We start from the raw sequence: 284,305 nt of genomic DNA, 5'->3' as shown, positions 1-284,305 counted from the left end.
TGGGGGGGATTTGAAACGAGCTGTGCAACAATTTTTTGTTGAATAAATTATTATTGCAAAGTCAATTTTTCATTGTTTTTTGTTCAATTTGATCACCTTTATCTATTGATACTGTTTAAATGAAGATCAAATATTGATATGTCCACATATGTTAAAAATATTTAAAAAAACATTTCATGGGTGTACTTACTTTTTCCACATGCGAAATTTGCATTTATGTTTATTTAAATTATACAATGGACTACAAAATGTAAATGTTTCATGATATTTGTTATATTATATCACCTTTATCTATCAATATTGTTGAAATGAAGATCAAATAGCTGTATGTTGAAATATGTTGAAAAAGTCAAAACTTTACATGGGGTGTACTTACTTTTTCACGTGACTGTATATACAGTATATATATATATATTTATGGAGATTCGACTTCATATATATATATATATATCTATATATATCTATATATATCTATCTATATATATATATATCTATATATATATATATATATATATATATATATATATATATATATATATATATACGGTGTATAAGTATATATATACGGTGTATAAGTATATTATATATATATATATATATATATATATATATATATATATATATATATATATATATATATATATATATAATGATGCCCCTTTTATAGCGTGCAGTTGTAAACAAACAGTGAAGACGTTTCTTTTACCTGTTCGCCACGACACACCAGGTGTGCACACATATTTTGTCTCATGTCAGCCAGGTAGCCACAGATGGACGTGTGACAATGCAGGTTGTCTCCGCTGCTCGAATGGCAGGACAGGTGCGTTTTCATCATGTGTACATGGTGCAGCAAGGTGTGCAGGGTGGTTTGTTCCTGCACAGTGAGGAATTAAAATTGCATCAAATAGAATTGCAGGAAAGCGTTTACTGCATGGCAAGAAACCACGGTGAGCCAATCAAACAAACACACCACACCCTAAGTGACAATATAAAACAGTGATTAAGGTTTTTACCTCCGCCACCGAAGGTGGATGGAGGTTATGCTTTCCTCCCTGTCTGTCTGTCCGTTTGTCTGTCTGTCTGTTTGTGAACAAAATAACTCAAAGTTGTGGACGTTTTCGGACGAAATTTGGCAGAGATGTTGCGTATGTGACAAGGACGAAATTATTCGATTTTGGTGAAGATCCGGATTCGGATTCAGGTAGTATAATTTTTCAAGACATTGTGCACCATTGAGTGATGGGGCCAAAAACGATGCATAGCAGGATATCTCAAAAAGTGACGAAACGTGTTGGACCGATTGTGTGTGTGACAAGGAAGAATGGATTCAATTTTGGTGAAGATCTGAATATGGATTCGGATATTAGAATTATTTAATTTCTTAAGTGATTCTTCACCAATGGGAGACAGGGCCAAAAACGATACATAGCAGGATATCTCAAAAAGTTATGAATGGATTTGGACAAAACTTGGTGGAGAGGTTGGGTGTGTGACGAGGAAGAATAGATTCAATTTTGGTGAAGATCCTGATCCGGATCCGGCTAGTAGAATTTTTAAAGTGATTCTTCACCATTGAGTGATATGGCCAAAATGATATATAGCAGGATATCTTAAAAAGTTGTGGACGGATTTGGACGAAACTTGGTGGACCGGTTGGGCGTGTGACGAGGAAGAATCGATTCGATTTTGGTGAAGATCTGAATATGGATTCGGCTACAATAATTATTTAATTTTTAAGTGATTTTTCACCATTGAGAGATCGGGTGAAAAGTGATATGTAACATGATATTTAAAAACGTTATGTGCGAGTTCGGAATAAACTTGGTGGAAGAGTTGATTAGGTGACGAGAACAAACTGATTAGATTCTAGTTCAGGTCCGAATCCAGATCCGGCCTATCGGTGGGATACAAAACATAAACTGTTCACCAGGTGGAGGTATTCGCTCTCCTGAGTGCCGTTCTAGTTACCCTCGCCAGAGGAGAGAGTATTGCATCTGAGTCCTTTTGTTTGTCCGTTTGTCTATTTGTCCGCACAGAATAAATATGATTTTCTCTGCAACCGTTGGTCCGATTGACAGGAAATTTTCACCATAGGTGTAACTCTACCTGTATAATTTTAAAATAATAATTATGACGTCATAGGTCACGTGGTTCGACCGCCATCTTGGAAAAACCGAAAAACTTTGCACGTCTACATCTCCGAAAGTGCTGAATAGAAAGAATTGAGACATGGCTCATTGTAAAGGGCTCTCCATGGGGAATAAAATAATGTGAATGATGATGTCATAGGTGCCTCCATTATGACGTCATAATTCGACATGTACAAAACATCCAATCGAGATGAAATTTCTTGAGCGTCATCTCGGAATAAATTGGTGGAGAAAAAAAGAATAATGATGACGTCATCTGTCACGTGGTTTGGCCGCCATATTTATTTTAACACAATATTACGAGGTGTCTCTTCCGTCATTTAGTTCGGTAATTTCTAGACAAAGGGTGAACATCTGCAGTGTAGTCGGTGTATGTCAATATGGAATTCGTTCATAGCTTCATTATCCAGAGGTTCAGATGGGAACATTAATAGGACGACCCAATTATGGGAACATGAATATAAGACGTCACCCAGTGATGGGAACATTAATAGGACGACCCAATGATGGGAACATTAATAGGACGACCCAATTATGGGAACATGAATATAAGACGTCACCCAGTGATGGGAACATTAATAGGACGACCCAATGATGGGAACATTCATATAGGACGTCACCCAATGAGGGAACATTAATATAGGACGTCACCCAATGAGGGAACATTAATAGGATGACCCAATGAGGGAACATTAATAGGATGACCCAATGATGGGAACAAGTAATAAATATAGTATAGACTTACAGAGTAGCCGAGAGACACCAGCTTGCTATTGAAATCGACACTTGAGGCTCCCTGTAAGAGATGAGCAGGACATCAGGTAAACATCATCATCATCATCATCATCATCGACACACCTACCCACCAACACTTCGGCATATGTCACTTATCCATCACCAGGTGTTGCTGCAGCAGAGTTCAAGTAAAACAGGAATTTGGAATTCGGCCACGTTGCCGGCACACAATGGCCTGCTCTTTTCATTTTTATTTTTTATACAAGAGCGAGAATCATTAAAAAGCAGAGGGTCAAAGGTCACAAAGGCAGCAATCTGTAGCTCAATTCAATTTGATCGAACATTAATCACAGGTGGTGGCCTCTACAGGTGGTTGTATTAATCACAGGTGAGTAGGCTTCGCTATCCTCACAACCACTTTATTATATATTATTATTGTTATCCACGATTTGTGTTATTACAAGATTCTAATTAATAATATTATTAACATGATCATTATTTGAATGAAGCATTATTATTATTATTATGGTAAGGTAATCTTATGAACATGCACACACCAATGCGCACTCGTCCAGGTGTTTGAAGATCCCCTTGACCCGGAAGTGGTTGTAGTTCACGCAAACTTGCTTGCAAGGGTGTCTTTGCACAGGTGTGCACGCGCTTATGGTCACGAGCGCCAAGAAGATCGCCAGGTGATGCATCTGCGAGGGGATATAAGACCAGGAAGAGGTGAAGAAATCCTTTGAGGTCTTCAAAAATGAGTCCGGAAAGAACACCACAGTGGACCATCACGAACGGTCCTTTGATAAGATACAAGTCCATCTTTTGAGATGTGAACCCACCACTTTTGTTGTGCTAATCCACCAAAAGTCAATTGGTGGATTAGAAAGTGACCTTTTTAAAGAAAATGTTACCAAAAGTTTTGGTATTTACCAAGTACAGTCAATCAGGCACAGCCAACGTTTCTGATATCTGACAACCATGATGACGTCACACGACTATTCTCATCTCACGACAACCACGACCAACAACTATTCCCCGTGTACTTACGATGTACTTGGAGGAGACGACGTTTGGTTGCACTTGGAGGAGCCGGGTGATGGTGTGGTTGTGGATCCTCCGTCGATGTCCTCGATCTTGAGATGATGGAACACCATGATGCTCTTATATAGAACTCACCTGAAGAACAGGTAGGTGAGCCTGGGCAATTGGCCAGAAAACGTCCCACGTCTTGGTGAAACAGCTGGGACGCACCTTGAACTTTTGGAAAGATGGGGCGAGGCCCGAAAACGTTATGGGAATGTAATCAAACGATTATGGGAATATGAGGCATTCCTGTAGGGTATTGTTTTATATAAATAAATAAAAAAATCTGCGCAGTTTCAGTAGGACAATGCACTCTGGGTGTGGAAAAGATTTTTATTCTCAAACTCAAAAGTTTTTTCGAAATTCCCATTAGCATGTCATTCCTGTTTCTTGGCTCCAGTGACGTCATGATGCTTCATTGGGGGACTGAACATAAAAAGTGCTATTGGCCTGCAATGGTAAAACATATACCGATACAAATACCAAGAAATAATTATCTACTTCCATGTTCTTGAAAACCACGACGTTAAGTGAAACGACGTTAAAGAATCAATTCATATCATCTTCTTCTTCTATCTTCTATATATATAAAAAAGTTTTTGTTTGTTTGTTTGTCTGCACGTGCTAATCTCCTGAACGGTGAAAGATAGGAGGAAACCTCTAAAACAAAAAATGTCGGGACGGGCCCGGGAAGGTTATAGGCTAGGTGGAGAGGCCGGTCGAGGCCGCTTCGGCCGGGCTGGGCCCATTTCGCAATTAAAAGCTGAGTTGAATTATAGTAGTCAATCTTCTACGGCCGCGAGTAAAAGCTGAATTATAGTAGTCAATCGTCTATGGCCGTGAGTAAAAGCTGAATTATAGTAGTAAATTCATTCAAAAAGAACAAAAATGCGGAACGGGCCCCGGGAAGGTTATAGGCTAGGTGGCGAGGCCGGTCGAGGCTGCCTCGGCCGAGCTGGGCCCATTTCACAATTAAAAGCTGAGCTGAATTATAGTAGTCAATCTTCAACGGCCACGAGTAAAAGCTGAATTATAGTAGTAAATTCATTCAAAAAGAACCCGGGCAACGCGGGGTGCTTTCGGCTAGTATTATTTATATATATAAAAGAAAATTTTTGTTTGTTTGTTTGTTTGCTTGTCTGCATGCGCTAATCTCCTGAACGGTGAAAGATAGGAGGAAACCTCTGAAACAAAAAATGTCGGGACGGGCCCCGGGAAGGTTGTTAGATATGCATGATATTTTAAAAAGTTGTGGACAAGTTTTGACTAAACTTGGTGCATGAGTTGATTAGGTGACAAGAACAAGCCGATTAGATTTTAGTTCAGATCCGAATCCAGATCTGGCCTATCAGTGAATAAAAAACAGAAACTATTCAGCCTGGCGAAGGTTTGCGCTCCACTGAGTGCCCGTTCTAGTTTGTAAATGTATTACTGACAAAGATAGAGCCCCTTTTCCATCCCCTTTAATTCACGCCAGATCTACTTTTTTGAAATACCGACTTCTTTCCTGGAAGTCCTAGGAATGTCCACGTGTTTTTTTTTTACCTCTCCCACCCCCCCCCCATTCCCATGCCTCCTCCCCCCAAGCCCCCCTCTCCCACAGATCTCCCGATGTCCCTGCTCTCCATCTTGTTCTCCTGCTCCCTTTATCATGTTTTATGTTTTTTTTGTGTTAGTTTGTCTTTGTGTGATCAATGTTAGCCCTTACACGAGCCTCGATCTTGTATACAAAAAAACAAACAAAAAAAACAACTATTGTGTTTTAAACTATATATATATATATATATATATATATATTGTGTTTTAAATACAATATTTAAATGAATTCGTGCCGAATACTTTATACTTAAAATCAAAACGTACTTTGTTTAAAATATAATATTGAAATGATTATTTTTTAACTCGATAGCTTAACGTTTAAGGTGCTGCCTTACAATTTTAGGGTCCTAGGTTTGAGCCACTGTCCTTCCGTTGAAGTAACATCAGGCGGATTAACTCAGCCTGTCAATTTTTGACAATCAAATCAGCCTGTCAATCAATTTTTTTTGAATATCCTCTTGGGAACTTACCAGCGTTAATTGGAGTGTTTAAGATGATGTAACTTTGTTGAAACAAATATTTAGATGGCACAAATTGAGGTGTAACCCCGCAGGCTGTGTTCGTGTTGTCTTCAGAATGCTGCACCTGTCTCATCCCGCAAGGTGCTCTCCTATTACGGTAGCTCGATGATCACAGCACGCTGTCGGGCAAATTGACAGTGCTTCTATCTTTGTCACGGTTTTATAGGTATTTAATAAAGAAATGAAACTCGAGAAGACAAACCGAAGTTTAAAGCTGAAGGTCGTGCTGAGACACGCTCTGTCAATAATATATAAGCTGTATCATGTAACATCATGATCATAATATTAATGATAAGAACGGTTGAAAAGAACGTTTTTTGAACTTAAAAAAATCAATCAGAAATGTTCATGTGGATGTCTTTGACCAAAGTTTAAAACATACCAAACGAGAACGGCACTCAGTGGAGAGCATACCTCCGCCTGGTTGGCCATATCACTCAATGGTGAAGAAGCAATAAAAAATTAAATAATCCTCATATCCGAATCCATATTCAGATCTTCACCAAAATCGAATCGATTCTTCCTTGTCACACACACACAACCTGCACACAAGGTTTTGTCCAAATCCATACATAACTTTTTCAGATATCCCGCAATGTATAGTTTTTGGCCCATCATCCCAATGGTGAAGAATCACTTTAAAAAAAAAATTCTCGTATCCGAATCCATATTCAGATCTTCACCAAAATCGAATCTATTTGTCCTTGTCAGACACCCAATCTGTCCACCAGGTTTCGTCCAAATCCGTCCATAACGTTTTGAGATATTGTCATGTATGCAGTGCAAATGTTCACCGTTGTATCCCTACACCGGGACCGGGTTGTATCCCTACGCCAGACCTCGGATGGCGCTGCTGTGAATCGGGCCTTGATCGGCAGAGTGAATAAACGCGTACGACAATTGATCGCAGTTTGTCGAGATACATTACATGGCGACGAGGATAAACATCTAGACCATGACTTCTTTCGGCCATATCGATGAATTCGACCCTAATGAGGGGGATTTTGACACGTATTCTGAGCGGTTGTCTTTCTACTTCGAGGCGAACGGCATCGCGACCGAAGCCCGGATGAAGGCCGTGTTACTGTCCGTTTGCGGAGGTGAGACGTTCACACTTGTTAAAAACCTGATTCGGCCTCGGACAATCCAGGAGCTCACGTATGCAGAGCTCAAGGCCGCTTTGAAGGAACATTGCAATCCATCTCCTTCAGTCATCCTGTGTCGGTTTAATTTTTACATGTGCAGACAGCAGCAAGGTCAGTCGATCGCAGACTTCATTGCACACCTCAAAAAACTGTCATCTGTGTGAGTTTGGGGACACGATCGATGACATGCTTCGTGATTTGCTGGTGGTTGGCATGTTCGATGACCGCACTCGTAGACGCCTGCTTGCTGAGAGAAGACTGACGTTCCAAAATGCCAGAGACACCGCCATTTCCATGGAAAGTGCTGTGAACGCAACGCTACAAGCATCGGTGCCACTCGCTCGTCTGGTACCAGCCCTGCTGTGAATCGGTTGGATCATGTTCAGCCAAAACGTTGGAACAAGGCTCCTCGTCAGAAGCAAGTGCAGTCTCAAACCCACAACAACTGTTTTCGGTGCAACGGAAAGCACCCTCCGGAGACGTGTCGGTTCAAAGATGCCACCTGCCATTTCTGTTCGAAAACTGGCCATATTGCTCCAGCTTGCATCACTCGCAAATCTGGAAAAGGAAAAGCTGCTGACAAGATTCATCAGTTTATCGGTTCGGAGGAACCCGAGCTTGACCAGGTGAGCTCTGTTTCCGACAACTCAGAATCGTATGACCTGCTTCATATTGATTCTCACCATAGGCGGGACCCTCTTCTTGCCAATGTTGTCGTCAACAATCGACCATTGCAAATGGAGGTCGACACTGGTGCGGCCGTCTCGCTCATCAGCCATGCTGTTTTCACAAACCTGTGGAGTGATGCTGACCGACCCCATCTGAAACCTACTACCTATGGACTCTCCACCTATACAGGTGAGAAGATTGTTCCCTGCGGTACATGTGACGTCACGGTGGGCTACGATAACCGTGAGTTTCACCTACCCCTGATCGTCATTCCTGGAAAAGGCCCTTCCTTACTCGGCAGGAACTGGTTGAGCATAATTCGACTGAAGTGGGAAAGCATTCATCAACTCCGGGCAGCCAACGTTTCTCCTACCGCAGCATACACACTAAAAAATGTGCTGGATACGTACCCGGATGTCTTCAAGGATGAGCTTGGAACCTTGAAAGGACATACGGCTAAACTCAGGGTTGACCGGGATGCCAATCCTATATTTTGCAGGGCTCGCCCAGTCCCTTTCGCCCTGCGTGAGCGGATTGACAAGGAACTGGATCATCTTGAAAATCTGGGGATCATCGAGCAAATCCAGTACGCCGAATGGGCGGCGCCCATCGTTCCGGTCATAAAATCGGACCAGTCCATCCGCATATGTGGAGATTATAAAATGACCGTGAACAGGTGTTCTTCATTGGATAAATATCCAATCCCGAGGATCGAAGACCTCTATGCTCGTCTCACGGGAGGCAAGACTTTTACGAAACTCGATCTCAAATCCGCCTATCTACAGCTCTGCTTGGACGAGAATTCGAAACAGTATCTTACCATCAACACGCATCGTGGGTTGTACAGGTACCACCGACTTAGTTTTGGAGTGAAATCTGCACCTGGAATTTATCAGCGTGTCATGGACAGTTTGTTTGCCACCGAACGCAACGTCGTTTGTTACCAGGATGATATTCTGGTTACTGGTCGTACGGACGCGGAACATCTACAGAACCTGGAGAGAGTTCTGAAGAAGATTTCGGACTCCGGCCTACGTTTGCGTCGAGACAAGTGCAAGTTTATGGTGCCATCAGTCACGTACCTGGGTCATACGATTGATGCCGGGGGTCTACACCCGACAGATGAGAAAGTCCGAGCTATCAAGGATGCTCCTGCTCCACGAGATGTGACCGAATTGAAGTCATACCTCGGTTTGCTTCAGTTCTATGGTCGTTACATCCCCAATGTGACCGACGTTTTGGGCCCCCTTTATCAGCTTTTGAGGAAAGGAGTCTCCTGGAGCTGGGGGTTTACTGAACAATCAGCATTCCAGACCTCTAAGGATCTGCTCAAATCGTCCAATGTTCTCGTTCATTTTGATCCAGAGAGGGATCTTGTGCTGACATGCGATGCCTGTCGGTATGGAGTGGGGATTGTATTATCACACGTGATGCCTGACGGTACGGAAAGACCGGTTGCATTTGCATCCAGAACGTTGTCCCCGGCAGAGAAAAACTATTCCCAACTTGACAAGGAAGGATTGGGAATCGTTTTCGGAGTCGGCAAATTTCGCCAATACCTTCTTGGACATCATTTCACGATTCGCACTGATCACAAGCCACTGATCAGTCTGTTTGGTCCAACTAAGGCGACATCTGACACACTACCGCCCAGGATCATCCGCTGGTCCCTGTTTCTCGCTGCTTATGACTACACCATATGTTATAAGCCCGGTTCGTCTATCACAAATGCAGATGCCATGAGTCGGTTACCCCTTCCAGAATCCGTTGATGATTCGCCTACACCAGGATCCATTATCGCACTGATGGATCATCTGGAAGATTGTGCTGTCGATTCCGGCCAGATCCGCACTCATACTCGACGAGACCCCGTTCTGTCCAGAACTGTCCAGGCTGTACAGCTTGGATGGCATTTGCTACCTGAGGGTGACCCAGATTTTGCGGCTTTTAAAGCACGTAAAAACGAACTCAGCGTGGAAAATGGTTGCCTACTCTGGGGATGTCGTGTCGTGATCCCGAAAAATCTGCGTTCCAGGGTCATGGATGAAATCCATGACTGTCACCCCGGGATTGTGAAGATGAAGTCACTCGCCAGAAACTATGTGTGGTGGCCGAATCTTGATGCTGATATCGAACATCATGTTCGACATTGTTACCCCTGCCAGAGCACCCGGAATACACCTGCGAAAGCGCCACTGCATCCCTGGGAATGGCCCAGCGAACCGTGGCATCGCCTACATCTCGATTATGCCGGGCCTATTAACGGCAGCACGATTCTAATAATTACGGACGCGCACACAAAATGGATTGATGCCTATGTGACGCGTGGTACTACGTCAGCCATTGTCATCGAAAGACTCAGACGCTGTTTCGCCACTCATGGTCTGCCCAGGATGATCGTGAGTGATAACGGTTCGTGTTTTTCCAGTACCGAGTTTGCCAAGTTCACACGTCGGAACGGCATCAAACATAAGTTTGTCAGCCCACATCACCAGGCTTCAAATGGCTTGGCCGAACGATCCGTAGGAATCATCAAATCCGGATTGCAGAAACTTCAGGAGGGAACCCTAGAAACAAAGCTGTCTCGTCTCCTGTTCAAATACCGCATCACGCCACAATCAACAACCGGTGCAGCTCCGTCTGAGTTATTGATGAAACGACACTTGAGATCGACACTTGACAATCTCAAACCAGACATATCATCAAATGTTTATCAGAGCCAGCTTAATCAAAAGTTGGTGCACGATAAGACGTCCAACAGTCGATGTATCAACATTGGAGATCCAGTGTTTGCCCGAAATTTTGGTGCAGGTGCGACGTGGCTACCGGGGGACATCATCGAGAAGCCAGGTCCACTGTCCTGTGTGATTCGCCTGCAGGACGGCCGCGAAATTCGTCGACATCAGGCCCACATAACCTACCGTCACTGTGAGTCGATGGAGCCTGTAGCATCGTCACAGTCAGGACAACAGTTCGACCCGCCACTGCCGGAGATCGTCGTGGCCGCTCCAGCCGGCTCGGATGCCCCGAAAACCTCTGCAAACGCTACACCCTTCGTGGAGACCAAAGGAATCACCTCGGACTCTGTATCCACTGGTACACCGCGACGCTCAATGCGTGAGAGAAAAGCACCCGACCGGTTGAATCTTTGAAGATGTTTTTTTTTCACGTTGACACATGTTCTATTTTCACGTATTTTCATTATTCTCATAACCGTTTGCACACATATTTTCACATGTTTTGGAAATGTTGCTTTTGAAATGTCAATTCTGGAAATCTAGCACGTATTGCTCTTGGTAATTTTGGACTTAAAGGGGAGGATGTCATGTATGCAGTGCAAATGTTCACCGTTGTATCCCTACACCGGGACCGGGTTGTATCCCTACGCCAGAGCTCTAATGGCGCTGCTGTGAATCGGGCCTTGATCGGCAGAGTGAATAAACGCGTACGACAATTGATCGCAGTTTGTCGAGATACATTACAGATATCCTGCTACGTATCGTTTTTGGCCCTATCCCCTAATGGTGAAGAATCACTTTAAAATACTAGTAGCCGGAATCCAGATCATTCTAGTAGCCGGATCCGAATCCAAATCTTTACCAAAATCTAAGCATTTCGTCCTTGTGACATACGCTGCATCTCTGCCAAATTTCGTCCGAATCCGTCCACAACTTTTTGAAATATTTTGTTCACAATCAAACAAACAAACGGATGGACAAACAGACAGAGGTGAAAACATAACCTCCATATACCTTTGGTGGCGCAGGTAAATAGACATCTCACGTAGTGGCAACAAATATTCCATACAACATCCTGAAATATCTTGTACTGAACGACATCAAAATTTTAATTAGCCAAGGCCAATGGTTACAATGTGTATATTATATGTAAAACTGTACTAAACTAGAAAGCCACTCGTATCCGAGCGCATACTCACGCCGTGGGTCAAGTTGGAATAGTACGATTTCACAAAAGTTTGAGGGAGTAGTTCAGTGACAACACAAGACAAGACAACACAAGACAGACACTGCACAGATAGATATATTTAGAATATATAGAAGATAATGCTAAAAACAACAAGGCAATTTCACTTACATTTTCGGATTCAGCGTTCAATTCTATATACGTGAGTGTATTTTGAGGCATGTGTGACTTCAAATAAAATTGTACGCCAGGAAAACGTTCGTTTCATTCCTTCGGGATACAACATGTAAAACTGGCCCAAACGTCAAAACAAAACTCGCTCATTTTAGGTCGTACAAGCTAATGCGACCACTCATTCTTCTGGGAAGAATCCCGTGCACATGCTTGTCGCACTTATAAGTCACCTAAGTCTTTATAAGTTCATCAAATACTGACACCGCGATTGACATTCGATGAGGTAAATGTTGATATCTCTTCTGAGGTAAAAAAACAAAACAAAACAAAAAAAACAGTTTTAAAGCATTATACGTGTCAAACGATACATTTTATGAAACGGGAAAACCTAATACACACTTTGGTTGTTTTAAAATGACAGATTATGTCTTTATTAGAAAAAAAAAAAGAACCTTGAAGACGACGCTGCTAACAAAATACACCGCTCTAACGCATAACCACGAGTTTAAACTACATTTACAACAAATATGAAGACTATTTTCATATCACAATGTTAAATATAGAATGTATAGAAGATAATCTTTAAAAAATGAGCCCTATCTTCCAATGGTAAACAATCCTTCAAAAAATTCCTGGATCCAGAATTATATCCTGAGCTTCACCAAAAACTAATCAATTCTTCCTTATCCCAAGGGCAATCATCCCACTGTGGCGGACACGAAAGCTCACTGGCGTGATGACATCATTCCGCGAGCCAAGTGGGCGGCGGCCACGCCTGAGGGGTAGGCGTGGCCGCGGGATATACACCGGGCGCACAGCCCGGAACGCTCCAGTGTTACAGTGGAGCTCTTGAATAAAGACTCTTACAACTTACCGCGTTGTCCGCTTCCTCCTTGCTTACAAGCAGCGCGCGTAACACCGTGCTTCACTGGTGACCTCCGACGTTCTGGTCAGTCGTCACTGACCACCCGAACCCGCCACAGCCATGGCAACCAACGCAGTAGCGATAAAGCTCCCCGAGTTCTGGGAAGCTCAGGCGGAGATCTGGTTCCTGCAGGCCGAAGCCCAGTTCAGGCTTGGAGGCATCACGGCGGACGAGACACGCTACTGCCACGTGGTCGCCTCCCTCGGGGCCGGCACGGCCGCCCGCGTCGTGTCTGTCCTGAGGAACCCACCAGCCGACGACAGGTACGAAGCGATCAAGCGTCTCCTCCTCACCACGTTCGGCCTCACGGTGGACGCACGGGCCGATCGCCTCTTGGACCTCCCCGAGCTCGGTGACACGCGACCGTCAATCCGAATGGACCATATGCTGTCGCTCACGGGCGACGAAACCCTGAACGCTCTATTCCGGGCGTTATTTCGACGCCAGCTGCCGGCACGAGTCCGCCTCGCGTTGGCCGGTTCTGCGACAACGGAACCCCGAGCGCTCGCGGCCGAGGCTGACAAGTTCTACGCGGCTTTGGACACGCAGGCGAGTTTCGGTGTGGCCATAGCGGCTCCCGAGCCCGAAACTGCTGCGGATGCTCACCCCTACTACGCGACGCACCGCGTAGCCGCTGAACCTCCTGCGGGTGCCCACCCCTACTCCGAGGGGCGCCTCGTGGCGGCCGCCACGCCTCGCCCACCACCACCGCGGAAACCGCGGCCTCCGGCTTCGCCGCAAACCTGGTGCCATTTCCACGCTAGGTTCGGCCACGAGGCTCGGCAATGTCGCCCGCTGTGCTCATTCGGCAGGTCGGGAAACGCCTGGGCCGGCCCTCGGTAGTGGCACTGAGCGCCGGCCGATTAAACAGCCTCCTGTACATAACGGACACCTTATCCGGGCGCCGTTACCTGTGCGACACGGGAGCGCAGGTGAGTGTCGTTCCCGCCGGTACGTCCGACAAGCAGTCCGCGGGCCGGGGCCCCGCGCTGCTTGCTGCCAACGGTACGCCCATTCGCACATACGGAAAACGCTGCCTTTCTCTGTGGTTCGGAGGGCAGGTTTTCCGATGGTCGTTCGTGACTGCCGACGTGCCTATGGCACTGCTCGGCGCGGACTTCCTCTGTGCCAATGGCCTGTTGGTCGACGTAAAGCACAGAAGGCTTGTCCAGGCTGAGACGTTCAGCTCGCTCGCGTGCGCGCTGCCCGCCTCGTTGAGCAGCTCACGGAGCGGCTCACGGAGCGGCCCATCGAGCGGCTTGCTGAGCGGTTCGATTCCGGCCAGGTTCATCTGTACGCTTCCGGCAGCGGACGAATTCACCCGCCTCCTCGCCCGTTTCCCGGCCCTCATGCGGCCCACCTTCTCGGCGGGGACCGTCAAGGTTGAACATCACATCCCCACCGCCGGGCCACCGGTCTACGCCCGGGCACGCCGCCTCGAGCCGACGAAGCTCGCGGTAGCTAAAGCCGAGTTTGCTACGTTGGAGCACCTCGGCATCGTGCGGCGCTCCGATAGCGCGTGGGCCTCGCCACTGCACATCGTGCCAAAGCCGGGGGGTGGATGGCGCCCGTGTGGCGACTACCGCCGTCTCAATGACGCTACCACCCCCGACAGGTACCCGATCCCGCATATCCAAGACTTCTCCGCCCGTCTGGCGGGACGGGTCATTTTTTCGAAAATTGATCTCATACGGGGATATCACCAGGTACCTGTCAGGGCGGCCGACGTCCCTAAAACGGCAGTCATCACGCCGTTCGGCTTATTCGAATTCTTGCGGATGCCGTTTGGTCTCAAGAATGCGGCTCAGGCGTTCCAGCACCTCATGGACAGCGTCTTGCGCGACTTGGATTTCGTCTACGTCTATCTGGATGATATCCTCGTCGCAAGCGCGTCCCGTGAAGAGCACCTACACCATCTCCGCACGCTCTTCGAACGTCTGGGCCAGCATAGCCTGATCGTGAACCCCGCCAAGTGCCGGTTCGGTGTCACTGAAATCGACTTTTTGGGGCACCGCGTCACCAGGCATGGGGCCGTCCCCCTACCGGCCAAGGTGGAGGCGGTGAAGGGGTTTCCGCGTCCCCGTTCCATCAAGGCCCAACAAGAGTTCCTCGGCATGGTGAATTTTTATCACCGATTCGTGCCCCGCGCTGCTCAGCTCATGCGGCCCCTTTACGAGGCCCTCCGGGGCAAGCCGGCCAAGCATGACACCGTTTGGTCCGCGGCCATGGACGCGGCCTTCACGAGCGCAAAACGGGCCCTCGCCGACGCAACGCTGCTGGCTCACCCGGTGCTCAACGCTCCCATCGCCCTCACTACGGACGCCTCCAACTACGCGGTGGGCGCCGTCCATGAACAATGGGTGGACGGGGTTTGGCAGCCACTCGGTTTTTTCAGCCGGCAACTCCGGCCAAACGAGTTAAAATAAAGCACGTTCGACCGCGAGCTGCTCGGTCTATTCCTGGCCGTTCGCCATTTCCGACACCTCCTGGAGGGCCGCCCGTTCACGGCTTTCGTCGACCACAAGCCGTTGGTCTACGCAATGGCCAAAGTCATGGAGCCGTGGTCGGCCCGCCAGCAGCGCCACCTCTCCGCCGTGTCGGAATTCACCACGGACATCCGGCACGTCGCCGGCAAAGACAACGCCGTGGCCGACTGTCTTTCTCGGGCCAGCGCGAACGCGGTCCACCTCGGCGTGGACTTCGCGCTCATGGCGGCCGACCAGACCACCGACACCTCGGTGCAGGCCCTCCGGGCGGCGGACACGGGCCTCCGCCTTGCCGACATCCCCTTCGCGGGCACCGTCCTGCTCTGCGACGTCTCCCAGGGCCAGCCTCGCCCCATCGTGCCCGTTTCCTGGCAGTGCCGCATCTTCGCCTCCATCCACGGCCTTTCTCACCCGGGCCGGAAAGCTTCTCAGAAGCTGGTGTAGGCGCGTTTCGTCTGGCACGGCCTTCAACGGAACGTCCGTGACTGGGCCAACGCCTGCATGGCCTGCCAGCGGGCCAAGGTCCACCGCCACACCCAGGCCCCGCTAGCCCCTTTCAGCGTGCCTGCACGGCGTTTCGACCACGTCCACGTGGACCTGGTGGGTCCCCTGCCCCCATCGCGGGGGTTCACCCACCTGCTCACCATGGTGGACAGGACCACCAGGTGGCCGGAGGCCGTGCCCCTCACCTCCACCACCACCGCCGACGTGGCGCAGGCGTTCATCGCCACCTGGGTCGCGCGCTTCGGCGCACCGGCGGACATCTCGTCCGACCGCGGCCCACAGTTCATGTCCGAACTTTGGGGCGCGGTCTCCCGCTCGTTGGGGGTCACGCTGCACCGCACCACGGCCTACCACCCCCAAGCCAACGGGTTGTGCGAGCTGTTTCACCGCTCCATGAAGGCCGCACTCATGGCTGGCCTTCAGGACGACGGTTGGACCGACCAGCTGCCGTGGGTCCTTTTGGGCCTCCGCACGGCCCCCAAGGAGGACCTCCGGGCGTCCGCTGCCGAGCTCGTCTACGGCCAGGCGCTCCGCGTCCCGGGCGAGTTCGTGCCCGACGCTACCAGTCCCTGGTCCGCCGCACACCAGCGCTCGGACCTCCAGGAGGCCGCCCGACGATTTGCCCCCGTGCCAACGTCCTGCCACGGTGGCCCCCAGTCCTACGTCCCCCCGGCGCTTCGCACAGCGGAGTACGTCTTTGTGCATCATGACACGCACCGGGGGCTACTCCGGCCGCCGTACGACGGGCCCTTCCGGGTCCTGCGACGGGGCGACAAGTCCTTCGTCGTCGACGTCGGCGGCCAGTCGGACCGGATTTCTGTGGACCGCCTCAAACCGGCGCACGTGGACGTCGACCGACCACCACGGTTGGCCCTTCCTCCGCGGTGAGGCCGCCCCCCGTCCACAGTTCCCCCCGCTCGACCACCCACCACCAGATCGGACCCCCCCCTCCCCCCCACCCACGACCCTCCAGGGGTCGCTTCGGCCGGGTCATCCGGACCCCCCTTAAATTGACCCTGCCGGTGCAGGTCGATTCTGGAGGGGCGTGTGTAGCGGTTCCCGCTGAATGTACACAATCGCCTTGCACCTGCCAGGACGCGGCCAGGGCGCGATCGCCATGCCGGGCTCGTCCGGACGGGCCCAGACGCACGTCTCCTGGGCATGCCCGGACTCGCTGTTCCCGGGCACGCCCGAACCTCCCGGGCACGCCCGGTCTCGTCTTTCCCAGGCATACCCGCTCTCGCCTTTCCAGGGCTCGCCCAGAGCGCCCGGGCACGCCCAGCCTCGACTTGCCAGGCCGCGTCCAGGACGCCCGGGCATGTCCAGACTCGCCTTTCCAGGACTCGCCCTTGACACCCGGGCATGCCCGGTCTCGGTTTTCCCGGGCAAACGCCCCGGCATAAATGTGTATATATATTGCTGCCCGATAAACGGGCTTTTCAGAATACCTGAGCTGTTTTGTTTCAATAAAGCAACTCGGACGAATTCCGTCTTTGGTCGCGTCAATTCTTTCGACTCGCGTTGGAGCGCAGCTCCTTCAATGTTACCTGGACCGAGCAGATGGACGCGGCGTTCGTGGGCGCGAAGCTCACCTTGGCAAACGCCACCATGCTCGCGCACCCGGCGCCCGATGCACCGATCGCCCTCACCACTGACGCCTCAGACTACGTGGTGGGCGCGGTGCACGAGCAATGGGTGCGTGGAGCTTGGCAACCGCTGGCGTTCTTCAGCCGGCAGCTTCGCCCGCCCGAACGCCGGTACAGTACCTTCGACCGCGAGTTGCTCGGACTCCACCTGGCGGTCAAGCACTTCCGCCATCTGCTCGAGGGCCGTGCGTTCACGGCCTTCGTCGACCACAAGCCACTGGTGTTCGCGATGGGCAAGGTCGCCGAGCCGTGGTCGGCCCGGCAGCAGCGTCACCTCTCGGCCGTGTCCGAATACACGACGGACATCCGGCACGTCGCGGGGAAGGACAACCCGGTGGCGGATTGCCTTTCCCGGTCCGTTGCCCATGCGGTCCACCTCGGCATCGACTATGCCCGGATGGCGGCGGACCAGGCTGCCGACCCCGACGTCCAGGCCTTGTGGACCGCCGTTACGGGCCTCCGCGTCACCGAGGTGCCGTTCGACGGCGCGGGCACGGCCCTCTGGTGCGACGTCTCCCTCGGCCGGCCTCGCCGCATCGTGCCCGCGGGCTGCGCCAGATTTTCGACGCCATCCACGGCCTGTCCCACCGGGGCACGAGGGCCTCCCAGAGGTTGATCGCCGACAAGTTTGTCTGGCATGGCCTCCGGAAGGCCATCCGCGGCTGGGCCAGGACGTGCCTCGCGTGCCAGCGCGTGAAGGTGCACCGACACACCCAGGCCCCATTGGCCCCGTTTGCGGTGCCGGAACGTCGGTTTGACCACATTCACGTGGACCTGGTGGGACCTCTGCCCCCCTCGTGGGGTTTCACCCACGTCCTGACCATGATGGACCGCACCACCCGGTAGCCGGAGGCCGTGCCTTTGGCGTCAACGACGGCGGCGGACGTCGCGCAGGCGTTCATCGCCACCTGGGTCGCCCGGTTCGGCGCCCCCTCGGACATCTCGTCAGACCGCGGCCCCCAGTTCACCTCGGAGCTCTGGCGGGCGGTCGCGCGGGGGCTCGGGGTCCAGCTGCACCGCACCACGGCCTACCACCCCCAGGCTAACGGCCTGTGCGAGCGGTTCCACCGCTCATTGAAGGCCGCGCTCCGGGCGAGCCTCTGCGACGGTGGCTGGGTCGACAGGCTCCCCTGGGTGCTGCTGGGCCTCCGGACGGCGCCCAAGGACGACCTGCGCACATCCGTGGCGGAGTTGGTCTTCGGGCAACCGCTGCGGGTGCCGGGCGAGTTCCTCCCCGACTCCACGGCGCCATGGTCCGCGGCGCAGGAGCGCTCCGCACTGCAGGAGACCGCCCAGAGGTTCGCCCCGGTGCCCACGGCGCACCACGGGCACCCACCTACACACGTCGCCCCGGAGCTTCGCACCGCGGAGTACGTCTTCGTCCGGCACGACGCCCACCGGACACGACTGCGGCCCCCGTACGATGGGCCTTTCCGCGTGCTGGAGACCGGGGTGAAACATTTCACCTTGGACATCGGCAGCACTCCTGACCGTGTCTCCATAGACCGCCTCAAGGCGGCCCACCTCGACGTGGACCACCCACCGCCGGTGGCTCGGCCCCCGCGTCGGGGCCGCCCCCCGGCGGGCGGACCCCCGGCACCGCCCGGCCCTGCCGGCACACCGCCCCCCGAGCCTGCACCCATCCCGGGTGCAGCCGGAGGCATCCCAGCTGGCATCCCTGCACCCCGGACGCCGCCAGTCGCCAGAGGGCGCTTCGGCCGGGTCATCCGTTTGCCCCGCAAACTGGCCCTCCAGGTGCGCGGGAATTCTGGGCGGGCGCGTGTGGCAGACACGAAAGCTCACTGGCGTGATGACATCATTCCATGCGCCAAGTGGGCGGCGGCCATGCCCGAGGGGTAGGCGTGGCCACGGGATATACACCGGGCGCGCAGCCCGGAACGCTCCAGTGTTACAGTGGAGCTCTTGAATAAAGACTCTTACAACTTACCGCGTTGTCCGCTTCCTCCTTGCTTACAAGCAGCGCGCGTAACACCGCGCTTCACCACCAACTTTCATCCAAATCCGTTCAGAACTTTTCCAGATATCTTGTTCACCAAGACACGAACACGCACACACACACACACACACGCACACACACACACACACACACACACACACACACACAAACACACACATGGACACGATCGAATGCATTACTCCCTGGCGGGAGTAACAAAACTTATACACATCCAGCATTCCGAGCGATGTTCCAGAATGTTGTTAATGTCAGCGATGTGCTTCCTTAACACTAACAAGGACCAACTGCTATCTTGGACCAATTAAATTTAGGCTGTAACACCAAAATGTGAAAAAAGTCAAGGGGTGTGAATACTTTCTGAAGGCATTGTCGGTACTTCAGTATTTGGGCAGGGTTTTAAGCTGCCACACGTTGGCCTTTGCATGTCCGTTCTGAGGCCACCAATGTTCGCTATAAAGTGTATGTTGGGATGTGGGGTCAGGCAGTGCTGCCGCTGGCCCACAGGTAAAAGGTAACCACAGGGAGGGCAATACCTGCATCGCTTTGCAATGTTGAACACATCCCAAGACCACCCCCGGGCTCACCCAGTCAGGCAGCGTTGGGTGCCATCCAAGCCTCCTATGCCCCCTGGGCAGCACCGGCTAGCCCTTGCTAGTATTCCATAGATAGGGCCTTGTCATCTTATGTTTTCCGTCAGGTCATGTCTGACTTCTGGCGACATTCTTGATCAGATTTCTCCAAAACATGCCAATCCTACATTGCTTCCCGAAGCTCTGGCAGAGACAGCTTGGTGGCAACCTTTACCCCATCCATCCAGCACATCCAAAGTCTGCTCCTTCCTCTTCTCCCCTCAACCATACCCAGCAAGGTTGATTTCTCGAGACTTTCCTTTTCTGCATGCTTCCGTGATGAGATGGACGGAGTTATGTGTTCACCCATGTTTGGCTGTGAGCAAGAAATCTCAATCTTGTGGACGGAATCGGACGAAATTTGGGGGACAGGTTGGGTGTGCGACAAGAATGAATTGATTCGATTTTGGTGAAGATCCGGATACTATAGAATTGTTATAGTGATTATTCAGGCAACTGCGCCGCAGCAAATGATGCTCCCCGCAGACATGTGCTACGTAACATAAGAAGAAGAAGAAGAAGAAGAAGAAGAAGAAGAAGGACAAACTTCTGGCAGCTCACATTGTAGTTTCTGCTTGAACTACGGATGCAACAGCTCAGTATGAAACCACCTGAGTGCATCTTAAGCAGGTGCGCGTTGTGGCGTTGTCTCTCATCTGCACGTCATACAATTTCATAGAAAGACTGAATATTATACGAGAACACTGGATCACACTATTGTTCTCGAAAACCTGACAACACTAAACCACCCTCATGTCGGGCGTGACCACGTAAAAGGTCAAAGATTGACAGGTTTCTGGAAACACTTGTTGGCCTACTCCATGTTTGAAGCTAAAATTGCAGCAAGTGGGATGGAGTTCCGGAAATGATTGAGTGGAACTTATTGCCTTTTCCTGCACTGAGTTTTCTTTTGAACTCCAATAACATAAATCACCTTCTTGCATGGTTTCCTCTTAGCAACACCCTATTTAGCCTCACCTATTCCCGAAGTGATGGGAGAGGCCTTTACCATCGGCCAGGTGTGTCAGTGAGTGCTGCCCCCCATGGCCTACACGGATTTATACTTTGATGTATGATAGTTCATTCTCGTGGTTCAATGTTCAGTCATGTTCTCTCTATTTTCAGAACGTTTCACTTCCTCGGGCACTTTGTCTTGTGTTCCTTTCCCCGACCTCGTGTTGCTGGCAATCATCCACCTGTTCAACGATCGTCCCCAACAGTATGTGTAGCAACAAGGAATAACGAGGAACTTTTGCGCAGGAGGAAGCCAAGTGGCCCATCATTCCTGCATTACACTAACACCATGAGTTACTACACCACCCATCCACACGCAAGCTACCTACAAGTCCTGCCAATATCCCTGTATCCAGGGCCGGCGCCAGACTATTTTGCACCCTAAGCAAGGCCAGCTACTTGCATCCCACCCCCCCCTAATTTTTTTTTTCCAACTTCGATTATTAAAAAGATGTTTTGTATAAAAAATAAAAAAAAAGCAGAAAACTTGAAACAGCTAAGTTTATTTTTAATTGCAAGAACAAATACCGTGAGATGCCAACAGCACCAATATTAAATGCGCAATATCCATTAATATGGCAGTGGCCCTGTTGCCCCCACGCTTTGGGGCAAATGGGCTTTCACTTAAAAAAAATATGACACTCCATGTGGTTTGCAATGCAAAATAAAGAAAGTGGTCCCTTTATGAGTGTGTGAATGGAAATTACAGATAAACAAAACAGTTTTTGGTTTGAGCAATAAGTTTTAGATATGCAAAATCAAAATTTTAAATAATCAATCTTTGATTTTCTTTCGCAAATACAAAATAAAATATTTTGGCACACAAATCATTTTGCACTAAAGGGCACTCGGTATAATGCAAACCTCAGCCATTGGCAACACAACATTCAAACCTTTTACTTCACACACCTTTAAGTATATATACCATTTAAGGATACTTGGCGTAACCAACCCGTATTGTCACCACAATATTTCGCTTACACTCAGACAAAGAAACAAACAAAAAAAACCAGACAGAGTTAAAAATGTCTCATAAAAGTTTCAATTTCAGACACATCAACATCTCACTTTGCGTGCTTTTTCCTTTGCAAATTTTGTCACAAATTCAACCGGATCAAGTGCTGATGCCTGGGCATGTTCAATTGATATAGTTGCCAAACCAACTCGTCTCTTTTCCAACATTGTAGGGCGTATGTAAGTTTTTATAAGTTTGAGCTTTGAGAAACTACGTTCACCACTTGCCACTGATACTGGAAGTGTGCGAAGGATCCTGAAAGCAACGGAAACATTAGGCACATTATCCAGGAGTTTTTGTTGTAGTATGAAGAGAAGTACTTCTTGTGGCAGCATAGACTTTGGAAGTCTTCGAGCTATTGCTACAAGTTCAGTAATGCGCCCCTCTGATGTCTGCGCCCTAGGCGGCTGCCTAGTTGGCCTAATGGTAGCGCCGGCCCTGGGTGTATCCCTCCAGCTCCAATGCATCTAGGTACCTATGTCATTCCAATTGGAACTTATTTATTCTTTCTGCTGCCAATACCTTTCCAGAGAGACCATTCCATGTATTAACTACATGGTATTCATAGAATACTTACCCTGCACAGTCATCTTGGTGTGACCCAACTCTTCTGTTTTTGAATGGTTTTCATTGATCCAATATGGCTGCCAGACCACGTGAGCGATCACATCATAAATTTATATTCTCTAATATAACTGTTGTGTATATCACACTCAAGAAATTTCACTGATCAGACGAAGTGATGTTCGTCAAATTATGACGTCATAATCCCCATGCGAGTCCTTTACAGTGAGCCATGTTTCAATTTTTTTTTCCATGGAGCGGTTTCGGAGATATAGAGGTGCGAGGTTTTTCCAAGATGGGGCCTGTTCCACGTGTCCGATGACGTCATAATTATCACTAAAATTATATCGACTGAGGCGCTCCTATAGTGAAAATTTTGTCAATTGGACCAACAATTGCAGAAACAAAAAATTAAGACTGATCAGATCAAGCATTGTACTTGTCGAATTATGGCGTCATAATTAAGGTATCGATGACATCATAATTAACATATCTTATTCCCCATGTGGAGTACTTGACAATGAGCCATGTTTCAATTTCTTCCATGGAGCTGTTTCAGAGATAGAGGTGCAACGTTTTTAGATTTTTTTCCAAGATGGCACCTGTACCACGTGACCTATGACGTCATAATTATTATTAAAATTTTTTACAGAAGGAAGCACTCCTATGGTCAAAATTTCGTGCCTATCGGACTAACCGTTGCAGAGAATTTTTTTTTTTCATACTAATTAGATCAAGCGTTGTACTTGTCGAATTATGACGTCATAATGAAGGCACTGATGAAATCATCATTAACATATCTTATCCCCCATGTGAAATACTTGACAATAAGCCTTGTTTCAATTTTTTCCATTTAGCGGTTACGGAGATATAAAGGTGTAACTTTTTTCCAATATGGCGTCCGTAACACGTGACCTATGACCTCATAATTATGAATAACAAATTTTATAGGTGGAGGTGCTTCGATGCTAAAATTTTGTGTCAATCGGACCAACGGTTGCCAAGAAAATGAATTTTAAAAATGCAGACATGCCACGCGTACGGACGCAACCCAATGCTTAACCCTACCTTTTGCTTTGCGAGCGCAGGGTAATTACTCTTTGAGTGAAAGGCCTCTATATTACTACCATCTTAACTCGCTCCTCTTCTTTACTCTCAGGCCATGGCCTCTGATCCTATCGCTGTCTATTTTGCTGCTGAACATTTCTGCACTTATTTTATCTATATCCATCACTATCTTAAACAGCTCTGTCATATCCCTTTGTAATCGCCAACTTCATAATGTATAAAGTCCTGTCTCTTTCAGCCATTCCTCATAGCTTAGTCTAGCTAGGCCCGAGAATCCCGGAATCAATCTAGTAACCCTACACTGAACCCTCTCTATGGTAGATACTGTATGTCCTGCTTCAGATACCAAAACAGGTTCAGAGTAACCAAAACTACACACAGTATTGAATATGAGTATTCACTAAATTCCTGTTGAGCATTAACACTACCTCTTTTGATATAGAATTGACCCCCCTATGAAGGGTAATACCCTCCTGCACTGCACAACCCCGCTTTGCATGGATTTGCTTTTGCGCAAATTAAAGTATTATATTTTTTATTCTCTAAAATCTTTTAAATTTAAATCAATCAATCAAGCAAGTGAAAGATTGCAGGTTTAAACACACGATCGCTGGTGTTGACATCGCTGGCAGCCAATCAGAGCACGTCTACTCTCAACCAACCAATGCACATATTGTTGGCTTCCTGCTCTGTGCGCCGCCATTACGGTGGAGCTTAAATTTTTTTTAAAAACTAAACTTTTATTTTTTGAAAGTCTTACCCCCTTAATCTGTTCCATATAATACAGAAACACTGTATAAAAAGTTTGAGCACTAAATTATTATGTTTAGGGGTAGCTCAAGGGCTGCAAAGATTATGAAAATTATAAAAATTCAACGAATTACGAGTATATCAGACTATATCTTAATTTATTTTAAACAACACACTTGAACACAGTATTTATTTTTGAACACGTTAATAGTGAATTCTTTGTTCAGTTTCTGACAGAGTTCATAGTATCAGTCTGACAATGTCCAGCAAACCCCAAATTTATTATTTTCATGGCATCCCGGACAGTGTATGTTTTCTGCTATCAGGGTACATTCTGCGATGGTCCTCGACAACTTGCAGCAGCAATTGCAGCTGAGTTTCATCGCGGGTTATCAACCCACTGTACTCCTGAATGAGTGCCACTCCACGTTCAGCGTAGTCATTGACAACTTTTAGAGAGTTGACTGTTTCTGCAGCCTGCTTGTAGTCGTCTCTGTCATCCCACAAGTCCGGATCAACCGCGAGAAATCCATCTGGAAGTTCCATCATTCGCAGAAGTTTCATTGACCTTGCTGTGACGAAATCTTCCAAGTTCTTGTCCTTGAATGAATCAAGAGCAACAGTGATTCGCTTGGAATGATCCTGATCTTGGTCTTCTTCATTCTTCATGGCACTCACCATCAGTCTCTTGGTTGCCGAACTGACCCGACTGTCGAAGAAAGCCAAGCTAACAAGTTCCTGTGACAAGTACCACACGTGATTGGAAAACTTGCGTGATGTTGACTTTGAGATGGCTGGATGGATTGATGAGTATTCAAGCAGTGACTTCAGCAGCAGCAGGTCATTGCAAGGAGCACCTGATGCTTGAGGTGCAGAGATCCAGGCTGTCAGGTAGACACGTACTGTGAATACACACACATCACGTAATCCTCTTTTCTGCAGGAGTCAGTTTGAATTGAGCCTTGAACATCCAGATCTTGAGACAGTATATTACTTTGGACATCCAGCGGGCGTGGTGCATTGCTCCGGGTGACATGAATCGCACTCCTCTGGCAGGAGCAGCACCGAGAAAGGCAATCACAAGTTCCAAGAATTCTTTATAATCATCTCTCGGCTGACTCTGTTCAAGATGCTTGTTGGCATAATCGATAGTGCCTTGCTTTATGTCTTCCACTAGACTTGCCACGTCATCAGCTGCAATCCCTGGTTCATACTTGGCCGTGTCTATGAATCCCCAGTATTCCTGGAAGCGTTTGAAGAGTGGAACCTCGGGAGAAGATTTGGCTCCCAATCCCATACACACTTGGAACACTGCACCAATTATCAATTCCATAATGTGATGCCTGCAAGCTTGTGACAAGAGCTCCTTCTCAAGCTTCTGCTCTAGGAGGACACAGGCACCAGCGATCCGACCAGTGTTTGAGCTGGTCGTGTCAAAACACATAGCTCGGATGCTGTCGGCTACGCCACAGTCTTCAATGGCTCCAAAGACAGCAGCAGCCTGAGCCTCGCCTGTTCCAGATGGAAGCTTGGCAACTGTGAGTAGCTGAGAAACTCCTTTCCCTGAAACCAATACTGGCAGGCGATCAACCTTCTCTTTTCCAATTAGATCAAGGATCAGTTTGCTGTCCCAGTGAACAACAAGGGGAACGTTACCCTGAAACTCCGCCTTTATATTTGCAGATCTCTGGACTCGGTGTTGTACTCTTTGTCGGCGAATTGAGTCTCTGTTTAGAGCAAGTTCATCAATGTTCTGTCCCAAGCTTTTGGCAGCTTCTGCTATAACAAAAACGGCTTTGCGGTCTGACACTTTTGTGCGATCTAGAGCGGCTGCGAGTTCTTCAGTAACGACAGTTTTTCACCCCCTCTTTCTTTTTCGTGTCTGAAATGTGATGCCTCCAGCAGCTCCCTCACTTGCATTGTCCCCAGTTTCCATATTTTCACTATCTTCTGCTGAGCTGTTTTCAGATTCAGAACCAGATGAAATCAGTTCAGCTGTAGAAGCTGCTAACTGTTTCATTTGCTCCATTCGCTGTCGCCTGGCAAGCATTTCCTCCTCTCTTTTGGACGCCGTTTTCTCCTTCGCAGCAAGCTTTACATCTACTCCAGCCAGCGACCCCCTTCTTCCCTTTTCTCGCTGGGCTAACAAGAAATCCTTGTCTTCTTGTAATACTGACGTATTGGTCAGAGCATCAGCGTGAGCGACATCAAAAAGGTCTTCAAGCCTGGAAACAAAAGCCGACTCTCTCGCGAGTCGAGTTGGTGACGTTCGCGCTTTGTTCTTTTTCAGAAGACGCCATTCTTCAAATGTCTGCTCAAGCTTGGTTTGGCAGTTTTGATGAGCTCTCATCGGGATTCTAGCTTTCTTCCAAAAGTTAGCTATTTCCGTGATGGTAACATCCGACGATTGTCTTACGGTCTCCTTCAGATCGAGATGGTGATGTAGGAAGAATCCAAGAGCCATACGCAATGATGGCAACTTGCTGCCACTTAATTCAGTCACAGAGTCGCCAAGGAGATACAACTTGGTTTGAGATCTTGTTGCTTTTTCCACAGATGACATTTTCAATCAGATATGAATCTGAAAGAAATAGAACATAGCATTAAGAAATTAAGAATCAAGAAAATTCAAACAGTTCTATTAATAACTGAGCAGTGAGCACAATGCCTCAAGCAATTACACAAACATACTGCTGCAACAGTGTTGCAGCTGTTGCTTAGTCAGCATAGTCAGTCCATTGAGTCCAAACAGTAAACAAGTCTGAACATGTCTGGAATATAAATTCATGGAAAATTTGCATTATCAATTTATCAGCAAAACAATGGGATTCGGATGATTGGTTGGATAATAGATATGAACCAGTTGAACCACAATGATTATGCTTCTATAATCTGTGATAATATTATACCATGTTTATACACCCATTGTGTCTGTGATTCTCTGCAAAGCCTGTGATAACTTCGTTTTTATTTTCAAATAGTGTTCTGTGATACACCTATGTACAGTGTTTACTTTTAGATACTATGGTGATAACTCACGTAGACTACGGATTTTTATGTTAAGAAAATAGGCCTTTTATGTTTTGAAAAGCGGAATTTTTTTTTTTTAATGTGAAAAAATCCCGAAATATTTTTTTCCCCCCGTTTTATTCATTTTTTATTATTACCAAGTTTTTCAGAAATCAGTCAAAAAAAGAACAAAAAATGGTAAGCTTTTTCCTGCACAACATTAAGCACTCTGGGCTAGTAAACAGGTAAAAAATGACGTTCAGGTACCTTTATTGCAACCGCATTGTTTGATAAGTAGAGGACTAGAAGAAATTGACAAGACCCTTTTAGGAACGGTTAAAGTAGGTGTTTGAAATCATTATCTTGGTAATGTTCTCCTTGGTGAGGCGGTGTCGGCGGTCAGTGAGGACGTTTCTGTAGACGGAGAAGGACCTTTCCACGTCGACGCTGACGATGGAGCAGTACCTCAAGAGGGGGATGTCAGCAAGCTTGACTCCAGCCGGCACACCAACCTCAGATCCGTGCTGATCTCCATCCAGGATCAAAGCCACTGTCCTCAGCACACCAATGTCGGGATTGCGCTGCAGCACCACCCTGAACTTGGTGAGCAGGATCTCCTTACGGCAGCCTCGGATCTTTTCGAGCTCCTCCTTGGCCTGATCAAGGAGCCGGAAGGCCTTGGCCAGCTCCATGCCGGCCTCCTCCAGCTGCTTAAGGATCTTCGGGATGAACGACACGTGGGCATTTAAGAAGACCAAACTGAGCTTGATGTCCGCCTTTCCGAACAGGTCCTTGGCCCTCCGGATTGCCATCGCGTCATCGTTCAGCTGGTCCACAATGTCCTTGACGGCCTCGAAGTGCTCGGCGTAAAACACCGCGGCGTCGATCCACGTCCCCCACCGAGTCAGAATGGGCTCCGGGGGGAGAGAAAGATTGGGCTGCTGCTCCTTCCAAAAGACAACACGCGACGGGGCTTTGACGAACACCTTCTTCGTCGTGGCAATCAGGTCGTTGACGTCCTTGAACATTTCTCGGACTGTCTCGCAGACACGGTGGAGCGCGTGGGCAACGCAAGTCACATGCAGCAAGTCCGGGAAGAGTTCCTTCAGGGCATGGCCGGCCTTGATCATATAGGCCGCGGCGTCGCTGACGAGGACCTTGAGGCACTCCGGCTTGAAATCAGGCCAAAGATAGCGCAGCGTGTCATTGACTGCACGCACGATCTCCCCGGAGTTGGTCTTCTCCAGAAACATGCACTGGACGAGGTGGGGACGAAAGTACCCCTCCTTGGACAAGCGTCCCGCGATGATGTTGGCCACATATCGACCTGCCGAATCGGTCGTCTCGTCAACGGACAGCCAGATGGGCTGCTGTCCGAGGTCGGCACGGATCCCCGCCAAGGCCTCGTCGTAGCACTTGTCGAGGTAGTGCTTTCAAATCCAGCTTTCATCGGGGATCTGGAGAGTGATGTGCTTCTCCAGGAACGACCGGAGGGCAGGGTTTTCCAATTTCGACCATGGGATGCCAGCGGCCAGCATGGCCTGGCACAGCTCCTGAGCCACGACGTCGCACTTGTGCCTCTTTCCGCCACCAAAGTCCTCCATGGTGGCTTGCGTGACCGTCCTCTTCTTCTTCAAGGCCAAGTTGCTCTTGTGGCGGTCTCCTCGGACATGTTGGGCCAGCTCAGACTTCTGCTTCGCCCGGAAAGTCTTTTCACAAGCTCGACAGAAAGCCGTGTCACTCGACACGTACTTGAAGGTGGCCCCATCACCGCCAGCGTTGAATTCCTTCAGCCACTTGTCACGAAGAGCAGCACTCATCTTGATAGGAGACTTGTTCACACTTTGTGTACACTCTCTCACTGTAGTACACCGCCTCACTGCTGTACACGCTGGGGACGCAACGCACGCAAGTGGACGCAACGTTTTGTTTTTGAGATCGATCGCAGTTAAAAATTTCGATCGCAGTTTAAAATTTCGAAAAATTCCCTAATTTTTTTTAGCGTTGCCAGACATTTTCGACCAAAAAGGGCATTTTATTTTATTTTTCCCGAAAAAGGGCGAAATTCTTTTTTTCTCCGAAAATAGCAAAATAATTTTTTTGCGCGCAAAAAAGCCGTTTTATGTGAAAAAATATTTTTTATTTTTCCACATAAAAATCCGATGTGCAGTGATAAGCGTTCCCAGGTCAGCGCTACATCTCATTTTAGCATTTATTGTCTAGCAGACTCTAGCTCAACGAACATTTTACTCTTTTATTATAACAGATATTGTGTATGTACAATGTACATATTACTACTGTAATTATTTATTTAATGGAGCACGGAGTTTTATAACTTAAAGGTTTTATCTGTGTTCCCAGTAATTAATTTTACCACAATGATTGCATGTTGTGTGTATGATGATAGGAGAGAGTGTCAATTTACTTAGTAGTTAAAATTGGGTTCTTAATTTATCAACAGAATTAATCTATTATATCAGTAGTATGCGAAATAAAAGGGCGGCCGCAGCTTTGGGGTATCAGAAATTTTACCATCATTGAGCTACCCCTAAATATTGTTCAATTGTGCTCATATTTTGCCTGAATTGTTATTTCATATATAGGAACAAATTGAGACGGTAGGAAGATCATATTTCAAAAGTTCAAAAATAAGCTCCACCCTGGCCGCCATATTGGTAATTGTGCTGAAAGTCTTGACCTGAAATTGAAAGTGGAGTCAGGTGTTAGAGCCATTGCTGTTGGGTGTGGATTTGGTTTATGGAAGTTATCTGTCAGGACAATTAAATGCATCTAGTCAGTCCACGCTCCAGTAGGTGCCACAAAATTAATGAGACCTCGGAGCCGTTTAATGGAGAACCTTAGCTTACCCTCTCCAGCTAGGTTTAACTTGGACGAAGTGGGGCGGTTTTTTGGAAGAGGATGCCGTCCTGTACGGTCATTTCCAAGGAAGAGAGACATGCCACTGGCTGCAAGGTAGCAAAAGACCGACCGCCTGTCACCTCTCAACGGCAATGTCACATCAGACTCGAAGTTAAAGTGAATGCTTTGCCGACCCCGGGCTGTTTTACCCGGGACGGATCCCCAGTTGTTTTGCGGTGGAATTGTCGCGTCGCCTGCACCCCACGGATGTGTTACACAAAGTGCTATGTTTTTCCCCGTTGGTGGTCAGGCCCGGATAATGAGGTGTCAGGACCGGGAAACTGGGGCCTTCTTGGGGACTCCTGGAGCGGGTGTGATCCTGTCCCCGGGCACCTTCTCGTGTACCTACACGTCTATGGAGTGAAGGAGGTCGGCAGGCAAAACGCCAGGTCCAAGACACCTCATTGGTAAATCGTGCATAAAATGGACAAAATTTCCATTTTTTATTACTAATTAACAATACAGTATTTATTTGTTTAATAGTGTTCATTAATCATATCAGGTTATTACAGATATATATATATATATATACACAGTCACGTGAAAAAGTCAGTACACCGCATGAAATGTTTTAAAAATCTTTTTCACACATGTGGACATATCAATATTTGATCTTCATTTAAACAGTGTCTACAGATAAAGGTGATCTAATTGAACAAAAAACAATGAAATATTGACTTTGCAATAATTTATTCAACAAAAAATTGTTGCACAGCTCGTTTCAAATCCCCCCACAACATCTCGATGGGATTTAGATCCGGGCTTTGACTTGGCCATTCCAGAACCCTCCATTTCTTTCTTTTCAATCATTCCTTGGTGGATTTACTGGTATGTTTAGGGTCATTGTCGTGTTGCAAGGTCCACCTTCGGTTGAGCTTCAACTCTCCGACAGATGGCCTCACATTATCCTCAAGCACCCTCAGGTACAATGAAGAATTCATAGTGGATTCTATGATGGTGAGCCGCCCAGGCCCTGATGCAGCAAAGCTGCTCCAAACCATAATATTTCCACCACCATGCTTTACAGTTCGTATCAGGTTCTTGTGGTCAAATGCTGTCTTTGGTTTTCGCCAAACATGTCTTCTGGTACTGTGGCCAAATAGCTCTACCTTTGACTCATCTGTCCAGAGCACATTGTTCCAGAAGTGCTGGTCTTTGCCTCGGTGTTCATTGGCAAACTTTAGTCTTGCTCTGATGTTCTTTCTGGACAGCAAAGGTTTCCTCCTGGCACACCTCCCATGTAGATCAAATTTGTGCACCCTCTTTCTAATGGTAGACTCGTGCACTTTGACATCAACAGTGGCAAGAGCTACCTGTAGGTCCAGTGATGACATTCTGGGGTTCTTAGAGACTTCTTTTAGCATCTTGCGGTCTGCTCTCGGGCTGAACTTGCTGGGGCGGCCTGGCCTGGACAAGTTGGCAGTTATTTGGAATCTTCTCCACTTGTTCATGATCTTCCGGACAGTCGAATGATTGATTTCAAATTGTTTGGAGATCTTTTTAAATCCCTTCCCAGACTCGTAGGCATCCATAACCTTCTTTCTGAAGGCCTCAGATAGCTCTTTTGATCTAGGCATGGTGACGCCACACACTTCAACAACAAAGAGCAAACCAAACTAAATGTCTGAGGTTTCAATAAGACAGGTTCCTCCAAGATCCTCTCCAACGATGTTTTAATCATTTGCACCTGAGCTGGTGCACCTGATTCTAATTTTAGGTATTTGAAGTAGTGATAAATGTAGGGGTGTACTTACTTTTTCCACATGTGAAATTTGCATTTATGTTTATTTAAATTATATAATGGACTACAAAATGTAAATGTTTTATGATATTTGTTATGTTATATCACCTTTATCTATCAATATTGTTGAAATGAAGATCAAATAGCTGTATGTTGAAATATGTTGAAAAAGGTCAAAACTTTGCATGGGGTGTACTTACTTTTTCACCTGACTGTATATATATATATATATATCTACCATGGGACCGCGCTATTCACGGGGGATACCGCGAATTGTTCCTGGAAAATGCCGCAAATTGCGAAAACCACGAATAGTGGGGCATTGTTTCAATGGAAAAAGGGGGTTGGGGATAGGTTCCCGAGTCGCAAAAATCCACAAATAGAGAGGACCAAACCGCGAATGGTGAGGCAAAACTCGAGAATGTCGATGGTAATCCACGAAGGTCGATGAAAGTTCCGGAAATGGTGAGACAAAACCCGCGAATGTCAGCGATAATCCAGGAAATGGCAAGGCAAATCCCTCGAATGTCGATGAAAATCCCGGAAATGGCGAAGCAAATTCTGTGAATGTCGGCGATAATCCCACAAATGGTGAGGCAAATCCTGCGAATGTCGATGAAAATCCGTGAATGCATGCTGTGCCAGTTTCAATGGGGGAAAAGGGAGACAGCTAATTGCACTAATAGATACTGTGGAGTGTTTTCATTCTGTACAGTAACTCGTGGGGATGACGTGTTATGCAGCTGGTGGAACATCCCGTGAAGCTCTCTATTATAGTGCGGCTAAAATTTGCGGCCGCGAAAGCCAAGAAAACGCAAAGCACACAACAGTGAATGTAGAAGCAGGTTATGCTCGGGGCTCATAGACGATGGTTTTTTTCACATGTCCAGCTGCTTTGTGCATGGCTGGTGAAAGATGAGTTTTTAGAAATGTGTCAATCTAGCAGCTCGTGAATGTAAGAGTCCGAAAAACTGCGAATTCATCAAACACGGCCGCGAATGGGGAAAAAAAACCCCGCGAATACGCGGGACACTTTTCTGCGAATAGAGAAACAGGTTGCATTTTATCAACTGCGAATATGCGGAACCCACGAATAGCGAAACCGTGAATAGCAGGGTCTGACTATGTATATATATGTATATATATATATATATATATATATATATATATATATATGTATATTGTATATACTAGGGCATGCCCGTACTATATCTATATCTTAAATTATATCCCCCCCCTCTATTTACATGAAATGGTTTGGTCCAAAGCGAACGGCTTGCGAGTGGTGACAATCCCCCCCCTCTATTTACATGCAATGGTTTGGTCCAAAGCGAACGGCTTCCGGAGTTTGGTAAAGAAATCGCCATCGCGTGCACAAACGCGCAGGAAAGCGAATGAATCGCAAATTCGTTTTTATTAGTTGTAAAACATAGTTTAACGCCAACATAGTTTGCAAACGTGAAATAAATGAATACGCTCTCAAATGTGCCATCCGAGGCAGAGTGTGCCCGCCACGTTCGGCACACGCGATCGTTCGCTGCTCTCTGATTGGTTGAATCGTTTTTTGGACATAGCTCGGTAAGTAATTGTCCGATTAATATGAAACCTTGAAAAGGCACATCCTCGGGTCCCCAGCAATATACCTGGCAAGTTAAAAGTATATCGGACCCGTGGTTGTCGAGAAACAGCGGTCACAGACAGACAAACGTACAAACGTACAGACAGAGATTACTGGAATTATAGATAGACTAGGGCATGCCCGTACTATATATCTATCTAAAATTATATCCCCCCCCTCTATTTACATGAAATGGTTTGGTCCATTCGCAATGCCAAAGCGAACGGCGAACGGCTTGCGAGTACAGTGACAATCCCCCCCCTCTATTTACATGAAATGGTTTCGTCCATTCGCAACGACCACAGAACCCCCCCCTCTATTTACATGGAATGGTTTGGTCCATTCGCAACGCCGGCACACGCGATCGTTCGCTGCTCTCTGATTGGTTGAATCGTTTTTTGGACATAGCTCGGTAAGTAATTGTCCGATTAATATGAAACCTTGAAAAGGCACATCCTCGGGTCCCCAGCAATATACCTGGCAAGTTAAAAGTATATCGGACCCGTGGTTGTCGAGAAACAGCGGTCACAGACAAACAAACGTACAGACAGACAGAGATTACTGGAATTATAGATAGATGTATATTGTATATATATATATATATATATATATATATATATATATATATATATATATATATATATATATATATATATATATATATACAGTATATATATATATATATATATATATATATATATATATATATATATATATATATATATATATATATATATATATATATATATATATATATATATATACTGTATATATATGGTTGTCCAGAAACCCTGGGCACATTTTGAAGAACAATACCTGCAACAAACAACTAAGTTTATTATTGTTCTTTGGTGCAAAACAAAACATGATTACTCGTAAATGGATGTGACTGCTTCAACACACACAGGCATCACGTGATACGCAACAGGGTGAGCTGCATCACATGATATGGATCGGGGTGAGCTTTGCTCACTATGCTGCATGCGTTTGTCTTTGCATTAGTTCAGTTCATTGTGAATTAGATGCCCTAATATGACGGAGGATATCGTGAGACAGAAAATTCACGCTGTACGCTTGTATTATGTATCTGGAAATTCGGCTGAAGTTCACAGACAACTTGTCAAAGAATGTGGCACCGACGCAATTGACAGAAGAACCATCGGCAGAATAAACAAGCAGTTTGACGAAACTGGCAGCATTCTTCCAAAACAGTCACCAGGTAGGCCTCGTACTGATCGAACTGAGGAAAGCAGAGTGGTCATTCAACAACAACTCGACAGTAACACACCATTAGCAACTCGTCATTTATCAAACCTCACCAACATAGCCGATCATCTATTCAAAGAATACTAAAAGACCTACATGCGAAACCGTACATACCCAGATTAATTCACCAACTATCTGAGGATGATTTTGACAGGCATGTTGAGGCATGCGAGACATTGCTTGCATTAATGGATATTAACAATGATTTGCAGAACAGGATCTTGTGGTCAGATGAATCCACGTTTACTTTATCTGGTTCTGTGAATCTTCATAACAGCATGATATGGGCAGTAGACAACCCACAATTTACTGTTGAGCTCAACGTCCAGTATCAAGCTAGTGTTTCCGTTTAGGCAGGCATTTCTTCTGCAGGCATTGTTGGACCAATTTTTTTCGAAGAAAATGTGAATGCTGCAAATTACCTTCTAATGTTGGAGAAACATGTATTTCCACTCAATGATGGCCAAATGTGGTTCATGCATGATGGTGCGCCTGCTCATTATGCTGCCAGTGTATGCCAAGCCCTTGATTTGAACTTTATAGACAAATGGATTGGCCGTCATGGTCCGGTTGAAGGGCCACCGCGGTCTTGTGATTTCTTCCTTTGGGGTTTCCTCAAACACAAAGTGTATGCGAGGAATCCTACGACCTTTAGAGACCTCTAAAATTTATGGCCTCTAAAAATTTAGGACATTCATTCTCCAAAGACATCTCTAAATTCTCTAATTCTCTAAATTCTCTAAATTAATTCTCTAAATTAATTCACTAAAGACATCAAACATTGATCTTGTTGTGAATCTCTTAGGTCTGTTTTTGGATGGAGATGACCCCGCAAGATCACTCGCTCGGGGTCCAGCTGGATGAAATTGGCCCACCGGGGGAGTGTAGTTGCTCTGAAAGAAAACAAAGCTATTTTTAAAACAAGATTTTTATTTTTAAAGGCCTGCATTTACAATCATCACCGAAGAATAAAAACAGTAGCTACAGGAAATTTTTTTTATTTTTAATTAAAAAAAATTTTTCTTTTGTAAATCAGAAGCAACTCCATGCCAACCAAGCAAGTCACGTGGAAATAAAATTTGCTGCATGGCCCAGGATAGACAGCTCAAAGGTGAGTATGCATACCTCGAGGCTATTTGACAGGCCTCCTATATTTGTAATAAACTCAAGACAACAATTCACAATTACCAACGTCTGGACTGGAGAAGTAAAAATCGTGGCTTTGCCAGGAAAAATGGGTTGGTCTGTTATGTGTTCCCATCCGAACACTTATCTGCACTGTAAGGCTGTGACTCCAGGGCAAATTCCCAATAATGATGCTTTTTCCACCATGTCTTCATGTCTTTAAGCTTGGTGGTGTTTTAACGGTTGAGGCGGTTGACTTCGGTTCTTCAGGTCATGAGTTCAAGCCACAGCCATGGCAAAGTTACACCTGGCCAGTTGACTCAGGCTGTCATCCTTCCGAGGTCGGCAAAATGACTCCCAGCTTGGTCCGAAAAGTGAGCCCATTTGAGTGTCCTGCATCAGAGTGGCGTTATGTCCAGGATTGTTGCCCCCTAGCTGAGGGTAAACTCCCTCGGCCACCAGCAAAATGACTCCCAGCTTGGTCCGAAAACGGAGTCATTTGAGTGTCCTGCGTCAGAGTGGCGATACGTCCAGGGTTGTTGCCCCCTAGCCAAGGGAAAACTGCCTCGGCCACCCTATCCACCTGACAGCATGAGGAAGAGCTGCACTTTTCCACATTGTTCTCAAAAACCCAAATGGTCTATTTCACCCTGATTATTCAATCTTATCGAAATTTGATCTGATCCTGTAAAACAAAAAGTTAATATCCAAATATGCCATCAATCGGACTTTGTAGCGAATGCCATCATTATTCCAAGGTATATACAGTATATGCCAGCCACGTGAGCACAATGACTACAATTGTTAACCTTCTCGATTAGATGTCACCGAAGAAATCCCAACTGATGAACCCAAGTGACGTATGTCAGAGCAAATCATGTCCATGACCTGTCATCTACGTAATGAGCGAACCAGACCTGTGACTGGCATATATATGCCTTGGAATAATGATGGTATTCGCTACAAAGTCCGATTGATGGCATATTTGGACATTAACTTTTTGGATATTAATTTGGACAGGTCTGAGGCCACCAATCACGAATAACTTCGTGCCACGGCAGGTTGCCAGCCCGCTGTGAATGCCAATTGGTCTACCACGTGGTCCCAGGGTTCTCTGTCTGGCCAACATTTGTTTACCTGCGCCCACACGGCTTTCCAATCGGGAGACGTGCCCTCAGCTATGCACCAATGTTATCTTACTAGGATCTTAGTTAGGGTGCATTCTGTTGGTGCATTCCGGAATTGATGAGCCTTTCAATTGGGGAATTACTTGGAATTAATTGGGGAATTGGGGAATTCAATTGGGTACTTGGTCCAAACATGTTCCGGATCCACACAACATTTGTTTGAACAATTAATTCCAACAACAACAATTTGAACAATTTCAATGGTCAATCGAATTTGAACGTTCAATGTTTTAATTGAACAAAGATGGATATGTCTTTGTAATTGTAGGAATGTCCAATAGTAGAAGACTCAAGATCTCAAGGAGCAAGACAAACAGATTATATGAACAAACTAGAATGGCACTCGGTGAATGGCATACCTCCGCTAGGCTGAACAGTTTATGATTTGTATCCCACTGATAGGCCCGCTCTGGATTTGGATCTTCACCAAACTCTAATCAATTCGAACTTATCACACACCCAAGCTGTCCACCAAGTTTCGTCTGAATCCGTCCATAATTTTTTGAGATATCCTGCTCACTGACAAAGAAAAAGACCAGGCTGAAAACAACCTTCGTCCACCTTTGGTAGCGGAGATATTGTTCCATGAGTTTTCTTGCAAACACCCTCAGATATCTCTCATGTAAAGGTCTTCTAGGGTTTACACTTTCTTTTTTACACCAAGGACAACGGATTTAAAGGAAAACCCTGGTGAAGGACTAATTGTGAAAAATTGCAGCGAAACTCCATGTTCCAGTCGGAGCCGCACGCAAGAACTGTGACGTGTCTGTGGAACTGGTACTGCATGTTAATACTTGTAGTGGTTCAGGATGAAATCAAATTCTCCAAAGCCAAAGGTGATGTTAGATATCTCAGGGCGTGTTCCTTACACAATACAAGAAACATGATGACGGAGCACAAACCTTGCAAATGAACTTCCAATAAGTACAGATATGTGAATATTATAGCAAGGAACACACTAGTATTAAGTGCTTTCAATGGACATGTTGCTGCTTGGAAACCACAGCGCATAAGTGCTAACGGGCACCAAAAGTTTGAAATGGCAATCGGATCCCAAAAGTGGGATTAGCAAGCCGGAAAAGATATGCTTTTTACAGAAAGGTTTTCATCTTTTACCTGCGCCACCGAAGGTGCACGGAAGTTATGTTTTCACCCCTGTTTGTCTGTTTGCCTGTGAGCAGGATATCTCACAAAGTTATGGATGGATTTGGACGACACTTGGTGGACAGGTTGGGTGTGTGACAAGGACAAAGGACAAACTGATTCGATTTTGATGAAGATTCGAATCCCGATGTAGATATGAGAATTTTTTTTTTTAACTTTAAAGTGATTCTTCACCATTGAGCGGTTGGGCCAAAAACGATACATATCGCGATATTTCAAAAAGTTGTGAACGGATTATGACTAAACTAGGTGGATGAGTTGGTTTGGTGACAAGAACAAGGCGATTAGATTTTGGTTCAGGTCTGAATCCAGATCCGGCCTATCAGTGGGATACAAAACGTAAACTGTTCAGCCTTGCGGAGGTATGCTCTCTACCCAGTGCCATTCTAGTTTTTGCTTTTTATGCCACAATGGAGTTGCTTTTGTCATCAGAAGAGATGAGAATGAAATTGCACTGAATGTAGTACAATACGTCTAAAATGAAGCCCTGTGTAACGTAAGTGTGCGTTCGGAGGTGCATTTTGCCCAACAGTGTTTTTCTTTTGTTTTGTTTTTAATTCTTTTCTCTTTTTTGTATACAAGATCGAGGCTCGTGTAAGAGCTAAAAATCAAAATAAAATAAAATAAAGAGCTAAAATGGTGATCTCCGCAAAAAATTAGGCACCGTGATTGCTGACTCCACCATGCCATTCTCTTCGGAACAACTTGTCAAGGAGGAATTTGCCTTCCAGCAAAAAGGATTCTAAGCAAACAGGAAGTATGAAATTATAGCTTGATGGTACCAGAAACCAGAGGAGCAGCTACATACGAATGTTATTGTGGCTGAATGAGCTTGTATTGAAGGTGAGTAGCTCAAACGGTGACTAGGAACAGGTAAATTGTGGGATGGGTAAGGGAGGCAATACAGGACATTTCCTCTCTGGAATATCCGCATGAACTATTCGTTTTAGGATGATAAACATGGTTTTAAAACCAAATAGTGGCCAAACCTTAAAATGGCCTTAAAACGATCATTCATTCATTCATACATGGTAATGCTCTATGTTATCGTCCAATTTATGATCCTTTTTATTTCGATCAATGCCTGAAAAAGTTGATTTGTTCAACATCGCAAATATTTAGCAACGACCTTTATGTGCAACACCCTCGCTCTTCCATGATCTCTTGCATAGAAAAACAAATGGCCTTGTCAGCTTTTAAAAAAGCCGTGTGGGAAAAGTAGAAAAACATTTAATGCAGACACGGAGTTTGCACAAAGCAGACTGCAAAGGTTAGAAAAGGTAAAACAAAGATTGAAAACAATGTAATTGGAATATATAATATATATATATATATATATATATATATATATATATATATATATACATATATACACACACACAGTGAAGTCAAATTTGATATTATTGCTATATACACAAGCAATTTGGGCATGAGATCAAAAGATGAATATGAGGCAAGAGTGCAGAAGGCCATATTTTATTTCTTGGTATTTCTATGAATATATGTTTTACTATTGCAGAACAATACCACTTTTTATGATCAGTTCCCCCATTTAAGTTATATACTTAAATGGGGGAACTTGCATATTTCCTTGCTTGCATAGAGCATGCATATTTCTTGCATAGAACTTGCATAGAGCATGCATATTTCTTGAATATATAGCAGTAATAACTAGAAAGAGCAATCAGAGATTGCAAACCCTCACCAGGATTATTTTCAGTGGTTTTTAAGGCTTTTGTGTAAAAACAAATATGGCAGCCGAACCACGTGACTGATGACGTCATCATCATTATTTTTCTAAACTAATTTATGCCTAGATTATGCTGAAGAAATTTCATCTTGATCGGATGAAGTTTTGTACTTGTCGAATTATGACGTCATAGTGGAGGCACCCATGACATCATCATTAAATATTTTATTCAAGTAGTGGAACCAATGACTGAAAGGTGTTTCTTATTGCATTGATCATTCGCACATAAAAGAGCTAATTAATTTCTAATCTTGGCTTTGGCCTTCGTTTTGCCTTGGGAATCTGCTATTGGAGTCAGTCGGCATAAACCAACATAAACATCTGAGAACTGTCTCTCAAAGAAAAACAAGCAATTTGGAAACTGAAAGAACAGAATAATTAAATTGGAACTGCAGCACAAAAAATTGGGAATAGCAAATACAACAATTTGGAATATCTTGAAAAAGAAATAAACCACAAGTGTACTTAGCAATAGACAATTGTCAGGTCAGCCAAGGAAAACAACTGCAGTTGATGACAGAAAAATCATAGAGACAACTGTCGGTGATATCACCAAGAACCTCCAGAGTGCAGAGGTGAAAGTATCACAATCTACTGTTCGCAGAAGACTTTGACAGCAGAATTCCAAAGGCTACACCGCAAGATTTAAATCTCTCATCAGCACCAAAAATGGAAAAGCCTAATTAGAATTTGCCAAGTACAGAGGTGAGCCAGTATGCTCTGTAACAAAGTTTTATGGACAGATGAGACCAAGACAGATGGACAGATGGATTTTATGGACAGATGAGATGAGACCAAGATAAACCTTTACCAAAGCGATGGAAATGAGAAAGTGTGGAGGAACTGCATATGATCCAAACCATACTACCTCATCTGTGAAGCATGGTGGAGGAGGGAGTGTCATTGCTTGGGCTTGCATGGCTGCCTGTGGAACTGGCTCACTCATCTTTATTGATGATGTAACTAATGATGGCAGGAGCAGAATGAATCCGGAAGTGTACAAAAATATTTTGTCTGCCGATGTACAAAAGTTTTATGGAAAGACAATGACCCCAAACACACTGACAACACAACCAAGGAGTTCATCAGGGAAAGAGTGGAAGGTTTTAGACTGGCCAAGTCAATCTCTTGATTTAAATCCAATGGAGCATGCATATTTCTTGAATATATAGCAGTAATAACTAGAAAGAGCAATCAGAGATTGCAAACCCTCACCAGGATTATTTTCAGTGGTTTTTAAGGCTTTTGTGTAAAAACAAATATGGCAGCCGAACCACGTGACTGATGACGTCATCATCATTCTTTTTCTAAACTAATTTATGCCTAGATTATGCTGAAGAAATTTCATCTTGATCGGATGAAGTTTTGTACTTGTCGAATTATGACGTCATAGTGGAGGCACCCATGACATCATCATTAAATATTTTATTCCCCATGGAAAGTTCTTTACAATAAGCCATGTCTCAATTTTTTTCTATTCAGCGCTTTCGGAGATATAGAGGTGCAAAGTTTTTCGATTTTTCCAAGATGGCGGCCGAACCACGTGACATATGACGTCATAGTTATCAAAAAAATTCTACAGGTGGAGTTGCACCTATGGTAAAAATTTCCTGTCAATCGGACCAACGGTTGCAGAGAAAATCAAATTTATTCTGTGCGGACAAACAAACAAACAAACAGACAAACGGACTCAAATGCAATACCCTCTCCTCAGGCGAGGGTAACAAATTTAACTTCACAGTTCCAACATTTATGGACGGCACTGCATATATGACATTTAGCATAATAAAATGATAGACTGTTATTATTTCCTGGAATCGAAGACCAAGATTTTTGGAATTAGCGGTTTAACAACCGCAACCCACAACGATCTTCTAAAAGCTTGCCTGGAGGCGAGACCTGAACCTTTTGTGATATATAACTTTTTAGACAAGAAATATACTTTAGAAGAAAACTTAATTATTCCTACTACACAGAATCACGTTGTTTCTCTACCAAATAAAGAATAATAAGAATATCCCCCTCTACCCTCCTCCCCATTTGTCCAATTTCATATCATGCCGCCAGATAATCTTCCATTATTTAATCTTAAAAATTCATCCAAAACTTGTATGTCCAGTACTACCCTAAAATATAAGGCTTCGTTGGTATTGTGGCTCGCGTAAGAGTCTAGGTGTTTCTGAGTCTAGGTGTTTAGCGGTTCGATTGCTGCCCTGGCCAAGTTGTGCCAAAGACTAAAATGACTAAAATGACTTAAAATGGTCTGTGCTGCTTCCTTGCTTGATGTTCAGCATTAAAGGATAGAGCACAGACAAAACACTGGAGGTTGCCATCCATCCATTATTCTTCCTTCTTTTGGCTTTTCTTGAACTGTTGTAATTTGATTGTATAACCTGCAATGTTCCAACATCTAGTGGAAAACCTTCCCAGAAGAGTGGAGGCTGTTATGGCAGCAAAGGGGGGGGGGGGGGGGGGGGGAACCAACTCCATATTGATGCCCATGATTTTGGAATGAGATCTTTGTCGAGCACATACGGGTGTGATATTCGGGTGTCCACATACTTTTGGCCATGTTGTGTACCTCTGCCAAGCTGAACAGTTTTACGTTTTGTATCCCATTGATAGGTCTGATCTGGATTCGGACCTTTAACAAAATCGAATTGGCTTGTTCTTGTCGCATAACAAACTCATCCACATTGTTTTGGTGTGATAACTTGTCGACATCTTTTTGGGATATCGTGCCAAGTGTCATTTTGGCCCAATCTACCAATGGTGAAGAATGACTTAAAAATAAAAAATAAAATTCTTATATCCAGATTCGGTTTAGGATCTTTACAAAAATTGAATAGATTCGTTCTTGTCCTACACCCAACCTGTCCAACAAGTTTTGTCCGAATCCGTCCGCAACTTTTTGAGATATCCTGTTCACAGACAAACAAACAGACAGACAGGGGTGAAAACATAACCTCCATCCACCTTCAGTGGTTGAGGTAACAAACGAACACACAAACAAACTTTTAGCCACTCTTTGCTTCCTACCACTAATCCAGTTTGCAATCCAATTAGCTACCTGACCAGACCCTCCATAAGCCCTCACCTTCACTAACAACCCTCTGTGTGGTACAACCATCGGGGACGCCTCTTCGTGGTGGTTGTACCTCCCAGCGCAAGTCGGTGGCCAAATCTTCCCCATTCTTCCCCTGGTGCCCGGATTCGTCAGGGCAGCGTGGTCACTGTCGGAGTGCCGATTGGTCCCTGTGTTGCCTTTAAGGCATTTAGTTAAATTTCTAAATGTCATACGTAAATAATTTAAATAATTTCTTGTGGAAAATGAGAAGTGAATAACTTACTTAAATGCTTAACAAAGTCTTTTGTAGAATTTGTATTAGTTTTATTCATGTGATGCAACGATGTCACTTCCTGGTTGGTCACTTCCTGGTTGGTCACTTCCTGGTTGGTCACTTCCTGATTCTTCTGAGGCAAGATATAGACATGTGCTGCATGCTCCCAGTGCAATCCATTTGCATCCATTGTCAATCATCGTAAAGCAATGCTGTAAGTTGGTTTATTTGACATTGGACATGTTTTACGATTTATAAGATGTTTTAGGAACAGTTTATTTACAATATTGTGTACGGGCTCACAGCACTGCCATTGCCCTTGGAGGCTGGTTCCTTTAGTGCAATATTCTTATTTACATCGATGTACAATGGAAGAACGACACTGAATGTATTTTTTGTATTGTTTTATTTACAGTTTTTACCACAACATCTTGATGGAGAAGAGTGAAAGTAAATGGTGAAACCTACTTCGACTCTGTCTTCATTAGATACGGTTTACGTTTAGCTTGGTGTTTAGTCAGTTCCAACACTGCACGAGAACATTATAGCCGGCGAAGCCGGTGTTGTCAATGAACGCGTACGTATTATGTTGAAAAGCCAGATTTTGCTGGATCCTTTGAGAATTTTGATGCTTTGACACACCAAATCACACCATGGAGGCCGCCATCTTGCAGATGCGGAAGTATGCATAAAAAATTGCGAAAAAGTTCAATAGGAGTTTGTTTCACCCGTCTTTTTTTGATTCACAATCTTATGCACCTCTAATTTGTAATTAAAATACTTTAAGACCAACCTCGTTCCCCGGGCCCACATGGGCCCTGGTTATCTTCACAACGAAAATCGTCACCAAACTCCGGAACCAATGAGATTCGAGCATTTGAAAAAATATTTAAAAAACCAAATCGCTCCATGGAGGCCGCCATCTTGCGGATGCGGAAGTATGCATAAAAAATTGAGAAAAGTTCAATAGGAGTTTGTTTCACCTGTCTTTTTTTGATTCACAATCAAATGCACCTCTAATTTGTAATTAAAATACTTTAATATCAACGTCGCTCCCTGGGCCCTGGTTATCTTCAACGAAAATCGTCACCAAACACCGGAACCAATGAGATTCGAGCATTTGAAAAAATATTTCAAAAAAGCTCATTACCACATTTCGGAGGCTGAAAACGGCGTCAAATATTCTAAAATTGACGAAGAACTATTTTTTAGAAATCTCGCGGCCGTAGGGAATAGTTTTTCATGGCCGGAAATATCCGAAGTCGAGACGGAATTCACCGAATTAATCAAGAAGTAAATTTTATAAATTTTAATCTCATCCAGAATGCAAATGGTGTCATTTTGAACTAGGTACGGTACCTACTACACCTACCTACTACCAACTACCTAACCTACTGATGCCATAGTGATGGGTAAAATAGTGGCAAGAGGCTTTGGCTTCGCCGGCTCATTGCGGCTTTGCAGTCGGGTACCAGTAGTAGAAAAGCAGCAATCGATGTTTTGAAGTGGTCGAGATGGCATCAAGAGATGGCGGCAAGTCATCTGTATCCAGTGCTAGGAGCAGCAAAACATCTTCATCTTCGGGACGTTTGGCCCGGGAAGCTGCCAAGGTGAGAGCGTCATATGCTAACCAAGAGGCTAAACTGAAAATATAAAAGGCTGCGAGAGAAGCAGAAAGGATCACAAGAAATGCTCAAAATCAGTTGGAAACAGTAAGGATAGACACAGAGTTGGAAGGTAGTGCTAACGCTACATCGAGAAGCTGATGCGGCCGTGGTGGAGGCACAAGTGCTGGAAACTGCCGAAGCAATTTATACTGTAGCTGAAAATGAAAAATCAGAATCGGAGAGGGTTAAAGTTGAACGCATCAATGATTACGTCCAATCACAAATTGACCTTCAGTATCGTTCATCTTCCCCACTCTTATCGGCCTTACCTGTCGCTTCCCCATCCCAAGCAGTATCACATGACAGCTTCGTAACATGGTGTCCACCTGTGGAAGACATTTCACAATTACAACGTATCAACAACAAACAGAAGTCTGAAAAAGCTGACAGTGTGTACTTACCTGCACCAAACTTACCTGTTCCGATTAAAGTTGAGACAAAGTCTGAGATCAAAAGAACAAACCCCATCATAAACGTACATGCTCAGTCATATGTTCCCCGACATATTCCTCCAGCTGGCAGACCACCCCTGGCAGAGCCTTTGGCACAGTATTTGGCACGACGAGACCTTGTCAATTCAGGACTGTACCAATTCGATGATAAGCCGGAGAATTACTGTGCATGGCACTCCTCATTCATCAATGTAGCTGGCGAAGTTCAGCTGACAGCAACTCAAGAATTGGACCTCATGACTAAATGGCTGGGAAAGGAATCTGGCGAACAGGTGAAACGCTCAGTGCTCAGAAACGCTCAGTGCATGTCAGCAACCCCGATCTGGCTTTACACAAAGCATGGGAGAGATTACGTGAGTGCTATGCAGCCCCTGAAATCATCAAACAGTCACTGTTTCAGCATTTGGACAGTTTTCCTAAGATTCAAGCCAAGGACCACTCCAAATTACGTGAACTTGGGGATTTGCTTATGGAGATCCAATGCGCCAAAGAAGACGGATATCTCACTGGCTTAGCATATCTGGACACTTCCCGTGGAATTGGACCAATCGTGACAAGCTTCCATACGGGCTTCAGGAGAGGTGGGTGTCTTCTGCGTCATCGTACAAAGAAGGGAATGATGGTCGCTTCCCTCCCTTTAAGTATTTTTGCAGCTTCGTGTGCCATGAGGCAAAAAGGCGAAACGACCCTAGCTTTATTTATCAAAGCAGCACCACAACACCCACAAAACCAGACAGATCCATTGTGAAGAGTTTTAACACCAACAAACCCATCTTAGTGCACAAAACGGATGTTTCTACAACCAATGATGACCATAACAATAACTGCCCATTGCACAATAAACCCCACCCTCTTAAAAGATGCAGAACCTTCAGAAACAAACTCCTCGACGAGAGAAAGGCCTTTCTCAAGGAGAAAGGAATATGTTTCAAATGCTGTTCTTCGATCTCCTATCTTGCCAAAGACTGCAAGTCCTCCATGAAGTGCTATGAATGCGACAGCACCAATCATGATGTGGCCATGCATCCTGGCCCATCACCTCAAACCATCAAGGCTCCTCCACCGTCACAACAGAACGGCGGGGAGGGAGAAGTTCATTCTAACACGGCTGTTGTCAGAACAAACTGCACAGAAGTTTGCGGTCCAGGTCAGTGGAGTCGCTCATGCTCAAAGATCTGCCTCACAAAGCTATACCCAGAGGGTTCCAAGGACATGGCCATCAAAGCCTATGTAATTCTGGACGACCAGAGCAATCGCTCATTAGCCAGACCAGAGTTCTTCGAGATGTTCAGTGTGGAGAGCAAAACATTCTCATACCATCTCAGAACTTGCTCTGGCATCGTGGAAACATCCGGCAGGAGGGCAGAAGGATTTCAGATCGAGTCACTCGACAGCAAAGTTCTCATCTCTCTCCCACCAGTCATTGAGTGTCCTCAGATCCCGAACAATCGGTCCGAGATTCCAACGCCAAGCGCAGGTCTACACCAGTCTCATCTCCTTCACATTGCCAAGCATATCCCAGAACTGGACCCAGAAGCAGAAATACTCCTGCTACTTGGAAGAGACATGCTTCGGGCACACAAGGTCAGGCAGCAGGTCAACGGACCACATAACGCCCCCTTTGCCCAACGTCTGGATCTGGGCTGGGTAGTAATAGGAGAGGTGTGCCTGGGTAATGTACATAAGCCGACAGTCAACACGTTCAAGACCAACGTGCTGGACACTGGTCGCCACTCAATTTTTCAACCCTGTACAAGCTTCATGCATGTCAAGGAGACGCAACAAAGCTTTAACAGGCCTGGCAAAGCACATGAAAGGATGCTGGGGCAGACAGTGTTCAACTGTACTGAGCATGACAACAAACCTGCTCCATCAGTGGAAGACGCCATCTTCTTAGAGATAATGGACAAAATGGTACAGATGTACCTCAGTGAGCAGGGATGCAGCTGGGAATTCAACCCGCCACATGCTTCTCATATGGGAGGCTCTTGGGAGCGCATGATCGGTGTGGCCAGAAGAATCCTTGATTCAATGTTTCTACAGCAAAACACTCGCCTAACTCACGAAGTGTTTTGCACATGAATGGCAGAGGTCACAGCCATCATGAATGCACGACCACTCCTACCTGTGTCTGCGGATCCGGAAAACCCCTTCATACTCTCACCGTCGATGCTCCTTACACAGTAATCAGGAGTTCCACCTCCTCCTGGAGACTTCTCGGAAAAGGACCTGTACACAAAGCAATGGATACAAGTTCAGGCTCTTGCAAACCAGTTCTGGACCCGTTGGAGCCGTGAATACTTACCTTCTTTGCAACAGAGACAGAAGTGGACAGTGCCTCGCAGGAGCCTTCAAGTTGGAGATCTAGTTCTGCTTAGGGACAAGCATACCGCCCGCAACTGCTGGCCCATGGCTAGAATCATGGCCTTCCCTGGAAAGGATGGACATGTAAGAAAGTTTGAGGTGAAGACAACTGACCAAGGCAATGTCAAAACCTTTGTGAGACCAATTGCAGAAATTGTTCTACTTCTGCCTAAAGACTGATCTAGAGACTTATATGTTCTGGACCCGCATAAGTTCTTAGTGACCTCACATAGGTCAGGCGGGGAGTGTGTTGCCTTTAAGGCATTTAGTTAACTTTCTAAATGTCATATGTAAATAATTTAAATAATTTCTAGTGGAAAATGAGAAGTGAATAGCTTACTTAAATGCTTAACAAAGTCTTTTGTAGGATTTGTATTAGTTTCACTCAGGTGATGCAACGATGTCACTTCCTGTTTGGTCACTTCCTGTTTGGTCACTTCCTGATTCTTCTGAGGCTAGATATAGACATGTGCTGCATGCTCCCAGTGCAAACCATTTGCATCCATTGCCAATCATCGTAAAGCAATGCTGTAAGTTGTTTATTTGACATTGGACATGTTTTACGATTTATGAGATGTTTTAGGAACAGTTTATTTACAATATTGTGTACGGGCTTACAGCACTGCCATTGCCCTTGGAGGCTGGTTCCTTTAGTGCAATATTCTTATTTACATCTATGTACAATGGAAGAACGACACTGAATGTATTTTTTGGATTGTTTTATTTACAGTTTTTACCACAACATCTTGATGAAGAAGAGTGAAAGTAAATGGTGAAACTTACTACGACTCTGTCTTCATTAGATACGGTTTAGCTTGGTGTTTAGTCAGTTCCAACACTGCACGAGAACATTATAGTCCCCATGGACCGGCCCGTTCCCTCTCTCTGTCTGTCTGTCTCTGTCTGTCTCTGTCTGTCTGTCTCTGTCTGTCTCTGTCTGTCTCTCTCTGTCTCTCTCTGTCTCTCTCTGTCTCTCTCTGACTCTCTCTGACTCTCTCTGACTCTCTCTGACTCTGTTGTGGCCCTGACTTCGTGAAGGAGTGGGTGTAGTGAAAATGTATCAAAGTTGAACCCAGGTGTGATGCTCACTTAAACCACTGAGAGGCGTCTACAAGACCTCGGACGTACGCGACTCCGGGCCACTCCTGCGACATTTACTCTATGACATGTAGACTCGGATGGTACGTACATGCAGATATTCTAGGCTTGCTTGCATTGACTAATATTATCGATCCTTCCTATATGATGCCACGATCCTGATATATATATATTGCATGATTGTATTCTACAGGATGATGCCAGAGATCTGATTGTTATTAAACCTACCTATGGGACAAAGTTGTGGACTTGATTGATTACTACAACACTTAATAACAATCAATCTCGCCGTCCACTCGAGAACAAGAGGCGAACATGGCGGGACACAGGATGATCCAGGTGCCGATATTTGCCGCCGACCCACAAGCAGTGGATTCGGGCTCGGAGCTGACGCATTGGCTCAAGACACTGGACAATCAGTTCAAAGCCCAGGACACCGCTGTCACTGATGAAACGAAACTAGACGTACTTCAGACTAAAGTACATCATAACGTCTACAGGGGAATCGAACAGTGTACGACATTCAATGCAGCTGTGACTGAGCTAAAACGAATTTACATTAACAAACGAAGTGTGGTTTATTCCCGGCATCTGCTCACAACGCGGAGTCAACAGCCCACTGAGACGCTGGATCATTTCGCCCAAGAGCTGTGACGTCTACTTGCAGATAGTACTCCAGAGGTATGCACTCATGAGCAAGTACAAGATGATCTTGTCCGCGATTCTTTTGTCTCTGGGATCAGCTCTTCAACCATTAGACAAAGACTTTTGGAAACTGCGGACTTGACGTTCACGGAAGCTTTACGGCTGGCGCACGTATACACTGAGGCCCGGGAACAATCTAACGCCTATGACCACACACGTGTCATTGCGGGGACTTCTCAACAAGCTCGACCGGAGAGAGCTACCGCCGAGGACGCGGGAGCGGACTTGACCTCACTGCCGGGAACCCTGGCCTCTCCCGAGGAGGACCCGGATTCCGGCTTGGCGGCAGCCGCAGCGGCAGGACCAAAGCCTGGACGAAACGCTACGTGTTACTTCTGCGGAAATCGACAACATCCCAGGTCGGTGTGTCTGGCTCGGGAAGCGATATGTCATTTGTGTTCGACAAAAGGACATTTTGCAAAAGTTTGCCGAAAGGCTGCGCGGGGCAAACGAACTCGCGCGACCTTGAATGGGCTTATCGCCGAGCCAACGGGCCGAGCACAGAGCGGGGCGCCTCACCCGGCTTTGATGAGCGGCGCACCTCCTCGTGGGCCCCTGGCTGCGCGCTCGACCTTGGTGAGATTCATCGGGCCGCCAAAACAAATGGCGCAAACACGACCGAACGCGGAGCGACCGTCCTTGGCTGGTATCCGAACGTCTCATGATGGCTTTGAGACTCACCGCGTGACTCTAGCGCCATCCGAAGGCTGCTCGTATGAACTACAAGCTCTTGCTTCGGCACGGGAAACTGCAGTTGGCTTCGACCCTTCTCGCGTGACATGAGCACCATCCGCTGGCTGCTCGTACGAACTACAAGCTCCTGCTTTGGCACGGCAAACTGCAGTCGGTTTTGAAACTATGCGCTTGACACGAGCGCCCTCCGGAGGCTGCTCGAACGACCGGAGAACTGTAGCCGGCGTTGGATCTACACGCGAGGTGCGATCATCTCGCTCGGATGGCTCAATACCTGCCGGTCCACCCGGCCTTGCTCAGGCCATTATCCCACTTATGATCGAAGGCATTTTTGCTCGGGCTTTAATCGATACGGGGTCCACAGATAGTTATATCGATCATCGACTGGTGCAAAAACATGGATGGCCGATCCTTGGGAAAAGACGTCGGATCTTTATGGCCTTCCAAGGGCTTAGGCTCAGCACAAAAGGGGAATGTCGATTGAAGCTTGTGATAAAGGGACGCATATTTCCAGATGTACATCTCATGGTCTCACCTGCATTATGTGCTGATATTTTGTTAGGACATGATTTTCTTAAGCGACATGGACGTTTGGAAATGGAATTTGGTGGGACTGATATGCTTGCTGTGTGTGCACTCGCAGGGATGGAAATTGAGCCTCTTTCGCTGTTCCCCAACATGACCATGGACTGCACATCTGTAGCGGTAAAATCACGGCGCTACTCACGAGCAGACGCGCAATTCATTGCGGAGGAAATGGCCCAGCTCTTAAAGGAAGGTATCATAGAACCTAGCCGGTCGCCGTGGCGGGCCCAGGTCTTAGTGGTGCGAAGTGAAGCGCATCGCAAACGCATGGTAATCGACTATTCGCAGATGATTAATCGATTTACACAGCTGGATGCCTACCCTCTACCGGGGATGGACGCACTGGTTCGACAGGTGGCCCAGTACTCGGTCTATAGCACTCTCGATCTGCGTAGTGCGTATAATCAGATCCCCATCTCCGGGGCCGATCGCATCCATACCGCCTTTGAATCGGGTCAAAGGTTATACCAGTTCACCCGACTAGGCTGGGCCAAATCGGAGGTGATTTTCCTAATTCAATGTAATTTACCTAAAAGTTGTGAGTGAGTATGAGGAACAAAATCATGAAAAAAAATTTCAAAAATATTGACGTTTTACGGTCAGACAGCCCGTTACCATAGCAACAGTTACAGACAACTCAAAAAATGCCTAAATTGACGATTTCTCAAGCTGTGTTTGACCCCCAGAGTTGATTCTGGTACCAAAAGATGCAGAATTGAAAGCCAAGGATGATTGGATAGCTTAACAATGTCTGTGACACAATTCAATACCACTTTTATCCAAAAAACTGATTTTTGTCTGAAATTTCAAGCATATTTATGGAAAAAAATTGAAACTTTTGCTTTTTAATCATAGGATAACCATTAATCAGATTAAATTTACTTTAAATTGTCTTTTACAACCTTGTATTGTCCAGTTTTTATAACTGTTATAACGTTGTTTAAATTTGGCCATCTTCATTTCAATAAAAAAAAGTTAACAAAAGCAGCTTACAATCATTAATTTTAATGCCTGCTTTCGGTTGTTACTGTAACCATTCATCAGGGCGTTCAAGGCGCTCTTGCACACATCAAGGATAGGCGCTCTTGTCTTCGATACAACGGCAGTGAACTCTGGGGTCAAGAGTGGAGTCGTAGTAAGACTGGAGACTGAGTTTGGCAGGAGTCTTCTGCAACTGGCGTGTCGGCACCACATCCACGAATTGGTTGGAGGGGCGTCTTGCTCAATAGTGTATGGCCCCACCACAGGACCTAATGAACAGCTGTTCAAGCGACTGCTCAACACTTGGAGTGAATTGGACCAGGGCAACTACACATTGGTCGAGGTGTCTGCTCAACAGAGAGAGCTGGCTGGCCATGTACATGCCACCATCACCTTCCTTCAGACGTGGATGGACAATAGCACAAAGGAGACTCTTCGACACGACTACCTGGAGCTGGCACACCTCACACTGCTGTTTCTTGGAGGGACTGTCCCTGATGGTATGAGGACCATCACTATCAAAGCTCCTGGGGCATTCCACCACGCCCGTTGGATGAGCAAGACTTTATACACTATAAAGGTGGCACTCTTCCGTTGGCAGCTGGGAGATATCTACACACCCGAAGAGCTGGAAGACATAACCAGTCTCGCTGCATTCATGTCAGTCTTCTACACTAAAGCGTGGTTGACATGTACCAGTGCTGCAGATGCACCATCTAACGACATGTACCTGTTGAAGAACCTCCTCAAGGCTGAGGCCAGTATCGCAAAGAATCAAACAAAGTGGCCTGCCAAATTTCTGTCCTTTGTGACTGTGGCCCGAGAGAAGCTACAAAACCATTTGTGGTACCTCTCAGAGAGATTGGTCTCTTTGGCACTCTTCTCGGACAGAACGTCATCTGACAAGCAGACTATGAGAAGGGCTATGCTCAGGTACCATGGGACTGCACATAACATGATACAGGAGATGCCAGCCTCACAGCAATTGGGGAGTAAAGCCCTCAAAGACTTTGTTGGTTACGACTCTTGGAGCATGTTTGAACTCTTGGGTATTGACTCCAGTTTTGTCAAGCTCCCCGTTGCACAGTGGCCCACCTCAGACAGCTATCGTCATGGCAAGGAAGTTGTGGCCAAACTCCCAGTTGTCAATGACGCAGCAGAGCGGACACTTGGACTCGCCACAGATTTGAACACTAACAAGGCCCCCAAATCTGAGGCGCAGCTCCAGGCTCTATACAGGGTTGTGAAGGGCGTCAGGGAGAAGCTGCATGGACTGGCAACATCCACTGAGGTTGTGACTAAGAAGTCATTGGCCTCCATTGATTACAATTGGGACTAGGTTTTTTATTTTGTTATCAATGTTCAATGTCAGACCTTAAATTTGAGACAAAAAAGCTTAATCAATGACAAAAGTTAATTTAAAGTACATTTAATTTGACTATAGCTCTGATTAATGATTATCCTATGATTAAAAAGCAAAATTTTCATTTTTTTTTCAAACAAATGCCTTAAATTTGAGATAAAAATGAGTTTTTGGGATAAAAGTTGTATTGAATTGTGTCACAGACATTGTTAAGCTATCCAATCATCCTTGGCTTTCAATTCTGAATCTTTTGGTACCAGAATCAACTCTGGGGGTCATACACAGCCTGAGAAATCATCGATTTTAAGAATTTTTTGAGTCGTCTGTAACGGTTGCTATGGTAACGGGCTGTTTTACCGTAAGACGTCAATATTTTTGAAAAAAAATTTCATGGTTTTGTTTCTGTTACCAGCCACAACTTTTAGGTAAATTACAACCTTGTAGTATGAAAAATTGAAAATCACCCCTGATTTGACCCAGCCTCCCGACTACCTTTTGGGGTGACGAACGGGGTCGCCTGTTTTCAGAGGGCTATGGACGACCTCATCGCTAAGGAGAACTTGACAGATGTCTTTTTATATCTGGACAATCTTACGGTTTGCGGGCATGACCAGGGGCATCATGATGTTAATCTGAAGCGCTTCCTCGAGGTCGCGCAGAGGTATCGCCTAACCATGAATGAGGCTAAGTGTCGTTACTCCATGCGCACGGTAGATCTTGTGGGGTACACCGTGACCCATGGCACTGTTGCTCCAGATAAGGAGCGTCTGCGACCCTTGCTCGATATGGCCCCGCCCTGCGATCGAGCTTCGTTGAAGCGTGCTCTCGGGCTGTTCGCCCATTATTCTAAGTGGGTGCAAAATTTCTCCGCGAAACTCCGCCCAATTGTGGCCTGCGAAGCATTCCCCATGAGCCCTGCCGCCATGGCTGCTTTTCGGGGCCTTAAGTCCGACATCGCTGGCGCCGCTGTGGCAACGATAGACGAGCGCAAATCTTTCGTCTTGGAAAGTGAGGCCTCGGATCATGCGATAGCGGCGACTCTCTCTGGGGGGGGGCGCCCTGTGGCTTTCTTTTCACGGACTCTCACCTCCGCTAAGCGGAGGCATTCGTCTGTCGAAAAGGAAGCGTACGCGATCGTCGAGTCGATTCGGCGTTGGCGTCCGTACTTGCTCGGACGATGCTTCCAAATCATCATGGACCAACAGAGCGTTGCGTTTATGTACGACACCTTACATGCTAAACGCATTAAGAATGAGAAAATCACTCGCTGGCGTATCGAACTCGCCGACTTCTGCTACACCATCAAATATCGCCCGGGGAGGGATAACCTGGTCGCCGACGCCTTATCGAGGCCGGCTACGTGTGCGGGTCTTATATCTTTGGAGGGTCTGCGCGCTTTGCACGACACTATGTGTCGTCCTGGGGTGACGCGTTTCGCTCATTTTGTGCGTCGTGGTAACCTGCCGTACTCGGTTGAGGACGTCCGCCGGGTCTGTCATGACTGCGCTGTATGTGCAGAACTCAAACCGCGTTTTTACAACCCTCCCATGGGGACGCTGGTCAGGGCTACTAGACCGTGGGAGAGATTGGCGATGGATTTTAAAGGGCCGCTGCCGGTGTCGAGTAACTCTCGTTATCTGCTCACTATCGTTGATGAGTACTCGCGATTCCCTTTTGCTTTCACATGCGCAGATATGACGGCCGCCACAGTCATACGGTGCCTGCAGAACTTGTTTTCTATGTTTGGGTATCCGGCCTACGTGCATACAGATCGGGGTGCGGTGTTCCTGTCCCAGGAAGTGAGGAGCTTCTTGCTCCAGAATAATGTCGCTTCTAGCTATACCACGCCGTACAGACCACAGGCGAATGGGCAGGTCGAACGCTTCAATGGGATTATATGGAGAGCCGTCATGCTAAGCCTCAGGACCCTCGGCCGGGGCCTAGATAAATGGGCTTGGTCACTAGCTGCGGCGCTGAACTCGATCAGGGCTCTACTATGTACGGCCACCAACCAGACTCCTCACGAACGGTTGTTCCACCACCCAAGAAGCTCGGGTAGTATCCGATCTTTACATAGTTGGCTCGCTGAGCCGGGGCCGGCCTACCTCAAACGTGCGGTTCGCACGAGCAAGTACGATCCCTTAGTGGATAGGTGCATGTACTCCAGGCTAATCCCGAGCATGCTCGCGTGATGACGGCAGATGGACGTGAGTCCACAGTCTCCTTACGCCATCTCGCCCCTTGTGGGGTCATCGACCCTTATGGGGACATCGACGAACCAATTTACGAATCTATTGACTCTCCCGATGCTTCGCCTATGGAGCATCTGCCGTCCCTCCTGTCGCCAGAGACACCCCTGCCTGAAGGCACTGTGGTGCCCCCTCCGACGCCTGCCTCCAGCGGCTACTCCGATGCAGGGGACTTCGGGCTTGGGGATGTCGTACCCGGTAGTTTCCGGACCCGTGCTGGCAGGGCAATTCGCTGCCCTGACCGCTACGGATGGACCGACTGACATGGACTGACAACACTAATCAATTAATGCTGTCGCATGCTTGCTTCCTGCCTCGCGGCAGTGTAGTTCTAACGGCGGGGAAAATGTAGTGAAAATGTATCAAAGTTGAACCCAGGTGTAATGCTCACTTAAACCACTGAGAGGCGTCTATAAGACCTAAGACGTCCGCGACTCCGGGCCACTCCTGCGACATTTACTCTATGACATGTCGACTCGGATGGTACGTACATGCAGATATTCTAGGCTTGCTTGCATTGACTAATACTAGGGCATGCCCGTACTATATCTATATCTAAAATTATATCCCCCCCCTCTATTTACATGAAATGGTTTGGTCCAAAGCGAACGGCTTGCGAGTACGGTGACAATCCCCCCCCCCCCCCCCCCTCTATTTACATGAAATGGTTTGGTCCAAAGCGAACGGCTTGCGGAGTTTGGTAAAGAAATCGCCATAGCGTGCACAAACGCGCAGGAAAGCGAAAGAATCGCAAATTAGTTTTAATTAGTTTTAAAACATAGTTTAACGCCAACATAGCGGCAACATAGTTTGCCAACGTGAAATAAATGAATACGCTCTCAAATGTGCCGTCCGAGGCAGAGTCTGTTCGCCACGTTCGGCACACGTGATAACTCGCTGCTCTCTGATTGGTTGAATCGTTTTTTGGACATAGCTCGGTAACTACTTGTCCGATTAATATGAAACCTTGAAAAGGCACATCCTCGGGTCCCCAGCAATATACCTGGCAAGTTTCAAGTATATCGGACCCGTGGTTGTCGAGAAACAGCGGTCACAGACAAACACACAGACATACACACATACACACATACACACACACACACACACACAGAGATTACTGGAATTATAGATAGATTATCGATCCTTCCTATATGATGCCACGATCCTGATATATATATATTGCATGATTGTATTCTACAGGATGATGCCAGAGATCTGATTGTTATTAAACCTACCTATGGGACAAAGTTGTGGACTTGATTGATTACTACAACAGTGGGTACACCATCCCACATGTGGGGGATCTTTCGGTCACTCCTGGGAGATCGATCGGCTGTCTCCTGCTGTGGGCTTGTTCAAGAGAAGTGCCTGGTGCTAAACAACAACAACAACAACAACAGCAGCAGCAGCAACAATACTCTATGTGGAACCTTACCAAAAGCCTTCTTAAACTCTAGAAACTCTAGATTGACAAGATTTAATAAGTCCACTACCATTCCCACATCCACCTAATCAGAAACTCCTTCGTCGAACTCCAATATATTTGTTAATTTTTTTCTTAGAGTTTCTGGAGTCATTTGTTTTGTGTTGGAGTATCTTATTATAATAGAGCAAACGTATATGGTTATGTTTGTTTGTTTATATGTGACAAAATCGTCTTCTTCAAATAAAATTAACACCCAAAACACAGTCCGTGAACTTTTAATTACGTTTAGAATGCTGAGACCTCTCAGACCTTTGACGATGCTTTAAATCCCCCAAGACCATGAAGACCCCTGAAGACCCAACATACCCTTAAAGACCCTGAAGACCCAAAATAACCTGAAGACCCAAAATACCCCGAAGACCCAAAATACCCCGAAGACCCAAAATACCCCGAAGACCCGAAAGCCCCTGAAGACCCAAAATATCCTGAATACCCTGAAGACCCAAAACACCCCAAAGACCCGAAATACCCAAAGCACCCGGAAGACCAAAAAGACCATGAAGACCCAAAAAATCCCGAAGACCCAAAACACCCTGAAGACCCCAAAGACCCAAAACACCACAAAGACCCAAAATGCCCTTAAAGGCCCAGAGGATCCAAAAGACCCTGAATACCCAAATGGCCCCGAAGACCCAACAGACCCAGAAGACCCAAAACACCCTGAAGACCCCGAAGACCCAAAACACCCTGAAGACCCAAAATATTCTTAGACTCAAAGGAACCAAAAGACCCTTTAGACACAAAAGCCCCCGTAGACCTAAAAGACCCTGAAGACATCAAAGACCCTGAATACCCAAAACCCCCCAAAGACCCAAAATACTCTTAAAGGCCCAGAGGATCCAAAATACCCTGAAGACCCAAATGGCCCGAATGACCCAAAACACCATGAAGACCCAAAAGACCCTGAAGACCCAAAAGACACCGAAATGGTCAAAGATGCCTATCCCTCTGAAACGACGTGTGGTGAGGCACGCGGAGCGCACCGAGTCACACTAGTTAATTAAACACTCACAGACACATATAAATGGAGAAGTGCCTTGCTGCTGGCTTAACGGTTAAGGTGGCTGGCTTCAGATCTTAGGGTCTTGCGTTTGAGCCCTGTCATGCCGTTAAACAACACCAGGTGGGTTGACCAGCCATAGACTGTACACGAAACGACAATATATACACAAAGAATTAAGTTAAGCACCCCTACATAACGAATTAAGGTAAGCACCCCCTAATATATATTCTTTGTGTATATGTATACATTGGCATATATTCTAAGGTATGTGAGATCAAATAATGATTGGTATGACATTAGCAATTATCCATTGATGAAATTGAGTGATCAAAGTGAAAAAAAGTGATTGGTTGAGTCAGTGATCCGATCACGTGGGTCCTACACACGTTATTGACGCAAAGATCGCTAGAGGTCTTCTCAGAACAATGACTGTACGTTAGAAAACATAAACGTCATCCACACTGTCCGTGATGGACCTATAGCTCCATACTTAAATTGAGGTGAAAATATGCCTAAAATTCCCAAAAAATTTCACCTTAAATTATTCAGAATAAAATATTGAAAACGGCATGATTGTTATGTTTTTATGTGACCATAATATCACTTCTCCAGAAAATATAGCAATATCATGGGTATATTACACTGTTTTGACGACAACAAACTTGTAGTGTGCGAGGTTGTAAAAAAACGGGGGGGTGCTTAACTTAATTCTTTGTGTATATTTGTTCTGACATTCATGAGATGTTTATGCAAGCGGCGTAAAATTTTTGCCGCGTAAAAAAATTCATTCAGACGGAAATTATATGTATTTTAGGCGCATGTAATCTTTTCTTAATTATTGTTGTCGGTGGATTCATTCAGACCGATTATATGAAACAAACCGAAGTCATAAATGTTCTGAAGTGAACCTTTGTGAGCGCGAGGTGGATCCAAAATGGCGCACCTTGGATCCAAAATGGCGCACCGTGGGTCCAAAGTGGTGCGCGGTGTATCCACGTTATGTGCCGTGCCTGACGTGGCCGCTAGGAGGGGCTCCGTAACGAGCGAGGAGGGATCTGCACGTCGCGCCGGAGAGGTGAAGCTCGCCTTCAGCAAGAGAGAGCCCGTTTGGTCGAACCATACGCTATGGCTTCGTCTCTCCAAATGTTGCTCTCCGCAACCGTTTCCATGTGGAGCTGCTCGCTGGTTCTGACGGCCCGAAGTCCCGCCGAAGATCCCGAGGCTGCGAGGTCCACATCGAGAGCATCCGAGTTAATAACGGAGGAGCGAGTCGAGGCGACTCATCGGCGAGACAGCGGAGACCTGCTCATCTTCGCTCTGCTGCTCACACTCACCATCCTCACCATCTGGCTGTTCCGCCGCCGCCGCTTCAGGTTTCTACACGAGACGGGGCTGGCGATGATCTACGGTAACGAACGGGACCCTCGGTGTGTCTGTTTGTGTGTTATCCGTGCACGTGGGACATCAACCAGACTGTGCTGTCTGCACTCATGCACACTGTTTCACTCATCTGTGTCATCATGTACTCGCGTACACACACTGGCATATGTACCTCATTCAAACTGCAGTGAGTGTATGCACTCATTGAAACTCTAGTGAGTGTACGCACTGTCAATGAAACTCTGGTGAGTGTATACGCACTCTCGTTCAAACTCTAGTGAGTGTACGCACTGTCAATGGAACTCTAGTGAGTGTATATGCACTCATTGAAACTCTAGTGAGTGTACGCACTCATTCAAGCTGCAGTGAGTGTACGCACTCTCAATGAAAGTCTAGTGAGTGTATGCGCTCTCGTTCAAACTCTAGTGAGTGTATGCACTCTCGTTCAAATTCTAGTGAGTGTACACACTCTCGTTCAAATTCTAGTGAGTGTACGCACTCTCAATGAAACTCCAGTGAGTGTACACACTCTCAATGAAACTCTATTGAGTGTATGCACTCTCAATGAAACTCTAGTGAGTGTACGCACTCTCATTAAAACTATAGTGAGTGTACGCACTCTCAATGAAACTCTAGTGAGTGTACACACACTCATTCAAACTCTAGTGAGTGTACGCACTCTCAATGAAACTCCAGTGAGTGTACGCTCTCTTATTCAAACTCTAGTGAGTGTACGCACTCAATGAATCTCCAGTGAGTGTACACACACTCAATGAAACTCTATTGAGTGTACGCACTCGTTCAAACTCAAGTGAGTGTATGCACTCTCAATGAAACTCTAGTGAGTGTACGCACTCTCGTTCAAACTCGAGGGAGTGTACGCACTGTCAGTGAAACTCTGGTGAGTGTATACGCACTCTCGTTCAAACTCGTGAGTGTACGCACTGTCAATGAAACTCTAGTGAGTGTATGTACTCATTGAAACTCTAGTGAGTGTAAGTACTCATTGAAACTCTAGTGTGTGTGTACGCACTCTCAATGAAAGTCTAGTGAGTGTATGCACTCTCGTTCAAACTCTAGTGAGTGTACGCACTCTCGTTCAAATTCTAGTGAGTGTATGCACTCTCAATGAAACTCTAGTGAGTTTATGCACTCTCAATGAAACTCTAATGAGTGTACGCTCTCTCGTTCAAACTCGAGGGAGTGTATGCACTGTCAGTGAAACTCTGGTGAGTGTATACGCACTCTCGTTCAAACTCTAGTGAGTGAACGCACTCTCAATGAAACTTTATTGAGTGTACGCACTCGTTCAAACTCGTGAGTGTACGCACTCTCAATGAAACTCTAGTGAGTGTACGCACTCTCGTTCAAACTCTAGTGAGTGTATGCACTCTCGTTCAAACTCTAGTGAGTGTACATACTCATTGAAACTCTAGTGAATGTACGCACTCTCAATGAAACTCTAATGAGTGTATGCACTCTCATGCAAACTCTCTTGAGTGTATGTACTTTCAATTAAACTCTCGTGACTGTACACACTCTTGTTCCAACTCTAACGAGTGTCCTCACTCTCGTTCAAACTTGAGTGAGTGTATGCACTTTCAATTAAACTCAAGTGAGTGTTCGCACTAATTGAAACTCTAGTGAGTGGACGCACTCATTCAAACTCTAGTGAATGTATGCACTCTCGTTCAAACTCTGGTGAGTGTAAGCACTCTCATTCAGACTCGTGAGTGCATGCACTTTCAATTAAACTCTAGTGAGTATACACACTCTTGTTCAAATTCTCGTGAGTGTACGCACTCTCGTTCAAACTCTAGTGAGTGTAAGCACTCTCATTCAAACTCGTGAGTGCAGGCACTTTCAATTAAACTCCAGTGAGTGTACACACTCTTGTTCAAACTCTAATGAGTGTATGCACTCTCATTCAAACTCTAGTAAGTGCATGCACTTTCAAGTAAACTCTAGTGAGTGTACGCACTCTTGTTCAAACTCTAGTGAGTGTACGCACTCTCAATGAAACTCCAGTGAGTGTACGTACTCTTATTCAAACTCTAGTGAGGGTACGCACTCTCAGTGAAACTCTAGTGAGTGTACGCACTCTCGTTCAAACTCTAGTCAGTGTACGCACTGTCAATGAAACTATAGTGAGTGTATGCACTCATTGAAACTCTAGTGAGTGTACACACTCATTCAAACTGCAGTGAGTGTATGCACTCTCAATGAAAATCTAGTGAGTGTACGCACTCTTGTTCAAACTCTAGTGAGTGTACGCACTCTCGTTCAAATTCTAGTGAGTGTACACACTCTCGTTCAAATTCTAGTGAGTGTACGCACTCTCAATGAAACTCTAGTGAGTTTATGCACTCTCAATGAAACTCGAGTGAGTGTACGCACTCTCGTTCAAACTCGAGGGAGTGTACGCACTGTCAGTGAAACTCTGGTGAGTGTATATGCACTCTCGTTCAAACTCTAGTGAGTGGACGCACTCTCAATGAAACTTTATTGAGTGTACGCACTCGTTCAAACTCTAGTGAGTGTACGCACTCTCAATGAAACTCTAGTGAGTTTACATACTCATTGAAATTCTAGTGAGTGTATGCACTCTCGTTCAAACTCTAGTGAGTGGACGCACTCTCAATGAAACTTTATTGAGTGTACGCACTCGTTCAAACTCTAGTGAGTGTATGCACTCTCGTTCAAACTCTGGTGAGTTTACATACTCATTGAAACTCTAGTGAATGTACGCACTCTCAATGAAACTCTAATGAGTGTATGCACTCTCATGCAAACTCTCGTGAGTGTATGTACTTTCAATTAAACTCTCGTGACTGTACACACTCTTGTTCCAACTCTAACGAGTGTCCTCACTCTCGTTCAAACTCGAGTGAGTGTATGCACTTTCAATTAAACTCAAGTGAGTGTATGCACTAATTGAAACTCTCGTGAGTGCATGCACTCATTCAAACTCTAGTGAGTGTACACACTCTCGTTCAAACTCTAGTGAGTGCAAGCACTCTCATTCAAACTCGTGAGTGCATGCACTTTCAATTAAACTCTAGTGAGTGTATGCACTCTTGTTCAAACTCTAGTGAGTGTATGCACTCTCGTTCAAACTCTAGTGAGTGTGAGCACTCTCATTCAAACTCGTGAGTGCATGCACTTTCAATTAAACTCCAGTGAGTGTACGCACTCTTGTTCAAACTCTAATGAGTGTACGCACTCTCATTCAAGCTCTAGTAAGTGCATGTACTTTCAATTAAACTCTCGTGAATGTACGCACTCTTGTTCAAACTCTAGTGAGTGTACGCACTCTCAATGAAACTCCAGTGAGTGTATGTTCTCTTATTCAAACTCTAGTGAGTGTACGCACTCTCATTCAAACTCGTGAGTGCATGCACTTTCAATTAAACTCTAGTGAGTGTACGAACTCTTGTTCCAATTCTAGTGGGTGTATGCACTCTCATTCAAATTGTAGTGAGTGTATGCACTCTCGTTCAAATTCTAGTGTGTGTATGCACTCTCGTTCAAATTGTAGTGAGTGTATGCACTCTCGTTCAAATTCTAGTGAGTGTATGCACTCTTGTTGAAATTGTAATGAGTGTATGCACTCTCGTTCAAATTCTAGTGAGTGTACGCACTCTCGTTCAAACTCTAGTGAGTGTATGCACTCTCGTTCAAATTGTAGTGAGTGTATGCACTCTCGTTCAAATTCTAGTGAGTGTATGCACTCTCGTTCAAATTCTAGTGAGTGTATGCACTCTCCTTCAAATTGTAGTGAGTGTACGCACTCTCGTTCAAACTCTAGTGAGTGTATGCACTCTCGTTCAAATTGTAGTGAGTGTATGCACTCTCGTTCAAATTATAGTGAGTGTATGCACTCTCGTTCAAATTGTAGTGAGTGTATGCACTCTTGGTGAAACCCTGGTGAGTGTTTGCACTCTCATACAAACCCTAGTGAGTGTACATTTTTTTGTTCAACCTCTAGTGAGTGTACCTGGCTGTCATACCATGTGACCTTTGACGTCCGAGTTATCATTAAAATATTATCCATGGGGAGTCCTTCCTAAGTTTAAGGTTTTGCATCGCAGATAGGAGCGTTGCAGTAGTCTCGCATTTCTCCACTCTCATTCTCCGGGGCAAAACTAATGACTAACATTTTGAACTCAACAGGCCCAAAGCCCCCCCAGATGAATTTTCCAGAAGAATGCGAGAGGGTCGGACTACAAAATGCCCCTTTTCTGCCTGAGTTGGCGTGGCACGACCATTTTGATGTCTCACCCTGTAGCGGTGTCATTTTATAGCAGCCGTACAAAAATGTACACGTCTCAAGTAAATCGATTTCTCTCATTTCAGTTAAGGATGTCATTCATTGCTCGTGATGACTCCATCTTTGCTCATTGCTTATTCGCAAGTTCCTTCTGATGTCTCCAATGCACATTATTTGGTCTTTCATTTGATTGAGGCAGGCTCATTACAAAAGTTGAATATGATCACACTCAGATCTCATTTTGTTCTTGTACTTCTGACAGATGCTATCTGCTTGAAATGTACAAATACTGAATTGAGCTCTTAACCCTCAGAATGACGAATTTCTCTGCATTAAAGACCAGTAGCCAAATTGTAGACCACAACCAGTTCTTGAAAGACTCGGGAATAATTGAGGCTGTTAAAGAAGAAGGATCCGCCAAATCTTAGACCAAGTGTACAGAGTATGAAAATATTCATCAATGTAGTTTCTGATAGTCCTCAATTTTCCGAATATCGCAACGCTGTCACTTTGCACCTCTCACTGCTGTATATATTTTAAAGCCTGGTGTTGGCTTAGCGGATAGGGTGCGGCTTGGGATCATAGGATCCAGGGTTCGAATTGCGGTCGATCGCTGAGTTAACGCCAGGGGGGTTGACTCAGCCTGTCATCCTTCCAGGGTCGGCAAATTGAGTATCAGTTCACTGGTAATTCCCTGTATGTCGCAAAAGGTGACTAACAGGGTTGGCAGCAGGAAGGGCAACCGGCCGTAAAACATTGCTTCAAAAAGGAGACCACGGTGCCCGAAAAAGGCGAAAAATGGCCTCCAAAGGTGGTTCACTGCTATATATATTTTAGACTGGACTGGACTGGACTGGACTGGACTGGAATGAAACAGACTTGCTGCCATCCTTTGGAGTCGACAGCTGTTCAAAGGAACACCTGAGCACGTTCATTGTTTATTGTGTGGAAGCTGTGGGCCGCATGACGACAACACTCTAAGATAGCGAACAGATTTGAGACCTGGTGTCGAGGAATGCCCAAGAAGTCCACAACACTCTTGCTATCCTTACGAAAACCTCACTGTGAGCAGCCACGAGTACATCGAACACACACAAGTGAGGGTAACCCAAAAATCCTATCTATACCCACTCCGCCATTGAGGTTCTGTGTATGGCAAGACCTCCCTCCTGAGCCGTGACGTCACCAAGAAGGCCGTAGCCGGGCATATCACACACTGTCAGCACGATGTCAGACCTGTGGGCTCCACTTGGTCCCCTTGATCTGACACCTTCTTAAAATAATTTGAATGCGTCACAACTGGGACGTGCCACCTCGGCATTTTCCGCTGTTTCAATAAAGAAAACAAAAAATTTCCTGAGCTTCAGTCCAGTGTTCCATACTACATTAAATGTACTATTTAGGAGAATCGAACCCTCGCTTCACGTTATCTGCAAACAGCAAGGTTTGGGATTCAACAATACCTGGAAGATAAATAAAAATGAAATTGGGCCCAATATGGACCCCCGAGGGACTCCGCTTTCAGATGCTAACATTCAGATACGAACTGTGAAATGTGGCAACATTTCTTCTTCTGCGGTGCTGCTTGCAGGAAATGGTTTGTTGATTCCAATGTGCAACCACAAGTATGCAGTTAATTTGGAATCAACCTCTCCATACCCTTGCGAATCTGGCTTCTCAGAGTGGACTGTATGAGATCCTTCCGTAAAGAGAGGAGCAATATTAGTCTCTCGAATTCTGTGGCAGGATGATTTCGAGGTTTGCACACTCGCTTCTGAGCTGTCTAGTCTGGGTTCGAACCCTGACCCAGTGATAAATGGTCATCCTGGTGTTTCACAGGCATCAATGTGTGCGCCCATCCTGGTGTCTCACAGGCATCAATGTGTGTTCCATCCCTCTGATGGTCATTAAACTGGGCGTTTTTCTTAAGTTTCAGGAGTTTCTCTTGTAGGTGATGCACAAGGAAATTTATATCGTACAAGTTCTGGCAAATATTAATATTCGGGTTAGTAAGAAAGTTCATGTCATCAGATTCCTCGAGCCACTCCTCCAAAGATTTCCTTCACATCGACTGAATCAATTAAATCGGAACTGCCTGTAATTAACAAGTTATAAAACGGAAAACATCTTTCTATAATTCACCAAATATCTGTCTGTCCGTCTGTCCGTCTGTTCCCAGGTACCGCAAAAACGGCTGAACCGATCGCAACGATATTTTGGGTGGTTAATCCTGGGACTCCCTGGAGTAAAATAGGCTATATTGTTTTTCCAATTTTTCCAATTTCCAATTTTCCAGTTTTTCCAAACACGATGGAATAATATTTACCGATATGAACGGTGATGTGGCTTTTATTGAAATTCTACAAATACTGTTTAGATTTTGATGATTTGCGTGTGATATGATTTAACGGATGTTTATATAAATCGGTACCCGTCGGTATGAAATCGTAAAAAATCGTCGGATCGGTATAAAAAATCCCTTCAATTTCTGATATTTTGCCTTTTCATTTTGGGCCTCCCAATTGAAGCCCCGCCCATAGGGCGGGTACCATTACTAGTTGTTCTAATATGAGTTTCCGAATAAGGAACTTCAATGCAGGATGAGGCCATTAGGCCCATGAAGCCTGCAATATCATTGCCACCCTGAGGTTGTTTGGTGCATGCTCTATCCATTTAAAATGTTGAGCGTTAAGGAAGGAAGCAGCACATACCATGTTTAAAGTCATACTGTAGCGGTTACCGGAAGCATGACACAATCACCTTGCACCGGCCGATGACGTAACTGGCGGGCGGTTACTTGCCCGGACGTGTCTGGACTTGCCTTGCCCGGGCGGACTCTCGATTTGCATACCACGCCCCGTTGAGAGGCGTGGCTGACTTATTTGCATACCACGCCCCGCCTGAGAGGCGTGGCTTTTGTGTGGTGAACTTTTGATATAAATTGCCGCCCATGTTATCGGGCTATTCAGTGCTTTTGAGTTCTTTCGAGTTGAGCTAGAATAAATAGCTCAGTGAAACTTCGTTCCTGGTGTCGTCCATTTTGTCCGGCTCTATCGTGAGAGCATAGCTCCACAATTGGTGACCCCTTTTCGAGAACACGGCGATGGAGTCATCTGTAGCTTTGAAGCTCCCTGGCTTCTGGGAATCACACGCAGCCGTCTGGTTTGCCCAGGCAGATTCTCTCTTCACCCTGCGGAACATCACGGAGGACACGACGCGCTACCACCATGTGGTCTCCGTGCTCAACGCCTCCACTGCTGCCCGGGTCCTGAGCTTCCTACAGAACCCGCCGAACGCCGACAAATACGGCGCGCTCAAAGGCCTACTCCTCGGTGCGTTTGGACTCACGGAGACCGAACGCGCGCGACAGCTGCTCGACCTCCCGGACCTGGATGAGGCCCGTCCATCCGAGCGCATGGACCACATGCTGGCTCTACTTGGCGACCACAGCCCGGATTTCCTCTTCCGCGAGCTGTTCCTCCGGCAGCTACCCGGGCATGTACGGTTAGCTTTGGCTAACTCGCCCATCATGGACCCTCGCGCCCTGGCCAAGGAGGCCGATACATTTTTCTCGGCCAGGCGACACGTCGGAGCGGCAGCCTGGAACCCTGGGCCGACCGAGGCAACGCCCGCGCCACGACCGGCGCCACCACCGGCCGAGTTAGCGCCACTCGCGGCAGCGGCCGCCGCGACGCCCTGTCGACCGAACCCGACGTGACCGCCGGAGCCTCCACCAGAGCGGACCATGTGCTATGACCACGCCAGGTTCGGGCAGAAGGCCAGAACGTGCCGCCCACCGTGCACTTTTGGCAGGTGTGGAAACGACCAGGCCGGCGCTCGCTGCCTGCCATGAGTGTCGGCCATTCAGGCAGCCTTCTGTTTATCACGGACACAGCGTCCGGGCGGCGTTTTTTGTGTGGCACCGGCGCTCAGCTGAGCGTGATACCCGCCTCGGTGCAGGACAAACAGGCCGCGCTTTGCGGCCCCGCCTCGGTCGCCGCAAACGGCTCCTCCATCCGCACCTTCAGTTCGCGCAGCGTCACACTCTGCTTCGGGGGCCAACGCTTCAGGTGGGACTTCATCATGGCGAACGTGCCCATGGCCTTGCTGGGTGCAGATTTTCTGTGCGCGCATGGACTTTTGGTGGACGTCAAACGGCGTCAGCTCATCAACGCGGAGACATTCAGCTCGCTCGCTTGCTCATTGAGCGGCTCCGCACCAACCAAGCTAGCCTGCGCGCTCCCGGCCGCAGACGATTTCACCTGCCTGCTCGCCGAGTTTCCCGCCCTCACGCAGCCAACGTTTTCGGCCGTCGCCGTCAAACACGGCGTCGAGCACCACATCCCGACCACAGGTCCACCAGTCTACGCCAGGGCTCGTCTCCTCGACCCGACCAAACTCGCCGTGGCAAAGGCAGAATTCGACGCACTGGAGCGATTGGGCATTGTGCGGCGCTCGAATAGCGCGTGGGCCTCGCCCCTGCACATCGTGCCCAAACCGGGTGGCGGATGGCGACCATGCAACGATTACCGCCGCCTCAACGGCGCCACCACCCCCGACCGGTACCCGATACCACACATACAGGACTTTTCCGCCCGTTTGGCGGGGCGGGTGATCTTTTCCAAGGTCGACCTCATTCGGGGCTACCACCAGGTACCCGTCCAGCCGGCCAACGTGCCGAAGACGGCGGTAATTACACCTTTTGGCCTCTTCGAGTTCCTTCGCATGCCGTTCGGCCTTAAGAACGTGGCCCAGGCCTTCCAGCAGCTGATGCACAGCGTGCTGCGCGACCTCACCTTCCTTTTCGTCTACTTGGACGACATTCTCGTCGCCAGCACTTCCCGGGCGGAGCACCTCATCCACCTGCGCACGCTTTTTGAGTGCCTCGGCCAGCACGGCCTCATCATCAACCCGGCGAAATGCCAGTTTGGCGTAACGGCTGTCGACTTCCTGGGGCACCGCATCACGAAGCGCGGGACCATCCCGCTGCCTACCAAGGTGGAGGCAGTCACAAGTTTCCCGCGCCCCCGCTCCATCAAGGCCCTACAGGATTTTTTGGGGATGGTAAATTTCTACCACCGGTTCGTGCCTCGCGCCGCCCAACTCATGCGCCCCCTGTACGAAGCCCTCCGGGGCAAGCTGGCCAAGCACGACGTCGCCTGGACCAAAGAGATGGACGAGGCGTTCACGGGCGCTAAGCTGGCCCTCGCCAACGCGACCATGCTGGCGCACCCGGCGCTCGAAGCACCCATCGCCCTCACCACGGACGCTTCCGACTACGCGGTGGGCGCCGTGCATGAACAGTGGGTGAACGGGGCTTGGCAACCGCTGGCCTTCTTCAGCCGGCAGCTTCGCCCTAACGAGCACAAGTATAGCGCTTTCGACCGCGAGCTCCTTGGCCTTTACCTGGCCGTTCGCCACTTCCGCCATCTTTTAGAGGACCGGCCGTTCACGGCGTTTGTGGACCACAAACCCCTGGTCTTCGCCATGGCCAAGGTTGCAGAGCCGTGGTCGGCCCGCCAGCAGCGCCACTTCTCTGCCGTGTCCGAATTTACGACGGACATCCGGCATGTCGCGGGCAAGGACAACACTGTGGCCGATTGCCTCTCCCGGTCTGGCGCGAACGCTGTCCACCTCGGTGTGGACTTCGCCCGCATGGCGGCCGACCAGACCGCCGACCCCACGGTGCAAGCCTTCCGGACAGCGGACACAGGCCTGCGGTTGGCCGACGTTCCCTTCGAGGACACAGGCACAGTTCTCCTGTGCGACGTTTCCCTGGGCCAACCTCGCCCCATCGTGCCCACCGGATGGCAGCAGCACATTTTTGACGCCCTCCACAGCCTTTCCCACCAGGGCCGGAAAGCGTCGCAGAAGCTCGTGGCAGCACAGGACGCTCGGTCCTCCAGGAGGCCGCCAGGAGATTTGCCCCCGTGCCCACGTCCCACCATGGCTGCCCCCAACCCCACGTCCCCCCAGCACTTCGCACTGCAGAGTATGTTTTTATCCGGAACGACACACACCGGGGACCGCTCCAGCCGCCATACGATGGACCTTTCCGGGTCCTGAAGAGGGACGACAAGTCGTTCATCATTGACATCGGCGGCAAACCGGACCGCATCTCCGTGGACCGCCTCAAGCCGGCCCATTTGGACCTCGACCAACCTCCACGGTTGGCCCTTCCTCCACGACAGGGCCGTCCCCCGTCAACCAAGCCCCCCGCCCGACCATCCACCGCCACGCCACCTACCACCCCCACACGAATCGCCAGGGGTCGTTTCGGCCGGGTCATCAAGACCCCCCTCAAACTGACTCTCCCGGTGCAAGTTAATTCTGGAGGGGCGCATGTAGCGGTTACCGGAAGCATGACACAATCACCTTGCACCGGCCGATGACGTAACCGGCGGGCGGTTACTTGCCTGGACTCGTCCGGACGTGTCCGGACTTGCCTTGCCCGGGCGGACTCTCGATTTGCGTACCACGCCCCGTTGAGAGGCGTGGCTGACTATTTGCATACCACGCCCCGCCTGAGAGGCGTGGCTTTTGTGTGGTGAACTTTTGATATAAATTGCCGCCCGTGTTAACGGGCTATTCAGTGCTTTTGAGTTCTTTCGTGTTGAGCTAGAATAAATAGCTCAGTGAAACTTCGTTCCTGGTGTCGTCCATTTTGTCCGGCTTTATCGTGAGAGCATAGCTCCACAATACCATGTTTGGTATATGATTCAGTCGGGGTTCGTACCGCCAACCTCCCAGACCCAGAGCGGAAGCCCTAACCGTTACATCACTACGTCTGACGTATGTTAATATGTCCTTGAATGTTGGAACAACTCTGATGGAAGCTTCATTATATAATTTGTTGAGCATTAAGTTTATTGTTTTTGAGGAGTTTGTAGGTATATTCCGCGCAGTCTTGAGAAGAAAGGACATGGGCGGGGTCTGCAAGCAGCGAATTTGATTGGTTGAGATGACGTAAAATACCGTAATATTTAATGTCCAACTCCTGCAAAACGGAAGGTTTTTGAAAGTGTCTAAATGGCGATTTGTGTTCTACGGTGTTCAAGTATATAATTAAATTCAAATAAAATAAAGATTTTAAAGGTTGTAGAAAAACTTTTTTTGGAAGTTAACCACCGCTGATGCAGCGTCCTTTACACCAACGTAACACGTTAAATTCGTTATTCGTGCCTGTTGTTTGTGTCCTTTATAACATCCTTAAAAACACTAAGTTTCTTGTTTTGGAATGATTTTAAATTTTGTTTGATTGCCAGACAGGCACGTCTCAAGTACAGAGCCAAATTACTTTTAAACTGCAGGTTAGTGTTCCAATTCCTGTTCCGATTTGTGTTCAAAATATAACATTCAATTGAAATTAAGTTGTTCCTCAATCATAAACTGACATTTGTGGAGACACAGCCGGACAAAGTGAACCAATTGTTTAACCCCGCTTTTCGCTTCCCGCACTTGGGATAATAAACAATTCAACACAGTGTATGTGCGGCGTTCAAACCTCGGATTTGAGCATCACCAGGTCAGTGTTCACATGGAAACACGGAACACCGAGTGCATTTAACCCTTGGATGCAGTGATTGGGCCTCGGAGGTCCACAATATATTTTTTGTTGCAAAAACTATGCTGTACAATTTTATTTTGGAATGAGCCTCATTTTCACCGACTTTCATGTTGTTACACAAAATTCAGTGACATAAATAAATAAAAAATTCATTCAGACTCGTGGGAAAATCTTCATTCTTCACTTATAACCCGAAAATTCGACATGATTGCAGGCCTGGGGCCTTCGAGGCCCCGCATAAATGTTGTTGTACTACTATGTTATCGCATTATTTTCTTGATATGAACCTCATTATATGCTCCTCTAACTTGGTTACAAAGAATTCAGTGACAAAAATATGAAAATTAAAAAACTTTACACGAATACATTTGTGGGGCCTCTGAGGCCCAATAGCTGCATAGGTGTAGGATTTTTGACAGTTGTGGAGATATACATTCTAAATAAAGGGATTAGTGAATCATATTTTTTGAGTAAATACTCCTCAATGAGCCTCAACCTTTTAGAGAAAAAAAAGAGTTGAAAAACCAAGAACAAAAAAAAAATTTGCAAAAAAAAATAAAAAATAGATTCATTACTTGTATGGGAATCTTCCAACTAATAGGATCAATGATTCACATTTTCTGAGCAAATACACATCCATGAGAATCGACTTGGATTGAAAAAGGACATGAAAGAAAAAAAACCTATAAAAAAAACAGGAAAAAAACATTACATGAATACATCCGTTGGGTCTCCAAGGACAAATGGCTGTGTTTATGTAGGATTTTTGACGCCTGCATCTAAGAGTTAAACTGGCTTAATGTACGTGTGAAATGGCTAATCTTATTGACTACAGACAGACGTATAGTACACAATCAGTTGCTGTGAATAGTTGGCACACAACTGACTATTCTGACTCTAATTGACCTCGACAAATCCAATTCCTCAAAAGTAACGCTCTATTTCACAGCTATCCATTCACCAGAGGGAGATGAGGGTTAGCGGCCGTGCGTAGTTATTTGCATTCAGAGGAGGTTTTTGAAGACGGGCGCAGAGGAAAACAGTGAAACGGTTGTAGGTGTAACGCACCAGAAGATGCCCGAGACATTGACAGTCGGTTTAACACTGATTTTGCTTTCCAGACAACACTAGATCCTGAGGATCCCAGTATACGCGTTGATCTTTTCAGATTTGTTTTGATGCCCAACTCACTTTTGACATTGCAAATGAAAAGTTAGGTTATCAGTCTTTCTTTTCCTACTTTATCCTCTCATCTCTCATCCATGGCTTTCACCGTTCCACGGATTATGCACTTTTGCTAAGTTTTCATTTTTATTTCCTCTCATTGTATAAACATGCTGTATTCCTTTCCTTTCCGGTCACACTTCCCTTTTGATTTTTTTTTTGTCGGAGTAAAGTTTATAAACCCTTTATTCTTATCATCACCTTTACCTTTTTTTATATTGCTCCTTAATGCGTTGTGGAGAGTATAGGAGAGGGAGAGTTCTCCACTGGACATTCACACTAGTTGCCATGAACCCAAAAGTGCCAGTGTGTAGTGGGTGAGAGGCGGGTTGCAGTGGGAGTAGAGTGGGTGAGTAAGTAAAGAGCAGAGAAGAAGTCCTTCAACTTACTGATTGCCTTAATCAGTGGCCATCTACATCATCAGCTGGGAACTGCCCATCATCGAGGTTTCGACCCTTCAATCTCAGAACCTCTCTGAACAATGGGTCCACAAGCTTGATTGTGTCTGAAGGTCAGAGAGAGGGAGTGGGAGCGAGATAGAGAGATATCTACTTATGGAATTTGCTATGGAAAAGACAGTTGAAGGGGAGACAGACAGACAAGCAGACGCACACAGCCCTTTTTCCATCAGAGTATGAACATGAACCACCACCAACAAGAAAGACAGAATTTTTACAAGTCATTTCTTGGGTCGACACATAGGAGCTTGGTAAATCGAGGTGTAAAGATTGCTGACATGACTTTTTACCGGTTTCCTCTCTTTTATTATCTCCACTATTTGGCATGCCCGAATCTCCATTCTATTGCATTCTCACTTTTTGCTTTATTTACATCTCCTTATCTGCAAAAGTATGTTTGATTTAATGTTTATGGTCCTTTTAATTTTTCTATCTCTGCACTGCCTGGGTTGTATCCTGATACTGTATTTTCACCCATTTTGTTCACTTTCAATACCTCAAACCTCGACACGATATCCACCTGATGTTGCATTGGCTCAGTGTGGATACCTTTCAGTTTGTCAGACATGACTGAGTGTGCTTTAAAAAAATTGAGCAGGACTTGAGGCTCATAGTGGGGTGACACACACACACACACACACACACACACACACACACACACACACACACACACACACACTGGAGGTGAATACTTTGAGACCGTCCCTGTTCTTTCTCCTGAAACCTACCCACGTGTGGAGATAGGAGCCAACAACAACTTACTTACACACGCACACGCACACACGCATACACACACACAACGGAAGTGGGTACTTTGAGATCTGGTAGGTCTCCGTTCTTTCTCCTGAAACCTACCCACGTGTGGAGATAGGAGCCAACAACAACTTACTCACACACGCACACGCACACACGCACACACGCATACACACACACAACACACACAACGGAGGTGGGTACTTGGAGATCTGGTAGGTCTCCGTTCTTTCTCCTGAAAACTACCCACGTGTGGAGATAGGAGCCAACAACAACTTACTTACACACGCACATGCACACACGCATACACACACACAACGGAAGTGGGTACTTTGAAATCTGGTAGGTCTCCGTTCTTTCTTCTGAAACCTACCCACGTGTGGAGATAGGAGCCAACAACAACTTACTCACACACGCACACACACACACGCATACACACACACACACACACACACACACACACACACACACACACACACACACACACACACACACAAACACACACACACACACACGCACACAGAAAGATGGACACTTTGAGACCTGGGAGGGCTCCATTCCACCTTCTGAAACCCGCATTTGGAGATAACGAACAATGACACACACACACACACACACACACACACACACACACACACACACACACACACACACACACACACACACACACACACACACATGGAAGTGGATACTTTGAGACCTGGGGGGAGCCTTCTGAAACCCGCATATGGTCATAACGACCAATGGCACATGCCTACACGAGACACTGCACAGGACATTTAGACAAGACAAATGCTTGGGGGAAGTGCCATCACTTCCCGGGGCACTCTGGGTATCAGGGAAGTCACAACAATGGCACCGCCTTTCTCACCGCACTTGGTGGTGCATTGACCTCAAGAGGAATTTCTTCCTTCCCATGAATATGGCTGTTTGTCCATGCTCTATCCTTTTAAATGTTGAACGTCACCTACGGAAGGAAGTAGCACTTACCATTTTTAAACTCTTTGCTATGACTCGGGCAGGATTTAGAACCACTGACCTCCCAGACTCTGAGCGGACATTCGAATCATTGCACCACTGAGTCATTACCCTTGCCTGAGGAGAGGGTATTGCATTTGAGTCCGTTTGTCTGTTTGTCCGCACATAATAAATATGATTTTCTCTGCAACCGTTTTTCCGATCGACAGGAAATTTTCACCATAAGTGCAATTCCACCTGTATAATTTTTAAATGATAATTATAACGTCATAGGTCACGTGGTTCGGCCGCCATCTTGGAAAAATCGAAAAAAATTGCACCTGTATCTCCGAAAGCGCTGAATATAAAAAATTGAGAAATGGCTCATTGTAAAGAACTCTCCATGGGGAATAAAATATCTTAATGATGATGTCATAGGTGCCTCCATTATGACGTCATAATTCGACAAGTACAAAACTTCATCCGACCAAGATGAAATTTCTTGAGCATCATGTAAGTATAAATTGGTGGAGGGAAAAAAAATGATGACGTCATAGGTCACGTGGTTCGGCCGCCATCTTGGAAAAACCGAAAAACATTGCACCTCTATATCTCCGAAAGCGCTGCATAGAAAAAAATTGAGACATGGCTCATTGTAAAGAACTTTCCATGGGGAATAAAATATGTTAATGACATGTCATCGGTGCCTCCATTATGACGTCATAATTCGCCAAGTACAAAACTTCATCCGATCAAGATGAAATTTCTTTAGCATAATCTCGGAATAAATTAGTTTAGAAAAAAAATAGTGACGACGTCATCGGTCACGTGGTTCGGCTGCCATATTTGTTTTAACACAAAAGCCTTAAAAACCACTGAAAATACATCCTGGCGAGGGTTTGCAATCTCTGATTGCTCTTTTTCTTGTTTTATTTGTTATTGAGCAAGTCAAGTCTCAGTGATGCATGATTGATGTTTATTTAAATATACAGTATATATATATATATATAAACCCCATAATGTAACCTTCACAGTTCACTAGGCTCTGCCTCTTTTATTATTTTAATTTTTTTATTTCTTCCTTTGTCGTGTCCCACCCGTCACATTGTTTAACCCCCCCTGTTTCTCGCCAACTTGCATCACAAATCTTATCAGCCACGTTGTGTTGACCACATCACGAAGGTCGAGGCTGCAGTGCGTGACCTGTTTGTTAAGCTTTCCTGAGGCCTGTTGGGCAATGCAATCAGTTTGAATTTTTTTTTTCTCCATTTCGTTTCCACCGCTGCCCTCTTTGAAATGAACAACTAACAAATTTTTCCTTCACTAAGATGGGCAGCTGAATTTTAATGTTCAATTCATTGGCAATGAAATAAGCCTACACCCAAACAGGAAATTAACTTGTGATCTTATATCACTCATCTTGCTGTATATAGATGAAACAGTTTTTCTACTATTTCCAAGGTAATAATATCATTCATCCTGCAATATGAAGCTCCCAATCTGATTGTTGTGTAATTTATTCACGTGTTTGCGTGTGTGTTTTTGGTGGGATTGTGGATTCAAGGATTGTAAATTAGGCGCAAACTGCATTTGAGGCCTGGGAGTTCACACCAGTGGCCCCACAGTTTCGGTAAATGGACTCGAGCCCGTGAATGGGAGAATAAAAGGAAAACACAATGTGTGCCTTTCCCGCATCGGAGGAGCCATTTTAATCGTGAGGATGCGGATAGCATGAGTGAGAGGCCCACACGCCCAGAGCGGACGAGTTTCCGAGTTCGCTTTGTGCGCAGCCCGGGCCTGAACGGCTGTTGTTACATCGGAGTGCTTACGGGCATTACAAGGAGGAAGGGCATTGTTGTTGTGGCCATATTATTTATGCAGTCACCTCCAGGGGTGTCTTCCATGTTGTAACCAACCGGCGTTTCCCGACCATACAATCTATCCAGTCTTTCCTCTGCTCCCTTAACTAGGGTATGTCTTGAAGACATACAGTAAGTGCACAATGGACCAGCTCAGCCTAACGTGACTCTTCTTGGCACTATTTATCCACAATATATTTTGAATACATTTGTTTTGTTGTCATTTCATTTTGGTACCGTACATATAGTTCCCGAAGTGCTTGGTGTCTCTGAACTCGACATATGAAAAGTTTTACCTTTTGTTGCGGCTGCTTCTGTTTTTCCAAAGTAAAGTTCCCATTGCAACAAGAAGAAAAAGACATAAAATGTCATGGACCTCCCCACCCACTCTTGTGGTTTTAGTAACCTTTCTGTGCAGAGTTAAAGGCTGTCGGTCGGCCATCTTTGATCGGATGACAAAACAAAATATTCTGCATTTGTATACTCATGTATTGTCTTTGTGCAAGTTTGAAGAAAATCGGTCTATGCATGTCCAAGAAATGGATGGGGAAACGTTTATGTAACGAAATGGCTGCCAGTCGGCCATCTTAGATCTGATCTCGAAAAAAAATGACATGCATATGTAACCCATCATTCCTTATCTGTGTGCCAAATTTGAACAAGATCGGTAAATGCAAGTGCGATAAATGCTTGAGGGTGTGTCCAATATCGGGGTTTTTTTACAACTAAAATGGCCGCCAGTCTACCAGTCGGCCATCTTTGATCAGATCGCAAAATAAAGTGAGGTGCGCGTTACGCCATCATGTACTGTGCTTGTGCCAAGTTTGAACAAAATTGGGCCATGCATGTCCGGGAAATTGTTGGAGACACGTTTAAGTAACAAAATGGCCGCCAGTTGGCCATGTTGGATCTATCTTGGAAAAAAAATGATGTGCATATGTAAGTCATAATTCATTATCTGTGTGCAAAGTTTGAACAACATCGACAAATGCTGGTCTGAGAAATGGTGACGTGTTCAACATTGGGTTTTTTACAACTAAAATGGCCGCCAGTCGGCCATGTTTGATCACATCGTGAAACAAAATGATGTGCATATGTATACCGTCGTGTCTTTGTGCCAAGTATGAACAAAATCGGTCCATACATCGAGATATGGTTGCGGACGCACGGACGGACGGACAAGACCAAATCCATAAGCTCCCGTTTCGGACTAAGTCCAACGGGGGCTAATAACGTGTTGATAATGGATTTTGTTGAATCCTTTGCCTCCCATCAGTGTGTAGGTTCTTAATCCTTATCCGAGCGTGCGGAGCGAAAAGCACGGTTAAGCAATTGGTTCACTTTGTCCTTCTGTCTGTCTAAAAACGTCAGTTTATGATCGAGGAACAACTTTATTTCAATTGAAAGTTTTATTTCTGAGCACGAATCGGAACATTAATCGGAAAACGAACAGTACTTTGGCTCTGAATTTGGCCCGGTCGCCCCTGAGTAGAGAGGAGTGAGGTAATTTAATTTCTACTCCGTCTGCCTGCCTGGCAGTGAAACAAAATTGAAAATCATTCCAAACAGGAAACATACTGTTTTTAAGGGCTTCATAAAGGACACAAAGAACAGGCATGAATAACTACTGTAACGTGTTAAATAAGGTGGCGTGAAAGACGCTGCCCTAAAAAAAAATTCAACAACCTTTAAAATCTTTAAGCCTGGTGTTGGCTTTGCGGTTAGGTGCCGGGTGCCGGCTTGGGATCCAAGGATCCTGGGTTCGAATCCCGGTCGATCGCTGAATTAACACCGGGGGGTTGACTCAGCCTGTCATCCTTCCGAGGCCCGCAAATTGAGTACCAGTTCACTGGTAATTCCCTGTGTGTAGCAAAAGGCGACTAACAGGGTTGGCGGCAGGAAGGGCATCCGGCCATAAAACATTGCTTCAAAAAGGGGACCACGGTGCCCAAAAAGACCAACCCCTGCTCTGCAGGGAAAAATGGCCTCGAAAGGTGGTTTAACCTTTAAAATCTTTATTTTATTTCAATTGAATTATATACTTGAACGCTGAAGAACATAAATTGCCTTCTTTGCATGATAAAATCTGAGGAGGTCCTGTTGCTTTTGGAAAATCTTGCTCCGAGATGGACGGCTCATAGCTATAATTTTAAGGTTATTTCTCTGAAATAACCTCATAGAGTGGGTCCCGGTGTCCGGCTGGCCATACATACGTACCTATCTATATACGTTAACATTTGACAAAAACATCTCACAAACTACCCAACCATTTTGGACCAAATTTGGTATGATGCATCACAACAGCAAGGTCTCTTGGGGTTGTGCTCCCCATCCAGATGCACCCCCTATAAAAGTGGTGCAAGGGGGGTTTTCCAAAAATATTTGTATTTCATTCAAAAATCTTCTTCTCAGAAACCACGAAACAGATCCAGACCAAACTCGCCACAAGGCATCGGGATCATGCCCTCACATTAAGTTGTGGTCCTTATGGTCATATCTCCCCCAGAAAGCGGGCCACCCCCTCCCTGAATCCCCAATTTTCACTAAAACATCTTCTCCACAACTACCTGAAGCAATACGGACCAAATTTGGTACAATGCATCAGGACAGTAAGGTCTCATGGGGTTGTGCTCCCCATCAGAATATGCCCATTTAATGAGTAAAAGAGGGGTTTTACCTCAAATATTGGTATTTCATTCAAAAATCCTCTTCTCAGAAACCGACAACCGAATCTAGACCAACCTCGCCATGTGGCATCGTGACCAATGCCCTAACCTTAAGTTGTGCTCCCGATGGCCGTATCTTTTGTGGAAAGTGGGCTATGGGCCCCCTCATCTGATCCCTCATATTCACTAAAACATATTTTCCTCAAAATTACTACCTGACCGATATGGGCCAAATTTGGTACGATACATCAAAACAGTAAGATCTCATGGGGCTGTGCTCCCCATACGGATTCGCCCGCTATAAGAGGCTGAAAAGGGGTCTTTTGTCTCAAATTCGGGTAACTTATTTCAAAATCTTCTCAAACAGTGGGGGAATAACCGTCAGTCTCCTCATCCTCATGAATGGACATCGTTTTGTTGGACTTATTTGTAAGTCTGAGTCTGAAGTTATGTTACCATTCAAAGTCTCATCTTCATCTCCAACGGATGAGTGTCACGTGTATTGTAAAGGCATTTACACCACCGGTGACAATTATTGCAAACAGCATGCTGCAGTTTCTTGCTGGCAATAATGAGAGAGTTCAGTTGCCATGTCCTCCATTGCGGTTTCTTTTCTCCCACTTTGTGTCACATAGCTCATAGCTCTCCCAGGAGCCTCGCGCTGCCACTCAGATATGCCAAGGACATTCTGGGTGTTTCCGGGCAACCATCTCGGCATCACTTTCTTTCAAATTTGAAATCTCCTCTGTTCTCCTTGTGTGCCGGCTTGTCTTAAATGATGGATCACGCATTTTATTGGAGAGCTAACTGGGAAGGTCGGAGTGCCCAGTTGAAATCCCATCTTCCCCGAAGCTGACATGAAGAGGCAAAATAGCCCTCCCTCTATCTGACCTCTCTGCCTGATTGGATGACCCTTGGACGCACTAAGGCTGAATACCCACTGTTCATAGGGGTTATGGGATTGAAGAGTCAAAACCTTGATGATGCATACGATGGTGCTGAGCCACTGATCTGGATGATCATTGAATTCGGCAGTCTGTAAACTGAAAAAAATATTTGGATCCGTCCTTCTCTTCCTCACTCCCTTTCTTTCTCATCGGATGACCTTCAGACACACCTAAGGCTGTCCACCTGCTGTGTGGAGGGGTTCTGGGATTGAAGTGTCAAGACCTCGATGACGGACGGTTTCCGTCCGATGATCTGCATGGCCATTGAATCGGGCAGTCAATCAGATCAAGAGAATTCTTTCGATATATCTCTATCTTTACCTCTTCTTATATCGCCCTCCTCTTCTTATATCGCCCTCCTCTTCTTATATCGCCCTCCTCTTCTTATATCGCCCTCCTCTTCTTATATCGCCCTCCTCTTCTTATATCGCCCTCCTCTTCTTATATCGCCCTCCTCTTCTTATATCGCCCTCCTCTTCTTATATCGCCCTCTCTCTTATATCGCCCTCTCTCTTATATCGCCCTCTCTCTTATATCGCCCTCTCTCTTATATCGCCTTCTCTCTTATATCGCCCTCTCTCTTATATCGCCCTCTCTCTTATATCACCCTCCTCTTCTTATATCGCCCTCTCTCTTATATCGCCCTCTCTCTTATATCGCCCTCTCTCTTATATCGCCCTCTCTCTTATATCACCCTCCTCTTCTTATATCGCCCTCTCTCTTATATCGCCCTCTCTCTTATATCGCCCTCTCTCTTATATCACCCTCCTCTTCTTATATCGCCCTCCTCTTCTTATATCGCCCTCTCTCTTATATCGCCCTCTCTCTTATATCGCCCTCTCTCTTATATCGCCCTCTCTCTTATATCGCCCTCTCTCTTATATCGCCCTCCTCTTCTTATATCGCCCTCTCTCTTATATCGCCCTCTCTCTTATATCGCCCTCTCTCTTATATCGCCCTCCTCTTCTTATATTGCCCTCCTCTTCTTATATTGCCCTCTCTCTTATATCACCCTCCTCCTCTTATATCGCCCTCTCTCTTATACCCTCTCTCTTATATCGCCCTCTCTCCATCTCGCCCTCCTCTTCTTATATCGCCCTCTCTCTTATACCCTCTCTCTTATATCGCCCTCTTTTTCTCAATCTCAACTTTTCTCAATCTCGCCAGAAGAGAAGTATTCCATGTGGGTCCGTTTGTCTGTCTGTCTGTTAGTCTGTCTGTTTGTCTGTCCGTTTGTCTGTCTTTTTGTCTGTCTGGTTGACTGTGTGTTTGTCTGTCTGTTTAACTCTGTCCACACATAATGTGCCAACATTGACCACAATTTTTACATTGAAGGAGCTGCGCTCCAACGCGAGTCGAAAGAATTGACGCGACCAAAGACGGAATTCGTCCGAGTTGCTTTATTGAAACAAAACAGCTCAGGTATTCTGAAAAGCCCGTTTATCGGGCAGCAATATATATACACATTTATGCTGGGGCGTTTGCCCGGGAAAACCGAGACTGGGCATGCCCGGGTGTCAAGGGCGAGTCCTGGAAAGGCGAGTCTGGACATGCCCGGGCGTCCTGGACGCGGCCTGGCAAGTCGAGGCTGGGTGTGCCCGGGCGCTCTGGGCGAGCCCTGGAAAGGCGAGAGCGGGCATGCCCGGGAAAGACGAGACCGGGCGTGCCCGGGAGGTTCGGGCGTGCCCGGGAACAGCGAGTCCGGGCATGCCCAGGAGACGTGCGTCTGGGCCCGTCCGGACGAGCCCGGCATGGCGATCGCGCCCTGGCCGCGTCCTGGCAGGTGCAAGGCGATTGTGTACATTCAGCGGGAACCGCTACACACGCCCCTCCAGAATCGACCTGCACCGGCAGGGTCAATTTAAGGGGGGTCCGGATGACCCGGCCGAAGCGACCCCTGCAGGGTCGTGGGGGGGGGGGGGGGGGTCCGATCTGGTGGTGGGTGGTCGAGCGGGGGGAACTGTGGACGGGGGGCGGCCTCGCCGCGGAGGAAGGGCCAACCGTGGTGGTCGGTCGACGTCCACGTGCGCCGGTTTGAGGCGGTCCACAGAAATCCGGTCCGACTGGCCGCCGACGTCGACGACGAAGGACTTGTCGCCCCGTCGCAGGACCCGGAAGGGCCCGTCGTACGGCGGCCGGAGTGGCCCCCGGTGCATGTCATGACGCACAAAGACGTACTCCGCTGTGCGAAGCGCCGGGGGGACGTAGGACGGGGGCCACCGTGGCGGGACGTTGGCACGGGGGCAAATCGTCGGGCGGCCTCCTGGAGGTCCGAGCGCTGGTGTGCGGCGGACCAGGGACTGGTAGCGTCGGGCACGAACTCGCCCGGGACGCGGAGCGGCTGGCCGTAGACGAGCTTGGCGGCGGACGCCCGGAGGTCCTCCTTGGGGGCCGTGCGGAGGCCCAAAAGGACCCACGGCAGCCGGTCGGTCCAACCGTCGTCCTGAAGGCCGGCCATGAGTGCGGCCTTCATGGAGCGGTGAAACAGCTCGCACAACCCGTTGGCTTGGGGGTGGTAGGCCGTGGTGCGGTGCAGCGTGACCCCCAACGAGCGGGAGACCGCGCCCCAAAGTTCGGACGTGAACTGTGGGCCGCGGTCGGACAAGATGTCCACCGGTGCGCCGAAGCGCGCGACCCAGGTGGCGATGAACGCCTGCGCCACGTCGGCGGTGGTGGTGGAGGTGAGGGGCACGGCCTCCGGCCACCTGGTGGTCCTGTCCACCATGGTGAGCAGGTGGGTGAACCCCTGCGATGGGGGCAGGGGACCCACCAGGTCCACGTGGACGTGGTCTAATCGCCGTGCAGGCACGGTGAAAGGGGCTAGCGGGGCCTGGGTGTGGCGGTGGACCTTGGCCCGTTGGCAGGCCGTGCAGGCGTTGGCCCAGTCGCGGACGTTCCGTCGAAGGCCGTGCCAGACGAAACGCGCCTACACCAGCTTCTGAGAAGCTTTCCGGCCCGGGTGAGAAAGGCCGTGGATGGAGGCGAAGATGCGGCACTGCCAGGAAACGGGCACGATGGGGCGAGGCTGGCCCTGGGAGACGTCGCAGAGCAGGACGGTGCCCGCGAAGGGGATGTCGGCAAGGCGGAGGCCCGTGTCCGCCGCCCGGAGGGCCTGCACCGAGGTGTCGGTGGTCTGGTCGGCCGCCATGAGCGCGAAGTCCACGCCGAGGTGGACCGCGTTCGCGCTGGCCCGAGAAAGACAGTCGGCCACGGCGTTGTCTTTGCCGGCGACGTGCCGGATGTCCGTGGTGAATTCCGACACGGCGGAGAGGTGGCGCTGCTGGCGGGCCGACCACGGCTCCATGACTTTGGCCATTGCGTAGACCAACGGCTTGTGGTCGACGAAAGCCGTGAACGGGCGGCCCTCCAGGAGGTGTCGGAAATGGCGAACGGCCAGGAATAGACCGAGCAGCTCGCGGTCGAACGTGCTTTATTTTAACTCGTTTGGCCGGAGTTGCCGGCTGAAAAAACCGAGTGGCTGCCAAACCCCGTCCACCCATTGTTCATGGACGGCGCCCACCGCGTAGTTGGAGGCGTCCGTAGTGAGGGCGATGGGCGCGTTGAGCACCGGGTGAGCCAGCAGCGTTGCGTCGGCGAGGGCCCGTTTTGCGCTCGCGAAGGCCGCGTCCATGGCCGCGGACCAAACGATGTCATGCTTGGCCGGCTTGCCCTGGAGGGCCTCGTAAAGGGGCCGCATGAGCTGAGCAGCGCGAGGCACGAATCGGTGATAAAAATTCACCATGCCAAGGAACTCTTGTAGGGCCTTGATGGAACGGGGACGCGGGAACGTGGTGATGGCCTCGACCTTGGTCGGCAGCGGCACGGCCCCGGTCTTGGTGATGCGGTGGCCCAAAAAGTCAACGGTCGTCGTGCCGAAGTGGCATTTGGCTGGGTTGACAATTAAGCCGTGCTCGCTGAGGCGACCGAACAGTGTTCGGAGGTGGAGGAGGTGCTCGGCGCGGGACGTGCTGGCGACGAGGATGTCGTCCAGATAGACGAAAAGAAATGGCAGGTTGCGCAGCACGCCGTCCATTAAGCGCTGGAACGCCTGGGCCGCGTTCTTGAGGCCAAACGGCATCCTCAAAAATTCGAACAGGCCGAACGGCGTGATGACGGCCGTCTTCGGGACGTCGGCCGCCCGGACAGGTACCTGGTGGTATCCCCGTATCAGGTCAATTTTGGAAAATATGACCCGTCCTGCCAAACGGGCGGAAAAGTCCTGGATGTGCGGGATCGGGTACCTGTCAGGGGTGGTAGCGTCGTTGCGGCGGTAGTCGCCACACGGGCGCCATCCGCCCCCCGGCTTTGGCACGATGTGCAGTGGTGAGGCCCACGTGCTATTGGAGCGCCGCACAATGCCGAGGTGCTCCAACGCGTCGAACTCGGCCTTTACCACGGCGAGCTTGGCCGGGTCGAGGCGGCGGGCCCTGGCGTAGACCGGCGGGCCCGTAGTGGGTATGTGGTGCTCGATCCCATGCCGCACTGCGACGGCCGAAAATGTCGGCCGCGTGAGGGCCGGGAATTCCGCGAGCAGGCGAGCGAACTCGTTCGCCGTCGGGAGGGCGCACGCCAGTTCGGTCGGCGCAGAGCTGCTCATCGTGCACGCCAGGGAGCTGAAGGTCTCGGCGTTGACAAGGCGACGTCGTTTGACGTCGACCAGCAGCCCGTGCGCGCAGAGGAAGTCGGCGCCCAGCAAAGCCATTGGGACGCAGGCGGTCACAAAGGTCCACTGAAAGCGCTGGCTGCCGAAGCAGAGGGTGACGTCGCGGGGGCCGAAAGTGCGTATCGCCGAGCCATTAGCAGCGACCAAAGAGGGGCCGCAAACGGCGTCCCGCCTGTCCTGCTCGGAGGCGGGTATGACGCTCAGTTGGGCGCCGGTGTCACAAAGGAAACGCCGCCCGGACGCTTTGTCCCGAATAAAAAGCAAGTTGCCCGAGTGGCCGGCGCTCATGGCTGGGAATGAACGCCGGCCCGGCCGTTTCCCGACTTGCCGAAAGTGCACGGGGGTCGGCACGTCCGAGCCTTGTGTCCGAACCTGGCGTGGTAATAACACCACGCCTGGTCAGGTGGAGGCCCCGGCCGTCATGTCGGGAGCGGTCGGCGCGGCGTGGCAGCCGCCAGTTGCACCGGCAGTTCGGCCTCCAACCGCGCAGGGCGCTCGGGCGTCGTGGGCGTCGCCTCGGACGGCGGCAGGCTCCAGATAGCCGCGCCGATGTGTTGGCCCGCCGAGGAGATCTTATCGGCTTCCCTGGCGAGGGCGCGGGGATCGGTGATCGACGTGCCAGCCAGGGCGAGGCGTACCGGGTGAGGCAGCTGGCGAAGGAACAGCTCGCGGAACAGAAAATCCGGAGAGTGCTCACCGAGCAACGAGAGCATATAGTCCATGCGCTCGGACGGGCGCGTGTCGCCGAGCTCGGGCAGGTCGAGCAGGCGCCATGCGCGTGCCGCCGGTGAGAGGGCGAAAGCGTCGAGGAGGAGCGTCTTCAGCGCGTCATACTTGTCAGCAGCCGGCGGGTGCTCGAGGAGGCTCAGGGCGCGGGCCGCAGTGACGGAACCGAGCGCTGCCACGATGTGGCGGAAGCGGGTGTCGTCCGCGGTGATGCCTCGCAGGGTGAACTGGGAGTCCGCCTGGGCGAACCAAACAGCCGCGTGAGCCTCCCAGAAGGTAGGCAGTTTAAGAGTCACTGCCGTGTCCATGTCGGTAGGTCACCAGTGAAGGAGCTGCGCTCCAACGCGAGTCGAAAGAATTGACGCGACCAAAGACGGAATTCGTCCGAGTTGCTTTATTGAAACAAAACAGCTCAGGTATTCTGAAAAGCCCGTTTATCGGGCAGCAATATATATACACATTTATGCCGGGGCGTTTGCCCGGGAAAACCGAGACCGGGCATGCCCGGGTGTCAAGGGCGAGTCCTGGAAAGGCGAGTCTGGACATGCCCGGGCGTCCTGGACGCGGCCTGGCAAGTCGAGGCTGGGCGTGCCCGGGCGCTCTGGGCGAGCCCTGGAAAGGCGAGAGCGGGCATGCCCGGGAAAGACGAGACCGGGCGTGCCCAGGAGAGGTGCGTCTGGGCCCGTCCGGACGAGCCCGGCATGGCGATCGCGCCCTGGCAGGTGCAAGGCGATTGTGTACATTCAGCGGGAACCGCTACAACATGCTGTCTTTTTTTCAACTGAGTACCTCCGTAAAGTATGTACAGTACAATTAGAATGTGAGTATGTCTATAAAATACGTACTGTAAAACCACACGAACCAAGTCCTGGTGAAGGCCTGCAATCTTTGATTGCTCTTTATCGTCTTATCCTGCATTTGCTAAATCTTCGTTAGCCTTGGTCATGTCAAAAAGTTGGAGGGTTAATCCATTTATTTTATTTTATTCATTCTTTTATTCATTCAGTTGGAGGGTTAATCCATTAATTTTATTCATTCTTTTATTCATTCAGTTGGAGGGTTAATCCATTTAAACATAACATACAGGTTATGTTTTTACCCTTGTCTCTGTTTGTTTGTCTCTGAACAAGATATCTCAAAAGGTTGTGGACGGATTTGGATGAAATTAGGCGGAAGGGTTAGGTATGTGACAAGGACGAAATGATTAGATTTTGGTGAAGATCCGGAACTGGATCCGATAATTTTTTTCAGTGATTCTACACCATTGGGAGATAGGGCCAAAAACAGTATATAGCACGATATCTCAAAAAGTTGTGGATGGATTTGGATGACATTTGGTTGACAGGTTGGGTGTGCGACAAGGAAGAACTGATTTGATTCTGGTGAAGATCGGAATCCGGATCCGGATATGAGAACTTTTTTTAATTTTCTAGTGATTCTTCACCATTGAGTGATGGGGCCAAAAAATCTCGGAAAGCGCTGAATAGAAAAAATTGAGACATGGCTCATTGTAAACAACTCTCCATGGGGAATAAAATAAGTTAATGATGACGTCATAGGTGCCTCCATTATGACGTCATAATTCGACAAGCACAAAACTTCATCCGATCAAGATGAAGTTTCTTGAGCATAATCTAGGAATGAGTTTAGAAAAAAATAATGATGACGTCATCGGTCACGTGGTTCGGCCGCCATATTTGTTTTAACACAAAAGCCTTAAAACCACTGAAAATACATCCTGGCGAGGGTTTGCAATCTCCGATTGCTCTTTTTCTTGTTGGAATTGTGAATGGATGGAAAGGTACAAAATAGCGAATAATAACGTATTTACCGAAAACATATTTGCAACTTCAGAATACAGTTATAATATATTGTACTTGTTGTTACAATGTATGAATGATAAAAGCTTTAATACTATTGCCGAAGTCATATTCTATCCATCCTAGCTTGCTAAACATGGAAATGTTCAAAATGTATTTGCGGCCTGGTTTGTTTCGCTGTAATTCGGATATTTTATCGAGTTATATCCACACCAGGAGGATATATATGGGAATATGGAGAGAATTGGACAAAAAGAAGGGACCCGGTCGTTCAAGGGGCGACCCCATTGCATGCCTCCTGCATTCCTGCCCAAGTTTATTTAAGAGGCCCTCTCTCGCGGTGATCTCTCGGATGAAATTGTAGAGGGAGGTTGTGGAATCACTTTAACAGAGCTTGATCATTGTCCCCGGAGTGTAACCTTGAGTTGTCGGCTCTGTAACCAAGAGGTTCTTCGAGTGTGCCTCCTGTGGAAAAACAACTGAATTAATTAGTGCTTAGTGATCACAAGACGATGAAAATGATGATTTTTGCTTTGAGTGTTTAGGGAAATGTCATTCCATCATGGTAAAAAGGGGCTATTTTGATGGATACCATGTGATGGCAACTGAGGGAAGGAATAAACGCTATCCAAGGTGGATCGATTAGGGCTCAGGCCCAAGAGGGGTGTGCATTACACCTCCATATGCCACGCAACCAAGGCCTTTTGTATTCCAGAAACCTTTCATCCGAGACATCCTTTCCTTGTAACTCATTCGCTTTTTGCAAATGTCGTGACGATCTTCTCTGCCAGTACTTTGGGATAATTATTTGAGCATTCTAAGCAAGGATTCTAAGAAAAAATAGGTGGAACATCACATCTCTCTAGCCCAGGGCCGACAGCGTTCCAGGACCGGTTGGCGACAGCGTTCCAGGCCAAGTAACAACTGATGGAGAAAACTAATCAGCGTTTGTCTCTAGATGTTACTGGAAACGTGGCACCACGTCTTTCCCAATGACTCAATGCTCTTTGGCCCACTTCCCCCCTTTCATGAGGTGCCCACTGCCCATCTGATGATGATCAAGGAAGGGAAGGAGAGGCATCAATGTCATTTCTTCTTCCACCACCTTTAGCCAAGTCTTTCTTGGTCTTCCCCGTCCTCTACTTCCTCCTGATCTCCTCTACTTTCTCGTCCTTCTGAATGAAGAAGGTCGTTGAATGAATTACGTTGGCTGTTCAGAACGTGACAGCCACGTGGAATGGAATGGCTGGAAGTCTTGCACAAGTTACATGGAGCAGAATACATCGTTGTATTCTTATCTGGAGTGGGTGTTTTTCCATTTGTTGGAGTGGAATACTTTTGGACAAGACAGCATTCCTGTCTCATTACCAACCATGAGTTATGGTCCATTGAGTGTGAAGCTGAGCTTTAGTTGGTCGCGGACGAGGGGGTGCTTGATGTACTCATGGAAAGGCACACTCGCGATAACAGCAGTGGGCCTCCGTGCGTTTACTACCTGTAAGTTAAATTGTGAATGCATCCAGCATTTTCTTTCTGAGATTGAAGTGGAGCGAGATACTTGGTGGGATGAGAGATAGTTGGGATAAGTTAGGAGTTGCTCAGGTCAGATGGAGGAAAATCCAGTAGCTGTTGGTTTGGGTGATGATGAAGTGTGAGACATTGAGAACTGGAATGGCACTCGGTAAAACAGTTTACGTTTTGTATCCCACTGATAGGCCGAATGTGGATCCGGGTATGAACCAAAATCTAATCGGCTTGTTCTTGCCACCAAACCACCTCGTCCACCAAGTTTTGTCTCAACTCATCCACAACTTTTGATATATCGCTTTTGGTTCTGTCCTTCAGTGGTGAAGAATCGCTTAAAAAATTCTAGTATCCGGATCTGGATCTTCACCAAAATTGAATCACTTCGGCCTTGTCACACACCCAACCTGTCCACCAAATTTCATCTGAATCCGTCCACAACTCTTTGAGATATCCTGCACTCAGACAAACAGACAGGGGTGAAAACATAAATTCCATCCACCTTCAATGGCGGATAATGAGGTCATGCCCATAAGTAGGTTAAATGATGCTGTGCATGTTAATGTGATTGCACTGGTGTTTTGGTTGTGACATTGAGGGTTGTGAAAGACTTTTAAATGAATGGCTTATTTTTAATCGGTGAAGCCGCTTAAATATTTGGCTATGTCCTTCCTTCCATCCATCCATCCATCCATCCATCCATCAAAAAATGGAGAAGAAGAACATTTATAACTCACAGTGTTTAATTATAAAGGTTAATTCTAAAGGGTGATTCTAAAGAATAATTATAATGGGTTCTAAAGGGTGATTCTAAAGGGTAATTCTGAAGGGTAATTCTAAAGGATAATTATTATGGATTCTAAAGGGTAATTCTAAAGGGTGATTCTAAAGGGTAATTATAATGGATTCTAAAGGGTGATTCTAAAGGGTAATTCTAAAGGGTAATTCTAAAGAATAATTATAATGGATTCTAAAGGGTAATTCTAAAGGATAATTATAATGGATTCTAAAGGGTAATTCTGAAAGGCAATTCGAATGGTTTATAAAGGGTAATTCTAAAGGGTAATTCTAAAGAATAATTATAATGGATTCTAAAGGGTAATTCTAAAGGATAATTATAATGGATTCTAAAGGGTAATTCTGAAAGGCAATTCGAATGGTTTATAAAGGGTAATTCTAAAGGGTTCTAAAGGATAATTATAATGGATTCTAAAGGGTAATTCAAAAACGCAATTCTAAAGGGTTATAAAGGGTAATTCTAAAGGGTTATAAAGGGTAATTCTAATGGGTTATAAAGGGTAATTCTAAAAGGCAATTCAAATGGGTTATAAAGGGTAATTCTAAAGGGTTATAAAGGGTAATTCTAAAAGGCAATTCGAATGGGTTATAAAGGGTAATTCTAAAGGGTTATAAAGGGTAATTCTAATGGGTTATAAAGGGTAATTCTAAAAGGCAATTCGAATGGGTTATAAAGGGTAATTCTAAAGGGTTATAAAGGGTAATTATAATGGATTCTAAAGGGTAATTCTAAAAGGCAATTCAAATGGGTTATAAAGGGTAATTCTAAAGGGTTATAAAGGGTAATTCTAAAGGGTTATAAAGGGTAATTCTAAAGGGTTATAAAGGGTAATTCTAAAAGGCAAGTCGAATGGGTTATAAAGGGTAATTCTAAAGGGTTATAAAGGGTAATTCTAATGGGTTATAAAGGGTAATTCTAAAAGGCAATTCGAATGGGTTATAAAGGGTAATTCTAAAGGGTTATAAAGGGTAATTCTAAAGGGTTATAAAGGGTAATTCTAAAGGGTTCTAAAGGGTAATTCTAACGGGTTCTAAAGGGTAATTCTAAAGGGTTATAAAGGGTAATTCTAAAAGGCAATTCGAATGGGTTATAAAGGGTAATTCTAAAGGGTTATAAAGGGTAATTCTAAAGGGTTATAAAGGGTAATTCTAAAGGGTTCTAAAGGGTAATTCTAAAAGGCAATTCGAATGGGTTATAAAGGGTAATTCTAAAGGGTTCTAAAGGATAATTATAATGGATTCTAAAGGGTAATTCTAAAAGGCAATTAGAATGGGTTATAAAGGGTAATTCTAAAGGGTTATAAAGGGTAATTCTAAAGGGTTATAAAGGGTAATTCTAAAGGGTTCTAAAGGGTAATTCTAAAAGGTGATAAAGGGTAATTCTAAAGGGTTATAAAGGGTAATTCTAAAAGGCAATTCGGATGGGTTATAAAGGGTAATTCTAAAGGGTTATAAAGGGTAATTCTAAAGGGTTATAAAGGGTAATTCTAAAGGGTTATAAAGGGTAATTCTAAAAGGCAATTCGGATGGGTTATAAAGGGTAATTCTAAAGGGTTATAAAGGGTAATTCTAATGGGTTATAAAGGGTAATTCTAAAGGGTTATAAAGGGTAATTCTAAAAGGCAATTCGAATGGGTTATAAAGGGTAATTCTAAAGGGTTCTAAAGGATAATTATAATGGATTCTAAAGGGTAATTCTAAAGGGTTATAAAGGGTAATTCTAATGGGTTATAAAGGGTAATTCTAAAGGGTTATAAAGGGTAATTCTAAAAGGCAATTCGAATGGGTTATAAAGGGTAATTCTAAAGGGTTATAAAGGGTAATTCTAATGGGTTATAAAGGGTAATTCTAAAGGGTTCTAAAGGATAATTATAATGGATTTTAAGGGGTAATTCTAAAAGGCAATTAGAATGGGTTATAAAGGGTAATTCTAAAGGGTTATAAAGGGTAATTCTAAAGGGTTATAAAGGGTAATTCTAAAGGGTTCTAAAGGGTAATTCTAAAAGGCAATTCGAATGGGTTATAAAGGGTAATTCTAAAGGGTTATAAAGGGTAATTCTAAAGGGTTCTAAAGGGTAATTCTAAAAGGCAATTCGAATGGGTTATAAAGGGTAATTCTAAAGGGTTATAATGGGTAATTCTAAAGGGTTATAAAGGGTAATTCTAAAGGGTTCTAAAGGGTAATTCTAAAAGGCAATTCGAATGGGTTATAAAGGGTAATTCTAAAGGGTTCTAAAGGATAATTATAATGGATTCTAAAGGGTAATTCTAAAAGGCAATTCGAATGGGTTATAAAGGGTAATTCTAAAGGGTTCTAAAGGATAATTATAATGGATTCTAAAGGGTAATTCTAAAAGGCAATTAGAATGGGTTATAAAGGGTAATTCTAAAGGATTATAAAGGGTAATTCTAAAGGGTTCTAAAGGATAATTATAATGGATTCTAAAGGGTAATTCTAAAAGGCAATTAGAATGGGTTATAAAGGGTAATTCTAAAGGGTTATAAAGGGTAATTCTAAAAGGCAATTCGAATGGGTTATAAAGGGTAATTCTAAAGGGTTATAAAGGGTAATTCTAAAGGGTTATAAAGGGTAATTCTAAAGGGTTCTAAAGGGTAATTCTAAAGGGTTATAAAGGGTAATTCTAAAGGGTTATAAAGGGTAATTCTAAAGGGTTATAAAGGGTAATTCTAAAGGGTTATAAAGGGTAATTCTAAAGGGTTCTAAAGGATAATTATAATGGATTCTAAAGGGTAATTCTAAAGGGTTATAAAGGGTAATTCTAAAGGGTTATAAAGGGTAATTCTAAAGGGTTCTAAAGGATAATTATAATGGATTCTAAAGGGTAATTCTAAAAGGCAATTAGAATGGGTTATAAAGGGTAATTCTAAAGGGTTATAAAGGGTAATTCTAAAAGGCAATTCGAATGGGTTATAAAGGGTAATTCTAAAGGGTTTTAAAGGGTAATTCTAAAGGGTTATAAAGGGTAATTCTAAAGGGTTCTAAAGGGTAATTCTAAAGGGTTATAAAGGGTAATTCTAAAAGGCAATTCGAATGGGTTATAAAGGGTAATTCTAAAGGGTTATAAAGGGTAATTCTAAAGGGTTATAAAGGGTAATTCTAAAGGGTTCTAAAGGGTAATTCTAAAAGGCAATTCGAATGGGTTATAAAGGGTAATTCTAAAGGGTTCTAAAGGATAATTATAATGGATTCTAAAGGTTAATTCTAAAAGGCAATTCGAATGGGTTATAAAGAGTAATTCTAAAGGGTAATTCTAAAAGGCAATTCGAATGGGTTATAAAGGGTAATTCTAAAGGGTTATAAAGGGTAATTCTAAAGGGTTATAAAGGGTAATTCTAAAGGGTTATAAAGGGTAATTCTAAAAGGCAATTCGAATGCATTCTAAAGGGTTCTAATGGGTAAATCGAATGCATTCTAAAAGGTAATTCTAAAAGGGTAATTCGAATGTGTTCTGAAGGGAGATGTAATTATGATGGATAAAGGGTAATTCTAAATTCAGTTTGAAATGTATTGAGCATGATCAATGCAACAATTATATTAGAGAATATAAATTTATGATGTCATCGCTCACGTGGTCTGGCAGCCATATTGGATCAAAAAAAAAAAGAAGAAACATTAAAAAAACAGAAGAGTTGGCTCGCAACAAGTTGACTGCGCATGCGCAGAGTAAGTATTCTATGCATATCATCCAGTTCATTTTGTGGTTGCTGTACAACTCTTAATGCGCAGTTTGTTAGTGTGAGGCGATTTGTCCTTTCACCGTGACACCCTCCTTTGGTTGTGAGACGAAAATTTGCATCGTTTCACACCTTTAGTTATATTTATCACGTAGACTTCCAAACATAGTTTTATATCTCGCCAAGTCGTGCCTTCATGCTGTGCACATGCATGTGGCGCTTGTGCCCTTTCATTATATTTATATGTGCTGTGCATATTTGGAATGACATTTTGTTTTTTTTCACTCCTGTATGTTTGGCACACATTTCCAAAAATATTTGCAGCAAGATGGTTTGGCATCGACACAGTGGCTCAAAGGGTAGGGTTCCATCGGGTTGCGCAGCTTGTGTTTGGCTTGGATGGAAGATGCTCCGGGCCTACATCATCATCGTCATCTACGCTGTGTTTTCGGAAGAGATGTTGAACCAGCTCTCCTCTCTGCTAGCATTTTGAATGCTCTTGTAGCGGTTACCGCTGGATGTACATAATCGCCTTGCACCGGCCAGAACACGGCCAGACGCGCCTCTCCCGGGCATGCCCGGACTCACTGTTCCCGGGCACGCCCGAACCTCCCGGGCACGCCCGGTCTCGTCTTTCCCGGGCATGCCCGCTCTCGCCTTTCCAGGGCTCGCCCAGAGCGTCCGGGCATGCCCGCTATCGCCTTTCCAGGGCTCGCCCAGAGCGTCCGGGCATGCCCGCTATCGCCTTTCCAGGGCTCGCCCAGAGCGTCCGGGCATGCCCGCTATCGCCTTTTCAGGGCTCGCCCAGAGCGTCCGGGCATGCCCGCTATCGCCTTTCAAGTGTTCGCCCAGAGCGCCCGGGCACGCCCAGCCTCGACTTGCCAGGCCGCAGCCAAACACGCCCGGGCAGGTCCAGACTCGCCTTTCCAAGGCTCGCCCTTGATACCCGGGCATGCCCGGTATAGCTTTTGCCGGGCAAACTTCCCGACATAAATGTGTATATATATTGTTGCCCGATAAACGGGCTTGTCAGAATACCTGAGCTGTTTTGTTTCAATAAAGCAACTCGGACGAATTCCGTCTTTGGTCGCGTCAATTCTTTCGACTCGCGTTGGAGCGCAGTTCCTTCATTGGTGACCTACCGACATGGATACGGCAGTGACGCTTAAACTGCCTACCTTCTGGGAGGCTCACGCGGCTGTTTGGTTCGCCCAGGCGGACTCCCAGTTCGCCCTGCGAGGCATCACCACGGACGACACCCGCTTCCACCATGTTGTGGCGGCGCTCGGTTCCGCCACCGCGGCCCGCACCTTGAGCCTCCTCCAGCACCCGCCGGCTGCTGACAAATACGACGCGCTGAAGACGCTCCTCCTCGGCGCTTTCGCCCTCTCACCGGCAGCACGCGCACGGCGCCTGCTTGACCTGCCCGAGCTCGGCGACACGCGCCCGTCTGAGCGCATGGACTATATGCTCTCGTTGCTCGGCGAGCACTCTCCGGCATTCCTGTTCCGGGAGCTGTTCCTCCGTCAGCTGCCTAACCCGGTACGCCTCGCCCTGGCTGGCACGTTGATCACGGATTCCCGCGCCCTCGCCAGGGAAGCCGATAAGATCTCCTCGGCGGGCCAGCACATCGGCGCGGTTACCTGGAGCCGGCCGCCGTCCGAGGCGACGCCCACGACGCCCGAGCGCCCTGCGCGGTTGGAGGCCGAACTGCCGGTGCAACTGGCGGCCGCCACGCCGCACCGCCCGCTTCCGACACGACGGCCGGGGCCTCCACCTGACCGGGCGTGGTGTTATTACCACGCCAGGTTCGGACACAAGGCTCGGACGTGCCGGCCCCCGTGCACTTTCGGCAGGTCGGGAAACGGCCGGGCCGGCGTTCATTCCCAGCCATGAGCGCCGGCCACTCGGGCAACTTGCTGTTTATTCGGGACAAAGCGTCTGGATGGCGTTTCCTGTGCGACACCGGCGCCCAACTGAGCGTCATACCTGCCTCCGAGCAGGACAGGCTGGACGCAGTTTGCGGCCCCTCTTTGGTCGCTGCTAATGGCTCGGCCATACGCATTTTCGGCCCACGCGTCGTCACCCTCTGCTTCGGCAGCCAGCGCTTTCAATGGACTTTTGTTACCGCCAGCGTCCCCGTGGCTTTGCTGGGCGCCGACTTCCTCTGCGCGCACGGGCTGCTGGTCGACGTCAAACGACGTCGCCTTGTCCACGCCGAGACCTTCAGCTCCCTGGCGTGCACAATGAGCAGCTCCGCGCCGACCGAACTGGCGTGCGCCCTCCCGGCAACGAACGAGTTCGCTCGCCTGCTCGTGGAATTCCCGGCCCTCACGCGGCCGACGTTTTCGGCCGTCGCGGTGCGGCACGGGATCGAGCACCACATACCCACTACGGGCCCGCCGGTCTACGCCAGGGCCCGCCGCCTCGACCCAGCCAAGCTCGCCGTGGCAAAGGCCGAATTCGACGCGTTGGAGCACCTCGGCATCGTGCGGCGCTCCGATAGCGCGTGGGCCTCGCCACTGCACATCGTGCCAAAGCCGGGGGGTGGATGGCGCCCGTGTGGCGACTACCGCCGTCTCAATGACGCTACCACCCCCGACAGGTACCCGATCCCGCATATTCAGGACTTTTCCGCCCGTTTGGCGGGACGGGTCATCTTTTCGAAAATTGACCTGATACGGGGCTACCACCAGGTACCTGTCCGGGCGGCCGACGTCCCGAAGACGGCCGTCATCACGCCGTTCGGCCTGTTCGAATTTTTGCGGATGCCGTTTGGCCTCAAGAACGTGGCCCAGGCGTTCCAGCGCTTGATGGACGGCGTGCTGCGCGACCTGCCGTTTCTTTTCGTCTATCTGGACGACATCCTCGTCGCCAGCACGTCCCGCGCCGAGCACCTCCTCCACCTCCGAACACTGTTCGGTCGCCTCAGCGAGCACGGCTTAATTGTCAACCCGGTCAAATGCCACTTCGGCGCGACGACCGTTGACTTTTTGGGCCACCGCATCACCAAGACCGGGGCCGTGCCGCTGCCGACCAAGGTCTAGGCCATCACCACGTTCCCGCGTCCCCGTTCCATCAAGGCCCTCCAAGAGTTCCTCGGCATGGTGAATTTTTATCACCGATTCGTGCCCCGCGCTGCTCAGCTCATGCGGCCCCTTTACGAGGCCCTCCGGGGCAAGCCGGCCAAGCATGACATTGTTTGGTCCGCGGCCATGGACGCGGCCTTCGCCAGTGCCAAACGGTCCCTCGCCGACGCAACGCTGCTGGCTCACCCGGTGCTCAACGCGCCCATCGCCCTCACTACGGACGCCTCCAACTACGCGGTGGGCGCCGTCCATGAGCAATGGGTGGACGGGGTTTGGCAGCCACTCGCTTTTTTCAACCGGCAACTCCGGCCGAACGAGTTAAACTACAGCACGTTCGACCGCGAGCTGCTCGGGCTATTCCTGGCCGTTCGCCATTTCCGACACCTCCTGGAGGGCCGCCCGTTCACGGCTTTCGTCGACCACAAGCCGTTGGTCTACGCAATGGCTAAGGTCACGGAGCCGTGGTCGGCCCGCCAGCAGCGCCACCTCTCCGCCGTGTCGGAGTTCACCACGGACATCCAGCACGTCGCCGGCAAAGACAACGCCGTGGCCGACTGCCTTTCGCGGGCCAGCGCGAACGCGGTCCACCTCGGCGTGGACTTCACGCTCATGGCGGCCGACCAGACCACCGACGCCTCGCTGCAGGCACTCCGCGTGGCGGACACGGGCCTCTGCCTGGCCGACATCCCCTTCGCGGGCACCGTCCTGCTCTGCGACGTCTCCCAGGGCCAGCCTCGCCCCATCGTGCCCGTTTCCTGGCAGCGCCGCATCTTCGCCTCCATCCACGGCCTTTCTCACCCGGGCCGGAAAGCTTCTCAGAAGCTGGTGTCGGCGCGTTTCGTCTGGCACGGCCTTCGACGAAACATCCGCGACTGGGCCAACGCCTGCACGGCCTGCCAGCGAGCCAAGGTCCACCGCCACACCCAGGCCCCGCTGGCACCTTTCGCCGTGCCTGAACGGCGTTTCGACCACGTCCACGTGGACCTGGTGGGTCCCCTGCCCCCCTCGCGGGGGTTCACCCACCTGCTCACCATGGTGGACAGGACCACCAGGTGGCCGGAGGCCGTGCCCCTCACCTCCACCACCACCGCCGACGTGGCGCAGGCGTTCATCGCCACCTGCGTCGCGCGCTTCGGCGCACCAGCGGACATCTCGTCCGACCGCGGCCCACAGTTCACGTCTGAGCTTTGGGGCGCGGTCGCCCGTTCGTTGGGGGTCACGCTGCACCGCACCACGGCCTACCACCCCCAAGCCAATGGGTTGTGCGAGCGGTTTCACCGCTCCATGAAGGCCGCACTCATGGCCGGCCTTCAGGACGACGGTTGGGCCGACCGGCTGCCGTGGGTCCTTTTGGGCCTTCGCACGGCCCCCAAGGAAGACCTCCAGGCGTCAGCCGCCGAGCTCGTCTACGGCCAGCCACTCCGCGTCCCGGGCGAATTCGTGCCTGACGCTACCAGTCCCTGGTCCGCCGCTCGCCAGCGCTCGGACCTCCAGGAGGCCGCCCGACGATTTGCCCCCGTGCCGACGTCCCGCCACGGTGGCCCCCAGTCCTACGTCCCCCCGGCGCTTCGCACAGCGGAGTACGTCTTTGTGCGTCATGACGCGCACCGGGGGCCACTCCGGCCGCCGTACGACGGGCCCTTCCGCGTCCTGCGACGGGGCGACAAGTCTTTCATCGTCGACTTCGGCGGCCGGCCGGACCGGATTTCTGTGGACCGCCTCAAACCGGCGCACATGGACGTCGACCGACCACCACGGTTGGCCCTTCCTCCGCGGCGAGGCCGCCCCCCGTCCACAGTTCCCCCCGCTCGACCACCCACCACCACGTCAGACCCCTCCCCACGACCCTACAGGGGTCGCTTCGGCCGGGTCATCCGGACCCCCCTTAAATTGACCCTGCCGGTGCAGGTCGATTCTGGAGGGGCGTGTGTAGCGGTTACCGCTGGATGTACATAATCGCCTTGCACCGGCCAGAACACGGCCAGACGCGCCTCTCCCGGGCATGCCCGGACTCACTGTTCCCGGGCACGCCCGAACCTCCCGGGCATGCCCGGTCTCGTCTTTCCCGGGCATGCCCGCTCTCGCCTTTCCAGGGCTCGCCCAGAGCGTCCGGGCATGCCCGCTATCGCCTTTCCAGGGCTCGCCCAGAGCGTCCGGGCATGCCCGCTATCGCCTTTTCAGGGCTCGCCCAGAGCGTCCGGGCATGCCCGCTATCGCCTTTCAAGTGTTCGCCCAGAGCGCCCGGGCACGCCCAGCCTCGACTTGCCAGGCCGCAGCCAAACACACCCGGGCAGGTCCAGACTCGCCTTTCCAAGGCTCGCCCTTGATACCCGGGCATGCCCGGTATAGCTTTTGCCGGGCAAACTTCCCGACATAAATGTGTATATATATTGTTGCCCGATAAACGGGCTTGTCAGAATACCTGAGCTGTTTTGTTTCAATAAAGCAACTCGGACGAATTCCGTCTTTGGTCGCGTCAATTCTTTCGACTCGCGTTGGAGCGCAGTTCCTTCACTCTGAACATTCATTTCGTTAATGGATTTTCTTACTTCGTCCATTCGTGCTGCCGCAACATTTCCTTAAAAACAGACACAATGAGGAAGAGCATGTCCTTGCTGTGCTCCCCTTAAGCTTAAAGTGTCTGGCGACATTGAACGTGATTAACGCTGCCATTTTCGTGTTGTGCCAGCCATGAGCCAGGAGAACGTTGTCATGATAATAAGTACTTTTTCTGAGCATTAGGTATCAGATGGAAGAATTTTGTTTTTACAATGAATGGCACTCTTGTTGTGACCGTGATGTGCAGTTAAGCAATTGCAGATTGTCCTGTTGGTCACTACTCATCTAGATGTAATATATCATGATCTGGTCACGAGGTGAGGAAGGGTGTGGAATTTGTCCGCCTTTTACTCTTTCCTTACCTCTGACCTTTTCCTCTTTCCTTGCCTCTGACCGTTCCCTCTTTCCTTGCCTCTGACCGTTCCCTCTTTCCTTGCCTCTGACCTTTCCCTCTTTCCTTGCCTCTGACCTTTCCCTCTTTCCTTGCCTCTGACCTTTTCCTCTTTCCTTGCCTCTGACCGTTCCCTCTTTCCTTGCCTCTGACCTTTCCCTCTTTCCTTGCCTCTGACCTTTCCCTCTTTCCTTGCCTCTGACCTTTCCCTCTTTCCTTGCCTCTGACCTTTCTCTCTTTCCTTGCCTCTGACCTTTCCCTCTTTCCTTGCCTCTGACCTTTTCCTCTTTCCTTGCCTCTGACCTTTTCCTCTTTCCTTGTCTCTGACCTTTTCCTCTTTCCTTGCCTCTGACCTTTTCCTCTTTCCTTGTCTCTGACCTTTTCCTCTTTCCTTGCCTCTGACCTTTTCCTCTTTCCTTGTCTCTGACCTTTTCCTCTTTCCTTGCCTCTGACCTTTCCCTCTTTCCTTGCCTCTGACCTTTCCCTCTTTCCTTGCCTCGGACCTTTCCCTCTTTCCTTGCCTCTGACCTTTCCCTCTTTCCTTGCCTCTGACCTTTCCCTCTTTCCTTGCCTCTGACCTTTCTCTCTTTCCTTGCCTCTGACCTTTTCCTCTTTCCTTGCCTCTGACCTTTTCCTCTTTCCTTGTCTCTGACCTTTTCCTCTTTCCTTGCCTCTGACCTTTTCCTCTTTCCCTGCCTCCGACCTTTTGCTCTTTCCTTGCCTCTGACCTTTTCCTCTTTCCTTGCCTCTGACCTTTTCCTCTTTCCTTGCCTCTGACATTTTCCTCATTCCCTGCCTCTGACCTTTTCCTCTTTCCTTGCCTCTGGCCTTTTCCTCTTTCCTTGCCTCTGACCTTTTCCTCTTTCCTTGCCTCTGACCTTTTCCTCTTTCCTTGCCTCTGACCTTTTCCTCTTTCCTTGCCTCTGACCTTTCCCTCTTTCCTTGCCTCTGACCTTTTCCTCTTTCCTTGATCCAAAATTTCCCAACAGGTCTACTGGTTGGAGCCGTCCTTCGCTACACCACTGGTTCCCTGCCTAACCCTCCACCCCCGAGACTCAACTGCAGCCTGGCGGAGCGGCCAAGCACATTGCTCATCAATGCCAGTGGTCGAGTGCTGGAGTACACGCTCCGGGGAGAGATCACCGGTAGCTCAACAGCACCTCAAGAAAATGTCATGCTCAAACAGGTATGCGGCGTTTTGTTACGGTTGTTGTCCTGATTCGAGACCTACCTCAATAGGATGGTGTATAAGGGGTGATGTTCGGGACTGCTTCTGCACTACTTCAACAGCACTAAACTTTTGACTTTTTTATGCCTCGTCCCTGAAGGTGGCTGGAAACATGTTTTCGGGTTGTCCATCCCTTCCGTATGTAGTCCGGCCGTATGGGCTAAACCTCATTTTTCTCAGCAACCACATGTCCGATTGAGACAAAACTTTCAGGATAGGAGCGAGACCCATGCAGAATGTTTATTCTAACAGTGATGTTATAGGTCATGTGGTATGCCACCCATCTTTGATTAAACGCAAATAATTTAAAAAATATTTCCTAGAAACCGCTGAATGCAAAAATTTGAAACTTGGTACATTGTCAAGTACTCCCAATGGGGAACAAAAACATGATAATCCTGACATCTTCAGTGAAGTGGTATACCAGCCATTAATGTTTTAATCAAATGCCTTGGCCTAAAAATCTGAAATTGCATGCACATGATCTATGACCATTGACCACATTTGTATTGAATTATTAAATTTAGGACATCATAAGTCACATGGTTTGGCAGCCATATTGGATTTAACCTAAAACCTTAAAGAAACACCTCCCAAACTACCAAAGCAATTGACTCGAAACTTTACGTGTGTCATTGACTAGGAATGGCAATTAAAAGTTGATCACAAAAACGTCATCGGTCACATGGTGTGGCAGCCATATTGGATTGAAGGAACCACCTTTTGGAGGCCATTTTTCCCCGCAGAGAGGGGATTGGCCTTTTTTGGGCACCGTGGTCCCCTTTTTGAAGCAATGTTTTACAGCCTGATGCCCTTCCTGCCCATATTGGATTGAAGGAGAATATTAAATAACTAGTTGGGTCACCCGTGGGAATCCCACGGGCATGGACGTGTGTGACATTTGGACATCTTCATTTAGATGCTGCACATTCCGTTTTACAAAGTGGTTACTGGCAATTTATCAGATCCACAAATGATGTCATCTACACAATGTAATTACTTCTGATAACATGTGAATGCATGTGCGTGCACATGGGAAATACAGTTTGAAATGTGTCATTACATCTCATGTAAAATGTGACTTCAAGAGCTCAAATCCTCTCCCTCCATGCCCCCATCCCTCCCACATCACGCACACTGCACCGGGGAGTGGGTCACACATGGGAGAGTGGGTCACACACATGGGAGAGTGGGTCACACACATGGGAGTGGGTCACACACATGGGAGTGGGTCACACATGGGGGAGAGTGGGTCACACACACAGGGGGAGAGTGGGTCACACACACGGGAGTGGGTCACACCCGGGGGAGAGTGGGTCACATACGAGGGAGAGTGGGTCACATACGGGGGAGAGTGGGTCACACACGGGGGAGAGTGGGTCACACACGGGGGAGAGTGGGTCACACACAGGGGAGAGTGCGGGTCGCTTTAATCCTCCCCACTCATTCCTTTCTAACTCCTCCTCACTCCTCTCCCCTGCCCCCAGTCTCCTCTCCCCCTCCCCCAGTCTCCTCTCCTCCTCCCCCAGTCTCCTCTCCTCCTCCCCCAGTCTCCTCTCCCCCTCCCACAGTCTCCTCTCCCCCTCCCCCAGTCTCCTCTCCTCCTCCCTCAGTCTCCTCTCCCCCTCCCCCAGTCTCCTCTCCCCCTCCCTCAGTCTCCTCTCCCCCTCCCCCAGTTTCCTCTCCCCTGCCCCCAGTCACCTCTCCCCCTCCCCCAGTCTTCTCACCCCTCCCCCAGTCTCCTCTCCCCCTCCCACAGTTCTCCTCTCCCCCTCCCCCAGTCTCCTCTCCTCCTCCCTCAGTCTCCTCTCCCCCTCCCCCGGTCTCCTCTCCCCCTCCCCCAGTATCCTCTCCCCCTCCCTCGGTTTCCTCTCTCCCTCCCCCAGTGTCCTCTTCCCTTCCCTCAGTGTCCTCTTCCCGCCTCACTCCGGCAGGTGTTCCAATCGAGCAGGCACAGCAAATATTAGAGGTAATTTAACTTTTCTATTGGAGCGACACAGTGTAAATCCACCCCTTGTCCTGTTCATTCATTAGTGAAATGTTTCGCAGAACAGTACACGCATGGTTACGTCATCGGACTCGGACCGCAATGATAATCTTAAACAATATTATCTGGCACTTCATCCGGATTCATTGCAGCTGCTCTTGTATATGTTTGCTGAGCACACATTACCTTCCAATGTCTTTGTTGCTCAGCATCCCGTGCAAGTCTTGGTTAACGTTCATTGGCAGTCTCGTTCTGTTCCCTCATTCTTTTATTCATCTTGGAGATAGCATTTGGGCCTACAAATGCGAGTGGCGACACGTAAACGATGCTCCGCCCTTCTCCCCACGTGCAGAGTACCTAATTGCAACTTTTTATTGTGACTACGTCTAAAGAATGAAACATTCCGACTATATAAAGAATACAGCTCAAATGGAAAAGTCCCTGGGAAAAAAGTCTTATGGGTGGTGTATAAGAACATTACATTACACCTTTCTGTCCCGCGAAAATCAAAGTTACTCTTTTCGTTGCAGCATACAAAATAACATTTTTTAAATTAAAGATTTCAAATAAACATATTTAAAGTGTACGTGCACATAGCTTATAAAATAAGAACGGAAAAATATCTCTCGGCAATTTCCTGTCTGTGTTTATTTATTTATTTTACATATGTGAATTACATGTCCATGCACACGTGAAATGGAGTTTCTTTATTAATCCTGGATGTGAACACGATTCAGCATTGAAAACTCATGTGAAAACAAAAACAAAACTAGAACGCCACTCAGTAGAGCGCATACTCCCGCCGTGGGTTTAGTTAGAATAATACCTTTTGTTTAACATCCCCTCTCCCCAAAACAATCAATGAAAAAGAAAGTAAGCCCTAACTGTCAGAGAATTAATTTTGATATATCTCAGAATTCGAGGAGAAAAACATCATTTAAGAATAAGAATAAAAGCTTTAATGCAGTAAAACAGAAAAAATCTTTCCCAAAATTTTTTCCTGGATCCGGAATAATATCCTGAGCTTCACCAAAAACTAATAAATTCTTCCTTATCCCAAGGGCAATCATCTCACCAACTTTCATCCAAATCCGTTCAGAACTTTTCCAGATATCTTGTTCACAAACACATGAACATACGAACACACACACACACACGGACGGACACGATCGAATGCGTTACTCCCTGGCAGGATTAATAAACCTGAAATTCGCAGAGCCAGAACCAGAATTATTTATTTGGTCTGGGAAGCCCATGCGAGGTTTCTTCTTCTTCAACCTCTCACACACCCCTGGGTAAATATGCGATCTTTTAAAAAAAAGTTGGAATTTTGCCAAATCTGTTTTATTCGTTTGTTAATATACCTCAGCCATTGACAAATCTGGAACTAAGTCTTTATAAGTTCATCAAATACTGACACCGCGAATGACATTCGCTGAGCTAAATGTTGATATCTCTTCCAGATATCTGTAAATGTAAAAGAAATGTAAAACAGTTTATGTAAAGTTTATGTAAAGTTTTTACAGTTTATGTAAAATGATGTAAAAGAAAAACAAAAAACAGTTTTAAAGCATTATACGTATCAAACGATACATTTTATGAAACGGGAAACCTAATACACACTTTGGTGGTTTTTAAATGACAGAATATGTCTTTATTAGAAAAAATAAAATGAACATTGAAGACGATGCTGCTAAAAAAAATACACCGCTCTAACGGATAACCACGAGTTTAAACTACATTTACAACAAATATGAAAACTATTTTCATATCACAATGTTAAATATAGAATATATAGAAGATAATGTTAAAAAAAAATGAGCCCTATCTTCCAATGGTAAAAAAATCCTTCAAAAAATTCCTGGATCGGGAATAATATCCTGAGCTTCACCAAAAACTAATCAATTCTTCCTTATCCGAAGGGCAATCATCCCACCAACTTTCATCCAAATCCGTTCAGAACTTTTCCAGATATCTTGATCACAACACACACACACACACACACACACACACACACACACACACACACACACACACACACACACACACACACACACACACACACACACACACACGGACACGAGTGAATGCATTACTCCCTGGCTTCAAGCAGCCATCAATCATCTGGACTGGTCTCCCATCTCTACCGCCTCTGACATCAACTCATCCTGGGAATTCTTCCAAAGTAAATTGCTCTCTCTCATGCACAGATTTATCCCATCTCGTCTTCAGTTGTCATACCCTTCCTCCTGTCCATGGTACACGGATTCTTGTGGTGAGGCTATTGCCCAGAAACAACTTGCTTTCGTCTCCTGGAAAGCAAATCCAACGGAAGGAAATCTCATTTCCTTTCACAAAGCCCGAAACAAGTGTGTGTCCACCCTCAGGAGAGCCAGGAAACAATATCTCTCCGTTCTCAGGACAGAACTCTCTTATCTGTCTCCCTCTTCCAAATCCTGGTGGCGTCTGGTCAAATCTGTTTCTGGTGTTTGTTCCCCCTCCATCCCCTCCCTCACCTCAAACGGCCACACGGCTGATTCCGCACGTGAAAAAGCTGAATGCCTCAACTCTGTGTTTGCCTCTAAATCTTGTGTCCCAAACCCATCCCTCTCTGTACCCACCGTACCCAGTCGTACCCAGCTGCTCCTGGACTCTGTGTCCTTTCCTCCTGACAAGGTGGAAAAGTTTCTGTCAACCCTCGACTCTGATTCTGCAACTGGACCTGACGGCATCAGCCCACGGGCCCTAAAATCCTGTTCTTCCGCTCTTAAACTCCCTCTCTCTGTTCTCTTCACCCTCTCTTTTGCTCAAGGTCATCTGCCATCTGCTTGGAAATCTGCCAACATCACCGCTTTGCACAAAAAAGGTGCAAAAACAGATCCCAGCAACTACAGACCAATCAGCCTTCTCCCATTTATCAGCAAAGTCATGGAATCCATCATTGCTTCAGATATGAAATCTTTCCTCTTCTCCAATGGCTTGATCTCTAATCATCAATTTGGTTTCAGACCTGGTCACTCTACTCTGGACATGCTGCTTCTGCTTTCTCAACAATGGATGGAGGTCCTCAATGCCAAACAGGAAATTAGAGCTATCTCCCTTGACATATCACGTGCCTTCGATACTGTCTGGCACCCCGCTCTGTTCACCAAACTCTCCTCTTTTGGTATCCATGGAAATCTCCACGCATGGCTGGCGGACTTCCTCTCCAGTCGTAGTCAACGTGTGGCCCTGAATGGGTTTCTCTCATCTCCTCTTCCTGTTCAGGCTGGAGTTCCCCAAGGCAGTGTTCTGGGCCCTGTGCTTTTTCTGGTCTTCATCAATGATCTCTCTGACTCTCTTGAAAATCCTCTCTATCTCTTTGCTGATGACTCTACTCTCTGTCGCTCCATTCTTCATCCCTCAGATTGGCAGTCTGCAGCCTCCTCACTCTCTGCAGACCTGGACAAAATCACAGACTGGGCATACAAGTGGAACATGTCTTTCAATCCTGACAAATCTCACACTCTTACGATGTCTCTCCGAAAAGACCGACTGGACAACCCTCCCATCCACTTTCTGAAAAATCCTCTCCAAGAAGTTCTGTCACTCAAGCTTTTGGGTCTCACTATCTGCCATGATCTTTCCTGGGAAAACCACATTTCAAATCTGGCCTCCAAAGCCAGTCGCCGACTGGGCATCCTCCATCGTGCGAAGTCCTTCCTTGGCACACCTGAGCTCCTCACCACATATAAGGCTTTCATCCGCAGCTCAATGGAATACTGCTCTCCCCTCTGGGCTGGTGCACCTGCCTCACACCTAGCTCGTCTTCACGCTGTTGAAACCAAAGCATTCAGAATCATTGGAATCTCCCGCGATGAAGCTAACTCCAAGGGCCTCTCACTCACTCACCGCAGGCAGGTTGGTGGTCTTTCCGTCTTCTACCGACTCCTCTCTGGCCTTGCCACCCCAGCTCTCTCTGGGCTCTGTCCAGCAAATATTCCTACAGGTCGCACAAGATCTGCCTGCAACCCTCTTATGGTTAAACTGCCAAAATCAAGACTTTCTGCTCACCTTCACTCCTTCATCCCTCTTTTCTTCCGCCTCTGGAACAAACTCCCTCACTCTCTTCAATCCCACTCCACCCTCCAGGTCTTTAAAACAGCTGTTCACCACCATCTCTTATCTTCCCCCATCCAAAACATTGATCTTTTCTATCCCTGCTAATTTCACCCCAATTCCACTTTTTTGAAATACCAACTTCTGTCCTGGAAGTCCTTGGTGTCCTTGTGTTTGATACTTCTGCCACCCCTCTCCCCCCAAGCCCTCTCCCTCCCACACATCTCCCTGCTCTTAAATGTTGTGTGCCCTCAAGTGTTTGTGTGCTTCCCCTTCTCTTGTCTTCCGCTCCCTCTTTTTATATATTTTGTTTGTCTGGTTGATTTGTTTGTGAAATAAATGTCAGCTCTTTCACGAGCCTCGATTCAGTATACAAAAAAAAAAAAAATTTGCGCTGCAATGCATGTCCCCTACCAAAGTTCAAAGTGCCATAACTTTGTCAAAAATGATCGAATATGCAAATTTATGCATGGTTGATGCTGGTTTTCAAACTTGATCTGAGGTATGCTGAGACATGTGTGTCACGCTCGCCTCGTTGATAAGCCCGCAAGGTCGCTCATGGAGCGGCCTGCATGTGTTGCACTGTGTGAATTATATAATTACCAACTCACGGTCTGAGGTACTGGCCATTCAAAAGATATCCATTTTTTTTATATCTGCCAAACCATGCACCCCATCGCAAATTCCAAAAGGACATTTTAGTAGACTGATATGCTGAACAGATCTGTGAAGTTTCCCCTCGATTAGATCAAAAATGAGGGAGAGCTCGGTTTTAAAGGTTCATGCTTCATGCTCGCTGACTTTTTTGTTCGTCATGGGTATGCGATTCTGCCTGAAAAGTTTGGCCTCGATCTGTTCAGCCGTTGCAGAGAAAAAGGGGTTTTAGTGTTTTCACGAAAAACAATATGGCGGCCGAACCACGTGACCTGTAACGTCATAATTACCATTACAATATTCTACAGACCGAGTCCCTCCTTCAGTGAAAATTTGATCTCAATCGGTCCAATTATTGCAGAGAAAATGTTTTTTTAAGGAAATTAAAACTTAAAATGGCACTGAGTTAAGGATCATCAGAATTATCAGAATTCCCAAAGTTCAAAGTGCCATAACTTTGTCAAAAATGATCGAAACGTCGTGAAGTTCGAACTTGTTCTGCAACTTATCATGAGGAAACCATGTGCCAAGTTTGAAATCATTAGCATTAAGCGTTTAGTAAAAAAGTCCGGAAAACTGTTCTTTGCGTGACGGACTGACGGACTGACGGACGGAGGGACGGCGTGCAAACCTATAGTCCCCTCCGGTTTACACCGGTCGGGGTCTAATAAGAACGAATAAATATCTGTCGGCAATTTCCCGTCTGTGGCGATGCGTGAACGAAGCTCCGCCCCTCTCCCCACATTGTTGACTTTTTATTGTGACTACAGCTGAACTCTAAATGAAACATTTCGTTGTGACGATGGAAAAGTCCGCCGTGAATTTTTCATATATCTCGGCAATTTCCCGTCTGTTATTTTAGGCGGTGTAAGATATATCGAGCCGTGAAAAGCCACAATTATTAAATACATGTCGGCAATTTCCCATCTGTTGCGATATGTGAACGAAGTTCCACCCCTCTCCCCACATTGTTGACTTGTTACTGTGATTACGTCTAAATTAAACATTCCGTTGAGACGATGGAAAGGTCCGCCGCAAATTTTTAATATATCTCGGCATTTTCCTGTCTGTTATTTGGGTGGTGTATGATATATCGTGCCGCAAATTTCTAAAATGCCTCAGCAATTTTCGAGCCGTGAAAATCCACGATTATTTAATATGTGTTGGCAATTTCCCATCTGTGGCGATACGTGAACCAAGTTCCGCCCCTCTCCCCACATTGTTGACTTTTTATTGTGACTACGTCTAAGTTAAACATTCCGTTGTGACAATAGAAAAGTCTGTGGCGAATTTTTAATATATTTCGGCATTTTCCCGTTTGTGTTATTTGGGCAGTGTATGATATATCGTGCCGCAAATTTCTAAATTGTCTCAGCAATTTTCTGTGTGTGCTTGAATTTTCTCAATTATTGCTGAAACCAAGTCTGAAACCATCGATAAAAATGAAATCAGATGGTGAATTAGAGTCGAGATAAAGCCGTGAGGGAGCCTGAATGGACTTTGTTACAGGCCTTTGAAAATGCATTTTGTTCTATAAATGGTAATTTTAATCAAATTTTATTCGTTTTTGGCAACTGCGTCTGAAACCATGTTAGCGACTGTGAAAAATGAAATGAGATATCGAATTAGAGTTGAAATAAAACTGTGAGAGAGAGCAAGACACCGTGGGCCTAACAAAAGAGGCCTCAAAGCTATGCGAGTAAACAAAATGGTGGTGGTTTGTTTTTTACGCCCCTCCCAGACCGGGTGTAGCCACTCCCCCAGACAGACTCACAGACAGACAGACAGACAGAATCACCTGAGAATATTATTAAATAATTATATCTCAGAAACCGCTTACCCTATCAATGCAAAACTTTACAAATGTCACCTAACACCATTGCTGCATATAGTTTGAAAATGTAGACATCATAGGTCATGTGGTTTGGCAGCCATCTTGGATAGAAAATGAACCTTATCCGATAAACACAAAACTTCACAAAGGTGATCCCCTACCCATAGTGCAGAGTATACATTTTTGATGTCATATGTCACATGGTGTGGCAACCATATTAGCTTGAAAGCTGATATTAAAAAAAACAAAAAAACTCTTCTCCAAAACTGCTTCACCGATCGATGTGAAACCTGTCATGGCTGGTGAAAATGTGATACTTGAAAACAGCTGAAGGGATTGAAATCAAACTTGTTTATTTTTAAGACCGTCAACTAGGGCCTACCCATTGTCACGGGCAGGGATGACGCGGAGGCATATTGGCAACTCAGTCGAATTGCTCTAGTTTTCAACGATTGTTAAAATAATTGTTTTATAAATTTAAGCAAAATTGAAGTAACTGCATGGGGTATAGTGTTCTATGAACTCTCTAGTTTCGTATACCGTCTGTGGCTGCTGGTTGCATCATCGCTGGGAGTGTGGCTGTTGCCGCTTATGCAGTGCCCCCTGTTTCCATTGAGCTTGTGCTCATTTTGCCGACCGAATTGTCTCCTCTGTAATATTGTATGTACAGTATGTACCCAATATCAGTTTCCACCAGTTTAGCCGAAAGTTTACACTTTGTTTTTGAATGAAGCATTTGATTAGGAACCGTCCTGGCCTTCAAACACTTTGTTGGCCCCATGTGATTCATTCAATAGAGAATCTTCAGTACATCAAATATTTTGGATTACCATTTGCATTTTGCATTTATTCGCTTTCCAGTTGCCCTGTTTGACTATTTCCTGTCGAAATGCAAGAAATGGCCAAATGTCGAGGACTGCTGCAACCCCTTTGTTGCAATAAATGGAGATGCTTAGTTCATGACAGAAGTCAATAGTTAAAGAGCTTTGCTTAGAGCAAGGCTTCATCAGCTGGGTAGTCAATCGATGCATTGCCTCTCCTTCGGGAAGTATAAGGGGGAGCGGAAGGGACTAGCTGGTGTGTGTTGTGTGTGCTGTGTAATTCAATAGTGTCCTTTGTGTCGCTAAAATCTCACTATAGGCACTGTAAATGTACATGTCTGTGAAATAATGGTGTCAGAGGGTTGCCTGGATAGCCTCGGCGCACATTAATGTCATGTGATGCATTACTTATGAGGTCATAATGCTGTCCTCAATATCACATACTCGCGTGCAACTTTTGTATGAAACCTTGGTATCTCCAGGAAATAAAACAACATTTGGAATACAGGAAAGTCACTGTGGTTGCTCCAGTGATGACATCCATTTCAGCTCAGCTGTGCCCTTTGCTCTATTAGGGTTCGCTGAAGGAAGTATGCATAGCCATTGTTAGTTGTTACCCAGAATGCCTAGTGATGGGCTTTGAGACGAATCTTAGCTGTGAGAGACTAATCAGAAGAAATCAAATATATTTATCTTGCCAAAACGAAGTTTTTGCAAGATGTATTAGTCAGCTTGTATGTTTGTTTTTTTGTTTGTTTTTTTTTTTGTTTTTTTGTTTGTGGTTAATCATTTTTTTTCCACGTTTAGATCACTCTGTAGACCACAGTTATTATTGGAAACTCCTGTAACTTCGCATATCAGAGTCCTATAGAGATACCCTTCAGCACCCAAAATTTTGAAGGTCAAGGTCAAAGGTCAAGGTCACTTTGTGGTCAATCATGGAGGTCGACGAAACCCTTATTTTTTGAGTAACTTTGATCGGATCGTCTCCAAACTTCATGGGAATCTAGTATATGGTCCGGCGCTCAGCTGATTAGTTTTTGGTGGCGATCGGCCTTGACCTTCATGGTTAGCGCTGGAGGTCGAAAATTATTGACCCCAAGGTCAAATGTTGAAATCGTTATTTTTTGAGTAACTTTGATCGGATCGTCTCCAAACTTCATGGGAATCTAGTATATGGTCCGGCGCTCAGCTGATTAGTTTTTTGTGGCGATCGGCCTTGACCTTCATGGTTAGCGCTGGAGGTCGACCTTGACCTTTGACCTTGACCTTCAGATCACTCTGTAGACCACAGTTATTATTGGAAACTCCTGTAACTTCGCATATCAGAGTCCTATAGAGATACCCTTCAGCACACAAAATTTTGAAGGTCAAGGTCAAAGGTCAAGGTCACTTTGTGGTCAATCATGGAGGTCGACGAAACCCTTATTTTTTGAGTAACTTTGATCGGATCGTCTCCAAACTTCATGGGAATCTAGTATATGGTCCGGCGCTCAGCTGATTAGTTTTTGGTGGCGATCGGCCTTGACCTTCATGGTTAGCGCTGGAGGTCGAAAATTATTGACCCCAAGGTCAAATTTTGAAATCGTAGGTACCATATCGAGTAATACCTCATATGAATGCCCTTGATGAGTGCTTCCCAGATCTGTAAACAGTTTGACGCTATGACGTCATTTGATGACGTCATGACGAAAAAACGGAATTTTCATGAAAAAATTATTTCCTCAGTTCTCATCAAAATCTTTCAATATCTCGTGGGCAGACATTCCTCAAAGAGTCGCTTCTAGTGGATAGCAGTTCTGTTCACCTCAGTGTGACCTGAAGCAAGTCACTCATGTTCACATTTTGGCAAGATACGGTTCACCCTGTGGGTGACATAGGTTTATTTTTGTATTTATTATCTTGCCAAAACGAAGTTTTTGCAAGATGTATCAGTCAGCTTGTATGTTTGTTTGTTTGTTTGTTTGTTTTTTTGTTTGTTTTTTTGTTTGTGGTTAATCATTTTTTTTTCACGTTTAGATCACTCTGTAGACCACAGTTATTATTGGAAACTCCTGTAACTTCGCATATCAGAGTCCTATAGAGATACCCTTCAGCACACAAAATTTTGAAGGTCAAGGTCAAAGGTCAAGGTCACTTTGCGGTCAATCATGGAGGTCAACGAAACCCTTATTTTTTGAGTAACTTTGATCTTATGATCTCCAAACTTGGTGGGTATATAGGGTGTGGTATGGCGCTCAGCTGATTAGTTTTTGGTGTCGATCGGCCTTGACCTTCAAGGTCATTTTGAAGGTCATTCATTTGTTTGTGGTTAATCATTTTTTTTCACGTTTAGATCACTCTGTAGACCACAGTTATTATTGGAAACTCCTGTAACTTCGCATATCAGAGTCCTATAGAGATACCCTTCAGCACACAAAATTTTGAAGGTCAAGGTCAAAGGTCAAGGTCACTTTGTGGTCAATCATGGAGGTCGACGAAACACTAATTTTTTGAGTAACTTTGATCGGATCGTCTCCAAACTTCATGGGAATCTAGTATATGGTCCGGCGCTCAGCTGATTAGTTTTTGGTGGCGATCGGCCTTGACCTTCATGGTTAGCGCTGGAGGTCGAAAATTATTGACCCCAAGGTCAAATTTTGAAATCGTAGGTACCATATCGAGTAATACCTCATATGAATGCCCTTGATGAGTGCTTCCCAGATCTGTAAACAGTTTGACGCTATGACGTCATTTGATGACGTCATGACGAAAAAACGGAATTTTCATGAAAAAATTATTTCCTCAGTTCTCATCAAAATCTTTCAATATTTCATGTGCGTTGGTCATGAAGACATACTATTCACCATACGAAATTATTAAGGTCAAGGTCAAATGGCAAGATACGGTTCACCCTGTGGGTGACATATGTTCATTTGAATATTAATCAATTGAGTTAGCCCGTCCCACGTGCAGTGGGAGACGGGGTTTTGCAATCACTTGTGTGTGTTTGTATGTGTCGTTGGTTGTTATCTCCATATGTGGGTTTCAGAAGGTGGAGCGGTGCCCTCCCAGGTCTCAAAGTATCCACCTTCATGTGTGTGTTTGTGTGCACGTGCACGTGTCTGGCCCATAACTTTTTTTTAAATCATTTGAGCTTTTATCATCAAGGTTTCAACAAAACTTTGCGATGAGAATGTTAAGAAGACAAGTCAATAATTTAGGCAAAAGGTAAAAGGTCAACGTCACATGAGATCATCAATTTTCATGCAATTGACCTGAAACGTTAAGAATGTGGATGTTGGGTCACTGGAATCACCATTCAGAAGTGAGAAGCCGATTGTTTTTTGTTTTTTTTAGATGAAAAGGTCAAGGTTGCACAAATTCATAAATTTCCATCTGATGGACATGACATTTGAGCAGGGTTTACATCTTGGGGCACTGAAGCCTATTGCTTTTGAGGTCTTAGCTCGCCTAAAATCATTTTTTTTTTCAGCTGCTTTTGTCATGTTTAGCATGCGGAAGAAGAAGAAGTCCAAATAGAAATCGGATGCGGACTGGCTTTGCATTATCAGATGCTTTCTAGTTACCTCCGCCACCAAAGGTGGATGGAGATAATGTTTTCACCCCTGTCTGTCAGTTTGTTTGTTTGTTTGTGAACAAGATATCTCAAACAGTTGTAGACGGATTCGGACGAAATTTGGCAGAGAGGTAGGGTATGTGACAAGGACGAAATGATTAGATTTTGGTAAAGATCCGGATTCGGATCTGGCTAGTAGAAATTTTTATGTGATTCTTCACCATTGGGAGATAGGGCCAAAAACGATACATATCTCAAATGGATATCTCAAAAAGTTATGGACGGATTTGGACGAAACTTTGTGGACAGGTTGTGCGTGTGACAAGGACGAATCGATTCGATTTTGATGAAGATCTGAATATGGATTCGGATATGAGAATTATTTAATTTTTAAGTGATTCTTCACCATCGAGATTTCGGGCCAAAAACGATACGTAGCAGGATATCTCAAAAAGTTATAAATGGGTTTGGACGAAACTTGGTGGACAGGTTGTGCGTGTGACAAGGAAGAATCGATTCGATTTTGATGAAGATCTGAATATGGATTCGGATATGAGAATTATTTAATTTTTAAGTGATTCTTCACCATCGAGATTTCGGGCCAAAAACGATACGTAGCAGGATATCTTAAAAATGTTATAGATGGGTTTGGACGAAACTTGGTGGACAGGTTGTGCGTGTGACAAGGAAGAACTGATTCGATTTTGATGAAGATCTGAATATGGATTCGGATATGAGAATTATTTAATTTTTAAGTGATTCTTCACCATCGAGATTTCGGGCCAAAAACGATACGTAGCAGGATATCTCAAAAAGTTATAAATGGGTTTGGACGAAACTTGGTGGACAGGTTGTGCGTGTGACAAGGAAGAATCGATTCGATTTTGATGAAGATCTGAATATGGATTCGGATATGAGAATTATTTAATTTTAAAGTGATTCTTCACCATCGAGATTTCGGGCCAAAAACGATACGTAGCAGGATATCTTAAAAAGTTATAGATGGGTTTGGACGAAACTTGGTGGACAGGTTGTGCATGTGACAAGGAAGAACTGATTCGATTTTGATGAAGATCTGAATATGGATTCGGATATGAGAATTATTTAATTTTTAAGTGATTCTTCACCATCGAGATTTCGGGCCAAAAACGATACGTAGCAGGATATCTCAAAAAGTTATAGATGGGTTTGGACGAAACTTGGTGGACAGGTTGTGCGTGTGACAAGGAAGAATCGATTCAATTCTGGTGAACATTCGGATCTGGATTCAGGTAGTAGAATTTTAAAGTGATTCTTCACCATTGAGTGATATGGCCAACCAGACGGAGGTATGCTCTCTACTGAGTGCTGTTCTAGTTTTACTTATGTTCCTCACTTTCTCATCCTCTCATTCTCGTGAAGTTTTCCTCCAATGGCACGATTGGTGAGGACTCAGGAGTGATGCGAGGGGATGTTCAAATGTTCTATATGCTAGCTGCAGTACTTGCTCGAATCCAAGATACGTCACCTTCTTTTTATTTCTCATTTATATAAGCCCAATTATTTGTAAGTAAAAATATATAATTGTACTTTTTGATTTTTGTATGTGCTTCTTGCTTATTAGTTCCCTACCTGGAGAGGACTATAGGTTTGCTCTCCGTATGTCTGTCTGCCCGTCCGTTCGTCCCACCTGTGGTTGTCTGCACTTTTTTCCATACCCTTTAACATATTGAACTGAAACTTGGTACATGTTTTTAGCATGATATGGTACAGAACATGTTCGAGTTTCAGGGCGTTTCACCAATTTTTCATGGAGTTATGCCCTTTTTTCTTGGAACAAGAACATTCGTTGGGACCGGTAGGGGACATGTATTGTAAAGCAATTCTCCCTCTTCTTATTTTTTTGCCGTGCTGTGGACAATTGGAAGTACAGTATCTCATCTGTGCAATTTTATGACGTATCATACGTGAGGGAAATGTTTGTTTTTTGTAGCAAATTTTCGAAACCCCTCTGAACAAACTAAACTGGTGCAGTTCACCCAATCATCTATCAACAGAGGCAACTTGGTGTGTTAATTTAGTGATTTTATATAATAATATGCTCTCCAGCTTGTCAGAGCCAAACAACATCAGCTCTTACTTTCGGCATCTCTGCAGAGGGTAATTCTCCAGCACTTGCCAATAACATAAGATGTCTTTAATATGTCTTCTGGGGAGAATGTTTCTAGTCGACGTTTTTTTTTTTTTTTTTTTTTGTATACAAGATCGAGGCTCCTGAAAGAGCTAACACTAATCACACAAAAAGTCAAACTGACACAGAAAACACAAAATAAAGGGAGTGGTAGACAAGATGGGGATTTTTTTTGCATACAAGATCAAGGCTCGTTCATGTTTAAAGACCCACAAAAGAAGTACAGGGGCAGAGAGGAGACTCCAAAGAGTTTCGATCACTCGCGGTGATACTCGCCAAGTCGTCCATAAAAATCTCCACTTCCCAGTCGACAAGTTTGGAAAAATATTTCGTGGATTTTGTACTTCTTACCAGCCATACCATTTTTATGACGTATAAAAATGTTATTAACTCTTCTCTTTGCAATATCGTTGTTGGACAAAAGACCATGTGAGCATCAAGTGAAGTGCTGCTGACGTCATAACATTATTGTATTATTCTATCAGAGGTTGGCAGGGTGGCCACTTTCTATGTTGCATTTGCATTTCTGTTAAACATCACGTGATATTTTACACATTTGTAGCAATGTATGTATAGAATACTCAAGATGTTTCATAACATTCAATATATGGATGATTTGCAGAATTCTTCATATCAATGACTCCAGTATATTGTGTCGGTATGCAGATCACGTTTGACCCAGAAGTGTTTTTCAATGTATTGCTGCCTCCCATCATATTCAATGCAGGTTACAGCCTTAAGCGGGTGAGTACATTGTATGTTCAGTAGATTACCGAATGTAGACTCAGGCTAAAAAAAACCGTTTATCTCATTGTAATCTCTCCTCATGTCATGTTTTACTTCCTGCTCTCTATCTCTCAATACCGTGAAGAATGCTGTTTCTACACACACAGCAATAGCTCAAATGTCTATATACACACACAGCAATACCTCGTTTAATGCTGATTAATTTTGTCCTAGAGATGCATACATATATATTTATATTTCTTTATACATATATATATATATATATTATTGCGGATCCCGGGTTCGTCGATGTACTAAGGGGGGTTTAGGCCCTGCTCCCCCCTCGAACTCCGGGTCCACTGAGGTCGCCGACCACAACTACTAAACTCGTGGTTGACGGATTGCTAGTGTTACGGATTCGTCACTTCCGTTGTGGTGGTTTGCATCCACTGTAAATATTTCTGATTCCATGTACTATTATTGTTTTCAAAAGGTTTATTGTTCATGAACTGTTTTCAAAAGGTAAAAAAGTTAATGTGAAAAGAAACAGGAAACTGGATTGGGAACCGGACGACGAAGAGGAAGAAGGGAGAAAAGAGGGTGGGGCGAGTGAGTCGGACAAGAAAGCCGAGCTGCTCCGAGTTCTGAAGCGAACGTTGTCGAACGGGAGTCACGAGTGAACTTTCGGGATTCCCGGGAAAGGTATTCCTGCGACAGAGTTGTCATCGCTGTGACCGATCAACCTGCGTGTCAGGTTTTTGGTGGTGGATTCCGAGGAGAATTATCGCCGGGCCGTTACGTCTCAAGAACAGGTCGTCGGCCATTTTGACTCGCGCGTCGAGCAAGGTTTCTTTGCTTCGTCAGCCGTTTTCACCGCTTTCAGACGTATCTGGTGTGTGTGTGTGCACCGTGGCTTTTGAAGATTAATTTGCGGGTTTGCCGACTGTGAGCCGTGAAAGTCCATACCCGAGGGTGTGATTTCCCAGTTGCCTTGAGGGCGCCTTTGTGCAGCTTTCGGCTGTGTGAATGTACTTGCCATCCGCACAGGATTCTGGTCTCGATTGGACATCGTTCTGGCGATCGCTGGAGCGAATCAACGTTGGCTTGAAGCCGGGAATAAGAGACATTGGGGAATGTTTTTGTTTCACTCACTTGGAGCACAGTGAGTTCTATATTACAAAACTGATGGTACCATCATAGGACATCTTGATTGTACTATTGAATACTATTATTGTTGTACTGTTATTCTTGTGTGATCTTAATACAATATTTGTTTGTGAGTAACAATTGGGGTGGCTTCTCCATTGATCTTTGACATACAGAATAACACATTTTTCTGCTGTGACTCCTCTCGGGGCTCGGAGGTACACCGTGACCAGGGGGTCGGGGAGGAGCACGTAACACTAGGCAACTCCAGCCGCCAAGCCCGCAGCTGCGCATGGACGGGTTAACGGTCACAACCCGAATACCTTCGGACACACGCAACCGTGAGAACGGGGACTGAACCCCACACAAGTCACACTGATTCCTGACACCTGAGCGGTTGTGCGTCGCGTGATCCGTGCCGTTAGAATATCGGACCCGATCGAGCGGTTTTAATTTGGGCGATGTTAGGTCAATGGATGGGAAATGACAATGACGGCCAGGTTGGAAGTACCATAGTATTTATTTACAGTATGTACAGAACACAGACAAAGCAAAGAATCTTAACAGCCTTACCTACGTTCCCAGACAAGGGCCCTCATTCGTTCGGGGAAGGGGGGGGGGGGGGGAAGAGGGTAATGCACAGGGAAGCGCGGCCGCTTCGTGCAGCTCGCCCGGATGGGCTCGGTCGTGCAGCTCTCCCGAATGGGCTCGGTCGTGCAGCTCGCCCGGATGGGCTCGGTCGCGCAGCTCGTGCGAATGGTCTCGGTGGACGAAAGCCCCAGGAATCGCTCCAACCCAAGGCACCAACAGCCGGAGACGATTGCGGCAGGGACGAAGAGCGATGATGAACCAGGAGCAGGAACCAGAGGACCGATCAGGATAGCAGGAGCCCAGCGAGAGAGAGAGTATGTTCTGGGCCGGGTTTGTATAACCCCCCGAACCCCTCCCTGAATGTTCCATGGGTCTCAATTGGCCGCCGGGGGTCACGTGACGTGACAGCCTCTCGTTGGTCACCCTCGGCCACTCCCTTTATCTCCCATTGGTTGCTCGCTGCTCCTCCTCCCAGGAATGTCTCGTTCCTCCTTCGGGGAAGGTTTATTCCTCCTTCGGGCCTGCAGGGCCTAGTCTAGTCCCATGACGAGGCACTTTAGGCCTCAACGAGGCCTACAGTCATCCTGCCTGACTCAACGCATATTTGGTCTTTATTACTAAACACTGGAAAGGGCCTATGCTTTACATTTAAAAAGAAATAACTAACTATAGGAGGCTACATGTTGTTGTGTAACTAACTATAGGGGGGTTGCCTTTATTCGCAAAACCGCAACTATATATATCTATATATATATATATATATATATATATGTGGAGAATAGAACCATGTTCCACACCTTGAGTTCCTGGGATAACAAGATTTATTGATGAACCAATATCACAGCGCTGTGGAGGGTGTAAGAGTCATACCATTCACAATTGAACAGCATGGCCCCATACACTCATAGAAAATTGGCAACCCAGAGTTTCTTTATATACACAAAATTATACAAAAAATCTCCGCTGAAAAATGAGCGTGGACAAAGAAAAACGGGCTAGACATCTCCCACCGAGACCCTATCTTCTTTGGCATGAGCAAAGGGAAAGATGCGGGAGAAAGACCACAGTGACATTCTCAAAACTTATCTTCCATGCTGGCCTTTGGTCAAGGACAGAAAGACGCGTTTTCACGAGGGGGTCTAACAGAGCAAGCAGTTTCACTATCTTTCTACATTCCTTGGCACAGTTGGACAATAAAGCATAGTTCAAAAGCAAGAGGGAACATAGTAAGCTTAATCCTTTTCACAAAGCAACCACTATTAAATGCAAACCACAATTACATAAGACACAACCAAAGGCATGATCTCGACATATATATATATATATATATATATATATATATATATATATATATATATATATATATATATATATATATATATACAGTGAAACCTTGACTTACGAGTGCACCAACTTACGAGTTTTCCGAGATACGAGCCGTCGCTCGGGCGGTTTTTTGCTTTGAGATGCGAGCCGAGATCTGAGTTACGAGCTTATGCCACCCGCCACCAGGTGGCCCAACGAGCATTCCGGTCACGTGGTTATCTTGCCGTGCAAGCATCTCTGCCATATATCGCTGCTGCTTTGTTTTCGCATGTTGGTTATTTTGGAAAATTTCTTAGTTTTAACCATGGGTCCTAAGAAATTGAGTGCCAAGGGCAGTACTGAGAAGAAGAAGAGGATGATGTGCTTGGATATAAAACACGCAATCGTCGAAAAACATGAGCGAGGTGTGCGTGTTGTCGACTTGGCGAGGCAGTACGATCGTAGTACTTCTACGATATGTACGATTTTGAAGCAGAAGGAGTCGATAAAGGCTATAACGCCAGCCAAGGGCGTTACGATTATTTCAAAGCTCCGGACCTCTATCCATGAAGAGATGGAGAATTTTCGAAACATTTTGAAAGGGAGGAAGAAACAAACCTCGTTGGACAGGTTTTTATTGAAACGCCCTGCAAGTGACAGCGAGGAAAGTGTGGCGAAAAGGGCAAAAGTTATCTCCTCCACCTCCGCCAGCATCTTCGTCTGATCTTCAAGGTAAATACACTGTAGCGCGATGCTGCGCACGCTAATGCTTACGCAAGGAGCAAGCGGACAACGCGGTTCATACAAGAGTCTTTATTCAAACTGCAGCACTAAGCTGCTCAAGGCTGCGCGTCTCGTCTATATCCTGAGGCCACGCCTCTCTCCCCGGCGTGGCCCACCCCCACTTGGTGTGCGGGGTGATGTCACCACGTCAGTGCTTTCGTGTCCGCCACAACACTTAATAAAACCAGTTTATTTCTTTACATTGAAGGAGTCTGGACTCCAGCAGAATACGGATAAAAGGATGGCAAGGCACAAACTCGTCCGAGAAGATGTTTATTCGTAAAACCAACTCGGGAACACTAAAAAGCCTGTTTATCGGGCTGCCTTATAAAGCAAAACCAAAAACCCAAACCGAAACCGAAAGCCACGCCTCTCAAGCGAGGCGTGCTTCGGTGGTCACGTGATCCACAGGTGTAGCTCATTATACCCGCACGCGCGGGACGCTTTGGCGGTCACGTGACCAGCCACTCTGGCGCCGGGGATCCCCGCCGGTGACGTCACCGGCTGGAGCAAGGAGATTCTGATGCCGGTCTTGCTTGGGGGACCCATGGGTCGCTACAACATTCTCTTTTATTATGAACAGTATATACGAGGTCGTGCTTGTTTATACATTATTTGTTATTTATAAAGTACATTTTTCTTATTTAAAAACACGTAACAAAAAAAATTGGTGTGGTTTTTTGGGGGCTGGAACGGATTAATAGCATTTCAATGCCTTTTAATGGGGAAATTTAATTTGAGAAACGAGCAAATTGAGTTACGAGCTCGGTCACAGAACGAATTAAACTCGTAAGTCAAGGTTTCACTGTATATATATATATATATATATATATATATATATATATATATATATATATATATATATATATATATATATAGATATATATATATATATATGTATATATATATATATATATATATATATATATATATATATATATATATATAAATATACATATATATATATATATATATATATACATATATATATATATATATATATATATATATATATATATATATATATATATATATATATATATATATATATATATATATATATCCACGATATCCATTTTTCCGTTCTCCAACCTATAGCTTTGTCTTTAAAAACTCAACGTTTCGGCCAGCAACCCAGCGTGCGCTGAGCCTCCACTAGCCTTCATCAAGAGAAGTTCCCTTGTTCACCTCCTCCCAGATATATCTGGGGGGAGGGGTGGGCCTATTCTATCAACCAATCACAAAGCTGCGTTGCGAGACCTCGTGACCATGGACCCATGCTCGGCTTATGTTGTAAGTGTTTTGTGCATGTTTGAGCGGTGTATTGTGTTTTGTTGTCCGTGTTGCCTGTGTCGGCTATGTCCCACTTTGTCTTTGTCCTCCTCCACGCATCGGTGTCTCTCTGGTGTATTTATGCATGAGAGGTCCGTATGCCTGTGGTAACGCCACAGTCTCCTCTGTCAATGGTGCCCGCGTTTGGCCAGTGTGCCAGGCCTCCAGTATTCGCCTCCTGGCCCGGTTCGGGGATGCCGCCAGCACGTTCACATTGTCCCATAGAGGAACATGGCCCGCCCTTATTCCATGCTTGGCGATAGCAGATCTTTCTGGGTGATTACACTCAAAGGCCTTGTGGTGTTCATTAATGCGCTGGCCTAAGGTTCTTCCAGTCTCGCCTATGTATTCTCCACCACAGTCACATGGAATGGTGTATACCACACCTGTGCAATCGTGAGTGTAATCGTGAGGCCTTTGAGTGTAATCACCCAGAAAGATCTGCTATCGCCAAGCATGGAATAAGGGCGGGCCATGTTCCTCTATGGGACAATGTGAACGTGCTGGCGGCATCCCCGAACCGGGCCAGGAGGCGAATACTGGAGGCCTGGCACACTGGCCAAACGCGGGCACCATTGACAGAGGAGACTGTGGCGTTACCACAGGCATACGGACCTCTCATGCATAAATACACCAGAGAGACACTGATGCGTGGAGGAGGACAAAGACAAAGTGGGACATAGCCGACACAGGCAACACGGACAACAAAACACAATACACCGCTCAAACACGCACAAAACACTTGCAACATAAGCCGAGCATGGGTCCATGGTCACGAGATCTCGCAACGCAGCTTTGTGATTGGTTGATAGAATAGGCCCACCCCTCCCCCCAGATATATCTGGGAGGAGGTGAACAAGGGAACTTCTCTTGATGAAGGCTAGTGGAGGCTCAGCGCACGCTGGGTTGCTGGCCGAAACGTTGAGTTTTTAAAGACAAAGCTATAGGTTGGAGAACGGAAAAATGGATATCGTGGATATAATTCCCAACCGCCATTCATTACTTGATATATATATATACTGTATATATATATATATATATATATATATATATATATATATATATATATATATATATATATATATATATATATATATATATTGTTGCGAATATGGAATTTGGCCTCCATATCCGCTTGTAAATATTCCCCTATTTTCTCCAATACTCCCCAACTTTCCCCGATCCCCCATTCCCTAGTCCCATTGCATGTAAATAACAATCAGTAGAGCCGACCTTCCCCTTATTCCCCCATTAAATGTCGTGCCCAGGTCCACCGCACCACACGTAGACAACTTTCGGACATCTTCCTAGTTATTCTTATTCTATGTCAGTTAAGGCCTCGTCTCCATTAATTATGACTCTTCGTTGCACCAGAATGTGATTATATGGCATCAGTAGTGAGTTTAGGACCTTTCCCATACCTCCTTCCATCTTCTTCCCCAACAATTACAACAACAACAGAGGAGATGGCGGCGGAGCGGGGGAGGATGCGTCCTCACACCGGCTCGATTAGCGCCATAGACCATGCGCTCCACGGGGTTACCACGAAGGGGCTCCTTGTCAGCTCCTCGTCAAGGGCGGAGCCTGGTAAACCCCCCGCACGCACCCAATGAGAAGCAACGTGCCGATTCCACGAGGCGGAGCTAACGAGCCGAGGGCGTGTCACTCCCCGCCGGATATACGCGGCCCCGCGCCGGATGTGACGAGAGATGCGCACCCAGCTTGGAGAAGGAAAGCCACCTGCGAGCGCTGAGTCAGATGCGCCCCCAGCTTGAGACGACAAGACGCCACCTCGAGCGCTGTGAAACCTCCTGCATCTACTGGACCGTACAGTACCCTGTCCTTGAGCCAAGAGTGCACCTTGAGCCATCGATTCTGCCTTTCCTAGCCATCAATCCCCGTGTGAGTCAGCCTTGTCCCGTTTATCTGTCGTCTGTTGGGAATAATATAAGATTGTGTCTAAGTGCTTGTCTTTCTATGCTGTCCCTCTTGTAGTTGTAATCTAACCTTCCGCCTTAATATAACCTCCTCCGGAGGTCTTGAGAACTGAACCCCTGGTGTCGTATTGTGTTATTGTAATCCAGCCGGGTGTCTTCTTTTTCTTATTGAGCCAGCATAGCGCGACTAGTCAACGTTCGGGCACAATCGGGTAACTTGTGCAGACGTGGTCATACCATAAAACCGCTCGGTAAATAACATCCAAGCCACGTGAGTAACAATTGGTGTCGAGGAGTGGAATTCGAACCCGGGACTAAATTTATTAGGCCCAAATTGGTAACAAGTAGAATCGATTCGGAGCGCGTTTCCCGCGCGAAATTATAACGGCGAAATTTGTATTTGTTTTACGAAACTCGAATTTTGCAAGTCGCGCTATGGCGGATCAACACGGCTGGGGTCCGGTAGGGGAGAGAGAGGTAGGGTCGATCCAGGACCAAAATGAGGGACAGGAGGAGAGCGAAGCAGTGAGGGCGGCAGGTTCGCAAAATAGCGCCGTCACGCACGAAGAAGCGGGCGCGCAAAATGGCGCCTCGCTGATCACCGCGCCAGCGACCGTGGCAGCGCCCCCGGTGGATTTGAACTTGTTTTTTATACAAATGAAGGCCCTTATGGCCCAGAATAGTGAGCGATTGGAGGGCCGGATGGATGCTCAGAGTGAGCAATTGGGGGTAATGGGGAACCGGATGGATGCTCAGGGTGAGCGATTGGAGGACCAAATGGGGGTAATGGGGAACCGGATGGATGCTCAGGGTGAGCGATTGGAGGGCAAAATAGGGGTAATGAGGGACGAAGCGAGGGGTACCAGTGAGGGATTAGACAATAATTTTAAGGGATTAGACATGAAATTTGGGAAATTAGACGATAGATTAGGGGAAATACAGGAGGGGTTAACGGGGGTAGAAAACAGAATGGCCGCTCAAGAGAATCAAATGGAAGGGATGCAAAAAGGGTTAGAGGGGTTAGAAAACACCATGGAAGGCAAATTGAGGGACATGAGGGACCAAGCGGAAAGGGAAGTTAACCAAATGGGGCAGCAGATAGAGGGGGTCAGAATGGGGGTAGAAACCAAACTGGATGCTCACAGGGAGGAAATGGAGCAGATGAGGGTGGCATCTGGGCAGGAGATGCAAGTGATGGGAGAGGAGATCAGAAGAGGAGTGAGTGAGGAGGTCGGAGGAGTGCGCGAGGAGGTGAGGCACTGTAAGGAGCGCATGGAGAAAGAGGTGAGAAAGGGGACTGTAAAATTGCAAGGTGGTATAGAGGAGTTGACGCTGGGAGTAGAACAACTGACAGTGGGACAAAAGGAGTTGGGGGACCAGGTAAAGAAGAACACAGCGGTAATAGAGGGTTTAAAATCGACACAGAAGGAGATGAAAAAGGACGTAGGGGTAATTAAAAAAGAGTGTCAGACGGTACATGAGGACCTGACGAGGAAAATGGACAAGGTGGTAGAGGTAATGGAGGTTAAAGAGCGGGAGGTGCGGGAGCACATAGAAAAAAATAAAGTGGAGTTAGAGGAAGAACTTAAAGGGGCGCACGAAGAGATGAAGGAGATGAAGCAAAAATTAGAAGAAGTGGAAGAAGGGGTGAGCGAAATTAAAAAGCGACGGAGAGAGGATAAGAAAGAGATAAAAGAGGAGGTAAAAGAATTGGTCCAGAGTCTGTGTTCGGATCGTGATGATGTGCTCATTAACCTTGATGAGGGATTCGCAGGTGATGGAGGAGAAGCGAAGAGAAAGAGGACCCGGTGTAAGTGGTGACCAATATGGTCGTGCGTATGATGCGCCAGGGGATTTAAGGAGCTTGGGGGTCGAGATGGACCCGGGTGTTCGTGAGAGGCCGTTGGTGAAGTGTGCGACAGGTCTGGTGTGCGAAAAAGGAGGTGTGCGAGAAAATCCGACTCTGGGGTGTGTGAGGAAAAAGTGCGTGCCAAGGAGTGAGTGTGCTGGCGAGAGTGAGTCGGTCGTAGCGCGTGTGCGAGGGAGCACGTGGAAGCGCGGGGTGGTGAGTGTTACAGAGGGTGTAACGGGAGAGTGTGCGCGAGAAAGGTGTGTGACGGACAGGTGCATGAGGAAAGAGTGCGCTGTCAGAAGTAAGGAAGAGTGTCCACCTGTGGTGAGTGTTACAGAGGGTGTAACGGGAGAGTGTGCGCGAGAAAGGTGTGTGACGGACAGGTGCACGAGGAAAGAGTGCGCTGTCAAGAGTAAGGGTGAGTGCGCTGTCAGGAATGGAGGTGAAAGTAGTGAGAGTGACATGGAGCGTGAGTTAGTTGTGACAGGTGAGCGGGGATGTACACCTGGGATGGAAGGATGCACACCTGGAATGGTAGAGCGTGAGTGGGAATGCACGCTGGAGTTGGTGGTGAGGCACGTGGTTGGGTGTGCGAATGAGGGCACACCTGTGATTGTCACAGAGGAGGTGACCGAGGAGGGGGTGCGAAGCGGTGTATTGGTGAGGTGTGCGAGCGACGAATGTGTGCCAAAGTGTTCGGTGGTCAGGTGTGTGACCAAGGCTGTGAGTGGAATGAGGGTACCTGGGTGTGTAAGGAAGGGTACGAGGAGCATGGGCACAGCTGGATGTGTGAGCAAGGAACGGGCTGCGGGATGTAAGCATGCAGGTGAAGCATCGACGTTAGACGGGGTAGAGTTTAGAACGACTTATAGCCGAATCGGGCCCTCGGTGCGTGCTGGGCCTCGCTTTGAACGGCCGCGTCCGTGCTCCACCAGGCGGAGCGGGTGGCAGGATAGGAAGGGTCGTCATGGCGACCACGTTTTGTTGAGACGTGCCGGCAGGTCGAGATCGGGACATTGGATGGCTCCACGCCGAGGTGATGCGTGGGATCTCGGCCCGGGTAAGCCCCCGTCCCTGCACCGAGTGCCGGACGCATCCAGCCGCTGGCACAAAACAACCAGCATCCATTGCTTGGCTTTACGAAGCCGGGCTTTGGACAGGGAGTGGCGCACCGAGAGGTATTAGTGAGTCGACTGGGTGATGAGGTTAGTGTTTTGGACCCAAAATTAGAGAAAAACAAAATTTGATGATTGGCAAAGGATTGGCAGAGTGATGATTGGTAATGGTACAGTGATTGGCAGATGATTGGCAAATTTTTAATTTGTTGCAATTTGATGTGCAAAATTGGTAGTGAGAGACCCCCGATGTGGTGGGATGGCAAATCCACCATCCTTCCCATGTGGGGGGCAAAGGAGCAATAGCTTATGGGGTGTATGGCAGTGAAAACTAGCCCGGGTGGGTTAGGATATTGTGTGTAGGGATCTAGAAGATGACAGTAGGTAACGTTAAGTTTAGTTAGTGACTGATACCTGTAGTGGGGACGCAGGTAGATTAGTGTGGATTATAATGACGAGGGAGCGCAATAGTTAAAGGGACGACTGGGAAGCGCAAGTTTCAGAAGGGAGTAGTTAGCTGAGATGATGCTGTGTGTGTGAGGATTGAACAAGTGTGATTGCACAGGTGTGCAACTGGACAGGTGTGTGGAGCAGTGGATGAGTAGTGAGTGTTGTGGATCAGCGCGAATGCGCTTGGGGAGAGAAGGGTGCAGGTGGCACCAGGTGTGAGAGCACAGGTGTGCAAGTACAGGTGTGTGGAGAGAGTTGGAGTAAGTGGTACGGAGTGGTGTGCATGGTGCGAAGGTGTGGATGGGGGAAGAGTGGACCCCTTTCACGAGTACCCGGGGCAGGTAGTGTAAGTGTTAGGTAGAGGGTGCAGGTAAATGGTGGTTGGATATTGGCATTTGTGGTGCGGTTGCAGAATGGTGTTGTGAATGGGTGCATTAGTGTTGTGGAAATGGCTGGGCGTGTAGCCTGTTAGTGTGTGTAGTTGGTTGGGCACTCCACCACTGTGAGGATGTCGGCCAGGTGAGGCCGCAGGTGGGCTCTGGGAGCCGGTAGTTGTGAGTGGGTGCCTGAGGATCCCGGGTGTGGATCGGGCAGCCCAGTGCCAGAGAGGGCACGGAGTGGGGAGAGAGCCAGAGGGCCTTCCCCTGGTAGTTAGGTTAGGGTAAGGAGCAGGTAAGCTCGGAGGCAACTGCAGTGGTGGAGGTGTGCAGGTGGGTAGACCCACTGGGAGAGGTACACGTCGCAGCCCAGAAATTGTACGAGGGCACCGGGAGATGAATCGGGGGAGTGAGACCCCAAATTGAAAAGCACCACAGTTTGGCCAATGGGAATTGGTTTTTAGAACCCATAGTGTAAGAGGGCCAATGGTTTGGCCGGAGAGAGACCCCGGGTAGTGTAAAGTTGTTAGTCATTTAGGAAATAGTTAGGATTGATGAACCTGTCGCACCATACGCAGCCACTTACCTGTGGTGATGATGATGACTCCACACCTGTGTTTTCTTTGTTTGTGTTGCAGAAATGAGAATTGCTGTTGGATTTGTGAGACGCATCACGACGTGGATGAGACATTGGGGTGATTCCATCTCTCCCTCCCTAGGAGGGACTGATGATGAATTGGTGATGGCAAATTTTGATGTTGAGTTGGAGATGGCAAATTTTGATGAGAGTTGAAAATGGCAAATTTGATTGGTTAGGAGGGAGAGAAGACGAATTTGGTATATGGGAGGAACGGGGAAGACAGTAGGGATGTTTGTTGATTTGTAAAGTAGATGTTTATGGGTAGTGTTGTGTTTTGTGGATACAGTAAGGGGTAAGGGAGGGGCCATGTAGGTTACCTGGTGGGGGGGGGGCGGCGTACGATAGGAACGTACCTGTCTCACCTGGTTCCCATGTGCCCCCAGTGTGCATCACCTTACATTGCGTGCACTTTTGCGCCCTTACCACCTTACTCACTTGTCTGCTTCTTTTGTCTCCCACCTCCGAGGATCTGGCTTTGGGGTAGAGAGAGAGGAGAGAGAGGTGCTGGCTGCGCAGTTGTGGGCCTGCACTTTCGCTGTTTGCTGCCGGGATCGATACACCATATGGACCGCAATGTTTGTGGCCACCCACAATGGACCGCAGTTCGTTTGCGGCCAAGCACCACCCGGGGATGGACCTATGGGTCAACGTGGCACCTATGCCATACAGGTGAACCACTTTTAGTTGACACCAAGTGCACCACAAGAAGAGCAAGAGACACCTGCAGGGTTAGGGGTTGTCGCATTTATTTTTATTCCAATGAACAATGGTGACTGCACCGATTGGTGGTGGGGTGGTGCTTTTGATGCTCGGGAAGGGTGCTCTGCACGTTATTAAAGGCCGTCGGCCACAGAGCACTCGTGGGTTGGTGTATCGATGTTGGCAAGCGCGGTCTCTCTATGCATAACATCTGCATGTGTTCCTCCAAAGACAGGTCCTGGATCGTAGTGTAAATAGCAGCGTAGTCTTGTAAATAATGCTCCCTACCGGCTGTATGTTTAGTTTGAGAATTCTTTCCGGATTCGGTTATCCTGTGGGTGTGTTTCTGTGAGGAGAAGGGTGCAACGTCGCAGGGGGACATATTTACTCATTTGTGAATATCTGTAAAACTGTCGCACTCAGGGTAGAGTTAATAGTAGAGGGAACTACATTGCGTGCCACACTAAAGTAGGTAAAAATTTATCGGGTCGGGACGCCCCGAGGGTAGAGAAGGGTGCAATGTTGCGAATATGGAATTTGGCCTCCATATCCGCTTGTAAATATTCCCCTATTTTCTCCAATACTCCCCAACTTTCCCCGATCCCCCATTCCCTAGTCCCATTGCATGTAAATAACAATCAGTAGAGCCGACCTTCCCCTTATTCCCCCATTAAATGTCGTGCCCAGGTCCACCGCACCACACGTAGACAACTTTCGGACATCTTCCTAGTTATTCTTATTCTATGTCAGTTAAGGCCTCGTCTCCATTAATTATGACTCTTCGTTGCACCAGAATGTGATTATATGGCATCAGTAGTGAGTTTAGGACCTTTCCCATACCTCCTTCCATCTTCTTCCCCAACAATTACAACAACAACAGAGGAGATGGCGGCGGAGCGGGGGAGGATGCGTCCTCACACCGGCTCGATTAGCGCCATAGACCATGCGCTCCACGGGGTTACCACGAAGGGGCTCCTTGTCAGCTCCTCGTCAAGGGCGGAGCCTGGTAAACCCCCCGCACGCACCCAATGAGAAGCAACGTGCCGATTCCACGAGGCGGAGCTAACGAGCCGAGGGCGTGTCACTCCCCGCCGGATATACGCGGCCCCGCGCCGGATGTGACGAGAGATGCGCACCCAGCTTGGAGAAGGAAAGCCACCTGCGAGCGCTGAGTCAGATGCGCCCCCAGCTTGAGACGACAAGACGCCACCTCGAGCGCTGTGAAACCTCCTGCATCTACTGGACCGTACAGTACCCTGTCCTTGAGCCAAGAGTGCACCTTGAGCCATCGATTCTGCCTTTCCTAGCCATCAATCCCCGTGTGAGTCAGCCTTGTCCCGTTTATCTGTCGTCTGTTGGGAATAATATAAGATTGTGTCTAAGTGCTTGTCTTTCTATGCTGTCCCTCTTGTAGTTGTAATCTAACCTTCCGCCTTAATATAACCTCCTCCGGAGGTCTTGAGAACTGAACCCCTGGTGTCGTATTGTGTTATTGTAATCCAGCCGGGTGTCTTCTTTTTCTTATTGAGCCAGCATAGCGCGACTAGTCAATGTTCGGGCACAATCGGGTAACTTGTGCAGACGTGGTCATACCATAAAACCGCTCGGTAAATAACATCCAAGCCACGTCTGTAACAATATATATATATAATATATATATATATATATATATATATATATATATATATATATACTTACATACATACATACATATACCCTCAGGCCCCGCTATTCGTAGGGGATACGTTCCTGGAAAATCCGTGAATAGCGAAACCGCAAATAGCAGGGCATTGTTTCAATGGAAAAAGGGGGTATAGGTTCCTGAATCACGAAAATCCGCGAATAGAGAGGACCTAACCGCGAATGGCGAGGCAAAATCCGTGAATGGTGAGGCAAATCCAGAGAACGTCGACGATAATCCGCGAATTTGTGGAACACGGCCACGAATAAGAAAAAAAAACCCGCGGATTCACGGAACACAGCCGTGAATAAGAAAAAAAGCCTGTGAATTAATGGAACACGGCTGTGAATAGGAAAAAAAACCCCGCGGATTCACGGAACACGGCCGTGAATAGCAAAAAAAGCCTGCGAATTCACGGAACACGGCCGCGGATAGGAAAAAAAAAACCCTGGGAATTCACGGAACACGGCCGCAAATTGAACCCCCCCCCCCCCCACCCTTCCTCCGCAAATTCATGCAACATGGCTGCGAATAGGAAAAAACCGCGAATTCGCAGGACACTTTTCCGCAAATAGAGAAAGAGGTCACATTTTTCACCCGCGAATACGCGGAACCCACGAATAGCGGAACCACGGATAGCGGGGTCCGACTATTTATATATATATATATATATATATATATATATATACAGTGGAACCTTGACTTACGAGTGCACCAACTTACGAGTTTTCCGAGATACGAGCCGTCGCTCGGGCGGTTTATTGCTTTGAGATGCGAGCCGAGATCCGAGTTACGAGCTTACGCCACCCGCCACCAGGTGGGTTCCGGTCACGTGGTTATTTTGCCGTGCAAGTATCTCTGCCGTATATCGCTGCTGTTTTGTTTTCGCATTTTGGTTATTTTGGAGCTTACGCCACCCCCCACCAGGTGGGTTCCGGTCACGTGGTTATCTTGCCGTGCAAGTACAGTATCTCTGCCGTATATCGCTGCTGTTTTGTTTTCGCATTTTGGTTATTTTGGAGCTTACGCCACCCCCCACCAGGTGGGTTCCGGTCACGTGGTTATCTTGCCGTGCAAGTACAGTATCTCTGCCGTATATCGCTGCTGTTTTGTTTTCGCATTTTGGTTATTTTGGAAAATTTCTTAGTTTTAACCACGGGCCTAAGAAATTGAGTGCCAATGGCAGTACTGAGAAGAAGAAGAGGATGATGTGCTTGGATATAAAACACGCAATCGTCGAACAACATGAGCGAGGTGTGCGTGTTGTCGACTTGGTGAGGCGGATGTGAAGGCAGCTGAAGATTTTATTATAACTTTTGCCGAACTGCTAGAAGCCGAACGATACATCCCCCAGCAAATCTTCAACTGTGACGAGACAGGGCTCTTCTGGAAAAAGATGCCGAGGAGGACGTATATAACGGCAGAGGAGAAGAGCATGCCAGGCCACAACTTGTTCAGAGTGCCGGCGATAGCTCGCCTTCTCTTTGTGGAAAACACGGTGAGATCCTTAACATCCAACAACTAATGGGACGCAAACGGGGCGCCCAGTTTAGCGGTACACACATTGATGAATCACCCTGCCTGTGATTCACCCATGACAGGTTATAGCTGGGTCGGGATTCAAACCCAGGCTGGACAGTTTAGACTTTAGAGTCAAGTGTGCGTACCTCCAGTCCAGGCCATCCTGCCAACTTGTATGCTGCATACAGGTGAAATATAAAGCGCGAGATATTTTTATATATACTGTATATTTAAAAAAAAATTGGTGTGGTTTTTGGCGGGCTGGAACGGATTAATAGCATTTCAATGCATTTTAATGGGGAAATTTGATTTGAGAAACGAGCAAATTGAGTTACGAGCTCGGTCACAGAACGAATTAAACTCGTAAGTCAAGGTTCCACTGTATATATATATATATATATATATATATATATATATATATATATATATATATATATATATATATAAATAAATATATATATACAGACTTGGCATTTAATATGGAATATTTTTTTTGTGGGGGTAAACTTACTTTTCAAGATGACTTAGAACCAAAAGTTCATTGGAATTATGTTGTAATTATTCTAGATTTTGTTAATGTGACCTTTAAAAGAAACAATAAACACATTTGACATTTCGAAGCAAATAAATTGATCCTTGAAAGTGATGTAAACTGATATCGAACTCAATTCACAGACAGTACTGTGTTAAACTTCTGTACGTTTTCCAGAAGTATCTCTTTATTTTGCACATTAGCCAAATTTTTTTTCAACAAAAACAAAAGCTAAATTACGACTGGGATTACGGACAGTCAAATTACAGTTCAGTACTTCGTGTAACCCCCATGAGCATCCAGGAGAGCACATACACGTCGAGGCATGCTGTTCACGAGATTTGCCAAGGTTTGGACAGGAATCGCTTGCCATGCAGTGACAATAATCTGCTGCAATTCACGCACAGAGGTAGGCTGCTGGTCCAAGTTGTCGATTTGACGCGTTAATTCTGCCCACAAGTTCTCTATCAGATTCATATCCGGGGACATCGCAGGCCACTCCATATGCTCTACGCCACGGTCAGCAAGAAAGTGTTGGATCATGCGAGCACGATGAGGCCGTGCATTGTCATCTTGGAAGACAAAGTTTCCTCGAAAGGCTGCCCGAGCAAATGGAAGCAATGTTTCTTCCAGAATGACCCGGTACTTGAACTGGTTCAGGTTTCCATTCAGAACAACCAGGTCAATTTTGCCCCCTGCATGAAAAGCAGCACAAACAGTCACCCCACCACCTCCAGCTTGGACTCTTGGCACTATACAATCTTCGTTGTGGGCTTCATGCACTTGTCTGCGCACTCGGACGCGGCCATCTTGACGATAGACCAGAAATCTAGACTCGTCACTGAAGGTCACGTGATTACAGTGTCCTGGCTGCCATTGACGGTGCTCTCTGGCCCACTGCAATCGGCGCTGGCTGTGTTGTCTGGTCAGGCGTGGCTTTCTCAGGGGACGCCTGACACGATAGCCTGCTTGAACCAGTCATTGGTTGACTAGCCTTCTGGATACAGGCACATTTGTCAGTTGCTGCCACTCAGCCCAAAGCCGATTAGCTGACTTGGTTCGGCCATTGCAGACTAACCGGTGCAGCTGGCGATCATCTCTCCTTGTGGTTCTGCGTGGACATCCTGGCCTCGGTATTGGAGTAGGGTCACCCCTCTGAGCATTTCTTTTCAGGATCTTTGACACCTGACCTTGAGTGATGCCATACTGCCGAGCAATAGCACGCTGTTTCATGCCAGAATTTCGTAAAGCCACCACTCTATGACAAACAGCATTGTCAAGTTGACGGACCATCTCCAGAGGAAGCGGCATTAACTTTTGTAGATGTGCAGCAGTTGTTTTCCACTAATACAGAACGCAACAACCCTTATATACCCGATTGTGAAGCCAATCGTCAAATGTACCTGTCCTTACATTTTGTCACGCCACCTGTGATATAATCCTGTTATTGACTTCTTGCTGCGAAAGACAATCAGTGACATGGTTCTTTCAACAAAGACATCACCGAAGGGTAAAATAAACTCACCAGATTGATATACTGAGTGCAGAAAGTAAACCCAAGTGAAGAAAAAAAAAAAAATTCCATATTAAATGCCAAGTCTGTAATATATATATATATATATATATATATATATATATATATATATATATATATATATATATATATATATATATATATATATATGGTGACTACCTACAGTCATGTGAAAAAGTAAGTACACCCCATGTAAACTTTTGACTTTTTCAACATACAGCTATTTGATCTTCATTTCAACAATATTGATAGATAAAGGTGATATAATATAACAAATATCATGAAACATTTACATTTTGTCGTCCATTGTACAATTTAAATAAACATAAATGCAAATTTCGCATGTGGAAAAAGCAAGTACACCCTTGGCTCTAATAGGTGGTATTGCCCCCTTTGGCAGAAACAACCTCAAGTAGGCGTTTCTTATAACTGTCTACCAGTCTCTGACATCGACTGGGAGAAATTTTTGCCCACTCCTCCATGCAGAATTCTTTCATGGGCTGCCATGGAGAAGAGGTGTGACTCAGATCAGATGACGAGTGGCCCAGCTGAGTGAGGAGATCCATAATCTGGCCTAGCGTATCCTTTGATTCATCTGGGAGAAACTTCCAGAAGGACAACCATCACTGCAACACTCCACCGAGCTGGGCTTTATGGCAGAGTGGCCAGACGGAAGCCTCTCCTCAGTGAAAGACACATGAAAGCCCACTTGGAGTTTGCAAAAAAGCACCTAAAGGACTCTCAGACTGTGAGAAACAGGATTCTGTGGTCTGATGAAACCAAGATTGAACTGTTTGGCTTCCGTCTGGCCACTCTGCCAAAAAGCCCAGATCGGTGGAGTGTTGCAGTGATGGTTGTCCTTCTGGAAGTTTCTCCCTTCTCCACACAGGATCTCTGGAGCTCAGCCAGACTGACCATCAGGTTCTTGGTCACCTCTCTTACCATGGCCCTTCTCCCCCGATTGCTCAGTTTGGCCAGGCTGCCAGCTCTAGGAAGAGTCCTGGTTGTTCCAAACTTCTTCCATTTAAGAATTATGGAGGCCACTGTGCTCTTGGGAACCTTCAATGCAACAGAAAGTTTTTTGTAGGCTTCCCCAGATCTGTGCCTCGACACAATCCTGTCTCTGAGCTCTGCAGGCAGTTCCTTCGACCCCATGGCTTGGTTTTTGCTCTGATATGCATTGTCAGCTGTGAGACCTTATATACACAGGTCTGTGCCTTTCCAAATCATGTCCAATCAATTGAATTTACCACAGGGGGACTTCAATCAAGGTGTAGAAACATCTCAAAGATGATCAAGAGAAATGGGAGGCACCTGAGCTAAATTTCAAGTGTCATAGCAAAGGGTATGAATACTTATGTCAATGTGATATTTCACTTTTTTCTTTTTAATAAATCTGCAAAACTTTCTAAAATCCTGTTTTCTCTTTGCCATTATGGGGTATTGAGTGTCGATTGATGAGGGAAAAAATGAATTTAAACGATTTCAGCATAAGGCTGCAACATAACAAAATGTGAAAAAAGTGAAGGGGTCTGAATACTTTCTGAATGCACTGTGTGTGCTGCTTGTGAATGTCTGCAGCTGTGGAGGAACGCAGGTCTAGGGTTTGAAACAGCAAAGGGCTTACCTTGTGTAGCTTTTCTTGGTTGTTTTATGCAGCTTTCTTTGGCCTGAACAGCATGGGGGTTAATTTATTTAAATCCTAGCCACCTGTGGTAATTGATTAGGTGAGAGCTGATTGGTTACTCACTCCAATTACGGGTGAGTGACGTGATTGGGTTATATATATATATCTATATTCATTAATACATTGGCAAGCCATCTTTCTGCTAAAGCAATCAATTGGCAGAATTAATAGCTCATCCCAAAACTGATAATTGACAAATTGGTAGGACATTGACATATCTGCATCGCATTGTAAACTTATTCATTGTAAAACGATCACCAATCACCACCTTATTGAAAACCATGGCATGCCAACACTGAAAGGATTGTAATCCGCACTCCGATCCAATTCCGTGATGAACCAGCCACCCGAGTATTCACAGACTCACGATGTGAAACGGTTAGACACAAAGAGATACATACATATGTTGCTTATAGGGGAACTGAAACGCATTTTCTTTTTTTTGAAAATCATTACTCGGGGTCTAATTTGAAGGGAGGAATTTGTTGAATTTTTTTTGTCAATCACAAAGTGTCAAAAAAGCCCTAAAGATGCATCTTGTCTTCTCTTCATCTCTTCCAAAGTTATTCATATGAATCATCACATTTTTTAGCCCATCAATCAAATCCACATGTTTAATTATTTGGTCTTCCACTGCTGCTCTTGGGGTAAGAAGAGGAACAAGCGATGGAGCCCAGGAAGGAGTCCAGGCGCCCAAAGCCTGCAGTATGGAAGAATGATGGTAACGGCGATGTGTCTGTGATCATTCAGGCTTTTTATCAGCTCAACATGAACATTTAAGGGTTGAATGTTGGAGTGCGGGTGGTTGGAATACAGAGTACCTGGAGTTATGGCTGTGTTTATTTTTGTAGTGGAGAAAGCGAAGGAAAATAAAACAACCGAAAATAGGACAATTCTTTATCAAAATCGTTTTCATGTCAATTCGTACCCAATGCACCAGATAGAGACCATCTTACCAATGGTGCCAAGAGATGACATCACTGGTACCTCTACTATAAACAAGTAATATAATAAAACAGCATATATACAGTCACGTGAAAAAGTAAGTACACCCCATGTAAAGTTTGACTTTTTCAACATCTTTCAACATACAGCTATTTGATCTTCATTTCAACAATCTTGATAGATAAAGGTGATATAATATAACAAATATCATGAAACATTTACATTTAGTAGTCCATTGTATAATTTAAATAAACATAAATGCAAATTTCGCATGTGGAAAAAGTAAGGACACCCTTGGCTCTAATAGGTGGTATTGCCCCCTTTGGCAGAAACAACCTCAAGTAGGCGTTTCTTATAACCGTCTACCAGTCTCTGACATCGACTGGGAGAAATTTTTGCCCACTCCTCCATGCAGAATTCTTTCAGCTGTGCGATGTTTGAGGGGTTTCTTGCATGCACAGCTCGTTTCAAATCCCCCCACAACATCTCGATGGGATTTAGATCTGGGCTTTGACTTGGCCATTCCAGAACCCTCCATTTCTTTCTTTTCAGCCATTCCTTGGTGGGTTTACTGGTATGTTTAGGGTCATTGTCATGTTGCAAGGTCCACCTTCGGTTGAGCTTCAACTTTCCGACAGATGGCCTCACATTATCCTCAAGCACCCTCTGATACAATGAAGAATTCATAGTGGATTCTATGATGGTGAGCTGCCCAGGCCCTGATGCAGCAAAGCTGCCCCAAACCATAATATTTCCACCACCATGCTTTACAGTTGGTATCAGGTTATTGTGGTCAAATGCTGTCTTTGGTTTTCGCCAAATATGTCTTCTGGTACTGTGGCCAAATAGCTCTACCTTTTACTCATCTGTCCAGAGCACATTGTTCCAGAAGTGCTAGTCTTTGCCTAGGTATTCATTGGCAAACTTTAGTCTTGCCCTGATGTTCTTTCTGGACAGAAAAGGTTTCCTCCTGGCACACCTCCCATGCAGATCAAATTTGTGCACCCTCTTTCTAATGGTAGCCTCGTGCACTTTGACATCAACAGTGGCAAGAGCTACCTGTAGGTCCCGTGATGACATTCAGAGGTTCTTAGAGACTTCTTTCAGCATCTTGCGGTCTGCTCTCGGGCTGAACTTGCTGGGGCGGCCTGGCCTGAACAAGTTGGCAGTTGTTTGGAATCTTCTCCACTTGTCGATGATCTTCCGGACAGTCGAATGATTGTTTTGGATTGGAGATCAAATTGTTTGGAGATCTTTTTAAATCCCTTCCCAGACTTGTAGGCATCTATAACCTTCTTTCTGAAGGCTTCAGACAGCTCTTTTGATCTAGGCATGGTGACGCCACACACTTCAACAACAAAGAGCAAACCAAACTAAATGTCTGAGGTTTAAATAAGACAGGTTCCTCCAAGATCCTCTCTAACGATGTTCTAATCATTTGCACCTGAGCTGGTGCACCTGATTCTAATTTTAGGTATTTGAAGTAGTGATAAATGTAGGGGTGTACTTACTTTTTCCACATGCGAAATTTGCATTTATGTTTATTTAAATTATACAATGGACTACAAAATGTAAATGTTTCATGATATTTGTTATATTATATCACCTTTATCTGTCAATATTGTTGAAATGAAGATCAAATATCTGTATGTTGAAATATGTTGAAAAAGTCAAAACTTTACATGGGGTGTACTTACTTTTTCACGTGACTGTATATATTCAGATATATTATGTTCTGAATCAAAAACAAAGGTTCTGTTATATTAACAGTGAAATAAAGAATTGTGGAGACCAAATACTTCTGTCAATTTCAACTTATTTTTGGAGAAAATTGTGAGTTATTTTTAAAAAGTGCAAGGGTGCCAATATTTTTGGCCACGACTGTATATATTTCTTGTTTTGGGCTTGTGGAAGAACTATGACATGGAACAGATCAGGACGCAACATAACAAAGGGAACAGCAGGAGAAAGGAGAAATGACAACAGCGGAGCAGAGGGAGAAGGTAGACGGAAACAGACAAAGGATGCAGGTAACGATGAGGGGTAGGGGAGAATGCAAGGGGTGGACAAGATGAATACATAAGCAAAATTTTGGGAGGGGTCCTGGGTGATTTAACAGGTGTAGAAAAGATCATGGCTTTGGATTGGGGAATGGCTTGAGATGGTGGTGGACAGCTGTCTTGAAGACTTGGAGGGAAGAATGAGATTGAAGCGAGTATGGAACGGAGAAAAAACGAGTAATAAATGAGTGGAGGTGAGCAGTGGTTCTGTATTGAGGCATTTTCACGAGGAGGGAGTTGCAGGTGAACCGCGTGCGTCCTGCAGATAATCGGGGGACAGAGCATGGAGAGGGCAGAATGTGCAAGACCAGAAATGAGGCGGAAAAAGACAGAGAGACCACCGACCTGTCGACGATGACGAAGTGATAGGCCTACAGCTGCTTCATTGTGGGAGATTCCAATAATCTTGAAGGCCTTGGCTTCCATGGTGTCCAGCTGAGCAAGATGTGAGGCAGGGGAGCCAGCCCAAATGAGAGAGCAGTACTCCATCAAGCTGCGGATGAAAGTCTTGGAGGTGGATAGGAGCTCAGGTGTGCCAAGGAAGGAGTTTGCCTGACGGAGGATGCTGAAATAAAATGTGGTTTGCCCAAGACAGATCATGGCTGAGATTAAGACCCAAGAGTTGGAGTGACAACCTCTTTGAGGGGATTTTAAAGAAAGTGGATGGGAGGGTTTGCTGCACGGTCCTTTCGAAGAGAGAGAATGAGTGTGTGGGATTTCTCAGGATTTAAAGACATATTCCAAGTGTTTGACCATATCGTGATTTGGTCAAGGTCTGAGGAGAGGGAAGAGGCTGCTGCCTGTTTGTCAGAAGAATGAGGGATGTCACGGCAGAAAATGGAGTCATCAGCAAAGGGATAAAGAGGATTTTCCAGAGAGTATTAAGGATTAAAAATAGTGAAATAAAATTGGATTCCTAACTCTCATTTGCTTGCCACGCGTGAATAAAATCCAAATTAAAATAACTGTACCTCTGTACAAATGACCGAAATAAACTTTTGTTTCAACTTGAAAGTTTGCTAACTTTTTTTTTATCAGAAGGTTAAAGCACAAGTTCTTTTTTTTGAATAGGGGAAAAACACAACAAAAACACAACAACAAAAACACAACGAAAAACACAACGATGCCCTTGTATCACAAATTTTACTCGATTTCCATTTTTGGACACCAATTGCATCGCAACCCGCAAACTATTATTCACGGACAAACGAATCGGCATTTCTCATTAACAGCGAGTCGCATGTATGTTGGGATTTTTTTTTTCACTATTTACTTTGCATGGAGGAAAATTGAATGCTTAAAATTAGGCCACAATGGCCCCTGAAAGGTCATTAAATTTACCAAATGACCATCAATCTAACCTGTATGAAAGCGAATGCCCTTTTGCCTCTGGAGTTTCTTTTTAAGGCCTGGAAAGATGGAATACATGTGCGATAAGGGGGCAAATTGAGAAAACAGGTGAATTAGAGGTTGGAAGAGAAACTTTTGACATTCGTGTTCTATGCCTGTTAGAGTTTTATCCCATCACATTCTTTGTGTCCCTTTTCCGTTGTGTCAAACCTTGTAATATATTCATCGCCTGTTCCAGGGAGATCCTCTGCGACGGAACCCGTTGGTGTAGCTGGTCGAGGGCATTAAATAAATGTAATGACAAAGCAATGAATAAAGTGAACTCCGCAGAGGACGTTCCGATGATTTTGAGATGAGTGCTCGTCATGCTGGCGCGAGACTGAAGCAATTCCCTGAAGCCCTAACGCTTCTTGATTGAGCATTCTGACCATTATCTTTGGGCTCAAGTAATCAATTGGAGAGTCCCCAAGTCTCGACGCTTATCGCTGTAGAGTAATTTTCTCGCTATGGCCTTCTGCTTATCCTCTCTTTTTTTGTCTTTGTCTCAGTTTCTTTCTAATACAAGTGGTCTGCACTCTGATGAGTTTAGCATCAGGACATCAAATATTGGGGTCATTCAGAGGGTTAGTCGGCCCATTGAAGTTATTGTGCATGGAATTGGAAAGGTCTGAGGATTTTGGTGTGTTCAAATAACAATTACCTTGACTGTATGTGGTATGCATTTCTCTTCCTCTGTCATATCATCCATTTCCGTCTTCTTTTTTTGTCCTCCCCTTTTAGACGAGAGGGATTTATGGAAAAATGCCATGTATAAGCTTCTAGGGCCATTTCTGGGCAATTTCTTTGAACAAGCATTTGTATATCATGTATATACATGCAGCTCTATGTGGTAATCTAATCTACCGAGAAGTTTGTCTACCGATAATTTTATAGTGTCCAATTTCAATGTCAGTTTGAATGTCTCTTTCAATATGTCGCCAACCATAATATAGACAAGGCGGATTTATGAAAAAAGGCCATGTATAAGCTTCTAGGTGCATTATGGGGTAAAAGTTGTAAAGTGAAAGTGAAAGAGCTGCATGTATATCCATGATATATAAATGCTTGTTCAAAGAAATTGTCCGAAAATGGCAATTTGGCGGCCATTTCGTTTATGCTAATTAGAAGGTAACAAACTCAAAATTCGGCTTGGGAACCGGGTTAATCGAATTCAGCATACCCTATTGATGTTAAAAAGTGAGGTTCCCAACTTTTACCCAAAAATACACCGAACATTCACATTTCTCAGGAATCCGTCTGGTCTATTTCTGATGGGATTCTGCATTTTTAGTCAGGTTCACTATGTTAACAAATATATTTCGTTCAAAATTTTGGAGATTAGCAAACCTGTACATTTTTGGAATCATCAGAGCATGGAGAATCCGAAAATCAATGTTGGCATTTGCACAGACACAGATTTTGGATTTTCAAAATGGCCGCCATAAAATACATATTTTGCGCTATCTCGGCTTCTATGTTTTCTTTATTAAATATGAACCTAGAAATACCTAGTAATACCTTAAATACCTTAAAATACCTTAAATAAACCTAGAAACTTTATTAAATATGCTAATCCTATGTTTTCTGGGTCAAGGAATCCAATAAAGGCCTCAAAATAGTGCTCAGGATTACAGAAAAGCAACAAACAAAGGAAATTGAAAACCATTGTCTTTATATTTGTGATATAACTGTATTACATAATACATGATATTGCAAGTCCTTTGAAGTTATAGGTATGGGTTTATAAAGCAAGAAAGCAGCCTTGTTAGTATCAGATTGAACTATAAGTCCTATACACAGGATCTACTCGGTCTATACCGTTCAGGAATATGCTTTTACAGATCTTCATCACTGTCCTGAGTGTCATTTTCGCAAAGGTGGCTACGCAAATGCCAACATTAATTTTTGGATTCCTCATGCTCTGAATAATCCAAAAATGTATAGTTTTGCTAATTGTTACGGATTCATAACTTCCGTTATTGTGGTTTTCACCCACTTGACGTAGTTCTGATGTTTGGTACTATTATTATCTTCAAAAGGTTTATTATTCAGGAACGATTATTTAAACTTAAAAAGGCTAACTTTAAATGATACAGGAAACCGACCTGGAAGAGATGAAGAGGAAGAAGCGGGGCGAGCAAAGTCAGAGAAGAAGGCGTGACGTCAGCGCTCCGTAACGAGCAAGGTCTACTGACAGTGGCGAGGGAATTTTGAGTTCCTTGAAGGGACATCCGGCGACAGGAATTATCGCTGGAGTGGAAAATCTGCGGTCAGATTCCGGCGCTGAGATTTTGACGAATCCGCGCCTAGTCGCATTGGCTCAAGTAAGAGCCGTCGGCCATTGTGAACTCCGCGCTTCGGACACCTACAAAGGTTTTGCCTCGTGTCATCTTCACCCCAACATCCTACCGTTTGTCGGGGATGTGTGTGTGCGACCGCTTTGTCTCCAATTACGTTGCGGTTCGCTGAGTGAGCGGTGAAGGTGCTCCTCTGAAGGGCGCCGTTGTACAGTTTCGGCGGGGCGATCCCCATTGTCAACTGTACGCGCTTCGGATATCGACTGGAGAGCGAGATTCGGGCTTCGACCGGATTTCGTTCTATCGACCGCTGGAGTGAATCACATTCGCCTTGGGAAAAGTTATAGAGACATTGAGGAGTGTCCTTTCACTCGCTGGCAGCAGTGAGTTACCTGACTTTATTTAAGATATATATAGAGTACACTCTTAATGGCCATCTGTTATACCGTTATTCCTGTGTGTGATTTCTAATACAATTTTGTTCATTTATAATCATTGGTGTGGTTTCACTATTGCTTTTCAACACAGGGTAATATATCTTTCTGCCGGGGTTCCTCTCGGGGTTCGGAGGTTACCGAGACCAGGAGATTGTAGAGGACTCCGACATACTCCAAACAATATCTCCGACATACTCCAAAAACATAACATAATCTCCAAAAATTTTGAACGAAAAAAGATAGTGGACCTGACTATTATGTTCCTTTTTTTTTTTTTTTAAAATAGATGAAGGGGTTAAACTTATGCAAGACTGTACGATAATACAGGTAGATGCGATAGGAATTCTAATCTAGCTGAAATGTCTATATTTGTCCACGAATATTTGTTTGCTAATGTAAGCTTTCACCAAACATTAAGATCATCTCAGTCTTTAAGTTTGTACTCTTTCCAAAATTATTGTACAGGTTGATCACTGGTCTATGTCCGTGATGTGTGCTATAGGAATGCAAAATCTCTAACAGGAGATCAGATCAGATTTCTGTCTTTTATTAAAGGTATTTTATTGAAATAGTTTTTTTGTTCAATATTGCTCATTTCATCTCAACATTTATATAACTCTCAAATGAGCAAATGTGCCCTTCCTTTTTTCACACCACCACCCTCTTACTTTTTTCAGAGACATTTCTTTCGGAATCTTGGCTCCATTCTTACCTTCGCTTTCCTGGGAACAACTATTTCCTGCATCATCACAGGGTATGTTTGTTAAAGTGATGTGTGTGTGTATTTTTCTTTCTTTGTTTCCTTTTCCACACGATACTCCTTCACGCTCTCTTTCAAGCTCATGACTCTCCTTCAAGCTCATGACTCTCCTTCAAGCTCATGACTCTCCTTCACCCACGCGACTCTCCTTCAAGCTCATGACTCTCCTTCACCCTCGCGACTCTCCTTCACCCGCGTGACTCTCCTTCAAGCTCATGACTCTCCTTCACCCTCGCGACTCTCCTTCACCCGCGCGACTCTCCTTCACGCGCATGACTCTCCTTCACGCGCGCGACTCTCCTTCACCCGCGCGACTCTCCTTCACCCGCACGACTCTCCTTCACCCGCGCAACTCTCCTTCACCCGCGCGATTCTCCTTCACGCAGGCGACTCTCCTTCACGCGGGCGACTCTCCTTCACGCGGGCGACTCTCCTTCATGCGCAAGACTCTCCTTCACACGCGCGCGACCCTCCTTCACCTGTGCGACTCTCCTTCATGCGCGCGACTCTCCTTCACCCGCGTGACTCTCCTTCACCCGCGCGACTCTCCTTCACCCGCGCGACTCTCCTTCACGCGGGCGACTCTCCTTCACGCGCGCGACTCTCCTTCACGCGGGCGACTCTCCTTCACACGGGCGACCCTCCTTCACCCGCGTGACTCCTTCACCCACGCGACTCTCCTTCACGGGGGCGACTCTCCTTCACGGGGGCGACTCTCCTTCACGGGGGCGACTCTCCTTCACGCGGGCGACTCTCCTTCACGGGGGCGACTCTCCTTCACGCGGGCGACTCTCCTTCACGCGGGAGACTCTCCTTCACGCGGGCGACTCTCCTTCACGCGCGCGACTCTCCTTCACCCGCGCGACTCCCCTTCACCCGCGCGACTCCCCTTCACCCGCGCGACTCCCCTTCACCCGCGCGACTCCCCTTCACCCGCGCGACTCCCCTTCACCCGCGCGACTCCCCTTCACCCGCGCGACTCCCCTTCACCCGCGCGACTCCCCTTCACCCGCGCGACTCCCCTTCACCCACGCTACTCCCCTCCACCCGCGCGACTCCCCTTCACCCGCGCGACTCTCCTTCACCCACGCGACTCCCCTTCACCCAGGCGACTCTCCTTCACGCGGGCGTCTCTCCTTAACGCGCGCGGCTCTCCTTAACGCGTGCGGCTCTCATTCACGCGCGCGACTCTCCTTCACGCGCGCGACTCTCCTTCACGCGCGCGACTCTCCTTCACGCACGCGACTCTCCTTCATGCACGCAACTCTCCTTCACGCGCACGACTCTCCTTCACGCGCACGACTCTCCTTCACGCACGTGACTCTCCTTCACGCACGCGACTCTCTTTGACGCTTGCGACTCTCCTTGACGCGGGTGACTCTCCTTCACGTGGGCGACTCTCCTTCACGTGGGCGACTCTCCTTCACGCGGACGACTCTCCTTCACACGGGCGACTCCCCTTCACGCGGGCGACTCTCCTTCACCCGCGCGACTCTCCTTCACGCCAGCTTGGAAATGTGGTTTTCCCAGGAAAGATCATGGCAGATAGTGCTCATGGAAGCTCATGGAAGTGTAGCGGTTACCTTATTGGGACATAATCCACGTGCACGGGCCAGTGGGGCTTTTGATGATGTGGGCGTGACGTACGCACCATTGTTGAAGCCACGCCCTCCGAAGAGGGTGTTGGCGCTATAAAAGCAGTATGAGTTCCGTTTGCGTGAGGATTTCTGTCGGATAAAGGAGCTTTGAACACCTAAGAAATGGCCTCGTCTTCTCGTCATCCACAACTCCTAAAGAAGAGCTTTTCCATCCAAGACTTCAAGATGGGTGCTCACTTCCACTGTCGCGCGCTTAAAGGAGTGTCGCACGCTTAAAGGAGAACACAGTGGCTTGGAGGGAAACTCACCAACACTAGGGTAGAGGGTCGCAACAGAGGAACACTTCGAAAAATAATGGCCGAGGGGAAGAATGAGAACAAGTGCAGCAGAAGGAGGAAACAGGGTAGTCCTCAAGCTGACACCGTGTATCGTTCAATCCCGTTCAGAGGTCAGAGAGACTAAAAAATAAGCACTGGTAATCTGAGTACCTGCCGAGTTGTAGCACATACAAAAAGTTTAACTAACAGATCCTGCCAGTTTGAAAGTTTTCCACGCGTATATGTCGCACTAATTTGTCTTGCATCGAAGGCACTAATTTTGAATCTAGGCCTATCAGAACACTTGCTTGGGTCACATGACATACAAAATGGCAGCGCCCATGTCGCGCTGAATGTTTAGTCATGGCCTCGGGAAAATCGCGTTTGAAGTGCTTCATGCACTTTGAACACGTCGTGAATGACATAACTTCGCCGTTTACGCCTCTTAGATGGAGTAAATATCGTGAATGCCTGCAGACGTGGCTGCAATTGGACGGTGAGTGTCACAATCTTGCCAACAGACACCAGCATCTGGTCAACGTCGAGTTCACCAACATTCCTGCAGAGGCAGGATTTCACCCTACATGTTATCAACGCTTCATCAACAAGAGACTGATAGAACTGAGTTCCAAAAAATGTCTGAAGAGGCAGCTGCAGCAGAGTTTGGAGAGTGAGGGATCGCTTCAGTGTTCAGGTTCAGTACACACAGGCCAGCAACATCAGTCTGACGCAATGACAAGCAGTTATTTTCTAGACTGCTTATTATTGCACAGAACAGGAACATCGATCTGCGTGAGATTCTGTGCTATTCACTGTCTCCTGTCTCGCTGCCACTTGCGACAGCTGATGGCTCCATGGCAAAGACAACGAAGTCTGCCTTACTTGATGCAATTGAAAGCTCCAAGGACTACTTGGTTTCAACAGTGCCTGATGATGGTGCTCTAATCATCGATGGTATGGGCCTTCTACATAGCATGCGACATTCAGTTTCGAGTTTTGGCGAACTCGCTGATGCTGTACTGTCTCGATTCATCCAGCTGATGAAGAAGCTAAAATGTAATCGGGTGGACTTTGTCACCTACACATACCCAGCTATCAGCGTGAAAAATGCTGAGAGGACACGTCGTGGCGATGGTGGGAAACAGACGTTCTGCATTCACAACAAACACCAGAAAACTCCAACGCAGTGGAAAAAGTTCCTTGCAAACGGGAAAAACAAAGAAGCCCTAGTTGAGTTTCTGGTCACCGAATGGCAGGGTGCTGATTTCGGCGCAGTCAGAGGTGACATCAGTATCTACATCGCTCATGGAAATGAGTGTCATCGATTGGATGTCCATGATGCTGTTCTGTCGGTCCAGGTGATAGACGAACTAAAATGTGACCACGAAGAGGGAGACACACGTATCTTACTTCATTGCAAACATGCAAGTAATACGCACAGCTGCGTAGTCATCCACAGTCCCGATACTGATGTGGCAGTCATAGCCTTGTCTGTGAGCCATGATATTTCTCTTAATACATGTATGTACTTTGCCACCGGAGTGAAGAACAAGGCGCGTATCATAAATTTGACGAATGTAGTATTGGCCTTAGGGCCTGAAGTGTCCGCTGCTTTGATCAGCCTTCATACCTTCACTGGCTGTGACTCAACGAGTGCCTTCTACGGAAAGGGCAAACGTAAAGCATTTTCCATAATGACAGCGTCGGAGGAGTTTACCAATGCTTTCATTGAACTTGGGCAAGAATTCATCCCACCAGAATCGTTGATTGTCCGGCTAGAAACATTCGTCTGTCATTTGTATAGGGAGACTACATCCACGGAAGTCAATGACACGAGATACAAAGTCTTCTGTCTTGCCTCGTCCACCCCATGTGAACAAAGCATGCCTCCAACGAAGGATGCTTTAATTCAGCATACTAGGCGGGCCTCGTACCAAGCTGCGGTTTTTCGGCGCTCACTGCAACAAATGATCAATCCCCCATCCCCTGATGGTCACGGATGGACATTATTAAACGATGAACTCTCCATCAAATGGATGACGAAGCCCCCAGCTCCAGAGAGTATTCTAGAAATAATAAGCTGCAAATGTCTGAAAACTCGTTGCGAAGGTATGCTATGCTCCTGTCGTAAGTCGGGTTTGTCTTGCATCGATTTATGTTGTTGTAAGAATTGCATGAACTCCACTGAGACTATCACACAACAGCGCTCACAAGGGGATGGAGGTGTGGACATCGACAACGATGAATATCTTGATGAATAACTGTTGGGGTGGAATGGGGGTGGAATCTTTTGCCTAGGGATTGAATGAGACGGGAAAGCGCACTGACCAAATTTGTCATGTAATATCTAAGTTCTAAGTTTATGTTCTAAGTTTATGGCATTTTCCATTCACTTTGTAATGTTTTGACGTAAAGAATGCTACTTGAGCGCGTGGACATTCAGAATTTTCGCATACATCGAAGCCTGTATCTTTGCGTATTGACACGACCGTGAATAAACTATCATGCGATTTACTTCAGGTGTGTGCCTTATTATCTATGGATTGATACTTATTGTATCAATGGATTATCATGTATTCATCGGATTCATACCGCCGACCATAATACCAAGCTTCCCTACTCTACATTCACTATGCTATCCCTGGTCATCATGCGGTCCCCATATGCATCTGGAGGCATTTTTAGTGTCGCCCCCTTCATCAGTTGTTTTCCAGACAACCACAAAACGTCGTCAATAAGCAGTATCCCTTCCATATACCAAGCTTACCCATTTTCGGGAGGATATCTCTGATGGTTTCGAAAATATTTTGGGTTAATTTCGGAGAAATTCAATGAATTTTACAGTAGGTACGTACGACAAAAGTACATTTTTTACATTTCCACTGTATGATGCGCGCGTAAGTAAGAGCTTTAAAACTGACCACAGGGCCACAGAACCATGGGAGGTCTGTGCCGAGCAAAGATTCCTAGGCTGAATTATATGTACTGACGGAGATACCACGCCGCAAAGTCGGCACAGGAGCTAAAAATCCTCCTTTTTGACTCTACATGACCTAGTTTGACGTGGTCGTTCACGGAAACTGACAGGGCCACAGAACCATGGGAGGTCTGTGCCTAGCATAAATTCCTAGGCTGAATTATATGTACTGACGGAGATACCACGCCGCAAAGTCGGCACCGGAGCTAAAAACCCTCCTTTTTGACTCTACATGACCTAGTTTGACGTGGTCGTTCACGGAAACTGACAGGGCCACAGAACCATGGGAGGTCTGTGCCTAGCATAAATTCCTAGGCTGAATTATATGTACTGACGGAGATACCACGCCGCAAAGTCGGCACAGGAGCTAAAAATCCTCCTTTTTGACTCTACATGACCTAGTTTGACGTGGTCGTTCACGGAAACTGGCAGGATTTCAGAGTTAAACTTTTAACACAAGGTCAGGCATGTTGTATACAATAAAACAATGCATAGAAATCGTAGTCCCACGAGTTCGGAACGAAACTCATTTTTTGGCACTATTTCAGGCCTCAGCTTGAGGCCTAGGGGAGAACAAGTTGGAAACAAGCTCAAACAAGAAGAAGAAGAAGAAGAAGAAGAGGAAGAAGCAGGGAAAACTAGGGAGGAAACAGGTATTAAATAAAAAACTGAAAAGGAAGAGGTGGGAGACGTGACAAAACACAAACTTGGGAAGGAAGGGGCGAGCATGGGGAGTGTTAACAAAGTCAAATGCGATCATAAGTACGGATGGTGAATGACCTGTGGTGGAAGTGAGCACCCATCCTGAAGTCTTGGAGGGAATAATGTGATTGACCAAACTGAGGAAGTTATTTCCATAGGCGAGAGAAAAGAGGAACAAATGAGTGGAGGTGAGCAGTGATTCTGGATTTTCCGAGTTTTACCAGAAGAGGGTTCCCGGCAGTCTTGAAACAAGTTTTAACCGATCTCCTCGAAACGTCACCAAATGTTAGAGTTGGGCGTAAGGAAGAAGCCTATTGATTTTGAGGTCAAAAGGTCAACATAGGCCAAAGGTCACCAACGTTGTCAAATTTCTAAAATCCTCAATTTTCATCGGATTGACTTGAAACTTGAAGAGGATTTGCATATCTGGTCACTGAATTCAACGACCAATTATTTTTGAGATAAACATTGGTCAAAAGGTCAACATAGGCCAAATTTCTAAAATCATCAATTTTCATCTGAATGACTTGAAATTTGAAGAGAATTTGCAAACGTGATCATTGAATTCAACCACCAGTAACTTTTAGTTCAAAATATGCCAAAAAGTCAACATAGGCCAAAGGTCAACAACGTAGTTGGAATTTCTAAAATCCTCAATTTTCATCCCATTGACTTGAAATTTGAAGAGGATTTGCATATCACATTACTGAATAAAACCACCAATCATAGTTGAGGTCAATATATGTTAAAAGGTCAACATAGGCCAAAAGTCAACAACTTAGATGAATTTTCTAAAATCCTAAATTTTCATCCGATTGACTTGAAATTTGAAGAGGATTTGCATATCACGTTACTGAATTAAACCACCAATCATAGTTGAGGTGAACATATGCCAAAAGGTCAACATAGGCCAAAAGTCAACAACTTCGGTGAAATTTCTAAAATCCTAAATTTTCATCCGATTGACTTGAAATTTGAAGAGGATTTGCATATCAGATCACTTAATTCAACCACTTTTGAGGTCAACATAGGCCAAAGGTCAACAACTTATTTTATGGATTTCGCAAGTACCGTGCTATGCACGGCATATTTCTTGTTTTATTCTTTTGTTTTACTGGTAGGTCTTTGGATTCTCAGCCAGGTTTTTGCTTTCACGCAGAGTGGTCAGTATTATCTTTCATTTTGCATGTCTTCCGGTTTTGTCCTTTCCATGGTTGTGTCCTGAGCTTGTCACAGGCAACGGAGAGCAAAGAGGATTCTTTTGTATGCAGGCATAGAGGGAGCTGTGTGCATGTTAGGAATGTGGGTCTCCCTCCCCTCACCCCTTTCAATCCCTCTCCTTCCTTCGTCTTTCTCTTCTCACTCTCCCCCCTTCCCCTTTTCCATCCTTGGACACCCAAAGTATGTGAAAATTGCATCCTGGAGATTTCTGTTTGTGAGTTATCCCCCAGATTAACATCTAGATTTTTATTTTTAATGAATTATGAAGACAACCTGTTAAATCCACTGTTGGATTTTGTGGAAAAGATATTCTCCAATAAAACGGATTCAGAATTGCCCACATCAGAGCCTCAAGTAAGACTCAGTAATTCTTCAATAGAAAAATTTTCCTTCACCTTGTGATTGTTGAGGATGGGCTATTCATAGGTCTTGATTTTGAAAGGTCCCCTATTCCCTTCTCCCCAAACATCTCATCACTTTGGTTCCCTTGATTGCCTTTCACTCCTCAAAAGTCATCATGGTCTCGTACAGCCATCCTTGTGCTTCACATCTGCTCTTCTTTGTTCTTAAGTTATAGGCTTTGGTATGCAGGATGATTCGACCCAGGCATGGACTGATGCGAGCCTGGTGTTGGCTTCACGGTTAAGGTGGCTGGCTTAAGATCTTAGCGTCTTGAGTTTGAGCCCCTATCGTGCTGTTGAAATCACAAGTCGGTTGACTCAGCCCGTCATCCTTCAGAGGTCAGCAAAATGAGTACCAGCCAACTGGGGTAATAAGCCATTCGAATATCCTGCGTTGGAGTGGCGACCTGTCTAGGATTATACTCCTTAGCCAATGAAACTGCCACGGCAGCTCCTATGCTCGCCAAGTCCATTGCTCTCCACACCGTGCGAATGTCTAAGTGTCCACTCTTGGGTTACCTGAGCCTCTTATTGTCTCAGTGTTATCTTCTTCTTCTATATATTATTATTTATTATTATTATTATTATTATTTATTCTTTTATTATTATTTATATATATATATAAAAGTAAGTTTTTGTTTGTTTGTCTGCGCAAGTTATTCTCCTGAACGGTGAAAGATAGGAGGAAACCTCTAATACAAAAAATGTCGAGACGGGCCCCGGGAAGGTTTTAGGCTAGGTGGCGAGACCAGCCGAGGCCCACCTCGGCCGGGCTGGGCCCATTTCGCAATTAAAAGCTGAGCTGAATTATAGTAGTCAATCTTGTACGGCCGCGAGTAAAAGCTGAATTATGGTAGTAAATGCATTCAAAAAGAACCAAAAATGTCGGGACGGGCCCCGGGAAGGTTATAGGCTAGGTGGCGAGGCCGGGCGAGGCCCACCTCGGCCGAGCTGGGCCCATTTCACAATTAAAAGCTGAGCTGAATTACAGTAGTCAATCGTCTACGGCCACGAGTAAAAGCTGAATTATAGTAGTAAATGCATTCAAAAAGAACCAAAAATGTCGAGACGGGCCCCGGGAAGGTTATAGGCTAGGTGGCGAGGCCGGTCGAGGCCCACCTCGGCCGGGCTGGGCCCATTTCGCAATTAAAAGCTGAGCTGAATTATAGTAGTCAATCGTCTACGGCTGCGAGTAAAAGCTGAATTATAGTAGTAAATTCATTCAAAAGGACTTAAAATGTCGGGACGGGCCCCAGGAAGGTTTTAGGCTAGGTGTCGAGGCCGCCTCGGCTGGGCTGGGCCAATTTCGCAATTAAAGGCTGAGCTGAATTATAGTAGTCAATCTTCTACGGCCGCGAGTAAAAGCTGAATTATAGTAGTAAATTCATTCAAAAAGAACCCCGGCAACACCGGGTGCTTTCGTCTAGTTATTAATATTTTACACCACGGCTTGGGGTAGATCGGGTTGTTTAGTTCAATGTTGTGGATTTCATTACCATGGAGGCGCTTCATTATGGGGTCTTGGCTGTGCCATCTATCGGTGTCCGTTAAGTTTGGAAACACTAATTGTATGGTCTTTTGGGTTAGGGTAAACCTTTGTGCCAGTATCTCGGCTAAATTATTAATTTTTCAGAATGGGGTTAGTACATGGTTAGTGAAAAAGAAAAACATCCTGATCTATAAGCTGTCCCCATTTGCCCTCATGATGCTCTTTGTGGTTGGTTTATAATGAGAGGTTCTTTTTATTTATGAGTTAGTTTTGGGCAGGAGCACTGTGTCGAGCGTCGAAATGGCTTTGGTAGAAATATGCTTGCCTTGACGTTATCACATGTCGAAGCATTTGGTTCGTGGCAAAGCAAGATGGGATTGATGGTGAAATGGAAAGAAAAACGTCACACAAAGAGCAAGTAGTCGGGTGGAGAGAGCATAGTGTGATGCTCTGTGTTTCGAGGAGAGAGGACATTAGGGTGAATCCCAAACATCACTTGAGAGCACCTCTAGTAGAGTTTCTTCTTCTTCTTCTTTTTACCCTGCACTCGCAAAGCAAAGAGCGGGGTTAAGCGATCTGCTGCATGCGTAAGTACATACGTACGTCATATATGTCTGCATATTTTTAATTTATTTTTTCGGCAACTGTTGGTCCAATTGACACAAAATTTTCACCATAGTATGCGTCGACTCATGTAGAATTTTTAGTCATAATTATGATGTCATAGATTGCGTGGTACAGGCATCGTGTTTTTAATTTTTTATATTTTTATTTATTTTTTGTATACAAGATCGAGGCTTGTGTAAGAGCGAACATTAATCACAAAAAAAACGGACACACAAAACATACAATAAAGGGAGCAGGAGACAAGATGGGGAGAGAGAGGGAAGCACACAAGTACAACAGCAGAGAACAGGGACATCGGGAGATCTGTGGGAGGGAGAGGGCTTGGGGGGAGCACGGATGGGAATGGGGGGGGGGGGGGGAGGGGTGTTGGGAGAGGTATAAAACACATGGACATGCTCGGACTTCCAGGAAAGATGTCGCTATTTCAAAAAAGTGGATCTGGGGTGAATTAACGGGAGTAGAAAAGATCAAGGTTTTGGATGGGGGAAGATAAGAGATGGTGGTGAACAGCTGTTTTAAAGACGGGGAGGGAGGAGTGGGATTGAAGAGAGTGAGGGAGTTTGTTCCAGAGGCGGGAGAAAAGGGGAATGAAAGAGTGAAGGTGAGCAGAGAGTCTTGATTTCGGCAATTTCACCAGAAGAGGGTTGCTGGCAGATCTTGTGCGACCTGTAGGAATATTTGGGGGACAGAGCACAGACAGAGTTGGGGGAGCAAAGCCAGAGAGGAGTCGGTAGAAGATAGAAAGACCACCAACCTGCCTGCGGTGAGTGAGTGAAAGGCCCTTAGAATCAGCTTCATCGCGGGAGATTCCAATGATTCTGAAAGCTTTGGATTCAACAGCGTGAAGCCGAGCTCGGTGTGAGGCAGGAGCACCGGCCCAGAGGGGGGAACAGTATTCCATCGAGCTGCGGATGAAAGCCTTGTATGTGGAAATGTGGTTGAGGCCAGCTTGGAAATGTGGCTGAGGCCAGCTTGGAAATGTGGTTTCCCAGGAAAAGATCGGGAGATAGTGTTTAAATTAATTGTTATTTATTGTTTATTTATTGTTTAAATTTATTGTTTAAAAGATACAGTGTTTAAATTCATTTATCATTTTCTCGGGAACCATTAGTGTGATTGACACGAAATTTTCACTGTATGCGTCTACCCATGTAGAATACTTTTAGTGATAATTATGACGTCATATGTCAAATGGTACGGGCCCCATCTTGGAAAAACCGATAAACTTTGGCCTTCTATATCTCCGAACCCACTCCATGGAAAAAATGGAAACGGGGCTCATTGCAAAGAACTCCATATGGGGAATAAGTGCTGTTATCGGTCCTTCATTATGACGTCATAATTCGACAAGTGCAATGCTTTGTCCGATCAGTTTTTAATTTATTGAGCGTGTAAATTTGATATTTGAAAATTTTGAAAGTTTAAAATATACGCAACAATTATATTGTAGAATGTAAATTTATGACGTCATCGGTCACGTGGTCTGGCAGCCATATTGAATCAAAGGAAAAAAACCCCCCTTAAAACAGGAGTTGCCGAGTCGACTGCGCGGGGTAAGTATTCTATGAATACCATCTAGTTTTTGCAGTTCTGATTGTATACAAAGAATATAGCAACATTATTTTATTGAAAGTAATTTTGCTGAGTTGTGGGATAGACGTTGAGCATTGCTGCTTTATTCGGGGCGATGAATGAGTTTATACTTTGTGTGGCACTTTGTCGGTTTTTGAACTACAAAAAAAGAGCATTTGGCAACAATGCAGAGCATCACCAAGGTATTTGGCTCAGCATCCCCTTTCACGTACCAGGGATGCTATACTAAAGGTTATCTGCACACACTACAACAGCCTTTCCCTTTCGGGTGAGGCTAATTATGTTAGTGAACCCACCAGGTATGACTTTGAAGGTCCTTCAGCAACTTCCAAGACATGTCGTTAACCATTTCTAGTGCCGAGTCTTTAAAAATCACACTTCTTTCTGTTTTCTGAGCTTTTTCTTCATGTGACATTAAAAGGAGATGTTTGCACTCGTATCTCATCAACCCCACGGAATTTCTCTGCACACAGACTCATTGTTTACGGCTTCACGAGGATTCTTGTGGCAATGGGGCAGCAGAGGAAGAGCAGCTTTTTCTTCACCGACTGTCTCTTCTTTGGTTCTGTGGTGTCTGCAACTGATCCAGGTCAGTATAAACAACAGTCTAGGACTCTAGGTGATGGACCCCGTAAGTTGATGCTGCTGGATTTTCTTGCAGACATGTTCCCACCATCTGCTCGTTTCTGATTTTGAGCATCATAGCTTTGAGCCCATTTGGACCATTTGTGGATTAGTTTCTGTAGCTACGTCCACTAACCAGGAACTACTTAGCTTGTGATCTCAGAAATCTAAGGCGTAAGATAAGTAAATAGAAGATTAGTAAATTTATAGAGTTCAGTAAAAGGGGCGTGGATTGAGTTTAAACATGGCCTCCTTTGTCTAAGCTTTCTTGTCTCCTTGTGAAGCTGTAAGACACATTTGTAACCGCGCTCCTTACTTTTTGAAGTGAGTTGAACATAAAGGCCAAGCAGTTGGGCTGTTTGCTCACTCTAGTACAGTACATATCGTGTTTGAGTGTGAAAGCTCCTCAAGTGGCGACTTCTCACCATTCCTTTGGGTTCGGCAAGCGGAGAGAGCAGAGCTAGAGTTTTCCAAAGCAGGAGTTTTCCAACAAAAAAGCTTTTACTTTGCTAAGTTTGTGCGTCGAAAGAGTCCTGCGTCTTCAGGCGTACCTGCTTGTGGGCGGAATGTACAGCAGGGTGCGAGTAATGTTAGAGGAACGTTTACAAGCGTTAACTGCTTCGATTACTCCTTTTTGTGAGTTTTCTCCTTTTCTCCATAGTGTTTTTTTTATTGTTTCAATTTATAAGGATTTTAAAATTATTCTGTCCCAGTATTATTGCTGGAATTACACTCCATTTCCTTCCTTTTTTTCTCAATTCGAATGACCATGCCCGAAGGCACCTGCATCGATCGGCAAAACCGCTGTTTGATAACGATCCGGATAAAGACGCCAACGTCAGGTTTAGGCGATTCTTTTTTCTTACCCCTTCCTTCCTTCTTACCCACTACCCGCCCCCTACCTCTGCACCACATCTGGCCCTTTACACCCCTCCCTCACACGCCCCTCTCTCACATACACCTCCCTCACACACCCCTCCCTCACACAGCCCTCCCTCACACACCCCTCTCTCACACACGCCTCCCTCACACACCCCTTCCTCACACATTCCTCCCTCACATACCCCTCCCTCACATACTCCTCCCTCACACACTCCTCCCTCACATAGCCCCTCCCTCACACATCCCTCCCTCACATACCCCTTCCTCACACACTCCTCCCTCACATAGCCCTCCCTCACACATCCCTCCCTCACACATCCCTCCCTCACATACCCCTTCCTCACACACCCCTCCCTCACACATCCCTTCCTCACATACCCCTCCTCACACACCCCTCCCTCACACACCCCTCCCTCACACATTCCTCACTCACATACCCTCTTTCATGTCCACCTTCCATTTCCACCCTCAGCTTTTCAGCTCGTTTTCTTTCTTCCTTTTTTTTCTTCCCTTCCCTCCTTATCCTCTTCTTATTTCTTTTCCTCTTCTTCCTTATTCTTCTTCATCGGGCCTTTGCTGCCATCTGCTGCATGAATTCGTTCATGGAGATTGTGGCCGAGGTGGTTGAAAAGGCCCGTGGTTGGTCGAGAAAGAATTTTCTTTTCTTTTGTTTCATGAAATGTCTCATATCATCAACATCGGTGGAGGATTTTCTGAACCTGAAGTAGGTCTGCACCGCTGTATTCTGTTTCGGTCAAAGTAACAAAAGCAACTCGTGTTTATGCTGAAAGAAATCGATCACAAAATGCTCCTTGCCTCAGAAAGATGGTGTCTTCCAGTGATACAGAAAGTCTGGGTGGAACAGGAAGTCATAATACCGCAGACCATGAGCAACGGTATACCGGGAAATGCACCGTCATACTTGCTGTGACGTAATATAACTTGGGATCTTTAATATCCATGAATGGATACTCTCAGAATGAAATTGTAGAAATGAAATCAGAGTTGTTGTTGTTGTTGTTGTTGTTGTTGTTGTTGAAATTGAAATTGATATTATTTTGAAAATGACTTGGGGTTCGGTTGTTATCACTACCTCCTATGTCTAAGCCTTCTCGTCTCCTTGTAAAGCTGTATACTTAATAGTGTGTATGTTTGTAATTACTTTAGTGTGTGTCAAACAAACAGTCAGTTTGTTTGACACACACACACACACACACACACACACACACACACACACACACACACACACACACACACACACACACACACACACACACACACACACACACACACACACACAGTCCTGGCAGTCAAATATAATTAAATATCATTCCAAACAGGGAAGTTACTGTTTTTAGCGAAGTTATAAAGGACACAAACAACAGGCACAAAGAACTAATGCAATGTGTCAGATGGAGTGGTGTAATAGACACTGTGTCAACAGTGTTAAAACGACGGTAAATTCCATAATTAATTAATTTATACGGCTTTTGCTATCTTTATTTTATTTATATCGAATTTTATACTTGAACAATGTAGAACATGAAATCGTGTTCTCATCACTTCCAAGATCCTCCATATTTGCAGTACAGGCAGTCCCCGGGTTACGAACGAGTTCCGTTTTTAAGTCTGTCTGTAAGTCGAATTTGTATGTAAGTCGGAACAGTTACGTATGGTTCACATCTAGCGTCAATTAGTCAAATGTTTGTCTTAGTATATCTATATATATAAAACCCATTTTGTGTGTGTGTAATGTTACCGATAGACTCTGAAACGGAGAGGCTCACGTACTTGATATTTGGCACAGACATGGCCATTGAGCCTGGGAAGGACATGGCCGACCTAAAAATATTTGACGAGATCCATATTTTTTATTCACATTTACCTCAGCGCATTTCAGCGAGGAATATTATACACGGAATCTGACCTGGTGGCAGAGCAGCGCGCTTATTCGCTCAGAGTGATCACGTGATGTTCCATCCCCGCCGCCAGACCATTGAACATAAAACACAGTTTGTGTGTGTGTAATGTTGTAATGTGTGTAATGTACGGGTCTCCCTTCCCCCGCCCGGCAACGCCGGTACTGGAGGGCGTCACAGGATCGGTGAGTCTCCAAAATCCACTTCGTGCTGTTGCGAAGATGCAGGACGATGTCGTGATTGTTGTGCTGCTCTCCGACCATGAGAACTGCAACGTCATTGTTGACTGGCCCTCCCCTTCCCTCCCCCTTCCCCCTCCCCCCTCCATCCTCCCCTCCCCTCCCCCTCCCTTCCCCCTCCACCCTACCCCCTCCCCTTATCCCCTCACCCTCCCCCTCCCTTTTCCCCCTCCCCCTCCCTTTCCCCCATCCCTTTCCCCCTCCCTTTCCCCTTCCCTTTTCCCCCCCACCCATCCCCCCTCCCCCTCGCCCTCCCCCTGGCCCTCCCCCCTCTCCTCCCCTCCCCCTCCCCCTCCCCCCTCTTCTCCCCTCCCCTCCCTCTTCTCCCCTCCCCCCTCTCCTCCCCTCCCCCCAGTTCCCCTCTCCTCCCCTCCCCCCAGTTCCCCTCCCCTCCCCTTCCCCCTCCCCTCCCCTCCCCCGCCCGGCAATGCCGGGTACTTCTGCTAGTAGTATATATTTTCCCTAAAACATCTATATGTATAAAAAACATTAAAGAAACATTTCTTAAACTGTTTAGATAGAAAAGAAAAGATAATGATTAAAGGTTAACACTTACTCTCGTTCCAATTGATGTCTTGCAAACCTCGCAACAATCATACCTTGATATATCTATCCGAGATGATGGGCCTGGTGTTGGAGAGGATGGACCTGGTGCTGGAGAGGATGGACCTGGTGCTGGTCAATTTTCTTAAAGTAAACATCAAGGGTGGCTTGAACAGAGCTTTTCTCATATTTCTCTTGTCTATCGCTCCCCTTATTATATACTTTGTGTGTCTGTTTGATTTTTTTTCTGTGTGATAAATGTTCGCTCTTTCAAGAGCCTCGATTCTGTATACAATAAAAAAATTAAAAAATAAAAAATTAATTTTTTTAATAATAGGCTTTACGGAGGTCGGTACGTAAGTACGGGCGTTCGTAAGTCGGGCGTTCGTAACCTGGGCCTGCCTGTACTTGGACATGTTAAATAGGGTGGTGTATAAGACTGTCTCTCTCACGCTAAACTTTTGGAAAATTTTTAAATGATCTTTAAAACCATTATTTTATTAAAATTGAAGTATACTGAACATCAAAATAAATTTATCACTTTCATTTTTTGAAATGTGCAGCTTTACAAACACGTTTCTTCAATTGTAATGGCTGATTATGTAACGGTAACTTCACTTCAATCACCTGGCTGATCAACAATGGCATGCTTGAGTGGTTCTGTATAAGGATATTTCCCTTTAAATAATGGCCCTCATCATGAAATCCTTCAGTTCTCGTGGTTAGACATTCATTTACTGCTGTCTACAGTCACTCTCGATGCTTCTGACAGGGAAAACAACAAGAAAATTCAGATGCCACGCCTGACATCTGAACGTTTAAGGGCAATTGGGATGCTTGAGGCTGGTGTAAGCCAGCGAACAATTGCCCAACGTCTTGGTTGCTCACAGCTTGCAATTTCCAACCTGGCCAGGTGTTACGGTGAAACTGGAACTGTGAATGATGGTTCACAAAGAGGAAGACCACGGTTAACCACCACAAACCAAGACCGCTGGATTGTGCTGCAGCATCTTCGTGATTGTTTCCGCCCTGCGACACAAACAGCTGCAGTGACAAAAGGTCGCCACAACAACCGCATCAGTGTCACTACTGTGCGGATGCTTGAGAAGTCGGGGCCTGGTGGCAAGACGTCCTTGCAGAGGTCCAGTGTTGAACGCAGTGCATCGGCGGAACAGACTAAGATGGTGGCTGCAGCATCGACGCTGGACACAGCAATAGTGGAGTGCAGTCTCGTTCAGCGATGAGTCCAGATTTTGCCTCCATGCTGCTGATGGGCGTCAACGGGTATGGCGCAGGGGTGGGGAAAGGTATGCATCATGCTGTAATTTTGCTGTATTTGCCAGATCAATCGTTTGGGAGGACCCAGTGTGATGCTATGGGCCAGCATTTCCACCCGTTTCAGGACACCTCTGGTCGTCATCAAAGGCGATCTCACTGGTCAGCGTTATGTCAATGAAATTGAGACCTCATCTGCTGCCATTTCTCCAGGCTTATCCTGACATCGCAGTTTTCCAGCAGGACAACGCTCAACCTCATGCTGCTCACCTGACCACCAACTTCCTCCAGGAACAGGGTGTTGAAGTGATGACTTGGATGCCTTATTCCCCTGACCTCAATCCCGATGAGCTTTGTCGACGTCTTGCATCGAGGATATCAACGGCTGTCAATCGGCAAATGCTCATTCAAGGCTTGTTGGAGGAGTTGGACAGACTTCCCCAGGACTGCATCAGACGCCTGGTACAGAGCATGCGTCGGAGGTGTACAGCCTGCATCACATCTCAGGGAGGACACACACGATATTGAGGACTGCTGTCATTCTGTCCTTGACTGTTAAGAGTGTTGTGCCCATTCCTGTGTCATTTTGTTTTGACTGTATTCAGGTGCGTGTCTTTGTGTTGCAGTGATGTGACTTTTGTTGCACCACCCCTTGTGATGTTCATGCTTTTTGCTTTTTTGTGATTGAGGCAACCTCTTGTTTATTGACATTTGTTTAGTAAAGATAGCTGAACTTTACCTCTGTGTTCAAATATTTTTCATTTTTGCGTGGTGGATTTCAATGAGTGTCCTTCTAAAGATTTCATAAGTTTCTTTTGATGTTGAGTTTATATACTTAAACACTGTGTGGGGTAATGTGTTCTATGAACTCTCAAGTTACCCTGCGCTCACAAAGTGAAAAGCAGGGTTAGGCATTCATGTGCGTCCATTGGTGTGGTGTACATGTGTGCGTGTCTGCATTTTAAAAATTCATTTTCTCGGCAACCGTTGGTCTGATTAACACGAAATTTTACCATAGGAGCGCCTCCCCTGTAGAATTTTGTATTCAGAATTATGACGTCATAATTCAACAAGTACAACACTTGATCTGATCAGTATGAAAAAAAAAATTCTCTGCAACTGTTCGATGGATACAAAATTTTCACCGTAGGAGATTTTAAAAATCCTTTAGAATTTTTGATGATAATTATGACGTCATTGGTCACGTGGTACAGGCCCCACCTTGGAAAAATCGAAGAACGTTGCATGAAAAAAAAAAAAAAAAAAAAAAACCTCTATATTTCCGAAACCGCTCCATGGAAAAAATGGAAACGTGGCTCATTGTAAAGAACTCCGCATGGGGAATTTGTGTTATTAACCCCCTGCACGATGTCATGGTTGCCTTAATTATGACGTCATAATTTGACAGGGACAACACTTCGTCTGATCAGTTTGAAATTTCTTGAGCGTGTTCTACACAACAATTATATTAGAGAATATACATTTATGATGTCATCGCTTACGTGGTCTGGCAGCCATATTGGATCAAAGAAAAAATAAACGTTCAAAAACAGAATATGTGGCTCGCACCAAGTTGACTGCACAGTGTAAGTATTTTATGAATACCATCTAGTTGTATAATTATGTAGTATACTGTATGTATGCAGATTCATTTAAGCAATAAAAATAGCAAACGACAAGGATATCCAAAGGTTTCTAAAAATTCTAATTCCAACCTTAATTGTAAATCATAAATGTTTAAAAACAATACTTTAGCAACCAATACTCAAGATGCGACAGCTTGTAATGTCCTCCTCCTTTTTCTCTCCCTTTCCCTCATCTCCCGTCCAAGTGACCGTGCTGGCCATCTTTAATGAGCTCCATGCGGATGTTGACCTTTACGCCCTGCTCTTTGGAGAAAGTGTTCTCAACGATGCCGTTGCCATTGTTCTTTCCTCGTAAGGCTTCTTCTTCTTAACGGTCCTTTCCATTGTCAATACAATTGAAACCGCCTTCTCAGAAAGCCAAACGTTTATGATCCACATTGATTGCATGGATGTTCGGAGTTTGTCTGGAGTTTGTCTCTCTCATTTCATCTTCGTCTTCCAGTCTGTGGTCATGCTGTCTGCGTTGGGCTCCGTTCATTCTCATTTTGGGTGTTTTTCTTTTTTTAAAAATTATAATCACAGCAATTCAATGTACAAGGAAACTTTTTGTTGTGTCGATTGACTTTTCAACATACTTTTGATATGATCGGATAAGTTGTTTGTTCCACAGTTGCATTACTACGGTGCTGTTGTCTCATCATTGGTGTGCAGTAAACTAATATATTAGTTCAAAAAAACTTGTTGATAGATTTTTTTTTCCCCTGCAGGTACCGGTAATGTAAGGTTCATCGAAGAGCGTGTTTCGGTGCTAACACTAACCCTAACCCTAACCCTAGCAGCACATCTCTCATGATGATGGAATCCCAGATACTATCTTCAATGGTCTAGTCGTGTGTGTGTGTGTGTGTGTGTGTGTGTGTGTGTGTGTGTGTGTGTGTGTGTGTGTGTGTGTGTGTGTGTGTGTGTGTTGTTAGTTTGTTATGTCCATATGTGTGTTTCATCCTGTGGAACAAAGCCCAGGTCTCAAAGTATCTGCCTTTATGTGAGTGTATATCTATGTGTGTGCATGTAACTTGTTGTTGTCTGCTACATCCACACATCTGTGGGTCTCAGGAGATGGAACGGAGACCTAGCCGGTCTCCGCATGTGTTTTGAGTGTAATCTCTTCCTACAATTCCCTTAAATCTTTACCAATGATGACACGTTATCTTTCTATAATCTAGCGTTAGAACTTCTCTCTAGCTAACACACAGATGTGGATACTCTGAGACCTGGTAGGTCTCCCTCCGTTCCACCTCCTGAAACCCACCCAAGTGTGGAGATAGCAGCCAGCAATAGGAGCTTGCAAGCGCACACACACACACACACACACACACACACACACACACACACACACACACACACACACACACACACACACACACACACACACACACACACACACACATACACATACATATATAATTATATATGTATACACACATATATATATATATATAATCCGTCGCTTCGCTGGCGGTAACACCAATCTTAGCGTAATTGAAAAAAAAAAAAAGTTGTTGGTGTTAAAAAAGACATTCAATGAAGGAAATGGGGAAAAATAAAATTAGGACATGTATCGGGAGAGTGTCAAAGGAATAGTCATCACAGACTTTTTATATGCTGAATTGCAAATCATAAACAACACACTAAGAGGAAGATCTAAATGAAAACAATTCTCACCCTCCCCCCTCCCCTCTCTTCTTTCTTTTCAATAAATTGTCTCGGGTACGTATTGGGCACGCGCCAGGCCAGGAAACAATCAATCTCTGATGTCCCCTTGTCTCTGTGTGCTCTCTGGTTCCTCGTATCTCCAGCACTTCTCCTAATTCTCAGCTAGTAAATGAGTATGATTTGTATGATTTGGATTCGTGGAGATTTGTAATCAACGTGGTGGATAAAACATCTTTGTAGGGAGAGGGATACGTGATTATGTTTACTTCCTGAGAGTGGTTTCATTGAAATCTGATCTCAAGTTAACAAAGGATTCATGGGAGATCCTGCTCTCCGTGCAGGGATAACCGACGTTACGTGTTGGCATTTGCAGTTTTGACACGCGTGTCCATGCACCCATTAAAATATATATATAAAAAACATTTTGGATCACAAACATTCCCGGGAGTTACCCGAATCCACCGTAGTTGGATTTATTGAAATCCGTTAATCCGTTCTCAAGTTATAACACGACAAACAGACAGACACGGCTCCTTTTATACAACAGGCATTTTAAGGCCATTTTCCCTGCTAGAGCGGGGGTTAGCCTTGCGGTCCCCATGACAATCTTCTCCATTTTGCCCTATTTTCTGCATCTCCCCTTGTTAACCCCCTTGCCCGCATTTCTTCTTCCACCATCTTTAGCAAGTCTTTCTCGGACTTCCCCGTCCTCTACTTCCTTCTACATTCATTTCCATCACTCTTCTCAACCAGTCACTTTCATCCTTCCTCAACACATGACCAAACCATCTCAATCTGTTCCTCTTCACAGCATCAATCACAGGCTCTATTCCCATCATCTTTCGCAATTCATCATTTGTCTTCCTCACTCTCAACAATACTCCACACATCCACCGAACCATTCGCATTTCCACCCTTTCCAGCCTTCGTTGCTGCTCGACATTCATTACCCATGTCTCGCTCCCATAACTCATAACACTTCTCACACATGCAGCATACACTTTTCCCTTCAGCTTCAACAACACTCCCCTCCTCATCAGCACGCCACTCAGTTCCCGAAACTTCTTCCATGCACATCTCACTCCAGCAACCGTTGCCGAGTCTGATCCACCTTCTCCATTCAGCATGTCTCCTAGGTAGCAAAATGTTTTCACACCTTCCAGCTTCACGCCGTCTCCAAGATCCAACTCAACATTTCCTCCATCTGCAGCTCCCTCTGTGCACACCTTACACTTGAATGTAGCTGCCACACTGGTTAATGACCCACTCAGACAACTACATTTTTGATCTCACACACACACACACACACACACACACACACACACACACACACACACACACACACACACACACACACACATATATATATATATATATATATATATATATATATATACAGACTTGGCATTTAATATGGAATATTTTTTTTTTCTTGACTTGGCTTTACTTTCTTAACTGAGTATATCAATCGAGTGAGTTTCTTTTACACTTTGGTGATTTATTTGTTAAAAGAACCATGTCACTTATTGTCTGTCACAGCAAGACGTCAACAACAGGATTATATCACAGGTGGCGTGGCAAAATGTACCGATAGGTGCATTTGATGATTGGCTTCACAGTCGGGTATACAAGGGTTGTTGCGTTCTGTATTAGTGGAAAACAACTGCTGCACGTCTCCAAAGGTTATCGCCGCTTCCTCTGGAGATGGTCCGTCAACTCGACAATGCTGTTTGTCATGGAGTGGTGGCTTTACGAAATTACGGCATGAAACAGCATGCTATTGCTCGGCAGTATGGCATCACTCAAGGTCAGGTGTCAAAGATCCTGAAACGAAATGCTCAGAGGGGTGTCCCTACTCCAATACCGAGGCCAGGACATTCCCGCAGAACCACAAGGAGGGATGATCGCCAGCTGCACCGGTTAGTCCGCAATGGCCGTACCAAGTCAGCTAATCGGCTTGGGGCTGAGTGGCAGCAACTGGCAAATGTGCCTGTATCCAGAAGGCTATTCAACCAACGACTGGTTCAAGCAGGCTATCGTGCCAGGCATCCCCTGAGAAAGCCACGCCTGATCAGACAACACCGCCAGCGCCGATTGCAGTGGGCCAGAGAGCACCGTCAAATGGCAGCCAGGACACTGGAATCACGTGATCTTCAGTGACGAGTCTAGATTTCTGGCCTATCGTCAAGATGGACGCGTCCGAGTGCGCAGACAAGTGCATGAAGCCTACAACAAAGATTGTATAGTGCCAAGAGTCCAAGCTGGAGGTGGTGGGGTGACCGTTTGGGCTGCTTTTCATGCAGGCGGCAAAACACCTGGTTGTTCTGAATGGAAACCTGAACCAGTTCAAGTACAGGGCCATTCTGGAAGAAACATTGCTTCCATTTGCTCGTGCAGCCTTTCGAGGAAACTTTGTCTTCCAAGATGACAATGCATGGCCTCATCATGCTCGCATGATCCAACACTTTCTTGCTGACCGTGGTGTAGAGCATATGGAGTGGCCTGCCATGTCCCCGGATATGAATCCGATAGAGAACTTGTGGGCAGAAATAACGCGTCAAATCGACCACTTGGACCAGCAGCTGACCTCTGTGCGTGAATTGCAGCAGGCCGTTGTCACTGCATGGCAAGCGATTCCTGTCCAAACCTTGGCAAAGCTCGTGAACAGCATGCCTCAACGTGTACGTGCTCTCCTGAATGCTCGTGGGGGTTACACGAAGTACTGAACTGTAATTTTACTGTCTGTAATTCCAGTCGTAATTTAACTTTTGTTTTTGTTAAAAACATTTTTGGCTAATGTGCAAAATAAAGAGATACTTCTGGAAAACGTACAGAAGTTTAACACAGTACTGTCCATGAATTGAGTTCGATATCAGTTTACATCACTTTCAAGGATTAATTTATTTGTTTCGAAATGTCAAATGTGGTTTTTCTTTCTTTTAAAGGTCACATTAACAAAATCTAGAATAATTTCAACATAATTCCAATGAACTTTTAGTTCTAAGACATCTTGAAAAGTAAGTTCACTGCCAGAAAAAAATATTCCATATTAAATGCCAAGTCTGTATATATATATATATATGTTAGCATATATGACCTGTCAGCGAAGCGATCACCATTTGCCATCACCTTCGTCTTTCCGATATTCACCTTCAGACGTTTTGTCTCCATACATTCCTTCCACTTGTTCATCTTCTCCTTCAGTCCATCCATACTTTCCACAATCAACACCAGATCATGTGCATACAACAACTCCCACGGTAAACCCTCCTTTATGTTCCGAGCCAGCACCTCCATCACAGCTACAAATAATCATGAACTTAGTACTGACCCCTGATGCACTCCCACCTTCACCTCAAACTCACCACTGTTCCCGTCCTTCGTCCTTACAGCTGTGCGCGCTCTCGTACATTGCCATCACCAATCTGATCAACCATTCCTCCACTCCTAACTTCCTCAATGCCCAAGTCACTACTTCGCGTGGAACCCTATCGAATGCTTTCTCCAGATCAACAAACCCAAGAAACAACTTCTTCATCTTCTCCATGTACTTCTCCTGCAACTGCCTTACAATAAAAAGCGTGTCTGTCGTTCCTCTTCCTGGCATAAATCCAAACTGCATTTCGTCGATCTTCACTTTCTTCCTTATCCTCCTCTCCAACACCCTTTCCAATACCTTCATTCCATGCTCCAATAGCTTTATCGCTCAGTACGAGCCACAGTCCAGAGGGTCACCTTTCCCCTTGTGTAGAGGGACGAGGATACTCAGTTCCCAATCCACTGGAATGCGGCCTTCTTTCACCACCAGATTGCAGATCTCTGTCATTCTCTTCACACCCCAACTTCCTGCTGCCTTCAACATATCTCCCACAACTCCCGTCGGCCCTCCCGCTTTTCTACTCTTCATTGCTTTTATCGCTTCCCTGGTCCCTGGTGGAAGGATCCCTGGTGTTGGGCTAGCGGCTAGGGTGCCGGCTTAGGATCCTAGGATCCTGGGTTCGAATCTCGGTCGATCCCCGAATGAATGCCAGGGGGGTTGACTCAGCCTGTCATCCTTCCGAGGTCGGCTAATTGAGTACCAGTTCACTGGTAATTCCCTGTTTGTCGTTGAAGGCGGCAAAAAGGGTTGGCGTCAGGAAGGGCATCCGGCCGTAAAACATTGCTTCAAAAAGGGGACCAAAAAACAACAACTACCACGGTCCCCGAAAAGGCCAACCCCCGCTTTCCGGGGAAAAATGGCCTCTAAACGGTGGTTTATTGCTTTTATCGCTTCCTCAACTTCCTTCTCAGTTATCTTCTCTGCCGGTCCTAAAACTGGGTTACTCTCTATGTTGCCTTCCCATTCATTCTCTGTATTCAACAGCATTTTCCATGTTTCTTTTCCATCTTCCTTTAATTCCATCTGGGTCCACAACGATTTGTCCCACTTCATCCTTCAAGCAACTCACCCCCATCACATCAGACCTCTCTTTCGCTATCTGCTTTGCAATCCTGAATACCGCTCTCTGACCCTCTTCCGAATCCAAGCGTTCTCCGAACATTTTCCTACATGCCTCCTGCGCCTTTGCTACCTCTTTCTTTGCAGCCTTCTTGGCTGCCTTATAACTTTCATGCTCTGCCTTTTCTGCCCCCGTACCCTTCGCCTTCTGCCACTCCTTGAACTTCTTCCTCTTCTTGTCAATCCTCTTTCCAACTTCATCATCCCACCACATTTCTGGGAGTTACCCGAATCCTTTTAGGATACGTACAGTCACGTGAAAAAGTAAGTAACCCTCATGTAAAGTTTTGACTTTTTCAACATATTTCAACATACAGCTATTTGATCTTCATTTCAACAATATTGATAGATAAAAGTGATATTGAAGGAACTGCGCTCCAACGCGAGTCGAAAGAATTGACGCGACCAAAGACGGAATTCGTCCGAGTTGCTTTATTGAAACAAAACAGCTCAGGTATTCTGACAAGCCCGTTTATCGGGCAGCAATATATATACACATTTATGTCGGGAAGTTTGCCCGGCAAAAGCTATACCGGGCATGCCCGGGTATCAAGGGCGAGCCTTGGAAAGGCGAGTCTGGACCTGCCCGGGCGTGTTTGGCTGCGGCCTGGCAAGTCGAGGCTGGGCGTGCCCGGGCGCTCTCGGCGAGCCCTGGAAAGGCGATAGCGGGCATGCCCGGACGCTCTGGGCGAGCCCTGGAAAGGCGAGAGCGGGCATGCCCGGGAAAGACGAGACCGGGCGTGCCCGGGAGGTTCGGGCGTGCCCGGGAACAGTGAGTCCGGGCATGCCCGGGAGAGGCGCGTCTGGCCGTGTTCTGGCCGGTGCAAGGCGATTGTGTGCATCCAGCGGTAACCGCTACAATATAACATAACAAATATCATGAAACATTTACATTTTGTTGTCCATTGTATAATTAAAATAAACATAAATGCAAATTTCGCATGCGCCATTTTCTACTCTTCATTGCTTTTATCGCTTCCTCAACTTCCTTCTCAGTTATATTCTCTGCCGGTCCTAAAACTGGGTTACTCTCTGTGTTGCCATCCCATTCATTTTCTGCATTCAACAGCATTTTCTATGTTTCTTTTCTATCTTCCTTTAATACAAAAGTGTGCGTACCCACCCTTGAATATATATATGCGCCATTCTGGCCACACCACTCCCAAAGAGAACATAGTTCAGCTTCCAGCATAACTTCACTGTGGTTTGGCTCTGCATAAGTGCACCAAGAGTCCTCCACAGTTGTGTGACCATCTGTTGCATGTTGAATATTGTGCCGCCCCACGCTGCCCACTAACATTTCATCCGTTCCAATTTATATTTACGTCTCATTTTGTCACTTTGCCTTCTAAATGGTCTCATACACTGCTGGCATTGTAACAGATTTGGTTGCTGCTCCAGTGTTTTTTTTCTTTCTTTCTGTTCTATATAGGGGTCTCTTTCAGGGCCTGTGCAATAGCTGGCATGCCATGTGGCCCGAGATGCAAATGCCAGGCTGTACCACTTGTCCTCTGGCACTTCAATTTCCGGAGGATCTTCACAATTCACACATCTCCACCTAGATTTCAGACCACCCTTTGAACAGGACTAGGAAAGCCAACCTGAAAGACTCATTTTTGATATATGATGGTCAAGCATGTGGGGAATGTGGCCTAGCCACTCCAGGTGGTACTTAGTGACTTCTGTTTGTAAGTCCCCCTCCCTCCCCCTCCTGTCACTGCCTACCTTATTGTGATGTAATATGTGGAGTTCACTGCTGTCTGTCAGAGATGTACGTACATATGTATCTGTGATGAAAGGAGTCTCGTCTTTTCACATACTTCCGAATGGGGGTGGGTGGTGGGGAAGGGGTCCAGCATTCAGAACCATATGGTAACAATGAGAGTACACATGCCTTCCACACATGGTGGTGAATCTTCTCTGTCAGGATATATTCCATGAACACTGCCATGCGTATTGTGCTTAAAGCGCTCCCGTGGTCAAAATTTCGTGTCCATCAGACCAACAGTTGCAGATAATTTTTTTTTCATACTGATCAGATGAAGGGTTGTACTTGAAATATGACGTCATAATGAAGGCACCGATGACATCATCATCAACATGTCCTATTCCCCATGGGGAGTACTTGACAATGAGCCTTGTTTCAATTTTTTCCATTGGGCAGTTTCAGAGATATGGAGGTGTAATCTTTTTCCAAGATGGCGTCCTGCCGTGACATATGACGTCATAATTCAGAAATAAATTTTCGTGTAACATTTCGTGCCACGCGTACGTACACAACAGAATGCCTGACCCTGCTTTTCACTTCGCGAGCGCAGGGTATAAACTCACCAGGTGAATGATACATTCTCACCTGGTGAATATTCCTTGCCTGTACTGTGGCACGGTTGGCTGTTTTATGAAGTGGAAGTCTTATAAATGAACCTAGGAAGAGACAAAATGTATTACATTCAGGGAATCGGCCTTTAATTTCATTTCGAAATGAATGTTTTGTTGTATCAACAATGGGTTTTTCAGTTTACAAAAGCCTCAATTGAGGATGTCCTTCCTTTGGTATGCAGCACCTTGTTGGTTGTTAGTTGTATTACCTGCTGGGCCGCCAGGGGTTGTACGGCTGTACCACTGATGTCGGTTAGAGAAGGAATTGGTAACTTGGGGAAAGCTGGACTCTACTCTTCGTGTGAAGGACAGCGTGGGATCTGTAATGTCCACCAACTAATACAGGTGGACGGGATGCCCCTGTGACGCCCCTATGATTCCCCTATGATGCCCCTGTGACGCCCATATGACACCATTGTGACGCCCCTGTGATGCCCTTGCCTTGTGATGCCCCTGCGCCGCCCTTGTGACGCCCCTGTGATGCCCTTGTCTTGTGACGCCCTTGTGACACCCCTGTGATGCCCCTGTGACGCCCATATGACACCATTGTGACGCCCCTGTGATGCCCTTGTCTTGTGATGCCCCTGTGCCGCCCTTGTGACGCCCTTGTGACACCCCTGTGACACCACTGTGATGCCCCTATGACGCCCCTGTGACGCCCCTGTGACACCCCTGTGACACCCCTGTGATGCCCCTGTGACGCCCCTGTGATGCCCCTGTGACGCCCTTGTGATGCCCTTGTGATGCCCCTGTGACGCCCTTGTGATGCCCCTGTGATGCCCCTGTGACGCCCTTGTGATGCCCCTGTGACGCCCTTGTGATGCCCCTGTGACGCCCCTATGACGCCCCTGTGATGCCCCTGTGACGCCCCTGTGACGCCCCTGTGACGCCCTTGTGACGCCCCTCTGACGCCCTTGTGACGCCCTTGTGATGCCCCTGTGACGCCGCTGTGATGCCCCTGTGATGTCCCTGTGATGTCCCTGTGATGCCCATGTGATGCCCCTGTGACGCCCTTGTGACGCTCCTGTGACCTCCCTGTGACGCCCCTGTGAAACATCAGGATTACATTTTATAGCTGGGATTGAAACGCAGGCTAGACAGCTCACAGGTGAGTGTGCGTACCCACAGGTTATCTTGCCAGCCCATTTTTGAAGGTGTTGTTGATTTTATTTCTTTCCCATGTTTTTTCTGCAGTTCCATCGCCAGCTACAGCCTGCACTCATTCGACACTCGAGCCTTCTTCGGCGCAGTGGGAAACTTTGTGGGGGTGTTTGGAGGCTCGTTCGCCATCGGAGCAGCAACTGCTATGGCCACGGCTCTCATATCCTTGTTGAACTCTTTGATTTGTCTGCAATATACTTGTCTGCAATACTCCGTGCGATCTGCAATAGCATTAGTTTTCTAGCAAAAGTCTTCTACCGACTCCTCTCCGGCCTTGCTCCCCCAGCTCTATCTGTGCTCTGTCCCCCAAATATTCCCACCCCCCACCCCCCTTTCCCATGCCTCCTCCCCCCAAGCCCTCTCCCTCCCACAGATCTCCCGATGTCCCTCCTCTCCATCTTGTTCTCCCGCTCCCTTTATCTTATGTTTTATGTGTCAGTTTGTCTTTTTGTGATCAATGTTAGCTCTTACACGAGCCTCGATCTTGTATACAAAACAAACAAAAAAACATTGTGTAATGCGTTCGTGAGCTTTGCCTCGAAGGAATGTGTTCCTGAAACCTTTGGGCCCATCCCAGGTGTGTCATGGTCTATGTATCGACACAAAAAGGAGCTTTTTACCCATTCAAGTCTCTTGCCTCATTCTGGACGTTTGGAAAGTTCCCGTGAAAATCGGCAAGTTCTCAATTTTAAGCGTGGATCGTTTTCTTGAATTCTGCAGCTACTTTTGCCATGAAGTATCTTACCAGTCTCTCGAGCAAATCGGAAGGAAATGGCTTTCGATGGGCACCTGTAGTGCACTGCATTTGTTAGCACTGTTTCTGGCACAGGTGAGCGTCCACCCTTGTCTGTTTGTCTGTTTGTTACTTACAAAATTGAACATTTCTCAAGTACATTGGTCGGTTGAGTTTGTTATTCTGTCTGTCACTCGCCTACAGCTCACAATTTTAAACTGATTTTCACGAAACTTTACCAGATGGTAGAGTTGGTCATAAGGAAGAAGCCTATTGTTTTTGAGGTCAAAGGTCATAGGTCATCTTGAGGTCATATTTCTAAAATTGCCATTTTTCATCCGATTGACTTGAAAATTGAACAGCATGTGTATATTGAGTCACTAAATTGGGAAACCAACTATTTTTGAGGTCAAAAAGTAAAAGGTCAACTCAAGGTCAAACTTCCAAAATCATCAATTTTCATCTGAAACAAAAATGTAACTTTTTATCCGATTAACTTGAAAATTAAAAAGCAATTCCATAGTGCCTCATTGAATTGGGAAACCAAACTCTTTTTAAGATTAAAAGGTCAAAGGTCAACTCAAGGTCAAGCTTCAAAAATCATCAATTTTCATCTGAACAATCATCAATTTTCATCCGATCAACATGAGAATTAAAGAGCAATTGCATTGTACATCATGGAATTGTAAAACGAACTATCTTTGGGGTTGAAAGGTCAAAGGTCAACTCAAGGTCAAACTTCTAAAATCATTAATTTTCGTCTGAAAAATTGTCCATTTTTATCCTAATAACTTGAAAATTACATAACAATTACATAGCGCATCCCTGAATTGGGAAACCAACGATTTTTGAGATCAAAAGGTTAAGGGTCAACTTAAGGTCAAATTTCTAATATCAATCTTCATCTGAAAAATCATCAATCTTAATTCGATTGACTCGAGCTTTGATTAAGATCATCAATTTTAATGTTAATGAAATGGACAATTTGATGTATCCATGGCAACTTTTTATTTTGGGGAAGGGTGTATTTTGCAAGTATTGTGCTCTGCATGACGTCTACTTGTTTGTTTGTTTGTTTGTTTGTGAACAGGACATCTCAAAAAGTTGTGGAGGGATCCAGCCAAAATTTGGTGGACATATTGGGTGTGTGTGACAATGAAGAATTGGTTCTATTTTAGTGAAGATCGGAATACGGATCCGGATACGAGAATTTTTTTAATTTTCGAAGTGATTCTTCACCATTGAGTGACAGGGCCAAAGACGATATATAGCATGATATTTCAAAAAGTTGTGGGTGGATTACAACAAAACTTGGTGGATGAGTTGGTTAGGTGACTAGAACAAGCTGATTAAATTTTGGTTCAGTGCCGGATCCAGATCCGGACTATTAGTGGGATACAAAACGTAAACTGTTCAGCTTGGTAGAGGTATGCGCTCTAACGAGTGCGCTTCTTGTTATTTTTTGCCTTTTTTTTGTTTGTTTGTTTTTGTATACAAGATCGAGGCTCGTGAAAGAGCTAACATTAATCACAAAAAAAACAAACGGATACATAAAACATAATAAGGGGAGCGGTAGACAAGATGGGGAGAGAGGAGGAAACACACAAGCCCAACATTTGAGAGCAGGGACATCGGGAGATCTGTGGGAGGGAGGGGGCTTGGGGGGAGGAGGCGTGGGAAGGGGGGAGGGGTGGGAGAAGTATAAAACATATGGACACTGCAAGAACCTCCAGGAAAGAAGTTGGTATTTCAAAAAAGTGGATCTGAGGTGAATTAGCGGGGGTAGAAAAGATCAAGGTTTTGGATGGGGGAAGATAAGAGATGGTGGTGAACAGCTGTTTTAAAGCAAATAGAGCAAATTTACCAGCAAATAGAAACCTATTACGTCCAATACTCATTACACACTGTCTCTCTCTCTCTATCTCTCTCTCTCTCTCTTTTCATCGTGCAATCATTCCTTAAAAATCTATTAACGCATCAGTTCAACTTTCTCATTGCTCACTGACCTTGGCTTGGATAAAACTCTAATCAATGTCCATCTCTGAAAGCATTTAAATTAAATGCCAAATTAACACACAAAACAATAGATGGCAGGTTTGGTGCTTTGGGCCTAATTGAATTCGGAGCTGGTAACCAGAAACCAAATTTCCATGTAATACAATATTGTTCCCATTCCTGCAGTGGAAAATAACCTTTTTGTGTCTCCATGGTTTGCAGTGTATCCCACGACTCCAACATTTGTTTGTTTTTTCCAATTGCACCTTCTTTGCCAGGAAGCGCCTCTACTCAAACTTTCACTTTATCCCTTGACGTGCCCAGGCCGTGGCAATTCCTACTCTAACAGTTGTCCCTAACAGTCGAATCCACATCACAAAGTTCACACGATTGCGGGACTTCCCTCTACTGGAGACTGCTCTGCTGTTACTCCTTTCCTGGAGCACATTCCTCCTTGCTGAGGCCTGCAAGCTCACAGGTATGGCACCAAGAAATTTAGGAGCAAAGTGCAATGGCCAATGGCCTGTGTTTTAAGGGTGCAAGTTGTTCAGTGACTCGTATTTGCCCGTCCCTGCTAGGTGTGGTGGCTGTTCTGTTCTGCGGCATCGTCCAAGCTCACTATTCCTACAACAATCTCTCAAAGGAGTCTCAACGCAGGACCAAGGAGGCATGTGGCAGGCCCCGGGGAGGCTCGTGCTTCATTTTGAGAAATATTTGCCTTTTATGATGGAGTTAGGTTGTTGAGAACCCTGGGCACTGTTTTTCTATACCTCGGTAAAGGCCGTCATATTACATGACAGGTAGTGAGGACATTGGAATTTATTGAATGCTGTGTCGGCTTTTGTTTCATCAAACAATTATCCAGGAAGCCTGGTGTTGGCTTAGCGGTTAGGGTGCCGGCTTGGGATCCTAGGATCCTGGGTTTGAATCCCGGTCGATCGCTGAATTAACGCCAGGAGGGTTGACTCAGCCTGTCATCCTTCCGAGGTCCGCCAATTGAGTACAAGTTCACTGGTAATTCCCTGTTTGTCGCAAGAGGCAACCAATAGGGTTGGCGGCAGGAAGGGCATCGTATTTGCCCGTCCAATAGGGGTTTTTGCCCATCCAAATTTATTTGCCCGTCCAAATTGCGTATTTGCCCGCAATAAAACATTGCCTCAAAAAAAGGGGACCACGGTGCCCAAAAAGGCCAACCCCTGCTCTGCGGGGAAAAATGGCCTCTAAAGGTGGTTCAAACAATAATTATCCAGCAACAACAAGTCCGAAATGGATTACCTGAAAATACTTTTTTTATGACGAAACACTGCCATGTATGCACATACAACCAATTTGAATTACGTTTGGGATTTCATTCTATTCGTGGCTGGACAATCTTATAGTATTGAGGATTAAATGGCCATCGTTCCCCAATTTTGGCACCGATGATCACGAACTCACAATCTTTCTTTCCCACAGCTGTTTGAGCTGCTGAACTTCATGGCTGAAAACTTCATCTTTTCCTACATGGGCCTCGCGATGTTTACCTACAGTGACCATGTCTTCAACCCCATCTTCATCGCCGGTGCCTTTGTATCCACCATTTACTCACACTTGCTTCCTCCCGTTTATCTTCATTTCTCCCCCTCGTCCATCTTGCTGCGCCCTCCCCACACAAAGAAATAAGATCCCATTTATATGCCTGTAAATGTCAGCCCTTTTGATCAATTATCTCGGACGTACACCCTTGCTATCATTTGCTCCTCCGTTTTTGAGCAGGGGACGGGGTTTTGTACTCCCTTCTGTGTGTGTGTGTGTGTGTGTGTGTGTGTGTGTGTGTGTGTGTGTGTGTGTGTGTGTGTGTGTGTCCGAGTCGTAACCTTTATACCATTTGAGTTTTGTTATCAAATTTTTAACAAAGCTTTACTATTGTTACAGACACGACTTTGATGTTATGGTGGGCCGAGCGGAATGGCCGCCGTGTCCGCACAAGTTACCCGATTATACTCGAACGTTGCCGAGTCGCGCTATGCTAAATCAATGATGGAAAAGACACAACGGCTGGATTAAAATGACACGACACCAAGGGTTCAGTTCTCAAGACCTCCGGAGGAGGTTATATTAGGGCGGAAGGTCAGATTACAACGACAAGAGGGACAGCATAGAAAGACAGGCACTTAGACACACTCTTATAATAGCCCCGACAGACGACAGATAAACAGGACAAAAACTGACTCACACGGGGATTGATGGCAAGGAAAGCGGGCAGTCGATGGCTCAAGGTGCACCGTTCTCGGAGGGGGTGCACCGTTCTCGGAGGTACTGCAATACCGGGTCGATGCGTGGAGCTCGCTCAGCGCTTGGAGGTGGTGACTGGCTCTTCTTCAAGCTGGGGGCGCATCTGACGTCACGTCCGGTAAGTCGCTGCGTATATCCGGCGGGGAGTGACACGCCCTCGGCTAGTTAGCTCCGCCCCAGATGGAATCGGCCCGTTGCTTCTCATTGGGTGCGTGCGGGGGGGTTACCGGCTCCGCCCTTGACGAGGGGCTGACAAGGAGCCCCTTCGTGGTAACCCCGTCGGAGCGCATGGTCAATGGCGGCTAACCGAGCCGGTGTGAGGACGCACACTCCCCCGCGCCGCGCCGTTGTTGTAGTTGTTGTAGTTGTTGTTGTAGTTGTTGTTTGGGGAAGAAGATGGGAGGAGGTATGGGAAGGTCCTAAACTCACTACTGGTGCCATATAATCACATTCTGGTGCAACGAAGAGTCAGAATTAATGGAAACGAGTCCTTAACTGACATAGACTAAGAATAACTAGCAAGATGTCCGAAAGTTGTCTACGTGAGATGCGGTGGACCTGGGCACGACATTTAATGGGGGAAAAAGGGGAAGGTTGGTTCTACAGAGTGTTATTTACAGGCAATGGGACTAGGGAATGGGGGATTGGGGATAGTTGGGGAGTATTGGGGAAATAGGGGAGTATTTACAAGCGGATATTGAGGCCAAGTCCCATATCCGCAACATTGCACCCTTCTCTACCCTCGGGGCGTCCCGACCCGATAAATTTTTACCTATTTTAGTGTGGCACTCAGATGTAGTTCCCTCTACTATTAACTCTACCCTGAGTGCGACAGTTTTACAGATATTCACAAATGAGTAAATATGTCCCCCTGCGACGTTGCACCCTTCTCCTCACAGAAACATGCCCACAGGATAACCGAATTGCGGAAAGAATTCGCAAACTAAACATACAGCCGGTAGGGAGCATTATTTACACAACTACGCTGATATTTACACTACGATCCAGGACCTGTTTTTGGAGGAACACATGCAGATGTTATGCATAGAGAGAGCACGCATGCCAGCATCGATACACCAACCCACGAGTGCTCTGTGGCCTACGGCCTTTAATAATGTGCAGAGCACCCCTTCCCAGCACCAAAAGCACCACCCCATCACACAGTCAGCACCATCCGGTGCACCAATAAAGTGTCTATAAATCACCGGTGGTGTCGCAGCCGGCCGATGTTCTGCCGCTGGTCTTGCCTTCGTGTGGTGCACTTGGTCTTCTGGCTTCCTTAGAAAAATAAAGAAAGGCGCCAACCGCGTCCATTTCTTTATTGTGGCCGTCAGGGGGCCAACTGTTAGTGGTTCACCTTGTATGGCATAGGTGCCACGTTGACCCATAGGTCCATCCATGGGTGGTGCTTGGCCGCATAAGAACTGCGGTCCATGGTGGGTGGCCACAAACATTGCGGTCCATATGGTGTATCGATCCAGGCAGCAAGCAGCGAAAGTGCAGGCCCACAACTGCGAAGCCAGCACCTCTCTCTCCTCTCTCTCTACCCCAAAGCCAGATCCTCGGAGGTGGGAGACAAAAGAAAAGACAAGTGAGTAAGGTGGTAAGGGCGCAAAAGTGCACGCAATGTAAGGTAATGCACACTGGGGGCACATGGGAACCAGGTGAGACAGGTACGTTCCTACCGTACGCCCCCCCCCCCACCAGGTAACCTACATGGCCCCTCCCTTACCCCTTACTGTATCCACAAAACACAACACTACCCATAAACATCTACTTTACAAATCAACAAACATCCCTACTGTCTTCCCCGTTCCTCCCATAAACCAAATTCGTCTTCTCTCCCTCCTAACCAATCAAATTTGCTATTTTCAACTCTCATCAAAATTTGCCATCTCCAACTCAACATCATAATTTGCTATCACCAATTCATCATCAGTCCCTCCTAGGGAGGGAGAGATGGAATCAACCCTATGTCTCATCCACGTCGTGATGCGTCTCACCAATCCACACAGCAATTCTCAGTTCCTGCACACAGAACAAAGAAAACACAGGTGTGGAGTCATCATCATCACCTCAGGTAAGTGGCTGCGTATGGTGCGACAGGTTCATCAATCCTAACTATTTCCTAAATGACTTTAACAACTTTACATTACCCGGGGTCTTTCTCCGGCCAAACCATTGGCCCTCTTACACTATGGGTTCTAAAAACCAATTCCCATTGGCCAAACTGTGGTGCTTTTCAATTTGGGGTCTCACTCCCCCGATTCATCTCCCGGTGCCCTCGCACAATTTCTGGGCTGTGGCGTGTACCTCTCCCAGTGGGTCTACCCACCTGCACACCTCCACCACTGCAGTTGCCTCCGAGCTTACCTGCTCCTTACCCTACCTAACTACCTGGGGAAGGCCCTCTGGCGCTCTCCCCACTCGGTGCCCTCTCTGGCACTGGGCTACCCGATCCACACCCGGGATCCTCAGGCACCCACTCACAACTACCGGCTCCCAGAGCCCACCTGCGGCCTCACCTGGCCGACATCCTCACAGTGGTGGAGTGCCCAACCAACTACACACACTAACAGGCTACACGCCCAGCCATTTCCACAACACTAATGCACCCATCCAAATACCATTCTGTCACCCGCACCACAGATGCCAATATCCAACCACAATTTACCTATACCCTCTACCTAACACTTACACTACCCGCCCCGGGTATCCGTGATGGGGGTCCACTCTTCCCCCATTCACACCTTCGCACCATGCACACCACTCCGTACCACTCACTCCAACTCTCTCCACACACCTGTACCTGCACACCTGTGCTCTCACACCTGGTGCCACCTGCACCCTTCTCTCCCCAAGCGCATTCGCGCTGATCCACAACACTCATTACTCACACACTGTTCCACACACCTGTCCAGTTGCACACCTGTGCAATCACACCTGTTCAATCCTCACACACACGGCATCATCTCAGCTAACTACTCCCTTCTGAAACTTGCGCGTCCCAGTCGTCCCTTTAAACTATTGCGCTCCCTCGTCATTATCATCCATACTAATCTACCTGCGTCCCCACTACAGGTATCAGTCACTAACTAAACTTAACGTCACCTAATGTCATCTTCGCTAGATCCCTACAATATAACCTAACCCACCCGGGCTAGTTTTCACTGCCATCACCCCATAAGCTATTGCTCCTTTGCCCCACCTGGGAAGGGTGGCAGGGATGCCACTCTTACCCACCGGGCACATCGCTCACTACCAATTTTGCACATCAAATTTCAACAAATTAAAAATTTGCCAATCCTACTCATCATCTGCCAATCACTACTGCCAATCCTTTGCCAATCATCAAATTTTGTTTTTCTCTAATTTTGGGGCCAAAACACTAACCTCATCACCCAGTCTACTCACTAATGCCTCTCGGTGCGCCAATTCCTGTCCAAAGCCCGGCTTCGTAAAGCCAAGCCATGAATGCGGGTTGTTCTGTGCCAGCGGCTGGATGCGTCCGGCACTCGGTGCAGGGACGGGGGCTTACCCGGGCCGAGATCCCACGCACCATCTCGGCGTGGAGCCATCCAATGTCCCGATCTCGACCTGCCGGACTGCCTCAACAAAAAGTGGTCGCCATGACGACCCTTTCTATCGGGCTGCCCGCTCCGCCTAGTGGAGCACGGACGCGGCCGTTCAAAGCGAGGCCCAGCACGCACCGAGGGCCCGATTCGGCTAAAAGTCGACCTAACCTCTAACCCGTGTAACGTCGATGCTTCACCTGCATGCTTACACCCCACAGCCCGTTCCTTGCTCACACATCCAGCCGTGCCCATGCTCCTCGTACCTTTCCTTACACACCCAGGTACCCTCATTCCACTCACAGCCTTGGTCACACACCTGACCACCGAACACCTTGGCACACATTCGTCACCCGCACACCTCACCAACACACCTCTTCGCGCCCCCTCCTCGGTCACCTCCTCTGTGACAATCACAGGTGTGCTCTCATTCGCACACCCAACCACGTGCCTCACCACCAACTCCAGCGTGCATTCCCACTCACGCTCTACCATTCCAGGTGTGCATCCTTCCATCCCAGGTGTACATCCTCGCTCACCTGTCACAACCAACTCACTCTCCTTGTCACTCTCACTACTCTCACCTCCATTCTTGACAGCGCACTCACCCTTACTCTTGACAGCACACTCTTTCCTCATGCACCTGTCCGTCACACACCTTTCTCGCGCACACTCTCCCGTTACACCCTCTGTAACACTCACCACAGGTGTGCATTCTTCCTTGCCTTTGACAGCGCACTCTTTCCCCATGCACCTGTCCGTCACACACCTTTCTCGCGCACACTCTTGCGCACACTCTCCCGTCACACCCTCTGTAACACTTACCACACCACGCTTCCATGTGCTCCCTCGCACACGCGCTACGACCGACTCACTCTCTCCAGCACCCTCACTCCTTGGCACGCACTTTTTCCTCACACACCCCAGAGTCGGACTTTCTTGCACACCTCCTTTTTCGCACACCAGACCTGTCGCACACTTCACCAACGGCCTCTCACGAACACCCGGGTCCATCTCGACCCCCAAGCTTCTTAAATCACCTGGCGCATCATACGCACGACCATATTGGTCACCACTTACACCGGGTCCTCTTCCTCTTCGCTTCCCCTCCATCACCTGCGAATCCCTCATCCGGTTAATGAGCACATCATCACGATCCAAACACAGACTTTGGACCAATTCTTTTACTTCCTCTTTTATCTCTTTGTTATCCCCTCTCCGTCGCTTCTTAATTTCGCTCACCCCTTCTTCCACTTCTTCTAATTTCTGCTTCACCTCTTTTATTCCCCGGTACGTCTCCTCAAGCTCGTCCTCCAAGGCTACCTTGACCGTTTCCATGTGCGTCCTCACCTGCCGGTCCTTCGTCTCCATTACCTCTATCACCTCGTCCATTTTCCTCGTCAGGTCCTCATGTACCGTCTGACACTCTTTTTTAATTACCCCTACGTCCTTTTTCATCTCCTTCTGTGTCGATTTTAAACCCTCTATTACCGCTGTGTTCTTCTTTACCTGGTCCCCCAACTCCTTTTGTCCCACTGTCAGTTGTTCTACTCCCAGCGTCAACTCCTCTATACCCCCTTGCAATTTTACAGTCCCCTTTCTCACCTCCTTCTCCATGCGCTCCTTACAGTGCCTCACCTCCTCGCGCACTCCTCCGACCTCCTCACTCACTCCTCTTCTGATCTCCTCTCCCATCACTTGCATCTCCTGCCCAGATGCCACCCTCATCTGCTCCATTTCCTCCCTGTGAGCATCCAGTTTGGTTTCTACCCCCATTCTGACCCCCTCTATCTGCTGCCCCATTTGGTTAACTTCCCTTTCCGCTTGGTCCCTCATGTCCCTCAATTTGCCTTCCATCCTGTTTTCTAACCCCTCTAACCCATTTTTCACTCCTTCTATCTGATTCTCCTGGGCAGCCATTCTATTTTCTACCCCCATTAACCCATTTTTCACCTCTTTTATCCCGTTGTCTAACCCCTCAAAATTATTGTCTAACTTCCCAAATTTCTTGTCTAAACCCTTAAAATTATTGTCTAACCCCTCACCGGTACCCCTCGCTTCGTCCCTCATTACCCCCATTTCGTTTCCCATTACCCCTATTTTGCCCTCCAATCGCTCACCCTGAGCATCCATCCGGTTCCCCATTACCCCCATTTGGTTTCCCAATCGCTCACTCTGAGCCCTCATTTCCTCCCTCATTTGCTCGCTATTCTGGGCCATAAGGGCCTTCATTTGTATGAAAAAAAGGTCCAAATTTACCAGCGGCGCTACTACGGTCGCGGGCGTGGGCGCCGTGGCCATGTGCGAGGCGCTATTTCGCACGTCTGCTACCCTCGCTGCTTCGCTCTCCTCACGTCCCTCAATTTGGTCCTGGACCGACCCTGCCTCACTCTCCTCTACCGGAACCCAGCTGTCTTGATCCGCCATAGCGCGACTTTCAAAATTCGGGTTTTTATTTTCGTAAAACAAATTCAAATTTCGCCGTTATAATTTCGAGCGGGAAACGCGCTCCAGATCGAATTCTACCTCCCCAACACCAATTGTTACCCTAGTGGTACAATTGGTGTTCCAAAATTTGGGCCTAATAAATTTAGTCCCAGGTTCGAATCCGACACTCCTGACACCAATTGTTACAGACACGACTTTGATGTTATGGTGGGCCGAGCGGAATGGCCGCCGTGTCCGCACAAGTTACCCGATTATACTCGAACGTTGCCGAGTCGCGCTATGCTAAATCAATGATGGAAAAGACACAACGGCTGGATTAAAATGACACGACACCAAGGGTTCAGTTCTCAAGACCTCCGGAGGAGGTTATATTAGGGCGGAAGGTCAGATTACAACGACAAGAGGGACAGCATAGAAAGACAGGCACTTAGACACACTCTTATAATAGCCCCGACAGACGACAGATAAACAGGACAAAAACTGACTCACACGGGGATTGATGGCAAGGAAAGCGGGCAGTCGATGGCTCAAGGTGCACCGTTCTCGGAGGTACTGCAATACCGGGTCGATGCGTGGAGCTCGCTCAGCGCTTGGAGGTGGTGACTGGCTCTTCTTCAAGCTGGGGGCGCATCTGACGTCACGTCCGGTAAGTCGCTGCGTATATCCGGCGGGGAGTGACACGCCCTCGGCTAGTTAGCTCCGCCCCAGATGGAATCGGCCCGTTGCTTCTCATTGGGTGCGTGCGGGGGGGTTACCGGCTCCGCCCTTGACGAGGGGCTGACAAGGAGCCCCTTCGTGGTAACCCCGTCGGAGCGCATGGTCAATGGCGGCTAACCGAGCCGGTGTGAGGACGCACACTCCCCCGCGCCGCGCCGTTGTTGTAGTTGTTGTAGTTGTTGTTGTAGTTGTTGTTGTAGTTGTTGTTTGGGGAAGAAGATGGGAGGAGGTATGGGAAGGTCCTAAACTCACTACTGGTGCCATATAATCACATTCTGGTGCAACGAAGAGTCAGAATTAATGGAAACGAGTCCTTAACTGACATAGACTAAGAATAACTAGCAAGATGTCCGAAAGTTGTCTACGTGAGATGCGGTGGACCTGGGCACGACATTTAATGGGGGAAAAAGGGGAAGGTTGGTTCTACAGAGTGTTATTTACAGGCAATGGGACTAGGGAATGGGGGATTGGGGATAGTTGGGGAGTATTGGGGAAATAGGGGAGTATTTACAAGCGGATATTGAGGCCAAGTCCCATATCCGCAACACTATGATAATATGGAGAAGGCAAATTAATAATTTTGTCAAAAGGTCATAATGTTAAAAGTTACCGTCACCTAAAATCACCAATTTTCATACAATTTACCTGAAATCTAAATTTACCATGTGAGTTTTGTCATCAAATTTTCACCAAAGCTTTATTATGATAATACGGAGAAGGCAAATTAATAATTTTGTCAAAAGGACAAAAGGTTAAAGGTCAGTGACACCGAAAATCATCAATTGTCATCCAATTGACCTGAAATTTAAAATTACCATTTGAGTTTTGTCATCAAATTTTCAAGAAGGCAAATTAATAATTTTGTCAAAAGGTCAAAATGTTAAATGTCACCGTCACCTAAAATCATCAATTTTCATCCAATTGACCTGAAATTTCAAATTACCATTTGAGTTTTGTCATCCAATTTTTAACAAAGCTTTATTATGATAATACGGAGAAGGCAAATTAATACTTTTGTCAAAAGGTCAGTGACACCTAAAATCACCAATTTTCACACAATTTACCTGAAATCTAAATTTACCACGTGAGTTTTGTTATCAAATTTTCACCAAAGCTTAATTATGATAATATGGAGAAGGCAAATTAATAATTTTGTCAAAAGGTCAAAATATTAAATGTCACCGTCACCTAAAATCATCAATTTTCATCCAATTGACCTGAAATTTAAAATTACCATTTGACTTTTGTCATCCAATTTTTAACAAAGCTTTATTATGATAATATGGAGAAGGCAAATTAATAATTTTGTCAAAAGGTCAAAATGTTAAAGGTCACCGTCACCTAAAATCATCAATTTTCATCCAATTGACCTGAAATTTGAAATTAGCATTTGAGTTTTGTCATCGAATTTAAAAAAAAGCTTTATTATGATAATACGGAGAAGGCAAATTAATAATTTTGTCAAAAGGTCAGTGACACCTAAAATCATCAATTTTCATTCAATTGACTTGAAAAAAAAAAAAAAATTGGACCCGTGCAGGTAATCTGGATCTCGGTGTGTACCATGGTTAGAATAGGTACACCGTATCCCTGCGTGTTGTAAGAGGCGACTAAGAGGGTTGGCGTCAGGAAGGGCATCCGGCCATAAAAACATTGCCTCAAAAAGAGAACCATGACAATTACAACTACATATGGGCAGGGTACAGCCCGAAGTGGAGATCGGTTTCTGAGGTTTGGGACATGGAATGTAGGGACAATGACAGGGAGATCAGGAGAAGTGGTGGAAGTATTGGTCAGAAGAAGAGTGGACATATGTTGTGTGCAAGAGACGAGATGGAAGGGAAGTGGTGTGAGAATGGTGAAGGGTAGGCAGGGACAGAAATACAAGTTTGTGTGGCAAGGGTGCCCGGAGGGCGTGAACGGTGTTGGTGTCCTGTTTTCTGAGGAGTTTGTAGACAGTGTGGTGAGTGTGACTAGAGTGAGTGATAGGTTGATGATGGTGAAAATGATGATTGGAAAGCTCTTGGTGAACGTCATCTCGGGATATGCTCCGCAGGTTGGTCGGAGCGATGAAGAGAAGGACAAGTTCTGGTGTGCAATAGAGAAGCTGATGGAAAACGTGGAAGATGAGGAAGTTGTTGTGGTATGAGGAGACCTAAATGGACATGTGGGAAGGAGTATGGACGGTTTTGAGGGAGTTCATGGGGTTTACGGATATGGTGTGAGAAATGGAGAAGGTGAAAGGATTTTGGAGTTTGCTGATGGAGCTGATTTGTTGATTTGTAATACTCAGTTCCAGAAAGGGGATAATATCACATACATGCTTGTCACATACACGTCATGTGGGTCGACGACAACCGTTGACTACCTGATGGTGCGTAGGCGAGATAGGGTGCACCTCCGGGACACAAGGGTGATCCCGGGGGAGGAGGCTGTTTCACAGCACCACTTGGTTGTCTGTGACATAAGGGTGAAAGGTGCGAGGAGAGCTCGGCGGGTGAAGTACCAACCGAGAATGAAGGTGTGGAAGTTGAAAGAGGTGACAGTAAGAAACAAACAACAACATGCATTTTAAGGCCATTTTCCCCTGCTAGAGCTGGGGTTAGCCTTGCGGTCCCCATGACAATCTTCTCCATTTTGCCATATTTTCTGCATCTCTCCTTGTTAACCCCCTTGCCCGCATTTCTTCTTCCATCATCTTTAGCCAAGTCTTTCTCGGTCTGCCCCGTCCTCTACTTCCTTCTACATTCATTTCCATCACTCTTCTCAACCAGTCACTTTCATCCTTCCTCAACACATGACCAAACCATCTCAACCTGTTCCTCTTCACAGCATCAATCACAGGCTCTATTCCCATCATCTTTCACAATTTATCATTTGTCTTCCTCTCTCCTAACGATACTCCGCACATCCACCGAACCATTCGCATTTCCACCCTTTCCAGCCTTCATTGCTGCTCGACATTCATGACCCATGTCTCACTCCCATAAATCATAACACTTCTCACACATGCAGCATACAACTTTCCCTTCAGCTTCAGCGACACTCCCCTCCTCATCAGCACGCCTCTCAGTTCCCGAAACTTCTTCCATGCACATTCCATTGTTACGTGGTCCCCTCGGTGAATACCTGGTCTCGGTGACCCCCGGACCGTGAGAGGAACTCCGCCAGCAAGCTGTACTATATATGCGCTTTCGCCACGCAATCCATATGAATTTCACCCAGGAGCCAACTGATGTTCAAGGATATATTTCCAATGGTAATGATACCATACAATTTCAATGACACAACCACGGAGATTTTCCCCGAGCAATCAACAATACACAATCATCACCAATTCCCAATTCACAATCAATTCCCTAGGATTAAGATGGCCATCTTATACATGTGTGTCCCGGTGAGTACTCACGACACCCTTTTGGTCTCGGTCCCGCACAATGTCTCTGGGCCCCTCCTGACCAAGATGATGGTCGCCGTCGCCGCACTCGGGCGGTTGAACGAACCCCGGGTGGACGTGTTTCCACTGGGCAGGTATCGTACCAGGCACCGTGGCTGCAGCCCCTCGTGGCCACGCGGAGCGGGTACGGTAGAGCAAGCCAAACCCCACGCCGCTTGCAAGGCGCGTTAGGCCCCAACGTGCGACCCGCACGCGTCTGTTTAGACGGTGCCGCGAACGATACCAGACGCGGGGTCGATGCACGGCCCCACGTCACTTGACGTCTCCACCGGGCAGGTACACGTCCCGGTGATTCCTCTCGCCAGACAGGCTTCGGAACGCCGCTTTTCCACCCAGCGCAAGGTCGATCCCGCCTTTTGGTCGGAGCGGGGCGAGGAAGAATAATAATCGTCCTTTTTTCCTCGTGTCTTTTCCTCTTCCGTTTCCGGTCACTTCCGTTTCCGGCCACTCCCTCAGAAGGGCTCCTGACCCTCCAACCACAACAACTACACAACAACTTAATATACTACACACGGATAAGCAAAGACCTGAATGGTAATTCACATACATTCACATAAATATGTAACACTCCCCCCCTTCAAGAAAGAAAGTTTGAACCCAGCGAAAACTTTCTTTGCCGGCCAATTTGGAGAAACAAACCAGATAACTCAACCCCCCCCCACATTATCCGTTCCCCCCGGGCACAGTTATCACTTAAAAATAAAGCAACCAAAATTTCACCACAACCCCTCCAGATTACTCCCTCTGGACTAAGTACCAACAACGACATTGTCCCTGCCAAATCAAACTCCATCTCATGACCCTCTGACTTTGACCGTCAGTTTCTTGGGAATGAAGGTTAAGGGGTTGATCAAAGATCCAAAGTTAAGCAACTCGATAGCACTTTTTCCGGGAGGCCAAGCCGAGTATTCACTACATGGATGCCTTTAGGAACGCGGAGTTCACGGTTAGTCCGTGCAGGAAAGTTCTCTACATGGGCGCCTTGAGGAACGTGGAGTTCACGGTTAGTCCGTGCATGAAAGTTCACTACATGGACGCCTTTAGGAACGGCGTTCACGGTTAATTCGTGTAGGAATCTTGGCTCGGCGGCTCCGCCGCCTTCAGTGCTTCAACTTCTCAGAACTTCCCTAATAATTAGGGTGGGACCACTGGTCCCTGTAGTCCCATGAATAGCGGTCTCCTTCTCGGCCACTACCAAAACTACCGCCCAGTTGTCCTCTCCTGTAGACCTCTCGACGCCTATGAAATGCCTTCCCTACTGTTATGGTCCGACCCTCCAAATCCTTGCCATTCCAATTCTTCTCTGCCTCTCTGGCGTCTTTTGTGCTGGCAAACGTGACAAAGCCGAACCCTCTTGACTGTTGCGTTTCCCAGTCTCTTACCAACCGCACTTCCACCAGCGGCCCATATCTGTTGAAGACAGAGGTCAGAACTTCTTCCTCTGTTTTGAAGTTCAGTCCCCCTACAAATAACTTGGCACTTTGGTGCCATCCCGAGCTGGTGTGATGTTATTTTCCCTGCTGGGCTCTTTCCCAACCCTCAGGTTACCATAAACTTGACCCCCGGCCAAATCATTCCCGATAACCACAGATACACCCTCTACAGGAAGCGTGGCTTGTAAACCGACGGTGACCGGTCCTGACACCAAATCGGACTCCAACTGGATGACCTGAAGGGGAGCACTAACACCGCCCCCGATCCCCTGTAAACGAACTCTATCCCCCGTTGCCGTCTCCTCGGACCATGGCAAAATGCCTTCAAGCATTAAAGATTGATGGGCCCCTGTGTCCCTCAATATCCTAACCGGTCTCCGGTTAGTCGAGGCTCCATCCAGTGACACAAACCCCTCTGAAATAAATGGTTGGTAACCCTTTTGATGGCGATTTCTTACGCTAGCCATCGCATTCGGAGTTGTAATAGTCGGACTCCGCTCTGGGTTGTCCCTTTTCATGAGGTAACAACTGGACATCAAGTGTCCAGGTTTCTTGCAAAACGCGCAAGTAGGCCCGGAGGAAAAACTCGGGGTCTGCCTCGGGCCCCCCGAACTATAAGTTTGTCTTGGGCCCGCATCCCTCTGATTTCGAACCGGTGGGGTATCATAGTTGTCCCCATAATCATCTCGAGGCCGCCGCCATGTATGGTCGTTCTCCGCACCTGCTGTTCCCCACCTCCCCTGCGGAGATCTAGGCGAGGAGTTAGGTTCGTGGACCCCTATTCGGTGGGTTAAGGCATAATCATCTGCCATGGTGGCTGCGTCCCACAACTTTGGTACCTTCTTTTCCTGCAGGTACACTTTGATGTGCTCGTGGACACACTGCTGGAATTCCTCCACCAGGATCAAGTCCCGCAATGTCTCTAAGTCTTTCCCGACTCCTTTTGACTCACACCACCGATCAAACATGTTTTCTTTCACTCTGGCAAACTCCACATGGGTCTCACTCTCCCTCTTCCTGGCATTCCTGAATTTTTGCCTGTAAGCTTCCGGAACCAACTCATAGGCCTTGAGGATGTGCTTCTTCAGTACCTCATAATCTGCACATTGGTCCATTGGTAGCGCCGAATAAATTTCCTGAGCTTTCCCCACCAGCACACTTTGCACGAGTATGGTCCAGGCCTCCTCCGGCCAGTTTAATTGTCGAGCCACTTTCTCAAAGTGTGGGAAAAATTTCGCGACTTCTTTTTCACTGAACGGTGGAACCAGCCTCACATGTCTGCCCACATCCCAGGTTTTCTGGTTAGGTGTCGACCCCGTCAGCAAGGGTGGTGCCTCTCCCCGTTCTCTCATTAACTCCAGCTCCTTGAATTTGATTTCTTGCTGAAGCTCCATGTCACGTTCCTTTAATTCCCTTTCCGCTTTTCTCTCCTCTGCTTCGAGGTCCCTTGCAGCTCTCCTCTCCTCTGCTTTTCTCCCTTCTAACCTTTCCTGGAGTTCTCGTTCCACTCTCCTTTCCTCTGCTTGTTTCTCTTCTCTCCTCGCTTCTGCTTTCCTTTCTTCTTCTGCTCTTTCCTTTTCTGCTTTCCTTTCTTCTTCTGCTAACCTTTCCTGGAGTTCTCGTTCCACTCTCCTTTCCTCTGCTTGCTTCTCTTCTCTCCTCTCTTCTGCTTTCCTTTCTTCTTCTGCTCTTTCCTTTTCTGCTTTCCTTTCTTCTTCTGCTCTTTCCTTTTCTGCTTTCCTTTCTTCTTCTGCTCTTTCCTTTTCTGCTTTCCTTTCTTCTTCTGCTCTTTCCTTTTCTGCTTTCCTTTCTTCTTCTTTAATCCGTTCCTGGCTCCGTAATTGCAACTCCAGTTTCCGGAGCTCAACGTCTTCTGGTTCTTCGGGTAGCCACTCCCAGGCTAACTCGTCCCATGTTCCTAATCCCACCATAGATTGTATCACCGTGGCCTGCAACTCTGCCTTCCTCAAATTAGTTCGGACCTCCAAGTTAAAATGTTTGGCCAATTTCAAGAGGTCCGACTTTAGCAACGCTCGGAACTGTGCCTCACTCGGGGTTACCCCAAAGTTCTGTGCCACAAACGCCATGGTGCCTATCGTTAACACCTGTTAACCTTCACCCAAGACTTTACCCCAATTTCTCCAAAAAAAATTTACCAATTAATAATTAATTAATAAATTTTAATTAATAAAAAATATTATTATTTTATTATTTTATACAATTTTAAATCCCGGACGTAGACCCAATTGCGAAACCGCAAATCGTAATTTGGACGAGCCCCCAATTCTGTTACGTGGTCCCCTCGGTGAATACCTGGTCTCGGTGACCCCCGGACCGTGAGAGGAACTCCGCCAGCAAGCTGTACTATATATGCGCTTTCGCCACGCAATCCATATGAATTTCACCCAGGAGCCAACTGATGTTCAAGGATATATTTCCAATGGTAATGATACCATACAATTTCAATGACACAACCACGGAGATTTTCCCCGAGCAATCAACAATACACAATCATCACCAATTCCCAATTCACAATCAATTCCCTAGGATTAAGATGGCCATCTTATACATGTGTGTCCCGGTGAGTACTCACGACACCCTTTTGGTCTCGGTCCCGCACAATGTCTCTGGGCCCCTCCTGACCAAGATGATGGTCGCCGTCGCCGCACTCGGGCGGTTGAACGAACCCCGGGTGGACGTGTTTCCACCGGGCAGGTATCGTACCAGGCACCGTGGCTGCAGCCCCTCGTGGCCACGCGGAGCGGGTACGGTAGAGCAAGCCAAACCCCACGCCGCTTGCAAGGCGCGTTAGGCCCCAACGTGCGACCCGCACGCGTCTGTTTAGACGGTGCCGCGAACGATACCAGACGCGGGGTCGATGCACAGCCCCACGTCACTTGACGTCTCCACCGGGCAGGTACACGTCCCGGTGATTCCTCTCGCCAGACAGGCTTCGGAACGCCGCTTTTCCACCAAGCGCAAGGTCGATCCCGCCTTTTGGTCGGAGCGGGGCGAGGAAGAATAATAATCGTCCTTTTTTCCTCGTGTCTTTTCCTCTTCCGTTTCCGGTCACTTCCGTTTCCGGCCACTCCCTCAGAAGGGCTCCTGACCCTCCAACCACAACAACTACACAACAACTTAATATACTACACACGGATAAGCAAAGACCTGAATGGTAATTCACATACATTCACATAAATATGTAACACCATGCACATGCTCCACGAAACTCCAGCAACCTTTGCCGAGTCTGATCCACCTTCTTCATTCAGCATGTCTCCGAGGTAGCAAAATGTTTTCACACCTTCCAGCTTCACGCCGTCTCCAAGATCCAACTCAACATTTCCTCCATCTGCAGCTCCCTCTGTGCACACCTTACATTTGAATGTAGCGGCCAAACTGGTTAATGACCCTCTCAGACCACGACATTTTTGATGAACCCACTCAGCGCACATTGTACATTGAATGGAATTCACTCCGACACCCTTCCTGCACACAGCACATGGCCACTTCCCAGTTCTTTCCACCTCACCACATGCTTTACCACTTGCCATCACCTTCGTCTTTCCTATATTAACCTTCAGACCTTTTGTCTCCATACATTCCTTCCACTTGTTCATCTCTTCCTTCAGCCCATCCGTACTTTCCGCAATCAACACCAGATTATCTGCATACAACAACTCCCACGGTAAACCCTCCTTTACGTTCTGAGCCAGCACCTCCATCACAGCTACAGATAGTAGTGGACTTAGTACCGACCCCTGATGCACTCCCACCTTCACCTCAAACTCACCACTGTTCCCGTCCTTCGTCCTTGCAGTTGTGCGCGCTCGTTTGTACATTGCCATCACAACTCTGATCAACCATTCCTCCACTTCTAACTTCCTCAATGCCCATGTCAATACTTCGCGTGGAACCCTATCGAATGCTTTCTCCAGATCAACAAACCCAAGAAACAACTTCTTCCTCTTCTCCATGTACTTCTCCTGCAACTGCCTCACAATAATGAGCGCATCTGTCATTCCTCTTCCTGGCATAAATTCAAACTGCATTTCGTCGATCTTCACCTTCTTCCTTATCCTCCTCTCCAACACCCTTTCCAATACCTTCATTCCATGCTCCAATAACTTTATCGCTCGGCACGAGCCACACTCCAGAGGGTCACCTTTCCCCTTGTGTAGAGGGACGAGGGTACTCAGTTCCCAATCCACTGGAATGCGACCTTCTTTCACCACCAGATTACAGATCTCTGCCATTCTCTTCACACCCCATTTTCCTGCTGCCTTCAACATATCTTCCACAACTCCCGTCGGCCCTCCCGCTTTTCTACTCTTCATTGCTTTTATCGCTTCCTCAACTTCCTTCTCAGTTATCTTCTGTGCCGGTCCTAAAACTGGGTTACTCTCTATGTTGCCATCCCATTCATTCTCTGTGTTCAACAGCTTTTCCATATATCTTTTCCATCTTCCTTTAATTCCATCTGGGTCCACAACGATTTGTCCCACTTCATCCTTCAAGCAACTCACCCCCATCACATCACACCTCTCTTTCGCTATCTGCTTTGCAATCCTGAATACCGCTCTCTGACCTTCTTCCGAATCTAAGCTTTCTCCAAACATTTTCCAACATGCCTCCTGTGCCTTTGCTACCTCTTTCTTTGCAGCCTTCTTGGCTGCCTTATAACTTTCATGCTCTGATTTTTCTGCTCCCGTACCCTTCGCCTTCTGCCACTCCTTGAACTTCTTCCTCTTCTCGTCAATCCTCTTTCCAACTTCATCATCCCACCACCATGTTTCCGAGTCCGAGTTTCAACCTCCACACCTTCATTCTCGGTTGGTACTTCACCCGCCGAGCTCTCCTCGTAAAAGAGGGGACAGTAAGGGAGGCATTAAAAGAGAGGTTGAGTAGGGTAGAGGATGATGTGGTTGAGCTTGAACGTGGTTGGATGTCAATGAAAGATAGTCTGTTGGGAGCCGTTGGTGAGGTATGTGGATGGACAAAAGGACCACCGAGGCACTCGGAAACATGGTGGTGGGATGATGAAGTTGGAAAGAGGATTGACGAGAAGAGGGAGAAGTTCAAGGAGTGGCAGAAGGCGAAGGGTACGGGAGCAGAAAAAGCAGAGCATGAAAGTTATAAGGCAGCCAAGAAGGCTGCAAAGAAAGAGGTAGCAAAGGCGCAGGAGGCATGTAGGAAAATGTTCGGAGAACGCTTGGATTCGGAAGAGGGTCATAGAGCGGTATTCAGGATTGCAAAGCAGATAGCGAAAGAGAGGTGTGATGTGATGGGGGTGAGTTGCTTGAAGGATGAAGTGGGACAAATCGTTTTGGAGCCAGATGGAATTAAAGGAAGATGGAAAAGATATATGGAAATGCTGTTGAATACAGAGAATGAATGGGATGGCAACATAGAGAGTAACCCAGTTTTAGGACCGGCAGAGAAGATAACTGAGAAGGAAGTTGAGGAAGCGATAAAAGCAATGAAGAGTAGAAAAGTGGGAGGGCCGACGGAAATTGTGGGAGATATGTTGAAGGCAGCAGGAAGTTGGGGTGTGAAGAGAATGACAGAGATCTGTAATCTGGTGGTGAAAGAAGGCCGCATTCCAGTGGATTGGGAACTGCGTACCCTCGTCCCTCCATACAAGGGGAAAGGTGACCCTCTGGAGTGTGGCTCGTACCGAGCGATAAAGTTATTGGAGCAGGGAATGAAGGTATTGGAAAGGGTGTTGGAGAGGAGGATAAGGAAGAAGGTGAAGATCGACGAAATGCAGTTTGGATTTATGCCAGGAAGAGGAACGACAGACGCGCTCTTTATTGTGAGGCAGTGGCAGGAGAAATACATGGAGAAGAGGAAGAAGTTGTTTCTTGGGTTTGTTGATCTGGAGAAAGCATTCGATAGGGTTCCACGCGAAGTATTGACATTGGCATTGAGGAAGTTAGAAGTGGAGGAATGGTTGATCAGAGTAGTGATTGCAATGTACAAAAGAGCGCGCACAGCTGTAAGGACGAAGGACAGGAACAGTGGTGAGTTTGAGGTGAAGGTGGGAGTGCATCAGGGGTCGGTACTAAGTCCACTACTATTTGTAGCTGTGGTGGAGGTGCTGGCTCAGAACGTAAAGGAGGGTTTACCATGGGAGTTGTTGTATGCAGATGATCTGGTGTTCATTGCGGAAAGTATGGATGGACTGAAGGAAAAGATGAACAAGTGGAAGGAATGTATGGAGACAATCTGAAGGTGAATATAGGAAAGACGAAGGTGATGGCAAGTGGTATGGTGATGGTAAAGCAGGTGATGGTAAAGCATGTGGTGAGGTGGAAAGAACTGGGAAGTGGCCATGTGCTGTGTGCAGGAAGGGTGTCGGAGTGAACTCCATTCAATGTACAATGTGTGCTGAGTGGGTTCATCAAAAATGTAGTGGTCTGAGAGGGTCATTAACCAGTGTGGCAGCGACATTCAAATGTAAGGTGTGCACAGAGGGAGCTGCAGATGGAGGAAATGTTGAGTTGGATCTTGGAGACGGCGTGAAGCTGGAAGGTGTGAAAACATTATGCTACCTCGGAGACATGCTGAATGGAGAAGGTGGATCAGACTCGGCAACTGTTGGTAGAGTGAGATGTGCATGGAAGAAGTTTCGGGAACTGAGTGGCATGCTGATGAGGAGGGGAGTGTCGTTGAAGCTGAAGGGAAAGGTGTATGCTGCATGTGTGAGAAGTGTTATGATTTATGGGTGCGAGACATGGGTCCTGAATGTAGAGCAGCAACGAAGGCTGGAAAGGGTGGAAATGCGAATGGTTCGGTGGATGTGCGGAGTATCGTTGAGAGAGAGGAAGACAAATGATGAATTGCAAAAGATCATGGGAATAGAGCCTGTGATTGATGCTGTGAAGAGGAACAGATTGAGATGGTTTGGTCATATGTTGAGGAAGGATGAAAGTGACTGGTTGAGAAGAGTGATAGAAATGAATGTAGAAGGAAGTAGAGGACGGAGAAGACCGAGAAAGACTTGGTTGAAGATGGTGGAAGAAGAAATGCGGCAAGGGGGTTAACAAGAAGAGATGCAGAAAATAGGGGAAAATGGAGAAGATTGTCATGGGGACCGCAAGGCTAACCCCCGCTCTAGCAGGGAAAATGGCCTCAAAATGCAGGTTGTTGTTGTTGGTGTTGACCTGAAATTTCAATTTGCCATTTCAGTTTTGTCATCAAATTTTCACCAAAGCTGTATATGTAAATAAATAGCTGTAACTCCATGGAAATGGAAATGATAACCAAAGCTGTTAATAAATATTATGGAGAAGACAAATTAATAATTTTGACAAAACGTTAAAGGTCAGTGACACCTAAAATCACCAATTTTCATACAATTTACCTGAAATCTAAATTTACCATTTCAGTTTTGTCATCACATTTTCAACAAAGCTTTATTATGAGAATATGGAGAAGGCAAATTAATAATTTGGTCAAAAGGTCAAATGTCAAGGTTGCGTAAAATCTTCAATTTTCACCCGATTGACCTGAAATTTAAAGAATTTGCATATCGGATCACTGAACTGGATCACTAATCAAAAGGTAGGAGTCGATTGTTTTTGTTTTTTTTCGATTAAGAGGTCAAGGTTGCATGAAATCATCAATTTTCACTTTGTAGTTTTTTTTTTTTTCATTATTTTGAACATATGGAAGAAAAATAAGACGTCAGAATACAAACGGCCACGGATGGGCTTTGAATTTTCAGATGCTTTCTAGTTATGTTTTGTTATCAATCAAAATGGCCTTTTGGATAACCTCCCTTCTGAAAAATCTCTGTTGAGATCCACCATCGTTATTAGTTAGAATTTGTTTTGTTCCACCCTTTGTACCTTCCCTCCTTCCACATCCCCTCCTCGCCCCAATTTTTCCCTTTTCCTTACTAGCTATAGGACCAATCCTGCTGTTGGCTTAATGATTAAGGTGGCTGCCTTGAGATCTTAGAGTCCTGAGTCTCAAGCCCCCTGTCATGCCGTTGAATTAACACCAGATGTGTTGACTCAGTCTGTCATCCTTCTGAGATCGGCAAAATACGTTTGTTTCTTGTATTGTGGTTTCCTGTGTTCCAGACTTGCAGAGTTTCCTGTGTTCCAGACTATATTCTGTACAATAGTGAATTGAACCGACCACCATTTTGGACGCCATTCCTTTGCATCTTCCTTTACCAAAGCCATTCAGCTCGGAATCTTCATTGGGCGAGCCTGCAACATCTACCCGCTCTCGTTCCTACTCAACCTTGGCCGCAAAACACGCATTGGCTGGAACTTTCAGCACATGATGATGTTTGCAGGTGAATTTACCAGTTTGTTTGTCTCCTTCCCCCACCACCTCCCTGAACTGTGCTTTCTGTGCTCCCTGGGCATGAATTTAGTTGTTCTTTGAGGATTCCGTGTTTTGTTTTTTGATGTTTCACGCTTCGTGTTTTGTCGGTTCAAATCATCAGGTCTCCGCGGAGCCATTGCGTTCGCTCTGGCAATCCGTGACACAGAATCACAGGTGCGGAAGACAATGTTGACGACTACACTCTTCATCGTTTTCTTTACTGTCTGGATATTTGGTGGCGGCACCACGCAGATGCTCACTTGGCTCAATATCCAGTGAGTTTCCATGTTTTTATCTTCTTCCAATGAAGTGCATATCAAGTGTCTTCTATTATATTGCCCGCGAGACGTGAGTGTACGTTCACGATTAGATATTTTTTAAAAATTTTTTTTGTATACTGAATCGAGGCTCGTGAAAGAGCTAACATTTACTTCACAAACAAATCAACCAGACAAACAAAATATATAAAAAGAGGGAGCGGGAGTTTGAGAGACTCTACGTTAGGACTACCTTTCTGGTGCACCGTCAGGCATCCTTATATTTATTTGTTTTTGACAAATTCTTCACTAAAGGGCTTCAAGACAGCTGTTCACCACTACAATTCCCACCCATCCATACTCATGATCACTTCGACCCCAGATGACCCCATTCTCAAGAACTCTCTTTTTCCAGGTTGTTGTGATATTTTTTTCCCCTTCTCACTCACCTCTTTTCATTTTAGTTATTTTGTTTCTTCTCTTTCTGTTTCATTCACCTTATGTGCAGCTTGTTCACCCCCATGTGGTCCTTCTCCTCCTCCCCCTGATATCACTCTCACTTATACTCTGCTGTTGGTGTTTCCCCACCTTTCCATTTTGTTCCCTTCCATTCTGCTCTGGCTCTCCATGAGCCTCAATCATGTTTACAAAACAAACAAACAGTTGACACAAAACCTTTCATAATTCCTTAAGAAGCAGACACTTTTTTGGTTGTGTGTGAGGGATGACGTCATTGGTGAATTTAAATCAAGTTATCTCAAGTTATCATTTAAAATAATTTAAATGATAACTTGAGATGTGTTTTCAGAATTTTTTATTTCTCTTCTTTGGTATGCAGAGCATCATGTGCTGCGAACACGGCTGTGCCCCTGATGCAGTGCCCCCTGTAGGTTCGAGCAGGAATTTGTAATTTGTTCACGATAGCTCACCCACTCTCCGCTGAAGGACACCATTTCGAATTCTTCATTTATTTTTACATACTTTACTATCCCCACTACAAACACACAACTTTGAATTAATTATTAATTTTAACATACTTTACTATCCCCACTACAAACACACAACTTTGAATTAATTATTAATTTTAACATACTTTACCATCCCCACCACAAACACACAACTTTGAATTATTTATTTATTTATACATACTTTACCATCCCCACCACAAACACACAACTTTGAAATATTTATTTATTTATACATACTTTACCATCCCCACCACAAACACGCAACTTTGAATTATTTATTTATTTATACATACTTTACCATCCCCACCACAAACACACAACTTTGAAATATTTATTTATTTATACATACTTTACCATCCCCACCACAAACACGCAACTTTGAATTATTTATTTATTTATTTATACATACTGTTATGTTTATTAGTCCATGAGCTACTTGGCCAAATTGTGACAATTCCTACCATGAGAGGGCACCAGACTTTTTTGTTATTTTCTGTTAGCTATATGTATCTGTAACACAAAACAACATGATGGACATTTCTGGAGAGTAGCTTAATGTCTGTAGAGCTAAAAATGTGAGACAGGGGTCGCAAAACAGAAAAAATCCTCAAACGAGCATGTTTAAAGGTACAACTTTATCAAAGCAATCTAAATTGTTTCCGAGACTCGTGGTACATCGTGATATAAGGTTACACGAACTACAACATGTTAAAACTCAATTTAATATAGATTTTTAAGTTGTCTCAAAGAGTTTAACCATATTGTAGCTCATTATCTTTTGAAAATTCACATCATGGTAGCCATAGATTCTCATGAATTGTACAAGTTTCTCAGTTAGGACAGTCAGTCGAACCGCCTGAGGATCAAGAAACATAGTGTCCCTGATGTACTTGAATAGCATCACATACGATTCTTGTTCTGCTTCTTGATAGGCCACATCTTCGTCTGGCATACTAGCAGTCACAACTTTGGGCTTCTCATCCCTCGTGTAATTTCTGTAACAAGTCTTATGGTAGTGGGCTTCTGCTGCCACTAGTTCTCGTGATGTTATGGCAAGAATTTTGTTGTCAGATTTTCGAACGGCTGCTTGTCGAACCTTGTCCTCAGAGCGGAGCTCCAAAGACTGCATGAGTGGTTCACGGGTTTTGAATCCTGTGATGTATTTCGTTTTCTTGTCAAAGAAAATACAAATTTGATCCATAACACGAGATGAACTAGGACCATCATGCCTGGATGTCCGCGGATCTCTGGCAGCAGAAGAGTCTTCTTTTGAGGAAAAGCTAGCGAGTGTTTTCTTGTGTGTAAAAGACGAACGGCAGTTCCTATGATACCATAGTTTTGAGTCATATTCATCGGCACAGATATTAAGGATGGCATCAAAGTCTTGTATCCTGGCAGCATTCTGTAGCGCTTCTATGGACTGCAGATCCTTTGGTTTGGTGAGTTCACTGAGTGGTGCTTTCACTGAACAAATGATGCAGGTCCTCTCCTCAAGATGAGGCCTCTTGGCTGGCTTCCGAGTTTCATCCATTATCTATTCACCTGTAAAGATAAAGTATACAGCATTTTAATTACCAATTTGAGAAATAACCATGATATCAATTCATGCATATATTGGTACATTCAGTGTCAGTTATAGTAGTGCTGTCTGCTTTCGAAGTCAATTACTATGGCAAATTGAAATATATTAAAATCTTAAGTAATCAGAGAAATATACTTATCAAATTGAACTTAAATAGTGTAAAGGGAATAAAGAGATTAATCACACCCAGCGTCATCAAACATGAGAGGTGTTGTGAATCTGAGCTCCCTCCCGTCATCTTGTCACTCTCGGAAGACAGCATGTCAGTAAACACTACATGTATCTATATAATAATACCGTAAGGACTCGACTTTGTTATCCCTTTTACGCCGCACCCAGTGACCCGATGTCCACGGCACTAATGGATTTACGATCTACGAACCGCGCTCTTTGTTTATCACGTATAGACATACTCGAAAAATCTGAATTCGCCGACGTTGGGGCCCAAAAGCATCCGATTAACTGCCGATACGACGCCATCTTACGACGCCATCGTATTGGCGTCTGCTGGGCGAAGGCGAAGCGAGCCGTCCGCTGATTGGACAGTCGAGTGGTGTGAACATGGGTGGTGTGAACCAAATGGTCTTTTTATTCCCTTGAACATTTTAAATTAGGATATATAAGGAAACGTCTTTATCATCATTTTAATAAAGTTAAATGGAGTGACGTTGCGATACTCGGGGTGCGTTGCATAAATCCTCGTAACTCAGAGAGGTGTAGCAGGTGGCGAGACGTAAGGAAGCTTAAAGATAACGAGCTGAAACAGACGAACGATATGTCAATCCCTTTCTACACCAAACGGCAATAAAAGTATGAGAGCGGGAAGGCATGGCCTGAGCACTTCGAGCAGAGAGGACTGATTGGACTTAACTTAAAGAGAAAAAATTGGAGTTTAACGGAAGAAGAATATCCCATGAGCGCTCCCCTATGCCATCCATAATGGTACACTCTATCCATACACCACATCCTCCCTTCCGTGGATGTTCCACGGGTTTCGGCTAGTTGATGAATAATGCTGTATGGATTAATATGAGTAATGCCTTAAATAATGTAAATACCCCTTAATTAACATTTAATATGATGATGTTCATATTGTTAACAATATTGGATCACTATGATTTTCATCATCCTTACATCCTATCGCAATTTTATTCAAAGTTGACCTCCGTCAATGCCTATCCAACACCTTCGGGACTGTATTAAGTTCTTTTAAAATGATCAACATTGTGAGAGAGAAACAGTTTGATCAACCAATCATACGTTGATTACATCTACATCATGAAAAACAACTGTTCTAAGATATGGTTTTTGAAATTGAGTTTTAGGCTTTTTTGGCAATGGTAATTGTGTTGTTTTATTGTGTTAAAAAATTGAGTTTTAGGCAATGGTAATTGAAAACATGTTCTAAGAAATTAGGTACCGCTTGGCCAAAAATCGTGAAATCTTCAAAGTCCAATAAAAAACTTGAGCTACCCTTCTGAGAAGTCCATCATGCTGTTTAGTTATGTCGATGGGTATATAAATAAGATAAAACAACCAAAGTTTGGTGCCCTCTCATGGTAGCAATTTTTGGATGGGCTCATGGTCTATATGGGGGAAGATAAAAGAATACCGTAGGAGAGGTAGAACTGTGTAGGAAGTAGCATGCACCACGTGATGTGTAAGAGCATTTTGATGTATTAAGTAGGGAGACTGTAGCTTACGGTTGTTTAATTGTGCATCATGTGAGGGGTGATGCCGTGCTAATTAGTTATAGGGTTTAAGGCTAGTTTTTCCCAGTGTGTGCCTTCCCTCTGTAATTTTCCCCTTACTACGTTTTTGTGCACAACCCTCAAATTACAATATCCGCCAACAAAAGCCAAGAACGAGCCTGTCGGACTAAGCCCCAAGGGACCTGATTGGCTCTCGAGGTGGGAGGAAGGAGAGCATGCTCGGTTCTGGCTTGGACAAGAAGCTAGCCATCTTGGTGCTGATTTGATCTGGTGTGCGCTTTTGGAGAGTGAGGAGCTCTTGGCTGTGTTGGTGGCATTCAAAAGAGGGTTTCAACTGCTGGGCTCTTGATGGGCTGAAGGCCGCGCTGTTCATCCCAAGGACAAATAGGTGGAGCAATCAAGAGGGCCATCTTCATGACTAGCCCGGGCATTTTGTCGGCCTTCGCCATCTTGTGCGCTCCGGCACAGGAGGCATTGGACTCGGCTATCACCACCTTTCTTACTCAGAAAGACCATTTGGGACACAGATAAGTGTATCCACAAAAAGGGAACATTTTATTTTCCCCTGTGTGTGTTGTGTGAATCAGTGTGTGGCTACATCTCAAAATAGGATTTAGTTTTACTTCAACATTTATTTCTGTCCGCGTTGAGTTTCATTGAATCATTTGTGTGCATTTTACTGTCGTGTTCATTTGTTGTGGTTTCGGAATAAACTTGTGTGTTCCCTTTAATTAAACATCTCACATCCCTTCATCCCCGCATGCGCCAAAAATAACCGACATCTTCGGAGGTCACCTCGGAGTTAAAGCTGGTTCGGCTATCCATTCCTGGTGATCTTAATCGCCGGGCGACGTGACAATACTTTACCATCCCCACTACAAAAACACAACATTGAATTATTTATTTATTTGTGTATGCTTCATCATCTCTGCTATTGACATACCACCTTGAATTATATATTTATTTATGTACACATTACCATCTAAACTGCATGCTGGAATATTAATTTATTTACCTCTTGAGTGTTTTCAATGTAAAATCTACATGTCACATTTTAAAAGTGTGATTGTGGGAAGACTTTCATCCCTGTTAGTTATAATTTAATTATTTTTATTTCTGGTTCTATTGGCAGCTAACACGCCACAGAGACATTCAAAACAGTTGCACGCTTTCTGTTTAAAGAATTATTCTCCCGCCTCTTTTCTGGTTTTGCATCCTTTTCTGTTTCTATGTTCCGTTCCACCCAACCCAACCCCAAGGTACCCTTTTCCCCCCAGGTTTCTCCAGCATACACGCGTTACGCCAGTAACTCACTTCTGGTGAAACTCCCAAAATCCAAGTTCACTGATCATCTCCACTCATTTGTTCCTCTTTCTTCCAACTTATGGAGCGAACTTCCTCAGTCTGTTCAATCTCATTCTTCCCTCCAGAACGACAAAATGGCTGTTCACCACCTGTTCAGGTCATCTCCCATCCATACTCATGATCTTTTCTACCCTCGTTACCCCTCTGCTGGCCAACCCCATTCTTTCCGAATTACTGTGTTTTCACCCCTCTCGTGCCATCTTCCTTTCTTTTTTGTTGTTTTATTGTTGTTTAACCCCAGATTTCCTTATTTCAGTCCTACGTTATTGCTGTGTTTAAGCTTGTATCCATATTGTTCAGCCCCTGTGCCCTCACCTCCTCCTCCCATTGCTGTAATTCTTCCTCTCACCCATTCCTCCTCCAAGTGTCTCTCTGTTGTATCCCTCTACCCTGCTGTTGGTGTTTCTCCCCGCTTTCCAATTTATTCTTTCTTTCTTGTTCTGTGTTCTAGCTTTTCCACTGGATACCGTGTAATTACAAGTTACTGAACACAAACACAGATCAAACTGCAGGGTCAGTAGACCTGTAACAGGTGGCGGTGAATAACAATGGCGTAACATACAAAATAAAATGGGCCCAAGGGGAATACCATATGGGTAATGAGCAAGGAATAAACCTACATGGAAGAAGGAATGGAAGGAATGGAATAAACCCATATGGAAGGTCGCGGATTGTCTCGCCCAATGACACATTTAAGGAAATCCCCCACAGGCATCTCTCTCTCTCTCTCTCTCTCTCTCTCTCTCTCTCTCTCTCTGTCCCTCCGTCCCTCCGTCCCTCCGTCCCTCCGTCCCTCCGTCCTTCCCTCTCTCCCTCTCTCCCTCTCTCCCTCTCTCTCTCTCTCCGTCTCTCTTTTGAAGCTCTTACATTTAGCACAGGTGCCCCTGTAGTCAGGATGGATGCCTGCCTCTCTTTCCAACTCTTCCAATCATGATGGATGCCTACCTTTCATTCCAACTCTTGCTGTGGTGCTTTTGTCCCTCTCCATAATTACTTTTCACACCTGTGCATTGTCCCTTTTTGCTTTGTCTGCTCTTCCCACACCTTTCAAACCAACTACTCTACCCACCTTTAATTGTGCCCGAAAAGAGCTCACCACTGCCGATCCTAGTTCATTTTGCACTTCTCCTGATAAGGTTCCAACCTGGCACTAATGCCCTTCTGGCATTGGCATGGTGAGTGACCATTAGTCAGTCTGTCTCTGATCACGAGGTACCAGCGTAATTGCAAGATGGGATAAATTGTATGGAGGGCAAAGCAAACGGGTATAAATTGATTTCAAGGGGGAAAAAAATTAACCTGTCTGCCAACCACATAAATAAATAAATGGTCTGAATAAAAAAACATTTTTATATGTCCACTGGCATTTTAAACATTCTCCACATAAAGCTCTGCAAAGTACAACTATAAATAGAACATGAATAAACACATCAACTACTCTGCATGTTTTGTATATATTGGAAAACACTGATTATCTTTTTTCATGCCCCGCCCCCTACCAGCTTCCTCTTCACCCTGCCCCCTACCAGCTTCCTCTTCACCCTGCCCCCTACCAGCTTCCTCTTCACCCTGCCCCCTACCAGCTTCCTCTTCACCCGGCCCCCTACCGGCTTCCTCTTCACCCGGCCCCCTACCAGCTTCCTCTTCACCCTGCCCCCTACCGGCTTCCCCTTCACCCTGCCCCCTACTGGCTTCCTCTTCACCCGGCCACCTACCGGCTTCCTCTACACCCCGCCCCCTACCGGCTTCCTCTTCACCCTGCCCCCTACTAGCTTCCTTCTTGCATTTGTAACAGGGCTCAGATTCAAACCCAAGCCCATCTTTCCCCTTGCCCTGCCCACTACTCTTGCCTCGTCCACTACTCTCGCTCCACCCACTACCCTCGCCCCGCCCACTTCAATATTTCCTGTCGCTCTAACAACTCCCTTCTTCCTCTTATCCAATCCACTCCCTTGTTCCTTTTCACCCCACCACGCCATCTTCCCCCTTGCCCTGCCCTCTCCCACCTTGCCCTGCCCTCTCCCACCTCGCCCCACTCACTCCCATCTCACTCCACCCACTCCCTTGAGCAATCATTAGCAATATCACGGAATCTGTCATCACAGTTGATATGAAATCTTTCCTTTTCTCCAACAACCTCATCTCAGATCATAAATTCAAATTCGGACTAGGTCACGCCACCTTGGACATACTGCTTCTACTCTCCCAACAATGGATGGAGGCCCTCATTTTCAGACATGAGATCAGGGCCGTCTCTTTAGACATATCTAGCATTCGATACAGTCTGGCACCCTTGCCTTGCTCTCCAAACTTTCTGCGCCAACTCCACTCTTGGGTTACTGACTTCCTCTGCTCTCGTAGCCTACGCGTGGCTCTCAACGGGATCCTATCATCCCCTCTTCCTGTTAAGGACGCAGTGCCCCAAACACACTTTTTCTGGGCCCCGTCCTATTCCTCATCTTCATCATAGATCTTTCTGACTCTATAAAATCCTCTTTATCTATTTGCTGAGTACTACTCCACTCTCAGCCATTACATCCCCCATCCTTCAGATGGGCAGGCAGAAACATCTTCCTTATCTGCAGACCTTGATAGAATCACAAGCTGATCCTACACATGGATTGTCTTTCAATCCCGACAAATCTTACTCTCACTTTTCTCTCCAGAAAGATCGTCTGGCTCTCATCTACATCTACAATCCTGTTGAGAAGTTCATTCATACTTTTGGGCCTCACTATCAGCCATGATCTCTCTTGGGCAAAGCAGATATCCAAGTTAACCTCCAAAACAAACTGCAGACCGGGCATCCTCCGTTGTGCAATGTCTTTCCTTGGCACACCTGAACCTTTATCTATCTACAAGGCTTCAGCAGCAGCTTGATATGGAGTACTGCTCTCCCAAAAATCCACACTCATTGCTCACCTCCACTCATTCGTTCCTCGTTTTTCTTCGTTCTTCGCCTGTGGTACAGGACCTCTTCAGTTTTTTCAGTCTCATTATTCCCTCCAAGGTTTCAAGACAGCTGTCCACCACCATCTCAGAGCATCCCCCATCCATCACCATGATCTTACTATCCCCATTAACCATCCCCTAGCATGGGGACTCAGACTCTTTCTGAGTTGCCAGTTTTTCCCTGCAATTCTGTGATTGATAGTTTGCAGCTGTATCCATCTTGTTCACCTGCCGTGTCCTCGGTTTGCTCTCATTCTTCCCCACGCCTCTTATCCCTCCATTTCACCCCCTTTTTTGTCCCTCAACCCAGATTTTGGCGTGTTTCCTCTACCCCATCTTCCTGAGGTTATTTTATCGTTCTGTTGCATTTTGGTCATTTCTGTGTTTTCTCTCCTCCCTGAGCCTATAGGCTCTATATACAACTCCCTCCTCTATCTCTTTAGCAATGCCAAATAATGCAAAATCATGATGGAAGAGCTCAATTTGGAAAGGTAAATTATTGGAATACAATGGATATGACAAAGACAAAAGTAATATTCAACCACTGTGCAAAACAATAGAGATGCAAATTGATTATTGTGAGATTGAAGAGTCCAGCAATTACATTTACTTGGAACAACTCGTACGAATGAGTACGGATCACTTCAAAGTGGAGATGTGTACTCGAGCAGGATGGGCAGCATTTGAAAACTGAAAAAATGCCATGAAAGATATACTGGCCTTGTTTCTAAAAAGGAAAGTTTACAATCAGTGTATTCTCACAACAATGACATATGGCAGTGAAGCATTGTCTGTAACGGAAACTAGAATGGTACTCGGTAGAGCGCGTACCTCCGCCAGGCTGAACAGTTTACGTTTTGTATCCCATTGATAGGCCGGATCTGGATTCGGACCTGAACCAAAATCGAATCGGCTAAATTTAAACAAAACCCATTAGAATTACCCTTTCGAATTACCCTTTAGAACCTATTAGAATTACCCTTTAGAACCTATTAGAATGACCCTTTAGAACCTATTAGAATTACACTTTAGAACCTATTAGAATTTCCCTTTAGAACCCATTAGAATGACACTTTAGAACCTATTAGAATCACCCTTTAGAACCTATTAGAATGACCCTTTAGAACCTATTAGAATTACCCTTTAGAACCTATTAGAATTACCCTTTAGAACCTATTAGAATTACCCTTTAGTCCCTATTAGAATTATCCTTTAGAACCTATTAGAATGACCCTTTAGAACCTATTATAATTACACTTTAGAACCTATTAGAATTACCCTTTAAAACCTATTAGAATTACACTTTAGAACCTATTATAATTACCCTTTAGAACCTATTAGAATTACCCTTTAGTACTTATTAGAATTATCATTTAGAACCTATTAGAATGACCCTTTAGAACCTATTAGAATTGCACTTTAGAACCTATTAGAATTACCCTTTAAAACCTATTAGAATTACACTTTAGAACCTATTAGAATTACACTTTAGAACCTATTAGAATTACCCTTTAGAACCTATTAGAATTCCCCTTTAGAACCTATTAGAATTATCCTTTAGAACCTATTAGAATTACCCTTTAGAACCCATTATAATTACCCTTTAGAATTACACTTTAGAACCTATTATAATTACCCTTTAGAACCTATTAGAATTACCCTTTAGAACCTATTAGAATGACCCTTTAGAAGCTATTAGAATTACCCTTTAAAACCTATTAGAATTACCCTTTAAAACTCATTAGAATTATCCTTTAGAACCTATTAGAATTACCCTTTAAACCCCATTATAATTACCCTTTAGAATTACCCTTTAGAACCTATTAGAATTACCCTTTAGAACCTATTACAATTATCCTTTAGAGCCTATTAGAATTACCCTTTAGAACCTATTAGAATTACCCTTTAGAATTACACTTTAGAACCTATTATAATTACCCTTTAGAACCTATTAGAATTACCCTTTAGAATTACACTTTAGAACCTATTAGAATTACCCTTTAGAACCTATTAGAATTACCCTTTAGAATTACACTTTAGAACCTATTAGAATTACCCTTTAGAACCTATTAGAATTATCCTTTAGAACCTATTAGAATTATCCTTTAGAACCTATTAGAATTACCCTTTAGAACCCATTATAATTACCCTTTAGAATTACACTTTAGAACCTATTATAATTACCCTTTAGAACCTATTAGAATTACCCTTTAGAACCTATTAGAATGACCCTTTAGAAGCTATTAGAATTACCCTTTAAAACCTATTAGAATTACCCTTTAAAACTCATTAGAATTATCCTTTAGAACCTATTAGAATTACCCTTTAAACCCCATTAGAATTACCCTTTAGAACCCTTCAGCTTTAAACACGGTGGAAATAGAGAGGTTCCTCTTCTTCATTTTTGATGGACGGACATAGTCAAATATTGACGCGGCTTCACCACTTAAAAATTCGACATCAATTTCTCCGAAACCGCTCAACGAAAAAAATTGAAACTAGGCATATGTCATCAACTCCCCAATGGATGTATAATAGGGTGATAATGATGATGTCATCAGTGAAGTGGTTTTCCAGCCATAATTGGTTGAAATTAAATCTTTATGAAACTTCGTATATTTGATATATCACCTGATGTGAGTGAAGAATTAAATTTTTGACGTTCATAACCCGTGCCAAGAAACGACGTAGCATTATCGGGTGCATGGATTATACGGGTATATGGGGTGTTCAGTTACCCATGGTATTTTTGATCAGAATGAATGCGCGAGGTGAAACTATGCGCTCTATGGGTGCCATTCCAGGTTAATTTGCTATTTACTGTTTGGAGTCTTTTTCTGGTGCTAAAAAAAGGAATATATCTCATCTTCGAAGCACAGCTGGCCTCATGTTTCTTTCAACCCCTTAAAGGAAGGAAATGTTTGTTCCTCCTTGAATGTAAGCTGCATTTCCTGTTGCACACACTATGTTTAACACAGCATGTGGCAGTTTCCTTAACAAACGTTTCTTTGAAAGGGCACTTTATTCTGCCTTAAAACGACCAAAATTAATTTGTATTTTGTTGCCAGTTTGAATGGGTAGGGTTGATTATGCAGTTACTGGCTCTTAGGCCAGTTTTCTTTTGAGGATTACTGACATAAAATTACCTTGAAATGCTGAAAACTTCTAATTAACGAATGCACAACCAATTGGTCTTGTTATTGGTATTAGGTCATCTACTTATTGCGGCCTACCCCTCATATCTTCTGCGCCCCCCCGCCCCCCACTACCCAATTCTCCTTCCTGCGAGGACATCACTTGGCACATGATAACTGCGCAGTCCCAGGCGAAGACAATCCGGTCATTCAGACCTCGGGCCTAAGCCTTACTTTGCTATGCAGTTATACCGGCCTGTGGTGTATTCCTTTTTGAATGGCACTTGTAATGGAACTGTCGGGTTTTGCGGTACAAAAAGGGAACTCAACTGTCAGTGACGAAACCACGCTCGTAGAAGTGCAATCATGTGAAACAGTGCTTTGCATTCAGGTTACTCCGGTAGAAATGGACATTGTATGCCTCACGGAAACGTTCCTCTCACAGGATGCCTCCACTTCCTGTCTCTCTCTCTCTCTCTCTCTCTGGTTATTCTTTTTCGTTCCGATAAGCAACTCCACCATCCCAAAGTTGGGGTTGCTGTTTTTCCTCAATAACTCCAAACCTCACTGTCCATTGTCCACATGAACCCTCCAAGCTCTCTGGAATCCCTCTGCCTGCGCATTCCTCTGGGAAACTACCGAACGTTTGCTTGTCGTGGTGTACCGTTCACCGAATTATGAGGACGACGCTGTCTAGACTTCTATCTCCTTCACATGGATCATCTCGTAACTATCGATCCCAACTGTGTTCCTCTTCGTCGGCAATTTCAAATGCCAACTGGCTGGGTGTCAACATTGCAACACCCACCATAGCATTGCAGCCATGTCTTTCTGTGACTATGGACAATGTTCTTGTAGAGTAAGCCTGGTGTTGGCTTAGCAGTTAGGGTGCTGGCTTGGGATCCTAGGATCCTGAGTTCGAATCCTGGTCGATCGCTGAATTAACGCCAGGGGGGTTGGCTCGCCTGTCATCCTTTCGAGGTCGGCAAATTGAGTACCGGCTTGCTGGGATGAATGATCCCGGTGTGTACCCCGATTTAGAATAGGTACACAGTATTCCTGCGCATCGTAAGAGGCGACTAAGGGTTGGCGTCAGGAAGGGCATCCGGCCATAAAAACATCGCCTCAAACAGGGAAGCATGATTGTCATGGGGCCCGCAAGGCTAACCCCCGCCTGAGCGGGGAAAATGGCCTTAAAACGATCATTCATTCATTCATTCAGGGTGTTTTACCTCTAAGTTGTCGCTGAGCAATTGTGTGCCTTATCCCGAAGAAAGGAGACTTGCAGTCTTTACAAAATTGGCGGCCTATCTCTCTGCTTTGTGTGGATTACAAAATCCTTTCCAAAGTCCTTGTAAACCGCATAAAGCCCCTTCTTCGTTTTTTAATACACTTTGATCAATCTTTTTGTATTTTAAATCGGTCTATTCATGATAAAAAATTTTTTAATTCCGGACTTGTGGGATGTCTGTGCTGCACAAAAACAGAATGCTGGCCTGGTTTTACTTGACCAAGAGCATTTGATACTATCAGCCATGAATATGTTTTTCATATTTTAAAACAGTTTGGTTTTGGGGCAGCCTTTATTTCTCACGTCTCATTGCTGTACAATCATGTTTTTAGCATCATTAAAGTCCATAACAGTTTATGTGCACCACTAACAGTTGAAAGAGGAGTCTGCCAAGGGTGTCCTTTATCGGGCATTCTGTACTCTCTCTGCATTGAACCTCTACTAATTTGCCTTCGTGCCAGCTTACCAGGTTTTCCTGTGATGCCAACCGAAAGGCCAATTGTCACCTCAGCATATGCTGATGATGTGTGTGTTGTGGTGCGTAGCAGTGATGATGTGACCATGCTACTAAACAATTTGGAAAAGTTTTCTTCGGCATGTACAACTGCAATAAATTGGAACAAATGTAAAGCTTTATGGATTGGCCATCCCCCCGCTGTTGGTTTGCCTTCTCTTCCCAGAGGCTTGCAGTGGGAGAAGGAAGGCATCCATTATCTAGGTGTGCACATTGGCACTCCGGCTTTCGTGGCAAAGAACTGGGTTAATGCAGTTAATAAAATTGATAACAGACTAGAGAAGTGGATAGGAATATTATCTGCATTGTCGTAGAGAGGACGTGCCTTAATAATTAATAATGTAGTGGCTTCCTTGTGGCACAAAATGATTGCTTTGCACCCTCCTGAAGCACTGTTGCTGACACTCCAGAAACACCTGTTGGATTTCTTCTGGGGCGGCAAGCATTGGGTCAAGCCTGAAGTCCTTTACCTTCCATTCGCAGAAGATGGCCATGGTTTCATTGACATTATCAGCCAACTAATGGCTTTTCGAGTCGCCACTGTTCACCGTTTTATATTTCTCACTTTGCTGCCATAGCGGCTCACTGCCAACTACCTGTTGAAAATGGCTGGCATGTTTGATTTCAACAAGGAACTTTTTCTCATGGACCTGCAACATGTTGACATCTCCCATCCGCTTATTCCGCTTATTATTGACATCCGCTTATTATTGCCGCTTCCTCTGGAGATGGTCCGTCAACTCGACAATGCTGTTTGTCATGGAGTGGTGGCTTTACGAAATTACGGCATGAAACAGCGTGCTATTGCTCGGCAGTATGGCATCACTCAAGGTCAGGTGTTAAAGATCCTGAAACGAAATGCTCAGAGGGAAAATGTACGGACTCAGCCTCTGTTCTACCAAGACCTGCTGCAAGCCTGGCAGCGTCTCATGGTGCACCGAGATGTGGCTCATTACAACACCAACAACTTCCTCGACGAGCCTATCTTTTACGAAGCACTTTTTCCCAATATACCTCGATCACGTGCTTATGTGCAATGTTTCACAAGTTCTGGTGTGCATGTCATACAAGACCTGCGGAATAACCGGAATGAAACATGGCACTCAGCAGGACATATTGCAACCGCTGTTGGAATGCGCTCTGAGAGCTGTCTCCAGGCTTATTCAAGAGGTGTTGCATACCTTCAGAGGACTGAGACTCCATTTTGATGCCAGCAACAATGACCCTGCAATGCATGTTCTCTCCCTTCATCAGGTGCAAATATCATCAGCTGCATTAACAGAATCTGTGTGCCTGTCTTCCTCTCCACTTCCTATTACTGTAAAAAAGTGCCTGTACCACCTCTGTGTTGCCATTCAGCATCCTTATGTGTGCAAGGATAGGTTTGGATCCCGATGGATAGGGATGCGACCGCCGGGTTCTCCCCCTTGCCCACAATGGGTCACTATGTATGTCCCGCCGATTGTAAAACGGACTGGTTGGAGAATTGTACATATGATTTTACCTACCAATGTTTTATTACAAGGATTTAGTGTTTTAAATCCTGTTTCATGCCCCTTTTGTATGGCCTCTGAAGATTTACGTCATGCTTATGTTGACTGTGCCTGGCTGACCCCACTTTTTATTTTGTTGTCACAATTGTGCTGCCATATGAATATTTATTTTTCTTTACGTATGTTTATTTTTGGCTTGCCATTGAATCCTAAAAATGCTGCTGTATCTGTGTTAACCAATTTTTTAATAGCTGAAGGGAAGCTATCAATCTACAGACTTGGCATTTAATATGGAACATTTTTTTCTCTTGACTTGGGTTTACTTTCTTAACTCAGTATATCAATCTGGTGAGTTTCTTTTACACTTTGGTGATTTATTTGTTAAAAGAACCATGTCACTGATTGTCTGTCGCAGCAAGAAGTCAACAACAGGATGATATCACAGGTGGCATGGCAAAATGTATGGACAGGTGCATTTGATGATTGGCTTCACAGTCGGGTATGCAAGGGTTTTTGCATTCTGTATTAGTGGAAAACAACTGCTGCACGTCTCCAAAAGTTATTGCCGCTTCCTCTGGAGATGGTCCGCCAACTCGACAATGCTGTTTGTCATGGAGTGGTGGCTTTACGAAATTACGGCATGAAACAGCGTGCTATTGCTCGGCAGTATGGCATCACTCAAGGTCAGGTGTTAAAGATCCTGAAACGAAATGCTCAGAGGGGTGTCTCTACTCCAATACCGAGTCCAGGACGTCCCCGCAGAACCATAAGGAGGGATGATCGCCAGCTGCACCGGTTAGTCCGCAATGGCCGTACCAAGTCAGCTAATCGGCTTAGGGCTGAGTGGCAGCAACTGACAAATGTGCCTGTATCCAGAAGGCTAGTCAACCAACAACTGGTTCAAGCAGGCTATCGTGCCAGGCATCCCCTGAGAAAGCCACGCCTGACCAGACAACACCGCCAGCGCCGATTGCAGTGGGCCAGAGAGCACCGTCAATGGCAGCCAAGACACTGGAATCTTCAGTGACGAGTCTAGATTTCTGGTCTATCGTCAAGATGGCCGCGTCCGAGTGCGCAGACAAGTGCATGAAGCCTACAACAAAGATTGTATAGTGCCAAGAGTCCAAGCTGGAGATGGTGGGGTGACTGTTTGGGCTGCTTTTCATGCAGGGGGCAAAACTGACCTGGTTGTTCTGAATGGAAACCTGAACCAGTTCAAGTACAGGGCCATTCTGGAAGAAACATTGCTTCCATTTGCTCGTGCAGCCTTTCGAGGAAACTTTGTCTTCCAAGATGACAATGCACGGCCTCATCGTGCTCGCATGATCCAACACTTTCTTCCTGACCGTGGTGTAGAGCATATGGAGTGGCCTGCCATGTCCCCGGATATGAATCCGATAGAGAACTTGTGGGCAGAATTAACGTGTCAAATCGACCACTTGGCCCAGCAGCCGACCTCTGTGCGTGAATTGCAGCAGGCTATTGTCACTGCATGGCAAGCGATTCCTGTCCAAACCTTGGCAAATCTCGTGAACAGCATGCCTCAACGTGTACGTGCTCTGCTGAATGCTCGTGGGGGTTACACTAAGTCCTGAACTGTAATTTTACTGTCCGTAATCCCAGTCGTAATTTAACTTTTGTCTTTGTTAAAAAAATTTTTGGCTAATGTGCAAAATAAAGAGATACTTCTGGAAAACGTACAGAGGTTTAACACAGTACTGTCCATGAATTGAGTTCGATATCAGTTTCCATCACTTTCAAGGATCAATTTATTTGTTTCGAAATGTCAAATGTGGTTTTTGTTTCTTTTAAAGGTCACATTAACAAAATCTAGAATAATTTCAACATAATTCCAATGAACTTTTGGTTCTAAGACATCTTGAAAAGTAAGTTCACCCCCACAAAAAAAATATTCCATATTAAATGCCAAGTCTGTATAAAACAAGGAAAGCTAAACTTCTTGCCAACCCAACCAACTTTCCTGGGAAAACCACATTTCCAAGTTGGCCTCCAAAGCCAGCCGTCGACCGGGCATCCTCCGTCGTGCGAAGTCCTTCCTTGGCACACCTGAGCTCCTCACCACATACAAGGCTTTCATCTGCAGTTCAATGGAATACTGCTCTCCCCTCTGGGCTGGTGCTCCTGCCTCACACCACGCTGTTGAAACCAAAGCTTTCAGAATCATTCGAATCTCCTGCGATGAAGCTAACTCCGAGGGCCTTTCACTCACTCACTGCAGGCAGGTAGGTGGTCTTTCTGTCTTCCACCAACTCCTGTCCGGCCTAGCTCCCCAGATGTATTGGTTTGGTGGATGATTCAGTTTGATGAATGTGTTAGTTTGGCGCATGTGTTAGTTTCGCGATCGTGTTGGTTTGGCGGATGTGTTGGTTTGCTGCATTTGTTGGTTTGGCGGATGTGTTGGTTTGTCGGATGTTTTAGTTTGGCAGATGTATTGCTTTGGCGGGATGTTTTGGTTTTGCGACTGTGTTGGTTTGGCGGATATATTAGTTTAGTGGATGTCTTGGTTTGCCGGATGTGTTGGTTTTGCGAATGTGTTGGTTTGGCGGATGTGTTGGTTTGGGAGATGTGTTGGTTTGGTGGATGATTTGGTTTGGCGGATGTGTTGGTTTGGTGGATGATTTGGTTTGGTGGATGTGTTGATTTGGCGGATGTGTTAGTTTGGCGGATGTGTTAGTTTAGCATTTGTGTTGGTTTGGCAGATGTGTTGGTTTGGCGGATGTATTGATTTGGTGGATGTGTTGGTTTGGCGGCTGTATTAGTTTGGCAGATGTGTTGTTTTGGTGGATGTATTGGTTTGGTGGATGTGTTGGTTTGGCGGATGTGTTGGTTTGGTGGATGTGTTGGTTTGGTGGATGATTTGGACTGGTGGATGTGTTGGTTTGACGGATGTTTTGGTTTGTCGGATGTTTTAGTTTGGCAGATGTTTTGGTTTTCCGAATGTGTTGGTTTGGCGGATGTATTAATTTAGTGGATGTCTTGGTTTGCTGGATGTGTTGGTTTTGGGAATGTGTTGGTTTGGCGGATGTGTTGGCTTGTCTGATGTATTTGTTTGGCAGATGTGTTGGTTTGGCGGTTGTTTTGGTTTTGCGGATGTGTTGGTTTGGCTGATGTGTTGGTTTGGCGGATGTGTTGGTTTGGTGGATGTGTTGGATTGATGGATGTGTTGGTTTGGTGGATATGTTGGTTTGTCAGATGTTTTAGTTTGGCAGATGTATGGTTTTGGTGGATGTGTTGGTTTGGCGTATGTATTAGTTTAGTGGATCTCTTGGTTTGCAGGATGTGTTGGTTTGACGGCTGGATTCGTTTCGCAGATGTGTTGTTTTGGCGGATGCATTGGTTTGGTGGATGTTTTGGTTTGGCGGATGTTTTGGTTTGGCGGATGTGTTGGTTTGGCGGATGTGTTGGTTTCGTGGATGATTTGGTTTGTTGTATGTGTTGGTTTGGCGGACGTGTTAGTTTGGCGGAAGTGTTAGTTTCGCGTTTGTATTGTTTTTGTGGATGTGTTGATTTGGCGGCTGTATTATTTTGGCAGATGTGTTGTTTTGGCAGATGCATTGCTTTCGCAGATGTGTTGGTTTGGCGGATGTGTTGGTTTGGCGGATGTGTTGGTTTGGCGCATGTGTTGGTTTGGTGAATGATTTGGTTTGGTGAATGATTTGGTTTGGCGGATGTGTTGGTTTGGCGGATGTGTTCATTTCGCATTTGTGTTGGTTTGGTGGATGTGTTTTTTTGGCGGATGTGTTGCCTTGGTGGATGTGTTGGTTTGGCGGATGTGTTGGTTTGTCTTATGTATTACTTTGGCGAATATATTGTTTTGTTGGATGTGTTGATTTGACGGCTGTATTCGTTTGGCAGATGTATTGGTTTCGCGCATGTGTTCGGTTTTGCGGATGTGTTGGTGAGGCATATGTTTTGGTTTGGCGGTTGTTTTGGTTTGGCGGATGTGTTGGTTTGGCAGATGTGTTAGTTTGGTGGAAGTGTTGGTTTCGCGTTTGTGTTGCTTTGGCGGATGTGTTGCTTTGGCGGATGTGTTGGTTTGGCGGATGTGTGTGTGTGTGTGTGTGTGTGTGTGTGTGTGTGTGTGTGTGTGTGTGTGTGTGTGTGTGTGTGTGTGTGTCTCTCTCTCGCCCTCTCTCGCCCTCTCTCGCCCTCTCTCTCTCACCTTATTTCCTCTTCATTTATTCCTTGCTTATTCTGTCCAACTGTAGCCCCACTGTCAGCACTTTGTGTTTTTAAGGGGGTGCTGGTGTGTGTGCATGCATGTACGCACGTGCACGTCAACCACATGCGAGCACATGCGTTTTTGTCTCAACACCGATTCAACACCGATTTACTTTAATATAACTCGTTCATTGTTACCCTCCGTCACCTCGCTCTAACGTTAGATTTTTATATGCGGGAAAATTCTGTCAACAACCGATCTCCAGATCTGTCGCTTGCCTTCGGTCACTCCGGAGAGAGAGAGTGAGGTGAGGTTTCCTCTATTGTTGCCATTAACCCTAAATGTTGCTCCTGTGTTATATGCATATGTGTTACCCTTTGTAGCTTGAATAATTATTCCAACGGGAAATTGTAAATTGAGAAAAGAGAAAGGATGGCCGGAGGGAAAACAGTGTGTAAGGCAAAGGCCTATTTGAAATCACAGTAAATGCTGCTGTTTTGCTGTGCAGGGTTGGAGAAGATCAGGATCCAGAACTGGAGGGACGGAGAGGACTAGAGGTGAGCTTTATAATTGGCTTTTTTAGATTTGTTGGATCACCTCACACTTATCTTCACCCACTAATAAGTAGATAACTAACAATTAATGCATTAATTATAAGGAAATGGTGTAATGGTTAGAGCGTCCGCTTTGGGTCTGAGTGGGCAGCGGTTCAAACCCTGGCCGAGTCAGACTGAAGACTTTGAAAATGGTACGTGCTGCTTAAACAGGACAGAGCACGGACAAACATCGCGCAGGCTTGAGGAGCCCAATGGCCACCTCCTGCACGTGAAATTCCTCATAAGGAGGGTACACATAATGAAAAATTTGCAAATGCATCATTACGTTCATCTGATTGCTTTGTTTCCTGTTCACCTTCCATGTGCTTCTCTGCAGCAGACGGTTTATGAAGAACGTCCTCCCAGCCACACAAAGGCTGAGAGCGCCAGACTCTTCCGCATTTGGTACAACTTTGACCACAAGTATCCTTCATGGCTTTCGTGAGCGTGAATCGTGAGCGTCCATGTGCTCATGATTGCCTGTCCTTTTTCGAAGGGTACCCTGGTACATTTAACACCGACCAGCGAATGCTGGTAGTAGTCGTCAGACAGAACAGCCGGGTTATCGTTCCCTCTGAAGGACGACGTGCTCATTGATACCTTCACCTGGATTCAGGTAATCCCGGTCGATCGTTCGAATCGAATGAGTTCAAATGAGTTTGAATCCCAGTTGATCGTTGAGTTAACGCCAGTGGGGTTGACTCAGCCTGTCATCCTTTCGAGGTCGGCAAATTGTGTACCAGCTTGTTGGGATGAATGTGCCGGTGTGTGCCCCAGGTTAGAATAGGTGCACCGTATCCCTGTGTGTTGTAAGATGCGACTAAAGGGTTGGTGTCAGGAAGGGCAACCGGCCATAAAAAAACATTGCCTCAAAAAGGGAACCATGATGATTGTCATGGGGCCCGTAAGGCTAACCCCCGCTCTCGCAGGGAAAATGGCCTTAAAAAGGGAATTTTTTTTATACACGCAACCTGTCCACCAAGTTTCGTCCAAATCTGTCCACAACCTTTTGAGATATCATGTTCACAGACAGACACAGACAGACAGACAGGGGTGAAAACATAACTTCCATCCACCTTCGGTGGCGGAGGTAGATACACTACATGTCCAAAAGTATGCGGACACCCTTTCTAATTAGTGGATTCGGCTGTTTCAGCCACACCCATTGCTGACAGTTGTATATATATTCAAGCACACAGCCATGCAATCTCCATAGACAAACGTATGGTCAGTGACTTTCAACGTGGCACCGTCATAGGATGCCACCTTTCCAACAAGTCGGTTCATCAAATTTCTGCCCTGCTAGAGCTTCCCCTGTCAACTGTAAGTGCTGTTATTGTGAAGTGGAAACATCTAGGAGCAACAACAGCTTAGCCGCGAAGTGGTAGGCCACACAAGCTCACAGAACGGGAATGCAGAGTGCTGAAGCGTGTGGCGCGTAAAAATTGTCTGTCCTCGGTTGCAACACTCACTACCAAGTTCCAAACTGCCTCTGGAAGCAACATCAGTACAAGACCTGGTCGTCGGAAGCTTCATGAAATGTGTTTCCATGGCCGAGCAGCCGCACACAAGACTAATATCACCATGCGCAATGCCAAGCGTCGGCTGGAGTGGTGTAAAGCTTGCCGCCATTGGACTCTGGAGCAATGGAAACGCGTTCTCTGGAATGATGAATCACACTTCACCATCTGGCAGTCCGACGGACGAATCTGGGTTTGGCGGATGCCAGGAGAACGCTACCTGCCCGAATGCATAGTGCCAACTGTAAAGTTTTGTGGAGGAGGAATAATGGTCTGGGGCTGTTTATCATGGTTCAGGCTAGGCCCCTTAGTTCCAGTGAAGGGAAATCTTAATGCTACAGCATACAATGACATTATAGACGATTGTGTGCTCCCAACTTTGTGGCAACAGTTTGGGGAAGGCCCTAACCTGTTTCAGCATGGCAATGCCCCCGTGCACAAAGCGAGGTCCATACAGAAATGGTTTGTCGAGATTGGTGTGGAAGAACTTGACTGGCCTGCACAGAGCCCTGACCGCAACCCCATCGAACACCTTTGGGATGAATTGGAACGCCGACTGTGAGCCAGGCCTAATCGCCCAACATCAGTGCCCAAACTCACTAATGAATGCTCTTATGGCTGAATGGAAGCAAATCCCCACAGCAATGTTCCAACATATTGTGGAAAACCTTCCCAGAAGAGTGGAGGCTGTTATAGCAGCAAAGGGGGGGACCAACTCCATATTGATGCCCATGATTCTGGAATAAGATGTTCGACATCACGGGTGTAATGTTTGGGTGTCCATATACTTTTGGCCATGTCGTGTATATCCATTAAATCTCAACCAGTCGTGGAGCGCATCTATTGTGATAGCTCCACAAGCTGTGAAATTAACTGAAATTAATTAACTGTGCCAGTCGGCCAAGCAGCACAGTCCAGACGCAAGTTATTTCCCATGTAGGATTTCATTTCTGACACCACGGCATCAAATTACAAGTCCCGTAATGGTGTAATGTGAGTAGAAGTAGAATCCCTCATGAAGTAGGATGAAAGTCGGTGTTTTCTCTTTGAGTGCATTGTCCTTCTGAGAAGACGTGAAGGCGTTTGTTCCATCTCCTCACATTTACTCTCAAAAGGGGTACTCCAGTGTGTGTCGGTGCACTGCCTAAAACCCGTTCTTGGTCATCCATTGGTATGCAGCACCTAGTTGCTGGTTTGCATCATTTTGGGGCACTGCAATTCCTCCCTCGAAGATCGAAGCTGGGATTTGGAAATTGGCACAATGGCCTACTCATGCTAAAGACACCTCGGGATAGTTAATGTCCACGAGGAAGTCATAGCCAGGGCAATCAGGTGTGATAGTAATTTCTGCAGCAATGAGTGCACCATCGTTCAAGGGGACGAGCCACAAGTAACTTTCTTTCATGGTTTTCTTGTTTCAAGAAAACTTTTCTTATTTTTAGAAAATACTTTCTTCCTAAGAATATTGTTTTTCGCTGAGAGTTCCTGGTTTTATCGTGGGACGGAATGAAACTCAAGCCGGATGGCTCAAAGGTAAGTACGCTCACCCTGGGTCAATCCGCTCCTTCCTATCAGTGGAACAAGTGAGGCCAAGAGACCCAAATGTTTCAATCCAAGATTGACGTCTCCCGTTTGGGTTTATACATACCTTTAACCCATTTTGATGAGATGTAATCAATCTTTTTAAAAATCTGCCTTATCGTTATTGTCCTGAACAAGTATCGCAGCTACATGAAGCCACTACTGACCCACGCTGGACCTCCGCTCACTGCCACACTGCCTTCTTGCTGCTCACCACTCGCTCGGCTCCTCACCAGTCCTGAAGCCGTGCAGGTCTGTCCGCTTTTATCGCTAGACTGTTTTTGATATTTGGCTTTCAGTTTGTCAGTGTATTAAGTTTTTCAAGGAAGTTACAGGCAGGACTTTCAGGGTTTTAAGTAATTGGTGTAAAATTTTGAAATGCACAGAAGTTATACCTTCCTACAGGCAAAGGAAGCTTTAAGGATGTGCAGAAATAAATAAATAAATAAATAAATAAATAATGTTTCTATCCTGACTAAGCTCTGGCAGATCATCAAAATGATAGGTGGAATGTCCAAAACACATAGCAACCACGTGACCTCCAGATGTCAGGTCCACAAAGGAGGTTTGACTCAAACGGCACCATTTGCTTTAGCACGTGAGTTGTAGAAATCATGCATGGTCTATCCACAAGTTTGTCTGGAACCATATGCCCAATCTCCTCGTAAGATGACTGCATGTCACCATGTGTCCTATCATCTCAGATCATGTGATGTGTGTTGGTCTTTTGCCTGGTAAAGATCATGTTTTAACCTGGTAGGGCATATCCGAATGGTATAACAATCAAAACTAGAAAGCATCTGCAAATGCAAAGCCTGTCTGAGTCCGTTTGTTTTCATATGTCGTCTTCTTCTTCTTGTGCATGCTCAAAAGAATGAATAATGTTAAAAAAAAATACAAAATGAAAATTGATGATTTTATGCAGCCTTGACGTTTGAGCTTTAGATAAAAAGAAAAAAAAGAAAAAGCTTATAACTTTTGATTGGTGAACCAATTCTGTGACTCAATATACAAATTCTTAAAATTTCAGGTCAATTGGAGGAAAATTGACGATTTTGTGCAACCTTGACCTTTGACCTTTTGATCAAAAAAAGTAATCGGCTTCTAGCTTTTGATTGGTGAACCAATTCTGTGACTGAATATGCAAATTCTTTAAATTTCATGTCAATTGCGTGAAAAATTGGCAATTTTAGACCTTTTGATCTAAAAAAACAATCACATTTTAGCTTTTGATTGGTGAACCAATTAAATGACCCAATATGCAAATTGTTAAAATTTCAGGTCAATTGGGTGAAAATTGGCAATTTTACACAACCTTGACCTTTGACCTTTTGATATAAAAAATACAATCACCTTCTAGCTTTTGATTGGTGAACCAATTCAATGACCTAATATGCAAATTCTTAAAATTTAAGGTCCATTGGGTGAAAATTGACGATTTTATGTGATGCTGACCTTTAACATTTTGACCAAATTATAAATTTGCCTTCTTCATATTATCATAGTAAAGCTTTGATGAAAATTAAATGACAAAACTCAAACGGTAAATTTTAATTTCAGGTCAATTGGATGAAAATTGATGATTTTAGTGACGCTGCCCTTTAACCTTTTGACCTTTTAACAAAATTATTGATTTGCCTTCTCCGTATCTTACCTTCTTCGTATTTCTTCGTATCTTCTTCGTATTCACCAAATGTCTGTCCGTCTGTCTGTCTGTCTGTCCGTCTGTCTGTCTGTCCGTCTGTTTCCAGGTACCGCAAAAACGGCTGATCCGATCGCAACAAAATTTTGGGTGGGTAATCCAAGGACCCCATGGACTAAAATAAGCTATATTGTTTTTTCCAATTTCTTTCCAATTTTCCAATTTTTCCAATTTCCAATTTTTCCAATTTTCCAGTTTTTCCAAACACGATGGAATAATATTTACCGATATGAACAGTGATGTGGCTTTTATTGAAATTCTACAAATACTGTTTAGATTTTGATGATTTGCGTGTGATATGATTTAACGGATGTTTATATAAATCGTTTAAAATAAAAAAGACTTCAATTTCTGATATTTTGCCTTTTCATTTGGGCCTCCCAATTGAAGCCCCGTCCTTAGGGCAGGCACTTTTGCTAGTTATGATAATAAGGTTTTGTTGAAAAAATTATGACAATAGCTCAAACGGTAAAAAAAATAGTTACAACTCAGACACACACACACACACACACACACACACACACACACACACACACACACACACACACACACACACACATACACACACACACACACACACACACACACACACACACACACACACAGAAGTGATTATAATACCCCGTCTCGTGCTGTGTAGGGGAAGGGCTAATGATCTTGTAGCACTGAATTTTGCAGTCTGAGCAGAGTGAGTGGGTGAATATTGAGCATTATAAGGTCGTTCCAAAATTTTGTGATGCTTTGTTCACACAACGTACCATCGATTTTTGTATTTCAGTGTTGATTCGCCACCCTCCCAAATGTCACCTCAGAATGTAGAACGCCTACATGACGACGTCTCCGATATCACCATCCCGAGCGGTGAAGTCGCAATAGGACGGGCAGACGGAAACCGACCCGGGCCGCCCGGAATGCCGACAACACTTCCAGGCCACGACATTCAGCTCGTGGCAACAGCGCCGGGTTACGTTCCAACCAGCGAATCCCAAACCAGTTCGGTTGACCTGGTCCCGGTTCACTCGTTCGCAGGCCACGTCCAACCGAGTCCCTTCAACCCATCAGTCTAGCCAACGACGGCGACCTTGATGCTGTGACTGTGCCGTTTGAGCGGCACTGTTGACCCTAAGTCTAGGGTTAATATGGTTGTAGGTCAAGGATTTGGAGTGTCATTCTTTGGAGTGCACCGTATCTCTGCAAGTTTCTGCAGGTTGGCACGAGTAAGGAAGTGCAAGGTGGCTGACTGTTGCAAAAGTCTTCTCACCTGTCCGTACAAAACGGCTACCTCCTTCACAGCCACCACCTGCAGGGGACTGGCCACTTGGCCTGATGTCAAGTGTCTTGGCACCAGTGGTGAAGCGGTGATCCCACCCTCCTCCCAAACCCCCCTCTGCCCAACCCATACCCAAGAGAAGTATTGATTTAAAATGCAATCCCATGAGAATTTGGACGAGAGAATTTGGAAAGTACATCAAGACATTCAACTGCGATTCAACTGCGAAACCGAGTTCTGAGGCCAATTTTTCGGTGTTCGGTGCAACACCGTTTAGTGGGAACGTTAGACGCACAACGGCTGCCACGTCGTTCCAAAGTGCACACGTGGAACTACTCCGGTCGGTTTTAGTGGCTTTGTGTTTCTTTAAGATCCCATGATTATGCACTATGATTTTCCAAGGGTACAAGCTGTCCATCCTTTAAACGCACAAGCACTGCCATCGATCGTCTTGCGACCCAACGAGCCAATCTCACGCAAATGTCCTCCCAGCAACCTTCGTCCTGTGCCTTGGGTATCGCGGACTTTTCATTTTCCTCCTTTGGCGGTCCCTTTGGTGCGCAGAATTGATCTCGCAGACTTTTCGTTTTCCTCCTTTGGCGGCCCCCTCGGTGCGCAGAATTGATCCTGCAGACTTTTCGTTTTCCTCCTTTGGCGGCCCCTTCGGTGCGCAGAATTGATCCCGCAGACGTTTCATTTTCCTCCTTTGGCGGCCCGTTCGGTGCGCAGAATTGATCTCGCAGACTTTTCATTTTCCTCCTTTGGCGGCCCGTTCGGTGCGCAGAATTGATCCCGCAAACTTTTCGTTTTCCTCCTTTGGCGGCCTGTTCGGTGTGCAGAATTGATCCTGCAGACTTTTCATTTTCCTCCTTTGGCGGCCCGTTTGGTGCGTAGAATTGATCCCGCAGACTTTTCATTATCCTGCTTTGGCGGCCCGTTCGGTGCACAGAATTGATCTCTCAGACTTTTCATTTTCCTGCTTTGGCGGCCCGTTCGGTGCACAGAATTGATCTCTCAGACTTTTCATTTTCCTGCTTTGGTGGCCCGTTCGGTGCGCAGAATTGATCTCGCAGACTTTTCATTTTCCTGCTTTGGCGGCCCGTTCGGTGCGCAGAATTGAACTCGCAGACTTTTCATTTTCCTCCTTTGGCGGCCCGTTCGGTGCGCAGAATTGATCCCGCAGACGTTTCATTTTCCTGTTTTGGCGGCCTGTTCGGTGCGCAGAATTGATCTCTCAGACTTTTCATTTTCCTGCTTTGGTGGCCCGTTCGGTGCGCAGAATTGAACTCGCAGACTTTTCATTTTCCTGCTTTGGCGGCCCGTTCGGTGCGCAAAATTTATCTCGCAGACTTTTCATTTTCCTCCTTTGGCGGCCCGTTCGGTGCGCAGAATTGATCCCGCAGACTTTTCATTTTCCTGTTTTGGCGGCCCGTTCGGTGCGCTCAATTCATACCGCAGACTTTTCATTTTCCTTCTTTGGCAGCCCGTTCGGAAGATTTCCCCAAATGTTTTTCAGTGCGCAGAATTGATGCAGCTCAGCAGGCCCATAGCCCAGGAGTTGCTCGTCTAAAGTTTGCCGACGTGGCCGATCAAAATAGTCTTCTCTTTCCTCCCTCCACGGTCGTGGGTAAAACCGATGATGGTTTCGCACAATCTTGTGGAAACGATCACTTGCTGCGTCGACGAATTTGTCAGTCGTGGTTCTAAAAGCCCCAACCTCCCCACAACCTCCGCTCCCTGTGTGTGAGGAAGCTCCTTGAACACTCACTCGTCTGGATGTTTCCCAGTAAGGAAACTTTTTTTTGGCCAGTTTGCAAGCTGACCAAGATTTGTTTGCAAACCGACCGTTGTTGCTAACGATGTTGTTTTTTTTGCCTCTCTTGATAGTTTACTGTGCATGGGTTTTCATGTTGCAGTTGAAATGCGCAAGAATGGCGCATGAGTCAACTTGGGAAAGTTTGGGGGGGAAAGTTGCATCGACAGCATATTTTTCACTACCCTGGACTCGGTGCGTGTTCAGGGTTTTCTGTATATGATACCAGAGCCAGCTATTTATTTTGTACGCAAAATGGCAGCTCTCATCCATGTGTCATACTTACTATACGGCCTAATTTGGTTTTCAAAGGACTTTGCTGCTGCCGTATGAAGCAATAACTGAGTAGGCCACTATGTGTCGGCACCCTGCCCTAAAAGTAAATTTTGTTATAATATTGACCGAATAGTTTTGAGTTTCCCCAAATGTTTCTCTGATGTGCAAACTTATCCTTGCAGCTACGTGGGGCGTTCATACGGTTCTCAGAACGAGATACGGTCAATCGACCAACAGAGTACACCTTTTTATTCCTCCAATGTATAACTATATATATTTAGAAAGAAAACATTATTACTAACGAGATATAGCTGTACATAAAAAATAAAAAAAACAGAAAATTGCCTTTCCTTAGACAATTGCTGGTATCTCGTTCTGAGGCCATTTTTGTACTCCCAGCGTGCTTCCCTCCCGGTGAGGGTGTCCACAGGTTCTCGTTCCTAGGTATTTAACAAGTTACCTTTAAATTTGCTAATGTTGTTTACTGTTGTGTTTATTGATTTCTGGCTCCTTGGGAATTATCTAATGTGCGTGGAAGCATTCATAAGTACGAGAAAATGTGTAACGAAGCTTCACACCAACTCTTCCTGTGTTTTGGTGAAGAATATCGATGTAACCGATGTTTGTCTACGTTCGACAACTGTTAATACATGATTATGCATGTAATGTTACCGGTGAGATGTTTTTATTTGAAGATATTCTTTGAAGATTTCATTGTTACATTCCATTTCGTTTTCTGGAGTGACGAAGGCAAGTGGAGGAACTTACACACGTGTCGCTCGGCGGACGTGGACATGATGATGAATACAACCTCTGATTCAAACTGCATTGCCAGGTAAATAGTCGGACGACCTTTGTGATGAAATTGTGGACTTGTGTAAATGTAAGAAAAATAATTTACAACACTTATTGAATATTGTGGGTTTCTTTAAAAAGTTTTGAGGTCATCGGGGCTGATAAGAGGACAATCTCAGCAAGAAACCCCACAAATCAACTGCAGTACCAACATCTATCATTAATCATGACAAAGACAGGGAAATTGTGGACTTGTGTAAATGTAAGAAAAATAATTTACAACACTTATTGAATATTGTGGGTTTCTTTAAAAAGTTTTGAAGTCATCGGGGCTGATAAGAGGACAATCTCAGCAAGAAACCCCACAAATCAACTGCAGTACCAACATCTATCATTAGTTATGACAAAGACAGGGTCTTTGCTAGACGCTGGTTGAATAGCATGTGGGTCACATGTTCATGCACAGCAAGCGTTCACTCCTGTGCATTAAACATCCGCATTAATGTGAATACCGGGCTCTGTCTTCACAAACGGGAGAGTCTTGGACTTGATGACCTCTCCTTCACCTGTAGGTGATCAAGATCAATCCGTGTTATCGGCATCTCGTCCAGAAGGACAGGTTCTTAGTCTGCATCCACCGCAGACAGATTGGCGGAGTCTCACTCTTATAACGCCTCACTCCTCCCATCCTCCAATCCCTTACTTCTCTCCCAGCCCAAACAGGTTGGTTGCACACGTTCTCCTAGAATCCCTCACCTGGTTACCTTCCCTCCCCAATTGTAATCTCAATGCTCAAATCCAGTACCTCCTCCAATTCCCTCATCTGTGGAACCTACACCCCGCCTCTGTCATCCTATTCTGCTCCAGTCCTTCGAGAGGATTGACCATCATCACATCATGCTTTCTTCCGTATCCATCACTCGTCTGTTTTCCTGCTCTGACCGACTCCCCTCACGCATAACTCTCCCTGTTCCACAAGCACAACAATAGAATGAACAAAGCTTCGATAATAGCACAATTAACAAAGCACAACAATAGAATGAACAAAGGTTTGAGAATAGCACAATTAGCAAAGCACAACAATAGAATGAACAAAGGTTCGAGAATAGCACAATTAGCAAAGCATAACAATAGAATGAACAAAGCTTTGAGAATAGCACAATTAACAAAGCATAACAATATAATGAACAATGCTTCTAGAATAGCACAATTAACAGAGCGCAACAATAGAATGAACAAAGGTTCGAGAATAGCACAATTAGCAAAGCATAACAATAGATTGAACAAAGCTTTGAGAATAGCACAATTAGCAAAGCATAACAATATAATGAACAATGCGTCTAGAATAGCACAATTAACAAAGCACAACAATAGAATGAACAAAGCTTTGAGAATAGCACAATTAGCAAAGCATAACAATATAATGAACAATGCTTCAAGAATAGCACAATTAACAAAGCACAACAATAGAATGAACAAAGCTTTGAAAATAGCACAATTAGCAAAGCATAACAATAGAATGAGCAATGCTTCGAGAATAGCACAATTAACAAAGCGAAACAAGAGAATGAACAAAGGTTCGAGAATAGCACAATTAGCAAAGCATAACAATAGAACGAACAAAGCTTTGAGAATAGCACAATTAGCAAAGCATAACAATATAATGAACAATCCTTCTATAATAGCACAATTAACAAAGCGAAACAATAGAATGAACAAAGGTTCGAGAATAGCCGAATTAGCAAAGCGCAACAATAGAATGAACAAAGGTTCGAGAATATCACAATTAGTAAAGCATAACAATAGAAAGAACAATGCTTCTAGAATAGCACAATTAACAAAGCGCAACAATAGAATGAACAAAGCTTTGAGAATAGCACAATTAACAAAGCACAAGAATAGAATGAACAAAGCTTTGAGAATAGCACAATTAACAAAGCACAACAATAGAATGAACAAAGCTTTGAGAATAGCACAATTAACAAAGCACAAGAATAGAATGAACAAAGCTTTGAGAATAGCACAATTAACAAAGCACAACAATAGAATGAACAAAGCTTTGAGAATAGCACAATTAACAAAGCACAACAATAGAATGAACAATGCTTCTAGAATAGCACAATTAAGAAAGCACAACAATAGAATGAACAATACTCCACCCACAGTCCCAGTTTTTCTGCCATTTGTCCACGTGTGATGTCATGTGTGATGTCCTTGTCTCCTCTTTCCCTTTGATTCTCTGTTAGTCTGTAATCCTGCTAACCTCATTTAGTTTCTCCGTTAGCCTCAATATCATGTTTTCAAATGAAGTGCGCCGAATAATGAACAAGAATGGAGATGTGAATAAGAAGAGACCAATACATTCTCTACCATAAAACACCAAACATATAGAATTGATAATTTAATTGTTGATGGGCTGTTCCATCGTTCATTTCAAGTGCCTTCCTGGCACGAGGGATGTGCAAAACACCTCATTGCACATTTCCACGTATTGCAATTGCCTTATGCAATAAACGTTCAGCACGTGCAACAACCCATACACCATTAGGTTTTGAGAGCTGATGCGAGACGTTCTGAGAAAATTTGAAACAGTCTGTTTCACACATGGACATCACACTTAGACATCGACATGTGGCACATCCAAAAAAAAAACACCGATTACATTCTTTAACAATCCAATACAATCTGTTGGATCAATGGACACCAACAGTTCCAAAACGTAGGATCTTTCCTGGGAAAACCACATTTCCAAGCTGGCCTCCAAAGACAATCGCCAACTGGGCATTCTCCGTCGTGCGAAGTCCTTCCTTGGCACACCTGAGCTCCTCATCACATACAAGGCTTTCATCCGCAGCTAAATGGAATACTGTTCCCCCCTCTGGGCCGGTGCTCCTGCCTCACACCTAGCTCGGCTTCACGCAGTTGAAACCAAAGCTTTCAGAATCATTGGAATCTCCCGCGATGAAGCTGATTCTGAGGGTCTTTCACTCACTCACCGTAGGCAGGTTGGTGGTCTTTCTGTCTTCTACCGACTCCTCTCTGGCCTTGCTCCCCAGCCCTGTCTGTGCTCTGTCCCCCAAATATTCCTACAGGACACACAAGATCTGCCAGCAACCCTCTTATGGTTAAACTGCCAAAATCAAGACGCTCTGCTCTCACCTTCACTCCTTCATTCCTCTTTTCTCCCGCCTCTGGAACAAACTCCCCCACTCCCTTCAATCCCACTCATCCCGTCAGGTCTTTAAAACAGCTGTGCACCACCATCTCTTATCTTCTCCCATCTAAAACCTTGATCTTTTCTACCCCCTGTTAATTCACCCCAGATACACTTTTCTGAAATACCAACTTCTTTCCTGGAAGTCCTAGCAGTGTCCATGTGTTTTTTTTTTACCTCTCCAACCCACCCCCCTCCACCCCTCTGACCAACCCCTCCCTCCAGCCCTCTCCCTCCCACAGATCTCCCGATGTCCCTGCCTCTCAAATGTACTTGTGTGCTTCCCCCTCTCTCCCCATCTTGTCTCCCGCTTCCTTTATTTCGTCTTATGCGTCCGTTTGTTTTTTTGTCATTAATGTCAGCTCTTACACGAGCCTCGATCTTGTATACAAAAAAACAAACAAAAAAAACCAGTCTTCCATTGGCCATGTTGTAAGACTCTTTAATGTGACGAGAGGAACTCTTTGACCTCAGAAGACTTTGCCAAGCCACTGGATCAAAGATATATGTCAGGAAGTGGATGTCCCAGGATAACGACTCCCGCTTCCATTCACAGGAACCATCTAGCAAATCGGTGTCAAACTGCCCAGATAACTGTAAACACACTCCTTCAACACACAGGATAAGTTTCTTCAACACCTTCTTGAGGCATCTCCCTGATGGGTGGATCAGTGCTCGTCATCCTGCATAACGTCCAGGCCTTGCACCGTGACACATCCAAGCATACTTGCAGTTGTCGAATCAGCATGTCCAATGAACATGAAGGCAATGGACAAGTGTGGTCTGCAATCTCACTAGATTTGAATCCAATTAACAGCTCTGGGATATCATTGATCGTCATATTCGAGCCTCGCCAATACAGGCACAGACCATGGACGAGCTGGAGCAGGAGCCGATTCCGGCATGGAATGCTATTCCTAAGCCTCAGATTTGAGTGCTCGTATGATCAACGCGACTGCAGTGCAATGTAGTGATTGCTTCTACAGGTGGACAGACTGGGTATTGAGAATGTTAGTTCCACATTGGATCTCCTTGTGAAAACATTCGCAACAATGCAGCATTACGTGTGATTACAGGTTGTCACATTGGAATGGAGTCTGGTGTTGGCTTCACGGGTAAGGTGTCTGACTTAAGATCATCGGGTCCTGAGCTCAAGATCCTGTCGTTCTGCGAAATTAACACCAGGTGGGTCGACTCGGCCTGTCATCCTTCTGGGGTTGGCGAAATGGGTACCAGCTTGCTGGTGAGGGGGCATTGCATCAGTGTCAGCGGTAAGGGGAATTTCAACAGCACAAGAGGGACTCAAACTCAACAAGGGCGCAAACTCAACAAGGGCGCAAACTCAACAGGGGCGCAAACTCAACAGGGGCGCAAACTCAACAGGGGCGCAAACTCAACAGGGGCTCAAACTCAACAGGGGCTCAAACTCAACAGGGGCTCAAACTCAACAGGGGCTCAAACTCAACAGGGGCTCAAACTCACGAGGAGCTCAAACTCAACAGGGGCTCAAACTCAACAGGGGCTCAAACTCAACAGGAGCTCAAACTCAACAGGGGCTCAAACTCAACATGGGCTCAAACTCAACAGGAGCTCAAACTCAACAAGGGCTCAAACTCAACAGGGGCTCAAACTCAACAGGGGCTCAAACTCAAGAGGAGCTCAAACTCAACAGGAGCTCAAACTCAACAGGGGCTCAAACTCAAAAGGGGCTCAAACTCAACAGGAGCTCAAACTCAACAGGGGCTCAAACTCAACAGGGGCTCAAACTCAACAGGGGCTCAAACTCAACAAGAGCTCAAACTCAACAGGAGCTCAAACTCAACAGGGGCTCAAACTCAACAGGGGCTCAAACTCAAGAGGAGCTCAAACTCAACAGGGACTCAAACTCAACAGGGGCTCAAACTCAAGAGGGGCTCAAACTCAACAGGGGCTCAAACTCAACAGGGGCTCAAACTCAACAGGAGCTCAAACTCAACAGGGGCTCAAACTCAACAGGGGCTCAAACTCAACAGGAGCTCAAACTCAACAGGAGCTCAAACTCAACAGGAGCTCAAACTCAACAGCACAACAGGGGCTCAAACTCAACAAGGGCGCAAACTCAACAGGGGCTCAAACTCAACATGGTCTCAAACTCAACAGGAGCTCAAACTCAACAGGAGCTCAAACTCAACAGGGGCTCAAACTCAACAGCACAACAGGGGCTCAAACTCAACAGGGGCTCAAACTCAACAGGGGCTCAAACTCAAGACCCTAAGAACCTAAGTCAGCCACCTTAACCATCAAGGCAACACCAGGCTTTGTGTCACATGACGTCATATATAAATCACATCAAACAAAAACAATCACGTGTTCGGTTTTTATGGAGGAGAGTGTCCATGCAGACGAGTGTCAAAACCTTCCTCGATTTTCAGTTGTTGAACAGAACAGCTATGGTTCCTGAAGTTAAATGACCATGATCCCCACTAGGGCTCCACATGTTTGGATGGAGCAGCCTCAACAGAGAGGTACGTAACCGAGCGACCTCATGGCTCCAGCACAGGTAGTCTGGAGTCGTCGGATCACGTCAGGCCGTAATATGGTGAGCCAACGACTCAGTGAGATGCGAGGGTCACGTGGTGTCACTGCAAACGCTGGGGGTGCTGGTGGTCTTGTGTCACTGATGGCGGAACGAGAAATGGCTGGGGGAGGTGGCAGCGGTGCAGGGGGGGCCTGGAGTAGACCCTGCAGGTAATTATAGACCCCGCGGTGAGGTTCAAGACCCGTGAAACGGAACAGGGCGTCGAGAGAGCGCTCCGGTTCTAACAGGAGGTCTTCATAACGGAGAAGCATGTACCTGTTGGGGATTGGTGGGAAAAAATTGGGCAACACGTGGTTTCAACAGCAGAACCTGGGGAAGTCAAACAAAAAGGTGAACACAACACTCACCTGTCCCGAAGCCAGGTCTTCAAACTGGATGACAGACCTCGAGCCGAGCTCTCGCAGAGCATCTCGAGCGAGGTGAGGGCGAGGAACTCGAGCCTGCGACGTGAGGTGAGCCACAAAGGTAAATTCCGAGGGCGACCTCGACCGACGATCACACGACCCCGGGCGACCATGGCGTGGTCCCAAGCGAGCGCACTCGCCGTGCGGAGGCGGGAGGCGAGAACGGCCCGGGGGTCTCGTACCAGGTGCACGATGCGCACGTCGTCCCGCTGCACTAGTGGCTCCAGCACGGACAGGTCTAGAACACGGACCCCTTTGACTACAACGGCGGGGAAGCGCCTGCACTGCGCGTCCATCTGCACAGGGTTGGGCGGGTGACAAAGGCGGCGGCAGCGTTTACCTTCCACAACGCCAACCTGCCGTTTACTGTAAGCGTCGCACAAAGGTTGGGAGCACAGAGCCTTGTTGTCCGACCAGCCGAACATGGTGAAATTAGCCCCGGGAACCTGAGACGTTCCCACGAGTCCCCGGAACGCGGCGCTCAGTTTGCATTGGAAGATGGAGCGCAGCATGTCCCTCGCTCCGCGTTGCAGAGCCGCGGCTCCCGCTCCCGGGAACGTTCTCCAAAGGTGCCACACGGGCTCGTACACGTAGAACACGTCCGGGTGCTGGTTAAACAGCTCGCCCACCATGGACGAGCCCGATCGCCACGATGTATGAATATAAATACGCCTCGGCCCTTCTGGGATCCTGCGCGGTTCGCTCACGTCCGTGCTGGGCGCGCGGCCTTCGTACAGCATCGCGGGCACGTTGCGCAGATCGAAGCGCGCGGGCACGGACGTGCAATCCTGCGGAGCGCGTGAGCGCCAGCGCTCCGCAAGCAAACTGAGCACGGAGATCACGGCGAGAGCGAAGATGATTCTGCACGCACGGCGGCATCTCCATAAGCATCCACGTGCACAACAGCATCTCCAGCATCCACGCAGTATCATCTTCTTGGGTACCGATTGGCACGCCCGCATGTCTGCCGAGCACAGCTCGCACGGCAGAGGGAGGAGCGACTGTGGAACAGTTAGTTCGTTAGTGAAGCTGAGGGTGAAAGGCAGAATGCACACAGTCTGAATGTGGCCATTTTGTTTGTTAAGCTTTGTTTATTCGATGGTTGTGCTTTGTTTATTGTGCCATTCTCAAAGCTTTGTTCATTCCATTGTTGTGCTTTGTTAATTGTGCTATTACAGAAGCATTGTTCATTCTGTTGTTGTGCTTTGCTAATTGTGCTATTCTCTAAGCTTTGTTAATTATATTGTTGTGCTTTGTTAATTATGCTATTCTCTAAGCTTTGTTCATTCTATTGTTGTGCTTTGCTAATTGTGCTATTCTCTAAGCTTTGTTAATTATATTGTTGTGCTTTGCTAATTGTGCTATTCCCAAAGCTTTGTTAATTATATTGTTGTGCTTTGTTAATTGCGCTATTTTCAAAGTTTTGTTCATTCTATTGTTGTGTTTTGTTAATTGTGCTATTCCAGAAGCATTGTTCATTCTGTTGTTGTGCTTTGTTAATTGTGCTATTCTCTAAGCTTTGTTAATTATATTGTTGTGCTTTGCTAATTGTGCTATTCTCTAAGCTTTGTTAATTATATTGTTGTGCTTTGCTAATTGTGCTATTCCCAAAGCTTTGTTAATTATATTGTTGTGCTTTGTTAATTGCGCTATTTTCAAAGTTTTGTTCATTCTATTGTTATGCTTTGTTAATTGTGCCATTCCCAAAGCTTTGTTAATTATATTGTTGTGCTTTGTTAATTGTGCTATTTTCAAAGTTTTGTTCTTTCTATTGTTGTGTTTTGTTAATTGTGCTATTCCAGAAGCATTGTTCATTCTGTTGTTGTGCTTTCTTAATAGTGCTGTTCTCCAAGCTTTGTTCTTTCTATTGTTGTGCTTTGCTAATTGTGCTATTCTCTAAGCTTTGATAATTATATTGTTGTGCTTTGTTAATTATGCTATTCTCTAAGCTTTGTTAATTATATTGTTGTGCTTTGTTAATTATGCTATTCTCTAAGCTTTGTTAATTATATTGTTGTGCTTTGCTAATTGTGCTATTCTCTAAGATTTGTTAATTATATTGTTGTGCTTTGTTAATTATGCTATTCTCTAAGCTTTGTTCATTCTATTGTTGTGCTTTGCTAATTGTGCTATTCCCAAAGCTTTGTTAATTATATTGTTGTGCTTTGTTAATTGTGCTATTTTCAAAGTTTTGTTCATTCTATTGTTTTGCTTTGTTAATTGTGCCATTCCCAAAGCTTTGTTCATTATATTGTTCTGCTTTGTTAATTGTGCTATTCTCTAAGCTTTGTTCATTCTATTGTTGTCCTTCGTTAATTCTGCTATTCTTGAAGCTTTGTTCATGCCATTGTTGTGCTTTCTTAATTGTGCTATTCTAGAAGCATTGTTCATTCTATTGTTGTGCTTTGTTAATTGTGCTATTCTCCAAGCTTTGATCTTTCTATTGTTGTTAATTTGTTTGTTTAGATGAATTGTTTGTTAGATGAATTGTTTGAAAGATGTTGAAAATTAGATGAAAGATGAAAATTTTTTGAAAGATTCAAGAAGATGAATTGTTTGTTAATTAATTCTTGTTAATTCCAACTGCTTGGAAATCAGCCAACATCACCGCTTTGCACAAAAAAGGTGCAAAAACAGATCCTAGCAACTACAGACCAATCAGCCTTCTCCCAATTATCAGCAAAGTCATGGAATCCATCATTGCTTCGGATATGAAATCTTTTCTCTTCTCCAATGGCTTGATCTCTGATCATCAATTTGGTTTCAGACCAGGTCACTCTACTCTGGACATGCTGCTTCTGCTGTCTCAACAATGGATGGAGGTCCTCAATGCCAAACAGGAAATTAGAGCTGTCTTCCTCGACATATCACGTGCCTTCGATACGGTCTGGCACCCCGCTCTGCTCACCAAACTCTCCTCCTATGGTATCCATGGAAATCTCCATGCATGGCTTGCGGACTGCCTCTCTAGTCGTAGTCAACGTGTGGCCCTGAATGGGTTTCTCTCATCTCCTCTTCCTGTTCAGGCTGGAGTTCCCCAAGGCAGTGTTCTGGGCCCTGTGCTTTTTCTGGTCTTCATCAATGATCTCTCTGACTCTATTGAAAATCCTCTCTATCTCTTTGCTGAGGACTCCACTCTCTGCCGCTCCATTCCTCATCCCTCAGATCGGCAGTCTGCAGCCTCCTCACTCTCTGCAGACCTGGACAAAATCACAGACTGGGCAAACAAGTGGAACATGTCTTTCAATCCTGACAAATCTCACACTCTTATGATGTCTCTCCGAAAAGACCGACTGGACAACCCTCCCATCTACTTTCTGAATAATCCTCTCCAAGAAGTTCTGTCATTCAAGCTTTTGGGTCTCACTATCTGCCATGATCTTTCCTGGGAAAACCACATTTCCAAGCTGGCCTCCAAAGCCAGTCGCCGACTGGGCATCCTCCGTCGTGCGAAGTCCTTCCTTGGCACACCTGAGCTCCTCACCACTTACAAGGCTTTCATCCGCAGCTCAATGGAGTACTGCTCTTCCCTCTGGGCTGGTGCTCCTGCCTCACACCTAGCTCGTCTTCACGCTGTTGAAACCAAAGCGTTCACAATCATTGGAATCTCCCGCGATGACGCTATCTCCGAGGGCCTTTCACTTACTCACCGCAGGCAGGTTGGTGGTCTTTCCGTCTTCTACCGACTCCTCTCTGGCCTTGCCCCCCCCAGCTCTCTCTGGGCTCTGTCCCCCAAATATTCCTGCAGGTCGCACAAGATCTGCCTGCAACCCTCTTATGGTTAAACTGCCAAAATCAAGACTCTCTGCTCACCTTCACTCCTTCATTCCTCTTTTCTCCCGCCTCTGGAACAAACTCCCTCACTCTCTTCAATCCCACTCCTCCCTCCAGGTCTTTAAAACGGCTGTTCACCACCATGTCTTATCTTCCCCCATCCAAAACCTTGATCTTTTCTACCCCCGCTAATTTCACCCCAAATCCACTTTTTTGAGGTGACTTTTGACTTCTTTCCTGGAAGTCCTTGGTGTCCTTGCGTTTTATACCTATCCTGCCTCCCCCCAGGCCCTCTCCCTCCCACACATCTCCTGATGACCCTGCTCTCAAATGTTGTGTTTGTGTGCTTCCTCCCCTTCTCTCCCCATCTTGTCGACCGCTCCACTTTTTATATACTTTGTTTGCTTGTTTGTTTGATTTGTTTGTTTGATAAATGTTAGCTCTTTCACGAGCCTCGACTCTGTATACAAAAAAAAATAAAAAAATAAAAAATATATTATATTGTTGTGCTTTGTTAATTGTGCTATTTTCAAAGTTTTGTTCATTCTATTGTGATGCTTTGTTAATTGTGCCATTCCTAAAGTTTTGTTCATTCTATTGTTATGCTTTGTTAATTGCGCCATTCCCAAAGCTTTGTTCATTATGTTGTTCTGCTTTGTTAATTGTACCATTCCCAAAGCGTTGTTCATTATATTGTTATGCTTTGTTAATTGTGCTATTCTCAAAGCTTTGTTCATTATATTGTTCTGCTTTGTTAATTGTGCTATTTTCGAAGCTTTGTTCATTCTATTGTTATGCTTTGTTAATTGTGCTATTCTCAAAGCTTTGTTCATTCTAGTGTTGTGCTTTGTTAATTGTGCTATTCTCCAAGCTTTGTTCATTCTATTGTTGTGCTTTGTTAAATGTGCTATTCTCAAAGCTTGTTCATTCTATTGCTGTGCTTTGTTAATTGTGCTATTCTCCAAGCTTTGTTCATTCTATTGTTGTGCTTTGTTAATTGTGCTATTCTCCAAGCTTTGTTCATTCTAGTGTTGTGCTTTGTTAATTCTGCTATTCTTGAAGCTTTGTTCATGCTATTGTTGTGCTTTGTTAATTGTGCTCCACTCAAAGTTTTCTTCATTCTATTGTTGTGCTTTGTTAATTGTGCTATTCTCAAAGCTTTGTTCATTCTATTGTTGTGCTTTGTTAATTGTGCTGTACTCAAAGCTTTGTTCATTCTATTGTTGTGCTGTGTTAATTGTGCTATTCTCAAAGCTTTGTTCATTCTATTGTTGTGCTTTGTTAATTGTGCTATTCCCAAAGCTTTGTTAATTCTATTATTGTGCTTTGTTAATTGTGCTATTCTTGAAACTTTGTTCATTCTATTTTTGTGCTTTCTTAATTGTGCTATTCTCGAAACGTTGTTCATTCTATTGTTGTGCTTTCTTAATTGTGCTATTCTAGAAGCTTTGTTCATTATATTGTTGTGCTTTCTTAATTGTGCTATTCTGGAAGCATTGTTCATTCTATTGTTGTGCTTTGTTAATTGTGCTATTCTGGAAGCATTGTTCATTCTTTTGATGTGCTTTGTTAATTGTGCTATTCTCAAAGCTTTGTTCTTTCTGTTGTTGTGCTTTGTTAATTGTGCTATTCTCAAAGCTTTGTTCATTCTATTGTTGTGCTTTGTTAATTGTGATATTCTCAAAGCTTTGTTCATTCTGTTGTTGTGCTTTGTTAATTGTGCTATTCTCAAAGCTTTGTTCATTATGTTGTTGTGCTTTGTTAATTGCGCTATTCGCAAAGCTTTGTTCATTCTATTGTTGTGCTTTGTTAATTGTGCCATTCTCCAAGCTTTGTTTGTTCTATTGTTGTGCTTTGTTAATTGTGCTGTTCTTGAAGCTTTGCTCATTCTACTTTTGTGATTTGTTGATTGTGCTATTCTCGAAGCATTGTTCATTCTATTGTTGCTCTTTGTTAATCGTGCAATACTCGAAGCTTTGTTAATTATATTGTCATGCTTTGTTAATTATGCTGTTCTTGAAGCTTTGTTCATTCTGTTGTTGTGCTTTGTTAATTGTGCTATTCCTAAAGCTTTGTTAATTCCATTTTTGTGCTTTGTTAATTGTGCTATTCCCAAAGCGTTGTTAATTCTATTGTTGCACTTTGTTAATTGTGTTATTCTCAAAGCTTTGTTCATTCTATTGTTGTGCTTTGTTAATTCTATTGTTGTGCTTTGTTAATTGTGCTATTCTCAAAGCTTTGTTCATGATCAATCAGTTCATGATCATCAATGATCTCTCCGACTCTCTTGAAAATCCTCTTTATCTCTTTGCTGATGACTCCACTCTCTGCCGCACCATTCCTCATGCCTCAGATCGGCAGTCTGCAGCCTCCTCACTCTCTGCAGACCTGGACAAAATCACAGACTGGGCAAACAAGTGGAACATGTCTTTCAATCCTTACAAATCTCACACTCTTACGATGTCTCTCCGAAAAGACCGACTGGACAACCCTCCCATCCACTTTCTGAATAATCCTCTCCAAGAAGTTCTGTCACTCAAGCTTTTGGGTCTCACTGTCTGCCATGATCTTTCCTGGGAAAACCACATTTCAAATCTGGCCTCCAAAGCCAGTCGCCGACTGGGCATCCTCCGTCGTGCGAAGTCCTTCCTTGGCACACCTGAGCTCCTCACCACATACAAGGCTTTCATCCGCAGCTCAATGGAATACTGCTCTCCCTTCTGGGCTGGTGCTCCTGCCTCACACCAAGCTCGGCTTCACGCTATTGAAACCAAAGCGTTCAGAATCATTGGAATCTCCCGCGATGAAGCTACCTCCGAGGGCCTTTCACTCGCTCACCGCAGGCAGGTTGGTGGTCTTTGTCTTCTACCGACTCCTCTTCGGCCTTGCTCCTCCAGCTCTCTCTGGGACCTGTCCCCCAAATATTCCTACAGGTCGCACAAGATCTGCCTGCAACCCTCTTATGGTTAAACTGCCAAAATCAAGACTCTCTGCTCACCTTCACTCCTTCATGCCTCTTTTCTCCCACCTCTGGAACAAACTCCCTCACTCTCTTCAATCCCACTCCTCCCTCCAGGTCTTTAAAACAGCTGTTCACCACCATCTCTTATTTTCCCCCATCCAAAACCTTGATCTTTTCTACCCCCGCTAATTTCACCCCAAATCCACTTTTTTGAAATACCAACTTCTTTCCTGGAAGTCCTTGGTGTCCTTGTGTTTATACTTATCCCACCCCCCACCCCCCTTCCCACGCCGCCTCCCCCAAAGCCCTCTCCCTCCGACACATTCCCGATGTCCCTGCTCTCAAATGTTGTGTATATGTGCTTCCCCTTCTCTCCCCATCTTGTCTACCGCTCCCCTGTTTTCATATACTTTGCTTGTTTGTCTGTTTGATTTGTTTGTGTGATAAATGTTAGCTCTTTCACGAGCCTCGATTCTGTATACAAAAAAATGTAAAAAAAAATTCTATTGTTCTGCTTTGTTAATTGTGCTATTCCCAAAGCTTTGTTAATTCTATTGTTGTGCTTTGTTCATTGTGCAATTCTCGAAGCTTTGTTCATTCTATTGTTATGCTTTGTTAATTTTGCTATTCCCAAAGTTTGGTTATTTCTATTGTTGTGCTTTGTTAATTCTATTGTTGTGCTTTCTTAATTGTGCTATTCTGGAAGCATTGTTCATTCTATTGTTGTGCTTTGTTAATTGTGCTATTCTGGAAGCATTGTTCATTCTATTGTTGTGCTTTGTTAATTGTGCTATTCTTAAAGCTTTGTTCTTTCTATTGTTGTGCTTTGTTAATTGTGCTATTCTCAAAGCTTTGATCATTCTATTGTTGTGCTTTGTTAATTGTGCTATTCTCAAAGCTTTGTTTATTCTGTTGTTGTGCTTTGTTAATTGTGCGATTCTCAAAGCTTTGTTCATTCTATTGTTGTGCTTTGTTAATTGTGCTATTCTGGAAGCATTGTTCATTCTATTGCTGTGCTTTGTTAATTGTGCTATTCTCAAAGCTTTGTTCTTTCTGTTGTTGTGCTTTGTTAATTGTGCTATTCTCAAAGCTTTGTTCATTCTGTTGTTATGCTTTGTTAATTGTGCTATTCTCAAAGCTTTGTAAATTCTATTGTTGTGCTTTGTTAATTGTGCTATTCTCAAAGCTTTGTTCATTCTGTTGTTATGCTTTGGTAATTGTGCTATTCTCAAAGCTTTGTTCATTATGTTGTTGTGCTTTGTTAATTGTGCTATTCTCAAAGCTTTGTTCATTCTATTGTTGTGCTTTGTTAATTGTGCTATTCTCAAACCTTTGTTTGTTCTATTGTTGTGCTTTGTTAATTGTGCTATTCTTGAAGCTTTGCTCATTCTTCTGTTGTGATTTGTTGATTGTGCTATTCTCGAAGCATTGTTCATTCTATTGTTGCTCTTTGTTAATCGTGCAATACTCGAAGCTTTGTTAATTATATTGTAATGCTTTGTTAATTATGCTGTTCTCGAAGCTTTGTTCATTCTATTGTTGTGCTTTGTTAATTGTGCCATTCCGAAAGCTTTGTTAATTCCATTTTTGTGCTTTGTTAATTGTGCTATTCTCAAAGCTTTGTTAATTATATTGTTGCACTTTGTTAATTGTGTTATTCTCAAAGTTTTGTTCATTCTATTGTTGTGCTTTGTTCATTCTATTGTTGTGCTTTGTTAATTGTGCTATCCCAAAGCTTTGTTAATTCGATTGTTGTGCTTTGTTAATTGTGCTATTCTCAAAGCTTTGTTCTATGAATGTTCTATGAAAGTATGTAATATGAATATAAGTATGTAATATGAATATGTATAAGTATGTAATATGAATATAAGTATGTAATATGAAGATAAGTATGTAATATGAATAAAAGTATGTAATATGAATATAAGTATGTAATATGAATAAAAGTATGTAATATGAATAGAAGTATGTAATATGAAGATAAGTATGTAATATGAATAGAAGTATGTAATATGAATATAAGTATGTAATATGAATAAAAGTATGTAATATGAATATAAGTATGTAATATGAATAAAAGTATGTAATATGAATATAAGTATGTAATATGAATATAAGTATGTAATATGAATATAAGTATGGAATATGAATATAAGTATGTAATATGAATATAAGTATGTAATATGAATAAAAGTATGTAATATGAATAGAAGTATGTAATATGAATAAAAGTATGTAATATGAATAAAAGTATGTAATATGAATAGAAGTATGTAATATGAATAGAAGTATGTAATATGAATATAAGTATGTAATATGAATAAAAGTATGTAATATGAATATAAGTATGGAATATGAATATAAGTATGTAATATGAATATAAGTATGTAATATGAATAAAAGTATGTAATATGAATATAAGTATTTAATATGAATATAAGTATGTAATATGAATAAAAGTATGTAATATGAATAGAAGTATGTAATATGAAGATAAGTATGTAATATGAATAGAAGTATGTAATATGAATATAAGTATGTAATATGAATAAAAGTATGTAATATGAATAAAAGTATGTAATATGAATATATGTATGTAATATGAATAAAAGTATGTAATATGAATATATGTATGTAATATGAATATAAGTATGTAATATGCAATAAAAGTATGTAATATGAATATATGTATGTAATATGAATATAAGTATGTAATATGAATAGAAGTATGTAATATGAATAGAAGTATGTAATATGAATAAAAGTATGTAATATGAATAAAAGTATGTAATATGAATATAAGTATGTAATATGAATAGAAGTATGTAATATGAATATAAGTATGTAATATGAATAAAAGTATGTAATATGAATAAAAGTATGTAATATGAATATAAGTATGTAATATGAATAGAAGTATGTAATATGAATAGAAGTATGTAATATGAATAAAAGTATGTAATATGAATAAAAGTATGTAATATGAATATAAGTATGTAATATGAATATAAGTATGTAATATGAATAGAAGTATGTAATATGAATAGAAGTATGTAATATGAATATAAGTATGTAATATGAATATAAGTATGTAATATGAATATAAGTATGTAATATGAATATAAGTATGTAATATGAATATAAGTATGTAATATGAATAGAAGTATGTAATATGAATAGAAGTATGTAATATGAATAAAAGTATGTAATATGAATAAAAGTATGTAATATGAATATAAGTATGTAATATGAATAAAAGTATGTCATATGAATAAAAGTATGTAATATGAATATAAGTATGTAATATGAATATAAGTATGTAATATGAATATAAGTATGTAATATGAATATAAGTATGTAATATGAATATAAGTATGTAATATGAATATAAGTATGTAATATGAATAGAAGTATGTAATATGAATAAAAGTATGTAATATGAATAAAAGTATGTAATATGAATAGAAGTATGTAATATGAATAAAAGTATGTAATATGAATAGAAGTATGTTTTATGAATAGAAGTATGTAATATGAATAAAAGTATGTAATATGAATAGAAGTATGTAATATGAATAGAAGTATGTAATATGAATAAAAGTATGAAATATGAATAGAAGTATGTAATATGAATATAAGTATGTAATATGAATAAAAGTATGTAATATGAATATAAGTATGGAATATGAATATAAGTATGTAATATGAATATAAGTATGTAATATGAATATAAGTATGTAATATGAATATAAGTATGTAATATGAATAGAAGTATGTAATATGAATAAAAGTATGTAATATGAATAAAAGTATGTAATATGAATATAAGTATGTAATATGAATAAAAGTATGTAATATGAATAGAAGTATGTTTTATGAATAGAAGTATGTAATATGAATAAAAGTATGTAATATGAATAGAAGTATGTAATATGAATATAAGTATGTAATATGAATAAAAGTATGTAATATGAATAAAAGTATGTAATATGAATAGAAGTATGTAATATGAGTAGAAGTATGTAATATGAATAAAAGTATGTAATATGAATAGAAGTATGTAATATGAATATAAGTATGTAATATGAATAAAAGTATGTAATATGAATAGAAGTATGTAATATGAATATAAGTATGTAATATGAATAGAAGTATGTAATATGAATAAAAGTATGTAATATGAATATATGTATGTAATATGAATAAAAGTATGTTATATGAATATATGTATGTAATATGAATATAAGTATGTAATATGCAATAAAAGTATGTAATATGAATATATGTATGTAATATGAATATAAGTATGTAATATAAATAGAAGTATGTAATATGAATAGAAGTATGTAATATGAATAAAAGTATGTAATATGAATAAAAGTATGTAATATGAATATAAGTATGTAATATGAATAGAAGTATGTAATATGAATATAAGTATGTAATATGAATAAAAGTATGTAATATGAATAAAAGTATGTAATATGAATATAAGTATGTAATATGAATAGAAGTATGTAATATGAATAGAAGTATGTAATATGAATAAAAGTATGTAATATGAATAAAAGTATGTAATATGAATATAAGTATGTAATATGAATATAAGTATGTAATATGAATAGAAGTATGTAATATGAATATAAGTATGTAATATGAATATAAGTATGTAATATGAATATAAGTATGTAATATGAATATAAGTATGTAATATGAATATAAGTATGTAATATGAATATAAGTATGTAATATGAATAGAAGTATGTAATATGAATAAAAGTATGTAATATGAATAAAAGTATGTAATATGAATATAAGTATGTAATATGAATAAAAGTATGTCATATGAATAAAAGTATGTAATATGAATATAAGTATGTAATATGAATATAAGTATGTAATATGAATATAAGTATGTAATATGAATATAAGTATGTAATATGAATATAAGTATGTAATATGAATATAAGTATGTAATATGAATAGAAGTATGTAATATGAATAAAAGTATGTAATATGAATAAAAGTATGTAATATGAATATAAGTATGTAATATGAATAAAAGTATGTAATATGAATAGAAGTATGTTTTATGAATAGAAGTATGTAATAGGAATAAAAGTATGTAATATGAATAGAAGTATGTAATATGAATAGAAGTATGTAATATGAATAAAAGTATGTAATATGAATATAAGTATGTAATATGAATAAAAGTATGTAATATGAATAGAAGTATGTTTTATGAATAGAAGTATGTAATATGAATATAAGTATGTAATATGAATATAAGTATGTAATATGAATATAAGTATGTAATATGAATATAAGTATGTAATATGAATAGAAGTATGTAATATGAATAAAAGTATGTAATATGAATAAAAGTATGTAATATGAATATAAGTATGTAATATGAATAGAAGTATGTAATATGAATATAACTATGTAATATGAATAAAAGTATGTAATATGAATAAAAGTATGTAATATGAATATAAGTATGTAATATGAATAGAAGTATGTGATATGAATAGAAGTATGTAATATGAATAAAAGTATGTAATATGAATAAAAGTATGTAATATGAATATAAGTATGTAATATGAATATAAGTATGTAATATGAATAGAAGTATGTAATATGAATATAAGTATGTAATATGAATATAAGTATGTAATATGAATATAAGTATGTAATATGAATATAAGTATGTAATATGAATATAAGTATGTAATATGAATATAAGTATGTAATATGAATAGAAGTATGTAATATGAATATAAGTATGTAATATGAATATAAGTATGTAATATGAATATAAGTATGTAATATGAATATAAGTATGTAATATGAATAAAAGTATGTAATATGAATAAAAGTATGTAATATGAATATAAGTATGTAATATGAATATAAGTATGTAATATGAATAGAAGTATGTAATATGAATATAAGTATGTAATATGAATATAAGTATGTAATATGAATATAAGTATGTAATATGAATATAAGTATGTAATATGAATATAAGTATGTAATATGAATATAAGTATGTAATATGAATAGAAGTATGTAATATGAATAGAAGTATGTAATATGAATAAAAGTATGTAATATGAATAAAAGTATGTAATATGAATATAAGTATGCAATATGAATAAAAGTATGTCATATGAATAAAAGTATGTAATATGAATATAAGTATGTAATATGAATATAAGTATGTAATATGAATATAAGTATGTAATATGAATATAAGTATGTAATATGAATATAAGTATGTAATATGAATATAAGTATGTAATATGAATAGAAGTATGTAATATGAATAAAAGTATGTAATATGAATAAAAGTATGTAATATGAATATAAGTATGTAATATGAATAAAAGTATGTAATATGAATAGAAGTATGTTTTATGAATAGAAGTATGTAATATGAATAAAAGTATGTAATATGAATAGAAGTATGTAATATGAATAGAAGTATGTAATATGAATAAAAGTATGTAATATGAATAAAAGTATGTAATATGAATAGAAGTATGTAATATGAGTAGAAGTATGTAATATGAATAAAAGTATGTAATATGAATAGAAGTATGTAATATGAATATAAGTATGTAATATGAATAAAAGTATGTAATATGAATAGAAGTATGTAATATGAATATAAGTATGTAATATGAATATAAGTATGTAATATGAATAAAAGTATGTAATATGAATATATGTATGTAATATGAATAAAAGTATGTAATATGAATATATGTATGTAATATGAATATAAGTATGTAATATGCAATAAAAGTATGTAATATGAATATATGTATGTAATATGAATATAAGTATGTAATATGAATAGAAGTATGTAATATGAATAGAAGTATGTAATATGAATAAAAGTATGTAATATGAATAAAAGTATGTAATATGAATATAAGTATGTAATATGAATAGAAGTATGTAATATGAATAGAAGTATGTAATATGAATAAAAGTATGTAATATGAATAAAAGTATGTAATATGAATATAAGTATGTAATATGAATATAAGTATGTAATATGAATAGAAGTATGTAATATGAATATAAGTATGTAATATGAATATAAGTATGTAATATGAATATAAGTATGTAATATGAATATAAGTATGTAATATGAATATAAGTATGTAATATGAATAGAAGTATGTAATATGAATAGAAGTATGTAATATGAATAGAAGTATGTAATATGAATAAAAGTATGTAATATGAATAAAAGTATGTAATATGAATATAAGTATGTAATATGAATAAAAGTATGTCATATGAATAAAAGTATGTAATATGAATATAAGTATGTAATATGAATATAAGTATGTAATATGAATATAAGTATGTAATATGAATATAAGTATGTAATATGAATATAAGTATGTAATATGAATATAAGTATGTAATATGAATATAAGTATGTAATATGAATAGAAGTATGTAATATGAATAAAAGTATGTAATATGAATAAAAGTATGTAATATGAATATAAGTATGTAATATGAATAAAAGTATGTAATATGAATAGAAGTATGTTTTATGAATATAAGTATGTAATATGAATAAAAGTATGTAATATGAATAGAAGTATGTAATATGAATAGAAGTATGTAATATGAATAAAAGTATGTAATATGAATAAAAGTATGTAATATGAATAGAAGTATGTAATATGAGTAGAAGTATGTAATATGAATAAAAGTATGTAATATGAATAGAAGTATGTAATATGAATATAAGTATGTAATATGAATAAAAGTATGTAATATGAATAGAAGTATGTAATATGAATATAAGTATGTAATATGAATAGAAGTATGTAATATGAATATAAGTATGTAATATGAATATAAGTATGTAATATGAATAGAAGTATGTAATATGAATATAAGTATGTAATATGAATATAAGTATGTAATATGAATAAAAGTATGTAATATGAATATAAGTATGTAATATGAATATAAGTATGTAATATGAATAAAAGTATGTAATATGAATAAAAGTATGTAATATGAATATAAGTATGTAATATGAATAGAAGTATGTAATATGAATAGAAGTATTGTTACAGACGCGGTTGTGGATGTTAGTTTACCGAGCGGTTTGGTATGGCCGCGTCTGCACAGTTTACCCGATTATACTCGAACGTTGGCCGAGTCGCGCTACGCTAAATCAATTGAGGAAAAGGACACAACGGCTGGGTTAAAATGATACGACACCAAGGGTACAGTTCTCAAGACCTCCGGAGGAGGTTATAATATATCGGAACGTTAGATTACACCGACCAGAGGTACAGCATAGTAAGGTGGGCACTTAAACACGGTCTTATATTAGCCCCGACAGACCACAGATAAACAGGACAAAACTGACTCACACAAGGATTGATGGCAAGGAGGGGCAGGTAGTTGATAGCTCAAGGTGCACCTTGGCTCAGGGGCAGGATCCACACGGTCCGGTCCAGAGATGCGGGAGGTCTCTCTCAGCGTCAGCGTTGGAAGGTGACGTTCTTTCTCCAAGCTGGGGGCGCATCTGACGTCACGTCCGGTAAGTCGCTGCGTATATCCGGCGGGGAGTGACACGCCCTCGGCTCGTTAGCTCCGCCCCAGATGGAATCGGCCCGTTGCTTCTTATTGGGTGCGGGGGTTACCGGGCTCCGCCCTTGACGAGGAGCTGACAGCCAGCCCCTTCGTGGTAACCCCGTGGGCGCACATGGCAATGGCGGCTAACCAAGCCAGTGTGAGGACGCACACTCCCCGCACCGCGGCCGCGCCTCCCCCGCTGTGGTTGTAGTTGTTGTTGTTGTTATTGTTTCATGGGGAAGATGGGAGGAGGTATAGGGAGGTCCTAAACTCACTACTGGTGCCATACAATCACATTCTGGTGCAACGAAGAGTCAGAATTAATGGAAACGAGTCCTTAACTGACATAGACTAAGAATAACTAGCAAGATGTCCGAAAGTTGTCTACGTGAGATGCGGTGGACCTGGGCACGACATTTAATGGGGGAAGAAGGGGAAGGTCGGTTCTACAGAGTGTTGTTTACAGACAATGGGACTAGGGAATGGGGGATTGGGGATAGTTGGGGAGTATTGGGGAAATAGGGGAATATTTACAAGCGGATATGGAGGCCAAATCCCATATCCACAACAGTATGTAATATGAATATAAGTATGTAATATGAATATAAGTATGTAATATGAATATAAGTATGTAATATGAATAAAAGTATGTAATATGAATAAAAGTATGTAATATGAATATAAGTATGTAATATGAATATAAGTATGTAATATGAATAAAAGTATGTAATATGAATAGAAGTATGTAATATGAATAAAAGTATGTAATATGAATAAAAGTATGTAATATGAATAAAAGTATGTAATATGAATATAAGTATGTAATATGAATATAAGTATGTAATATGAATAGAAGTATGTAATATGAATAGAAGTATGTAATATGAATAAAAGTATGTAATATGAATAAAAGTATGTAATATGAATATAAGTATGTAATATGAATAAAAGTATGTAACATGAATAAAAGTATGTAATATGAATAGAAGTATGTAATATGAATAAAAGTATGTAATATGAATAGAAGTATGTAATATGAATAAAAGTATGTAATATGAATAAAAGTATGTAATATGAATAGAAGTATGTAATATGAATAAAAGTATTAGACGATAGGGCATGTGGTCCTAAGAGCTTGTCTTGTGGTCTCCATCTCCCGACTAAATAAAACTTATTTTATAATTCAGTTAAATATTTTTTATGAATTATCGTTCATATTCCCGTGTCATCGGTTGGAGCATTTTGTCGAATTTTAGGTTAGAATAACTAATATTTCGTCGGTAAAATAATTATCACGATCTCGATATTTATCCAATCAAATTGTACGTTTCATTTATCAACGTTGCTGCGATTTTTCATTTATGCGATTGGTCCGGAAAATATCAACATGGGCCTCATATAGCAAAAGGAGCCAATCAGCAACATCGTACAAGAGTGCTGCGGTCCGGCGAATAGCGGGTCACGTGTGTAAACAGATGTTGTTTGGTGAAAAGTATCGGTGAAAATGGCATCAGTTGGTGTCAAATTTGGTGTAAAAAATAGGTGTTATGCACATGTTCCAGGTGCCGGTGGTGATATTGTGCCATTTACCGAAAAAAGGTGGAGAACATTCTTGAGTGCTGTAGATATTTGGAGCGATTTGGTGGGAAACCAGGCCGATTTAGCGAGGTCTTTCGTCCGCGATCATGGTCTACACCGCAGCGCATGTGAAAGTGCATTGCCGGTCCCTGAAACTGGGGGTTGCCACGCAGTGTGTTACCGGTATTTCACTGATTCTACCAAGCAAAAACGTGCCCAAACTGCTAAACAGATGCATCAGAATGTCACCCAATCATCCGGTAAGTTTAAAAGTAGCCTACAAATACATCACGAATGAGAAAATTGCATGTACAATCACGTAGGGAGGCCTATGAAATTGGGTCAGGTCAGTCCCAAATGTTGTGATTTGTGTCGTCTACATGAATCGTAAAATGTGGGACTTTTGTTTTTACATGTAGTAGATCGATGTATACACTTATGAGTTTAATATTTTGTGTTTGTTGTATACATAACTGGATCCCTCTGCATGTTCTTCAAGCGGAGACATAGACAAACATACATCTGCTACATCTGATGCAAGACACTTGCGTTCCACTTCTAACATTGCAAAACAGCCGACTAAATCTTCTCACATCTTGCCAGCAGTTTGTATCGTATGCAGGAGTGGTAAGACATTTCAGGATTCAAGAGGCAGAAAGCAGAAAGAACCATTGACGCTTTGTGAACAGATTGATGGAGGCAAGCTTCGACTAGCTGCAGAGGAAAAAGATGACAAAAATATTCTTGTTCATATCAGAGATCGTGACTGTGTAGCTATAGAAGTCAGATATCACCGGAGCTGCTACAAGGGATACACAGACTATTTGAGAAGATCTAACCCTCAACATGTTCATGCAGCTACAGAACAGATATATTCTCAAGCATTTGACAGTTTTTGTAACTATACAATTGACCAGAAAATTCTGAAGAACAAAGAGATCTACCGGCTTATGTCATTGAAACGTATCTTTGATAAGGCAGTAAAAGACATTGAAGGGAAGGACTCGTCCAACTACAAAACCCATAGCCTGAAACAAAGAACCAGAAGGAGATATCCCCAGCTTTGCTTCATGCAGCCCAAAAAAAAATACCAGAGTGAACTGGTATACATTGACACCCTATCAGCTGAAGAGCTTGTAAGGGATACGGTCACCTCAGAAACAGACACAAATACAACCGACACAGATACAGCTGATGCTGAGGAGTCTCCACCTCCAGTGAAACGGCCAAAACAGTGCAACAGAAGACAGGTCGTACCTCAAATATCATCTTTAAGAGAGCGTTATTCAACAGCCCTAGAACTGAAGAATGCTGTGATGGATACAACAAACTCTACAACTCTTCCCTGGCCTCCAACCTCAGGTGACTTAACCATGGATGCTGCCCGCCAGATAGTTCCAACCATGCTATACAACTTTCTTGCATGGGTTGTTGGAGCATCTGATGATCCAGAGGGTGTAAACCGTGTAAAGGTTGGTGATGTGCAAGACCATCGAATATTAACCATTGCCCAGGACATCATCTACCTAGCTACTAAAGGCAAGACAATGTTACCGAAGCAGTCATCTCTAGCAATGGCGATACGGCATCTTAGTGGATCGGCACAGCTAATAGGCTTACTTAATGGTTTTGGCTATAGCATTTCGCAAACCAGTGTTCTCGAGCATGATACTGCCATGGCACAGCAAGAAGTCCAACGAGGTTCTACATCTCTTCCATCGTGCTTGCAGAAGTCTGTCTTCACAACTCTCATCTGGGACAACAATGATTTTGGGGAGCAGACACTTTCGGGAAAAGACACAACCCATAATACCAACGGCATAGCTGTGCAGCATGCAGAGATTCATCAGGATGCAGATGCACATTCTACACTTCCACCAGTACAAGGAATGAGAAAGACAAGAAAGCGCTCACTACCAGCACCACATACAGAGGTGGTTACATTCAGTGGTGAGAAGAAGTCGTCCCCGAAGGCATCTGCTGGCAATATGAAGCTGGAAATGACACACTATGAGCCAACTTTATATCCTCACAAGAAGAAAGATGCCGCCTTCTACATTACAAAATGGCCACAGAAACGTCTTCTTCCTGCTTGGACTGGATTCAATCAGTTACTGACATCCAGCATCCCACCAAAAGCAACCATTGCATACCTTCCTGTTGTAAATGCTAGTCCAACTGATCTGAATACTGTGAATACCATCCTCCATCGAAGCATTGAAATAGCAGACCAACTGGAGCTCCCGTCAGTTGTAGTAGTGATGGATCAGGCTATTTATGCCAAGGCCCAGACAATCAGATGGCAAACACCTATTTTCATGGACAGAATTGTGATAAGACTTGGGGCATTCCATACAACCATGACAGCTTTGGCGTGTGTGGGAAAAAGATTTCAGGATGCGGGATTGCAAGATGTCCTTATTGAATCCAGTGCAGTGGCACCAGGTTCTGTGAGCGGTGTGATGAATGGCCACAACTACAACAGAAGCATCCGCTGCCACAAACTTATGGCAGAGGCATTACATCGGCTTTGCTGGCAAAGCTTTATGGAGAGTGTTCCTTTGGAAATGCAAGAGCAGTATCGAGATGTGAATTCATCATTACAATCATCATTCCCAGGCCAGTATGTGCAGCATGTGGAAGGCGCATCCTTTCAGGCCATGATGAATGAATATGACAGTTTCATCACAGAGGGGAACAAGATTGCTACCTTTGCTTTTTGGAACTCCTACTTGGAAATGATAGAGGACATCCTCCTTTTCATCAGGGCTACACGGGAAGGAAACTGGCACCTTCATCTTGCTGCAGTTAGGGCACTCCTACCGTGGATATTTGCCTATGACCGAACCAACTACTCACGTTACCTCCCAGTCTATTGGTTTGAGATGAGCCAGCTACCTACTTCACATCAGTACATCTACAAATAATTGGTCAGTGGACACTTTGCCGTTCAGCGACAAGATACTCACGGGTTTGCACAGGTAGCTTGTGATATGACGATCGAGCAAACGGCGAATAGAGACTCCAAAACAAGAGGTGGGATCAAAGGGTTCTCAACCAACCAAGGAGCTACCAATCGTTGGATACGAGCGCACCATCAACGAGCAGCGATAACCAGACAATGTGAAGAGATGGCTGGCAAAGGGCAGAAATCTTCAAAAAGGGCAGACCTTACCAACAGTCGAATGACTAGGGATGAAGACGACGTAAACAACATAATGAGTACCATCACGAGCATGACGAATCCTTTCGAAAATGACCCGGAAATGGATGCTAATGATCTGGTTCACTTGTCATCTGGAGTCATTGCACCAGATGATGTGTATTCTGACCTCATGACCGCAAAAGTAAAGGGCGATGAAGCTTTCGTCAATTTTTCTAAAAGCCGCTTGCAAGGTAATGATGTAGACCTGAACAAAACGCTGAAGAAGATGAAACTGAAAACATTTTCAGATGCAGGCAAGCAAACCATCAAGGTTAAAGGGAAAGATGTTACTTTGAAAAGTGATCGTGAGTTGTTGGCAAGGCTGGTCATCATTGGCAAAGTACGAAAAGTGAATCTCAAAAGCATGATGACATACTCGTTGCGCCCGTATCCACCAGCCCTTGCGACTTATGAGGGATGCTTTTGTTAAAACTAACAAGGTGAGGCTGCTACACTACCTAGAAAGTGTACCTGAGAGTTCCCCTGTCGTGGACCCACCAAAGGGAGGCGTATGGGTAGTTGATGGCATGGCCATGCTTCAGCAAATGAGTTCAAAAGGAATGCCCGCAAGCATGGGTCAACTGGCGGAAAAAATTCTGAGACAGTTAGTGTACCTGGCACTAAGTAGTAGCTCCAACTCTGTACACTTTGTAACAGACACGTATCCATCGATCAGTATTAAGGGTGCTGAGAGGAAACGACGGGCAGCGAGTGGTTCCCAGAGGATTAAAATATCCAAGGCAGACCAACCTGTACCTAAACAATGGAAGAAATATCTGGCAAACAGCTTCAATAAGGAACAGCTAGTTCACTTCTTGTTCAACCATTGGAGTACTTGTGGAGAGGAGAACTTTAAGGGCATCACACTGTATGTTGCACATGGCAAGATGTGTCATTCCATCACACCAATAAATGGTACCATCAGCATTGAAGAAATACCGCAGCTCCATTCCACCTAAGAGGAGGCTGACACCAGGATGCTCCTACATGCACATTAGATCAGCACCCAAGGCATCAGAAGCATCATCATCAAAAGCCCAGACACTGACGTGTTTGTTATTGGTGTGGCACTTGTATCGCACCTTGTGGGTTCCCAGTTGTATTTCCACACTGGCAGAGACGACAATGTACGTACCATTGACTTACAGGCCATACAGCAGGAGCTTGGAGATGACATCGCAAAAGCCATCATAGGTCTCCACTGTTTCACAGGATGCGATTCTGTAAGTTCCTTTTATGGCAAAGGGAAAACAAAAGCAATCAAACTTCTCACCCAAAATAAATCCTTTTCCCATGCGTGTCAAATGCTTGGCGAGTCTTTCTCCGTAACAGACGAGCTTGTTTCTTTACTGGAGGACTTCGTTTGCAAGCTTTACAGCCAGCAGGGGTACAGTCATGTCAACGATGCACGGTATTCTATGTTTTCGATGGCTACAAGAAACGAAAGTGTCATGCCACCAAACCGAGATGCCCTCATCAAATACGTACAACGAGCCAACTTCCAGGCAGCTGTTTGCAAGCGCAGCTTTCACAATCACCCAGATATCCCAACACCAGCTGGACATGGTTGGAAATTGATCGATGGCAGCCTCTCAATAAACTGGATGGAAATGCAACCTGCTCAACAGAGCATTCTTGAACTCTCACGCTGCACCTGCAAGAAGTCCAAGTGCAAAGCATCAGATGCAGATGACCAGTGTTGTGTGTCTTTGGGGGCTATGTTGTACCGAACTGTGCGAGTGCAAGAACTGTGACAACATGCATGTACGCGATGACGATGCTGAAGAAAGTGAAGAAGAAATGGATGAAGTTGGAGATATCTGCTTCGATGAAGAAAACTTTGAAGAGGAAGAATCTTTTTAATTGTAAGGAAAACTTACTTGGGATTATAACTCTGGAATACCTTTCGCACCTATTCACTGATAATAGAATAAAGGGCAATTTGTACATGGTGCAAAAAGGGTATTCCAGAGTTATGCCTTGCCTTGTTTTCAGAATGTGCACTCATACATTGTATATCAATTAGATGTCAAGTAAAAGTTGGCTGCATGAAAGACAAGCACGTGGTATGGTTTTTAAGTAAACTTGACTTTTAAATATGTTTATTCAGCAAAGCAATGGGTGTATTTTAATTCAATCTAAAGGTTGCTATTAGATTTGGGAATTTTTTTGTGCTTAAATGAAAAGATCTCATGATAAACATGAAAATACATGGTTGTTAGAAGGAAAAAAATATCAGTTCAGTTTTGTTATTTTCCACGTATTCATCAACCGTGTGGTATTTAAAAAAAAAAAAATCTAGTGAACGTTATTTTTGGGGACAATAATTAAAATAATAAATTTTGAACAATTCCTGTAAATGTTGGGCCATAATGAGGATCATAATGTGTAAAGAAACCATTTTAAACAGCATATCTGTTGCTCTCACTTGTTCCCTTTTAAAAGGCACTACTTGTTTGACGCATTATTTTTAGGCGGAAATTACTAATTAATGCTCCACTTTTGAGCGTGGGAACAAAGGGGATATTGATAAGACATGCAATACCTATATTTTAAGACATAATATATGTAGTTCCAATATGGAGACCACAAAAAGCACTTTCTGAAGGGATTTTGACTACATGCCCTATAGTCTATATGTAATATGAATATAAGTATGTAATATGAATAAAAGTATGTAATATGAATAGAAGTATGTAATATGAATAAAAGTATGTAATATGAATAGAAGTATGTAATATGAATAAAAGTATGTAATATGAATATAAGTATGTAATATGAATAGAAGTATGTAATATGAATATAAGTATGTAATATGAATAAAAGTATGTAATATGAATATAAGTATGTAATATGAATAGAAGTATGTAATATGAATAAAAGTATGTAATATGAATATAAGTATGTAATATGAATATAAGTATGTAATATGAATATAAGTATGTAATATGAATAGAAGTATGTAATATGAATATAAGTATGTAATATGAATATAAGTATGTAATATGAATAAAAGTATGTAATATGAATATAAGTATGTAATATGAATAAAAGTATGTAATATGAATAGAAGTATGTAATATGAATAAAAGTATGTAATATGAATAGAAGTATGTAATATGAATATAAGTATGTAATATGAATATAAGTATGTAATATGAATATAAGTATGTAATATGAATAAAAGTATGTAATATGAATATAAGTATGTAATATGAATATAAGTATGTAATATGAATAGAAGTATGTAATATGAATAAAAGTATGTAATATGAATAAAAGTATGTAATATGAATAAAAGTATGTAATATGAATAAAAGTATGTAATATGAATAGAAGTTTGTAATATGAATAAAAGTATGTAATATGAATAGAAGTATGTAATATGAATATAAGTATGTAATATGAATATAAGTATGTAATATGAATATAAGTATGTAATATGAATAAAAGTATGTAATATGAATATAAGTATGTAATATGAATATAAGTATGTAATATGAATAGAAGTTTGTAATATGAATAAAAGTATGTAATATGAATAGAAGTATGTAATATGAATATAAGTATGTAATATGAATATAAGTATGTAATATGAATAAAAGTATGTAATATGAATATAAGTATGTAATATGAATATAAGTATGTAATATGAATAGAAGTATGTAATATGAATAGAAGTTTGTAATATGAATAAAAGTATGTAATATGAATAGAAGTATGTAATATGAATATAAGTATGTAATATGAATATAAGTATGTAATATGAATATAAGTATGTAATATGAATAGAAGTATGTAATATGAATAGAAGTTTGTAATATGAATAAAAGTATGTAATATGAATAGAAGTATGTAATATGAATATAAGTATGTAATATGAATATAAGTATGTAATATGAATATAAGTATGTAATATGAATAAAAGTATGTAATATGAATAGAAGTATGTAATATGAATATAAGTATGTAATATGAATATAAGTATGTAATATGAATATAAGTATGTAATATGAATAAAAGTATGTAATATGAATAGAAGTTTGTAATATGAATAAAAGTATGTAATATGAATTGAAGTATGTAATATGAATATAAGTATGTAATATGAATATAAGTATGTAATATGAATAAAAGTATGTAATATGAATAAAAGTATGTAATATGAATATAAGTATGTAATATGAATATAAGTATGTAATATGAATAGAAGTATGTAATATGAATAAAAGTATGTAATATGAATATAAGTATGTAATATGAATAAAAGTATGTAATATGAATAAAAGTATGTAATATGAATAAAAGTATGTAATATGAATAGAAGTTTGTAATATGAATAAAAGTATGTAATATGAATAAAAGTATGTAATATGAATAAAAGTAAGTGGACTTGTGGACATTGTCCACAATTGTCCACTTGTAAGTGGACATTGGGACTGACACAATCTGTCAATTTCCCGACCCGGATCTCAGTCAATGGAGTATCTTCTCTTCTGGACTTGGTTATGACTTATGACTAACTTCCCTGCAAATGTCTGCTGCTCTTCTTCTGCTCCAATCGGTTCTTCTGATCATGTGCTTGTTAAAGTGGACATCTCACTGGTCATTCTCAGAGAGCCTCCTCAGCGCCGACGAGTCTGGTATTTCACTCAGGCCGACTGGCACTATCTGCAAGCAGCCATCAATCAACTGGACTGGTCTCCCATCTCTAATGCCTCTGACATCAATTCTTCCTGGGAATTCTTCCAAAGCAAACTGCTCTCTCTCATGCACAGATTTATCCCATCTCGTCTTCAGTTGTCTTACCCTTCCTCCCGTCCATGGTACACTGAATCTTGTGGTGAGGCAGTTGCCCTGAAACAACTTGCCTTTGCGTCTTGGAAGGCAAATACAACTGAAGGCAATCTCAGTTCCTTCCACCAAGCTCGAAACAAGTGTGTTTCTACCCTCAGGAGTGCCAGGAAGCACTATCTCTCCACACTCAAGATTGAACTCTCAAACCTGCCTCCTTCCTCCAAATCCTGGTGGCGTCTGGTCAAATGCGTTTCTGGTGTTTGTTCCCCCTCCATCCCCTCCCTTACCTCAAATGGCTACACAGTTGACACCGCACGTGACAAAGCCGAATGCCTCAACTCTGTGTTTGCCTCAAAATCTTGTGCCACAAACCCATCTCTCGCTGTTCCCACCTTTCCCAGTCGAACCCAACTGCTCCTGGACTCTGTGTCCTTCTCTCCTGACAAGGTGGAGAAGTTTTTATCAAACCTCGACTCTGATTCTGCAACTGGACCAGATGGCATCAGCCCTCGGGTCCTAAAATCCTGCTCTGCCGCTCTATCTCACCCTCTCTCTGTTCTTTTCACCCTCTCTTTTGCTCAAGGTCATCTGCCAGCATCTTGGAAATCAGCAAACATTACCGCTTTACACAAAAAAGGTGCAAAAACAGATCCTTGCAACTACAGACCAATCAGCCTGCTCCCAATTATCAGCAAAGTCATGGAATCCATCATTGCTTCAGATATCAAATCCTTCCTCTTCTCCAATGGCTTGATCTCTGATCATCAATTTGGATTCAGACCAGGTCATTCTACTCTGGACATGTTGCTTCTGCTGTCTCAACAATGGATGGAGGTCCTCAATGCCAAACAGGAAATCAGAGCTGTCTCACTTGACATATCACGTGCCTTCGATACGGTCTGGCACCCAGCTCTGCTCACCAAACTCACCTCCTATGGTATTCAGGGAAATCTCCACTCATGGCTTGCGTATTTCCTCTCTGGTCGTAGGCAACGTGTGGCCCTGAATGGATTTCTCTCATCTTCCCTTCCTGTTCTGGCTGGAGTTCCCCAAGGCAGTGTTCTGGGCCATGTGCTATTTCTGGTCTTCATCAATGACCTCTCCGACTCTCTGGAAAATCCTCTCTATCTCTTTGCTGATGACTCCACTATCTGCCGCTCCATTCCTCATCCCTCAGATCGGCAGTCTGCAGCCTCCTCACTCTCTGCAGACCTGGACAAAATCACAGACTGGTCAAACAAGTGGAACATGTCTTTCAATCCTGACAAATCTCACACTCTTACAATGTCTCTCCGAAAGTACCGACTGGACAACCCTCCTCTCCAAGAAGTTCTGTCGCTCAAGCTTTTGGGTCTCACTATCTGCCATGATCTTTCTTGGGAAAACCACATTTCCAAGCTGGTCTCCAAAGCCAGTTGCCGACTGGGCATCCTCCGTCATGCGAAGTCCTTCCTTGGCACACCTGAGCTCCTCACCACATACAAGGCTTTCATCCGCAGCTCAATGGAATACTGTTCCCCCCTCTGGGGTGGTGCTCCTGCCTCACACCTTGCTCGGCTTCACGCTGTTGAGGCCAAAGCTTTCAGAATCATTGGAATCTCCTGCGATGTAGTCAACTCCGAGGGCCTTTCACTCACTCACCGCAGGCAGGTTGGTGGTCTTTCTGTCTTCTACCGACTCCTCTCCGGCCTTGCTCACCCAGCTCTCTCTGTGCTCTGTCCCCCCAATATTCCTTCAGGTCGCACAAGATCTGCCTCCAACCCTCTTATGGTTAAACTGCCAAAGTCTAGGCTCTCTGCTCACCTTCACTCTTTCATTCCCCTTTTCTCCCGCCTCTGGAACAAACTCCCCCACTCCCTTCAATCGCACTCCTCCCTCCAGGTCTTTAAAACAGCTGTTCACCACCATCTCTTATCTTCCCCCATCGAAAACCTTGATCTTTTCTACCCCCGGTAATTCACCCCAGAGTCCTTGCAGTGTTGATATGTTTTATTCCTCTCCCACCTCCCCCCAAGTCCTCCCGATGTCCATGCTCTCAAATGTTGTGTTTGTGTCCTTCCCCCTCTCTCCCCATCTTGTCTGCCGCTCCCCTTGTTTTTTGTGTTTTGTGTATCGGTTTGTCTTTTTGTGTGATTAATGTTAGCTCTTTCACGAGCCTCGATCTTGTATACAAAAAAAAAGAAAAAAAAAAAGTATGTAATATGAATATAAGTATGTAATATGAATATAAGTATGTAATATGAATAAAAGTATGTAATATGAATAAAAGTATGTAATATGAATAGAAGTATGTAATATGAATAAAAGTATGTAATATGAATATAAGTATGTAATATGAATAAAAGTATGTAATATGAATATAAGTATGTAATATGAATATAAGTATGTAATATGAATAAAAGTATGTAATATGAATATATGTATGTAATATGAATATAAGTATGTAATATGAATAAAAGTATGTAATATGAATATAAGTATTGTTACTGATCGCGGTTTAGGATGTTGTTTGCCGAGCGAAGGCTCCGCGACCGAACAGTTGTTCCCCGACTCACCCGATTCACCCAGAACTTTGGCCGTATCGCACCGCAGCTGCCCAATCTGGAAAAGACTAAAACGACGAAATGCAAAGAGGAAAAGGAATAAGACGAGAAGACGGACAGAAGAGTAATTGGATTTATTATACACACAAGCAAAAAGAAAGCAGTCACGTTTATTTACAACACATAAGACGCAGGTGACACAGTGCAAATACTAGCTTATACAGACTTAATTAAATACCCAGGGACAAGACACACAGAACAAACTCACGTACACAAGAAGGGTGGAAAGGCAGGAGGTGGATGGCTGGAGGGAGAGGAAGGTCCAAGGGGGTCCTGCAGCACGATCGGCGCGTTTAGCAGCCGCCGTTCCTTCGCGGCCCTGTTCAAAACCGCCGTCCAGGCCCCAAGCGGCTGTTGGGTGTTGTTGCTGCTGTGGCCGCCGCTTGCTTTGCCAGGACTCGTCTGACTCGTCTGGTCCAAACCCTCAACTCAACAACACTCTTGCACGTCTCCCTGTCCAACCACTCTTTCTCTCTTGGTCCAACCACTCTTTCTCTTTCTTGGTCCAACCACTCTTTCTCTCTCTTGGTCCACTCACTCCTCACCACCGACCACACCACGCTTCTTGCGCGCGCGCCTTTATAGCGCCTCCGGCGATCAAGCCGCCGGCCTTCAGGACACGCCCATCGGTGTGCTCACCTCGGCCCTGGTTGGTCACGCGACCCTCTGGCTCCGCCCTTGATGACGACGGGCGGGCACGCCCCTCTTCCCCGACCCGAGCACATGTTCAATGGTGGTTTTGGAGGGGATGTAATTGGCAATCGAGGCTTGGCAATGACGAAAGGGGATGTGAAAGGAAATGGAGATTTTGGGGATGGGAATGAAAGGGGATCTATTCTCTTTCACTGGTGCAATGGAGTACTTCAATTAATGGGAGACACAGCCTTACCCTAAAACACAGAATAAGATATAACTATCGAACAGGGGTATTCTATTATTGGCTGACGTGTATGCTTGTGGACTAATTATGGGATGCCCTTTCACCTTTACACAGCTCCGGAGGCAGGGGGCGCAGAATAAACAATAATAATAATAATAAAGCACACAATCAAAAAAATACAGTCCTCATATCCGCAACACTGCACCCTCCTCCTCTTAGGCACGTCCCGGGCCTACAACTTTTATTTAGTGTGACACGTAGGTGTAGTTCCCTCTACTTTTAACCTGACCCTGAGTGCGACAGTTTTAAAACATAAATAAATGTGTCCCGCTGCTCCATTGCACCCTGCCTAACAGACTTACGCCCACAGTTAACCGAATTGCGGAATGGTCTTCAAACTATACACTGACGGTGGGGAGCATTATTTACAATGACGCTATTTTTATTTACAAAACTAACCCAGGACCTGTGATTGTTCTTTCTGGGGGGGAGACAGTCTGCTCTGCATCAATGCACCATGAAAGCACCCAAAAACGCACCAATACACACCCAAGCACCAATCGGTGCAGTCACCATTGTTCAAGAATAAAAAATAAATCAACAACCCCTAACCCTGCAGGTGATCTCTTGCTCTTCGGCTCCCTCTGCTGGTTATTATTATTTGTTCTTCCAGATGTTGTCATTCCTTTGCTTTGCTTACTGGCGGCCTATTTGTATTAAAACTTGCACCCAATGTGTCCATTTTTATTTATTTTATTTATGGCCCACAGGGCCGACTACGTGTGGTTCACCTGTGGGGCATCGGTGCCCTGTGGCCAAGGTCCGCCACCAAGATTTCGGGCCCTCATGGCTGGTTCCAGCAGAGGGGCCATGCCCCAACCCATGGGGTCCATAAGTGGTGCTTGGCCACAGACATGTGGTCCATAATGTGGTGCATCGATGCAGACAGCTGGTTCTGGGAATTCCGGGCACACAATGGAGGACTCACGCACGCTCCCCTCGGCACCCAATGGCGCACAGGTCATGTGGGAGACAAAAGAGACAATTGAGCGAGGGGTAAGGTCACAAGGGTACACATCAATAAGGCAATGCAAGGCGAAATGCGTACGGAGGGCGAAGTGAGAAAGCTCGTCCCTACCGTACGTCACCCCCCTGTCACCTACACTACCCTTGCCCTTACCCCATATTTACAAAATCTACCCATTTACAAATTCGTCACTACTGTCACGTCTTCCCCATATTTCTCCTATACCAAATTCGTCTCCACAATCCCTCTACTTCAAAATTTGCCATCACCAAATTCATCATCAATCCTCATAAGGAGGAAGAGATGGAACATCAAAGCACAATGTCACACCCACGTCATGATGCGTCTCACAATCCAAACATTTGCATCATAAAAAATAATCAAAACATGGCATGGTGTGGAGTACCTGTCACCTCAGGTGAGTGGATGCAGATGGTGTGAGGAGATCCTTCATCCTAACTATCCTCTAAATGATTTTAACACACTTTACACTACCCGGGGTCTTTCCCTGCCAATCCATTGGCCAACTTACACTATGGGTTCTAAAAACCAATTCCCATTGACCAAACTGTGGTGCTTCTCAATTTGGGGTCTCACTCCCCCGATTCATCTCCCGGTGCCCTCGCACAATTTCTGGGCTGCGACGTGTAGCTCTCCCAGCAGGTCTACCCACCTGCACACCTCCACCACTGCAGTTGCCACCCGAGCTTACCTAGCTCCTCACCCTAACCTAACTAACTGGGGAAAGCCCCTCCTGGCTCTGTCACCCCACTCGGTGCCCTCTGGCACTGGGCTACCCGGGTCCGTCCTCCGGATCCTCGGGCCCCATCCACAACAACTACTACCGGCTCCCAGAGCCCACCTGCAGCCTCACCTGGCCGACATCCTCACAGTGGTGGAGTGCCCAAACCAACTACACACACTAACAGGCTACACGCCCAGCCATTTCCACAACACTAATGCACCCATCCAAAGACCATTCTTTCACCCGCACCACAGATGCCAATATCCAACCACAATTTACCTGTACCCTCTACCTAACACTTACACTACCCGCCCCGGGTATCCGTGATGGGGGTCCACTCTTCCCCCATTCACACCTTCGCACCATCCACTCCACTCCACAATTTCCACCATACTCACTCCACGACCATCCATTCCAATACTCCATACCATTTATTCCATACACCTGTCCTCCATTCCTGTTGTTGCACACCTGTGCACTCACACCTGGTGCCACCTGCACCCTCCTTTCTTCCTGGACCAGTTGGTCAACACAACACGCAATCACCACTACTCCCTCATACACTGCTCCATACACCTGTTCAGTTGCACAACTGTTCAATCACACCTGTTCACCACACCTGTTCCTCGCACACTTTCAATCCTCACACGGCATCATCTAAACTACCTGTTGCCCTGCTAACTTAGTGCTCCCCGTCTTCCCTTTAAACTAAGCACATACCACGTCATTATCATCCACGCTAATCTACCTGCGTCCCCACTACAGGTATCCTTGTCACTAACTAACCTTAACGTCACCTAATGTCATCTTCGCTAGCTCCCTACACACAATATCCTAACCCACCCGGGCTAGTTTTCACTGCCATCAACCCCATAATCTAGTGCTCCTTTGCCCCCCCTTGTGAGGGATGACAGAGTTGCCATCCCACCACATCGGGGAGGTCCTACTATAAATTTTGTTCGTCCAAATCCAACAAATCAAAAATTTGCCATTTACTGCTAATCACCGTACCAATCATCAAATTTTGCTTTTTTTTTAATTTCGGGTCCAAAACACTAACCTCATCACTCGTCTACTTATTAGATCCTCTCGGTGCGCCAATTCACGTCTACAGCCCGGCTTCGTACAGCCGAGCAATGAACGCGGGTTGTTTTGTGCCAGCGGCTGGATACGTCCCGCATTCGGGGCAGGGACGGGGGCTTACCCGGGCCGAGATCCCACGCACCACCTCGGCGTGGAGCCATCCAATGTCCCGATCTCGACCTGCCGGCACGTCTCAACAAAAAGTGGTCGCCAGGACGACCCTTCCTATCGGGCTGCCCGCTCCGCCTAGTTGAGCACGGACGCGGCCATTCCAAGCGAGGCCCAGCGTGGATCGCGTACGGCGGTCCTTTCGAACCCGCCGTGGCTCGGATCCCCGCTGGTTCTCGCGGCACGCGAAGCCCGGCACGCACCGAGGGCCCGATTCGGCTAAAAGTCGCTCTAACCGCTAACCCGGTTACCGTCTATGCCTCACCTGCATGCTTACACGCATACGCTACCCCTTTCTTGCCCATACATCCAGCTGTTCCCATGCTCCTCGTCGTACCTTCTCTAACACACCCAGGTACACTCATTCCACTCACAGACTTGGTCACACACCTGACCACCGAACACTTTGGCACACATTCGTTGTTCGCACACCTCACCAACACACCTCTTCGCGCCCCCTCCTCGGTCACCTCCTCTGTGACAATCACAGGTGTGCTCTCACCCGCACACCCAACCACGTGCCTCACGACCAACTCAAGTGTGCATTCCCACACACGCTCAACCATTCCAGGTGTGCATCCTTCCATTCCAGGTGTACATCCTCGCTCACCTGTCACAACCAACTCACGCTCCGTGTCACTCTTACTACTCTCACCTCCACTCTTGACAGCGCACTCACCCTTACTCTCGACAGCGCACTCTTTCCCCATGCACCTGTCCGTTACACACCCTTCTCGCGCATCCTCTTGCGCACACTCTTTCGTTACTTCCTCCGTAACACTTACCACACCGCGCTTCCATGTGCTCCCTCGCACACGCGCTTCGACCAACTCACTCTTGACGGCACACTCTCCCGTTACATCCTCTGTAACACTCCTCACTACGTGTACACTTTCTCGTTACATCCTCTGTAACACTCACCACAGGTGTACACTCTCTCGTTACTTCCTCTGTAACACTCACCACAGGTGTACACTCTCTTGTTACTTCCTCTGTAACACTCACCACAGGTGTACACTCTCTCGTTACTTCCTCCGTAGCCCCGAGACCTCCTCACTCACACCTCGTCGTATCCCCTCTTTCATCTCCTCCATCTCTTTTGTAGATGCCACCCTCATCTGTCCCAATTCATCCCTCTGAGCATCCAATTTGGTTTCTACCCCGATTTTTACCTCCTCTATCTGCTCTCCCATTTGTTTAATTTCTCGGGCGGATTGCTCCCCTATCTCCCGCAATTTGCCTTCCATCCTATTTTCTAGCCCCATTAACCCATTTTTCATCCCCTCTATCTGATTCTCCTGGGCAGCCATTCTATTTTCCACTCCCGTTAACCCATGTTTCATCCCTTCTATCCCATTGTCTAACCCCTCAAATTTCTTGTCTAATTCCCCGATTTGATTTCCTAGTCGCTCCCCCATTCTGTTTTCCATTTTCTCCATTTCCCTGGCTCTTTTTTCGTTGTCGCACTTCGACTCTGCCATGTATTCGCTAAACCGTGCCATGAACTGCTGCATGTCAAACGGCTGCATGTTAAAGCCCGCTGATACAGCGGGCTCGGCTACCGCGCGCTCGTGCGAGGCGCCTTTTTGCACGCCTGAAACCTCGTGCGCGAGAGCGCCATTTTGTGCGCCTGATACCCCCTCAACCACATTGCCAATGTTCTCCTCCTCTCTTTCATCCACATACATTTCCCCGAGGTCCTGGGTCGATTCTACCCCGTCTATCTCTCCCAGCGGCATCCCGTCGCCTTGACCAGCCATGGCGCGATTTCAAAATTCGGGTTTTGTAAAACAAAAGCAATTTCGGTACTTTGTAATTTTGAGCGCGTTAAGCGCGCTTCGGGTCCAATCTCACTTCCTGACACCAATTGTTACTGATCGCGGTTTAGGATGTTGTTTGCCGAGCGAAGGCTCCGCGACCGAACAGTTGTTCCCCGACTCACCCGATTCACCCAGAACTTTGGCCGTATCGCACCGCAGCTGCCCAATCTGGAAAAGACTAAAACGACGAAATGCAAAGAGGAAAAGGAATAAGACGAGAAGACGGACAGAAGAGTAATTGGATTTATTATACACACAAGCAAAAAGAAAGCAGTCACGTTTATTTACAACACATAAGACGCAGGTGACACAGTGCAAATACTAGCTTATACAGACTTAATTAAATACCCAGGGACAAGACACACAGAACAAACTCACGTACACAAGAAGGGTGGAAAGGCAGGAGGTGGATGGCTGGAGGGAGAGGAAGGTCCAAGGGGGTCCTGCAGCATGATCGGCGTGTTTAGCAGCCGCCGTTCCTTCGCGGCCCTGCTCAAAACCGCCGTCCAGGCCCCAAGCGGCTGTTGGGTGTTGTTGCTGCTGTGGCCGCCGCTTGCTTTGCCAGGACTCGTCTGACTCGTCTGGTCCAAACCCTCAACTCAACAACACTCTTGCACGTCTCCCTGTCCAACCACTCTTTCTCTCTTGGTCCAACCACTCTTTCTCTTTCTTGGTCCAACCACTCTTTCTCTCTCTTGGTCCACTCACTCCTCACCACCGACCACACCACGCTTCTTGCGCGCGCGCCTTTATAGCGTCTCCGGCGATCAAGCCGCCGGCCTTCAGGACACGCCCATCGGTGTGCTCACCTCGGCCCTGGTTGGTCACGCGACCCTCTGGCTCCGCCCTTGATGACGACGGGCGGGCACGCCCCTCTTCCCCGACCCGAGCACATGTTCAATGGTGGTTTTGGAGGGGATGTAATTGGCAATCGAGGCTTGGCAATGACGAAAGGGGATGTGGAAGGAAATGGAGATTTTGGGGATGGGAATGAAAGGGGATCTATTCTCTTTCACTGGTGCAATGGAGTACTTCAATTAATGGGAGACACAGCCTTACGCTAAAACACAGAATAAGATATAACTATCGAACAGGGGTATTCTATTATTGGCTGACGTGTATGCTTGTGGACTAATTGTGGGATGCCCTTTCACCTTTACACAGCTCCGGAGGCAGGGGGCGCAGAATAAACAATAATAATAATAAAGCACACAATCAAAAAAATACAGTCCTCATATCCGCAACAGTATGTAATATGAATAAAAGTATGTAATATGAATATAAGAATGTAATATGAATAAAATATGTAATATGAATATAAGTATGTAATATGAATAAAAGTATGTAATATGAATATAAGAATGTAATATGAATAAAAGTATGTAATATGAATATAAGTATGTAATATGAATATAAGTATGTTATATGAATAAAAAGTATGTAATATCCGAAACGAGTCCTAGCACGAGTCCGAAAAGTGGTTTTGCAACACCAACACAAGTGTGGAAAGTGGTTTTGAAACACTAACACAAGCGCGAAAATGGTTTTCAATGCCAGCACAAGTGCGAAAAGTGGTTTTCAACACTAACACAAGTGCAAAAAGTGGATTTTCAACACCGGCACAAGTTAGACAAGTGGTTTTGAAACACTAACACAATGGCGGAAAGTGGTTTTCAACACTAACACAAGGTTTTGCAACACTAACACAAGTGTGGAAAGTGGTTTTGAAACACTTAACACAAGTGCGAAAAGTGGTTTTCAACACTAACACAAGAGCAAAAAGTGGATTTTCAACACTGGCACAAGTTAGACAAGTGGTTTTCAACCCTGGCACCAACGAGACATGTGGTTATTCAACACTTACAAAAGTGGGAAAAGTGGTTTTGCAACAACAACACAAGTGAGACAAGTGGTTATTCAAGCCTAACACAAGTGCAAACAGTGGTTTTCAACACCAGCATGAGTGCGGAAAGTGGTTTTGCAACACAAATACAAGTGCGGGAAATGGTTTTCAACGTTGGCACAAGTGTGGAAAGCGGTTTTGAAACACTAACCCAAGTGTGAAAAGTGGTTTTCAACACCAGCACGATTGCGGACAGTGGTTTTCAACGCCAGTACAAGTGTGGAAAGTGGTTTTGAAACACTAACACAAGTGCGAAAAGTGGTTTTTCAATACTATCACAAGTGCAAAAAGTGTTTTTTCCACACTAATACAAGTGCAAAAGTGGTTTCCTGCACCAACACATGTGCAAAAAGTGGTTTTTCCACACTAATACAAGTGCAAAAGTGGTTGCCTGTACCAACACAAGTGTGAAAAGTGGTTTTTCAACACTAACACAAGTGCGAAAAGTGGTTTTTCAACACTAACACAAGTGCGAAAAATGGTTTTTCAACACTATCACAAGTGCAAAAAGTGTTTTTTCCACACTAATACAAGTGCAAAAGTGGTTTCCTGCACCAACACAAGTGCGAAAAGTGGTTTTTCAACACTAACACAAGTGCAAAAAGTGGTTTTTCCACACTAATACAAGTGCAAAAGTGGTTTCCTGCACCAACACAAGTGCGAAAAGTGGTTTTTCAACACTAACACAAGTGCGAAAAGTGGTTTTTCAACACTAACACAAGTGCGAAAAATGGTTTTTCAACACTATCACAAGTGCAAAAAGTGGTTTTGCCACACTAATACAAGTGCAAAAAGTGTTTTTTCCACACTAATACAAGTGCAAAAGTGGTTTCCTGCACCAACACAAGTGCGAAAAGTGGTTTTTCAACACTAACACAAGTGCGAAAAGTGGTTTTTCAACACTATCACAAGTGCAAAAAGTGTTTCTTCCACACTAATACAAGTGCAAAAGTGGTTTCCTGCACCAACACAAGTGCGAAAAGTGGTTTTTCAACACTAACACAAGTGCGAAAAGTGGTTTTTCAACACTAACACAAGTGCGAAAAGTGGTTTTTCCACACTAGTACAAGTGCAAAAGTGGTTTCCTGCACCAACACAAGTGCAAAAAGTGGTTTTTCAACACTAACACAAGTGCGAAAAGTGGTTTTTCAACACTATCACAAGTGCAAAAAGTGTTTTTTCCACACTAATACAAGTGCAAAAGTGGTTTCCTGCACCAACACAAGTGCGAAAAGTGGTTTTTCAACACTAACACAAGTGCGAAAAGTGGTTTTTCAACACTAACACAAGTGTGAAAAGTGTTTTTTCCACACTAATACAAGTGCAAAAGTGGTTTCCTGCACCATCACAAGTGCGAAAAGTGGTTTTTCAACACTAACACAAGTGCGAAAAGTGGTTTTTCAACACTATCACAAGTGCAAAAAGTGTTTTTTCCACACTAATACAAGTGCAAAAGTGGTTTCCTGCACCAACACAAGTGTGAAAAGTGGTTTTTCAACACTAACACAAGTGCGAAAAGTGGTTTTTCAACACTAACACAAGTGCGAAAAGTGGTTTTTCAACACTATCACAAGTGCAAAAAGTGTTTTTTCCACACTAATACAAGTGCAAAAGTGGTTTCCTGCACCAACACAAGTGCGAAAAGTGGTTTTTCAACACTAACACAAGTACGAAAAGTGGTTTTTCAACACTAACACAAGTGCGAAAAGTGGTTTTTCCACACTAATACAAGTGCAAAAGTGGTTTCCTGCACCAACACAAGTGCGAAAAGTGGTTTTTCAACACTAACACAAGTGCGAAAAGTGGTTTTTCAACACTATCACAAGTGCAAAAAGTGTTTTTTCCACAATAATGCAAGTGCAAAAGTGGTTTCCTGCACCAACACAAGTGCGAAAAGTGGTTTTTCAACACTAACACAAGTGCGAAAAGTGGTTTTTCAACACTATCACAAGTGCAAAAAGTGTTTTTTCCACACTAATACAAGTGCAAAAGTGGTTTCCTGCACCAACACAAGTGCGAAAAGTGGTTTTTCAACACTAACACAAGTGCGAAAAGTGGTTTTTCAACACTAACACAAGTGCGAAAAGTGGTTTTTCAACACTAACACAAGTGCGAAAAGTGTTTTTCCACACTAATACAACTGCAAAAGTGGTTTCCTGCACCAACACAAGTGTGAAAAGTGGTTTTTCAACACTAACACAAGTGCGAAAAGTGGTTTTTCAACACTAACACAAGTGCGAAAAGTGGTTTTTCAACACTATCACAAGTGCAAAAAGTGTTTTTTCCACACTAATACAAGTGCAAAAGTGGTTTCCTGCACCAACACAAGTGCGAAAAGTGGTTTTTCAACACTAACACAAGTGCGAAAAGTGGTTTTTCAACACTAACACAAGTGCGAAAAGTGGTTTTTCCACACTAATACAAGTGCAAAAGTGGTTTCCTGCTCCAACACAAGTGCGAAAAGTGGTTTTTCAACACTAACACGAGTGCGAAAAGTGGTTTTTCAACACTATCACAAGTGCAAAAAGTGTTTTTTTCACACTAATACAAGTGCAAAAGTGGTTTCCTGCACCAACACAAGTGCAAAAAGTGGTTTTTCAACACTAACACAAGTGTGAAAAGTGGTTTTTCAACACGAAAACAAGTGCGAAAAGTGGTTTTTCAACACTAACACAAGTGCGAAAAGTGGTTTTTCAACACTATCACAAGTGCAAAAAGTGTTTTTGCCACACTAATACAAGTGCAAAAGTGGTTTCCTGCACCAACACAAGTGTGAAAAGTGGTTTTTCAACACTAAAACAAGTGCGAAAAGTGGTTTTTCAACACTAACACAAGTGCGAAAAGTGGTTTTTCAACACTATCACAAGTGCAAAAGTTGTTTCCTGCACCAACACAAGTGCGAAATGTTGTTTTTCAACATTAACACAAGTGCGAAAAGTGGTTTTTCAACACTATCACAAGTGCAAAAAGTGTTTTTTTCACACTAATACAAGTGCAAAAGTGGTTTCCTGCACCAACACAAGTGCAAAAAGTGGTTTTTCAACACAAACACAAGTGCGAAAAGTGGTTTTTCAACACTATCACAAGTGCAAAAAGTGTTTCTTCCACACTAATACAAGTGCAAAAGTGGTTTCCTGCACCAACACAAGTGCGAAAAGTGGTTTTTCAACACTAACACAAGTGCGAAAAGTGGTTTTTCAACACTAACACAAGTGCGAAAAGTGGTTTTTCCACACGAGTACAAGTGCAAAAGTGGTTTCCTGCACCAACACAAGTGCAAAAAGTGGTTTTTCAACACGAACACAAGTGCGAAAAGTGGTTTTTCAACACTATCACAAGTGCAAAAAGTGTTTTTTCCACACTAATACAAGTGCAAAAGTGGTTTCCTGCACCAACACAAGTGCGAAAAGTGGTTTTTCAACACTAACACAAGTGCGAAAAGTGGTTTTTCAACAATAACACAAGTGCGAAAAGTGTTTTTTCCACACTAATACAAGTGCAAAAGTGGTTTCCTGCACCATCACAAGTGCGAAAAGTGGTTTTTCAACACTAACACAAGTGCGAAAAGTGGTTTTTCAACACTATCACAAGTGCAAAAAGTGTTTTTTCCACACTAATACAAGTGCAAAAGTGGTTTCCTGCACCAACACAAGTGTGAAAAGTGGTTTTTCAACACTAACACAAGTGCGAAAAGTGGTTTTTCAACACTAACACAAGTGCGAAAAGTGGTTTTTCAACACTATCACAAGTGCAAAAAGTGTTTTTTCCACACTAATACAAGTGCAAAAGTGGTTTCCTGCACCAACACAAGTGCGAAAAGTGGTTTTTCAACACTAACACAAGTGCGAAAAGTGGATTTTCAACACTATCACAAGTGCAAAAAGTGTTTTTTCCACACTAATACAAGTGCAAAAGTGGTTTCCTGCACCAACACAAGTGCGAAAAGTGGTTTTTCAACACTAACACAAGTGCGAAAAGTGGTTTTTCAACACTAACACAAGTGCGAAAAGTGGTTTTTCAACACTAACACAAGTGCGAAAAGTGGTTTTTCAACACTAACACAAGTGCGAAAAGTGGTTTTTCAACACTAACACAAGTGCGAAAAGTGTTTTTTCCACACTAATACAAGTGCAAAAGTGGTTTCCTGCACCAACACAAGTGCGAAAAGTGGTTTTTCAACACTAACACAAGTGTGAAAAGTGGTTTTTCAACACTAACACAAGTGCGAAAAGTGGTTTTTCAACACTATCACAAGTGCAAAAAGTGTTTTTGCCACACTAATACAAGTGCAAAAGTGGTTTCCTGCACGAACACAAGTGTGAAAAGTGGTTTTTCAACACTAAAACAAGTGCGAAAAGTGGTTTTTCAACACTAACACAAGTGCGAAAAGTGGTTTTTCAACACTATCACAAGTGCAAAAGTTGTTTCCTGCACCAACACAAGTGCGAAAAGTTGTTTTTCAACATTAACACAAGTGCGAAAAGTGGTTTTTCAACACTAACACAAGTGCGAAAAGTGGTTTTTCAACACTATCACAAGTGCAAAAAGTGTTTTTTCCACACTAATGCAAGTGCAAAAGTGGTTTCCTGCACCAACACAAGTGCGGAAAGTGGTTTTTCAACACTAACACAAGTGCGAAAAGTGGTTTTTCAACACTAACACAAGTGCGAAAAATGGTTTTTCAACACTATCACAAGTGCAAAAAGTGTTTTTTCCACACTTATACAAGTGCAAAAGTGGTTTCCTGCACCAACACAAGTGCGAAAAGTGGTTTTTCAACACTAACACAAGTGCGAAAAGTGGTTTTTCAACACTAACACAAGTGCGAAAAGTGGTTTTTCAACACTAACACAAGTGCGAAAAGTGTTTTTTCCACACTAATACAAGTGCAAAAGTGGTTTCCTGCACCAACACAAGTGCGAAAAGTGTTTTTCCACACTAATACAACTGCAAAAGTGGTTTCCTGCACCAACACAAGTGCGAAAAGTGATTTTTCAACACTAACACAAGTGCGAAAAGTGGTTTTTCAACACTATCACTGATGCAAAAAGTGGTTTTTCCACACTAATAGAAGTGCAAAAAGTGTTTTTTCCACACTAATACAAGTGCAATAGTGGTTTCCTGCACCAACACAAGTGCGAAAAGTGGTTTTTCAACACTAACACAAGTGCGAAAAGTGGTTTTTCAACACTATCACAAGTGCAAAAAGTGTTTTTTCCACACTAATACAAGTGCAATAGTGGTTTCCTGCACCAACACAAGTGCGAAAAGTGGTTTTTCAACGCTAACACCAGTGCAAAAAGTGGTTTTTCAACACTAACACAAGTGCGAAAAGTGGTTTTTCAACGCTAACACCAGTGCGAAAAGTGGTTTTTCAACACTAACACAAGTGCGAAAAGTGGTTTTTCCACACTAATACAAGTGCAAAAGTGGTTTCCTGCACCAACACAAGTGCAAAAAGTGGTTTTTCAACACTAACACAAGTGTGAAAAGTGGTTTTTCAACACTATCACACGTGCAAAAAGTGTTTTTTCCACACTAATACAAGTGCAAAAGTGGTTTCCTGCACCAACAGAAGTGCGAAAAGTGGTTTTTCAACACTATCACAAGTGCAAAAAGTGTTTTTTCCACACTAATACAAGTGCAAAAGTGGTTTCCTACACCAACACAAGTGTGAAAAGTGGTTTTTCAACACTAACACAAGTGCGAAAAGTGGTTTTTCAACACTAACACAAGTGCGAAAAGTGGTTTTTCAATACTATCACAAGTGCAAAAAGTGTTTTTTCCACAGTAATACAAGTGCAAAAGTGGTTTCCTGCACCAACACAAGTGCGAAAAGTGTTTTTTCAACACTAACACAAGTGCGAAAAGTGGTTTTTCAACACTAACACAAGTGCGAAAAGTGGTTTTTCAACACTATCAGAAGTGCAAAAAGTGGTTTTTCCACGCTAATACAAGTGCAAAAGTGGTTTCCTGCACCAACACAAGTGCGAAAAGTGGTTTTTCAACACTAACACAAGTGCGAAAAGTGGTTTTTCAACACTATCACAAGTGCAAAAAGTGTTTTTTCCACACTAATACAGGTTCAAAAGTGGTTTCCTGCACCAACACAAGTGTGAAAAGTGGTTTTTCAAGACTAACACAAGTGCGAAAAGTGGATTTTCAACACTATCACAAGTGCAAAAAGTGTTTTTTCCACACTAATACAAGTGCAAAAGTGGTTTCCTGCACCAACACAAGTGCGAAAAGTGGTTTTTCAACACTAACACAAGTGCGAAAAGTGGTTTTTCAACACTAACACAAGTGCGAAAAGTGGTTTTTCAACACTAACACAAGGGCGAAAAGTGTTTTTTCCACACTAATACAAGTGCAAAAGTGGTTTCCTGCACCAACACAAGTGCGAAAAGTGGTTTTTCAACACTAACACAAGTGCGAAAAGTGGTTTTTCAACACTAACACAAGTGCGAAAAGTGGTTTTTCAACACTATCACAAATGCAAAAGTTGTTTCCTGCACCAACACAAGTGCGAAAAGTTGTTTTTCAACATTAACACAAGTGCGAAAAGTGGTTTTTCAACACTAACACAAGTGCGAAAAGTGGTTTTTCAACACTATCACAAGTGCAAAAAGTGTTTTTTCCACACTAATGCAAGTGCAAAAGTGGTTTCCTGCACCAACACAAGTGCGAAAAGTGGTTTTTCAACACTAACACAAGTGCGAAAAGTGGTTTTTCAACACTAACACAAGTGCGAAAAATGGATTTTCAACACTATCACAAGTGCAAAAAGTGTTTTTTCCACACTAATACAAGTGCAAAAGTGGTTTCCTGCACCATCACAAGTGCGAAAAGTGGTTTTTCCACACTAATACAAGTGCAAAAGTGGTTTCCTGCACCAACACAAGTGCGAAAAGTGGTTTTTCAACACTAACACGAGTGCGAAAAGTGGTTTTTCAACACTATCACAAGTGCAAAAAGTGTTTTTTTCACACTAATACAAGTGCAAAAGTGGTTTCCTGCACCAACACAAGTGCAAAAAGTGGTTTTTCAACACTAACACAAGTGTGAAAAGTGGTTTTTCAACACTAAAACAAGTGCGAAAAGTGGTTTTTCAACACTAACACAAGTGCGAAAAGTGGTTTTTCAACACTATCACAAGTGCAAAAAGTGTTTTTGCCACACTAATACAAGTGCAAAAGTGGTTTCCTGCACCAACACAAGTGTGAAAAGTGGTTTTTCAACACTAAAACAAGTGCGAAAAGTGGTTTTTCAACACTAACACAAGTGCGAAAAGTGGTTTTTCAACACTATCACAAGTGCAAAAGTTGTTTCCTGCACCAACACAAGTGCGAAAAGTTGTTTTTCAACATTAACACAAGTGCGAAAAGTGGTTTTTCAACACTATCACAAGTGCAAAAAGTGTTTTTTTCACACTAATACAAGTGCAAAAGTGGTTTCCTGCACCAACACAAGTGCAAAAAGTGGTTTTTCAACACCAACACAAGTGCAAAAAGTGGTTTTTCAACACTATCACAAGTGCAAAAAGTGTTTCTTCCACACTAATACAAGTGCAAAAGTGGTTTCCTGCACCAACACAAGTGCGAAAAGTGGTTTTTCAACACTAACACAAGTGCGAAAAGTGGTTTTTCAACACTAACACAAGTGCGAAAAGTGGTTTTTCCACACGAGTACAAGTGCAAAAGTGGTTTCCTGCACCAACACAAGTGCAAAAAGTGGTTTTTCAACACGAACACAAGTGCGAAAAGTGGTTTTTCAACACTATCACAAGTGCAAAAAGTGTTTTTTCCACACTAATACAAGTGCAAAAGTGGTTTCCTGCACCAACACAAGTGCGAAAAGTGGTTTTTCAACACTAACACAAGTGCGAAAAGTGGTTTTTCAACAATAACACAAGTGCGAAAAGTGTTTTTTCCACACTAATACAAGTGCAAAAGTGGTTTCCTGCACCATCACAAGTGCGAAAAGTGGTTTTTCAACACTAACACAAGTGCGAAAAGTGGTTTTTCAACACTATCACAAGTGCAAAAAGTGTTTTTTCCACACTAATACAAGTGCAAAAGTGGTTTCCTGCACCAACACAAGTGCGAAAAGTGGTTTTTCAACACTAACACAAGTGCGAAAAGTGTTTTTCAACACTAACACAAGTGCGAAAAGTGGTTTTTCAACACTAACACAAGTGCGAAAAGTGTTTTTTCCACACTAATACAAGTGCAAAAGTGGTTTCCTGCACCAACACAAGTGCGAAAAGTGTTTTTCCACACTAATACAACTGCAAAAGTGGTTTCCTGCACCAACACAAGTGCGAAAAGTGATTTTTCAACACTAACACAAGTGCGAAAAGTGGTTTTTCAACACTATCACTGATGCAAAAAGTGGTTTTTCCACACTAATAGAAGTGCAAAAAGTGTTTTTTCCACATTAATACAAGTGCAATAGTGGTTTCCTGCACCAACACAAGTGCGAAAAGTGGTTTTTCAACACTAACACAAGTACGAAAAGTGGTTTTTCAACACTATCACAAGTGCAAAAAGTGTTTTTTCCACACTAATACAAGTGCAATAGTGGTTTCCTGCACCAACACAAGTGCGAAAAGTGGTTTTTCAACGCTAACACCAGTGCAAAAAGTGGTTTTTCAACACTAACACAAGTGCGAAAAGTGGTTTTTCAACGCTAACACCAGTGCGAAAAGTGGTTTTTCAACAATAACACAAGTGCGAAAAGTGGTTTTTCCACACTAATACAAGTGCAAAAGTGGTTTCCTGCACCAACACAAGTGCAAAAAGTGGTTTTTAAACACTAACACAAGTGTGAAAAGTGTTTTTTCCACACTAATACAAGTGCAAAAGTGGTTTCCTGCACCATCACAAGTGCGAAAAGTGGTTTTTCAACACTAACACAAGTGCGAAAAGTGGTTTTTCAACACTATCACAAGTGCAAAAAGTGTTTTTTCCACACTAATACAAGTGCAAAAGTGGTTTCCTGCACCAACACAAGTGCGAAAAGTGGTTTTTCAACACTAACACAAGTGCGAAAAGTGTTTTTCAACACTAACACAAGTGCGAAAAGTGGTTTTTCAACACTAACACAAGTGCGAAAAGTGTTTTTTCCACACTAATACAAGTGCAAAAGTGGTTTCCTGCACCAACACAAGTGCGAAAAGTGGTTTTTCAACACTAACACAAGTGCGAAAAGTGGATTTTCAACACTATCACAAGTGCAAAAAGTGTTTTTTCCACACTAATACAAGTGCAAAAGTGGTTTCCTGCACCAACACAAGTGCGAAAAGTGGTTTTTCAACACTAACACAAGTGCGAAAAGTGGTTTTTCAACACTAACACAAGTGCGAAAAGTGGTTTTTCAACACTAACACAAGTGCGAAAAGTGGTTTTTCAACACTAACACAAGTGCGAAAAGTGGTTTTTCAACACTAACACAAGTGCGAAAAGTGTTTTTTCCACACTAATACAAGTGCAAAAGTGGTTTCCTGCACCAACACAAGTGCGAAAAGTGGTTTTTCAACACTAACACAAGTGTGAAAAGTGGTTTTTCAACACTAACACAAGTGCGAAAAGTGGTTTTTCAACACTATCACAAGTGCAAAAAGTGTTTTTGCCACACTAATACAAGTGCAAAAGTGGTTTCCTGCACGAACACAAGTGTGAAAAGTGGTTTTTCAACACTAAAACAAGTGCGAAAAGTGGTTTTTCAACACTAACACAAGTGCGAAAAGTGGTTTTTCAACACTATCACAAGTGCAAAAGTTGTTTCCTGCACCAACACAAGTGCGAAAAGTTGTTTTTCAACATTAACACAAGTGCGAAAAGTGGTTTTTCAACACTAACACAAGTGCGAAAAGTGGTTTTTCAACACTATCACAAGTGCAAAAAGTGTTTTTTCCACACTAATGCAAGTGCAAAAGTGGTTTCCTGCACCAACACAAGTGCGGAAAGTGGTTTTTCAACACTAACACAAGTGCGAAAAGTGGTTTTTCAACACTAACACAAGTGCGAAAAATGGTTTTTCAACACTATCACAAGTGCAAAAAGTGTTTTTTCCACACTTATACAAGTGCAAAAGTGGTTTCCTGCACCAACACAAGTGCGAAAAGTGGTTTTTCAACACTAACACAAGTGCGAAAAGTGGTTTTTCAACACTAACACAAGTGCGAAAAGTGGTTTTTCAACACTAACACAAGTGCGAAAAGTGTTTTTTCCACACTAATACAAGTGCAAAAGTGGTTTCCTGCACCAACACAAGTGCGAAAAGTGTTTTTCCACACTAATACAACTGCAAAAGTGGTTTCCTGCACCAACACAAGTGCGAAAAGTGATTTTTCAACACTAACACAAGTGCGAAAAGTGGTTTTTCAACACTATCACTGATGCAAAAAGTGGTTTTTCCACACTAATAGAAGTGCAAAAAGTGTTTTTTCCACACTAATACAAGTGCAATAGTGGTTTCCTGCACCAACACAAGTGCGAAAAGTGGTTTTTCAACACTAACACAAGTGCGAAAAGTGGTTTTTCAACACTATCACAAGTGCAAAAAGTGTTTTTTCCACACTAATACAAGTGCAATAGTGGTTTCCTGCACCAACACAAGTGCGAAAAGTGGTTTTTCAACGCTAACACCAGTGCAAAAAGTGGTTTTTCAACACTAACACAAGTGCGAAAAGTGGTTTTTCAACGCTAACACCAGTGCGAAAAGTGGTTTTTCAACACTAACACAAGTGCGAAAAGTGGTTTTTCCACACTAATACAAGTGCAAAAGTGGTTTCCTGCACCAACACAAGTGCAAAAAGTGGTTTTTCAACACTAACACAAGTGTGAAAAGTGGTTTTTCAACACTATCACACGTGCAAAAAGTGTTTTTTCCACACTAATACAAGTGCAAAAGTGGTTTCCTGCACCAACAGAAGTGCGAAAAGTGGTTTTTCAACACTATCACAAGTGCAAAAAGTGTTTTTTCCACACTAATACAAGTGCAAAAGTGGTTTCCTACACCAACACAAGTGTGAAAAGTGGTTTTTCAACACTAACACAAGTGCGAAAAGTGGTTTTTCAACACTAACACAAGTGCGAAAAGTGGTTTTTCAATACTATCACAAGTGCAAAAAGTGTTTTTTCCACAGTAATACAAGTGCAAAAGTGGTTTCCTGCACCAACACAAGTGCGAAAAGTGTTTTTTCAACACTAACACAAGTGCGAAAAGTGGTTTTTCAACACTAACACAAGTGCGAAAAGTGGTTTTTCAACACTATCAGAAGTGCAAAAAGTGGTTTTTCCACGCTAATACAAGTGCAAAAGTGGTTTCCTGCACCAACACAAGTGCGAAAAGTGGTTTTTCAACACTAACACAAGTGCGAAAAGTGGTTTTTCAACACTATCACAAGTGCAAAAAGTGTTTTTTCCACACTAATACAGGTTCAAAAGTGGTTTCCTGCACCAACACAAGTGTGAAAAGTGGTTTTTCAAGACTAACACAAGTGCGAAAAGTGGATTTTCAACACTATCACAAGTGCAAAAAGTGTTTTTTCCACACTAATACAAGTGCAAAAGTGGTTTCCTGCACCAACACAAGTGCGAAAAGTGGTTTTTCAACACTAACACAAGTGCGAAAAGTGGTTTTTCAACACTAACACAAGTGCGAAAAGTGGTTTTTCAACACTAACACAAGGGCGAAAAGTGTTTTTTCCACACTAATACAAGTGCAAAAGTGGTTTCCTGCACCAACACAAGTGCGAAAAGTGGTTTTTCAACACTAACACAAGTGCGAAAAGTGGTTTTTCAACACTAACACAAGTGCGAAAAGTGGTTTTTCAACACTATCACAAATGCAAAAGTTGTTTCCTGCACCAACACAAGTGCGAAAAGTTGTTTTTCAACATTAACACAAGTGCGAAAAGTGGTTTTTCAACACTAACACAAGTGCGAAAAGTGGTTTTTCAACACTATCACAAGTGCAAAAAGTGTTTTTTCCACACTAATGCAAGTGCAAAAGTGGTTTCCTGCACCAACACAAGTGCGAAAAGTGGTTTTTCAACACTAACACAAGTGCGAAAAGTGGTTTTTCAACACTAACACAAGTGCGAAAAATGGATTTTCAACACTATCACAAGTGCAAAAAGTGTTTTTTCCACACTAATACAAGTGCAAAAGTGGTTTCCTGCACCATCACAAGTGCGAAAAGTGGTTTTTCCACACTAATACAAGTGCAAAAGTGGTTTCCTGCACCAACACAAGTGCGAAAAGTGGTTTTTCAACACTAACACGAGTGCGAAAAGTGGTTTTTCAACACTATCACAAGTGCAAAAAGTGTTTTTTTCACACTAATACAAGTGCAAAAGTGGTTTCCTGCACCAACACAAGTGCAAAAAGTGGTTTTTCAACACTAACACAAGTGTGAAAAGTGGTTTTTCAACACTAAAACAAGTGCGAAAAGTGGTTTTTCAACACTAACACAAGTGCGAAAAGTGGTTTTTCAACACTATCACAAGTGCAAAAAGTGTTTTTGCCACACTAATACAAGTGCAAAAGTGGTTTCCTGCACCAACACAAGTGTGAAAAGTGGTTTTTCAACACTAAAACAAGTGCGAAAAGTGGTTTTTCAACACTAACACAAGTGCGAAAAGTGGTTTTTCAACACTATCACAAGTGCAAAAGTTGTTTCCTGCACCAACACAAGTGCGAAAAGTTGTTTTTCAACATTAACACAAGTGCGAAAAGTGGTTTTTCAACACTATCACAAGTGCAAAAAGTGTTTTTTTCACACTAATACAAGTGCAAAAGTGGTTTCCTGCACCAACACAAGTGCAAAAAGTGGTTTTTCAACACCAACACAAGTGCAAAAAGTGGTTTTTCAACACTATCACAAGTGCAAAAAGTGTTTCTTCCACACTAATACAAGTGCAAAAGTGGTTTCCTGCACCAACACAAGTGCGAAAAGTGGTTTTTCAACACTAACACAAGTGCGAAAAGTGGTTTTTCAACACTAACACAAGTGCGAAAAGTGGTTTTTCCACACGAGTACAAGTGCAAAAGTGGTTTCCTGCACCAACACAAGTGCAAAAAGTGGTTTTTCAACACGAACACAAGTGCGAAAAGTGGTTTTTCAACACTATCACAAGTGCAAAAAGTGTTTTTTCCACACTAATACAAGTGCAAAAGTGGTTTCCTGCACCAACACAAGTGCGAAAAGTGGTTTTTCAACACTAACACAAGTGCGAAAAGTGGTTTTTCAACAATAACACAAGTGCGAAAAGTGTTTTTTCCACACTAATACAAGTGCAAAAGTGGTTTCCTGCACCATCACAAGTGCGAAAAGTGGTTTTTCAACACTAACACAAGTGCGAAAAGTGGTTTTTCAACACTATCACAAGTGCAAAAAGTGTTTTTTCCACACTAATACAAGTGCAAAAGTGGTTTCCTGCACCAACACAAGTGCGAAAAGTGGTTTTTCAACACTAACACAAGTGCGAAAAGTGTTTTTCAACACTAACACAAATGCGAAAAGTGGTTTTTCAACACTAACACAAGTGCGAAAAGTGTTTTTTCCACACTAATACAAGTGCAAAAGTGGTTTCCTGCACCAACACAAGTGCGAAAAGTGTTTTTCCACACTAATACAACTGCAAAAGTGGTTTCCTGCACCAACACAAGTGCGAAAAGTGATTTTTCAACACTAACACAAGTGCGAAAAGTGGTTTTTCAACACTATCACTGATGCAAAAAGTGGTTTTTCCACACTAATAGAAGTGCAAAAAGTGTTTTTTCCACATTAATACAAGTGCAATAGTGGTTTCCTGCACCAACACAAGTGCGAAAAGTGGTTTTTCAACACTAACACAAGTGCGAAAAGTGGTTTTTCAACACTATCACAAGTGCAAAAAGTGTTTTTTCCACACTAATACAAGTGCAATAGTGGTTTCCTGCACCAACACAAGTGCGAAAAGTGGTTTTTCAACGCTAACACCAGTGCAAAAAGTGGTTTTTCAACACTAACACAAGTGCGAAAAGTGGTTTTTCAACGCTAACACCAGTGCGAAAAGTGGTTTTTCAACAATAACACAAGTGCGAAAAGTGGTTTTTCCACACTAATACAAGTGCAAAAGTGGTTTCCTGCACCAACACAAGTGCAAAAAGTGGTTTTTAAACACTAACACAAGTGTGAAAAGTGGTTTTTCAACACTATCACACGTGCAAAAAGTGTTTTTTCCACACTAATACAAGTGCAAAAGTGGTTTCCTGCACCAACACAAGTGCGAAAAGTGGTTTTTCAACACTATCACAAGTGCAAAAAGTGTTTTTTCCACACTAATACAAGTGCAAAAGTGGTTTCCTACACCAACACAAGTGTGAAAAGTGGTTTTTCAACACTAACACAAGTGCGAAAAGTGGTTTTTCAACACTAACACAAGTGCGAAAAGTGGTTTTTCAATACTATCACAAGTGCAAAAAGTGTTTTTTCCACAGTAATACAAGTGCAAAAGTGGTTTCCTGCACCAACACAAGTGCGAAAAGTGTTTTTTCAACACTAACACAAGTGCGAAAAGTGGTTTTCAACACTAACACAAGTGCGAAAAGTGGTTTTTCAACACTATCACAAGTGCAAAAAGTGGTTTTTCCACGCTAATACAAGTGCAAAAGTGGTTTCCTGCACCAACACAAGTGCGAAAAGTGGTTTTTCAACACTAACACAAGTGCGAAAAGTGGTTTTTCAACACTATCACAAGTGCAAAAAGTGTTTTTTCCACACTAATACAGGTTCAAAAGTGGTTTCCTGCACCAACACAAGTGTGAAAAGTGGTTTTTCAAGACTAACACAAGTGCGAAAAGTGGATTTTCAACACTATCACAAGTGCAAAAAGTGTTTTTTCCACACTAATACAAGTGCAAAAGTGGTTTCCTGCACCAACACAAGTGCGAAAAGTGGTTTTTCAACACTAACACAAGTGCGAAAAGTGGTTTTTCAACACTAACACAAGTGCGAAAAGTGGTTTTTCAACACTAACACAAGGGCGAAAAGTGTTTTTTCCACACTAATACAAGTGCAAAAGTGGTTTCCTGCACCAACACAAGTGCGAAAAGTGGTTTTTCAACACTAACACAAGTGCGAAAAGTGGTTTTTCAACACTAACACAAGTGCGAAAAGTGGTTTTTCAACACTATCACAAATGCAAAAGTTGTTTCCTGCACCAACACAAGTGCGAAAAGTTGTTTTTCAACATTAACACAAGTGCGAAAAGTGGTTTTTCAACACTAACACAAGTGCGAAAAGTGGTTTTTCAACACTATCACAAGTGCAAAAAGTGTTTTTTCCACACTAATGCAAGTGCAAAAGTGGTTTCCTGCACCAACACAAGTGCGAAAAGTGGTTTTTCAACACTAACACAAGTGCGAAAAGTGGTTTTTCAACACTAACACAAGTGCGAAAAATGGTTTTTCAACACTATCACAAGTGCAAAAAGTGTTTTTTCCACACTAATACAAGTGCAAAAGTGGTTTCCTGCACCATCACAAGTGCGAAAAGTGGTTTTTCCACACTAATACAAGTGCAAAAGTGGTTTCCTGCACCAACACAAGTGCGAAAAGTGGTTTTTCAACACTAACACGAGTGCGAAAAGTGGTTTTTCAACACTATCACAAGTGCAAAAAGTGTTTTTTTCACACTAATACAAGTGCAAAAGTGGTTTCCTGCACCAACACAAGTGCAAAAAGTGGTTTTTCAACACTAACACAAGTGTGAAAAGTGGTTTTTCAACACTAAAACAAGTGCGAAAAGTGGTTTTTCAACACTCACACAAGTGCGAAAAGTGGTTTTTCAACACTATCACAAGTGCAAAAAGTGTTTTTGCCACACTAATACAAGTGCAAAAGTGGTTTCCTGCACCAACACAAGTGTGAAAAGTGGTTTTTCAACACTAAAACAAGTGCGAAAAGTGGTTTTTCAACACTAACACAAGTGCGAAAAGTGGTTTTTCAACACTATCACAAGTGCAAAAGTTGTTTCCTGCACCAACACAAGTGCGAAAAGTTGTTTTTCAACATTAACACAAGTGCGAAAAGTGGTTTTTCAACACTATCACAAGTGCAAAAAGTGTTTTTTTCACACTAATACAAGTGCAAAAGTGGTTTCCTGCACCAACACAAGTGCAAAAAGTGGTTTTTCAACACCAACACAAGTGCGAAAAGTGGTTTTTCAACACTATCACAAGTGCAAAAAGTGTTTCTTCCACACTAATACAAGTGCAAAAGTGGTTTCCTGCACCAACACAAGTGCGAAAAGTGGTTTTTCAACACTAACACAAGTGCGAAAAGTGGTTTTTCAACACTAACACAAGTGCGAAAAGTGGTTTTTCCACACGAGTACAAGTGCAAAAGTGGTTTCCTGCACCAACACAAGTGCAAAAAGTGGTTTTTCAACACGAACACAAGTGCGAAAAGTGGTTTTTCAACACTATCACAAGTGCAAAAAGTGTTTTTTCCACACTAATACAAGTGCAAAAGTGGTTTCCTGCACCAACACAAGTGCGAAAAGTGGTTTTTCAACACTAACACAAGTGCGAAAAGTGGTTTTTCAACAATAACACAAGTGCGAAAAGTGTTTTTTCCACACTAATACAAGTGCAAAAGTGGTTTCCTGCACCATCACAAGTGCGAAAAGTGGTTTTTCAACACTAACACAAGTGCGAAAAGTGGTTTTTCAACACTATCACAAGTGCAAAAAGTGTTTTTTCCACACTAATACAAGTGCAAAAGTGGTTTCCTGCACCAACACAAGTGTGAAAAGTGGTTTTTCAACACTAACACAAGTGCGAAAAGTGGTTTTTCAACACTAACACAAGTGCGAAAAGTGGTTTTTCAACACTATCACAAGTGCAAAAAGTGTTTTTTCCACACTAATACAAGTGCAAAAGTGGTTTCCTGCACCAACACAAGTGCGAAAAGTGGTTTTTCAACACTAACACAAGTGCGAAAAGTGGATTTTCAACACTATCACAAGTGCAAAAAGTGTTTTTTCCACACTAATACAAGTGCAAAAGTGGTTTCCTGCACCAACACAAGTGCGAAAAGTGGTTTTTCAACACTAACACAAGTGCGAAAAGTGGTTTTTCAACACTAACACAAGTGCGAAAAGTGGTTTTTCAACACTAACACAAGTGCGAAAAGTGGTTTTTCAACACTAACACAAGTGCGAAAAGTGGTTTTTCAACACTAACACAAGTGCGAAAAGTGTTTTTTCCACACCAATACAAGTGCAAAAGTGGTTTCCTGCACCAACACAAGTGCGAAAAGTGGTTTTTCAACACTAACACAAGTGTGAAAAGTGGTTTTTCAACACTAACACAAGTGCGAAAAGT

General features: G+C 44.7%; 2 protein-coding genes and 1 long non-coding RNA gene across 4 annotated transcripts; 2 read left to right on the top strand and 1 right to left on the bottom strand.

Moving 5' to 3' along the window:
* Positions 1–43,856: 43,856 nt before the first annotated feature.
* LOC144892018 (uncharacterized) lies at positions 43,857–51,442 on the top strand. Its single transcript, XR_013623338.1, has 3 exons — positions 43,857–43,916; positions 44,118–44,152; positions 51,325–51,442. It is a non-coding gene; the product is annotated as an uncharacterized LOC144892018 (long non-coding RNA).
* A 7,923-nt stretch (positions 51,443–59,365) lies between these two features.
* On the top strand, positions 59,366–225,438 carry LOC137427704 (sodium/hydrogen exchanger 6). The gene is made up of 16 exons (XM_078777871.1): positions 59,366–59,756; positions 100,685–100,881; positions 116,713–116,790; positions 143,760–143,836; positions 155,241–155,356; positions 162,081–162,186; positions 171,620–171,746; positions 174,687–174,792; positions 174,893–174,981; positions 175,770–175,883; positions 196,415–196,526; positions 196,680–196,833; positions 216,518–216,566; positions 216,943–217,028; positions 219,853–219,958; positions 222,221–225,438. The coding sequence occupies exons 1-16, from the start codon at positions 59,474–59,476 to the stop codon at positions 222,473–222,475; spliced, it is 2,055 nt and encodes a 684-aa protein (XP_078633997.1). The 5' UTR covers positions 59,366–59,473; the 3' UTR covers positions 222,476–225,438.
* A 3,764-nt stretch (positions 225,439–229,202) lies between these two features.
* Positions 229,203–232,718, bottom strand: LOC137428662 (carbohydrate sulfotransferase 7-like). Of its 2 annotated transcripts, XR_013623457.1 has the most exons (3): positions 231,702–232,718; positions 230,909–231,609; positions 229,203–230,485 (listed from the first exon to the last, which is right to left on the bottom strand). XR_013623457.1 is itself a non-coding variant. In XM_068118569.2 (2 exons), exons 1-2 carry the CDS (start codon positions 232,688–232,690, stop codon positions 231,270–231,272), a joined length of 1,329 nt encoding a protein of 442 aa, XP_067974670.2. In that variant the 5' UTR covers positions 232,691–232,718; the 3' UTR covers positions 229,203–231,269. The 2 variants fall into 2 exon arrangements, 1 of the variants encoding a protein (XP_067974670.2); XM_068118569.2 differs by having other exon boundaries at positions 229,203–231,609.
* Between the last annotated feature and the right edge of the window lie 51,587 nt (positions 232,719–284,305).

Source organism: Myxine glutinosa, chromosome 5 (genome assembly GCF_964187855.1).
Source record: "Myxine glutinosa chromosome 5, kmMyxGlut1.1, whole genome shotgun sequence".
Classification (NCBI taxonomy): domain Eukaryota; kingdom Metazoa; phylum Chordata; class Myxini; order Myxiniformes; family Myxinidae; genus Myxine; species Myxine glutinosa.
This window is presented reverse-complemented; position numbering and strand designations above follow the sequence as displayed.

Bases quoted from the DNA above. Each gene is read 5' to 3' on its own strand.
- LOC137427704 (XM_078777871.1), top strand. From the start codon at position 59,474: ATGGCTTCGTCTCTCCAAATGTTGCTCTCCGCAACCGTTTCCATGTGG. The intron at 116,791-143,759 runs GTGAGTACATTG...TACTTTTTTCAG, and splicing joins CAGGTTACAGCCTTAAGCGG to AGACATTTCTTTCGGAATCT. The intron at 196,834-216,517 runs GTGAGTTTCCAT...TTTGCTGTGCAG, and splicing joins CTCACTTGGCTCAATATCCA to GGTTGGAGAAGATCAGGATC.
- LOC137428662 (XM_068118569.2), bottom strand. From the start codon at position 232,690: ATGATACTGCGTGGATGCTGGAGATGCTGTTGTGCACGTGGATGCTTA. The intron at 231,610-231,701 runs GTGAGTGTTGTG...AATCCCCAACAG, and splicing joins AAGACCTGGCTTCGGGACAG to GTACATGCTTCTCCGTTATG.